Source organism: Leptinotarsa decemlineata, unplaced genomic scaffold (genome assembly GCF_025532065.1).
Source record: "Leptinotarsa decemlineata unplaced genomic scaffold, Ldec_3_MD MMD2_tig00026330_RagTag_RagTag, whole genome shotgun sequence".
Lineage (NCBI taxonomy): Eukaryota > Metazoa > Arthropoda > Insecta > Coleoptera > Chrysomelidae > Leptinotarsa > Leptinotarsa decemlineata.
In genome coordinates, this window is record NW_027412690.1 from 3760760 (window position 1) to 3985302 (window position 224543).

At 33.7% G+C, this 224543-nt stretch overlaps 17 protein-coding genes across 33 annotated transcripts; 6 read left to right on the plus strand and 11 right to left on the minus strand.

The window, feature by feature from the left end:
* Nucleotides 1-7319: 7319 nt before the first annotated feature.
* LOC111513350 (uncharacterized) lies at nucleotides 7320-30642 on the minus strand. The gene is made up of 3 exons (XM_074183063.1): nucleotides 30301-30642; nucleotides 25669-25935; nucleotides 7320-7452 (listed from the first exon to the last, which is right to left on the minus strand). Exons 2-3 carry the CDS (start codon nucleotides 25932-25934, stop codon nucleotides 7419-7421), a joined length of 300 nt encoding a protein of 99 aa, XP_074039164.1. The 5' UTR covers nucleotide 25935; nucleotides 30301-30642; the 3' UTR covers nucleotides 7320-7418.
* A 3052-nt stretch (nucleotides 30643-33694) lies between these two features.
* PpV (Protein phosphatase V) lies at nucleotides 33695-39204 on the minus strand. The gene is made up of 5 exons (XM_023169549.2): nucleotides 38929-39204; nucleotides 38587-38874; nucleotides 36927-37081; nucleotides 36763-36875; nucleotides 33695-35584 (listed from the first exon to the last, which is right to left on the minus strand). The coding sequence occupies exons 1-5, from the start codon at nucleotides 39091-39093 to the stop codon at nucleotides 35394-35396; spliced, it is 912 nt and encodes a 303-aa protein (XP_023025317.1). The 5' UTR covers nucleotides 39094-39204; the 3' UTR covers nucleotides 33695-35393.
* Nucleotides 39205-43374: 4170 nt separating this feature from the next.
* LOC111513349 (protein ILRUN) lies at nucleotides 43375-46332 on the plus strand. 3 transcript variants are annotated; one of them, XM_074182990.1, is made up of 6 exons: nucleotides 43375-43519; nucleotides 43664-43876; nucleotides 44028-44147; nucleotides 44214-44440; nucleotides 44712-44863; nucleotides 46009-46332. In XM_074182990.1, the coding sequence occupies exons 2-6, from the start codon at nucleotides 43683-43685 to the stop codon at nucleotides 46048-46050; spliced, it is 735 nt and encodes a 244-aa protein (XP_074039091.1). In that variant the 5' UTR covers nucleotides 43375-43519; nucleotides 43664-43682; the 3' UTR covers nucleotides 46051-46332. The 3 variants fall into 3 exon arrangements, with proteins under 3 accessions (XP_074039091.1, XP_074039090.1, XP_074039092.1); XM_074182989.1 differs by having other exon boundaries at nucleotides 43453-43601; XM_074182991.1 differs by having other exon boundaries at nucleotides 43481-43503.
* Nucleotides 46333-50253: 3921 nt separating this feature from the next.
* LOC141479891 (zinc finger RNA-binding protein-like) lies at nucleotides 50254-68743 on the minus strand. Of its 4 annotated transcripts, none has more exons than XM_074182985.1 (16): nucleotides 68598-68743; nucleotides 68058-68251; nucleotides 64700-64824; nucleotides 63420-63546; nucleotides 60998-61184; nucleotides 59907-60061; nucleotides 59562-59845; nucleotides 59322-59504; nucleotides 59121-59261; nucleotides 58033-58304; nucleotides 57466-57773; nucleotides 55465-55556; nucleotides 52361-52456; nucleotides 52050-52304; nucleotides 51901-51994; nucleotides 50254-50571 (listed from the first exon to the last, which is right to left on the minus strand). In XM_074182985.1, the coding sequence occupies exons 1-16, from the start codon at nucleotides 68645-68647 to the stop codon at nucleotides 50507-50509; spliced, it is 2628 nt and encodes an 875-aa protein (XP_074039086.1). In that variant the 5' UTR covers nucleotides 68648-68743; the 3' UTR covers nucleotides 50254-50506. The 4 variants fall into 4 exon arrangements, with proteins under 4 accessions (XP_074039086.1, XP_074039087.1, XP_074039089.1 ...); XM_074182986.1 differs by having other exon boundaries at nucleotides 60998-61157; nucleotides 68598-68742; XM_074182988.1 differs by lacking the exons at nucleotides 63420-63546; nucleotides 64700-64824 and having other exon boundaries at nucleotides 60998-61157; nucleotides 68598-68742.
* Nucleotides 68744-72735: 3992 nt separating this feature from the next.
* On the minus strand, nucleotides 72736-90308 carry LOC111505241 (zinc finger RNA-binding protein). 2 transcript variants are annotated; one of them, XM_074183096.1, is made up of 16 exons: nucleotides 90148-90308; nucleotides 88335-88516; nucleotides 87386-87513; nucleotides 86587-86719; nucleotides 86177-86351; nucleotides 85424-85578; nucleotides 84213-84505; nucleotides 83975-84157; nucleotides 83177-83347; nucleotides 82856-83121; nucleotides 79467-79780; nucleotides 77593-77684; nucleotides 75162-75257; nucleotides 73970-74224; nucleotides 73396-73498; nucleotides 72736-73022 (listed from the first exon to the last, which is right to left on the minus strand). In XM_074183096.1, exons 1-16 carry the CDS (start codon nucleotides 90195-90197, stop codon nucleotides 72973-72975), a joined length of 2646 nt encoding a protein of 881 aa, XP_074039197.1. In that variant the 5' UTR covers nucleotides 90198-90308; the 3' UTR covers nucleotides 72736-72972. The 2 variants fall into 2 exon arrangements, with proteins under 2 accessions (XP_074039197.1, XP_074039196.1); XM_074183095.1 differs by having other exon boundaries at nucleotides 86177-86378.
* Nucleotides 90309-93903: 3595 nt separating this feature from the next.
* ALiX (programmed cell death 6-interacting protein-like protein AliX) lies at nucleotides 93904-117870 on the plus strand. Its single transcript, XM_074182844.1, has 14 exons — nucleotides 93904-94293; nucleotides 94359-94477; nucleotides 96554-96681; nucleotides 96953-97106; nucleotides 98793-98917; nucleotides 99014-99115; nucleotides 99237-99456; nucleotides 99510-99814; nucleotides 104476-104787; nucleotides 106277-106492; nucleotides 106562-106711; nucleotides 106790-106931; nucleotides 115142-115336; nucleotides 116143-117870. Exons 1-14 carry the CDS (start codon nucleotides 94088-94090, stop codon nucleotides 116346-116348), a joined length of 2580 nt encoding a protein of 859 aa, XP_074038945.1. The 5' UTR covers nucleotides 93904-94087; the 3' UTR covers nucleotides 116349-117870.
* LOC141485672 (uncharacterized) lies at nucleotides 100547-102069 on the minus strand. Of its 2 annotated transcripts, XM_074182847.1 has the most exons (3): nucleotides 101549-102069; nucleotides 101270-101491; nucleotides 100547-101212 (listed from the first exon to the last, which is right to left on the minus strand). In XM_074182847.1, exons 1-3 carry the CDS (start codon nucleotides 101717-101719, stop codon nucleotides 100565-100567), a joined length of 1041 nt encoding a protein of 346 aa, XP_074038948.1. In that variant the 5' UTR covers nucleotides 101720-102069; the 3' UTR covers nucleotides 100547-100564. The 2 variants fall into 2 exon arrangements, with proteins under 2 accessions (XP_074038948.1, XP_074038947.1); XM_074182846.1 differs by having other exon boundaries at nucleotides 101270-102069.
* BckdhA (Branched chain keto acid dehydrogenase E1 subunit alpha) lies at nucleotides 116484-126374 on the minus strand. Its single transcript, XM_074182845.1, has 6 exons — nucleotides 126213-126374; nucleotides 123865-124108; nucleotides 121248-121519; nucleotides 120029-120369; nucleotides 119592-119858; nucleotides 116484-118036 (listed from the first exon to the last, which is right to left on the minus strand). Exons 1-6 carry the CDS (start codon nucleotides 126273-126275, stop codon nucleotides 117958-117960), a joined length of 1266 nt encoding a protein of 421 aa, XP_074038946.1. The 5' UTR covers nucleotides 126276-126374; the 3' UTR covers nucleotides 116484-117957.
* Nucleotides 126375-129639: 3265 nt separating this feature from the next.
* Ir93a (Ionotropic receptor 93a) lies at nucleotides 129640-166665 on the plus strand. Of its 7 annotated transcripts, XM_074182848.1 has the most exons (17): nucleotides 129653-129894; nucleotides 129950-130183; nucleotides 130492-130607; nucleotides 134732-134884; nucleotides 140000-140095; nucleotides 148338-148487; nucleotides 151615-151770; nucleotides 152231-152445; nucleotides 157948-158115; nucleotides 158925-159149; nucleotides 159606-160004; nucleotides 163883-164045; nucleotides 164099-164319; nucleotides 164380-164563; nucleotides 165559-165637; nucleotides 166118-166275; nucleotides 166378-166665. In XM_074182848.1, exons 3-17 carry the CDS (start codon nucleotides 130511-130513, stop codon nucleotides 166473-166475), a joined length of 2562 nt encoding a protein of 853 aa, XP_074038949.1. In that variant the 5' UTR covers nucleotides 129653-129894; nucleotides 129950-130183; nucleotides 130492-130510; the 3' UTR covers nucleotides 166476-166665. The 7 variants fall into 7 exon arrangements, 6 of the variants coding, with proteins under 6 accessions (XP_074038953.1, XP_074038952.1, XP_074038951.1 ...); XR_012467338.1 differs by lacking the exon at nucleotides 165559-165637 and having other exon boundaries at nucleotides 129640-129894; XM_074182850.1 differs by lacking the exon at nucleotides 151615-151770 and having other exon boundaries at nucleotides 129652-129894.
* A 119-nt stretch (nucleotides 166666-166784) lies between these two features.
* On the minus strand, nucleotides 166785-175460 carry LOC111505247 (uncharacterized). 2 transcript variants are annotated; one of them, XM_023160025.2, is made up of 3 exons: nucleotides 175302-175460; nucleotides 170602-170797; nucleotides 166785-166998 (listed from the first exon to the last, which is right to left on the minus strand). In XM_023160025.2, exons 1-2 carry the CDS (start codon nucleotides 175352-175354, stop codon nucleotides 170698-170700), a joined length of 153 nt encoding a protein of 50 aa, XP_023015793.1. In that variant the 5' UTR covers nucleotides 175355-175460; the 3' UTR covers nucleotides 166785-166998; nucleotides 170602-170697. The 2 variants fall into 2 exon arrangements, with proteins under 2 accessions (XP_023015793.1, XP_074038955.1); XM_074182854.1 differs by lacking the exon at nucleotides 175302-175460 and having other exon boundaries at nucleotides 170602-170691.
* Nucleotides 175461-181503: 6043 nt separating this feature from the next.
* LOC141485668 (uncharacterized) lies at nucleotides 181504-182172 on the plus strand. Its single transcript, XM_074182833.1, has one exon. It carries the CDS (start codon nucleotides 181504-181506, stop codon nucleotides 182170-182172), a length of 669 nt encoding a protein of 222 aa, XP_074038934.1.
* Nucleotides 182173-182827: 655 nt separating this feature from the next.
* LOC111512021 (uncharacterized) lies at nucleotides 182828-191869 on the minus strand. Of its 2 annotated transcripts, none has more exons than XM_074182855.1 (3): nucleotides 191288-191869; nucleotides 188011-189331; nucleotides 182828-183167 (listed from the first exon to the last, which is right to left on the minus strand). In XM_074182855.1, the coding sequence occupies exons 1-3, from the start codon at nucleotides 191447-191449 to the stop codon at nucleotides 182899-182901; spliced, it is 1752 nt and encodes a 583-aa protein (XP_074038956.1). In that variant the 5' UTR covers nucleotides 191450-191869; the 3' UTR covers nucleotides 182828-182898. The 2 variants fall into 2 exon arrangements, with proteins under 2 accessions (XP_074038956.1, XP_074038957.1); XM_074182856.1 differs by having other exon boundaries at nucleotides 182828-183155; nucleotides 191288-191864.
* A 2290-nt stretch (nucleotides 191870-194159) lies between these two features.
* Nucleotides 194160-195288, plus strand: LOC111512022 (leukocyte receptor cluster member 1 homolog). Its single transcript, XM_023168109.2, has one exon. It carries the CDS (start codon nucleotides 194343-194345, stop codon nucleotides 195183-195185), a length of 843 nt encoding a protein of 280 aa, XP_023023877.2. The 5' UTR covers nucleotides 194160-194342; the 3' UTR covers nucleotides 195186-195288.
* A 3121-nt stretch (nucleotides 195289-198409) lies between these two features.
* On the minus strand, nucleotides 198410-202188 carry atms (RNA polymerase II-associated factor 1-like protein antimeros). Its single transcript, XM_023168107.2, has 5 exons — nucleotides 201975-202188; nucleotides 201828-201920; nucleotides 200760-201332; nucleotides 199315-199691; nucleotides 198410-199225 (listed from the first exon to the last, which is right to left on the minus strand). The coding sequence occupies exons 1-5, from the start codon at nucleotides 202052-202054 to the stop codon at nucleotides 198699-198701; spliced, it is 1650 nt and encodes a 549-aa protein (XP_023023875.1). The 5' UTR covers nucleotides 202055-202188; the 3' UTR covers nucleotides 198410-198698.
* Nucleotides 202189-203673: 1485 nt separating this feature from the next.
* On the plus strand, nucleotides 203674-209995 carry LOC111512018 (nicotinate phosphoribosyltransferase). Of its 2 annotated transcripts, XM_023168104.2 has the most exons (2): nucleotides 203674-205571; nucleotides 206692-209995. In XM_023168104.2, exons 1-2 carry the CDS (start codon nucleotides 203982-203984, stop codon nucleotides 206746-206748), a joined length of 1647 nt encoding a protein of 548 aa, XP_023023872.2. In that variant the 5' UTR covers nucleotides 203674-203981; the 3' UTR covers nucleotides 206749-209995. The 2 variants fall into 2 exon arrangements, with proteins under 2 accessions (XP_023023872.2, XP_074039082.1); XM_074182981.1 differs by having other exon boundaries at nucleotides 203674-209995.
* A 2900-nt stretch (nucleotides 209996-212895) lies between these two features.
* twr (signal peptidase complex catalytic subunit SEC11 homolog C twr) lies at nucleotides 212896-215280 on the minus strand. Its single transcript, XM_023168106.2, has 4 exons — nucleotides 215121-215280; nucleotides 214803-215062; nucleotides 213457-213634; nucleotides 212896-213027 (listed from the first exon to the last, which is right to left on the minus strand). Exons 1-4 carry the CDS (start codon nucleotides 215169-215171, stop codon nucleotides 212977-212979), a joined length of 540 nt encoding a protein of 179 aa, XP_023023874.1. The 5' UTR covers nucleotides 215172-215280; the 3' UTR covers nucleotides 212896-212976.
* A 1262-nt stretch (nucleotides 215281-216542) lies between these two features.
* RpL24 (Ribosomal protein L24) lies at nucleotides 216543-219051 on the minus strand. The gene is made up of 4 exons (XM_023168110.2): nucleotides 218901-219051; nucleotides 218711-218786; nucleotides 218295-218542; nucleotides 216543-216720 (listed from the first exon to the last, which is right to left on the minus strand). The coding sequence occupies exons 1-4, from the start codon at nucleotides 218903-218905 to the stop codon at nucleotides 216582-216584; spliced, it is 468 nt and encodes a 155-aa protein (XP_023023878.1). The 5' UTR covers nucleotides 218906-219051; the 3' UTR covers nucleotides 216543-216581.
* Between the last annotated feature and the right edge of the window lie 5492 nt (nucleotides 219052-224543).

Here is a 224543-nt window from a genome sequence, read left to right on the forward strand (position 1 = left end):
AACATGGGATTACTTTCCAGTGAATTCCATAAATGAAATAAATTTTTCACTGAAAGGTTCGGTTGTTCTTTGTCTCCGATATATTCAACCAGATAACCTCTTCTTTTCCCATTTTGAACGTTTCTGTTTCGGAACATGGACAAACCTTTTTGTCCAAAGGATTGTCAAATGATCCACAACAGCTTGTTTTCCTATCCAAATCATTATAGGTGTCATACCTTCTGTTAATATAGGACCAGTTTTGTTCAAAACGTACGCAACAGTGTTTATAGCTTCCACTCAAAAGTATTCAGGAAAATTTTTTGCATGTTCGGTTTGTTCGTTCTGCAGCCACTTATGTTCAGGCGTGTAGGACATAATATAAATCATACTTCATAGGTATCGTCTCTATGTCCTTCTTATTGAATTCTTCACCACCATCATCACCTTCCTGTATTGAATGTTAAGTTATTTTAGCTGTTGACAGAAATGCTTCCAGTTTTTCATTCATCTCAGACTCCTTTTGGAGGAATTGTTTCCTGCGACGAAAAATCTTGCACTAACATTTACATTTCCTTTTTTACCAGCTATAACTGGCTGAAACTAACTGAAAGTGTAAAACCAATTTTGGTGCATGGATGAATGACACCTAAATCTGCAATCCAATTATAGTTTGGATATAGATCCAACTGAAAAGAATATAATGCTGAATGCTGAACCTTCTACTGAAGTAACATTTGATACATTTTTTTTAAATGTCTCCTATGACCATATTGATAAAATTTCGAGGTAAGCCTTTTTTGCGTTATCTTTCTTGTGTAGGGTTCATGTTTTTGCTGTGGGTCGATCTCGAACACTGAAATTATCGTTAGTTTCTTCAACAGTCTATAATCTTTCATGAAGTAACTGAAAATTCGTTACTCCTTAGGGACAGACTCCCATGCAATTAGGAAGTTCTATCCAAAAATGTTCAAGTTTTGCCATGTGTTCAGCTATGTTTTCTAGGAAATCAGTTTCTCTGATTCGAAGAATTTAGTAAATAGTCTGTTGTCGTTCAAAGTCACTTGAAAGCTCATTCCTCATCTTCTTGGAACTGTTACACATGTTTACCAACTGCTTAACTTGTGGACTCAGACTTGATATAATGATAATCTAGGCAGTGTATTCTATTCTGTTTGCAGACTGCATCAAACAATTGGATGTGTTTTTCACTTCCTCATCTCCTGTCTCTGCTGGTTTGACTATGGACCCACTGGGTCCATGTCATGTTGTAGATCAAGCTTGAAACTGTGGATCGTAGTGAAAGAGCAAAGTTGAAGTAGAACTTCAATGAATTCGAGAACATAGATTTAAACGTGACAATTAAACTGAATAATTGATCGACTACTTAACAATTTAAAAACAACATAGATCAACAGGCGACCTTCTATCGTATTTCACCCATATTCGGAATAACGCAATCGAGAAACATGGAGAATCAAGAGATGTTGCGCTTGATATTTCTAAGGCCTTTGACCGTGTGAGGCATGAGGGTTTGCTGGCCAAACTTCAATGCTATAGCTTGTCTAATCATTTTTATGTATGGCTCTTCAGCTTCCTGTGTGAAAAATCACACAAAGATGAAGCAAGATATGAAGAAACATGAGAAGGTCAGTACTGAAAGTCACTAACGAAAAAAAAGTTCGAATTCACGAAGGGAGTAAAAGCATCCTTCGGCCAGTACTTTCTTTAATTTGCGTTTGAAGATATATGGGCTTCTGCTCTCTCTCTCAATTCGAAGGGCAGAAGGTTGAATAGACAAATTCCAGTAGTCACTGGAGCTTTTTTTTGCATGGAGTGACAAATTTTCTTCGGTAGGATACTTCTTTTGTTTCTGGTGTCATACATGTCGTGAATATCGCAATGCCTTCTAAAGCTGCTTAGGTTCTTGAAAATGTGAGTCAAAAGTTTTAATAAATAAATACAGGGCACCGTGAGAATTTTATTACTTTCGAAGGTGTCTCTGCATGATGTTCTATAAGATAAGCAGAAAATACGTCCAATAATACGTTTCTGCAACACAAACACTCTTTGTAGTTCGGACGCTTGACCCCAGACAACGATACTATATGAAATAGCGGAGTATCCCAGAGCATAGTAAACTTCAAGCAGACAATCTCGTTCCGGCATGTTTTGGAGTGTGGTGACCACATAAAAACATTTGTTCAGCTTGCCACAAACTACATCGACATGCGAGTTTCATGATAGGTTGCAGGCGAATTGTGTTCCTAAGAACTTCGCCATTATAAATGGCTCAATTGACACTCCTTCAAATGAGAGCGGTAAATGCAGAGGTGTTCTATGTTCGCTACAAAATTCTATATATTCTGTCTTATTATTATTAATCATAAGTTTATTTTTAAATCACCGGTCCTTGAACTCTTTTAGGATTGTGTTGACCCTCTCAGATAGTCTTACAGATGAAGTATCTAACACAGTAATGTAAGTATCATCTGCATACATAAGCACCCTTCCTTGAGATATGTGAATGGGAAGGTCGTTAATGAAAATAAGGAAAATTAAAAGACCGAGTACGCTTCCCTGGGGTGTACCAATATCTGTTTCAAATTCCTCCGAGATGACGTCATCCATCTTAACAATGAACTTTCTTCGTTCGAGGAAGGACACGATCCACTCATTGATTGGGCCGCGGACACCATGGTTATTCAATTTATCAGATATGAAAGAAATATCGACCGAGTCGAAAGCTTTAGTAAGATCAAAGGAAATTGAGATCACAAATTCGCCAGAGTTCATTTTGTTGTTTGTTTTGTTGTTGAACAAATTCAATCGTGCTTATTTCAGTTGATAAACCACTACGGAATCTATGCTGGTTGTCACATACTACCTGATATGTGTTGAGAAAATGTGATTCTATTGGCCATTACTTTCTGTATCAGTTTAGAAAAAATTCTTAGTAAAGCGATTGGTCTATAATTCTCAATATTACTTGGATCGCCTGATAAAAATAAGAATTATAGAGGCTAATTTGAGGCTAGAGGAAAATTTGCCTTGCAATACGGACAGATTGATAATATGCTCGAAAACTGGTGCAATTATATCACTGGTGTCTTTAATTACTGAAATCGGAATTTCGTCCGGACCTGTGGATTTTTTATTCGGTAATGAGTTTATGACCTCAAGTATTTCGTCCTTTGTGACGGATTCAAAGAACATTGATACAGGATTGAATTCACCTGTGGTACATTGTGTGGAAAACTGTTGACCAAAATGTTCATTCAATTTATCAGTTATCACTGTTGATAAATATCGTCCAAACACAGGAGCCATGTTTTCTGGTTCGGTTAGGACCTCGTTATTAAAATTAATTTCAGATATTTTATTAGATTTATGTTTTCCTTTAACTTTGTTTACAATGTGCCAAAGTGTTTTCGTTTTGGTTTCTGATTCACTAATGATTGCTTTATAATGCGATTTTTTTTCGAGAGAAATTTTCTTATCAATATTACTCTTTAGTAATTTATACTTTTCTTTTACCGTTATATCATCTGTCCTCTTACGTAACCAATCCAAATCCTTTAACCTTTCTCTCATTTGATTTAGTTCATGTGAAAATTTGATTTTTTCACTTTTCATAAAAAAATTTTTTTGTAGTTTTCTTAGGAAACAAGCAACTGAAACACCAAAGAAAATCATTCATGTAGTTGTCAAATATGATATCAACATCGTAGACGTGACTGGTATCGAAATTAATGTTAGCAATTAAATATCTGAACTCGTTTCTGCAGTTCTGATCAATTTTTCAGTAAGAATATTTTTCTACATTCGTTACTGAATTGAGAACCGAGGACAAGCGACAGGTAGCGATTTGTCCGTGATGATTAGAGAGACCCTGGTCAAGATTGGTGGTTTCAATTAATTCAGGTGTATTCGACATAACATAATCAATAGCAGAGGAACTCATGTAATTCACTGTTAAAAATTTTCTGGTATTTTCATTCATCAGAGACGTCATCTTATAAGAACTGAAGAGATCCATTTGGATTCCAAGACATCGGCTACGGAGGCACATCTTCACCGGCAGGAGGCTGCATATCTGAATAATGATATAGAAGTTATTTCGAATTGGGGTGAAAGGAACCAGGTTCAATTCAATGCCACAAAAAACCAGGCATTGATTTTCTCCAAGAAGATAAATGTCTACGAACCGGAAATAATAATGTCAAATCAGACAATTTGGCTTTCTGCTTCGATAAGTTTGTTGAGGCACAATCATGTTTCTGCAATTGCAAAGGCTGCTTCTCAAAAACTTGGAACGCTATTCCGAACCAGAAAACTGTACACACCTCTGCAACTTCTGATGCTTTATAAAGCTCAGATCAGACCATCTAGGAAATATCCATCCGCCTGATTGGAGATGCGAACATCACGTACAACCTTGATAGCCTGGAACATCGAAGGAGGGTTGGAGATTTGTCTCTCTTCTATAGATAAGAGCAGTACATATCAGGAATACGCGACGGACTGTGGCTGCTCATCTGGAGTACTGCGTTTATGTGGAATAAACTTCCTGAGAACGTTTTTCCAAATGGATTTAATTTTCAGCGATTCAAATCCAATGTGAATCGCTACTTTCGCACAGGCACCGCTCTGAGAACACCTTAAGGATTTTCCTGTGGTGCTTGTGTTTTGTAAATAAAAAACTACTTTATCGTGGAGTGATTTTATTCAGCGTTGATATTTCTAAGATCTTCGAGCTATAACAATGTCAATCTTTCATTTCCTAAAATGAATTTTACCTTGGGAAAAAACATATGCTCACCTCAATATTTCGATCATTGCGTAACAAAGAAATGGTGTCAGCAGTGTGCATAACCCTCCGACCCATTTTGTTTTTATTGAACCGTTCCTGTACTTCGTCTTCTGGAATGGTAGAAGTAATAAAATTGCTTGGGGCATCCTTTTCAGAAAGTTTCATATCCTGCTCGTCGTTGTACCTACAGAAACAGTTTGATAATGAAAAGTTGCCAATTGTTATTTATACTTTAAATAATCTGTGTGTTTTAGCAATGATTCCATTTATTGTCAAGTTCACCCAAAACTATTTATCGAAACAAAATTCCATGTAACCATTTGTTTTCGAAAAACATTCGTTTTTGAAAAGGCTTGTTCGTTTTTGTAAAATGTTGGGAAAGCAGGAAAACAACACGTATATTCATCTTTTGATTATCTATATTCTGGCGTTGTTATCTAATTCGTACAAAAAAATATAGGTTAGATTATCCAACTGGGACAGTTATGTTTATATAAACTCACGATATTTACTAATTGCGTATAATTATACAACTGCTTTGTGTCAGATCGCTTGTTTTTTTTAATATAGATATTAGGTTGTTTTAAAAGTATTTGTAGCTCCATATCTCAATAAACATTTATTCTACTGTGTCATGGTATATACTGATCCATATATTAGAGAGATTTATATATCATTATCAGATTTGTGCATGACAAAATATCTCTCAGATTATATTGTAGTAGATCATACCCGAAAGAAAATAACGCCGGCCGCCACTGGTAGCCATAAATCAAAGGTGACGTAGTTAAGAGCGCGCGAATGTACGATGATTCCCCGCCACTCTAGAAGCAGCGAGAATAATGCTACCGATTTCGACGGAACTTCGGCGAAATTTCTACGGCATTCGATTACGATATAAAAACGCTAACCACGAGCGTATCGACACAGTCAAGTGGACGTTACAGTGCGGTACGCGAAGTGATCTAGTAAGGCAATAGACATTCATATAATAGTTATCATTGAAGTGAAATAAAGTTGAGTTTGATTACTCAGTGTAGTCAATTATTGGTCAACCCACGGGGAAAAACGTAACAATATACAGTACGGACGTAAATAATCCCCTCCTTCTCATATCAAATTCAACTCAAAAAGCCAATTATGTGACATCACTTGCCGCCGAGAAGACGTTATGATTTTTTTTTCAAGTGAAAAGGGGTCTTGTGACATTTCGTATGGAAGTTATTTTAATTTTCTTCTTTCTTTCTGGTAAATGCCTACCGCAAAATAACTACTTCCTTGGCTAACACCACGCTGAATATAGAATTATATACAACAGACATTTATGCAAGAGTTAGTCACAGAAATTAGTCTTACAAAGGTTAATCTCGCAGATATTTCTCTGAAGGTAGAAGGTTTTGCAACATTTTGTAAATATAAATATGAATGTAAATGTTATATTTAATAATAATAATAATAATAATTTCTTCAAAAAATTTTTCTGTATATAAGTGAAACGGTTATTCATTGATAGATACTTGTCCAACATGAATCCTAGATATTTGAATTCAGTGATGAGCTCCATTTTGTCATTTTCTATTCTATGTTGACATTTAGCTTCAATTTTTCAGTTTTTAAATATGTAGCAATATTATTCAATGCTTCATTCATTTTTTGGATAGATTTATCTATATCTTCATCACTAACCGATACTTGGACATCATCAGCAAAATAATGTTTATAATCACATACATTACATTTGCTAATATCATTAATGTAAATTAAGAATAGCAATGGCCCTAAAATACTTCCCTGCAGAACCCCGTGATCTACGCTTATTGTTGTTGAGACAAACTCATTAATTGTGGTTACCTGCTTCCTTCCTGTAAGACAATCACTGATCCAAACAAGTACTTTTCCTTTAATGCCACATTTTTTAATTATTATATTACGATTAACCGTTTCAAACCCACGTTTAAGATCTAAAAACACTGCTACAATGTACATGTCTTTACTCATTTTATCTTTCCATTCAGTAAGTGTAAGCTGAAGTGCGGATTTGCATGAATGTCTGGATCTAAAACCAGATTGGTTTGTGAATAGTATGTTTTTTTTACTGAAATATATACTATATTATATATATAATATATTGTTGACATACTATTGATTCAAACAGTACCCATGTACCAGTACTCTAACAGAGAAACCGTGTGTGAAGACAACAAATCTGTAATGCAAGTAGACTGCGGAATATTGCGATTCAATCCACAGCAGATGAAGAAGATATCGCAAGAGTGGAGCGTGTTTAGAGTTAATAGGTCTAATGTTTTGAAGTAGATCTCTTGTTTTGGTTCTAGAGGTACTGTTCTACTATTTCTTGATACAACATTTATTAATTTCTAGGCGGTACAAAATTCAAACCAATTTCGAAATAGGCCCTGAAGTGCGAATACAAAATTAATTCAAAACAACAATAAATCAAACGAGGGGAATGTGGTAAAAAAACAACAAGGGTGCTTCCATATCTTCCCCGTACGCTCACACTAACCTTAATTTCCTCTTGAAAAGATCATCGCTCCTGGACCGCCGGTGACGTCGCACTTGTGACTTTTTGGCGCTTTCGGGAAAACTTCTCAAAGGGATCCTTTCAGCCGCGTTGCTTTCTAATGACGCCGAATTGCCTGAAATGAAGACACCCGGTGATTAATTATGAACATCAAGGAAGTTTAGCACTGGTGTCAGGACAAAAGGGGTGGCGGAAAGATGCCAAAAATATTTCGTTAACTTGTTCACATTTCATAAAATAGAAATTACCCTCGCCTGTCCGTGAAAAGCTAAATGCAAAATATTATAAGTTTTCTCCTTATCGAGGTAAAGCACGCTTTGAGATTGGAAAGAAAGTTAAGGGGAACAAAAACGCACTTTGTGATTTATTAAATGTAAGTTTGGCTGGCATTCATTTTGTTTTCAAAGGAAAGTATATTTTTATATTGGATATAGATACGAAAGGTCCAATGGAAAAACTATGCGGTTCTATTTCCTACAGGTTATGAGGAAAATTGAAACAACCGAATTTGTGTTGTCGAAGGTGAATGGATAACTTATTGAATGAAGGAAATTGCTTTTATTTTTCATCAATACATTGATATGAGAAACGTATATTATAGTTTATAATAAAAAAATGGAAATTGACAACAATAATTCACATAGAAATTATTGCTCTATAAATTAGTTTAAGTATTCTTTCGATAATCTTCCATAAACATCTTCCATAAACAGTTTATGCTTGAGGAAGCTATTGTATAGCGAAATACATGTCGCGGTTTTTGCAAAACCCTTTTATAGTGAAAATCATACAATAAACTGTATTGATTAGTTTTTTAATATGGATTGTCATGAAGTATCGGCCAGTTCTATTCAATTACTTTCTGATTCTATTTAAAACAGATACCTTATGAAAAAATTAGAATATTTCAAGTCAAATAAACCTTTTTATTAAAAATTAAACTCAGTTCAATTCAATGATTACCTTTTTATCATAAACAATATGTAACGTTCGTTATTACTCAAGACAATACTCATGAATATAAAATTATAATATGCATATAATTGGAAAATAATTCCATGAAAATCAAAAATAAATAGATAAGTATTTTTCTGATCATTTCCATATTGATTTCAATTTAAAAGCCACCGGTAAACAGCTGTTTCAGCCTATTGGGCTTTGTCAGTACCTGGCAGGCGGTCCTCGATTGAAGACAAAATGTGACGTAATCCATCTTGATTTCATGCAGGTTGAAGCCTGGCCCCCTTCCCCTTTCAACTGGTGTTTGTCAGAAAGACAAACGGGTCGTGGCTGGTGTTTGTTGGTGGCATGAAAGTCATGAGACATCCATACCGCCCTCCGCTGTATACCCCTACCTGGCTGGGGTGAGATGGATGAAGATATTATTCATCCGTTAACGGAGGACATAGGGGCCTTATTCGACAGAGTGTTGGGGCCTTCTATATCGGGAGGGGTCGTCTACAGCGTAATCTATAGCTTCCCTGACTAAAGGATTTTCATGAGCTTCAGCATAATCTAAAACTCGCCGATTCCTCGACTGAATGGACTGCTGAATGGAAGGCAGCTTCAAATCTCTGCGGATGGCTTCATTCCGCACGAACCACGGAGCATTCACAATCATCCGTAGAATTTTATTTTGTAGAGTCTCCAAGATGGAGATGTTAGTCGGAGCCGCTTATCCCCAAACGCCTGAAGCATACATGATGACAGACTTGAACATCATGTTATAGATCGTAATTTTATTCTTTAAGCTTAACTTGGAATTTCTATTTATCGAAGGGTACAGGCTTGCCACCCGACCCTGGATCTTTGCCTTCACGCTTAACAGATGCGGGTACCAGGTGAGCCTACGATCTATAAGAAGACCTAGGTACTTGACCCGCGCTTGCCAATCAATCTCCCTTCCAGAGATTCTCACTTTCATGGCCGGAGAAGCTATCGTTCTTCCCATGGTTATTGCCTGAGTTTTTTCCGGATTCACTCGGATCTTCCACTCGAGGTACCAGCGCTCGAGGTCGCCCAATGCACGTTGCATATAGACGATCCCGAGCTCCCGACCCATGGAAGATGAGAGGAGAGCCGTGTCATCGGCGTAGAGAGATACCTTCACACAAAATGTGAATAACCAAGAAAAGTACTTAATAAAAATAACTGCTCACTCGCAAGCGAGACGTAAGTGGAACCACCTATTGGTGTGACACCCAAGTCAACACCCAAGTTTTTATGTCAGTGTTGTCGGTTGATTGGTCAAACCGCCTGGTCCATCAAGGACAGCGAAGCGAAGGAGGTTGCGCTAAATTTCTGAATAAATGCATCACATGTGGATTAGGCCTACAGCGGAAACAACGATAAAAAACGCACCGCTTACTCTACCTCCAGGTGGTGTGGAAATGAGTTTTTTTTCTCAAAACGTCTATTGAAATGTACTTTGCGGCGCTCGTATGCCAAAAACTATTGATTTTATAAAAAAATATATATAAATACATAAATTGTCGAAAATTTTTTCTAGTTCAATTTTGTACAAAAATGTTTTTCTCATGAAATGCGTCGGAAAGAAGATATTGTAAAAAAACTGTTATTAGGCGCCATTTTTCCAATATGGCGGCGAGAGCGGCGGAGATACGAGGTGGCAAAGTTGAAATTCGTAAAGAGCATATAAAAATCCATAAATTAACCAATTTTCAAAACTCCCGGAAAACTTTCCAGGTAAAACTAGCAAATGAGAGGACTACATCTCTTACCCTCATTTTTTGATATTAATAAAAAATACAACACATTGTGCAACTGGAATTATTTTTGAGGCTTCTCTGATGATGTATAACTCTCATATCAGACTAGGACAAAATCTGATTACAAAATTGAATAACCAGGAAAAAATTCTCTAACTTTTTCCAGAGCCTCTCTTCCTATAAAATGCATCCCTTAAACGTTATTTCGCTGTTTCTTAACATTTGAAACACCCGGTGTGTCAGTATAATTAGTATATTGAGCAAATACTCCTGGAACACTAGGTATAAAACTCGTTTCCGGGTTCCAAACACCAATTTTCCAATGGTAATGTTTTACTCTGACGCAATATTAATCAAAACCACCAACTGCATACCTACCGTTCTGAATTATACTGAAAACTATTATTAACCGAACATTAATGGCTGCACCCGAATGTGAATTCGATGATTGAATGCTTCTGCGGCAGTCGACAGAAGTTTGGAACGTAACTTTGTTCTAAAGGCGTATTTCCATTAAACGGACAAAACCACAATAAAACAGCAACTATTTTGATTTGTACAAAACAAAAACTTGAGTTGTCAAAATGAGAAACATTTTGAAAACTATGTGTCGCGGGCGACTGTTGCTTGTAGTTGGTTTTATGGCCAACTACAAGCAACTATTCAGTGCACCATTCAACTATTCAGTTTGTTTTAATGTGTGACTTCATAGGTATACATTTCGAGCCCAGTTCTTCATTAATTCATCAAACCTGCTATAATGTTATCTGTTTTATAATCTTCTCCTCTTCCTGACAATGGTCTCACATTTCATTCTGGTTTAGATATGTGGATGATATCCTCGTGGGTTTCGACGGCTCGAAGGGAGAGATGAATCAGTTCTTGAATTTCTTCAATACTCCCCACGATAAGATAATTTTATTGACGTTTTTTTCCTACTTTTCAATACGTAAACTTCGAAATTCAAGCGACCAGTAACGAAGATATGTAAATTAGAGCTAACGGAATACTCTAGCGGAGGGAAGGAGAATCTGGATATTTACTCATTATTTATCATTCTTTGTGTTTATTTTGTGATCATTTGTTTAACAGGTGATGATGAAACAATTTACAACCGTTCCTGCCGCAAGATTTTCTCATTCTGCATTTGAACTTTTGATGATTTTTCTTTTCTTTTCTTTCTGGTGACAATTACACATCTCTTTTCAAAACCATCCAATTGCATTTGAGGTCCGGTACCTTCGTGGTGCTGGGACTGATCACAGTAATTGCATATTTAGGATTTTACTTCGGTCGTGTTGAAAATCCTTTCATTTTTCTTAGAATTAGTGAATTTCGATTAATGAAATTCAGTATTCAAACGAGGGGTACTAACAAAAAATGCAGAGCTGGCCTGCTGGACTGTTTCTTCCCATGAAAGCTTCATCATTTTTTGAATTTTTTCAAGTAACTCTCTTATCAGTTGAGGATTTTCTAGGTGACGTTTATTGTCCAAACTTTTCATTATAGACACCATATTGTTGACTTGAGATGAAAAGTGAATCAATTTCTCCAAACAGCCGTCTTTGATGAAGGGAATTTTTCGTATTCAATAAATTACTATGTCAATTGTATATTCAGGTCGGCCAAATCGGTTTTCCAAGATAGAAATGACATTGTTCACGTTTTCAGCCGTTAACAACATTCCAGGAACTGCGAATTTAGCCTCTCCTTTGAGACATCTTAGCAAGTTCAACATAATTTCTTCATTGCTATAATCACAGAGTTTACGAAGATTTTTGAACGACTTATAAACAAGGGCCAATGTTGAGATGTTGAGGATTTCCATCAAAATGCGGGAAATCTTTCTCCATTCTGCATTTAGAATTTATAGGGTTATCTGGCAAATTGTGCATTCGAGGATTGATTCGAAACAACTGGAACTGGTATCGAAACTGATTTGAGAAAATTTGTAATTGTTTCACAAAGCATTTTAATCTCATTGCTACATGTATTTTTGTCGTCACTTTTTCCTACTCTCTCTATCATTTCAGGTGTTTGCTGTCAGTCAATACATATATTTTTAACTCATTGGGCTACAGCACCTCTGTGTTCTTGTTCATTAACCGACTCTTCTCTCGAAGCCAAACTAAATGTTTCAGACTGAAGATGAACGATATCACAAGTACTGCCATTTTCTATTGCTTCTAGCTCAGCTTTATGTAACTCTTCCTCCATCTGAAGCAAATGTAAACTATTTTCTATTTCTTTCTTTTTCAATTCCAGATTTTTTCGTTGTTTTTCTATCTCTATAGCTTTTCTCTTCATTTCCAAATCTATAGAACTTCTACGGGAACATTCAGTCTTTCTAGAAATTTTTGAGCATACTTCCGATTTTTGGTCATGTCTCAAGGAAGTTGACTCTTTCAGGACTATTTTCTCGAACTGGCCATTTGAAGTTTCTGGAATTTGGAAACGACTTGCCTTGCCAAATTGGTCGGGCCAAACATAATCTATCGATAGCTTCGATTGAAACCGGCACCAAGCCTTTGGGATTTACGCTGCTCCATATCGTGATCGCGTCGGGGTCGCCAATGTTATTCTTTCAGAAAAATTCATCAACTCAAGCCAATTTTAGTCAAGAAGGAACTTTATTGACAGTTTTTACTATTTTTCAATCTCCAACTGACTGTTTAGAATTCCAACTGTTTAGAAAACAAATGAAACAAAATAAACACACAGAATGATAAACAATGAGTAAATATCTACAAAGGGAGATGGAATTGCTGGAAGCATTAAAAATAAATACATTGCATAAAAACCCGAATTTCAAAAATGTCAACGATCAATTGGAACTATGCAGTTCTCCACTTTTGAATTTTTGAATTTTGACAACTAGTGTAGGATCCATTGGTAGCTGGAAAAAGCCACAAGCAGGTTCTTGGGCAACAGTTGGACATTTGGTAATCTTGCTATATTAGAGAAGATAAATAGTTATTGGTATTGATAATTCATTTGTCATTCCAGGTACCTAGTACAGGTACCTGACTCTATCATTACATAGACAAAATTTTATTTTTTATATACTATCTCATCGTCTATCTTTTTTTTTCGCTTTTGCCTCTTTTGCTTAAAAGATTTGATTATAAAAAAACCGCAGGCCATTATAAAAACATCGTCTAAAGAAGGTATGCTGAAAATTGTTCGTGTAGCGGAAACGAAAAAAAACATTTCACAACAAAACACGCGACTCTGATTAGTTTTTGTTTGTTTGGCGGAATTAGAGTTTGTTTTCTAAACTAAAATTTGTTTTTTGTATTGTTTCTGAGAACGAAACTAGTCGCAAGCGTGTCCGTTCAGTGGAAATCCGCCTTTAAACATGCTTTTCATTTGTTGCAATGCGTTAACCACCAATCATTTTTGTACGTGCCGTATGTCACTGGACGAATCCTATATGTAACGAACTTGCAATGCTGAAACCCAACTCTCGAACGTTTTCATGTAAGGGTCGAGAGTAATAAATGAATATTATACTTATATACCACAAAAAGTAGACAAAAACTTCAAAGCAAATCAAACCCATCTTTATATTGATATCAAAACTTATCGGGAGATTCACCTATTTAATGAAAGAAGTTTTTTCCTAGAAAAACCTACTCATGTCAAGTTCAAGTTACAAATTATATAGTAAAGTAAACAATATTGTGCACACTTGAAGTTGGCGGCACTCTCAAAGGCCAAAAAGCCAATACATTGAAATGAAACGGCTGCGAACTAGTCCACGTGGACTGTAAAATTGGCGGTTCGTATCGGATAATTTTTACTAATCAAGTTTTATGATTGGCTGAAGTCATAAAATTGAATTTGAAGTCATGTTATGGTGACGAATAGAAATCGAGAATGGGCAGATGGTTATCGCCGCCGTGTCATCAATGCTGGAACTGATCGCGATTTGAGTGTTGAAATTCGATATTGGTGCAGTTATAGTTACTTAAAATTTTTCCAGTGTAGTGATTCCAATAGCGATGATGAACAATGCGAAAAAGAGATACCAGTGAATAAAATTCGGATGCATTTGAATATTGAAACACAGAGATGATGTTTCAATGTATATAAGAATCTACATCTCAAGTTTGGTTTCGAGGGAAACGAACTATTACAAGCAACATCAGTCTTGACCGAAATTCCTTTCTCAACTGAACGTAAAATAGTCAAAAACAAACCTTATGAACGTGAGACGCGATGTGATACAGGATTATCAAAACCTTTCGAAAAAAATAAGCAAACGTCAAGCAGTTATGGAAAGCAGAAAAATAGTGGAATTGCGTAACAAATACTTAGAACAAATAACTAAACATAGACAGGAACAACGACAAATTTTCTATTTGAACAAATCTTGGTATAACACTCACGACACAGTTACGAAAGGGTGGACTGATGGTTTGAGAATATGTACGCCTAACATGCCTGCAAACAAAGGATCGCGACTAATAATTGTGCATCGCGGAGGAAGTAAAGGATGGGTTCAGAATTCTTTGAAATTATGTGGAAAAAAACTTGAGGACTGCAATGTTGACTAAACATGAAAGCTGATATTTTCGAGGAATTGTATGAAAACTCATTGATCCCAAGTTTGTATGCGAATAGTGTAATAGTTCTTGACAACGCTTCCTATCATTCGCGACAGCTCATCAAAGTACCGAATAAAAATTCGAGGAAAGATGAAATACAAAGTTTTTTAATGGATAACAATTTGTACAACCATTTGTGTTTTGAAAATTACATACCAAAACCAACCACTTGAAGTTGAACAATATTATTAAAGGGGAGCTGTTGAAAGGTAGGTTGCCTCGTTAATAATGTATGTATACACATAATATTCGCTTTCATATCATACAAATTGTGAAAAATTATAAATTGATAGGTTTAATTCATTTGAAAGATTATTTTCTTTTTTTAGAACATGTTATTCATGCGTCATTGTTGTTAAGTTGATCCCTATATCGTTTGCTCGAGAACTACCAACCTTTGCCGAGTTACAATTGCTATGGTGGCCATCTTGATTCCTGCAATTTCAGAGTTCAATGTTCATCACTGAATCAGGTTTCAGGTTTCATTTCGGGTCATTACAATAATTTCAAATCGTCGTTGAGAATTATCCATCTAGCAATTGTCAGCGTAATTATTCATGACGAAAAAACATTTTTTTATAAATTTTAATACAGTATTACAGTTTTTTTGCTACCAGTTTTTGTTAGTTAGCTCAGCTCTCAGTTGTACTTCGTTCTTTTCTCCAATGATAACTTCCGCGACACACTTCTTCCTAATTATGTAGGTTAGGTCAAAAGTAAGTGGGTCTATTCGACCCTCCACCGCAACCCGCAAGGGTTTATTGTGACTCACACCTATTCAAACTCGACCAAATAAACCCAGCTTCTCAACGAAGTCGATTAGTTTATATGGTGAATGATCTTTCAGGTCAGATGGTAATTGTGCGGCTCTGCCAAACTCTGAAAACCTGATATTGATATTATGTTGATGAGTCCAAACATGCTCTGCTATTCCGGATTTGCTGGTTTCTCCTTGCTGTGTGTGTTTCTTGTGCTCAGCAATGGCCTCTTAGTATCACCGATGTATGATTCTCCGCACTCGCAGGATATCCGGTAAATGCAATTATTGGAATCGCAGTCCGCGATTGGTGGCCTGGTTTTCGTGAGGCTGCTACGGATAGTGTTACCAGATCTGAAACAGGTCCTGATGTTATACTTGGACCCAATCCTCCGTATCCTTTCCGATAATCCTCTGATGTAGGGAAGTACAAGTACTGGTTGTGGAGGCTTCTCTTCCTTGTGGAGCTCTTGCTGTCTTCTAGCTAAAGCCTGTTCTACCATCACTCTGGAGTAACCATTCCGTTGAAGGTCGTTTTTGATGATGCCTAGTTCCCTATCGAGACCTTTCTTTGTATTGCAGAGCACGAAGGTACGGTCTAGTAGAATCTTTATGATTCCTGTCTTAGTCGATTGATATTTTTCAGGAATTTCAAATCATTTTATATTATGTTAGACAATGGAAGTCCGAAATGATGAAACAAACCACGAAACATTGTCAACCACCTTCAAACAAACTCACTTTCCAATTCAGATTATCAGTTAAAATAAAAATTGGGAGAAGCTGAATGCTGAGTTGAAAATTTTGATCTGTATCATTTTTTCATCGGAAACGAGTGGAAGTGGAAGGGGAAAGAAAGCCTTACTACCCAAGTACTGAAGCGGGAACACTTACACTCGACGGGAGCCAATCGCGAACAGTTCGACAACCTAGTAACCTAGCCACATACGAAAGCATAAACACTCATTGTCCACCACTGTCTTTCGACAGTCCGAGTATATAAGCATATGTTGATTCAGAAGACAGTGACCTATGAGAAGGCCTGTTAGACATCGTAGTTCATCCCAACTGTAGCCCAACAACTGTCTGGTTTCAAGCTTCGAAGGATAAATAAACGACTTGGAGTGAGCCAATCCTGTAAAATTCTGACAGAAATATTGCCATCCAGGTATTCAATGTTCGTTTGGCAATACCAAAAGCAATGCCAATGACAGTTTCCGGTCCGATGAAGCTGCTTGCAGCACCTTCCTTTGCAAGGGAGTCAGCAGCCTCATTGCCTTCCAGGCCGGTATGGCCAGGAATCCAGACCAGAAACAATTTGTTAAGTCTTCCTATTGAGGAGAGAAAATAATTTAAGTGATATTTTTGTTTTAATTATTTTTTCATGAACCAGTTAGTCCGAAAGTGTTTTAGAGATGAGCATTTTATTTTGAAATATAATAATCTCTTGTTTCTATTTGACACCTATTTTGCACTAGCACTTTGTTTTATGTTCCACTTAGTTTCACCAATTAAAATTCATTTGACCTATTTCATTACCCAACATCAAGGTAAAGTTATAACACAATATAAAACATAAGTAATCCTCTTGCTGTCAAGCTTAATACTACATTTTGGTTTTATTATGGTTTTCAATCTGACTGTAAGGGGGTTTTCCTCAAAAACACCCTGCTGAGTCACCAGAAGTTATGAAAATGTATGTATATCATAGGAATACATGGAAACGACTTGTCCGTTATCTTGGACGATCCGATGAAATTGATTAATTGTTGAGCAAAACTTTTGCAATTTTCTGGAATCATTTCCAAATTCAAGAGGTGATAAACTTCATAAATAATTAATTGAATAGAGCTATATACGCCTGATTTAACAGTTTTGACAATTCAGAAACTCATTCAGTCAACGCCTTTTTATTATTCATGTCATCGATTATTTTCTCATTTCTTGTGTTGTGATGAGTTTTAAAAAAATCAAACTGAGAATCATGAATTTTCTGGGACATTTATGCTGCTTTAGTGTCTAGAACAGTGTTTTCCAACCTTTTTTCCTGGCGTACCACTTTACAAGGCAAAATTATTTTGCGTACTACTTAGTCTCGTAGAGGTAATTATAGATGGAATATGTACATTATTTATTATTTTGCTAACCTAACTAACCTATTTTCCAACGATGAGTATGAAAAATAAAATTCTGTGTAGTGTTATAATACTTTATTAATTGTACTATCTGAAAACTGGTTTGAAATATCATACTTCACGGAATAAGGCACAGCTACCTACTCATTATTGCGAAACTCGCCAGAAAAATCAACATATAGTACCTCACATGGCTAAATCGTTTGGTCAAAGGTCATACAGGTACATTGCGCCTAAGTATTCTATTCCCAAATTAATAACCGACATCAAAAACATTTTTACTTTCAAGAAAGAATTTAAAAAATACATTCTGAAAATGCCTAGAATAGTAGTCACTGAAATAATCGAAGGAAAATGAAAATTGAAAACCTTTTAAATACCGATGTATCACTTTTAGCAAACACGTATATAAATTATTGATATATTGTATTGAACTGAACTGTTAAAACGTTTGATATCCGCTTAGTTGAAAATTGTGTTACTGTATTATACTATTTGTTTTCTTATTTTTATTTTAAGAAAAATTGAACATCATTTTGAATACCTATGTCTCACTCTTATCAAGCATTATCAATATATTATATTAAACAGAACTGGTTGAAAGCTAAATAATCTTGGACTGTGTCTTTGTATTGTATTATAGTGTTTGTTTTTTCATTTTATTTTACTTCAAGTATAATATCAAACTATAATAGCTGTGCATTTTCAATTACATTTACGATTGAATATGCTCGTAGTCGAATACCTTTATATGTTATTCATTCAGTGTTTTTGTTTAACTACTTCAATGTATGTATGTATATACCCATTCACACCAAATTTGTATCTCGAAACAAGTATTCACTTACTTATCGAGCATCTCGTTATTTATTTGAACATTCAATTTGTACTTCTCATTTGTATTTGTATTTGGATCTTAAATAAATAACATTATATTATTATTATAATTATTATTATATGAACAAGGAATTCATAGATATAAAACACATTATACTGTAAAAGAAAAACAACAAAAATATAATGCAATACTTCAATGAGAAGGCTGAGCTTGATGATTAGAAGCCAACTTGGCAATGTTTAACTTAATATTGCTCAATGTTAAACGGAGATCATTTTCCACACTAATAAGTATATTTTGATACTTGTTTTTCAGGTACACAAGTGAAGAGAATGGTGTCTCGCACAAGTAGGAAGTTGTGAATGGAATTAAAAACTTTACTGTTTTGTCAGCTATTTGTGCGTAGTCCGCACGAGCAACATTTTTTTAAACTTTTGCTGTAGTTCTGAGTCACAATTCAGTTCATACAACCATTCATAATAGCAGTAAAGTTTTCTTGCGCTATTTCTATATCAGCAAACGGGTTTTGGATCCAGGAATATTTACTGAAGTCTTCAGGAAAATATATGTTGTAGCTTTGAATCAAACCAAGAGTGTGCTTTGATGTCCGTCAGAAGTGCAGGACTCAGTTTGAGGTCATTTTCTTCGACGAAATTCTCGAGCGTTGGAAACAACGACACCTTCTTCAGTTCTGCTTGTTTTGCTGCTTGATTCAGTTTCTTTTTCATAGCACTTACTTTATCATTAACCCGAAAAGGAGTGTTATGGTTTCCTTGCAGGGTTTGGTTGACCTCATTAAGTTTTGAAAATATCTCTGCCAACGAGCATAGTCTCAGTTCATCTGCAAAGCAGTTTTTTAATTCAAAGTTTTTGTCAGACAAAAACACGAAAACTTCATGGCTCATCTCAAACAAACGTGTCAATACTTTCCCTCTTGACAACCATCTGACCTCTGTGTGCAGCAACAGCTGTCTGTGCAAACCACCTATATCATCACATAATATCGCAAACAAACGGGATTGTAAAGCACGTGCCTTGATAAAATTTACTGTTTTTACAGCTAGGCTCAAAACCTCCTTCAAGCTGTCAGGGCCATTTTTGCTTACCAAAGCTTCTCGATGCAAACAACAGTGCGTGAATGTTGCTTGGGCAGCCACTTGTTTTACTCTAGCTACAACTCCAGCGTGACGCTCGACCATCGCAGCGGCTCCATCGTCGTTCCAATTCAGATCATGCTCATTCATAAAAGCATTTAACTTCACGAAAATATCTTCGCTAGTTGTATGTGTCGGTAATACCTCACAAAATAGCATATTTTCATTTACTCCATTACCGTCTTCATACTTAACGTAACACAGCAAATTTGGCATATAGGTTATATCTGTTGTCTCATCAATTTGCAGTGCAAAATATGGACTGTCTTTGATTTTAGTAGGTAACTAACATGCATTTTACATCTAGTGCCATGTCTTTCACTCTCCGTGTTACAGTGTTTTTAGATACAGACACAACATCAAGCAGCTTTGCTCCTTTATCTCATGAAATAAAAGAAACTTTATCTTTGGCAGCCGGTAATATAAAAGATTCGCCAATGGGGAATGTTAATCCTGCCGAAAATCAAGAAGTTTTCATAAAAGAGCTCTAAAACAACGCATTTTAAACTTATCATTTCAAACTTTTTCTTTAAAAAATTAATTAAATACTTAAAAAAGAGGAATAAAATAATGCATTCAACATTTAAAGGGATTCCTTTCTATTTCACCATTTGGCAACATCGGTTATAGCTAATAAAGGACAATGAATCTCTTACCTGTATGAGACAAACAAAGATGACATATTTCAGAGGCGTGCTGTTCTGTTTACTTATGTTCCGAGTTCCGAGACATTCTGTGACATATGACATTTTATACACCTAACCTATATTCCTCTATATAAATAAATAACAAAACAACTGTTGTTTATGTAGCTTGTGGAGGTGGTATTGAACTATAATTTATATTTTGCCTTAATTTGACACTATTGACATGATTCTTCTTCTTCTAGCTTACTAGTAACCTGAACACCGATCTAGCATTCTAGGCGCTGTTGCCAATATGTGAATTAGAAACAAATCCCTTTAAAAATTGAAACCCAACATTTGAAATATCAATTTGAATACTTTTCGAAGTGAATTTGAAAAACTCATGAATTGAACTCAACTTTATTTTGTTCAAACTTGCCTTTGCTGTAATAACCCAAATTGAGGAACATTCCCCATTGTAAGTGGCTTAGCTTCTTGAGCGATTCTTAAACTAACTTTATACGAGGCTTCAACTGCCCCGGCGTTCAAAAATAAAAATGAGCTCATTGTAGTTTTGCTCCCTTTGAGCTCATTTTCTTTTTCTTTAAAATAAGCCACAGGTTTTCCTTTCAAATTAGTGTGTTTTGCATTAAAATGCTTCATGAGGAGTGAAGGTTTCATACTATGTTTGGATAGTGTTTCCATACAAACAACCCACTGTGGAATGGGCTCATTCATATCCCCAGTATAAGTAAACCCAAAAACTAAATAATTAGAATCATATTTTCGATTGACTTGTACTAGAAGTAATTCTGGTTGGTTGAATGCTAGTTGTGGCTGCATTTGATTCAGTTGGCGTTCCGGTATCCTCAGTAACACTGTCAACAGTTTTCACATCACTTCTACTACTTTTAAAAAGTTTAGGTTTAGAACCAGGTTGGCAAAGATTTGAAAACTTATCCAAATCAACTGTGTCAAAGCAAAGAGCGAGACAACACTAAACTCAACCAGACAAAATATTTAGCATTGCTACGCGTGGCGACTACAACTGTACTGTTACTGTAACAGGGTCCTACAGTTGAACAAACTGAAATTATAAATGATCATATTGGAATGTATAACGGCACAGCAAATGACACAAAATGATTTTCTAAATGGACCATATTTTCCAAATCGAATTTCATACAAAAATATGTAACCAAAATAACAACTATGATATAAAAATAGAATAATGACATATGTTTCCAAATTTATTCTTGCCAACCCACATTTCCAGTTGCGATATTCATATACCAAAAAAGATCTACTAGATATGCTTCGAGAAACCCGAAAATTTCATCATTACCCTTTCTCTAAAGCAACTCTAAGGCATCAATCAGAATTAAAATGGTCATTAGAAAAATATTTTCAAAAAATATCACCTACCTCCTAAACCATAAATATCGCTTTGACACTTAGACAGTCGATTAGAACCTCGTCCATTATCTTTCCTGTGATTTTCCGCGATTCCATTTCTATCTGGAAAACCGGGCGCAGCCTTTCCTCCGACTTCGAAAGTTTTTCTTTTCGGGTCTTCGAAACTTTCGTCGGAAATTTTAACGAAATTATTTTGTTGTCTCTTCCTGTCTCGACGATTCACCGAATTGAAACTCGAAGAATTATTTTTGTTGAAGTTGTCCGACGTGTCGCTCCTGATGGCAAAACAGAAACAATTCTTTAAAAATGATACAAAATGTTTCACCGCGAGCTCGATTGCTGTATGGAATGAAAAGCTGCAGTGAACTTTCAAAGGATATCGAGTTTCAGAGAAATGAAATGAGAGACGTAGGAAACTTTTCGAATGGAAGTTTTCAAGTGTATCTACAATATTAATATTGTAAATGATAGCGACTTCAGGTTGTACATGCGGAAAAAAATAGGCGTATTTTTACAGTAAATCATATGCACACCTTAATATTCAATATTGTAAATTATAAGTTAACGTAGTTGAGTATGTATTTCATTCAGACATTTTAAATTGTCGATAATTGAATGTGAACTAGTTCACATGATGCATCAAGGTTCAATTATAAATTTACATGATTAGCAGTGAAAATAAACCACACAACATATTATCTTAGGATGCACATGTTCTGTAACTAACCTCCATAAAGTTAGCAAGGCAACTCGCAGTAAAATTATTGAAATATACTTTTTCAATTGTCGAATAATTGTCGAGAATTTGTCGTGAAAGAAAAATAATTGTCGCGCATCCCTTTTTTTTTATAAGGGGTAGCTCTGCTAACTTGATATAAAGTTAGCACAGCACCCGCAGTAAGATTTTTAATATAACTAAATTATTAAAACTTTCATTACTAGTATTTGTCGAATAATTGTCGTAACCCAATCCATATCAAGAAATTTCCTGAAACGTATTTTTTTGGAAAATATTGCATTTTTCGTGTCATACCTTGTACTATATGGATATTTTGAACCATATGGCAACACCGCAACAGATGTATTTGATTTCTTCATATATTTTTTAAAAGGATCAACAGTGAAAAGTGCTGAAATAAATTTGTAATGTATCTACGTGAAAATTATCGATACATTTTTTTGTTTCATCAATTTTTGTAATCCTATAATCATGTCGATTATTTTTTGCAATTAGCAACCTATTGACCAATTGTATCTCATTCGACAATCGTTTATAAATAATTAATTATTTTTTTTTACAAAAGACAACTCATTGATCAATTGTCATATCTCTTTCGACAATTGTTTATGAATGAAAAACAATTGTCGTTCTTCAAATTTTTTTTTAAATAGGTGGCTCTGTCAACTTGACATAAAGTTAGCACGACCATCCCAGTACAGGTCTGAATAATTCTCAAATGTCGAAATTATTGTTGTTAATATTTGTCGAGTAATTGTCGTATCTCTTTCGACAATTGTTTATGAAGGACAAACAATTGTCGCTCTTCATCTTTTTTTTAAATAGGTGGGGCTCTGCTAACTTGATATAAAGTTAGAAGGGTCATCCCTGTACAGGTCTCAATAATACTCAAATATCGAAATTTATGCTATTAATATTTGTCGAGTAATTGTCGTAACGCTCTTCATGTGAGAAAACGATAAAAAATGTATTTTTCTTTACGTTATATTTTAAGTATAGTTTGCGCTAGATGGCAACGCCGCAATAAAAACATCTTATTCGTTCATTAGTCTTTTCTAGAGATATTCAAAGCGTAAAGTATTGATGAATTGTCGAAATATCAGAATTGATATGTCGATTATATTAAAGAGGAATTATGAATTTCTCCCAGCGGGCAACGTGATCTTGTTTTTCTGTTAATTATTTTTTTTTACAAAAGATACCTTATTGATGGATTGTCGTATCTCTTTCGACAATTGTTTATGAAGGAAAAACAATTGTCGCTCTTCAACTTTTTTTAAATAGGTGGCTCTGCTAACTTGATATGTAGTTACCACATCCTCCCCAGTAGAAATCCCTAAAAGTCTAATCTATAGTGCATTACGACAATTACTCGAAATTGTCGTAACGCGTAATGTTAATTACATAATTTTTAAAATATTTGTTCATATTCAGAATCATTTTATTTCTTTATTATAATAAAATGCAGTACTCTTCTCGTCGCGTGTTCTTGTCTTTAGGAGATAGAGAAAACTTATGCAGATGAAGAAAACTTCAAGAAAAGAGAAGCTTCGAAAAGAGTATTGCATTTTTGCAATACCGAACTCTAAAAACCTGATTCGGTCCCCAGCGGGGCAGGCACAAAGTATATACTCTGCTGTTTCATCATTTTCCAAATAGAGGCGACACACACTGTCTTTCGGCAGTCCGAGTTTCTGCATATGATGATTCAAATGACAGTGACCTGTAAGAAGGCCTGTTAGACATCGTAGTTCATCCCTACTGTAGTCCAACAACTGTTTGGTATCAAGCTGCGAAGGGTGAATAAACGCCTTGGAGTGAGCCAATCTTGGAAGATTCTGCCAGAAGTCCATGAATCTTTTTGCCATCCAGGTGTTCAATGTTTGTTTGGCAAAGCCTAAAGCGATGCCAATGACAGGTTCTGGTCCAATGAAGCCACTTGCAGCACCCTCCTTTGCAAGGGAGTCAGCAGCCTCGTTTCCTTCCAGGCCAGTGTGGCCAGGAATCCAGACCAGAGACAATCTGTTAAGTCTTTCTATCGAGGAGAGTCGTTTTTGGCAATTTGCTACCAATTTAGACGTTGCTCGGTAGGAGTCAAGGGCTTCCACTTGTGTATGAGGTTGGATTCTTCCAATCTCTCTGCACACAATTCAATAGCGAAAATTTCCGTTTGAAATACAGTCGCATAGCTTCCTAGGCAGGTAGATAACTCTGTCCTGGGTCTGCGACTAAAAACACCTGCACCAGAACCGTAAGATGTTTTTCATTCATCTGTGAACCAACAACTATCTGCTCTTAATATTTCCTTCTCCCGGAGGATCCAGTCCTCTCTACTCGGGAACAGTACTTCATAAGGCAATTCGTAGTTTACAGTTCGAGGCATAAAGTCAGAGGTCATTTCCAGAATACTGTGACTTCCAGAGTCAACCAATAGTCTGTTACACTCTGCATTAAATTGATTTGTGCAATTGGCAATGTGCACAAGTCAGTATGCAGTCCATCTAGCCTCTCCAGACGAATGTGGAGAGGAGGTAGATCTAGAAGGATCTACATGCCCGCTGACGATGTGGTACTGATGGCACCACTGATAGCCAGACAATCCTGTCTCTGTAAGCCAGAGAGCTTCGCCTGGGCCTTTTTCTGTGAAGCCTTATTCGGCCACCAGGCAATTGCATACTAGTACACTATAAAAAATATGCAAATCCAATATAATCTATATAGAAATCTTTGTCAACTCAGAATCGGGATACAAGCATGGATCTGGCTAAAAATGATACGTCGTTAGAGATGCACCACACAAGTTAAGGTAAAAGGTTCAAACGTGTCGAGAACTGTGTGGCATTATGGTAGATAAAAATTAGAAAGTAGAAACTTGAAAACAAAATAAGTAAAAAAAATATGTTAAACGTACCGCGTATATTGCTGAGGAGAGTGATACGATGACTGCTACCTAGGACCTTCCGAATTATTTTTTAGTTGACATAATTTTTTTTTACTTATTTTATTCAATCCTTCGACCCATTTCTGGTATTTTGGAAAACGATTGGGATTAAGAAACATAAGAGAGGGTCGAAAATAGTTCACATATAATCTACAATATTGTATGGAAGTTTTAGCCAACTTTTATTATACTTCACTTCATTGAACAGGTAAGTCAGCAATACGATCTTTAATTTCGCCATCCCCTCAAACTCCAAGGAGATTGACAGTGAAGAAGTGTATTAGGCATTTCCGAGCCAAATTAGAGAAAACCAACAAATTTTTGATACTTTTTCGTTACCAATATTATTTCGAGTTTTCGTTACACCACCCTGTATACGTACTAACCTAGACCTGGTCAGGTGGCTTGACTTTTCATCAGAAGTCCGTCTTCTAGCCGCCTCGTTACTCCGGCAAATTGTCCTCGAAGTATCTTCATTATCCGCGGTTTCCACCAACAATTGGCCCTTGTAATCATATAGTTGGATAACCGGAAGAATAATGTGCGGTGAAGACTTCGAAGTAGATAATTCCCAGTGCCAACTTTTCGGCTTCCTCAGCTGAAGTCTAATGATTTCCGGAATGGTAGTGCCGGAAGAAGGCATCTTTTCCATTCTGAAAACAAACGTTCCTGCTAAAAAAACTGTGCCTTTGATACTCGTAATTTTGTTTCATTTAAAAGTATTGAAATATGTAGGTATTAGCCGTGAAACCTCATATAGTTTGTATGTCAAAATGATTGATTACGTAGAATCATAAAATCATCCGAAGATTTGAGAAGTGAAATTTGAATGTCATAAAAGATCATATTCAGTTGAGATACCATGGATATCGCATTTTTCGAATTTTCCACTAATGGAAAATCAGAGCCCAAACACAACGCATTTATGATTCAACACGAGACAGCGCTGTTGTGACCCCCCAAAGGCCTCAGCAGTTGTGCTAGGCTGAACCACAAATGCATTGCTGGACTCAACTGTCCTTAAAGGATAAGCCTGTTTGAGTAAGGGCGTTAACTTCTCCCAAATTGCGGGATCGATAGAGAACTCAATCCTCGAACATCAAAGATAAACGGGGCTCCTCAAGGCGGTCAGTTGTAAAACCAAACCCTGCACCTTGTGTCAGTAACCTCTATACTCATTATGCAACTGCGCAAAATTATGGTGTTATAGACACCATCCTGGCAGGCCCCAATGAACCCCTCAGTTCCCGACTTCAGCCCACTCGACCTGAGAAAAGCGAAGGTCAGGTGCTTTGATAAGCCGAAGTCTTAAATGTTGTCAAAGAAGACCCCATTCATTAGCTTATTCTTGTGTTGTCGCAGAAGTGAAGTGATCCCTGCGGCTTTTATATTGGCTAAACGGGTTCCAATTAGGAGACAGAGTTGTGATCAGAGTCTGAAACTAAACCTAATTCACCATCCGTCAGTTAGCTGCCCTAAAGAGAGGCTGCCCTAAAGAGAGAGAAAGAGAAGGGGGTCCAAACTCCTAATGACTTCACAGGATCCTTCCTGTACGATTTTGTCAAACTGCATTCTTGTTGTCGGGGTATGTAGAACCGTGGGACGGACGATTTGGGATGCAAACTTCTATGAAGATGCATGATTTTTTGGGTTTTTACGTCGAGTTGATACAGCTCCTCTAGAGTCTTGTCTACTACTCCAAACGAGTAGAGTAAGATTGGAATGGCAAGCATATACGTTGCAGCAACTTTGTTCTCCCACGACAGTTCCGATGACTAAATCTGTCGGAGTTTGTACTGATTCTTGCCGCGGATGATGAACCGTTGCAAATTTATGGCGAACCGCCAGAGTGGTATTAGTTGTTTAAAGCATCTCACTATTTTGGCGGTAACTGCAAGGCATCTGAACAAATGTGAGATGAGCTCATGCAATATGTACCAACTGCTTTGCGGTAATCGATCCAGTCCATAGAGAGGTTACGCTTGTACTGTATCAAGTCCTGCGTAGGTTCTCTTTACATCCTCTTTACTCCTCTCTGCGACTCTCTGTACTCACATATCCGTTCAGATAATTGATCAATTGCGGTGAGTATTCCTTTTGTATACGATGCTCGTAAACAACTCACACCACGAATTTAAGCATGTTATCGTTCTGTAGTTCTTAGGAATCGACAAATCTCCGCTTTTAGGGATGAGAACGGTCCGCCCCTCGACAAACCACTCGGGGATCGGCTGATCTCCGTCCAGTCATAAGTTAAAAACTCTGGCCAGATGTCCAGAGAAGATGGAAGCTCAGCCCATATCGGCCTGGAGCAGCAAAGTTCTTGGAACCAAGGGCTCTCCGAACGTCATCCGGGTTATTGGGTTGTGCAGTTCATTGAGCTCAGGCTGTAGAAGCTATCTGCTGAAAGCTTCGAACCGCACTAGGGCTGGAGTGTCTAAGTTGAGTAGCTGCGTGTGTTCATAAATGCCCTTCCAGAAGGGATCCTCTTGTTCAACGGTCAGCGGATTATCAACAACACGTTGATGGTGTTGGAATAAGCGGGAAGATCTCTCGCGGAACTTGAAGTTTTCCGCGATGTATCTTGCTCGCCTCACTGGTGACTTTTTAACGGCCACTAGAATTCGTATCCTATCAAGACAGTGCTGTTTGGTGGTCAACAGCACGCCTTGACTCAAAGTGTGATGGATACCTACATCGTAAACACACATTGCATACGAGATGTTTTGTCTCGCCAACTTGATCTTAGCCATCTTGTGTACCCCCCGTTCAATTTACCGAGCCGCCAGGCCGGAATTCCGTCCCTCAGATTAGGAAAGCGATTATAAGTTCTTGTAGCTTATCATAATTTTTTTTCGTCATCCTAAGGGTGCGCTGGTCGAGCCATATCCCCCTGAAGCCCCGATACATTCAGGAGGCTGCGGCAGCATTATCAACCAAGTCATAGTTTATAAAGTTATTCAGTGATCATTTCATTTTGAATGTATATGATAATATTGTATTGATACTTAACTGACCCCCCAACCAGCTCACTTTTTGTGAACGTCCACGACACTTTAGCGACCTTTTTAATTGTTCCCAACAATGTGTTTCGACTGAACTATGAACTAGTACAGAATCATATATACTTTTTTTATATGATAGATTTGCTTGTGAAGATAACTTTGTTTTCCCAGTCATTATTTCACAAAACAGTATGAAACTTTTAAATTGCCACTCTTTCAACATGACGACGCGCTTGTCACGTGATGAAAAGGCCTATTTGTCAGACCACAGCCTACTGTTGGTTTTATTCGTACTCCAGTAATTCAATCTGTCGGTTGCATAAAATAGAATATCTAGCAAAAAAAATATATAAATATATAAATAAACACAATCCACTACATCTAGAAAAATAAGTAGGTAGGATTTCAATAGCTGTCTTAACAATTTTTATGATTTTACGCATTGCGTATTTATGTATTTAATTTACGTTATATTCGTGAATATTTTTGTAGAGTTCGTGATTGAAACATTCCGCAGTATATTCCGAATTTTCTCAAGTAGTACTGTATCTCGAGAAAACCAAGTTTAGTGATGTTCAACACGGATTCACTCACTGTTGCTTCGTCAAATAATTTGATTGCCGTTTTGGTTGACTTGACTTGATAAGAACCTATTCATACATCTTAGTCCTTGTCTCTGTCTTAATGTTAGTCTCAATGAAAAAGTTCAAAGTTTAGGTAGTTACTTAAGTTTCCATAAAATCATTCATACAACGTTTTTTGACCTTGTCTTAGTCTTTGTCCATAAATTGTGACCTCCAAAGTTACAATTACAAATACCGATTGATGGGCAAATTGAATTCAGTTGATTGTTGATCGAGTTATAGTGATTGGAAAACAATTTAATTTTTATGGTTTATTATTGTACAAAATGAGTCTATAAAAGGAACTTTCGTTCAAATTGTTGGCAAATCGCACAATCACGTTCAAATTGATAATACATAGGTACTATAACTATGGCCACATGACATTTATGTATATTAATAGTCCCAATTCTTAGGATTGAAATTATGCTGAATAAATTGATCAGTCTTAAAAGTTAACACTGTACCTATGGCCACATGACATTTATGTATATTAATAGTCCCAATTCTTAGGATTGAAATTATGCTGAATAAATTGATCAGTCTTAAAAGTTAACACTGTACCTATGGCCACATGACATTTATCAATATTCCAAATTTTTAGGATTGAAATTATGATGAATAAATTGGTCAGTCTTAAAAGTTGTTGAGACAACGACAAAGTCTAAAAAGGCGTTTGGGTATGATATCTGCTTTTCTCCATACATTAGTTGGTATTCTCTAAACTTTTCTGGAATGATAACTTGCATTATCCATCATAATCACAGAGTTAGGTGGAATGAGGTTTATCATTAGTTTGCTAGGCCGCTTCAATTTATTTTGCCGCCTTATATTTTTATTTTGCAAAAACTCTCAAGATAGTATTTCAAAATGAATACCAAGAGTGTAAAGGGCAATCTCATAATGTTCGTGAAACGCTTAAAGTAACTATCATATTCAATTTGATAAGGGTATTTCATAGAACAAGTAATTTATACAAAGCATTAATGAATTATTCACAAACCTTTCTCTTCAATTACTTCGACACGTCCAGACATACGCGACGGAAGGACGTTTGTTTTATAAGGTACCTAGTCATTATACAAAAAAGCATTAGCTTAATACATTTTGAAAACCATGATCGGTTGAAATTATTTCCAGAAAAGGAATATGATAATATAACCTCAAAATCCCAATTTTAGAATTAGTGTAAAATAGCTCGAAATTATTAACTTCCGAAAATTAGAATTACCTGTCAAAAATGTTGATTGATTTCTAATTTTAATCGGTAAAACAGGTCTAGCACATTTAATCGCTGTAAAACAAAACTTTGAAAACTACACAGCCTTCAACTTCTTCATTGCTTTCATTCATTGCGGAAAATAATTCTGAAGAAAATCCGAGCACTTACCTATGAAAAAGCTTATATTTAATTGATATCCTATGTCATTGATATACAGACGAGATTACACAACTTTCACACTAGAATCTCTGTTTAAAAACTTCCCGCACAACCACATAAATAAACTTATTTAATGTTTTTTCACAACTGTCACACTCAAACAATTATCAAACACAGACTTTTTTTGCTTCGCGTTACTTGGCACGCTCACTACCACCTGGTCAATGTTAGGATTTTCGAATTTTCGTCCATCTTACGTTTTATTTTTATCTTGTTTTCGACGTTGGCGCTGCCCGTGTTGAAAACTGACTGAGGAGGCGTTGGAATTCTGGCTGACCGATCTTTTATAACTATTTTTAAGTCAACATTCGATTTCGTTTTTAATGTAAGATCAGTGAATACATGTAGGTGAAGATTCGAAATTATTCTGCACAGGGTGTTCCAATAATGTTTCCATTGACAAACTGAAATATAACGATGTGTTAATGTTATATGCTTACGGTAGGTACCCTAACAACGCTTCGAAAATCCCGGAAAAAATAATCGAAAGCCGGGTTACAAATTATCTCAATTAGGAAATGCTGCTGTCCCAAAAACAAGCCGGTTTCAGACCGATGCACAGGCGTGAGACAGCACTTGCAAATATTAGGTAACAATTAGGTAGGACTTACGATTCTAACGAAATCACTCTCTTGGATTACTCTACGGCGTTCGATACTCTCAAACATGACATGCTTACAGTTCATCTGCTGAGTGAAACCACTGTAGATCAAGCATTGATTATATTTGTAGTAATTTATATAATTTAAATGTTTCATGCACAGTTATTCCATCTGGATTATCTAATCATGAAGCAGCAAAGTGTTCAGTTCTTCTACAATTTCCAAAAAACACACCATAAGTAAGCATGGTAGATTGTTCAGTCGCTCAAACTGCGATAGGTTCATCCAGATTTGTCTCTGGATTGACTAGGAGAGCACATTATCCGAATGTGATCAATTTTTGTCATATCACAATGACTTTCGCGCCCTGCATTTAGTGTCCAACCGAAACTGGTTTTTACGACCGAAACTGAAAACGAATTTCGGCAACGGTCTCAGTTTCGGCCGAAACCGATTATGTTTTGAGGGAAAAATAAAGAAAAGGTTATTTTAATCAGTTAGTCTTTATTTTTTTATCTTTAAATCACAAGGTTATGCACTCTTCGACATTTTTACTTATTGATAATCAACATAAAAAACCCTTATATTAATGGCACCTTAAAAATACTTAAAATAGGTGAAGTGTTTATTTGATTCTTTTGAATATCATTGATGGGTTTTCAAAAATATTAAACATAAAATTACTTATTTGAGTTGTTACCTAATATCACTTGTAAGAAATTTAACGAGCCGAACATGACCGATCACAGCGCGGGAACTCCCGCATGCAGTTTCGGTTTCGGTAGTAGTTTCGGCAGGTTTGCCGCCGAAACCGAAACTAAACCGAAACCCGTTTTTTTGCCGAAACTCGACCGAAACCGAACTTTCGATCGGACACTACCTGCATTATATAAATACCGAAAGATATACTAATCAACTATCAAGCTAGCAAGGAATATATGTAACAGTTCAAATAATGAAATCAAAGGGACCTGGTCAATGATATAAGAGATCAATTTAAAAAAAACGTTCAATTTCCTTTTAATTCTGACACAATTGATGGGTTCTATTGCTCAAAAGATAAGCAGTACGATCCATGTCCCTTATGATCCATTGATCTGCTTGAACGATATAAAAGTTCATGATAAACTATGTGATATTGATATACATGAACTGGTTAAAACTTTACATCGCATTAAAAACAAAAATGCAGCAGGTAATCTACTTACTACTCAACGCCCCAGAACCATTGGTTACCCTCATTAACACGCCTAAACACGCATAAACGCCTTCGAAAATAGACACCAGGTGGATTCTATTTACACAGATTTTTCAAAGGCATTTGACCGAGTAAACCACAATTTGTTGTTGCATAAACTAAACACTTTGGGTATTCAAGAAAACATTCTGAAATGGATTGAAAATTATCTAGCCTGCAGAGAATAATTTGTAAAATATGGTAACTCAGTATCTTCCTCAATCACAGTTTCATCGGATGTACCACAGGGTCCTCATTTAGGGCCATTGCTTTTCAACTTATTTGTCAATGACTTGAAAGATGTTATTCTTTATAGTAAATTTCTTTTGTTTGCTGATGACCTGAAGATGTTTAAAGTTATTCATGACTCAACTGATACAAAATTATTACAGTACGATTTATCTAACTTTGTTCGCTGACATACAATTTACTATATTTTCACCATAAAGGGTTTACAAAAAACGCGTCACGTGTTTCGCTAAACAAAAGCTTCCTCAAGCCAGGATATTAATTTAAATTTACAATCATTTTATGTTGTGTTGTGTTCTCGAAATCAAGATATCTGAATTCATGAAGTGAGTAGCATATATTCCAAACTGGACTGTTTCTGCGTTCCTTTAATGCGTGTTTTGAATGATCTTTCAGTTTTACCTATGTAAAACGTCGGACATGATCCACATGACAATCTATGAACTCCTGATCTATTTGACACCAAAATATTGTCTTCATTTTTATTATGCATGCTCAAGTTATTGGTTTCACAAGTCGTGTTTGCGCACCATCATTTTGTGGGAAATCTTTATGCTACGTTGACCGGAATAAGTTGAGCTCAACTTATGTAGTGGTAGTTTTTGAAATGCCTAATTCGAAACTATTCCTATAATCATTCCAATGAGGAATAAATATGGAGATATGATTAGAACACAGGTAAATGTTGTTTCATGAAAGCTATTCTGAATTGCCTCCTACTTTACAAGGAATGGTTAACAAAATCTAAAAACAATTTTGTGAGAACGGTCATGTAGTTAGTGTTTGAGAAGAGGGTGTTCTTGCGGATGAAAAACCTTTTCTCACAAGAACTATGAAGCACCATCAATGCACATTCCGCTCACCAAACTAGCATCAAAATGACTGAAACTAGACCTTGCAACTTAGTCAGAGAGTCTTTTATATACATATTGGATGAAATATTAGCTTTTCTCATATTTATACCAAAGATTAAGACATGATAATGTAGGAGTATATGCATAGAGTACTTATAGATTCATTTTGAGGATAGTAATTATAAGTGACAGTTTTATATTCAAGACAAACATGATTTACCACAGACTTACTAACGAAAGGTCGGTCTCAGGGAGTCCTCAACAAGGACTCTACTTTTTATGTGGATAAAATTTGAACTCAAATCAGGGAACTATTATCAACACTCATTTCAACAAATACTCTTGCTTTTTTTTAATTTTGTACGAGTCTATGGAAATAGGCTATATTGAAAACAGCAAAAAAATGTGAAAAATATATATTTGAAGAACTTCTATCATTGGTATTATCACAATCAAGTGTAAAAATTAATACAGCAATAAAAAAAGGTGTGGCAACTTCAGAACTATCCAGTTACACAAAATTTTCCAGGCGACGATGTACATACAGTTAGTGGAAATCTAATTTCATATCTTCACAAGAATTTGAATCTCTAAAATTAAATCAGGCTGAAAATTTTGTTTACATAGTGGGATTTTCTTGTGTTCCTGCCAAATTTCTCAATTATCAGCGTAGATGTTAAAAATTAGCAGCAATAAAATATTGCTTTTTTATGACGGTTCCTTAAAACTACACATGATGGTTGGTATGAGTGTTTTTCTAATTTCGATCTTCAAAAAATACAGTGTCTCGAATCAAAACTTTTGCCCAAGCTTAAATAAATACTTAAATATTTGACAGACATATAGTGACTGAAAAAAAGGAAAACTATAAACAATAAAAAACTGGCAACATACTAACAAGATTTCTGAGTTGAATCAAATATTTCCGATATAACTAGTGAATTATCATTCTTAGGAATTCACAAATGAAACATTTACTTATATTTTACAGGCGATAAAGCAACCACCAGAACGGTCTACTAATAAAAATATCATACTATGTTTAAAGGGTGGATTATGATGATGACATTTTTTGAGCCCATATTTTTTTACAGAAATTCAATTTTTTTCTACTGAGAAATCATTTTCATTCTGAATCGTGAGTATACACTGGCCTAAAAATATTAACCTGGGTGTGCCGCAAGGCTCCATACTAGGACCCTTACTGTTTTTACAGTACGTCAATGGGAATTATATGACCTGACTCTGATAGTGTTTTTCCCATGAGAAATTACGAAAAAAGCATTTATTGTGACACTTGGCTGAATTGATTGCGATACTGACGTCTAAACTGAATATTAGTATTGAAAAAAATTAGATGGAATCCAATGAACGAAATGTCACATTGAAAGATCTTAACAAACCTAAAACAGCCATTGAATCACACTCTTAAAAATATTCTTATTGTCCCTCAAATTGGAAACTTTTGTCTAATTTAACCACCCTTTTCAGTTTTACCATTTCCAAGCTAGCAATGATGGAATCCGGTTAAATATAGTATGTATAGGAAATTTTAAACACAACTGTAAGGAAGAATATTTGTAATAAAATATGATTACTAATAGTATTTATTTTTTCAACTAATCATGAAGATGATTACTCAACCATTGTATCTACAGTGTTCATCATGTTTTAAAAATCATATTCCATCTGGGAAGGAAATCACATCAATTTTTAAATTTTGGGTGAAAAAAATTATTTTTTTTTTAATAAAAAACAACATGCTATACTTGCGATTTTAAATCAAAATGATTTATTCTCAATTAACAAAAATACAACGGTTTCTACAAAAAAAATGGTGCCCAATAATTTTTTATTCAACACCGCCATTTGAACACCATCAGCAATAATCATCACAGATCATAGAAGTCCTGACTACTGTTGTCACTCTTATCATCTAGGTTTGTGGTGCAAAATGAACTGAAAAATAACCATCATAGATAAATGTATTCCTACAAAACTTGGACCGTGTAGTCGGACTTAATTTTACTTACGAACACCTCAAATGAATAAAACAAATTTTTAAAAAACTTTTAAAATATATTGGAGATCAGTTCAAGTTCAAAGAAAATATGGTGAGGCCATTTTCAAAGGGATAACCCTTTCTGAATCTGCCACAGCCTGGAACAATTTGGGTTCGACTTTGTCTATAGCGTTAAATTCTAAAATACTGGCAATGTTTCCACATCTGTAACAATAGTTTGGAGCAGACCATACAGTGACGAGTTTATTGTCAAACATATATTTATAACCTGAAAATAGAAATAATTAGTATTTATTAAAAATTTGCTTAGTCACTTTATTATCAGAACATAGAAAATTATATAGAATATTATATCATGGCTTGGAACAAGAACAACCAATGTCAATTTTTTTTTACAATTATATGATTTTTTTCTCCACCCCCCTCAGACGGTATGGAAAACTCGGAGGTACAATTCGTATTGCTCTATTGTCCATCAGGAATAACGTATCTCAATCTTGTACATGTCAAAGTGAATTTTTTAACATACGAATTTTCAAAATATTTCCCCTATTTTCACCCCTTCAGAAGATATGGAATACCATAGCTTCTGCCCCAAGCAATTTTGTTATTTGTGCAGACATGAATATATCACCAAATCACCATTTGTTCTTGAAATTTTCAATGTAAGACGATTGAAGACACATTATTTTTTGAGATATGCAATATCAACTCTGATGTTATTTTCTAACGTGTGAACATTTTTTCCTTCCATGATATGGTTGTATTATCAATAAATACCGAAATAGGAATCCCAATATACAAACTCACTTGAAAATAATTTAAGCATAAATAGAATACATAATATACATATAGTACAATTTTTGAAAAAAGACAATATACATTACTGACATTTACAAAGTAATTAAAAGTGAGTATATTCACAGATACATGAATCGAATAGTAATTTGGTAAGTTAAAATTGAAAATAATTGCATCAAATATGTTCACCTATATATCTTTATCTTCACATATATATCTTTACAACTAAGAGCAGTTTCCCGATGAACGACATAACAATAAAAATTCACTGATTAGCTATGAAACACTTGAGATTTTTTTGAAGCTATAAAGGGAAAAACTATTTTTCACAGAAGTAGGCGAATGGTTAAATTAATGGAATCATTTGAAAAACATAAATTTCATTGCGCTTTTACGATTTGTTCTAGGGATTTATAAATTATCTCGGTTTCTGGTGTGTCATTGAATAGCAAAAAAATTAAATCATAAAAGTGACCACTTTCAAACTAATCAAGTTCAAGATATATTGGTACAACTAAGATTTACGAATACATTCTAAACTGTGGAAATTATTTGGAGTGAACGTAAATAAACTGCCATAAACAATGAACGCCGACAGGGAACAAACAGACACTTTTCAATTGGACACGAAACAAATATACTAACCTTCTTGCACTAGTTGATGGGCCCTACATATTAAAGATAATGCATTTATTTCCATGAACTCGTGAGTAACCTTTGGTCCGAATAAATAGCCAGCACCTCTAGGACTATTCGCCCTAAAACCCTGCCTCAGTGAATTGTTTATCAAAAATACTATATGATCTTACCAAGATTCTACGTCCTCAGGATCTGACCATACCATATCACAAAATGCACCTTTATGTGGTATTTCTTGGTGTCTTTCGATTGTCCTTATTTGATCTAGGGTTTTTATTTCGGGGCTGAGTCCTCCATGTACACATAAAATTTTCTCATCAATCAGCTTGAAAAAACAACATGTTTACTTTCTCTAAATATTGAGGTGCTGTCTGAAAAACTGGTGGCTATGTTCACAAATAAATGTTGCTTTAATCATCAAGTTATTATATAAATGCTAAAAATTGACTTACGTATTTGGACTTGGGTATAAGAAATATAAATATATGGAAATTGTACTTTTCACAAAATTGAGACACCAGAACTTCAATACTCTTCTAGACACACGTTTCACCAACCAAGTTGGCGTCTTCAGAAGATGTGGTAAACTTTATCGTGGAAGTTCCAGCACATTTCAACAAAAGCAATACAGATTATTGATTGTAGGTATAAATTTACATTAAAAAGTCGGGCACATATGAAATAAGCTGCGACGACTGTGACAGAAAAAATATTGGTCAGACTAAGCTAGCCATCAAAATTAGTTTCAAAGAACACCGGCACATATCTGACTTCGGAAATCAAAAAAATCTAGTGTAGATCAACACGTTGAGATCAGTACATCTCACTAGATTTTTGGATGCTTTCGAAAGTCTGGAAATAGAACAGTGTGGCATTATTACTATGAACAAAGACAAAGGTTCCATCCCAAAGAGCCCATTATTCACCATCTTTTCATCTCCTGAAGACGCCAACTTGGTTAGTGAAACGCTTGTCGAGAAGAGTATTGCAAATCTAGTGTTTCCTTGCAAAAAGTGCTCGTTTTGGATTTATTGCCAGAGGTTCCACTTTTCACTTTCAGTTGCTTGCTACTTCTCCCATCGTTTTGATTGATAGAAGCTTTGAATTTTTTGCCGATGTTTTCTAAACTTTTTATAAATAAACAAAGACCAACGGAAAAATCTATGCAAGTATACTAAAAGTTAAACCAAAAAAATTTTTTTAAGAAGAACAAGATACATTTTGTCATCCTAATGAACAAAGAAAAATATCCATTTGCAGATTATACATTCCACAATAATAAAAATAATTTAACAATGTTTCGTAATCACTATCTTATGTATAGCTATTCAATTTGATAGTATACACAATCAGTTTAGCTTAAACTCATAAAACACTTCCTACTTATTAACAGTGATTCAATTGATTTGAAAGTTAAAGCAATGTATAGATAATCAGTTCCTGCCTTTCTGCATATATTCACCAAGTTATCTTTTAAATACTGAAAGTGATTTGGATGTTTTAATGTTGGTAGGTAGTCCCCACAACTCCTGTAGAAAAATGACGTCATTGAACTTGTGAGATTTTATTTGAGTAAATAGAAACTCTTGCCTTTGTCATTTCCAATATCATGATCAATTCTTCGAGATATACATAAAGGAATTCATTCAATATTTTGAAAATAAAAATCATAGTTATTTCATATCTACGTCTGAGTCAGTCAGCAACAATCAATCATTGGTGTGTGTGTGTGCAACATCAGAGATATTTTTGTGAACCTTTTTTACTTCAGAATGATTCGCAACTCCTGTCATTTGCTAACCACGTGTGGTTAAATCTACCTTTACTTACAGCTGCTACTGTTAACAAGTCGAAAACATTACAACAATATTTCCAAGCATTTGCATTTCCGTACTTGTTCAAGCACTCATCATAAAAACCATAGACCTGGGTGATTTGCCGGCTCTCGTGGTTACCTCGCAGTAGAGTTATCTTATGAGGGTATTTGGCTTTAAGGGTGAGCAACCTAGTAAAAGTCTCCAAGCTGAAGTATCCCCTGTCTACAAAATCTCCCAGAAAAATATAGTTTGTATCAGGCACTTCTCCGCCCCTTCGAAATAATTCTTCCAAGTCGTAAAACTGTAATGATATAGTATGTCAAATGAAAATTTTTCAAATATGTTGGTGTTTCACCTGTCCATGAATATCGCCACAAACTGTTACTGGGGTAGACACAGGTTGGACATTTGATTCTTCAACCAAAATACTGCAAACAATATCACATAATTGCTTCAATTCAGTTTCTGATAAGTATTTACACTGTCGAACACTTTCTATCCAACTGTCTAGATCAGACATTTTTATTTAATATAATGAATTACGAATATTTTTCAATTAACAACCTGAATTAAAGGTAAAGTCAACAATAAACGCCAAAATCGAACCACAGAATATTGCTTAGAATCTCAGAGTAACAAAAAACAATAGAGAGGCCTTTTCCATCCTTACATTGAAGGCAGCATAACTTTGTTTGTTTACGGGAACTAAGTTGGACCATAAAACAGTGGCAGGTTAGTTTAGTTGATAATCGGAGGGATAGTATATATTTACAAAATAAATCATTTCAAGTGAAAATGTATTCTGTTCAAATAGTTCCTACACAAAATCTGATATTAATGATTATGAAAATGAGGCCAGTTTTTCTACCACCTACTAGATTTTTATTTATGTATAGCTTTATAATAAACCGCGTGATTACTGAGTTAAAATTAAATTATTTCATATGAACTTATCCATAACAATGATAAATGTTAATTTCAAAAGTAATGAACTTTGCTTCATATAATCAGATGAAGAAATTTGTGATTTATTCTCAGATTTTATTAACAAGCGGTACGGTTTGTGAGATCCCATATGAAGAATTTAAGAATTTTCGATTGGAAATCATGATTTCATTCAAAATTGCTGAAAAAAAACATAATGTCGGTCCACAAAGACTCCTAGATACCAATTTTGAATGAAATCACATAATAATATCAAACCCTAATCGTAATTATAAATATTCATGATTTCTAATCAAAAAATCTTTATATTGGACCTCACAAACCGTACTGCTTGTTCATCAAATCTGAGAATAAATCACAAATTTCTTCATCTGATTATATGAAGCAAAGTTCATTACTTTTGAAATTAACATTTATCATTGTAATGAATTAGTTCATTTAAATTAATTTAATTTTAACCCAGTAAACCACGCGCTTTATTATGAAGCCATACATGTATAAAAATCTAGTAGGTGGTAGAAAAACTGGCCTCATTTCCAGAATCATTAATAAAAATCAGATTTCCTGTAGAAACTATTTAAACAAAATACATCTTCACCTGAAATGATTCATTTTACAAATATATAATATCCCTCCAATTATCAACTAAACCAACCGTCACTGTTTTATGGTCCAACTTACTTCAAATGTAAACAAACTCTCCATAACCGTTCATTACCCGCCACCCCCTCTTGCCGATAAATTGTACAGAAAAGGATAGTACGATACCCGCTTCAAAATACATGTATTGTATTGGTATAGACATGGCAACTCTATGTCTTATTATAACTCTGAGCTTAGAATAGTGGTCTAACCACAGAATAGTCTGTGGTCTAACGTCTAATCTACCTTATAGACGTTAGAGCAGTGTTTCTCAAAGTGTGGGCCGCGACGCCCTGGTGCGCCGTGGAACCTTAACTGGGGCGCCGTGTTCAACGGGTGAGTCTCAATGTACAACGTTTTACAACATAGATAACTGGGAGTAAAGGTAATACGTCGGTACCCATTAATAAAAATCCTCTGATAATATATCGGTAATTGCAAAATGCAATCCGTTCAAAGAGCCACCTACCTGTTTAAAAAAAATCTATTTATAATCTGTTTTCCCGTTAATCAACTGTCGTCCCCATACGAACGACAACTCTCAGAAGTTGAGAAACTTGTACGAGCTAAGGTCTAACGAGGTCTTACCTTTTAACGTGTGATTCCTAACACTGTTGCAAAATCATCCCAGCTTCAACCAGATAAATTCTCTCGAGAAAAATATCTGGTCGAGGCAGGAATCGAACCCACGGTCTTCCGATCGTGAGTCGGGCGCACTACCACCGTGGCCAATTCCACAACCTACTTTTATGAATTAAATATCTAGTGTAGTCTTTACGTTCGGGGCGTCGCGATAACCTTCAAAAAACATATGGGAGCCGTGAAAAGTTTGAGAAACAGTGCGTTAAAGTTATATTGGACGAGACCACGGAATAATAAGCAATTCTATGAACTCATAAATGATAAAATGCTTCACATATTTTGTTAAAATATTTTTCTCAATAAAAGGGGCCTTATTTCCAAAGCAGATAAACTCTCACATCAAAAGATACACTTTCTTCCTCTCTTTATTTTAGAGAGAGAGGCTTCCGAGTTCATTGTTTTCATCGCCTAAATGAGACAATAGTTGATGATCAGAACTGATTAGTGTTGAAAAGTATCAGTCATTAAAATTTTTAAATTATTTTTCAAAAAATGTAAATGATGATTGTACTCATTTGATTATATGAAATAAAACTTATTTGTTTTTTTTTTTTTTTTCTCTAGTTACAAGAATTATTTGGTTCTAAAAGTTTTTTTGGTGTTTCAATAATCTTAAAGTGATCAAGCTACCTTTCGACAATCACTCGTTCGAATGTTTCAAATTAAAACCCGTTATCAGCCAATTCTGTCTCTGCAGGCGTAGCGATCATAGATATATACCTTATATCATTATAATTTCTATGGTAGCGATACGTTCCGATCACAGAACTATAGTTCTGTGGTTCCGATGTAAATTACGCCCCCTAGTGGGATGTGGTCGCTACGGTTAGGTGATGAAGGTCGGCGTTTGGGATAGTACGGAATTTCTTTGTTGAGCTTTTATCGAATATGAGTTTTTGTGTGTTCAGGTGCATTTTATATTCCTTTAATTTGTTGTGATGTAACTTATAATAATTTCTTATTGAATAAAATTGACGTCAGAAAAAAAATTCAATCATTGCTTTTAGTATTTTGTCGTTTGGTTCATCAGTTTTCGGGAAACCGTCTTTCATATTTAACCAGTTTTTCAGTAGTACCACAGTAATATTGATTTTAGAAGCACCGAATCACATTTCTGCTTACTTTTGTTTATTAGGATATGTTCCATAAGTAACTAATTCCTAACCTCCACTAACCAAAATTTTTTACAGCAGTTACCTGAAAAATATATTGTCAGTTGCTTCTGAAACACAACGGTTGTCAATTATTTTCGAAGGCAATCTGGAAACCATACATTATGACCGTACATTTACCAATTAAATTAATCTTGTGATATTCAAACTGAATATAGGAAGTTGGCCATTCCTTTTCAAGAATTGCTTTCGTAGGAGAAAGTTAAAAATTACAGAGTCTTATCATCTCCACTGAATAAAAAATAAATGATGGGTGATTTAAGAAAGGCATGATGACCCGAGTTGTATATCATAGTTTTAATAAAGTATAATATTTTTTTCTTAAGTTTCGTGTACCTACGTCAATAACTAACTCTGATGTACAATTTTAACAAGAGTTGTACAAATTGAAATTCCATCGGAGTAACACTGAATCACAGATACACTGAACATGTATGAAAAGATCACAACAACCACAGAACAACTATTGTTGTTGTGGTCCGTGTCTGTGTGTTTATGACGATCAGTGTAACCATTCACACTGTTTTGACAGTGGATCAGCTAATTTCACTTTGATGTCCCTGTTTTCTGTTTCATTCCTAATGTTTACTGTTTTTCAATTAGCTTTCAGCGCCACCTATTACACTATGCAAAAAATTTATGAAAACCAATATTATTATTATTAGTATATGTAATAAAACACTAGATGGCAGCATCTAATCGTGTCGAGATTCGAGGAGGGAATTCTCCGATCACAGTCTATGTGATTGACAGTCATACTTTTATGCACGGAAAAATCCCAGTGTAATAATGACAGCTACAGGCAGAAGTCCTATTGTATAGCGCATTGTGTTGTGGTTACAGCTTTCAACCTTTAAATCAGTGAAATATAAGTAGGCCCGCCGTTTATATTAATTAACAATATTTACGACTTCTTTTAAAAAATGATAAAAGTCCTAAAAATAATATATGAATCAGCGCCACCGTGAAAAGATTATTTCTTGCTATAAATATTATGAAAAGTAAATTTCGCAACAGAATATCGAGTGCGAAGATGCATCACACACTAAATCCGAAATAACCGATTGCTACTCATTTGAAGCCACAGAAAAGCACATAAATTCAACAAAACTAGGTATGATTTTAAAAAGAAAATGAGTCTGAGAAAACTGAAAATGAGGCAATTGAAAATGAAAGTGGAAAATAAATTTCACTTTGATTTTTGTTTTTCATTATGTTGTGATAGACATTATAATATAATAATGTATGTAAGTCCTGGTAACTAACAAAAGTAGGTGATTGTTTGAGTTACATGAAAACAGTATGAATTCTGGCTTTTTTACTTTGCCTAATGTTTTCTCCTGTTTTTCATTGTTGAGATCATCGACATATTATGTCGGTGGCTGAGATGTTGTTTTTTTAGTTTCTTGATGTTGGCAACACTGGCGACGATTGACTCTTGGATTGACGTGACCTGTGAACCATTGTTTTTCTTAGGTGAATTCAGTTGGCAAAAAGAATTTTGTGTATTGTGGCATGCTCTTTATATGGTAAATAATTCTTTGTGTAAGTAGAAGTGTCATTTTATTTTCAATATTTCTCAGATGAATCGACAAAAATTTTCGTAAACATACCTAAGATTTTGAAGGTGAAAGAAGTCGACGTTGTCTATTTCCTAAAGAGGATCGTTGCTGATTTTTATTGTTGTAGAATTCAAATACTTCCAAAAATGGATATTGATAATGCTGGTTCTGAAGAGACTGTAAGTGGAAATGGAGGAGTAGACATAGAACAATCCTTCCTTCAACAATTTAGTTGTATGGGTACTACAGACAAAGATGAACTAGTTCAACAACTACAAAAGCTTCTTGGAAGTCACTTGAATTATGCCACTGCTACTTTCTTTTTGGATATGAACAACTGGTATGCTCATTTACAAAATATTTGATAATAATTTACCCATATTTTGAATTAAATGGTGTATCAAGTTCACTATTATTTTGTGCTATCGAAAGTTTTGAGAATGTAATCGTGGATAAGATAAATAATGGGACTAATGTTGGTGTTGTTTTAGGAATCTTCAAGCTGCGATCTGCTCATATTTAGATATAGAGACACCCACTCAATTGCCGTCCATGGCTTTAGTTTCTGACCCTATTGCTAATGAAACAGAGAGCATAGAACCAAATGTAAGGTATGTGTAATAACCATGATTAGGATGATATGGAAATCAACAGGTCTTATGCTTTGATTTCTTTAGTTTTCAGAAAACCTGGCATATCTGCAATAATGGAAATGAAAAATGGCCTCCCCACTGTTATGCTCAATGTTCTGATGGTGATAATTTAGGCGGAGATAGAGTTTCAGTACCATGCTTGAATCCGGGGGAAGGAATGCATTTGAGTGTTTTTATGACTGGACCTTCTGTACCTGGTATATATCAAAGTAAATGGAGGATGTGTACTCCCAAAGGTGCTTATTTCGGAGGTAAGTTAAGAGTAAAAGTAAACCATTTGATAAAAAGAATTTTATGTACTTTTGCTGATTTTCTTCAAGAATGATGCAATGGTAACTATTTGTTTTAACGATGTCAACTTGGAGGTACGGAGCACCATGTTTTGATTTCAGATTACTGGTCATGAAACAAAAATAGTAAGTAAAATGAACAATTTTTCGAAAAACCAATGCAAGTTGTTGAACCAAATAGTTATCAGTTTATGCGATATTCAAATTCTGATTATATTATATATTGTTCTAGATCCTATGTGGGCAATAGTTACAGTTGTAGAAGAAGGTACTATCGCCCTGACAAATCAACTATCACATTTTAAGGAATTGGGAGCAATACCTCCATCAGTGAATTCGCACAACCCTTTTGTCCCCCAAAGATTACACCTAGGAAACAATCAAGTAGGTCATTTTCTTATATATATATATATATATATATATATATATATATATATATATATATATATATATATATATATATATATTTCAAATCAATATTTCAGAAAACACATGTATCAATAATCCACTTCTGGGTAGTGAGTAGAAAAAATATTGAAATATTTTTATTGTTCACTTCCTTATGTTTGGTGGGCCTAGTGACCTTTCTGTCAACTTTAAACTACATATTTCCCTGATACAACCATATCACCCCTCTTTAAATGATATTGATACGGTTTATGTGAATTCCAGGGCAATTAGCAAAAGTCAGTCAATGATTTATTACAAATAACATCAAAGTTTTTGTTACACACATTGACCCTTACATTGAAAATCCAGTACCAAAAACATTAAAAACACCTACCTTTGAGGAATTTGTAAATCAGAGTCCAAGCCTGTATTGAAAATAGTGTTTAATGGAATCATACAGTAATAAAAATTTTATTTAATACATGTATGTTTCTAAACTATTATGCTCCAAAAATGTACAACTAATGGTGAATTTATGCACACTCAATTAGCAAGTAATGATTAGGAAGTGACGTTTATCAATTATTAGTTGGACTCTCTCCACTTTCCAATGGACATGTATATGCAGAAAAATTAAGACGTATCGAATAACAAGTGACGAGTAGAAGTGGGCCAACTTTCTTACTTCAGTTGTACGAAATTTCATACTAGTATGCATCTAGTGCGCAAAAGAACACTTATTTCAGAACATAGAACAATATAAATAGCCTTATAATTTTCAAATTTTTGAAACAGGCTGTGTTCTGTTATCATTCTTTTAATATTCTACAGACTAACTCTTCACTGACGACTTATGTGGTAAATGAGAGAGTGTCGAATCTCCATTAGCAAATTTGTATATTTTAACGTGTTGATATTTTACTATAAATTCTATTATATTTTAATATTATGACAAGATTACCTATATGTAGTATGTGTGTATGTTTGTATATATGTGTACATATAACTATGTATTTATATATGATACATATGAGGAATGAACCGTTTCAGTTTATTAGAGTTCAGTTGCCCTGAATACGGATCAAATTTTCCAAAAACACCACTCATATTAGCATCAAATAATACCATTTACTTTTCAGGATACCCCCCCTCCAGATGGAAGTGGTTCGTCAATGTGCTAGTACCTACTCTCAGCCACTTAATAGTGCCACATCGGAACCACTTTTAGTGATTTTGAGACTGGATGAAATGATATGAAGCATGTGAAAGAGTGATTTCTGTATGTAAAATTAGGGATAGATTAATAATTTTATATATTATTCGACGTTATAAATAATATCAATGTATTTGATATTTGTGTTAGTCACATACTACAGTGATCTCTGAAATGCAGCCACCTCCCAAGGTTTGTAAAGTTGAACAAGATGCCTGCAAATCTGAAAATATATTTATTTTCCATGTTACTAGCAATTTTTTTTAAATTTAATATAATTCAAAAACTTGTGCGAATTTTTTATATTTTTCGAATTTGCAAAACTCATAAGAATAATACATTGCTTGAAGGTCCTGAGTTGTCTGTTGCTTAAACAAGTAATAATCACTCAAGCTGATTTTATGTTTATTTAAAAATAGTAATTGTCATTTTTTGCACAAGTACCTTTTTGAGGTTTTCATTAGTTTTTGCACAGCATTAATGTTTTTTGACACAACTGGACTTGGATGACCTCGATTACTTACATAATGGTATAGGGCTTCATTATCAAAAGTTGAAGTAATACATCTGCCACGGTAATCCACCTCAGATGTCAGTAAATCATTGAAAACCTCAAATGGCTAAATAACAAGAATTTTATCGTCAAAAATATCAGGCTATAATTCAAAATGGCAACACCCTGTATTTCCAAGAAACAAAAAAGCCAAAATATCCCTTGTATTTTGAATATTTAAAAATGTGTGCATTTTTCCAAGTCATTATATTTTTTATGTAGGAAATTCTGTGAATTCTAAGAGAGGCCATTAATTAACTTTCTACTTCTCCATCTCTATAGAAAAAATAATCTCTCCTAAAAATATACCCTTTTCAATCTAGGCCGTTAACTGTATTGACTGAACTAGTAATCATCTAAAGAATTCAGAGTCCAAAGTTCAATAATTTGACTTCAATGTGAAGTGAAATCTCAATACCGTAAAACGGGGCTACTTGATACCGTTTTTCAGATTTTACGTTCTACCTTGTTCAAACAAAGCTACGTTCATCAAAACAAAAATTATTTCAGATTACTTTGGGGTAATGGTTATCAGGTGTAACACTAAAAAAATGTAGCCCTCGCCACACTGGAGAAAAAAAATTTTGAAACACACTTTTTCAAGTAGCCCCTTTGTGGGGTTACTTGATATTTGTTTGAAAATCGCATCTAAAATATAAGTATACTCACAATTGAGGCTACTTGAAACGCAAATTGTTTTAACAAAACCCGCGGGTAGCAACTTAATGAAAAAATATGGGATTTGTGGCAAAAATAGTTGTTCTATTTACGTTGTTAAAAAATACATAGTGTATAAACAACAAATTATTGAAAAATCAAATCACTTTTAACAAACTAAGTGAAAACTATAAGGTAAAGTAAAGAAAAACAACTAAGTACAACGATTCTAAATTAAGTCTGTAAATTTTATTGGTCCTCTTCTCAGAACTTCGTATTCTAGGAGCAGTTTCTTTATTTCGTTTTTTTCAACTATGCCAATATCTTTAACCCTTGGAAAAATATAAGCACCTTTAATCTTGTCGCTCATTCTTAAGAAACTATACATGTAAGTGTCGTTTTCTTCGCAGTTTATAATTTTGGCAGCATATTGTTTATTTGTTCCGGTTTGAGTTTTCATTTCGACATAAATGTAATCACCTGGATTAAAACCTCTCATTTCGGTAGAACTGTCTGCAATAATCGTAGAGTTTTCTATTTCTTCTACGTCAGAAAATGTATCAGGGTCTAAATCCATATCACTGTCAACTGTAATTTTTTCTTCACTGATGTCGCTTTCAGAAGACGATGATGGTAAATAAGTTGCCTTTCTATTTTGCTTCTTTTTGGTCCCTGGCTCGGACGGTATCGGGACAGCGAGGTCTTCTTTCGTAATACTTTTACCAGCTTCAACCAATAACTTTTTTTCTGCCAACAGAAATTGCGGTTTTAAACCTAGATTTTTCAAACACTGTTTTTAGTGAATCAACAATTTCTGTGGCTTGCTGCAAATTCTGTTGGTCTGTTTTAGGCAACCTATTTAGGATTTTGTACCTATCTACTGGCCATATACCAGTCGCTTCAAATCCTGACTTGATATTTTGTTCATTAGTGGTTGAAACTTTGGTGCTTGCTTTAAAAGGCGGGGAGAAACTTCTTTTTCTGATGGTTCCCTTGTTATATTTTTTCCACTCTTGTAGAATCTTCCTCCACGCTGCCTTTATTGGTCGAAAAACACTGACATCCAGTGGCTGTGTGAGTTGACTACTATTAGGCGGCAGAAGAATAAAGCGAATGTTATTTTTCCCACATTGTAATAACAGCAGACGACAGGTGGCTAGCCAGGTTATTGCCAATAAAAACTTTTGGGCCTTGTGGTAGAGTTTTGAAATGTGGAAATATTATTTTGTTGAATCAGTCTTCGAAAATATTGGCATCGAACCATCCAGATCGCGAACGATTATATCTGGCATTAGCAGGTCCGTTTTCCGTCCAAGTATTCCATAGGTGATCAGCTTTGTATACAATGTAGACAGGAAGCATAAACCCTGAAGCTGAACATGCACACATCACTGAAGTTACTGCCTTTGATGTGTCCATATCCTTCTCAGCTCTTTGAGAACTCCTGCGAACAACTACTTTTACACAGGCAGGGTCACAGGGAAATTGGTCACATCGTAGTTGACGATTGCATCAAGCAGAACATCCTTCAAGCTCTCTGTTAAATAGTCAAAATATTTATTAATTACTTCCGGAGAAACTGCGGCCCTACTGTCTTTAATGGATTGTGACAGCCTTTTCGAGAGTTGATTTTTGTAGCCAGGTTTCGCCTGGTCGGTTGTCCCGGAATTGTTGCACTTGTTTTCCCATTCGGTCAAGATATGTTTTTACGGTTTCCTTAATGTCATCTGAATCGCACGGAAAACCCCACTCTGCGGCAATACTTATCACATTAGCAAGATGATTTTCTTCAACTGATAAGGCCGGTTGGGCTCCAACTGATTTTGTGTGCCAGCCCTTAACTTTTCGATATAAAGTTATGTAGGGAATATTGAATTGTTCACTTAAATCTTTCAAGTTGCAACCTTGCCTATATAATTGTATAATGCACGCTGGAGTGATTCTTCATCGTAATCTCGATATTTTCGACTTCCTGGCTTTCTTTTGTAAACTCGCACCATTTTCAAGTAGCCCCTGAAATGACATTGAAAAATAAAATGCTACACCACTGGCTAGTAAAACCCAAAATATGTTTTGAGGTTAGGGTGTCCAAGGAAATACTAGTCTCTTTTGAAAAAAAAAAAGTGGCTGGGTTATATTACTCACACGGGTCTTTGTGTAATAGGAAGTATACAAAAAATATATAAAACTTACTTTAATTTTAACGTTACACAATCAATGGTAACCAGCACTACAAATTTCCCGCGTATCATCAAATGAACCAACTAACATGTGTTGACACTCACCTTATATACGCACTTTATATTCCAGTATTCCTGCCGATAGCACGAGATTTCAACAGTGGCGGCTGAAATTATCAAGTTACCTCGCCGTTTTCAAGTAGCCCCGTTTTACGGTACTTAGTTTTTCTTGCTTAAAATTTTGACAACTGTCATACTATACTATGGCCACTTCCAAGACAAGATCCATCAAAACATAAACATAGATTGGCGAGGGTTGCAATGTCATAGATTAGACACGCCTGATTATAAACCAATGCCAAAATGCAAATTCGAATGACGAATCAACATTATCTCCTTGTCATATGTATAGCTGTGTTTACTTTGAACGCATGTTGGAAATAATTATAAAATAGTTGAAACTAAAGTTTCATCAATAGTTGAAACCTTTCTAGACAGTTGAATTTTCATTTTTTTTGGAACATTTCAGATTTGAAAGGCATCTAGTTATAGTTTTATTTTGGAAGGTGAGCCCTGAACCCTTTGCAATTTCAAAGAAACTGGATATAAAAGTAGTACTTGAATATTTTTGAGTGGGAAAAGTAAATTTATTTGAAACTGTTAAATTGGCGTTATTTGATTTCACCCCTTTCCTCACTCCCGTATCCAAAATGTCAATAAAAAGAAGTATTGAAAAATTATCTAGTGGAAATGTATATAAAAAACGAATGAAACGAATCAGTAGTATTAACCAAGTTTAATTACACAAAAGTCACTCAATATTTGAATGAGAGTAGAGCAGTTGTTATCAACATTGCCATCAGAAAACAAAAATTATTTTGCAATAGATAAGTTTTTGTCACACATCAAAAATTCATGAATCACCACAGGATGATGAAGAATAGTTCTTAATCGTAACACAACTCTATACATTAAATACTCGCAGTATACTTGAAGTAAATAATATAATATTGTCCTCTTTTTCATTTGTTTCTTCATTTTGCTGGGGCAGTAGCAGCATTTTCTGCACCATCTGTCTTGACCATTTTGCCAGAATCACCTAAAAAATGTTTCCAATATGATCACTAGTTGCTAAAGAAGTTTTGCGCTAAAAACTAATAACAAAATTTGGGCACTTTTCGAAATTAGTATCAAGATTCAAATCTGAATGAGGTTCCACCATGGTTATGATGAACTCTTTACAGAATAATATCAACAAAAACATCTATTGCATATAATGGCACACTATTATTGGGTATACCTAACAAAGAATACTGCTAAAAGTTCAATAGTTGATCATAAAACGAGATAGGCATGATGCTCTTCAAATGGCTCAGGGAGTTATTAACAAACTATCCCAAATATAATGTCCATGACCATGAGCAGATGCCGCTGACACCAAGGAGAAAACAAAATGTCATTTTAACATAAAATTTGTATTGACATTTAGGAAAATTCCATGCCATTTGCCTGGGTCCTATCTGAATATACTATTGTTGACCGTCTTATTGATTACATGCAGAATACACAGAACTAAAACTTTGGGTTGAAAATTAGATGACTCATTCACTTTATTGTGAGATTTTTCACTAAACATTTTACAAAAAGGCATTGCTAGCAAGTACTCGCTAACAACACCAAATCTTTTCTATTTGCATTCGATTTGAAGCTTTTGGCAAATAAGATCATCAGGTTATCAAATCATCTAAAAGAACAATTCGTTCAGGCCAGTCTCAACTCCCTACACGGTAGGTTAATGGACTGACACCTATCAGAAAACAACTACTTCCCAGGTTAATACCATAAAGGGCGTTGGATTATATCCGACAGGCGTCAGTGCAGGATTCCTCAATGAAGTTATTCCTGCATATGCTGTTGGCGATACACTTGCTGTGAAAAGTTATCAGGTTATATTAAATTCATTCAACAAGATCTGATTGGTCTTCTGATTGATTGGTGATGATTGGTCAGAGCCCTTGAACAAAGCATGGGATTTGCCATGTATGATGAGATAAATTTAGTTGCAAAATTGTTGTTCTTTATGAATTTGGGCAGACTAAAATAACTTGTTATTCCATGAAAGAATAATGAATTTTTACCAACTTTACTTTTTATTTTAAGTGTGCTTATAAAATGACTATTTGATTTGAGAATCATAATTATTATTATTACATGACACAAACTGTAGCAAAATTTTGCCTATTCATTCCACACTGAACATTATCAAAACAAATAAGGCTTTGAACTGTTTGTTATATAATTGATTAATGTTTTTTATTCTACTCATCTAGGCTCTGCGCTTATGCATAAACAACAGAAGGATTCTAAGTGGCTGCTATGTTCATGGAATGCTTCAAAAAGCAATTTAAAAAATTGACAAAAAACTTACTTTCCGTGCCTTCTTGTTCTTCTCCAGAGCGACGGCGTTTACGTCCAAATCTATCGTCCCTAACCTTACGAGGCAAAGGATCCATTCCTAAAACCTACAAAACCACAGAAATTAAAAAAAAAACAACATTGAAATCAACAGGATCATACCTTGTGTATCTGCCTATAAGCTATTAATCTGAGCCCGTGTTGAGCAGAGCATGTGAGATCTTCACGTTGTTGAGCAGACAACGCTGCACAGGCATCCGGATTGTCTTTCTCGCAGGGGTCTGCTAAACCTGGCCCTCCAGGTAACAACAAACCGCTTGCTACAGCTTCCATCACACGCCTGAGAGCTTCTCCAGGTGAAAGCTGCGCCCCACCCGGTACTGAAGATATAACCTTTTCGGTGAGTAATTCCAAAGCCTTGAAGCGAAAAAAAACAATAAAACCTAAATCGGGCAACTTTACCAGAGACTTACCCATGAAGTGAACGGTGTCCAAGTAGGTACACGCTCACACAGATCCCTCAAGATACGAATTATGACAACGCAGGAGTGTAAACCTGTAGCTCTAGCCTGAAAGCACGTATTGGATAAAATTTTGGTCACTATCACAGATTCTAAGGGTTCTATCGTGTAATTCCACTTGGATTGAACAATAGCATAGAAGGAAATAAACTTTCAATTGGGTTGTTCACTAAAGAGGGAAATGATTCCTACACAAGTTGACTTGATCCAAGATATTTTGGTAAGGGAACGTAAGCAATATTGAATGCAACAAATTAGGAAATTGAGTAGACAAATGAAACGAAATAATTATGGAACTGATATGAATTTTTTTTTGTTTCTGAAATCAGACGAACACATTCTGGCCTCATAATTAGATTTGAGGCTCTTTTACACAATTAGGTTATCTTCAGAAAAGGAATTCAACGCTACAAAATCATTTGTCTTGATAAGTCTCAAGTATTTTGAGAATTACAAAAATAAGTTTTCACTGATTTTCGTCAAGTAGCGGCCAATTCCATCACATATGATTAATACTCATTCTCATTTAAACATCTAAAGATTAGAGAGAATAATCCAAAACTATCTTAAGAATGTAAATTAAAGCCAACTGGTGTAGGTTTGAAACATATAAATATACGACTTTTTCATCAAATCGATCATCAATAGAAATAAGCTTCAAATTTGAATCAATTTTTTGACACTGTCATCTATCATGACAAAAAATACAAACTAATTTGTGTTGCTCAAGTATTTTTTGAAATCTGATTGGATGAAAAAAAATTAGCAAATAAATAATGACGTCATATATGGGAGATTTGACAACATCAACTTTTAATTACATGAAGATGGTTCATTACAATGTGTCAGTCTGTTAGGTATGTATTAAATCCCATTAAAAAAAACGGTGTTCCCCATTTACACGAATAAAATAATATATTTGAGTTTCACGAGATCTTTCAAAATTTTTCAATCATACAGTGCACTCCAAGTGGATCTAGATAAATGACGTAAACAGTTTACACTAACTTTTCTAATTTGTTAGCAGAATCTTCATTTCTTGAATTGTAAAACATTCCAAGAATATTCAAAGTCACCAATGAACCATCTTCATAGTTGAAGCACTGATAATGTATTGGAATCTTACTTTTTTCAAGTGCCAAATTATGAATGAAGTTCTAGACCTCCATACTGTGAATCTATTTACTTGGGTAGTCAAACACTTTTCAAAAATTATTCAATTATTATATATATGTGGCAAAAAAAAACAGAAATGATGATTAATGAAAGATGCTTCTAGCATCTTTCGGATTCCTTAGATTATAATATGAGAATTAACTATCAATCGATCAAACATATTGAAAGTGATTTGTTTATTCAAGAAATAGAATTCAGTTAGAAAAAAATTCAAATTAATAGTGAATTGATGAATGTTTGACCACACAATTTCTTGAATCTATTAGTCATCGAAATTTGAAGAATAGTCAAGTTTACAATGTTAAAAAGAAATAAGTATACATAAAAATCTCAAGTTCTGAAGATCTTATTTTGAGACAAAACAAAAATTCCATAATCTTTCCACTAGTTTTACTTGATTTTTCATTTGAGAATGTTACTGAAAAGTTTCTAAGCATCACGAAAACTTCTCTCTTCAAATGGTTTTTCAAATAAAAACTTTGCTAAATCAACATGAATAATAATTTTCAACCAACTTGAGATTTTTTGTATTTTTTTTTTTGGAAATGGACATGTTTTGGAAGAAGTTGTGATACTCTATTCAGAACAGAATACCTGTACCTTGGATGTTGATGGGCCAATTCCTGTTTTGTTAAGTTGAATTTGGTTTTAAAAACAATGAACTAAGAGTTTTGTTATAGAAGTACCTGTTGATGTTCTTGTATAACGAACAGAATAAAGTAAGCTTGAAGTATATACCTTGTGCTGTGCAAGATTAGCTGAGCTTTTTCTACGAAATATATAACATTCCATTTAGCACAAATCTATTTCAGATGACGAATTGGGAAGATTGGCCCTTTTACCATTCATACAATTGATAGGGTTTAGATGAATAGTGGGTAGACCTAGTAAAAGCAAAGAACATAGGACCCTGTCACATCCAAAGAACAGAGATATTATGTCAGCAAGTGAAAAATATTCAAGGTTTCAGATTGCGTAGAGTTTCAGTTTTTTATAAATATATATTCAAGATACTCGAAAGTATACTCTCTTCTATTTAGTGTTTAAATGACATTTTAAAATTCTTTTGGGTTTCACATCTGTAGACACTTTATATAACAGGATTTCAAACCTCAAATTTTGTCATATTTAAATAAGATCCTCGTGGTAATTTGTCCATTTCCATTAATGGAGAATACAAATTCAGTCACGGTATCAACAATCACTACTTCAATAAATTACCTGCCTAATGAAATATAAATAATTCTTATATTCCAGAATGGTTTTTTTCACAGCTTTTGATTACTAAAAATAAACTTTGACTATTTTAAAAAATTATTAAATGAAGATTTAAACCAAGACAGAGGGTAAAAACTTCAATTCTGATTTGAACTTCTTTTATCAATACTCTCTCCAGTGAAAAATTCCGTTTCTAATAAATCGTTTTACATATGATTATTTGTCCAACATGAGACGTCATTTTTTGGTCAGACACATTTTCAATGAATTCAATTTATATGTCACAACCCAATTTCATGATACTCATGATTAAAACATCTTTGAACTGAAGTTAAAACGTAGAACCCTCACAAAATTCAAATAACGAAAGATTTGCCGCATGAGATGTGAATTTTAAAATTAACCTAAACTCTCAAAATTGAATTTTGGCTAAAAAAGGGAATAGAAGTAAACTTAAACCCCGTACTTATGAATTTTAGAAAACTGCCAATTAGAATTGTAAATAAAAACTCCGATTCCCTCGATGTTACTACCATTGAAAAAACACATCATCTCAAACATAACCTTTCTGTGTACGTATATAAACAATACTCATTTCTTAGCATCAGTTGGCAACAATTACAATTCGGTAAGTAAAACAAGGTGTGAGAGAGGAAACAAACCTGGAACCATTTGGTATGTCTGAGGGCTGCCAGCGCCTGGAGACACTTGCCGCGTGAGAGAACATCCCGGTCGAACCCGCCGCTCGCAGCTTCTAGACATCAAAGAAAGGGTGTTTGACCATCGCACGTTCACCACCGCCACGATGGCGCCCCGTTTCAGGAACGAGGGCAGTGGCAGCGATGAGCCGGTTGATCAAAAATCCTTAGTCCCACACCACCTAAAATCAGCTCGAAAGCAGACACACACCCCGCAGTGTTGATCACAACTATTGGACGTCAAGGTTTATTTATTGTGTGCTTTCATTTATCTATCAAGGAATGGGTGGAAAATCTGGCTCGAAGGACTAATATAAATATCATTACTACTTCTATGATAACAAATGACAAGAAAATAATTAAAGGCCACATGTTATTTTTAATGAGAAATGAATTGATTCTACAAATTAATACAACATTGTCATAAAGTTAGGTTCAAAAGAAATAAAACTGATGTGATAATGAAAATTTTGTTGATGTATATATGTCTAATGGTGTTAATTTGATTGTTTTCAATATTCATTATAAATCTCCAGATTACATTAATACATTGTGTTTCATATAATACACAGGAGTTTTTATTTAAAGAACATTTTTCAATATCACAGGAAGTCTTTTTGAAAATTAAAATAGTTACTTGTGTTTAGGTACTTCTTAAGTAGTCTATTTTTTGTACTGCATAAATTTAGCCCACATCCCTAAAGATACCTGGCTGAATAAAGGTCAATTAATTTCAGAATAGAAGGTGTGATTGATGAAAGTCTGAGAATGAAAATTGACACATCATCCTGTATAGCATTATAATTGAAAAGAATGAGTGAAAGTTTATTGAACACAACCTATAGTTGACTAATAGGACCTATAGGAAGGGTTTTTTATGTTTTTCTGTTAACCAGCCCCCTATGAATGACAACCCTAAAAGTTGAAACTTGTGCGAGCTAAGGATTCACAAAGTCTTACCTCAATAATGAACGTTAATTATGAAATGAAGACTTTTTGACGCATACAGATGAAATTGAAATCATTTTTGTGACTGATTCACTGCAAACTGGAATTTGGTCCAATAATTATGATTCAACAGAAGGTTCAAGCTGTGGTACAGAATAGGCAATTAAAAACAAATGCTTTGAATAAATAAACGATCTTGGATGTGCATAAAAACATTCAACATTGATTTTTTCAGTTTTTGTTTGTGTGAAGAAACATTGTAACAGCCTTGATTTTTCAGTTTCTGAGAATTTCAAGTTTTTTTCATTGTTGCAACATCTGTTTAAAAAACAAACATTATTATTCATGAATTTTGTAAACCGCAATGATAATTTGTCACAAACGTGAAATCTTCTCAAATATTTTTCCAGTTGTTCTAGAAACAACAAACTTGAGAAATTTGAATGTTTCAATTGTCAGTAATATAAAGGCTTGTTTTCAAAAGTTATACTGAAATAATCTTCCAGTGGTGGCAACCTATAAAAATTGAAAAAGAAACAGAATGCCAGTGTCTCTCAAAAAAAAGTATAGTTCAGTGTTACTACTGAACTAATGAGAATTTTCAATTTAGTTGTGAACATTTATATCCCAAAAATAAATCAATATTTGCACTTATGATTTTAAGAATACTAATTTTCGAAAATTCCATTTTTAAGTTTCATTTTCAACTCATTTTATATGTACACCTTGCTGGTTTGTCTTTATACATTCCATAAATTGTATTACTCATAAATATTTCAAATATTTACTGCATACTTCTGTATTTTTCAGTGTTTTCAGTCAGGCACAAGCAATCACTTGTTTCTGTGACTCATCAATGTCACACTCCCAGCATTGTGGTGTCTGTGAATGGTCAGCTTTATTTAAGTAAGCATGTAGCGAATTCAGAATAATATTGTACAAATTTTCTAACAGCTTGAACCTTGTTCGTTTTCTCACACAACTCTCTTCTGTTCAATCAGCATTCACTCTCGTTACCTGTCTGCTCCCTGATCACCGGGCTGGTGAATTGAACTAGCACATTACGATCCTTCCCCATCACGTTGAGACCAGCTTCGGGTGCATTGATCGTCACCCTGTAGGTCTCCTCTGGAGCGATTTTCTTCAAAGCTGGAGGCAGCAGTTCTATCACCTTTTTCAAAAGAGTGAGCGTCGGTTTGTCTGCGCAGAGTACAACCAATTCGACACGTGTTTCGCCCCTCAATACCAGCCCTTTAGCGAGGTGTCCTACACGCATTACACCCTTTAGAATTCTGTTTGCGTCACGGTCCTGTTGGAATGAGAATCTGAAAACAAAACAATGCAGATGGCTGGAAAACAGATTCAATATAATTTTTTCAACAAATCAAACCATTAAAACAATAATCAATGTGACAGAAAAAACTCTAATGAAGTGCAAAGAATTTCTAATCTGATCAGAATTTTTTTTGCATGTCATATTCACACTGAGAAATTCTATCATATCTATACATGTATGGCATCAATGCTAGAAAATATTAATTTTGAAATGTTTTGCCAAACTTTTGAACGATGAAAAATACTCACAACTGATTATCACGACCGTCTTCCTTCTGTTGTTCAGATTTGTCACTGGGAATCTTTGCAGCTCCACTAGCTTCTCCAGCCTTATTGGCAGCTGCTGCATCTTTTGGTTTAGCTTCAGCCATCTGATCTGAAACCATTTTCAAGGCGCGTTCCGTGTGGGACACAATAGTTTGGATGGCCTGCAGTTCCTCTTCTTTAGGATATATTTCAGCATGTCGAGCCATTACATGTCTATCGTCGCTGGACTCCCATCTGCGGGCACCTTGGAAGAACTGAAACAAAAAAAAATTATAATAATATAGTTCATCTCATCTCACTTTCTATATTGATCCGTGTATTATATCAAATAAATTTCCTGTCAAGAATCTCGTTGAAACGTTTTATTGATCTCCCTTGATTAGCACTCCCATTTTCATAAGTCTGGGTACCTACATCTGTTTTTATTCTTTTTGACATCTGCAGTTTTTTGCTTTCTTTGAACATTCCCATCTCATCTTCATTTACAGTGAATAATTCCATCTGGCTTCCATCTTTCAACAATCATAGATATATCTACATCTTTTCTCGCCTTGTTCATATACCTTGATACCACGACTTTTCATTTATTTGTAAACATTAATCTTACACCACAGACTAACAATACCTTTTCATAACTTCATTTCAACTTAATGTTGTGATAAAAACTTCTTGTCTTCATACCTCAATCACATCAAAACAGCTATAGGTTATCTTCATATATCTTACTACATATCTTTTATATCCTCCATTTTAACATAGTTTGTACCCATGCACCATTTTTATTTTTATTTCAGTTGGTATGTATTGAATTTTTTCAAGTATTTACAACCCAAGTCTATAAGATTATATCTTATGATAATAAAGCATATTATTATTATTATATTATTAAGATGTATGCATTTTGTTTTTCATTTCTTTTAACAATAGGTTACAATTATTTTATTACTACTATCTCGTCTTCACCTCTCTTTGTCAACTCCATCACTTTTGACAGATTCTTGTTATTTCCCAATATTTATATCTCCAAATCCTAACAAAAAGTAACAAAACACTCCATTATAATTACTTACTGGAGGAGGTCCTACGGGATATGGTCTTCTGGAGAAGGGACCCATACCCATATATTCATCATAACGTCTGTGGTCTTCCCAATATAGACCTTCGTCTGTTTCTGGATAATGACGCCGAGCCCAAAACTCTTCCCTCATAGCCTATAGAAAAATATTGTGAATCAGTTTCTGAAAACCACAAAAACTCTTTGAAACACTTACGGCTCTTCTCAATTTCTCTTCTTGAATCTTCCTTTGCCTCAATGACGGTTTGACGTCAACAACAAGATTGGGATCAACCTTCTTTTTATACTGCAAGCGATGCCTTCTGCCTTTCATGTGCATGTCTTTAGCATTCGGGTCATTGAAATGACATTCACAGAGTTTGCAGTTGAAACTGATGACCTACAAAAAGAAATAATTCATTCATACAGAACTTATATGGAAATCAATATATCCCACTTTGCCGTCATCACTCTTGATTTCTTCAACATAATCCTGACCAACGGGTTGTACATCAGGTTCGGGAGTGTCATCATCTTCCTCTTTCAATTCTCCATTGTCAGAAGCAACTCCTAGTCCCCCAGACTGTATGAAATTGATTTTTGGTCCAGAAGTTGAAGACTTTTTAGATCCTCCAATAACTTCTGGTTCTTGAGGAGGAATTGGTTTTCCCAATTTGGTATGAAGCAGGACCACTTTCTGATGTTTTGCTCCTCGAATGTGGGCAGCATAAGCATCATTACCTGAATTTGAATCATTCATCCAGAAAAACATTTTCAATTATACATGGAGATATTAATTTACCTGTACAAGTTACATCACATAACTGACATCTGAGGGAATTTCCAGAACGGTTTTGATTTGTTACCGCTACAGATGCAGCCATTTTTGTGGCTGCTTCACGTTTCTTATGCTTCTGTCCTTCTAAATGTTCCTTATATGTTTGAGGACCAGCACAACTGAAATTGTATAATATAAAGAATACTCATCGCTAAGATTTCAAAAAAAAAATATCAACTCAATAAAATGCCATTTAATGAACATTTCTTCAATATTACCAAAAAAAATCTCCAAAATACTTCCATTTTTTCCTAAAATTCATTCATACCTATTAATATAATTTGAAATAAATGTATTTACTATTGACTATTACGACATCTTGCTTGAGTCGTTTGATTTGACCAAAGTATTACAGAAATTTCAAAATCATGGTATGAAAATATCATGTTATTTATTGATCAACCAGTATATTGAAAATACTGGATACTTTACAATGGACATCAGTGAAGATTAGATTTTCTAAATTAACAATGATTTTCATTCAACACAAGCACTTTTCCCAATCACCAGAAATGAAATACTCTTCTCGACACGCTTCGAAAAGAGCATTGCATTTCTGGTTGTTGGGAAAAGTGCTTGTTTTGGATTTATTCTACTTCAGAGGTTAATAATTAGCAAACACAACACACAAAGTCATTTACATTTTTTTCCTTATATTCACACCATGATAAATCAACGTGTAAATCTTTGATAACCTGACATCTGATGAATATTTGATGTTTTTATTATGAAAGTTGAAAGTTTTTTGTGATTAATATGAATGATGATATTTCTAATTCACTGATATTTTGTGGTGTACTAGCCATTAAAAGATTTCATAAAAGTCATAGAGCACATCATTTTTATTTATTGATTATTTGTTCTGAATGAACTATTTTATGCCCCAGAAAATTAATATTTTTTCGTACGAGATTTAAATGTTATTCAATTTTCATACCAGTACCAGTCCAAAACTACATCCTTGTGGATGCCTTTCCTGGTCGACTAATTTCTCCCATTTATACAAATTGCTGTCTACTATACAAATAAAGCTAGAGTAAAGAAATTATAATTACCTGATCTTACAGACATCACAGTAATGCAACTGTTGAGGCTTGGGAGGGATCCGGTTCTTTATGTGCTTAGGAACGATGCCCCCTTTGTAATGCCAAATTGGCTTCCCTGGTGGTTGATGTGCCAACATCTGAGCAGCCGTATAGAGTGCTGCGTCGTAATCTGAATATGTGGTTGTCGAATTAGCCTCTAATGGGCAAATTGCGCATATAAGAAATAGTTGAGGAAAGGATTTGAGGTTAATGAAGTTCCACCAGTTTTATCAAAAATGTTATAGCGTTGAGTACATAAGCAGAATGGATATAACATGTTCCAACATTAAATAAACAAACTAAAACGTGGCATAAATATCAAATATTCATTCCGTTTACTCAGAAGTAAAACTGTGATCAGTTGTTATTTTCAGTGTATGGTAAATTCAACAAACTGTTGACAAACCTGCTTAACAAAGTGAATCTAAATCAATGAAACGGTTATTACATGCCGACTGGAAAATATTTTTAGAATGTTTTCCTTTGCCCCCTTGCAAGTTTGCAAACTTCACAAAATATTTGCAATTTTTTCAATCTTGAAATATTAAAGAAACAGTAAGATACATGTGGTCTACAATATTTCCAAATTAACACCAATGTAAAATAAATGATCTCTCAAGTAATTAGTGAATACAGTGTGTATCAGTAAAAAATTAATCATAAAATAAATTCCAGTAAGACATTATGGTTAGATTTTCACTAAACTTTTCACAAAACCACGAAACAATTAGGACTTCAAAATTAGACGCTAGCGTTATAGTGGGGAAAGTGGAAAACACAGATGTCTACATTGGATCTAGGTTATACATTCAATTATATCTGCAAAATCAGTGTTTTGACCCTATGTTTTGAAATATATTTTTTTGTGTGAATATTTTAGGATTTTGGAGAAGTTATTAGTGTTTATGTAGTTCATGCAAATACTTTTCGGTATATTGTTTACCAATATATCCATCTTAGTGTTGAGTGAATAGTATTCTCAGTTATGCGAATTTTCAAAGGCACTTTTATTTTTTTTTTTCAGGAATGATACTCTCCCGACATTTTGACTTGGTTTGAACTTTCGAAAATTGATTTTCAATGTTTAACGTACATTTGTATTTTGATATTTTTTTACTTGCTATGATTTCTGATTTTGAACCGATTATACCAAAATTACTTGTTTCGTTGGCAATTATTTGATTAAGTTCATTAAAGGTTTTTCAATTATATAAATTGACTGAAACGATAGGAAAATTTTTCCAAATTTTCACCATATTTATTTAGGACTTTCTTATATCTACATACTCTTTCAATCCTAAACTTGTTTACACAACTTGTTGACCATTTCACAGAAAATTGGAAAATGGATGTCACAGCATCGATATTTTTTTTTCACACTAGTCACATTGTAGGTCGTAGTGTTTATAGTTTCAACTTGACTGAATCACTCATAAATGAATCGGGAAAAAATGATAACCGACAAAATCTTCACTAAAGCACTAGAAGAATCAATATAACAACGACAAAAATGAACACTCATTAATGACTAGCAAGATAAACAATGTATTTTTCTCTAGTTCACGACATCAGCACAAAAAGGAGGTTTTGTCAACTTTTTGGTCCCCAAAAAAAAGCATTAGTTGAATGTCACATATTTATAAAATACATAGTGATCTATGTTTTCAAAATAATTAAAGAGTTGCTTCCAAAGCCTCTGAGTGAATATATCCTCAAATATAAGATTTCCCAGAGATGGGAAACGATTTGTTTTCCCTATAAACTCAAATGTCATATGTAATAGAATCTCCATTTAACACATTACAATTTATATGAAACAGTTCCATACTATGTACCATACTATATACCAATAAACCACATATACTATATTGGGTAGCAATCCTATAAATGTTATTTGATTCAATTCAATAACCAATCTTTGGAGTACAAACGGAATATGAAAAAGTGTTTTTTATGTATAAGTTAATATGCATTTATGAGTAGTTGTTTCCGGAGGGCTTTTTCTTCCAGTTTCTTTACAAAAAATCAATCTCTCCTAAAAATATACCCCTTTCAATTTAAACACGATTCCTACGGCTGAGATTAAATAAAATAAACGAATGAATGACATTACGTACTGTCATCGATGACATGAGTAGATTCAACTAATTCCTGACAAAAAGTCGTAATTTTAATAACAAATTGAGTGCTTCAGTTCGTAACGTTATCCAGATCGGTGCTGTATTGGTATAGTATCTTATTTCATATATAGGTTTATTTATTAACGTAAAATGGAATCATATATTTATAAACAAAACGTAATACAAAAATGTCAGTGCCTAACTGGTGGGAACCCCAATAAATGATAAGTAAAGAGTGGAAAAGTTAACACGAATGAACTTGTGGATCTTACGCTTAGATGGCACGCCAGGCACGTTGGCCATAGTGGTTTGAGCTGCTGGTTGAGCGTAAGCTGTTTGATACGCGGTGGCGTTTGCTTGATAAGTTCCTGTATACTGGGCAGGTTTTGCTGCCGTAGTCTGAAAAAAATTCCGAGCCATGATGCTTTGACTTAAACTTGGCTGTATTCAAGACAGATAAAATACCACTTCTTTCAAATGTTAAATTATTTAAATTATGGTAGCTAACTATTATAATATGCATTATATTTCATATATAAGGAGTGTACAGTACATTCCAGAACAAAACTATCAACCTGATTAAAACATTAATAATCCAAAAATAAATATTTTCAGCAGTCTGAGAGGTGTATTCACCTTCATTACAAACCTTGCTTTAAATATACGTCACAAAGACAGATACAAAAGCAGGAAGGTACAGTCATGAAAATAAAATCTACAATTCTAATTTTTAAAAGAGGCTACATTTTTTCAAATCCAACTTTTACTACACCAACATTACATTTATCAAGTTAGCGAGACAATATTCGAAAAATTTATAATTATGATTGCAATTTATTGCAAATCTAATGCTAATTAGTCGAAGAAAAAAATCAAGATGTTTTGCTAACTTGACGTCAAGTCATCAATCATTTTTGTGATCAAGATTTATAGAACTTTTAATAGACCATTAATCTGCTCAAAGCATTCGCTATATAGTTACTTCAAGTTAAAAAAAAAGTAAAATATTCTCCTTCGTAACCAATTAAACAACAATGAGAGCAAACTAACGGTCTAGTCAAAGTTCTGGAAAACTCAATAATAAAATACTTTTGTTGACAACCAATTTTCCTAACCGCTGAATTCATAAAACTTAGAATGATCCTATCGCAATCATTGGTTACTGTCAGATCTCAAAAATTATGCTTTTCTTATAAAATATTGTTGAAAGTTTAATCAACATTTTGAACGTTCATTGATATTGATATTTATTGAATATTGTTATTATTTTTCAAATGCAGGACAACAATTAGAAGAACTCCCTCCATCTTGGTATATTCTATAAGCATATATCTATTCTTAGGGTTTTCTAATAAAACATTTATTCAGCAATATAACAATTTGATTTTATCTCTTTCTACACTCAAAAAAATCTGAAAACATGTTTGGCTAACAGTTTTGGACAAATATTTTTCGACAGACTTTGAATTTTGATTCTTGAATGTACAGCACTTCAAATAATTTACTTGCAGAGAGCCAATCAATGAAGAAATTAAAAACTCTATGTACTTACAGCTACTTGCGCCTGTTGCTGATTCGGCCTTGGAGTATAAGTAGTTGCGTATGAAACAGGTTTCGCTGCTGTAGCTACCGCTGCCGATTGATCGTACCCACCAGCGTATTGTGCCGCTGGTTGCCCTATTTAAATTTATTTTTGAGAATGAATTGTTTCGGCACACTGATGCATCTACTGAGAAATAATCATCTTGACCATCACCCTAAGTTCAAATCACTGACAAACTGATATTATTATTGCCCCAAGTGAGCATGTACGGTCCTGTCCTATTCATCAAGTAGAGATGATGTGAGGGTTCATAAGGCCTTACGGCCTAATTATAAAGGCTGTCGATTAGTTTGAAGCAATGGTCACCAACCTTTTCGATGCTGAACTACTCTAATAATTTTTTAATTAGGGGCAATTAAAAGATGCGTGATTTCTAAGCCTGTAGCAGTCTTTCAATTGTATCTTTATAACCAACCCCTAGTTGAAAAAATTAGGTTCTCTTCAGCACAAAAAGTATTTGATTATACTGTCACTAATGGCATGGCAACTCAAAAGCATAATACTCAAGAAAATTTACTTGTAGATCCACATTTGAGAAGAAATGTCAAGTTTACTTCATATACAGAGCGGCTTCAATATTATGAAGTCCATTTTTAGGAAAAACTCCCAGAACTCATGTTTTACTGCCTGAGATTAATGTTTTATTTACAGAGCTTGGTCACAATAAAGGCATTAAACAATAGTACAAAAAATAACCATAGCTACTTAGTCAAATAATCACTCGGGGCATATTAAAAAAAAAAACAATTTAATACTTTAAAAGATAGGCACTGATAATTTGTAGTGTACAATCACAAGAACATATGTCTGAGGTTTTAACTTTTGAACTATAGGGTATAAATTTACATAAAAAAATGTTTTGTATTGTTGATATGATTGTACAGATTGTTGTGAAACATTTTATTTATTTTTTTTTTCATTTTTTAAATCACTCAAAGTACATTTTTTTAAATCAGTCAAAGTACATTTTTTCAAATCCCCATTTGCTTCAGAGCAAATTTGGTATTTTATTTTATTTCAGTCATTGAGACTTTACCTATTTGTTGTAACTTTTACTTCAGTTATACGATCACTGACCTCTTCCTTGTTATTGCATATTACTTCCAAATAATTTTACACTCTTCAACAAAAAAAATAATCAAATAATATATAGTACAGCAGAAAATAACCCTTTTGATGCAGAGAAGATATGTACTACGATTCACAAAAATATTTAGGGTCATAAAAGTTATCATAAAAAAAAATGTTTCTTCACAACAGCACCATGCATTTCAAAAGTTTAGATCTAAATTACATATGTTCAATATTCATATCAATTTTTTTCTCAAAACGGACTGAAAAATCTCAAAAAATAATATTAATAAACACCCCTATATGGTACATACCCCTAATGTACAGACATTACTCAACAAGAGACTTGACATACCTTGAAAATAAGCAAGTAGTGGATTTAATCAAAGTTTTTCAAGTATTGAAAAATTGAGTAACCTTAATTTTTAAATTCATATCAGTTTGTTTTGTTGACACTGGGTAAGTTCATACATTTTTTTCAATTACCTGCAAGTGCACATTGTTTTTTCACCAACAACAAATATCAATGTAGGTATATGATATACATTACATATACATACAATATGCATTACATTTCCTGAAATTGGGAGCTGATGAATATTCTGACAAACATTTCTCAGTAGATGCATGATTGGCCAATTTGGAATAAGACATTCCGATTTCTGACCATTGTACCAAATTTTTATCAATATAACTGTCATTAAAGGACGGCGACCTTAACAACAAAATGTTACCTAATCAATTCAAAGGATTTTTTTTAACTTTTCAAGGTTAAATAAAAAAATACCACGCCAAGATATTCATGATTTGATGAATAAGTAGTTTTCATTCAACAATCCCACTCTTTACCATCATTATTATTATATAAATAGGGAAAGAAGTCAAACAATAATTACAGATCAATGGGACAAATGATTTTGGCTTCCTTCATATACTGTCGTATTTTATAATAGAGAAAATACTATTCTCCAATATATTTTCGTTTACTTGTTACAAATTTTTATTCAAAATATATTGAAATTCATCTACACAGATGACCAGAATAACAAAATGAAATAGATTTTTATATGAAATTATTTTTGATGAAACCGTATTGATAAGGTTAGATCGAATAGTCTAAGGATTCAAATTCAGATATTTTCAACAATGAATCCTTATGGAAGTTTAACCCTGAAGTTATTCCATGAAGTCGTAGAAGAGAGCTACAAGATTGAATGATTCCCACATTCAGCAAATCCTTATAATAATCATGTCCTAAAAAATGTAGTGGAATATTCTATAAATGTAAACAAAATCAAATTAAAAGTACTTGGAAATTTCATCAAATGATGTAGAATATCGTTTCTACACATCTATTATTAGGTCCACCTGTGATATTTTATATTTCTCACTCATGAAATGATGTGGCCTATGGATAACATCCTTAAATAATGTCAAAGATATTTGTAATATTTATTGTTACATATACAGATTTCACTTTAGAAGACTTTGTCAATAAGATGTTAATTTCTTTGAGTAATAAAGCATATTTGAAAACTTGTGATTTACGAAACCACCTTAATGAACCTAACCAGACTACTAATGGGTATTTTGATCAGCAATGTTTGCATTTGTTTTTCATTCAACACAATATAACTTAAAAAACTAACTTATTGATAATGAGAATTGGATTTGTTTATGTACATAGATTAGTTGAGGTTAAAAACACTAAATTTCCATTCTGTTTCAAATACTCAACAGAATTCAACATTTTCCACTGTTCAACACCCAATATCAAAGTTACCTAATTCAGATATGATTATAGGGATTTTTTTTACTGGTCCTTAGTCTAAACAGCCTACTGACTGGTTGCAAAACTTGATTATTGACAATAGTCTTCTTATACTTTTCGTGAACAGCAATGTACTACAATTTCCAAATCACTGAAAATTCCTCTCAGCCATTCAACTCAATTACTGAACACCAAAATCAAATAATTCCTGTTATCACCTTGTTTTAGACAGGAGGTATACTTGAGCCAACTGCTGGAAATGTGAAAGATTATTTTAGTTCTATCTGGTTCCCATACCAGCGGGCGCATTTGGAGTTCAATGAATTTTCCAGTATCTGTCGATAAATATCAGCTTCGCGAATATTAACGGCAACTGTCGGAAATCGCCGAAAATGTAAGACCTCATTTTTTTCGAAAATTACAAGAAAACATGCAAAAATATGAGAACAGACAATGAAATCGTACCGTATCCGTACTCGTAGGTCGGTGTAGCTCCGGTGGCGTAGGTTCCTTGAGAAGCGGCCGCAGCGGCTTGGTAAGCTGCGGTGTCGTACGTGGCCCTCTGGGTGCCGTAAGTGGCTGCCGCAGCTGCAGTGGCCGGACTCGCTACTGCATACCCCGCCTGCCCTGTTTGGTAAGCCGCGCCAGTGGCCGCTGCACTGAAAAACACGAAAATTTTGCCTTCTCCTTACTTCTCCCGATCGTATACTAGTATGCTACGTGAATGCGCGACGTTAACTTGCTGAAACTGATTAAATGCTCGAAGAACTCATCGGATTACTACCAGAATATCGCAACTTCCGCGAAACCAAAATGCCGCCTAATGGACGATCGTGCGGTTATTGATCGTGCAAAATGCCGAAGCCAAGTCAAGGACGCCGGTAATCAAGCCAACGGTCAGAAGCGGAAATTATGCTCGCAACGTAGTCGGAAAGAACTCGAAAATCGGTTAGATAAATCTAATTTTGCATTTTATGCGAGATATCAGCAAAAATTTTTACTTACGTATATTGAGCTCCGCCGTGAGTAAAACCAAAATAATTATTTGTAGCCATTTTCCCAAGCACGTTGACGTTGACACTTCTTATTCAGAAATGTCATCACTCTGTGCTATTTATGTTCGCAGTCAATTGGGGGGGCGTGTTCTAGGAATATTCTGAAGAACCATTTCTGCAAGGTGGCGCTAGAGTAACTGAAAAACTTAGGTAAATCAATTCAAGGAGTTGGATATTTGCTAAAACCTCTTTTTCAAATTCAGCAAAAGATTTCCGGTGTATTGAACAAACCGATTTATGAATCCATCGGAACAATCGGTGATCCCATCATTCTCATCGGTGAATTTAACATTCGGAAGTGATCGATCATCACAAAGAAAACATTGACTGTTCCTATAAGGACACGTAGTCACAAACATTCAAATATTATTTGCTACTCCTATCTTCTGCATTATTCTTCCACAGAAGAGTGAAAAAAAACTCTTCATTATGATTAGTACACAAAGTATTATTTTGTGAGTCGACGTGATAATTATAATGCATCAGAAAATGTGTCCTTGCACTGGTTTTCTCAGGATTGAGGCATTTGAAAGTAATACTTCAATTAATCAACCATCTATTAGGTTTTATAAAGCCAAAAGGCAAATAACCGTTACGGAAGGATTTAAGAAGGTATCTTGGATACTTTAAAATTGTCAGTCTGCAATATAGTAGTTTCGAACAAAAGATAATCTAAAATATTTAATTGTTTGTTTGCCGGGTGGTAACGACTGGGTTATTGCCTCGTATCTATATAGTTGCATAGAATAATCCTTGTGTTAATCACTTGGATCCCTTCCTCAGGTGAAATATTTCGTCAAAAACTCATGACATACTTTTTTACAGTTACAGTTTTTCAACATGTTCATTGGATTTCAAGCTATTATCAATATGAAAACCCAAGAATTTTGTTCGGGGAGACTTGTTAATATTGGTTGAATCAAGCATCCGAAAGTTAACAAATCAGTTTTGTGGATATAGATTATTGTCACACCAAATTCTTTTTTTTTTAAATCATGTTGTATGTCATTGCAAAAAGAAGCTTCATCAATATTGTGGCAAATAATACGAACTTCGCAGATATATTCAAAAGTGAAATATCATCGAAAAACAGATTTTAAAACAGACAGACATATAGAACAGAAATAAAGTAGAGCTCAATACTGAACCCTGGGGCACACCGCATCTAGGAGTTTCAATCCGCGAATAGTGGTCAGTTTTTACCAACTGGTAGCAATTCTCCGGTAAGACCTAAGCCACCGCAACCTAATTCCTCTAAAACCGTATTGTCCAGCAGAATTCGGTAACATACCCAAACATAATGAATTCATAAATCAACAGAAGACAGCGATGTTTCTATCCGCCATAGGTGTCACCAGTGGCACAGATTATGTGCTAGGGGTGCTGTCTGAACCACAAATGGATGGGATCGATTTCATGCATTATTTGTGGTTCAGTCTTCGGTGGTAATGCGTCTTCGTAAAAGGAAATGTCATCTCCCTTACTTGGTATTGTACTTTAAAAGGGTAGTTGAATCAAGCAATGCATTTGTGGTTCTAGTCTCTAGTTTACAACTAGTTGCCTCGCAATGAAAGACAAAAGACGAATCTCTTCGGCAGTCGGTGTCGAAGCTTGGCTTCGCAACTGACTGCCTTGAGGATTCTCGTTTATCTTTGATATTAGAGTTCTTCGTCGATCCCGTATATGGCGTCATCGTATGGGGAAATGTCATTGCCATCGCTCGGAATTTTGACTTATCTCGAAACTTCGGCTTTACACCCGATATTTCGACTTTAATTTTGAGATTTAAATCGAAATTTGAAGATTAAAATCGGAATTTTCGAGAAACGAATATGTTGCTTTTCTGCAATTCCCAAATGAAAATTGAAGTACCAATTCAACATTGTCGAGCAGTGTTTCTTTGTAGGCACGTGTGGCAGATACCTGGCTCTGTCTGCAGATGGCGCAGTGGACATCCCACTGAATCAACTGCAAAGAGATTTCATGACTAGCTGGAATTGTAGCTAAAAGGATAAGTGATCAGTTCAAAGGGTAAGGGAGCCAGGCTCCAACCTGACTAAATTCAAGATGACTTCCACCTAAAAGGATAAGGGAGCTGGGCTCCATCCTGATCGAAATGAAGACGCTTGGTCGTGTTTGATCACCGTGTAGAAGTAATCTATACGGTGGTTTGGTCGTGATACTCAGACCACAGTATACTTATATACAGTAGTCCCACTTAGCGTCGGCCCCTTTGATGTTGGTGTCCAGGAGTTTCAGTTTTTACAATGCTGACGTTTTTGACACTGATGACATTTCTCCCTACTACAATCTCAACCAAAGCGTCTAATCACTGCTCAACATAACTATTCATATAAGCTGCTCAAAAAAATACAGTCGATGAAAACCATGTTCGGTACCTGAGAAAATTGTACAAATGATAATTTTGCATTTGTGTAATATTCAAGTAACCCAGATCATTTGGACAATGATGAATTATGTTTCAGTAGATTTTAAAAATTCATGGGATCGGCAGATGTTCATATTAGGATGTGACAAAATATATTTTCATTTCACGGTAGGTTGGGTGAAACCCATTAAATTCGACAACTATGGAAGGGTTGCGTGCCTGTTTTGAACTCGTCGTTTGCGCAGACCTGAGACTGCAACTCCTGGGTCTGCCTATAGAAAATTCAAACAAAAAATCACCCGAAGTGGGATTACTGTATTAGTATACTGTGCTCAGACGGTACACACCGTTCCGAAGAAACCATGTCCGGTACTGATGATGGGACAAACACCCCGAAACCGGTCTATCGGATCGACCAAACGAAATTAATTTCTGCTTTTCATAGTGGGAAATAACTTGCGACGAATCTTTCAAGTTGAAGACGTTACACAGGTGCCTGACGGTTTTACTTCAACTCTGCGTGGCATTAGCTGGGTTAGTTAATTGTGGCAGATACCATGGTCGTACTGTCATCTTCTAGGCACTCCTCAAACTCAAGTTTGAGTAGTGCCTACAAAATGATGACAGTACGACCATCTGTCGAAAGCGCTCGCAGATAATTAATAGAAGATTTTATATCTTCTATTTATTTATTTATATATATATATATATATATATATATATATATATAAATATATATATATATATATAAATATATATATATATATTGATATATAAATATATAAATATATATTGATATATAAATATATATTGATATTCCGGAGAGGTGCATTATGACATGCTCAAGGTTGTTCCTTTCCTCTCATGCAGACCTACGACTTTGTAGGTACGTGTGGCAGATACACAACAAAACAACTAAGCTAGCTAATGCCGCGCAGAGAGTTGAAGTAAAACCATCAGACCCCTGTGCAAAGTCTTCGACTTGGAAGATTCGTCGCAAGTTATTTCGCACTATGAAAAGCAGAAATTAATTTAGTTTGGTCGATTCGACCAAACTGCAGTCTGAGTAGAGCCTTGATGATGATAGCACGACCACCAGTCGAAAGCGCTCGCATATAATAAATAGGAGTTATAAAGCCTCAAATCCTTTTTGTAACCAGTGATATTTCGGCAAACTTCAGGGTTGTAGGGTATTGGTACAGGATACTATGAACATTTTTTAACGCACGGATCACCCGCATTATATAAGAATGCCGTCACCTATACACAGATAATTTCAGATGACCATCTTGAAATTCATTGTCTTCAGTCTTCCTCAGAGCAAGACTTAAGTATAATTACACTTGAAATGTTGACAGTGGCATACGGTGATTGTACTTTGAGACAAAAACATTTTTACAAGTGGTACAAGCTCTTCTCACAAGGTCGAGAAGATCCGACATTTGCTGAAACTGATTTTCATTAAATGATCTGGTTTTTTCTACAGAGCAAAAAGACTTGCAGTTCTGGTGTTCAAATGGCTGGTGAGCGCTGTGATAGATTACTACTTTCTTTTGTTTTGCTTTCAAATTGTTTTCAATAGTGTATCTTAAGACATTGTATAACCTTTCTACTATATAAAAATGAAAGATTTTCATCTGTATTATCGATACGGGGACAAGGTAAGTAAATTTAGATACTCGTTCAAAGCCTGTCGGAATACTTTTCAAGCAACTGTTTTATTAATTTATTTGAAATCACATTTCAAAATAACAAAATACCTCGTCAGCTTCTCAAAACATACACAAAATAACATATGTTCTCTTTATTTGTCTAGGAGTTTCCTTCTCTTCCTATTGATATAGACGGAGTTGAGGTTGAAAATTACCAATAAATTATATTTCCTATACATTTAAAAATACTTGCAATGTAAAAAAAACTATGGAAAGTTTGTCATCTACTTAACGATTGCTGTACCGTCTGTTTTGATGACTTTTCCTGAATCACCTGGAAAATAAGAGATATCAAATTAATAAAAATTCATAAAAGAGAAAATTATATATCAAATCCGAGTTTATTAATTCCATAAATCCCACATAACAGACTTACACAAACAACAAATTTACTAGTTAAAAATACAGGAAGCATGACGTGGAACACAACTGCAAACTCTTCATTTTGTCAATTAAGTTTAGCGTCACACAACTTAGTTCATCTAATCATTCCATGTTAGAGGCTTCAGTGCTCTCAGCATAGGATAACCAATTTTTGAATCCTAATAATGAAATCAATAAAACCCGAAACATTGCCAAGAGAATAGTAGCTTTTTTTACAATTAAATTTATCTGTATCCCAATCAATCAAGAAGTGATGAACTTACTTTCTGAGCCTTCTTGTTCTCCTCCAGAACGACGACGTTTACGAGCTATTCTATCTCGCCTGAATCCTTTTTGTGGAGAAGGTAAGGGGTCCATCCCTAATACCTTGAATAAAAACATAAATAAATACTTTCATTCGTTTGAAGAAAATTTCCAACAGAGTTTTCTGATATTTGAAAAAATCCACAATAGACTAATGCTAGATACACAATTGACAACAGTTCAAACTGTCGATTATAATATTTCTTTAAACTGCGTTTGTATTAACTATTTATTTGAAATTTTAATTAATACTGACTTTTGTTTATTTACTGCATTGCCTATTTTTTACAAAATACTTAATAAATTCAAACATATGTACTGTAGCATTTCTAAATTTATATAAATGAGTTTGCAAGTCTCAAAATTCTACCAATAGGCTCATTCTGACCAGTTGGTATGATAAAAGATTACTTTGATGATTTCTTTATTTCCTGTCGTCTTTCGATTCACATTTAAAGTTATAGGTTCAATTATAATTATTATTTGATTATTATTTTGTAAATTAGTCTCAGTCTTTCTATTCTCGTGCCTTACCTTGTAAATCTGCCTGTAAGCAATTAACCTAAGAGCGTATTGAGCCGAACACGTAAGATCTTCGCGTTGTTGGGCGTTCAACCCAGCCGTAGCATCAGGATTGTCCTTTTCGCAGGGATCAGCCAATCCAGGTCCTCCCGGCAAGAGTAAACCGCTGGCGACAGCCTCCATAACCCTTCGAAGAGCGTCTCCAGGCGAAAGTTGCGCTGACGCAGGCACCGAGGATATAACTTTCTCGGCTAGCAGCTCCATAGCCTACAGAAATGTTAGAATTATTGAATACTAGTAAAAGTATAAAAGCGAAGTGAAAGTAGCTGAGGTAAATCATCTGATGGCAATCAAAATTTATCCAAAACAATCGACAGTGTCAAAATTGTAATTATATGTCAAATTTGAGTAAATTTAATTTATTTTCTTTATTCAATACAAAAACTTTCAAATAGAACATATGCTGGTATAAAGAAGTTAACAAAAATGTTTGAGAAAAAATTAATATCTTGTGTCTGTCATTTATAACACTGTAGGTTTTGGTAGAATATTTTATAGTTTTGGTCTATTTCTTCCAACATTCATTCTAGTAGATTTTGAATGAAAGGCTTTTCAAATCCTTCAGTTCTTTGTCAAAAGGATTTTGGTAACGCACAATTTTGTGTAAATTCATTAATTAATTTACAAATGCTTACTTTCTGCTAACAAATATGATACCAGATATAGAACTCTTATAGGGCCTTTATTTTGCTTATCCAAGAATATCAAATATTTCATATTTTTGTCTATTATTACTTTCGGATCTCAAAAGAGTAGAACTAAAACTTATTGAATTTTGCAAATGGGTGGAAAGTTTTCCGAAAAAAAAAAAAAAAAGGAAAAAAAAAAAAAAAAAAAAAATTGTTCATAAGAGAAGAGTTTTTATATGTATTTAATGGAACATGACCCAATAACAGTAACGAGTCTTAAGAAGTCTTTTAGTAATCTTACATATGTTGATTTATAAGTTATGCTTACCAGCCTTTGACATCTCTATATGATGAAACAAAAATATTTCGTCTCATTCAGATCATTTGTTTTATATAAATATTTTTTTTATTTCAGTATTCAATACAAAAAATTTATTTCTGCAGATATAGAAACTTTTTTGACTGGTATAAATTTTGATTCTTCACATAAGAGAATAAACTCTACTTCGACTTACCCATGAACTGAGTGGTGACCACGTAGGAACTCTTTGACACAAATCCCTCAAAATTCGGATAATAAGTACACAGGAATGTAGACCCAATACTCTAGCCTGAAATCGACATTCAATGAAATAATGGGCGCTAGTTAGTTCTCTTGAGGGTTCTACTATGTTCATTATATACTAATACACCGATTCCAAGATCCATTTTTTTGGAGGTTATAATCAAACTAACAAACAAAAATTACTAAATCACAGAGTTGATACTAATCTCAAAATACAAAACTGAAAGTTGAAATATAAATTTTAGTTTTGAATGAATGTCGTAAACTGTTCCAAGCCAGATTTTTTTTTTTTTTGAAAGAGTAGAACCCCTTCCAAGGACTTAAAACCATCAAGTTTATTTTTGCATGAGATGTGACGTTTTCAATTATGTTTAATACTCAAAAAACAGTGAATTGATGCAGTTAAAAAAACTAATTATTCGAAACAAAAAAGGGAATAGAAGTAAGAAAGTCGAGGATCAGCGAAAAATAAAATTATGAACAAACAAATGCTAGAAATGATAAACTCCGATTCCCTACATGAAACTACGGCTTATAAAAACTCACATCTTCATATAAATTAAAACTACTCTAAAACTAGTCGGTTTCCGTTTCGTGTCATTTTTTTAGTTTCCGCGAAATTCATGATATAAACGACGGACAGAATGAAATGGAAAAAATCCAGAAAGCTGACTTTTGGCAGAGAATATAGAAAGCTGTTCACCATTTTCACTACCTTCTGTTCATAGAACATGTAGATACATTACAGTAGAATCTCACTAATCTGACACTATTAAAAACCAGAGGGTGCCGGATTAATGGAATGTTCGGGTTACTGAATTATAGAGAAAAAACATATTAGATCTTGTGCTTTGGTTTATTTGACATTTTCAACTAGAACTTATTTTCACTTCAAAACAACCTGTAAAGACGTACGCACGTGAACGTGATAAGTTTGAGGTTAGACTGCTAGACGCCACGTGGCGACGGAGCGCCTAGGCGTAGAAGAGTGAGGAAGGGGTTGTTTGACGGTGACGGATTATTGGACGTATCGGTCTTTTGAAGTGCCGGATTAGTGAGATTCTACTGTATAATGAAAACAATGAAAAACACTATTGAAATAAGGACCCTAAACATAAGATCAGACAGAATCAAGTGTGGTTAAAATTAGTAGAATTTAAAATACAGGAATGAAAAAAAATATAGTGGTATTATTCAACAGACAAAAATGAATACTAAAAAAAAACTATATTTAATATGCATACATTGTGTCCAAGTAAATAAGTTTTCTTAGTTACCTATTTCTCACCTTGCATTTTGAAATGTTTTTACCTTCATATACGTTCATTTATAATTTTGGAGGCACACAGAAAGTTTGTCCTAGGTCTAAGCAATAAACAGTACTAGATACTACTAGAATTACACACCCTTTGCTGTCGGTCATGAAATCTTCATTGTATAATGAATAAGAATACAGAAAGTTTCAAATATTTTCATAAATAACTAAAAAAGTTGAAAATTTCTATCTCAGTGTTACTGGTCTAAAGAAACATGATCGTTAACTATGACCAACAGGCATAAATATAATTTATATATATTTGATTGTAGATAATTGAAAACAAAAAAAAATTTTCTCTTTTGTGTGTGTAAATGCATATATATGAACTTGACGTTCGAAGCCACAATAGATCTTGTTTTATATATTATCAATGGTAACGCCACCAAATAAAAAAAGGCTTTGAATGGTTCAGGACATTCCACGTCATTTGGCAGAGTTCTGGACATTTTCTGAATGCTCCAAACTATCACTGAACATACCACAATATTCTAGAATGTTCTGGTATGCTCTCGAATTTCTAGAGGGTACGTCCTTGAGGTAGAAACGGAAAATTTCTTCATAGACGGGGATAGAGGGCTACCACATCATATCACTAGTCATACCTCTTTAACTCGTCATAAATGTGTATTGTATGCCTGATATGATTAAATAATGTCTGTCTGTCTATTTATAATTCTCTGACCTGATTATGAGTCAAATTTTATAATATATATTGATTATTATTTTTATCGTCAGTTGTTAATCACAACAAATGAAGTTTGCTTTGTGTTATAATAGAAACCAGAATAAGTGCTACGATTATCTATTATTTTTTACATGAATTTATTTGAACGCCCAATAGTGATATGAAGAACAAAACTTGTTGAAGAATGTAAGAGTCCTTGATTGCAAAAAGAGATTTCGCATACTTAAGCTAGCGATCGCCAAACCTATCAGTAAACTTTCTTCCAACAACCTTTTATATATCTCTCTGCCAAAGGAAAAACTTTCTTTGGATTCATTTCCACCATTCGTCATAAAACCGAACTTTGTGCTTATACGCATTGTGATAAGAGACACAAACCTGGAACCATTTGGTATGTCTGAGGGCTGCCAGCGCCTGGAGACACTTGCCGCGTGAGAGAACATCCCGGTCGAACCCGCCGCTCGCAGCTTCTAGACATCAAAGAAAGGGTGTTTGACCATCAGTAGCTCACCACCGCCACGCTACCGACATCCCTCGTGTGTCACTCACGGGGAGGAAGGGGTGGCAGCAATGAGCAGGTTAGTTGGTCAAAAATCCTTAGTCCCACACCACCTAAAATCAACCTCTAAAACAGCCATATGGCACAGTACATTTTTTATAAGTATTGGACTGGAATAGACGATTTTGTCCATCCAATTTCATTTCGCAAACATGTCACATTACAGATTAGATGGAAACCAAATGTGGTGTTCCTCGAAGTGGCACATCGGACCCACTGCCATAGACTGTATTGAAATAATCTTCTCGAGTCGTTAGAAATATTGAAAAAATCTGGAAAATTAACGGTAATTGGATGAACATATCAACCACAAACCAAACAATAAATATTGCATTTTATTGTCTGTCAGTGCTGTCCCTGAGAGTCTTCTTATCTTGTAAGTATCAGTCGCCCACGTCTGATAAACTCCATGTTTACAGCGACTGATACACACTGTAGATAAAACTGTAAAAAAGTCCAATATTTATTAGCGAACATCAAGGTTTAAGCTGTATGAAACGAGACATTTAACATTTTATATACAAATACTCAATTGATTGTTGTTTCTCTAAAGTTATATGCGACAAAAAACACTTACGTAGGAAAAAAGAGACATTGGAGCACCTACCAGCTGTCCAAATCTTAAGTATGTTTCAAAAGTTAACTTCTGCCATTTGATTATTTTATATAAAACAGATATTCTAATACTATACAACTAATAAGACATAAAAAACTGATAAGGAATAACCGATAATAGTCAACTCCTAAAAATTTTCAATCTAAAGAGAATTTTTCTTTTCTAAAAAACATTTCTGTTCTTAATCAATTTCAAAGTATCAAATGATCCCATTACTGCTTTAAGATTTCAAGCTGGCTTGTGGAGGTGGTATTGAACTATAATTTATATTTTGCCTTAATTGTTGATTTATAAAGAAAATTTTCCTTTTTTAAAGTAGAATATCTAGGTACATATAAATTATTTCAACTTGATATAGGCGCTGTTGCCAATTGAATTAGAAACAAATCCCTTTAAAAAATCAAAACCCAACATTTGAAACATCAATTTGAACACTTTTCGAAGTGAATTTGAAAAACTCGTGAATTAAACTCAACTTTATTTTGTTCAAACTTGCATTTGCTGTAATAACCCAAATTGAGGAACATTCCCCTTTCTGATAGCTGATTTTTTTTGTTATATTGTCTTGATCTATAATCATGCCATTCAACTTTCAAACATTTATAGTGTAAAATTAAAATTTTTCCAACAAAATCATCAAACCAAATTGTTACTTTCAAAACACAATTTTAGATGCTTTTTAAAAAAAAAATATAAGAACTATCTGCATTTCATTTTGAAATCCCAAAGTAATAATTGGATCACTCTATATCTTCAAAATATCAGAAGGAACAAAAAGTGGGGGTCGCCCCAAAGTTATCTCTCATTTACTAATATAACAAAGTGGGGAGTGGTTAAAGTGACGTGTCACCTACTTTCGTAGACAAAAGCAATATTTGGCCTTTATTTAAAAGAAAAATTCCGAACAAATATACTCATAAAACCAGATTACATTACCAGGCTTTATCCAAATTAATAGTTGCTTTCGGTGATTCAGCCGAAAGAGACCATAAAGACCCGTCATTGAAGAAAACCAGCTTAAACCCTGCACAGTACTGTACACGCACATTCACGCACTTCTCCTCTCAATTAGGTTACCTTGTTGTTCTCTAATGACTGGACTCGTAAACTGCACAAGGACAGTTAGGTTGTCGTCTCCTCCGCCGATGACGAGACCCGCTTCACCAGCGTTAATGGTAACACTGTAGGGACGATCTGGGGCGACCGTTTTTAAAGCGGGTGGCAGCAGCTCGACGACCTTCTTCAGGAGGGTGAGAGTCGGCTTGTCGGCGCACAACACCACCAGTTCTACGTTCGAGTCACCTTGTAGAATAAGACCCTTGGCAAGGTGGCCCACTCTCATAACGCCTTTCAGGATTCTGTTTGTGTCGCGATCTTGTTGGAAAGAAAACCTAGAAAAGACAAGTTTGAATTTGAAATAGCTATTTATACCAGTGAGAGTGGTTTCTAATGAGTTAAGTTTTTGATACCGCAAAAACGGTCTATCATATGCTAATTGAATCTCAGATGTGATATAGAATACCTTTTTGGGGAGCAGTTAATCCAATCCTCTCTTCTGCATTGATATTACAGAAAAGAGGTGTAAGGTATCTGTATAAAGTGAAGCCTGGAGAGTCTTGCACAAAATGTTTTCACTACTGTAAAATCTTAATAGCCATTACCCTGTTTATTTAGCCTTCAGATGGTTTGGCTTGTATAGAAACATAAATTAAAGTTCAACTTTTTTTCTACTGCCTATACTACTCGCATTTCAGTACTAAGAAAATAAAACTGAAGAAAATACTCATCATGCAAAAACGAGGAAAACTATAAAAGAAGAATCCCAATTTGTGAATTTTGAAAATTTGAAAATGTTCATGCTAATTACATAACAAAAATCTCAAAAACACTGCTGATGTAATAGATTTATTTCTCATTAAAGCTTTATACAAAGGTAATACAAAACTTGGACTAAAGTGGAAAAATATATTATTAAAAAATAAAAATGTACATGACATAAAACAGAGAAACTGATTTGCAATCTCAAATGATCATCAGGTATATACACATGATATGAAATTTGAAAAAATATTTACTTTCAAAATTGGTATTTTTTTAGGAATTCTCTTACAGCATGAAAAGCATTTGCGATTAGGTAGTCATTCATTTATTCAATTATATCTAATAAGGGATGTCACTTTTAACGAAAGAATTATTGATAGAAGCTCATCTAGTTCTAAAATTGTATTAAATATGCTAAAATAAACAATACTTAGTTTATCGTTAAACAAATATAATTCCTTATCCTGAAAGTTCAGGAAAGAATATTTTAATTTGGAGTCAGTAAGCTATCATGAATGTTTGAAAAGCGGTAAAATTGTGGTTATTGTTAAAGTTACGTGTGGTAATAAGTCAATTCTAACAATTTTTTATCCGAAAGCGCGTGAATTATTTTTTTACTGAATTTCACTAGTTCGGACTTCCATTGTCTACTATATAAAATGATTTGAAATCCCTGAAACTACTAAAAAAGAAAAATTGAAAATGAATAGCTGAAAATAACAATTATATTAACCAAAATAAACCTGAAATGAAATAATAGTGAAATAAAATACAAGTAAAAATAGAACAAATGAATAAATATAAATGAAGAAATGAAAAAAGAAAATAAAAATAAAAAAATAAAAAGTGGAGAGATTCTAATTGTTCTATTTTTACTTGTATTTTATTTCACTATTATTTCATTTCAGGTTTATTTTGGTTAATATAATTGTTATTTTCAGCTACTCATTTTCAATTCTTCTTTTTTAGTTGTTTCAGGGATTTCAAATCATTTTATATAGTAGACAATGGAAGCCCGAACTAGTGAAATTCACCATGAAACATTGTCAATCACCTTCGAACAAATTTTTTTACTGCTTCACGACACGAACCAATTAATCCAAAACAAGCACTGCTAACATATTCACTGTAATATGTAGCATTCCTATGAATGATGGCTGATTCAATTTCATAACCTAAAAACCAATCTCTCCTGAAAAATATACCCTTCTTCAGTGCTATATCTTGCGGGATCTTTAAAAATTCTCCTGAATAATTCTAAATTAAAAATAAACTGATGGATGTAGCCGTTACTACGTAGTAGGAGATCATCATAAAAAATGAGAAATATTAGTTTACCAATAAAAGTGGTAAAAACATAGAAAGTTTTATTTCTCATTTGAAATTATTTATTCATTTACGGACTTGCCATTATACAATGAACATATAGTGTGATTGAAAAAATAAACAATTGAATAATAATATAGAATACCATAAAAGAAAAAAAAATCAATTAATTATTAATAATAATAATCAGCAGTTTCTTCATAGTAGGTCAATATGTTTAACCTGATTTTTAAAAGAGTACAAGGATGAGTCAAACATTCATTTAGGCCATAGCTAGTAGAATGGTGAGAAACTTTCAACAACTCCGACACTCTGGTTCTTCTTGAATTTACATTAAAGTTAATCCCTTTGTGTTAGAAATGGACAGTTCATATCACCATTTATAACTTTATGAAGAAGTCTTAGATCAATTTCAGCTCGGAGGTGCTCCAAAGTAGATAAATTCAAAAGCAGAATGTCCGAGTACTCATAGTCGGACCTCAGATAACCCAGCTTAAATGCACATGATCTCAGAAATTAGTTTTGTACTTTCTCAATCATACATATATCTGTCTGATATAGAGGACTCCATATCACGCAATTATTTTCCAAGACCGAGTGTACCAAGGAACAGTACAATATTTTAAAGGTATTTATAGAAAATTTATCTGTAGATCGTTGAACAAATCCCAATAATTTGAGTGATTTAGATGTAATGGGATCAATATGACCTTTAAAGGTTACTTTGTTATCAAACAACACTCCCAAGTCCCGAACGCTGTTAGTCGATGTTAGATTAATGTTTTTGATTTTATATGGATATACATATATACAATATGTTTCACAGCTCCCTAATTGGCAACGACAGGTGGTTATACACTTTTAGCCTATTATAATATTTCAATAATACCGTTAGTAAGTAATGGCAGTTTCAAATATTATATTTTATTTTCGATTCTTATAAACATATGAGGTATTCTTAAATCTTTCTTGATTGCTATAACCAACCTGGCAGTCTTCAAGACCAAAAGGGATCAAACCGCCAATATTCTATTGCTTGTAAATATTTGTCAGTGAGCTCTAACAGCTCCTTTTTGTTTAACTAAAACAACTTTTGCTTAAGTTGCTTAGACCATACTTCCCAAAATTCAATTCCATATCATAAATGAAATTCTACGAGTACATAATAAATTTAGCAGTCTTGTATCCCACTTCCTTGGCAATCTTTTTCAAAACAGCATAGGGAAAATAGTTGTTGCATAGTTGTTCTATATATCAATGTTCGAGCATTAAGTTTGTACTTGTAAAAAGTACAATTGTATAATAGAACTAATACTCACAGTTGGTTGTCCCGTCCATCTTCTTTATTAACTTCCGGTTTATCTTCGGCTTTAGTACCAGCATCTGGCTTAACTCCAGCTTTGGCATCTTTCGGTTTACCATCGGCCATCTGGTCGGATACAATTTTGAGCGCCCGTTCTGTGTGAGAAACTATACGTTGTATAGCCTGTAACTCTTCCTCTTTCGGGTAAATCTCCGAATGACGTGCCATAACGTGTTTGTCATCATTGGATTCCTGTCTGCGGGGCATGCCCCCTTCAAAGAACTGAAATTCAAAACAAATGAAAGAATAACTCAAGGCGGGGATTCACTCAACATACCGGTGGCGGCGGTGGGGCTCCAGGAAAAGGTCGACCTCTCGGGTAAGGTCCCATGTTACCATGTGAAACCATTGCCATATACTCTTCTTCGTATCGTCGACGCTCATCCCAATACATATTTTCTGCATTCTCTGCATAATGTCGTCTCGCCCAAAATTCTTCTCTCATTGCCTAAAAAATATCAAGTTTATTGCCTAAGAGTAACTGAAGAGAAGTAACGAAAAAGATAATTGCAAAGACAACTAATTATTCAAAAAAAATTACAAAAGACCCTAAGAGAAAAGTAAAATTATATGAATAAAAAAGGGGGACAATAAGAAAATATCTCAAAGTACTTGAAAAGAATAAAACAAATTGTTGGAAGTAAGTGCTCTTCACAAAACAGTGGACACGTTTGTGGAAAGGTTTTAAAAGTAACGTGAAAAAGGCTGCCAATGAGAGATCAATAAGCCTTCTTAATAAAAATGCAGCCAGTTCTCAAATAGTAGTAGAAAGTCATTACAGGACCAAAAATGCAAAACTGAATAAAGTAACACACATCATAGTGAACGGTAAGAGATAAGCTTGTTAGAGGAAAGAAAATACAAAAAATGCATACAAATAAAAAAAGTATCAACAAAATGTGTACTGTTCGAAATCGCAAAACCAAAATTCATTTCATCTTCAATAAACCTTGGGTGAAGTGTTTCATGGTTCTCTACGACGAGTCTAAAACATCATTGAACATTTAAATGGTTCAACAAAAGGAACAACCGTCGATGTCAGCCAAGATGAGAAAGCAAAACGAGCGCAACTTACGGCTCTACGCATTTTTTCTTCTTGAATCTTCCTCTGCCTAAGGGAAGGTTTGACATCCACCACAAGATCTGGATTTACTTTCTTCTTATACTGCAATCTGTGGCGCCTTCCTTTCATATGCATTTCTTTTGCATTGGGATCATTGAATCTGCATTCACACAACTTACAGTTGAAACTAATAACCTAAAATATATAGAAATTAGCCAATTGTCAAAAACACTGACCGACGATAACTCACAAACTTGCCATCGTCACTCTTGATCTCTTCAATGTAGTCCTGACCAACTGGCTGAATGTCTAGTTCAGGGACGTCATCATCTTCCTCTTTCAGCAAAGAATCACCATTGCCAGAATTGACGCCCAATCCACCAGACTGAATGAAATTTATTTTCGAAGTTGAGGATACAGACTTTTTGGAGCCTCCCACCACCTCGGGCTCTTGAGTCGGAATAGGTTTGCCCAATTTGGTGTGAAGCAGAACTACTTTCTGATGTTTTGCTCCTCGAATGTGGGCAGCATATGCATCGTTACCTGGAACGATTCATTTGTGTGGTTACTGGTTTCACGAGTTTTCACATGTCAAAAAATAAACACCTAGACTTGAGGTAACGATTCATTACATATGCTTCATCAATATCTGATGTGATGAAATACATACTTTTATATACCGTCAGTTAATGTTAACGCTCAGTGAGAGCTTTTGTTTTGATGATACCTTGCACTCAGTACAGAGATATACTAACATTGCAGTCCAAATTCGGTATTTGAGGACGTACCTCTTTTGTTTGACAATTCAATGCAGTTCATCATTCTAAAAATTCACAGATTAGATCTCTACACAAATAGTTGTTTTCAAAACTGATGAACTGGGGCCATTTTACATTTCATATCAAGTAAATTTAAAATAGTCCTGTCTAATGTTAGGCATACTGCAATATTTAAATTGCTGGATACCGGAGTTAGAATATGGAATGTATAATGCAACGTATTTATAATAATTGAAGAGTACTAGCAAATTCCATAAAATTGACTCAAAATCAAAACATGTGTTTATCTTTTACCTTATTTCATAAAAGCCTTTATTCATTGAAAGGTTATGTTGAAGTAGCCACGTCATTTCACTACTTGGTCAATTTATTTCAAATGCAGAAATTGATAACGCATATGCAAAGATCTACTGAACATACTATAGGTAATTTTCAATTTGGAAACTTAATAAAAAGGAAAAAATGTTTTCACTATATCCTCTACTTTCGGCACAGACAAAACTATCAAGAAAATTTTGGCAGCTTCCTAGCGGGAAATTTAATCTACCCCATCTAATTGATCTGGCACTCTACATGGAAATAAAAATCTAGAAGAGTATGGCGTTAGGGATTTTTTTTTCAAATATATGTTGTTCTTAAAATTGAATAATTCAACTGATAAATTTTATTGCAGATATTTTACCTGTACATGTGACATCACACAACTGACATCTGAGAGAATTTCCTGCACGATTTTGACTAGTAACAGCTACAGAGGCGGCCATTTTGGTTGCAGCCTCGCGTTTTTTATGTTTTTGTCCTTCTAAATGTTCTCGGTACGTTTGAGGACCAGCACAACTGAAATTTTGAATAACAAATGAATTAAATATAATTCTTTCCACTAACTAAATAAATCAATAGTAAGGCTCAACTCTTTCGGGTTTTAAAGAGCATTTTGAATAATTATCTAGAAAACTTACAATAATACCATTACCAACTTTTGTAATTTCGTTTTACAACATTTTCTCAGGTGCATACAAAAAAATCAAGTTCCCCGACCAGGCAGATGAACATACATGGTTATATTACTGAAGAGTAAGATCAGAAATTGTAACTAAACTGCTACAAGCAACTATGATTCAATCCAGTAGAATAAAATTTATTTTACTCATTTGTAAATGAAAATAATCAATGATATCCAATTTATTCATTGGTTTTACAGATTACAGTGAAAGTAATATAAAACACGTCACAAATTACATATAGGTTGACATTTCACATTTGAAACTGACAATTTCAAAAATAGAGTAAGTAAATTAAAATATATATAATTGAATGAAAGTATCCAATTAGCTGGAATAGAATTCCTCAATATTATAAAAAAATTTCGACAACAGAAAAGTTTTTAGATGCTTTCTGAATTTGAAGTCAATAGTTTCCTTTTAATCGATATTACCTTATCTTGCAAACATCACAATAGTGCAACTGCTGAGGTTTCGGAGGGGCCTTTGTCCTCATATTCTTGACTGCGAGCGCCCCCTTTTTGTAACCCTGCCACCCGGCTTTCTGTTGTACTCCAGTCTGTTGAGCGACATACATCGTGGCAGCAGAATATAACGCGGCGTCATATCCTGCATACGTCGGTGCAGAATTAATTTCTAGAGAAAGGTAAACTGTACAGATGAAAAACATAAATGTTTGTTGGATATCCACCAAAAAATTTCATTACACTTTTTCTACATTAGTATAAAATGTATCTCTTTATTAGATGAATGGTGGACATCCTATCAGATGCAATTTGCTAATGACCTTAGCAGTGGATTACATTACATGAAAAATTAATGAATAATCGAGAAAAAATCTTACGCTTTGCTTGTGTTGTAGGTTGAGCAGCAATTGTTGTCTGAACGGCAGGCTGGGCATATGTTGTTGGATAGCCTGTAGGATTCGCTTGGTATGTTGCTGTATATTGTGCTGGTTTTGCAGCTGATACAGCAGTCTAAAACAATCATCAACTGTTTAATAAGAGAATGGAGTATTTCGTTGGATTGTTAGTTTTTCAGTTCTCTATGATGAAGATATAACTTTTATTAAGAGTAATGACACATTAACTTAGAAGCCAAAATGATCAAAACAATTTCTGATGCAAAAGAATGGTTTACAGCTGTGATATCATTCAGTAACATTTTCGGAACACTTTTAGCCCACCCGAAAACACTAATTCTTTTGATAATATACACATAATAATTAATACAATGAATTTTTTGTACAATCAACACTTCCAAAAATCAATTTATCTGAAAACTGTAGTTTGAAAATACAAATTGATGGAATATTTGCCCCCATGTGTTACTGTTTATATCATTTACATAATACAGTTGAGAAGTCTGTTCTACCCATCTATTATCATACCCAAATACAGTCCGTTTTTTCAAATGGTATACTAGCCAGAGGCTGCTCACATGAGTGTTAGGCCTCTTTTATGTACGTGCAGTACTGAATAAATGGGAATCGAGGCGCCCCTAGTAGATTTTTCAATTGTTGATGTATTTCAATGAGTTTTTGACATTTTCATTCAATTTTACTTAATTTTTTATAATTAATCAATGAAAAAAATTTGCAGGTAGTGTAAAACTTTAAAAAACTTGGTTATTCAAATACTTACCGCTACCTGTGCCTGAGGTTGTGTCACTCTTTGAGGGTAAGTGGTTGCATATGTAGCAGGTTTGGCAACAGCGGCAGCAGCTGCTGCTGCAGCCTGATCGTATCCAGTGGTATAACCAGTAGCTTGTCCTGTTGGAATAAAAGATCGTATTACTTTGGTAATTTCTGCATGTACAAACATTTACAAAATTTCGTTTTGTTTTTACATATTTTTGACTGCTTCTCGTGGGGAAAATTACTATTTTTCATAGACAAAATGAAACGACAATAATGAAAAATAATGTTTTTCTTTTAAATGTGATCAATGTTTTTTATAGACTGTAGGAGGATCTTTTTTCATTGTCTTGCTCCAAGCACTATTATATTCAAAATAAATTGAACGACATCTTGAAACTGTCCCAACATTAAGGCCATTATTATTGCTAATCTTTATAGGATAAAAATTTTCAAAAAAGTTTGACAGTACAGCTCTTCAAATAATTTACATCTAGAACAAGTTAACTAAAAAGAATAGTTAGGATTGTTATTTCCTTTCATTGAATATTTACTTCTTGGGAAAGATCTCGTGAAAAAAAAAACAACTAAATTCTTAGGTGTTAATATAAAATGTAAAATGTATCCAGCATTAATTTTTCTTTGATTTGTTATTTCCATGGCAATTTGCCTGCGTGATATATTTTAAATATTTCAAATACTTTCTGATAAGTTTCTGTACATGCCCAATCAATTTCAATGAAATCACCAAGTAGTAATATTTCTTTAATTTTTATTGAAGAATTTTCAACTCTGAAGTATAAGGAACAGAATACAATATGTAGATGAAACATACAACTTTCACTTTATTTTTGTGATGAGCAGACAAAAATACTTCAGAGTACATGAAAAAACTTTTTGCAAATAGTGAGGTATCATTGAAATTAAATATAATTTTGAGAATTTTTTTTAATTACCGTATCCATAATCATATGCGGGTGCAGCAGTTGCGTAAGTTCCTTGAGATGCAGCTGCAGCAGCCTGATAGGCTGCGGTATCATATGTGGCCCTTTGGGTACCGTAAGTAGCAGCAGCTGATGCTGGAGTTGCTACCGCATATCCCGCTTGTCCGGTTTGGTAAGCACCAGTAGCAGCCGCACTGAAAATCAATATAAATGTTTCAAAGACACATTCAAAATTCAATTTCAACTTCATTTCGATATTTCAAACATACTCTGTCAAGATAGACAATATTCAACAAATATCGATCAATCACTGTATCGTATGGTTTGAGGAATGTATCTTATTGATAAAGCCTAGGTGTCCAATACTATTACACAAAACAAAATCGATACATATTTTAAAGGTGTAACTGATCGCTTTCTATACTTGAAAGATATTCGAAAGAAACTATTATTGAAAGTCTTAATGGAACTAATAGAACCCAAAACAATGTTTTATCTCAAGGGGGAGATTATTGTAGTCCAATAGTCCTTTATGGACTAAGGAGTTCATGGATCGTATATAGTTCAAACGTGGTACATATAAATTAGTATTCCTCCTAGTGGGGTAATTATGAATTTGGTGACGGAAAATAATAAATTGGTCAAAGTATGAGGGTTCATTACCGGACAGTATTTTGAAGATGAATACCATAGTAGGATAGAACAGACAGTCTTTCACAGAAAGCCAATCCAGAACTTCCAACATTGCTGTAGTTGGCGTATATCTATTAAATTTGAAAATTAGACGCAAGCCTCTATTCTGTAATTTTTGCAATGCAGACAAACAATTTGCATCAAGTTTTGATAGTAAAATAGCACAGTAATCGAAATGGGGTTTAATGATTGATTTGAAAACTGTAATAGAAGTCTGAAACGATAAGCAACTGTTTACATAGCCAAAGAAAAATCATTTTTTAGCAATTGCGAATATAATTGTAATGTTTTTTCATATTCAGTGCTTTTTTGTTGAACAAATACTGACTGTAGTAATTGCTTGGTGATAAATTTTCAGAGCGCAATACCACATCTTGGGTAAGATTCAATTAATGAAAAATCGCAGTTTTTGACAGCCAGTCACTCAGTTATGAAAAAAACAAAACTGTGAAGTATGAAAACAAGACTGTGAAGTAGAAAATAAAACTGCGAAACGTAAAGCGGCTTTAGTGATGAGGATAACAAAGTTATCAATCCATATTTCCAAGAACTCTTCAGATGGGATCACAGTTGATTTCTGGAAAATTTTATTGTTGAAACCTGCAGATCACTTGATAAACTGTTAAGGATTATTCAGTATGTGCAAGTGAATAATCATTTGAAGGATTACCTATTGTACCAGAGTATTTCATTTTATCATATGGGTAACGAGATTTATGCCGTTGAATCAATCGAGAATATTGCAAAAAAATTATACTTTACTATCCTTAGCAATACTTTTTTGTACATTAGTGGAAAAAGAAATAAAAAAATAAAGTTGACATTTTTTTGAGACACCTACAACATATAATGAGCGCCAAATTTCAGCTAGACAGTTACAAAGACTAGGACCTAGAAGAATCGTACTTTTACAGTGAATTCGTTGAATTCAAACGTTTCTAATGAAATCGTGAGTTGAATACACCCTACCTATACTAATCCTGGATACATTATTGATCTCGCAAAATGCCCGGAGTCGTCAAGGACAGCATTAAACATTTAGTTTTTGCCATTCCTTGGCAATTAGCAAAAAAGTATATATTTGAAGTATTGACACGTGTATTGCAAATAATTTCAAATATTCTTTCCTCACCTATATTGTGTTCCCCCGTGAGTAAAGCCAAAATAATTATTCGTAGCCATTATCACATCTACACCAAATAATTGCGCAAACCACTAGAGACATCAGTACATGCGACAATTTCACTAACTAAGATAGGAAACGGAAATAGTTTGGATTCAGATGTTTACCACAGAACACAGAATTCTATGTCTACCATTTAGCAGGGATGTAACATATGAGATGTCAAATATCTAGGACAAGTAGACCGAGTTGGGTTGTGGAAGACGTTTCCCATTTCTTCTAGATCAAATATGATATTAACAACAAAAACCAAATCTAACTTTACATCAAGAACTATTCATGGAGAGAGCCAATTTGATGACGAAATTGTTTCAGTGACGCTAACTTTGTCATCAAATTGGATATACCTTCAAAAAGGTTAAATAACAACATATTTATGATGCACTGTTTGAAAACTTTGGTGTATTAATGAATATTACTGGAGTTTTTTCTCAACACCAAATCGTTATTTTCAACATCTCGACACGTGTTTCGATCACTGTAGTCAAATTATGTTTTGTAGGTACCTATATATATTCAGGATCGCAAATTTTATATTAGTAGTAGTAGTAGTAGTATCTTTATTAATCATTAAAGCAATCTACAGATCTTTGCAGTTGAACACATAAAATGCTTATCGGACTAGTCAAATATGGATTTACATACTAGTTTGAAATCTTAATATTAAAGTAATTATATAATAAAACAAAGATTAAAAAGAATTTATTCATTAAATGTATAAGATTCACATTAATATTATCATATTGAAAAATATTCTTCCAGGGAATAAAATGCCTGATCAACAAGAAATTCATATAGTTCACTTTTAAATTTATTCAAGTTATTTTGGCCAGAACATGATTCCAAATATTTATTATAACATTTTATTTGTTGATATCTATGTGATTTTTGTCCAAGAGTCATCCTTGAGAATGCTTGATATATTTTGTTCTTATTTCTTGTTTCATGGTGGTGATTATTTGTATTCTTAGGGATATTTTGTTGTTTAAAATCTATGATAAGTTTGAATATGGAGACAAGGCAGGGTTAAGATTCCAGACCTTTTAAACAATTCTTCACATGATGTCAGAGGCGACACTCCCATCATACTTCTTAGTATTTTTTTTTGTATAATGAATGCATCATTTGCATACCTTGATGATCCCCAAAAGATAAGACCGTATGATAAAGCACTCTGTACATGGGCGAAATATACCATTTTTAAAATATCGTAGCTAACTGTATTTCTTAACTGCTTTAATAAGAAACAACAGAGCTCAATTTAGCTACCAGTTTATTAATGTGTCCTTCCCAAGTTAATTTATGGTCTATTGTGACTCCTAAAAATTGTATTGATTGAATTTGTTGAATTGTTTGTCGATTCATTTTTATAGTTAAATTAGGATCGTAACTAAGATTTTTGGGTAAAAATGTCATAAAAAATGTTATAACTTGTTATCAACTTGTTCAATGCTGTAATGGACATTCCGTAAATGAATAAATAATAAACTAAAATTCCATGTTTGAAGGTGATTGACAATGTTTCATGATGATTTTCACTAGTTCGGACTTCCATTGTCTACTATATAGAATGATTTGAAATCCCTGAAACAACTAAAAAAGAAGAATTAAAAATGAGATAGCTGAAAATAATAATTATATGAACCAAAATAAACCTGAAATGAAATAATAGTGAAATAAAATACAAGTAAAAATAGAACAATTGAATAAATAAAAATAAAGAAATGAAAAAAGAAAGAAAATAAAAATAAAAAGTGAAGAGATTCCAAGTCACGTTAGTTCACGACGTTTCGATTGTTAGTATCTATTTTTATTTATTCAATTGTTCTATTTTTAATTCTTCTTTTTTAGTTGTTTCAGGGATTTCAAATCATTTTATATAGTAGACAATGGAAGTCCGAACTAGTGAAATTCACCTAAAATTCCATAATAATAGGCACTAAGTTCTCAGAAATATTATTGCATTGAAACTATAACATTGTTGTCAGGTTGTGATTCTACATATTTTATCATCTTCTATTCAGATCACACACACGCAGCTAAATGGTCATAGAATAACGGACAACGTGTTTTACTCATTGAAGAAATTTCCTGTTAATGTATTCAAATGTATTCAACGGCATCAATGTTTATTGAATATATATTGAAAGTTTGAATTATATTCTGCGACTAAAATATGTAAATGGCAACGTTGTGTACACAGAGATGTTTGTGGGGCGAAAAAAAAAAAAAAACAGCAGTTTGAATTTGTCGTGAGACAGAGAGATATCTAAATACATATTGGCACAAAAGCTGAGCGCGGTATGGGCAATATTCATGAGCGTAACATTCGTTGAATAATACGTAGAGTAAATATTTTTTTTCTTTGAGCTGTTATTATAATTCAGTCTTGAAGATTTAGGTCTGTTTCAATACTGATGATAGTTTTGGAATTTATGAAAACAGCGCAAACAAATGTTGCCCATCCTTGCACTTGACTGCACCACGCTTACGAGGACAATAGCCAAAAAACGCGTGTCCGCGATTTTGCCCCATTTTCAAGTGTTATGTCCGCTAATTCACCTCTTTTTGATTTATAGCAGATACATTCATTAACATTTTTCTGTGTATTTATACTATTTATCCATAGTCAACGGCCGAATCAATTAGAAAATTCATAATATTTATATTTCGGACCCAAATGTCACGCAGGTAGCTATAGTTGCCTACGTGATCGGGTTAGTTGTTGTCCATACGTGATAGGTTTCCTTACCAGAATCATAGTAAAGAGATAATTATACTATGCCAGAATCACAAATGTGCGGTTGGCGCAAATGTGTAGTTTTTCGGCAAACAAGTATTGCCCAATAGCAAGAAACAAATTCTGGTGAATATACCAAATCCTTGCCTCTCATGTGAACCTACAATTTTGTAGGAACGTGTTGCAGATACCCGATGAAAAAACAATAACTAACCTAACTAATGCCGCGCAGAGAGGTGAAGTAAAACCATCAGATACCTGTGCAACGTCTTCCATTTCGAAGATGAGTCGCAAATAACTTCCTATATATGGAAAGCTGAAACTGATTTCATTTGGATAGGATGACCACCGACAGATCAGTTTTGAACTACTAGCTGCTCGTCAGTGCCGGGTGATTCAGAAGAATGTACCATTGCGCCATCTGCAGATAAAGTCCGGAAGAAACTTCACAAACAAATACTCCGGGGTGGAAGTGAGAACTGAGAATAATTACCGTATAGAAGTAAACTTCTATACGGTGGAATAATAAACACTTTGTATAAAACATATTTCGAGGAAGTACACATATGCCCAAGTTCTAGTGAATATATGAAACCCTTGTCTCTCATGTGAGACCTACGATTGTGTAGGTACGTCTAATACATACCTAATGAAAAAAGCGGTGACTTTTCAGAATTCGGCTTACTTTGTACACAACTCCATGAATATTAAGAAAAATAGCTTTTAGGTGATCAGTCTAGTTAACGGGCGGTTTGTGATGTGAGGTATTGGTTTGCTGAAGTTGGATCAATATTCAAGAAGATGCTTAGAGAAGTTTCTATTATTTTTTGTTATTTCCGAGGATCACCTCAATTATTTGAAATAATGAAAAATACAGCATGTTCCCTATTGGTTTCCTAAGATCAGAGGCGCCGCCCCTGAGTTTTTCTGCTAATTAATTACTCTTCTGTGGTCGTGTGTCATATTTGACATTGCTGTGTCAAAATTTATTCTCAGGTCATTCTCATTCATGAATTCATATCATTCCAATCTTGGGAAGTCGGTTTTGTTTTATTTTTCAAGTTCTATATTTCTGTAGTCTGGTTTATTTTCGTTTCCCGAAATAATCGCTATAAGACTTGATCGTTTGCATCGTGAAAGATAAGTAATATGGCTGAGCTGTTGTCAGTGCCCCTCAAAAAACCGAGTGATGTGGACATCATAAGTCCTTTAAAAAACTTGATTCAGTCAAGGTACAGCACAGCAGATAAACCTGAAGACTGTTCAGAAGCGATCAATGAGTTTTCCAAACTCAGGAGTAATGCCATTTGGAAGGCCTTTGAAAAATATGAGAGTTCACTGGACATTATTTATGGGTATGATTCATCCTTTTATTAACGGTTTTTTCGCCTTGAGTAACAATACAATGATATAATTACAGATACTACGATCAAATAGTTGCTCTAGAAAGTAAAATACCCCCTCAGGAGTTGCAGGTTCCCTTCAAATGGAAAGATGCTTTTGACAAAGGAAATATTTTTGGAACCAGGATGAGCCTAAGTATGTAAATTAATGTGTTAATCTAGTTGGTAGTGGGTTTTTACTGACATGATTCAATATAAATTGAATCATATGTCCAGGTTTGTGTTACTGGAATTTTATTAATTGTGGTGAAGGCACATCAACAATAAATACCCACATTCAAATTTAATTTTAATATGTATAATCATGGTTTGTCTTTTGAAAAAATTCATTGAAAATCAATCTGTATAGCATACTTCTTAGCAAAGAAAACATCTTCTAAAAATATACCGTTTCCAATTTAAGATAAGGCAATACTTCCCCAAATACTCTTTCTATTTTTTTGAAGAATTTCAACATGCGAGTTTGAAAAAATTATCCTCCTATCAATGCATGTACTGGATGTTCAGAATATTAACTAATTAGACCAGTCTCTGCTAAAAAATATCCCCCTTTCAATTACCAACTCTGTAACATGATTTGTTCTTTGAGTATTATCTTCATATTTGTATTATTTCCATTTCATCCATCTCTTTTGTATGCCTACTTGATTTCATTTCTTCACTGTGCTTTGTGTGTGTGCTCTTATTATTTGTATATTTCCATAGGATGCGTTTATTCTATCATTTTATTAATTTGTTATAAATATTATGTTACTTTTTGAGCTTCAGATGTCATTCTAATGGTAGTTGAGAAAGGATTCAGCATCAAACAGGTTTTTCTGTTTCTTTGAAATGCAGCTTCCATAAAATGTTCAGATATTTTTAACTATTTGGCAAATTATCTCCCTGAAAATGTTTATTGATTCAGAGATTACATGTTTAAAAAAAATCTATTTAAAATCTGTTTTTCCGTTAACCATCTGTCGCACCCCCTAGAAGTCGAAACTTGTGTGAGTTAAGAACTAACAAGGTCTGACCTTTTAACGTGTGATTCCTAACATGTAAAATATACAAATATATAATGAATATTTAGTAGTTACAGGGTAGTGAAATTAAATACTTGTAATTAGTAATGATTTTTTTATTTGACAAAATATTCTACATTATGAAGATAACCTTGGAAATTATTTATTTCAGTCATCATTTATTGATAGCAAAACATTACAATAACATGTGTACAGTCAATTAACAACAAATATATCGATACATAATCGGTAAATGAATAAATTACACTATTTTTGCTGGTAATGATTTCTGGAAAAAAATTGCAAAATTACTCAGACTTTCATAAGTTTTATTAGTAAATTATCAATTTGATGATAACCTTTTTGTAATTTTATTCTCATTTATCAAATTTCAAATTATTTCTCATAGCACTATTTCAAAACTGAAGATAGGTGACAGGCCCTTTGACCCGTAATTCACTATTGTAGCTCTGTAACTTTTAGTCTTCAAATATATTTTTGGTATCTCAAATTTGATGGGTGCAGGATGAGGAATGAACACACTTTTATTCACAAGCAAGGAATTGAAATATGGTGAAATTTGGCTTTTTTTTTTAACTAATAAAATTATCTCTTCGAAGAAGGAAGACAGTGAAATCAATGTGACATGAAAGACCTTTAAAAACATTTTCTCTATGAATGAGAATTCACTGATCTATTTGAATCTATTTTGGCTACATATTTTTGAATACTCATATTGACTTGTTTCATTCCTTATGGGGTATTTGAAATCAATGAAGTGTATTATTATTAAAAAACAAATAAAAATGAAATATACAATTCACCGTCAAATATTGAACGAGAAGAAACTTACAATTTTTGTTTTGCAAAGCATTTAATTTATAATTATGGAATGAACTCTTTTATGCCCTGGAGGAATTTATGTTATAATAGACTCTATATTGTCCTGTACTTTTTGTAATTTTATATTTATTTGTGTGTATTTGTGTTTTTATATGAGTGCTGCCAAATTCATATTTTTACTTCAATTTTGACTTGTTTTACACTTTATAGGATTTTTCAAATCAATGAAATTTATTTTCATCATTATTCTAATTAGAAACTACTTTTTGGCAAACACTGAAAATTCAGATGTAGCTTGTATGACAGAAATAAATTAGTTTTGATATTATCGTTCCTACTTACTATCTTGGAGATATTACTTTTAGCCATTCCTTCACTGAGCTATGAGAAAGTTTGTATACTCTACAACATTGCTGCTCTGCAGAGCGGAGTGGCTGCTATTCAAAGTGTTGAAAATGATGATGGATTAAAACTAGCTGCCAAGCTGCTGCAGGTAAATACAAAATTGCAGTTAGAACATATTTGTATATGATATATTTAGATAACACTTCATTGTGAAATTTTCACTAGACAGTTTACAAAACCACAATAATTGCAACATCTGTTTCATTTTCAGAGTATGAAAACAAGAAAGCTATTGTATAGCGAAACATGAAACAGTGTAGCAATCATTTGTGTTTTCGTGAACGGTTACATACATAATATTTGTTTCATATTATTTCATATTATTTCATTGGTGATCGATTGATGAATTTTTGTTGTAGCAATCTTCTGGAATATTCAATTACCTGAAATCTACAATAATGATTGCTATACAACAAGATCCCACTCCGGATTTGAACCCTGATACATTGGGAGCTTTGTCACAGTTAATGTTGGCACAAGCTCAAGAAGTATTTGTCCACAAAGCCATCCACGGTGAGTCGGATTATTTTTAAATGAAAAATATTATAGTGCAACTTTACTGTTATTAAATTTCAGGCAGTTAGTTTATACTTGTAGAATACCAGCAAATTGATTTGATACATATTTAACTTAAGTAAATTATATAATTTTCGAAGCTAATTATAATGACAAGTTTTCTTATCATAATTCATCTAACGAAATACTTATTTATACCTTTCGTTGTATCTCTAGTACAGGGGTTCCCAACCTTTTTGCACCTACAATACCACTTGATTTTTTGAGAAATATTGGCGTACCACCAGGCCTAAATATTTCAATAAACGTATAATATTTACTCTTCCAAAGTGTTCAAAGGCTTTTTTAAATAAATTCCTGAGAAAACTTCATATTTAATGGTTAGATATTTGTTTATTTATAACATGCTTATAATAAATGAGGAATAAAAAGATTAAAATGGTATTAATTTACAATTTTATTTATTACCCATAGGTCTAAAAACATACAAATAAAAATTATTTCAAAAAGTCAGAAAAAAATTAATCATCATACAAAATATACTTTTATAGTCTTTAGTGCGAAACTTGTTGTTGTTTGCCTGTGATTAAAATATCAACATTAGGAGTAATGAAACTTATCTCTTAAGTTCTCTTCAACGTTCATTCTGCTTCTATATTTATTTTTTATGTAGAAGAGTTCAGAAAATCCACTCTCACACAAGTAACTCGTAACAAATGGCCAGTGGTCAGTAGATAACTATGAATATTTCTTAGATGTTTAATATCTGTTTTTAATACATACTAACTGAAGGTTTTTGTTAATATGTACTATTTAAAAAAAATTCAAACATTTTTTCTGAATATAAAATAAAATTCAATTGTCTGCTCTGTTTAAAAATGATGTGTTAGTGAAAAGGAATTATTGAATCTCAAATCACTTTTTTAGATCATACTATTGGATATTACTTGTATTCTCAAATTTTCAGTGACTTTGATATTTTTTCTTCAAATTTTCATACTTTTCTTTATGAAAAACTTTGGTGGTTATGTTGGAGTCTATATCTTTCATATATGTGAAATTAATGAAAAAGAAGGGTTTTGACTTTCTACATTTCCATCTTTATATATAGAATCTTCCAAAGAATAGACAGATGAAAGATCCTATTATGGCAAAGTTAGCATCCACATGTGAAGATTTATATGCATTGTATAAAGATGGAAGATTAGAAAGCTAAAACTTTTCTTTCCCAAAACTTAATCTCTCTTAAAAATATCCCCCTTCCAATTTTAAGAAATATAATTGTTACTTTCACATACCTGATTACTAGTAATACTTTGTTGCAGTATTTTGATTTTAATTTTTTTTAAATACTTGTGAAAGCTACCAATTCAAATATTCATGTTTTCTGTTTTCTTTATCCCAGTATTCATTTGTTCATTTACCTTCACTTTTTAAGTTAAAGTTTGTTGATTTCTCTCCTGTATCATATTTTGGGAAATAAATCAGTCAATCAAACCTTTCAAACAAAAGAATACAAATTCTACCATTGTATAGTTTTACTACAAGTTACACACAAAGTAAAGGGTAAATAATTCATGCATCCATATAAAAATCTTGAAAATTTTCAACTAAAAATGATTGAGTTTTGACTATCAAAAGACTACAATTGATATAAAATACAGTAAATAAAATTGTTTACAGATAACATGAAAGATGCCATTGTGGCAAAGTTAGCATCCACTTGTGAAGATTTGTATGCAGAATGTCTGAAAACTTTTCAAAGGGAAAACTTGAAACACATTTGGGACAAGGACTGGATACCTATGGTAAAGGATATTGAAGATTGTTTAAGTAGTAATTTTTTTATTGAAAATTTTAGGCTCAAGTTTGTGATACCATTTACTCAATTTTAAATTTTCCAGATTGCTGGCAAACAAGCCGCTTTAGGGGCTGTTGCAGAATTGTACCAAAGCCTCGTGTGCAAAGCAAATAAAAGTGTTGGAGAGGAAATAGCCCGGTTACAGGTAAAATTCAAAATAAAAATCATCCAACAATTAGTGATAAACATAAATATTGATTTGTTGTGTTCTTTACTTTGATCCACAATGAAGTGTATTTTTATATCAAATGGAAATTATGCTGTAGCGATCCAGTGAAATGTTTAAAGCCTCCCAGTCTCGATGTGGAAAGACTCTATTTGGAGATCTTGTGACTAAAGTTGAAAGGAATTTGGCAGAAGCAAAAAAAGATAACGATTTCATTTATCACGAAAGGATACCTGATATCAAGGCGGTAGCACCCATTGGAAAAGCTCAACCTGCAAAAGTGTTACAAGTTGCTCATCCTATGAGCCAAAATTTCAAGGGTAAGAACATGTAACTATAAATGAATAAAACAAAAATTAATTAAAACTTACAGACCTATTCAGCGAATTGGTTCCTGTTGCTGTCCACCAAGCATTGGCTTCGTATGATGTGAGGAAAACCGAAATTGTAAATACTGAAATAACTAAGCTGAGAGAATCTACTCAGTTGTTGAACGGTTTACTGGCCAGCTTAAACCTTCCGGCAGCCATTGAAATAACGGGAGGTGGGAATGAAGTACCGCCTTCTATTCTGGAGAAATCAAATACTGTAATTTCGTTGGGAGGTATATCTGAGTTGGAAAGAATGATTAATGAGTTACCCGATTTGCTGAAGAGGAATCGGGATATATTGGATGAGGTGAGAATTTATGGTTCATATCACTTGTTTCAAATGATTTTATTTGTCTTGGTCTTCATTGTAAACTTTCCTATTCTTGAGACTATTTTTTTTGAATTCTTCCTAACTCACGGAGATACAACATCTACGCCCATTTAGGTTCCATCAGGGGTACCACAGGGATCCCATGTGGGCCCACTGCGGTTCAATTTGTTTGTATCGGACATAGACTTTGTTTTCAAATATTCAGAATTTCTTATGTTTGCGGATGATCTCAAACTTTATCTAGCAATTACTTGCCGAGAAGATGCTGAATTAGTTCAAAAAGATCTCGAAGCTTTTTCCATGTGGTGTAGAAATAATTAGTTAGATATAAACATTGATAATTGTCAAATCATTATGTTCGCTAAAATTAGAAGTCCAATATTCTTTGAATATACATTGAATAATATAGCTAAAAGAGAAATATTCATTCGTGATCTGGAAGTTAAATTTGATAGCCAAATTAATTTTAAACTTCAAGTATCAGAAATTGTGCCAAAAAATCTCAAAATGCTAGGTTTTGTGTTGGGAATTTCTACTGATTCTTCAATTAAAACAAAAAAAAAAAACAAAAAAGATTTTATTTCTGACCGGGATATTATAAGCTTATATCGTCATAGTTACGCTATCAATAAAGAGGGTCATAACTCCCTTGGGACATTATAGATTTTATAATTCCCTCTACCTTTCACAAGTAAAAATAAATAGAAATGAAAACTGAACCATATTTTATTTATTCACGTCATTACAAATAATAAATGTACAATTTTGAAATGTTCTCTGAAAATTACTTCCGCCACTGGAAACAATTTCTTCTTTTGTATGGCTGGAGCTTCTGTTCACTACAGTCGAGGTACCTGCCTCTTCTGATGACAAAGTAGACAACATACGCGCCGTTTTATTTCTCAATTCGATGCTATCCTCCAAATACCCCTCCGCCACCGTGGAACTTTTCCAACCTCCGTGTCTTTTTAAGTTAGTCATAGTTGCTCCTGCATTGGCTAGAGCAGTAGCAGAAGTGCGACGAAGGCAATGTCCCGTATAGGAAGATGAGTTTGGCAATCCTAAATACATTGCGATTTTGCTGGGGATTTTCCCAAACATGTTTTTTCCAATTGGCTGAGATGTACATTTATTTTGTCGGAAGCTCAAAAAAAATCGTTCAATACCTTTAGGACGCAAAGACATATAAAGTCTTAATAAGGGCAAAGCGGAGAACTCTTTTTCATCCACAACTGTAAATTTCTTCGATACACCAGTTTTACTTTCCGGTACGTTCACTACCATAACGGAATCCCGGTCCTCTATATCCGATATCTTCATATTCAAAAGTTCCTGACTTCTGCATCCTCCAAAATAACCCATAATCAAAACAACCTATAACAAAAAAAAGGAAATAAATACACACAAAAAGGAAAATAAGAAAAAAATTACCTTATGCAATAAATGAATATCATTAGGAGCGTTCTTTAGGAATCTGATAACATCTTTAGGAGATAAAACAGCAGACTTTTTCGGCTTATAACTCTTACTCTTCCGTTTCAAAAAAGCCTGTAGTTCATTGAACTTGGTGATATCTCGTTTCTCATGTATAGTCACCATCGATTTTAGCATTGACCATTTAGTCCATAAAGAATTCGGACTATACGTTTCTGACTGAAACGAATAAACACAATTACTACCAAATCTACCGAAAAACAGAAAATTCCTTACCAGTTCTTGAAAATATACCAGAAATACAGTTTCAGTGACATCTTTTGGCATAACATTTTTCCGTGTCAGCCAGTCCAGATATATCTTGTATTCTTTTTGGTATACGGCTTCACTTTTCGATGGAATTAATGATTCTCTTGCTTGTTCAGCTTTTTCCAAAATATCCTCCATTATATTTGGGGTAGAAAACACGTTTTCACCGCAAACACAGCTTGATAACAAAGTTCTGTTTATAAACAAGTAACATAGCAACAACCTAGCAACAAGAAAACTCTACTATAATCAACGGTACCTGATTCAAATATACCGGGAAGGTAATGAATTGGTACATTTTTCCGTTTCAAAAATGAACAAAATTTTATTGAAATCGGTCAGAAATAAAATTATCTATGTACCACGGGAATTAATGAGCCTTAATAACCTCAGGCAATTGCTGTCCCTCGGGCCAGAGGCCCTCGGGACGCAAACTTTGCCATCGGTAATTAAGGCCCTCCTAATTCCCTTGATACATAAATAACTATTATATTGTGCTTTTATAAGATCCATTTTTGAATATTGTTCATTTATATGGGACCCATACTATAATGTAAATATTGATTTGATTGATTATGCTCATTGATTTGATTGAAAAAAAATTCTTAAGGAATTGTGCTTTTCACTTTGGTATTCAACAAAATGAATATGAGTTCAGTCAACTCTTAACCAAGTTAAATATAAAATCATTAGAAGATAGCAGAATTTCTATGAACTTGAGTTTCCTCATTTTTCATATACATTTTTTCCATACCAATTATGCTTTGAACAGTCCGATTCCTCGTATTTTGAAGCTGGGAAATCAATATCATAATAACTTAGATCTGTCTAATGTATCACTTCAGGTCTTTAAAAATCAATTGAAAAGGCTATAGCGTTTTCGAAGCTTTTCTTTACCTTACCATTTACTTTGTAAGTACCAGATTTGTTGATTCTTTTTCCTTGTAAGTACCAGAACTGTTTCATCTTTTAGTAATGTAGTCACTATACATAACAATTTATTAATATTTTGTATTTCACACTTCGCTAAAAGTTTTGTAAAATTGTAAATTGTAATGCAGACATCAGACATGAGCATTCAAAAATACTTTGTAGTTCTTCACACTTTATTAAATATGTTTTTGTAAATAGGCTTTGCCGTTGAATAAATAAATAAATATACAATGTGGCTACCAGAAATTCTGTACTTGATTGGTTCCAAAATGATTTTTGCATAAGAGAGAGATAAAAGCAATTTCTTCATGTGGAGGAAATTAGTAGGTAAAAATGTTTACGTTGACCAGTAATTTTCTTTTTATATTCAAAAAACTCATCATTTTTGTTGATGATGCATCCTTGATTCAGAAAATAATTTGGAAGAAATGAAATTTAATATGCTCTAAGATATTGACTAAATATTATGTAGTATAACATATTACAAATTATTTTGGGCTCTGCATTGATGAAAATTCATCATGAGGGAGAACCCTGAGGTACCCTCAGGTACCCTCAGAGGTACCTCAGGGTTCTCACAGCGCTCCTATGTTATTCAATATCTTTATTAACGACATTGTTGAATGTTTCCATCATACTGATTTTTTGATGTTCGCAGATGATCTCAAAGTTTTCATGCCAATAAGATCACTATATGATTCAACACTAATGCAAGATGACCTAGATAGATTGGTTACATGGTGCTCCGAGAATAATTTACAGTTGAATATCGCAAAATGCTGTTTCATAAGTTTTTACAAAAGAAATGAAAAATTTGATACTTCTTATGTAATTAATGGTCATGGATTATCTTATGTTTCGTCTGTGAAGGACCTGGGTGTTTTTTTTGATGAACAACTTCAATTTTTAGACCACTTGAACTATATTGTGGTAAAGGCGGCAAAATGTCTTGGATTTATTCTACGACATGGTGAACATCTGTCCCTTCAAGTCTTAAGGATAGTTTACTTGTCTCTGGTAGTATCAATATTAGATTATGGCTCAATGATACGGTCTCCATTTTATGACAATCACAATCTTACTCTTGAAAGAGTTCAAAACAAATTCCTAAGATTTTGTGCTCATAGAATGAGTATACCTGTTATTGACCATGATTATAGCAACATTTTAGAAATCCTTAATCTCAATCTGTTGAGAAAAAGGAGGGAAAACTTTGATCTAATTTTCATATACAAGTTATTGAATGGCTTAATTGTTGCTCCTGAAATTCTAGAAAATATTAATTTCAATGTCCCAAACAGAATTCTAAGGTACAGCGATTTGTTTCACTTACGGTTTCATTCTACAAATTACGGCTTACATAACCCTGTTGATCGTACACTTCGACTTATTAATGAAAGAAAATTGGAAGTAACTGGTATATCTCTCAGCAAATTCAAAAACAATCTCTTAACTGCATGGTAGTATTATGATATATATTTTATAATAACTTAAGTTAATGTAATGTAGTATATTACTTTATTATATAATTGTTAATTTTATTCTCAAATGGGGGTGATCCCGTAAAATAAATAAATAAATATAAAAAGTATATGCGAAAGAATAAGACATTTAAAAGGTTTTTGTTTTTCATTGGTTCATTTAAAACTGCCATATTTGCAGCATCAAATGTTCTTAAATCACTGAAAATACTGCAGTATAAAGTTATAAAATGTATTTGCGAAATAAATTATAAGAAACCAACCATTAATTTATATAAACCGATAAATGCATTAGACATATCAATGTTGTTAAAACTCAAACTTTGCCAAAATCTAAAAAATGTATATTCTGTTAAGAACTTCTATATTCCATACATATATTGTTTAAATATTTTTTGTTAACATTCTACTGTTCTTTTTCATGTTGATAATTTTACCCCTTCTCTCTTCCCAATTTTCAAAATCTTTCTTTCATTTTAGACTGATAGGATGCTGTCTGAAGAAAAATCATCTGACGATACACTGAGACAGCAATTCAAAGAAAAATGGACCAGAACTCCTTCTGAAAAACTGACAGAAGTATTCAGATCTAATTCGGCCAAGTACAGGCAGATCATTAACAATGCCGTTCAGGCAGACAAAGTGGTACGTGACAAGTTCGATTCTCACAAACGTGGTATGGAATTGCTTAGCAACGGACCAGGAGCTATTGAAAGTGCACTGCCCAGTGGTAATTCTGGAAGTGTAGGAAATTCTTCGGCCGTACAGACTCTGAGGCAATTGATGGAGGAGGTGAGTTGGTTCATACTAAGCCTAGTATATTTACCTGTAAGATCCCATGAATTCACTGACTAGAAGTAAAAATAAACAAATCATACTGTTTTTAGGAATAGCAAAAGTATTTGCTACCTGTTTCAATCAGCTGCGACAATGTAACATTCTAGGAATTGGTACTGATGAAAGTATTATCAATATATAAATAGTATACACATATTAACCTCTAAAATTGAACTTTTGGAACTAATAGTATATTTTCTAATAGTTATGTTAATATTGTAAAGGGCATTTAGTTTCTTTCTAAAAATGGAAAAGAGAATTCAGTGGAAAGAAGGTTAAAAATCATGCTTTAGGCATTATTATTCTTGTTGATGTTAAGGACTTATACTTCTGATATTGAATTGATGGATGTAGCCGTTACTACGTGGTAGGAAATCATATTGAAGAAAAGAGAAAAGAAACTTTCTATGTTTTTCACCACTTTTATTTGTAACTAACGTTACTGCAGTTTCGTTCTATACGGACATTTTCAGACTTATACAATAAAAGTTTATACAATAAAAGTTTGAAAATGTATAGGACAAAACTGCAGTAACGTTAGTTACAAATTAAAGTGGTAAAAAACATAGAAAGTTTCTTTTCTCTTTTCTTCACTTCTGATATTGTTTTTGGTAATGCTGCGTTTATTTGTTTTCGTCTGTGTTCATTTTCATACAAATTGAAAATTATTTAGTCAGTATAAAAACCAATATTTCAAATACATTTCGATATTATCTTTTGGTACAAGTAATACTGAATATTGATGATTATTATTTATTTCATAATATTTCAATTTTCAGTGAAAATGTAATACTTTATTATCATTGTGAAGCACACCGAAGATTTTTAATTTTTGGACAGAGTTTAAAATGCTATAAATTGAAATAGGTAATATAATATAAAGATTTTTGCACTTAGTAACTCAACCCTCTTGATAAAAAACTGAATTATCATCTACTTCAGATGTTATGCAGATTTTCACAAAAACCAAATATATTTTTATGTAAGTAAAATTTTTATATAAAAATGTAGTTTCATGGGTATGTAGCAGAATAAACATAACATAATTTTGTTTATATATACATGGATTTTAAAACTAGTTATCAACATCAATACTAACTTGAAAGTAAATATTTAATAAATGTGACCAACTTAAAAAATAAGGAGTAAAGGTGAAAAATTTGACACTATTCAATGGAGACTTCAACTAGTTTGTTTAAATAACTGTATTTTTCAACATAATACATTGAATTGGAATTTTATTTCTTTTTAAAAAAATAGTTATTACACTCTTTGATTCAATATGCTGTTTCCTTATCAAACCATAGTCTTGACCTCTTGCATTTAGTAAAATGTAAAAATTATTGGTTTTGTGAAAAATAAACCTCAAAAATGAATAAGTCACCGGACAGAATGGCAAATATAAAATGAAACTAAATATCCCTCTTTATGTTGATTTTATCAGGTTGAAACAATCAAAGCCGAAAGAGAAACCATCGAGTCAGAGCTGAAAAGTGCTACAACTGACATGAAGGACACTTTCCTTAATGCTCTAGCTAAAGATGGTGCTATTAACGAGCCCGCAATTTCATTTGAAAATCTGGGAAAGTCGTATGGCGATCTTCAAAGACAAGTGACAGAGAGCATCCAGAAGCAAGCTCCGTTGATTGAGAAAATCCAAGTAAGGGATCAACTTTGTAATATTGCTTTTTAAAATTAATTATTGATATAACTGTGATTTGTTTTACAGTCAGCTAATGCTCAGTTCATCTCTGAAAGGGGATCTTCTGCAGATGGAAGAGATACCATGATGTGTTCTCTCGCGTCAGCTCATGACGCATTCAGGGATTTGCAGAATAACTTGAAGGAAGGAACTAAGTTCTACAACGATTTGACGCAGGTATATTATTATTCATAAATTTTTCGAATCTCCAAATTGAATTTATTGTATTTATTCTAATATTCGTTGTGGTTGCAGATGTTGGTGACGTTCCAGAATAAAGTGACAGATTTCTGTTTTGCAAGAAAAACTGAAAAAGAGGAATTACTCAAGGATCTTACTCAAGAATCTAGTAGGCAAGCTCTGCCTTCTACACCTTCCACCCCAAGTTACCATTCAGGTATAATAATTTTTTATTCATCATGGTTGTTGAACTGTTGTTTGAGTCGATTTAGACATTATCGTCCTTGTCTCTGTTTTGGTTTTAGTATCTAGAAATTAAATGTGTGTGTGTATTTTTCACATACACAAATGAATAGAAGTTTCCCAAATTTTTTTATATAAATATGGAGAAGTAGAAAGCAAAAAAACTTTTTTCCCAAAAACTAATCTCTCCCAAATAAGATTTCTCCTTTTTATTTAAACGGAAGTTCCTATGGCTGGGAATAAAACCAAATAACTGTATGGTCGGTCGGTCGGTCGGTAGCCGGGCAGTTTGATGTGGGTGTTTTGTTCACTCAGTCAATCGGCCGATGTGTGAGTTGATGGTTCAAGCCCCAGACTGAACGCTCGATTTTCACTTGCTATCGTACAACCCGTGTTAGGAATCACACGTTAAAAGGTAAGACCTCGTTAGTCCTTAGCTAGCACAAGTTTCGACTTCTGAGGGTTGTCGTTCATAGGTGTGCGATAGCTAGTTAACGGAAAAAACATATTTTCTTTTTAAACATATTACTGAAGTTTTATCCCAACATCAAACCGTTATTTTAACACCTCGACACGTATTTCGATCACCAAGTGATCATCTTCAGGAGGAAGATTAATCTTCCAGATTAAACTCCAGTGGAAGGAAGCAGTATATTGATTGACCATATAGTTACCAATTCTTCAAGGTCATCTGAATTGTCAATAATCAACTATGTTTTGAGTGATCATAAAATGCAAATATTGGAAATTGAAGTGAGAGTAAATAGAAAAAAAAGAGTATATTTCAAAAATTTTGGTTGAATTCAACGAAAACAATATCGAAAAAAACCTTGTGAATCTCTATGAAGAATTTTCAAAATCAAATATGTTAGATGTTGATAGCATTTACGATAAAAATGAAGAAGTTTTTCAAAGGAATAGGTCTGAAAAATAAATCATATCGGAAATGAACAAGTAAATATGAATTAATGGTAATATTAAAAAATTTATGAAAATCAAGAGACAACTATGTTGCCTAGTAAAAGAAAACTCCGTCTTGGGAGAATATTTATCATTACAACTTTTTATGATGCACTGTTTGGATCCTTTGGTGTAGTATGAATATTACTGGAGTTTTTTCCCAACACCAAATCGTTATTTTTAACACCTCGACACGTGTTTCGATCACCAAGTGATCGTCTTCAAAGAGGAAGATTTAATCTTGACTTGGTGATCGAAACACCTGTCGAGGTGTTAAAAATAACGATTTGGTGTTGGGAAAAAACTCCAGTAATATTCATTACAAGTTTTATAATAAACTGTTAAGGAAACAGTTAAACATGTGAAAAAACAGTTATTGAAAGCTTTTATTTAACTTGACTTGTATGTATTTTAACAAATCTTGCAAGTTTAATTTGACCCACTTCCCGGTATACGATTGACCTGAAATTTTGCATGCTGGTCCAGAACCGATGACAATGCATGTTAATCATAAACGTGACCTGATGCTGCTGCCAGGATCGGCTCCGTAAGAGAGATCTCCTCAGCGGTAAATAGCAGGGACACGAAATTTTGTATACGCATTCGTTTATGATAGGCAGTTGGTAGACACACCATGAAATAGATGCCACATCCAGGGTTGGCTTCAATAAAAAAAATATATTTCTAGAAAAAAATTAAATCAAGCTCTTACCTCTAAATACCTACTTCCCGACTCTACAAAGAAGACAATAAATGGTGTAGTAAGTAGGTTGTAAGAACCCATATTTATTTGCATTGTAAAAAAATATTATCTACCACCCTCTAAGTTCCCAGAGTAAGAGGGTCCATCACGCAATGTGAGCAACAGGCACAAGAGGCATACCATGACTTGTGTAATTTGGTGAGATGGGCATCATTAGCATTGGTCTGCAGTCTAGGAGAAGGAAATTTCCAAAATCAAACCCGGAACGGTGTTTCGTCAGGCAAGAGTAAGCTCTAATCTGAAAAAAGTGGCGCATCTTTCACCAAATTACCACTTAAGTTAAGGTGAGACCGTGCCGAGGACCAAGTGGCATCAGGGTGTAAAATGATGTCGTGAACGTACCACCTCAGGGCACCGGAGCGCACCCTGTTGTATATTAGCTCTTACCCTGCTAAACAAGCTCTGGGAGGAGGACGAGGTATCTACCTACTTCTATAGAATATATTTTATCGTAATAATAGTTTCCCCCGTTCCTTAAGTTTTTCTGTTGAAGGACTCTCCGTTTTTATAGATGGACTTTCGTATTGATCGATAGCTATCGATTGAAACTAAAAAATATAAAATAAAATAATGATAACAAAACTTTTTAAACAGGCTTTTATTCAAATGCCCTCAAAAGATCAAAATAAAATTTTAAATCACATTAACCACATTCATTTATGACTTTACAGAATTGAAATTATAATAAAAGCTTGTCGCGATAATTTCAATTTGTAATTGAAATTTTGTAACTAGGTAGGCACCTACTGTACTTGTAAGCAATTCATAATGTTTGTAATTAAATAAAAGTGCCGTGAATGCTTAAAATGTGGAACTTTAACCTTGAATAACTTTTTTGCACACATAGGATTTATTGGGTTTGAAATTTATTGCAGTGCCTAGTTGATCTGTCAGAATATTTCTTGATTTAAATTTCATCTGACTTAATATGTAGAGATTTCATCTGACTTAATACGTAGAGATTTCATCTAGGCATCGCGACAAGTTTTTATTATAATTTCAATTCTGTAAAGTCATAAATGAATGGGGTTAATGTGATTTAAAATTTTATTTTGATCTTTTTAGGGCACTTAAATGAAAGCTTATTTTAAAAGATTTTTTTATCATCATTTTATTTGAAAAGGAGTTTGCAGAGTTAACACCAAAGTCAACATGGAGGACCATCAACTCAATTATAAATAAAAGTAAAGAGAAGAAGACACTACTGAAATTTGTGAGAGTTTCAATGATCATTTCGTCAAAATTGGTTCAAAACTATCACCCACCATTGTGACTATTGAGAAAATGAAAAGAATGAGTTATCCAAAATCAATTTATTTGAAGCTAGTAATGTGTGGTGAGATAGAAAATATGATGAGTTGAGTACAAAAAAGCCACTGGATTTGATACTATTACAACCAAAATTATAGAGACAGTTGAATCAGAATTCAATCAATCACTGTACTTTATTGTCTAAGAAAAAAATCTTATTGACAAAGCATATGAAAACAATACTATTACACAAAATAACATACACACATATATATATATATATATATATATATATATATATATATACATATACATATATAACACATATATGCACATATATACACACACATACATATATGAAATACAAGTTATCAAGTAATTATAAAGAAAAATAAAAATAACAGGTGCAGACAAAATAAAAATATAATAAAATATAATAGTCGAAGTTATGTAAAATTTCCAGAACTGTAAAAAGTTCAAAAAATAAAACCTATATCAAAAGCTGGTCTCAAAGCCTGTCTTCAAAATATTTGACCAAGCTGTAATACGCTTTTAAGAGCAAAAGTTCTTTTACACAGTTATGGAATACGGAATTGTGGTAAAATTCCTCAAAAATTGAAAATTGCCAAGGTTTTGCCAATTAAAAAAAAAGATTATAGACTTATTTCTGTTTTACCTTGAGAGATAAATGTATACAGATTATTGAAATACTTGGAATTCATTTATTTCTCGTGTCCAAATCGATATGGCTTTCGAAGGTCTAGTAATACAGAATGTGCTGCTCTGGTTATGATCTCTAATATTCAGTCAGAATTAGATGTGCTTAAAAAATATGAACTTTTGTCATTAGACTTCTGTAAAGCTTTTCATACTGACAATCATGAAATTTTGTTTAACAAATTATTTGTTAGTGGTATTACAGTCAATGCATTTTTATGGTTTCAATATTATTCAAATGATAGTAAGAATTGTGTTTCTTTGGAAAATAATAATATTTCATTAAAGACAATATTTGTGGAGTACCCCATCTTTCTGGAAAATAAATCGTCAAAATGGCCGCCTATGACAGTTTGGGTGAAGATATCTCTTACAAAACTTTCAATTGTTGCATAAAAACAAAAGTGAAAGTGGTGGTATGTGTTTCCTGTGGAAAAGTCTTCCATAGGAGTTGTCTGGAACGTGTTAAAAATTGCAAAGTTGTAGATAAAACACGCGTTATTTGCTGCCAAGATCTTGAAGATTCGTTCAAAAGTAAGTCTTTGGATCTGACAAATGAAATTATTACCGATGAAATCATGAAATATTTGAAAAATGAAATAGTTCTCCTAAAATCAATCATAAAAGAGAAGGATGAAAAATATGCAGATGTGTTGTGTTGACAAATGTCTCTTGAGCGAAAAAAATAGTATAAAACCCATCTTTACAAAACACCACAAGGAATGTTCTCAAAAACAAAGAGATACATCTACAAAAAATGTTAATGAGGATAAAAACATTCGAGTTGAAAAACCCCAAATTGGTATCAGCAGCGAGAATAAAAAGGATATTATTTGGAGCCCAGCAACTTATCACTTAACTGGAAAGCCCACTGTCGACAATTGATTTTCTGATTGATTCGACCGTTACTTGATCCATAGTAATTTGTGGATAACAAATCGAGAGGTGTAGTTTATGAAAAGTTGACAATTGATTTTAACATAACTTATTGAAGTTTCTCTTCGTCAATTCACTAACAGTTTTAAGAAAGAGTCAGTTGCTCAATATACAGGGTGTTTCATCTCAGACGAGCCACCCCGTAAAATTTCCCGAAACACGTCGAATGATTTTGTTTGGAGGACATCTTTTGACGTATATTTTAGGCTTGAACGAGCAACCCCTAATAGGGTTCTCTTCAACCCCTCAAACTTGAATAGGGGAGAGGGGTTGAGTGATACTTTATCTGATAGGTCTTGGAAGCCTCTTCACAACGGTGTATGAAAAACGTAAATTTGATGAACCGTTTTTCCCAAAAATCAATTTTGCAGCTCGAATGAGCCACCTTGAATAATTTGGTTATTTTTACATGTACAAGCCCATTTTTATTAAGCCCTTTTTACAAACTCAAACAATCTTAAAAAATCAAATTGTCCTCCATTGACTTCCATACAATAATACAATCTTGAATGAAAACCGTCTCTGACATGGTTCAGCATAATTGGAGTTATTTGATGACACTCATTCACAATTCTGTGGCGTAGTTCGTCCAAATTTTCAGGGTGAGTCACAAAAATTTTGGACTTGATGTCCCCACAAGAAGTCCAGAGGGTTCAGGTCAGGAGATCGGGCAGGCCACTCCACAGGACCTCTTCTTCCAATCCAACGACCGGGGTATTGCAAATTGAGGTATCGGCGAACTGGTGCAGCGTAGTGCGGAGGAGCTCCGTCTTATTGTCAATGCAATTGTTGTTCAATTGGTAGAGGATCGTTTTCTAATTGTTCAGCATTTCAAAATAACGTTCGCCAGTTAAATTATCAGAAATAAACAGAGGTCCAATTAGGTGGTCTCCCAAAATTCCTACCGAAACGTTTAGCTTTTCTGGATATTGAGTGTGAGCTTCTCGAAATACATGAGGATTTGTATCGCTCCAAGTTCTACAGTTATGCCGGTTAACCTCTCCATTAAGTAAAAAAGTGCATTCGTCAGAAAAGCAAACGTTGTACAAGAAATTTTGGTTATTGTTGATACTCTCGGCCATAATTTCGCAAAACTCTTGCCTTCGATCCCAATCATCATCATTTAATTCATGAATTAATTTAATTTTGTACGGATGGAACTTTTATCTATGTAAAATTCTGAAAACGTTAGATTGACTAATACTGGAAACTGCAGAAAGTTGTCGTACAGATTGCGTGTTTGGAATAAGATGGACATGTCCCAATACCTCCATGCTCCTTCATCATTCATAATCCCAATGGATGCATTTTTTTAATCCATTACTGAACCCGTCTCCACAAATTTTGAAATCAATTCCAGTACGTACCTATGGCGAACGCTACGTTCAGGATGGTTTTGGTTAAATATCCTTGCAGCCGCTCGGGCACAATTGAAGAGCCCCCTATTAGGGGGTTGCTCGTTCAAGCCTAAAATATACGTCAAAAGATGTCCCCTAAACAAAATCATTCGACGTGTTTTGGGAAATTTTTCTAATAACTATGGAATAAGAAATATACGGGGTGGCTCGTCTGAGATGGAACACCCTGTATATTATGCTCAGGTAGAATCAAGACTTAGGTATGGTATCTGTTTCTGGGGTGGATCTTTCTCAGTCGAAAATGTTTTTATAATGCAAATGTGTATTTTGAGGTGCCTAGAGAATGGTTCAAACATAGAATCATGTAAGGTCTTAACCCTAACATTTGTTTATATTTTTGAACTGTAATTATGTGTATTGGATGGTTTGCGGGTTTTGCTTTGGTCTTGTTTTGTTATAATCTCCAATCGTTTCGACTGCAACTGTGGCAGTAATCTTCAGTGAAGTACTCTTTTTGACATGTCAACTGAAACTGAAGCTCCCATTTCTGCTCTGTCATTTATAGTGCTGATTTTTCACACACTTTCTGTAATGGCGTGTTCACGAGTACTTCCCACGTGATTTGGTTGACTTGGCTTCGCTTTAGCGCTTTTCAAGGCTGTGTGCCAGATCTTTTGTAGATATGTTCTTTCTTTCTTTCTGTTGAAGTTCTCTTGTTGTTTGTGTATTTCTATTGCTTCTAAATACATTGCTGTTGAATAATGATTTGGCGTTGCTAGACTATCGGTATTTTCAAATAGAATCTTGTGTTCCCCATCAGAGATTGTATTTGCTGATACAACCTTGGTCTATTTCAATGAAGATTAACAATTAATACACCAACAAATGGAAGTTGATTTAAATTTAAAAGATATTTGGCTCAATAGACACAAATTTACTTCGAATTTTAAAAAAATGGTAATTTATGTTTATTGATGTAAAGCACTGTAAGACAAAAACTTCTAAATTAGTGTTAGGACACAATAAAATAGAAAGGTGCACTAGTGTTCAGTTTTTAGATTCACATACACGTTAAACATGACGTTAAACAATTTATCAACACAGACACATTTAAAATACCTTTAACTATCTGTTTTATTAATTTACATTATCATATTCGTTATTTTTTGTTATTAATTAGATCGATTCTGAAATAGCTCCCTTTGAAATTATATATTTATATATGAATATTTCTTTTATAAATAAACCATTGTAGTTTCTTGGTAATTATTTAAAGTTTATTATTGTTATTATCTCTTGAGTGTTTACAGGTTCAGCAGATTATAAATATCATGTTTGCAACTGAAATTATTTCATTGATGTCAGAAACAAAAAATAATTTTTATTCTAATTAAATTCCTAAGTTTCTTGTTTGTGTAGAGTTTTCAAGTTTGAAAAAGCGAAGCTGATGGAATTTTAAAATGAACACCGTTAATAAATTTTTTCCATGACTCATTAAAGCTGTTTGCAATCTTCTACATCAAGGACCTGCAGATTATGTTCACTCCTATTTCCTTGATGAATAATGAAAATAAGAGTGGTGCTGGGTTGCTTTTCTGAGGTTATCTGCTTGAGGTCATAAAAGCCTTTGATATAAATGGGGTACCGGTTAATCGAACTTGATGATATCTAATTTATACAGAAAAAAAAATCTGTTTAAAATATGTTTTTCCGTTAACCAGAAGAACAGAATGATCCAATCTGTTGAAGGCGTTTGAAAAATCTGGGTACATTGTATCAACTTTTATTTTATTTCTCACTGCCTCACTCACGAAGAACACTGCTAGATTTAATATAGTGGAGCATTTGTTTATGAAGCCGTGTTGGTTTTCATTTATAATATTCCTCTTAGAAAATAATCTGTTAGACACACATATCATAGGCATTTGCACAGATAAAAGAGAGAGTTATTGGTTTGTAGTTTGCCAAGTTGTTTGTTGCACCTCATTTGAGTATAAGAAATACAAGAGAGATTTTCCAGAGATTTGAAAGTTTCCACTGTTTAATGACAAAGTGATTCCCCCGACAATTAAACTACATTGAAACACTACAATATGTGCAGGGGAGAATTTGAAACATAATTTATAATAGTACCAAAATGGATAATATATTATCATGATAGGGTACATATGTTCTTGATTTTATTAATTTATTCAACAGATAAACCATCACCCTCTAGTGCTCCTGCCGCTTCTCCTGCTGCTCCAACAAGCGTTCCTTCAAATCTGCCTTACCCTGTTTACACTCAGGGAATGCCAGTACCCTATGGAGCTTCTGCCAATACTCCGTATCCAACATACGTACCACCTCCGATGCCACAGGGATACAATCCGTATGGTACTATTCCTTATCCTTGTAAGTTATTTGTATAAAATTTTTATATTCTGCTAGAAGTAAACGTTTTTCAATCTAATTGATAAGTGTGTGTTTCAAAATGTGTTCAAGTATGAGTTTTGTTCAGAATAATGGTTGGTGTTTGTGGAATATAAATCTCAAGACAATGAAATTTACATTATTAGGGTTGACTTTTTAGTTCAAACCAGTTCTTGAACATATGGTGTCAGGTATGGGATGTTTTTGACATGGTGTCATCTAAGACTGCAATTATTACTTTTTTTAAAGTTATTTCTACAGGATCCTTTACCAAATATGTAATGAGATGTTTGAGATGAGAAATTATTATATGTAGGAGCAATTCTTTTGACAGAGAATTGAAGAGAGTTTATCTTTTCCCTTATTTGTTAAAAAATTTGATATTCTCAATTGTTTTTCTGCTAGTCTATATTGAACCTTGACGTGGTCAAATCTATTTTTTTTTTCAATATTAAATGTGATGGTTTGACCCAAAATTTGGATTAGATTGTACTTCAAACCATTTATTTTTAAAGTGGTAATTGTCCTATTTCACTCATTAATATCGTGTCATCTGAAAAAGTCGAGGCTAAAATAGAAGTTGTGATAGCAAGTTTCTTGGATTTCTAATAGTTGAATTGTTGAATTCTTCTAAAAAGTCATATATATGTTTAGTCATATATATATATATATATATATATATATATATGTATATATATATATGACTAAACATTTTCATTTGTTGTAATACAATAAACAAATGGTTATAATTGTAAGTATATAATTTTATCCTATTCAATCAATTTCAGCTTCATACCAATTCCCACAAGGACCCCAAGGAACTTTCCAGGGTCAACAGCAAGCTATCCAAACACCCTTTCCGCAGCAGCCTGGATATGGGCAACAACCTGGGTATGGCCAACAGCCAGGATACGGCCAACAACCTGGAGGATATCCAAACTGTCCAACGGGAGCTTACCCACCTGGTACTTACCCGTCCAATACTTGGCGCTAAGTATCTGATTATTACCATAAGCAAAAATATGATATCCTCCTCATTTTGGTGACTATATAGTGGCTTCAGCTTATAGGGTGTCTCTGGTTTGATTTGGTTCTGTTTGAAAAAGCTTTGTTTTTTTCAATTTCAAGTAGTCTGGATCACAACTGAAGAGTTTTTCGATTTTGCGAAGGTTAATTTTTTATTGTTTGGAGATTAAGTAATCGAGTAATTTACACAGACAAGCAAATAAGAGTATATATAGGTTGTGTTTTAAACTGGTTTAAACTGGTTACAGATCTTATGTATAGAGTTGAATGTATCCTTTGGATCATTTTGTTGTGGTTTACAATTTGATGAATGACAGTGTTTTTAAAAGTTCCTCATCTGATCAAGAAAAAACCTTTTTTCACTTCATCAACTTATTTACCATTAAGACTGATGTACTTTTTATAACATTGCTTTGATGCAGCAAAAAAGTCATTGAAAGAATCAATGACTTTTTTGCTCACAATTCTTCTACTCCCGAGAAATTTGCTAAGGTTAGGTTAGATGATTCTTGCTGGGGGCTAAATCTGGTTAATATGGTGTACGGGGAAATAGTAAGAACTGAATTTAATTGATTTCACCTATACCAAATCTTTTTTTCTTAGCATATGAGGTTGTTTTTTTTTTAGGTCATTCTGACATAGGCATCTTGGAATGTGTGATCAATCGACAAAATCAAAGTTGAACCATACTCTTCACATTTCGAGTTGCGTGATACTATTTAACATGAGGAATGCGTTATTGCACTCCCTAGATAACACCTGTGGATATCCAATTAATGGCCAAGTCAGGTCGAAATATCCTTAGCCATGAAAAGGATGTCCATGAGATATCCCACAGTGGACTTGCAATGGATATCCTTCAGAAGATGTCCTAGGGACATCCAGAAACTGGGAGTCCAGGTTACCAACCTGATTGGACAACTACAGGATATCCTTTGGACTTTTGTTGGCTAGCAATCAGATGTCTGTGTATTATCTGGATCTGTAGTTTCTATTTTCAAGTAGTTGATTTCTGTTGAAATTTCAGAATGCTCACTGCTGCTAATTATTATAAATATCCCTCTGCAAAGTTTACATTTTTCATGAAAAGTTTTTCCAAACTGGTACATCTAAGGCAGATGTGAATGTTGAGAGATGAAACATTGGTTTGAAGTGTCAAAATCGACCAGCAGATGAATTTTCAAAAGTATTCTTAATATGATGCAGGTCGAATCTAAAAATGTTTTATTTGTTTTAAGATAGACTTGAGTTACGACTTGAAGAAAGGAGTTGAGCCAATAATCATATTTATCCTGATTTAATATCATATTATGAATAATAACTGTTATAGCCATTTTAAATATTTTTGTATTGTCTGTTTTGAGTGCTATATTTAGTGCCTGTTATTAAGCATATTAATTGAAAACATATAATTATTACAATTAGATTATTTAATACATGATCATTATCAATTCAAAGAAAGATATGTAGAATAAAACAATTGAAATATTTTCACAATTTTTTTTTTATTTCCCTGGAAGATTTCGCCACAGTGTCAAATTTCCACGAAGATTATTTTTTGTGAATCTTTCTCATTCTTATTTTCCATCAAATTTGTCCAATGGGTAATGCTGCTTATGAGTGTTGATGTGTTGGGTCAGTTCTGATTTTTGTTTCCTTCAACAGAGACGAAATTGGTGTTAGAAAAATGAATTCAAAAAGATAAGAAACACAAATGTTTATAACGATTATTTATTTGTGCAAAAATAGGTTGTGACACCTTGCGGAGAGAACCAATAAGGCCAGAACTTGATAATGTTATTTTGATCCGAGATACTTCAACTTTTCTATAAAAAACCTATATGTATAGGTATGTAATTATGTTTATTATGAAAAATGTGAGCTGATGTACAAAACTATGGGTGTTTTTCATACAAGATGATGCAAAAATTAGGTCCTTAGTTTTTCCAAAATATTACAACCTCCATAATAAACCATAAGTATTTGTTTGTACATAAATTGAATATACATGTATGTATCTGTTTGGAAAATTATGTAACAGCACAGCACATACTTTGTCAAGCATACATTCTTGGTCAAGCCACATTTCAAGTTTGAAAAGTAAGCTATATAGTGTCTCATTTTTACTTAGACAGCTGAAACCAATAACAAATTTCACTACGTTGAAAATAGTATTTTGCTCGCTCATACAGTGTCACATTTCTTACGGTATTCTACTTTGGGGAAATTCTAGTGATGCCCAATGCATTTTTATATTACAGAAAAAAGCTCTGAGAATTCTTGCTGGAATCGGTTTTAGGGATTCTTGCCGTGAATCATTCATCACTCATGAAATTATGTCGGTGCCATCTTTGTATGTTTACTAAAGCCTATTAGATATTCAAAAAAGGGCCCCCTTGTTTCCCAAGCAATCCAGTTTACACAATTATGATACACGTAACAGCAATTTTATTAGTTATAAAAAAATATTTAAAAAAAAACTGTTTTTATTTCACTTCAGAATATTTAGAACATGTGAAGGAAGATGCTCGCTGAACCTCCACACTTAATTTGTTAATATATTATAATGTAAACTTGTTACAAATTTTTACTTTTCATTTTATTTTATAGAAAACTTTGTACCTTGCGTCTATTTGTTTTTCTGATTTGTCATAAATGTATTTTATGTATATGTTTAAAAAATATGTTTAAAATATGTTTTTCCGTTAATCAGCTGTCGCACCCCTACGAACGACAACCCTCAGAAGTCGAAACTTGTGCGAGCTAAGGATTAACGAGGTCTTACCTTTTAACGTGTGATTCCTAACACGGGTTGGACGGTAGCAAGTGAAGATCGATCGTTCAGACTAGGGCTTGAACCACCGACCAACACGGCAGTAAATTCGAGTGAGTGAACAAAGCACCCACGCCGAACCGCTTGGCTACCGACTGACCATATTTATTTGATCATGTTATGTTATACATAACATGATCAAATAAATATATCTATCTTAACAGGAGGAAAACTGTTTTCAGTAGATTCATTTCACGCCAGAGGTCCCAAATTCCACTTATCAATTGAAATGCTTCATTGGATATCTACCTCATGCAATTATATTACCACTGATTATTGTTTAGACAAGAGTGTAATACTTGTCATTCAAATGACTTAAGTATCGGCGGCTAATTCCGTAATATTTTTTGATCATATATAATTCTAAAGAATACTTACATTAGATGTTGTGGAATAAATTTGTATACTTCGTCAAACATTATTGACCAGTGTGGTTTATGCTTCTCTTCACCAGCTTTGAATGCCTTCATCACATCCTTTCTTGCCTTTTCCAGCCATTCTTTTTCTTTTTCTTCACTCCATATTCCTTTACTTTCCATGTAATACCTCAGTTTGTATGTTGGATAATCATTTTCACTCCATTGTTTGACTTCGTCTGGGGATCTGTAAGCTGAGCTGTCGTCGGAGGTAGAATGGTCGCTTACTCTGAAAAAATTTTAAACCATTTTTAATCCAGTTGGCAAAGTAAATATTTTGATAACATTAAGGTATGAAATATGCATTTTTTTTTTCAGTTTATAAAGGGCCCTATTGAAGGAAAAAAGAAATTGGTCCTTCGAGCCGGATAAAACTCAAAAATCACCTGTGTATATTACCTGTAAGTCATTGCTTCTATGAGAACCGGCTTGCTTTCCTTCAACGCGTACTCCTTGGCCAACTTGGTGGCGTTATAAACGGCAAAGACATCATTTCCGTCTACCCGAAGTGTATGTATACCGTAACCAGGTCCTCTGGCTGCGATACCATCACCGCGGTACTGCTCCTGGACGGGTGTCGAGATGGCGTATCCGTTATTCCTACAGAAAAATAAAACGGGGCACTCCAGCGTGGCGGCGAAATTGAAGGCGGCATGTGCGTCTCCTTCTGAGGCGGCCCCGTCTCCGAAGTAGCAGATCACCACACGGTTCTTGCCTTTTAGTGCGAAAGCCGAGCCCACCTGAATTCAACAAAATGGGATGTGGTATAGGGTCTTTCATTAAGTGGTTCTTATCTTCACATTTAAATAAAACAAAGTGTGTATGAGCTATCATGGAACGTTTGTATTCGTTTGAAAGATCTATTGATGCCATTATGTGTGTAATATAATATCGTTCAAATGTCCGCCACGGCTTCTCTATACCATACCGAAGGCAACTAATGAACATATCAATCAAATAATCTATTGGAATATTCAACGAAATGAAATCTAACCTGAAACTTAACCGACAACGGATGTAATATCTGGTCATATGTTGAAGCGGGTTTATGCACCACTCTTCCTAAGACTAAGAACCAAGTGCTCGAACATAAAAAATGAACTAGAGCGATTATGGAAACTTGACTGAGACTAAGTAAGAACTCTGCCGAGAAAGTTGGCCAACGTTTAGCCAATAACTAAAAGCTTAGGTTAAAACGAAAATGAGCATGCGCAAAATTTAAATATTTACAGCTTTCATATGGAATTATTTTCAGAAGTGTGGTGAAATATCAAATGAACTATAATTGTGGTTAATCATGTTAACATGTGCATATACAGAATACGTTATTAGGTTTAGTTCTTGGGTAATGTATTTGCCCTGAAATGAATCTAACATGAAAACACATCTTCCAAACAACTAGTGCCCTCTGGTGTGTAGAAAACGTGTTATTGTTTTAACTACTGGGTTGTGAATTGCGGACTGAATTAAAGAAGCTATTCAATGGTAGTGGTTTTAGCAGGAAGGCGCGCTCTAATCTCGATCAGATTAAAGAATAACTTTGATTCAATGGAGTCGATTTCACAACCCAGTAGTTTACAACACTCAGTAGATAGAAGCATCTGTAATTTTCTCTTACCGCTTGCGGCATCTGCGTACTCAATGGACTGGATATCGTAACAAAATTTAGTTCTCTACTTCCGTAATGTATCGGCATTTGTTTCCCGTGACCGGGATCATCTTTGTTGCCATAGCACTGGTCCACGAACTGCTGAAGAGAGTACCCTCGCCACATTAGGACTCCTGCTTCTCGATATTGGCCGTACACCAAGTCATTCATTGACAAGGCTGCAGCGCTGCCTATGTGGGTAGCTTCTTCTCCATAGTTAGTCATGTAAAAAGAGATTCTACCTGTGAAAGGTTACAGAACTGGTGAGATTTTGGTGGAATAAATTGTTGATGAATTGAAGAAAATGAGATCCGGGCTTGTAGGACGTGCTCGAATGGAACCTGAGGTGCAAAACGTTTCGTCTACTACTGCGGCAGACATCATCTGTCCATTAACTGCGAGGACGAAAGACATATCTCGAAGTATCACCAACGACTAACTGACGAGCTACATGTTCATTCGTATTTATGGTTTCAGAAAGTGGTGGGGCAAGTGCAAATAATTGGCGAGATGGTAGTAAATCCTGAACAGTCTACTTATTCTGTCGCGAATGTTTGTGAAGTGTATCCTTCTACTGTGTGGAGACTTTTGATTGGTACACCAATTAACTGAAGATGACCCTAATCTAAGAATGTAATTCTGCGAAATCATGACGGAAACCATTGCAAGGCATCCTACCTATCTCCAAATAATTGTTTTAGTGACGAATGTACTTTTTTTTGAACGGCAATGTTCACAGACAAAATTGCCGTTATTGGAGTGACACCAACCCTCACGTTTTCCGGGAAACTCATACCCAATATCAAGAAAAAATTAACGCTTGGGCAGGAATATTGGGAAACTATATTGTAGGATCTCTATTTATTGATCAAAATTTAACAGGGGAACTGTATTTGAATATGCTGGAAACTACTCTTGACGCTATCATCACTAAAACCGTTGAAGCGAATCCTAATGATTCGATATGGATATTGTATTCCAACAAGATGGAGCACCACCACATCACTCCAGAAAAGTAAGAAACTGTTTGGATACTACTTTTCCCGGTCGTTGGATTGGCCGTCGAGGTCCTACAGAATGGCCAGCCCGTTCGCCAGATTTGATACCTTTGGACTTTTTTTATGGGGTTATTTGAAGCAAAAGGTGTACGAAACTAAACCTGCTTCACTATTGGATATACGGCAGATAATAATAAATATTTGTAGAGATATTGACGTTACTGTGTTCGGAACTGGACACTGGACGCTGAACAATCAGATTCAACTGCAATCGGCTAATGGAATTCGTTCAGGTATCCCTACAGGGTCGAAGTGGTGAGTTACGTTTTAACGACTGTCGTGGGTTTATATACGGTATTGAGGGAAACGACAAAATAAGTTGCAGATATACCTGTTTATGTTAAACTGTTTTGAATTTCTTCTGTTTCATTGGTAAAACTTTTGTGATTTTTTAAAACTGAATAGGAGACGAAACTTGAAAAAACGATGTTGCAATTTTCAATGCAAAAATATAATAAATAATATTCGTTCATTCTACACTTCTGTCGAATCTTATACTTTTATTTTTCGTTCATACATAAACATTTGATCAGAGTTCCAAAACTTTTGGAGTTGATGCAAAAGGAGAGGTCCTTTCGACTGGCCGAATGTTACAGATTAAAATTTGTTGAAAGTTTTGAAATCTATGAAAAGAAATAATAAAATATCGAAAATATCAGAACATTCGGATAAGATTCACAAAAAAGTTTTTAATAATGAGAAGAACAACAATGGGTATGAAGTTTGAAATTATGAGAACGATATAAAAACAAATTTTCGTTACTTGAAATGAAAATGAATTATTGAATGGATAAACAGTTAGCGAAATGTCGATAATATATTAACAACAGAAATATAAACTGTAAAAAAATGATGACGAAGGATAGAGAATAAAAAAGAAACAGAGAAAATTTCAGACCATGATTCTGGTGACGACTAATAAAATTATCACTTTCGAAATCTATAGTCATTGTTCAATTTTCCCCATTTTTCATATTTTCCCTTTCGTTGAACAACTCTTCCGTAGTTCAAGAAGTTCAAGGCAAACATTTCGAGCATCTTCTGAAGTGACCTCAAGTTTATTACCTCATATTATGTAGTTAAATGTCAATGTATTCAGGCAATTATTAAAAGTTCCGCCATTTTGTAGTAGTTGAAGATATTGACATTATATTTTAGGGTTGTGAAGCATTTGTCAGGAGCTTCAAAAAGATGTGTCAGAAGACCCCCCTTTGACCCGTTGAAAAAATTAAAGGGGGGGGGGGGGAGATTCAAGAAAAGCAGTGTATACTCTTTACTTTTAGTATTTTGTAGTGGATTATTGTTTTTTTGTAACTCCGAATAAAAATGTTTATATTCGTGACTTGCTATAAGTGTACTAAAGTATCTAAGTTGGATAAATAAAATACTCTTCTATATAAATCATGCCATAAGTAATGAAAAAACATCCGACCATTCTATTATTAAAAAAAAAAATACAAAGTAGAATTTTATCGGAATATTTCTCACGATATTTCCTCCATAAAATAAATTACTTTTCTGTTACTTACCCTGACGTTGTGATTCATATAATATTTTGTCCATAACATTGAGCAGTGTCATATCCTTATACATTTTCACTAAAGTTTCATCCGGGAGTTTTGGATTTTCATTTTCATTGAGCACTTTTCCCTGCCGATCCATTACCCTGTACACTGGTATGGGTTTGTAGGATTGTTTTTCTGTGAATTCCAATTTTTCCGTCCATGTGGTTTTTGCGCCCGGAAACAATGGAGCATCGGAGGCGAATAGGCGCTGAAGATGATATTCATGGTCTGAATTATTATAATACAATCAATAGCAAGTATGATTTTGTCCATGTACACATGTTTACATTTGGGACAACAAATCTTTACACAGATAAAATGAAAGAGAAAACAATTTCTGAAATGAAGAAAGAAGTAAACAGTCAAAAGAGATATAAATACTAATGGAAATTGTAATGAACAAAACGAATCTGGTACTGTGGATGTCATTACAAAAACACTTTAATCATTGAGTCTCATCAACAGATGTATATTCATTATAATGTAGGAATGAGTGGACTGCAATACTGACTGTCATAAGAACATGGAAGCTAATTTGTAATAGTTCTTGACAACGACGCTTCCTATCATTCGCGACACCTCATCAAAGTACCGAATAAAATTTGAGGAAAGATGAAATACAAAATTTGTTAATGGATAACAATTTGTATTTTGAAGATAACTATACCAAAAACCAACTACTTGAGGTTTAACAGACAAAAACATTTGAAAAAGTGTATGCTCTTGAGAATATTGCTGAAAAGTATGGACACACCATACTGAGACTTCCCTCCTAGTTTTGTGTTTTCAATCCTATCGAGTTGATTTGGGGAAAATTGAAACAAAGCATCAGGCGTGAAAATAATTTTCTAAAATTTGATAAGAAGGTAATAGAGCTAATTAAAGAAGAAGTTTGAAAAAAATCTGTTTAAAATCTCTTTTTTCGTTAATCAGCTGTGGCCCCCGTATGAACGACAACTCTCAGAAGTTGAGAAACTTGTGCGAGCTAAGAACTAACGAGGTCTTACCTTTTAACGTGTGATTCCTAACACGGTTGCAGAATCATTCCAGCTTCAACCAGATACATTCTCTCGAGAAAAATATCTAGTCGAGGCGGGAATCGAATCCACGGTCTTCCGATCGTGAGTCGGGCGCACTACCACCGCGGCCAATTCCACAAGTATCTAATATTACCGAAGAAGACTGGAGGAAAAGAATTAAAAAAGTAATTTTATTTGAAAAACACTATATATGGAGATTGGACACTTCTATATTAATGGTGGAAATGAATTCATTATTAATTTAAATGACGACAGTGATAGTGAAACAGAGAATATGGAAGATAAATAATCAGAAGCCTTCGAAGAAAGTTAGTGAAGTATCTTTGAAGCGATCGATTGTATACAGTGCCTTCATTTCAAAACTTCCCACCCCTAGTACTTCGTTTAGTAGGGAGAATTTGCCGTAGGCAAAAAACACGTCAATTTAGATATCGAGGGAGAAGTTAAAAACCAGCGCCAGTGGCATTTTAGGTTTAACAACCGCCTTACCCCTAGCTACCCCCACTTAGTAATTTTGAATGGCACCCCCTATCTTGTAACACATCATTTTAAAGATCTTAAAAATCCTCACTCAACCCCGTTTAGAAAACTGAAATTGGTTGATCCGTTCTCGTAAAATAGGGCAAAAAGAAAATGAATTATAACAAAATGCAAAAATTTATGGAATCGCTACCACTGACCCAATAACGGTATGTTTATGTCTCTTTTTTACACAAAGTTTTTTGCTTTAGCTGAAAGTGAGATAAGGGCACACAGTTGCTTCTTGGCGTCAGTTACAATTAAATGGTGAAAACATTTATCAGAATTAGTTATTCCTGATTTTAAACTGTTTGTCAAGTGGCACCTGGCGCTGGCGCTTGTTTTAAACTTCCCCCTCGATATCTAAATTGACGTGTTTTTTGCCTACGGCAAATTCTCCCTGCTAAACGAAGTACGAAGTATGTATATATATATATATATATATATTATATATATATATATATATATATATATATATATATATATATATATATATATATATATATACATTATGAGTTCTCATCCAACACCCCATATCGTACACAGGTAGTGTAATTTGTTAAATCCTATCAATTGATTGTAAAGCACGTATGTATGAATTCAAATGTTCCCGCCAAATTTCGAATGAATGTTGTCTGTTTCTCTGATTTCAATCCCATGTTCACTACATTTGTTGTGCAAGAGTCACCGGAATTAAAAAAAAAATCGTAGGAGATATCAAAGTAACATCAAATAAAAATAAATAATACTCACTTTAATTAGCTCCGACTGTTTCAAGACATTTTTATATAAAACGTTGACACTTTTTTTAAACATTTTAGGAAATAACGTCCCTACTTATAACTATGGAGTTCGAAACAATGTGAATAGTGATAAGGTTTATTTTTATGGCCTTGACCCACGCTTCGTTAATTTTGATTACGAGATTAGTATTACAAAATGGATTTAAAAGTTGTTATGAATGATTTGATGTTATATCGGTTATACCTACTGACAATGAGGTTCTATTGCAGTAGAGTCGATATAGGTAACTTAATGGCAATATTTCCATTTGGTGGAATTTATTTTAATGGTGAAATTGTGTTTATTTTAAAAATGCACAATTATTTCGAAAATTATTTGTTCAACTAATGAGGTACAGTCTAGGTACGACAAAAATATGACAAACCTACCAAATGAAAATATGAAAATTACTAGTTCTTCAAAATAATGATGATGATAAAAATACTTCAATTTTAAATTATTTACGGGGAGAATAGGTTAATCAAGAAGAAGAAGAACTCAGGTAAAAATCAACAACAACGTTTAAATAGTAGGCAATAGAGCGTTTAAAGACATTCTACTGCCGAACACGTACAAACATCATTTTTACCATTATAGTAGAAAGCGAGTCGATTAGGGTCGACCGACCCTTGAGCACTTAACAGCTATATCCAGATGATGACAAATGAGACTTTGTCGAAACGTCGAGATTGAAGATAATATCACATACACGGATCAAATACCCGGAAACCAGTTCAGCAAATTTATATATATATATATATATATATATATATATATATATATATATATATATATATATATATATATATATATATAAAAAATAAATAGATAAGTACTCTTTGATCATTCCCATATTGATTTCAATTTAAGAGCCACCGGTATACAGCTGTTTCAGCCTATTGGGCATCGTCAGTACCGGGCAGGCGGTCCTCGATTGAAGACAAAATGAGAAAAAACCAAGAAAGTACTTGATAAAAATAGCTGCGTAAACGCAAGCGAAACATAAGTGGAACCACCTATATATATATATAATATAATCTAGAAAGGTTAATGCAGTCAAGCTGCTGGAAAATAATTCCATATCATTTCTAGAAACATGTAGATTCGTTTTCCGATGGCATTTCAGGTTAGCTTCCCAAATTTCTGCTACCGCAGTTGTCGGTTGATTGGTCAAACCACCAACACTGACATAAAAACTTGGCAAGTTGGCTTGGGTGTCACACCAATAGGTGGTTCCACTTATGTTTCACTTGCGTTCACGCAGCTATTTTTATCAAGTACTTTCTTGGTTTTTTTATTTTGTCCTTCAGGCGATAACCATGGGAAGATTACTATCTTCTCTGGCCAGAAAAGTGAGAATCTCTGGAAGGGAGATTGAAAGGCAAGCGCGGGTAAAGTACCTCGGCCTTCTAATAGACCGTAGGCTCACTTGGAACCCGCACATCATGTGCGTTAAGTCAAAGATCGAGGGTCGGATAGCTAGTCTGTACCCTCTGATCAATAGGAAAACTAAAATGAGCACGAAGAATAAAATCACCATCTATAACACGATGTTCAAGCCTATCATCATGTATGCTTCAGGCGTCTGGGGACAAGCGGTTCCGTCCAACATTTCCATTTTGGAAAGGTTAATTAGGATGATTGTGAATGCTCCTTGGTTCGTGCGGAATGAAGCCATCCGCAGAGATTTGCAGCTGCCTTCCATTCGGCAGTCCATCCAGTCGAGGAATCAGAGATTTTTTGAAAGTACGGAAACTCATGAAAACCCGTTAGTTAGGGAAGCCACAGATTATGCTGCAGACGACCCCCCCGATATAGAAGGCCCGACACTCTGTCGAATGAGGCCCTCATTACCCCCGTTAACGGATGAACAACTTTCCCATCCATCCCACCCCAGCCAGGTAGGGATATCCCGTGAAGGGCGGCACTGATGTCTAAGGACTTCATGCCGTCATACCATCAGTCATGAACCCATTGGTCCTTCTTGAGACCAATAATCAGCCGAAAGGGTAGGGGAGCTGGACTCCAAACCTGAACGAAACGAGGATGACCTTCTGACCTCATTTTGTCTTCAATCAAGGACCGCCTGCCCGGTACTGACGATGCCCAATAGGCTGAAACAGCTGTCTACCGGTGGCTCTTAAATTGAAATCAATCCTATATGATCAAAGAGTACTTATCTATATATATATATATATATATATATATATATATATATATATATATATATATATATATATATATGATGAGCTGTTTTCTCGGGTTTCGCTCCGTGTTCTGTGTATTTTCTCCCCATAAGGATTATTTTCATAACGTTTCGGCAAAGTCTCATTTGCCATCTTCTGGTGATGTCTGGTTTTTTCAACTAGACTGATTAATTCGAACTCTGTGTCTCAATTTATAGGGATGGATGTTTCCCTTTACCTGCGTTGCTGCCACTACCTGTGTTTGCTCGACTACCTGTTTTGGTCTTATTACCTGAGCTGCCTCTCCTGTCTCTGTTTTTGTACCTGTATTGTCATGTACCGAGTTTTGCCTCTGAAGTTGAGCAGTCTGATTGCTTGTGCGAAGTGATAAAACGGATCTCCATGTTGATGGTAATCTTTGCGCATCATCCCTCTTGTTCATATTATTAGGTCGTTTTTCAATTTCGATTGCCTCTCTGATTGTTCGTGAGTAAAAGTTTTCGTTGCTTGCTAGCATTTTTGTGTTGTCGAAATTGATGTTATGTCCTGTTTGAAGTACGTGTTGGAAGAGAGAAGACGTGGTGACTTTTCCCTTCACTGCTAGTTTGTGTTCATTTTTGCGAATGTTGATTCGTCTGTTGGTCTGGCCGATGTAATGTTGGTAGGTAATGAAAACTAACTTATGTGAATTTCTGGAACTTCATCTAGTGTTACCTAATATGCATAATAAGCAGTCCGTGCAAAGTTTATAGTTAAGTCATCTGAAAATGGAATTTTTAACAGGTGATGATCGACTGTATTGCCAAACATGCGTCAAACTAACTGACTGTTATAAGGAAATAAGTATAGCTGAGGCACCAGCCAATCTAAGAAACTGTTTCGAAAGTTCGAAATAGATTAACATTTCAGTCTAGTAGACCACTATTATAATATTCATGCAGTCATTGTTCACTGTGGATCTGGCGTTGAATTTGGTCATTATTACGCCTTGGTCAAATACAAAACGGATTGGTTTAAGTTTGACGATAGTCGTGTCACGAAGTGTTCTGGCGATGTATTGACTCTTTTGGAGCTTCTGGAGACACCCTACATTTTATTTTATGAGAGAGAGGATATTGGCAGATGGCGGGTTTTCCTGTAGCTGAAACAGCAAATGCGCCACTGGAATCAATGAAGTCGCCCTGGAGCGCCAATAAATTTTTATTGTTGTTTTTATTTTTATCGTTGTTTTATGATTTAATTGCATATGATTTTTACAATAATCTTATTTTTCGCAAATATGACAAAAATAGCGTTTACAGTTTGTACATTTTATGTAGATGTTGGTGAAATTTCTGATTATCATTTTTGAGTGAGACCTGTTCAAAATTCGAACAAAAACGTCATTGCTTTCAATAACAAAAAGTGTTGCTAGGCAACACACAGGTAGCGTAATGTCCGATTTACCGGCCCAAAATGTGAAAAGGGTAAGTTGATTTACTGGACTAAATAAATTAAATTAAATTTTCACTTCTTCATCAGAGGAGGGATCTTGCAACAACCTAAATTATCCCAATTCCTGGGAACTTTTGGTCATAGAAGGGAGTGGTTTATCACACCGTTGTAATTTTCTTCGTTTGAAGCGTGGTAGAATTTGGATGCTGTTACTTTTTTGTGCCTTTTTGATTGAACGAACTGAATGAATTGATCATCCACCTGCACGTCGTCTTGATTTCAAACAGGTTGGAGCCTGGCTCCCTTACCCTTTGGACTGATGTAAGTTGATCATAATTATTTGAAGCAATTAATATTTCATCTCTATCATTCTGAAGAGATTTGTCGACTACCCTGACGAATCAGACACTTGTTGGTAATATCGTGTGAGCTAGTTTTCTTCATTAAACTTTGATTAGTGACCTCGCCCCCAATAAATCGAAATTGGTTCGTTCATGACTCGTTCTGTTCAACCCCATATCGTCTAAACACCTGCACATATTTTGTAACTAGCTCTCAATATTAATAGTTCGTTAGGATTGATTCATGACGGTCAATAACTTTGAGTACAAGGTATTTTTTCATTACAGTGACTATGTATTGGGTGAGATGTTGACCAAAATGGTATTGTGGATTGTGTTCTCACAGTGTTATCCGACGGAGAGTGAGATATTTCCTTCTCTGCTTACTGCCAATGCATCTTTGGGTTTGTATAATTATTATTAATTCACGTTTGTAGTTGTGGTTGAACCGGAATTATATTCAATTCATATTCTTCAATGAGTTTCTGGTCTGTTCTTTGATTTCCCTATCAAATAAAAATAGCATTATTCTGCAGTCTCAAGTTTATATGCGTTCATAAAGGCATCTTGAATTGTGTGTCCTTTCAGTGCTGGAAAAAGTTTTTATTTATTATTTGAGTAGGTAGTTGGGAGAGAAATATTTCGAGATTTCATTTCCAAATATTAATTTTCTTATATGTTAGTATCTCTCCTCAATACAGTATTCAAACTTATTTAGGTATCATTATAGTTGGTTGCTAACTTGATTAGGAAAACACGCGTCGAGAAACAGTATTTTTGGGAAAGATAGGTTTTTGCCCAAAGTGTGAAAAGCTCATATTAAAGTGTTTCTTGAATAAGAGAATATGGTTGTTTTCCAGCAGGCATTCACCAGATCCTACTTGAAAAGTGCGCAAATGAACTCGCACCAGTATTTTGCAGACTTTTCAACCTGTCTTACAAGAAAGGGGTTTTTCCTTCTTGTTGGAAAATTGCTAGTGTTCAGTCTTCCCCTAAAAAGGGCAAGAAAACTCTTCCAAATAACTACAGACCAATCGCTTTGCTATCAGTGATATCAAAAATCATTGAGAAAGCCGTAAACCACGATATCCTCAAATATTTGGAAGGCTTCAACATCTTGAGCGATCATCAATATGGCTTTCGGAAACAATGATCAACAGGTGATCTTCTATCGTATGTCACCCATATTTGGAATAACGCAATCGAGAAACATGGAGAATCAAGAGCTGTTGCGCTTGATATTTCTAAGGCCTTTGACCGTGTGTGGCATGAGGGTTTGCTGGCCAAACTTCAATGCTATGGCTTGCTGGATCATTTTTGTGTATGGTTCTTCAGCTTCCTGAAAAAACGTTCCCTGCAAGTGGCCGTCGATGGATATCTCTCGAATAATTTCATAATCAACGCTGGTGTTCCCCAGGGATCCATATTATCTCCAACAAGCCAAGAATCTAATATATTGCTTTGCTGACGACACTTTTGTCTCGTCATTCTATTTGGATTCCAGAACTTCGGTGATGGAGGCACATCTTCACTGGCCGCAGGAGGTTGCATATCTTAATGAGGATCTAGAAGTGATTTTGAGTTGGGGTGAAAGTAATCAGGTTGTTCAATTCAATGTCACAAAAACCCAAGCATCGATTTTCTGCAAAAAAGATTAATGTCTCCGAACCGTATACACGGACAGACAATTCCGTTTTCTGCTTCTATAAATTTGTTGTGGGTTGAAATAGACACCAATATGTCTTGGCACAATCGCTGGATTTGCAAAAGCTTGGAACACTGTTCCGAACCAGAAAACTGTACACATTTCAGTAACTTTTGATGCTTTATAAAGCTCAGATCAGACCTTCTGTGGAGTATTGTTCTCATGTATGGAGCTCTGCTCCCAAACATACCCTGAAGTTGCTGGACTCCATCCAGAAAAGAGCCAATCGCCTGACTGGAGACGCGAACATCACGTGAAACCTTGATAGTCTGGAACATCGAAGAAAGGTTGGAGATTTGTGAAATATGTAAAGAGTACTGTAGTGATCACTCAAATTTCTATTAGATGTATTTGTTCTGTCAGAAAGAGAACGAGGAAAGTACAACCGGTCCATTCTGAAAGCCATTCAGACACCCAAAATTTTCGCCTGTTTGTCTCACAAACAACTCTACTGATATGGGTGGAGTTTTCATTAATATATTGTGGTAAGGTTCACTTTACATTTGGTGCTTGAATTATTCATAAATAAGGAAGTTTATATATATATATATATATATATATATATATATATATATATATATATATATATACCGGGTGTCCCACATTTTATGTGACAGGCAATATCTGGTTTGTTGAAGGAGATACACAAAAATGTTTCATACAAAAGTTTTAGGAGTTCATGAGAGCTATATTTTGATATAATTTTTGAATATACAGGGTGTTTGGTGTAGGTGCTACAGACCAAAATTCCATTTTTTAAAATAGAACGCCCTGTATATCATTACATATTCAGATGCTACGTTAAATTCTGATATTATTTCATGTTTGGTTTTTGAAATTCGGTTACGGCGTTGTTGAGTTATTGCACTTTTCCTTAAATATAAAGTTTCAAAAAAACTTATTTACTCGTACACGAATCCAGTCTATATCTTTTATTAAATTGAACTAGACTACTACTGAATACAAAACATTATTCTCACCTCTACGATACGATATCGATATCAGTTGAATATAATATTAAAATTCTTGAGAATGTGACTAACTTGAGGGTGAATTGCTTTATATTGCACAATTTCATCAAGTAGCTTATGCTTGTTGATGCCATAGTAACAAATGTTGTTGAATTGTATCTACTTGTCAGTTCGATTCAGTGATTCTTTGCAAAACAGTAACTGTGTTCTTTGTGCGAAAACTCCAGTATGCCTTTCGCGTTTAGTCCAAGTGATTGCATTGATATGTTATTAATTTTTGGGGAATGCCAGAAAAACTGCCGTCAAGCACAACGTCTATACCAAGAACGTTTTCCAGACAGACCCATTCCGTCACGAATAACTTTTTCGAGAGTTGTAGAAAAATTGCGAACTGGGTCATTTCCTTCTACTATAAAGCATCGTCATCATACGAGATCTGTTAGAACTGAAGATTTAGAGATCAATGTGTTGGCTTATATTATTATTCATCCACATGTTTCTATCCGTACTCTTGCAGAAGAAGTCGGTGTGAGTAAATATAATGTACAGAGAATTCTGAAAGAAAATAAATACCACCCATTCAAAATTCAGTTGGTACAAGGTTTGAAACCCACGGACTTTGAACGACGACTTGAATTCATTGCTTGTATTCAGGTAATATTACATGAAAGTCCTAACATATTCAGTCAAATTTTGTGGAGCGATGAATCGCGATTCCACAATAATGGAGTTGTGAATCGACATAATAGTCACTATTGGTCTCAAGAAAATCCCCACTGGGTCCGCGAAAGTAATTTTCAAACTACTTGGGCTATTAATGTATGGTGTGGATTGTTCAATGGCCGCATTATAGGACCTTACTTTTTCAATGAAAATCTCAATGGATTGCGATATTTACATTTTCTAGAAAATGATTTCATCCAGTTGATGGAAGATATTCCCATAACAGAACGACAAGGAATTTGGTGGCAACAAGATGGTGCTCCTCCTCACAATTCACAGGTTGTTACTGAATATCTGGATAGAACGTACCCAAATAGATGGATTGGTAATAAGGGTCCAATTCGGTGGCCGGCTCGTTCCCCAGATTTATCACCGCTTGATTTTTTCCTATGGGGTTATTTAAAAGATATTGTTTTCACTACTCCCCCTTTGAATGTGGATGATCTGAAAATGAAAATTCGACTAGCGTGCAGTGATATTACGCCTGATATTATAAGAGCGACTTGTACGAGAGAAGTGATTCGACGTTTCAAAGCCTGTATAATATCTAATTGGCATCACTTTGAACAATTTTTATGACTTATTTCTAGGTACCTACCATTCTTATGAAATGATTTATCAAGTTATATTATTTACATTGTTATTAATTAAAAATTTGTTTTCGAATACACCTCTTTCAATTTCGCAATTGTTTCATATTCAAAATGATTCCTGACTGAATTCCACAACTCAAAATTGAAACCATTACTTTGAACACCCAAAATTTTGACTAATTTTCATGTGATCTGATGCAGAGAGAATAATTGTATGAGATATTTAAAAAAATAATAGTCGTACTCAAGACTTTATATTTTAAGCAATAACTCAACAACGCCGTAACCGAATTTCAAAAACCAAACATGAAATGAAATGATATCAGAATTTAACGTAGCATCTGAATATGTAATGATATTCAGGGCGTTCTATTTTAAAAAATGGAATTTTGGTTTATATATATTTTGGTATATATATATATATATATATATATATATATATATATATATATATATATATATATATATAATCTTCGAAAGCAAAATCGTTTCTGACATCAAAAAAAAATAATAATAGCTGGTGATATTGTTTACAGCTATTGTCATTGATCGTGGATATCTTGAAGATGAGTACGATTCAGTCAAGGCAGATATAGAGGAGTATCTTCTTTATGCCAAAAGCGAAATATTGAAACATGGTGGAATTAATATCCATTTTTATTCCTGGTCAGCAATCAACGTTAGGAAAGGTGAGTTTTCTATTAACTGATTGATTGCACTATACAGTATAATGCAAATATTAGCTGGGCTGAAAAATTCGTAGTCTAGCAGACAAATGGCGCTATTAGTATGGAATCCATATGATTTTTAGTTAACCCTAACCTTCAAATGACACTTGTACAAATTTCACAGTTATCTGACTATTAGTTTGATAGAACATTTTGAGTGAAGCAACTTTTGTTAGTTTGAAGAAAATGGATAAAAAGGAATTTCGTGTGTTAATGAACTATTGTTTTTGGCGAAAAAAATTGAAGTCAATGATTGGCTTGATGAACATTATTAGGACTTTGCACCAGGAAAATCTACCGTTGAGAAGTGGTTTGCGGAGTTCAAACGAGGTGAAATGAGAACCGAGGACGATGCATGCAGTTGATACCCAAAAAAGGCTCTTACAGACAAAAACATAAAAAAACACCAAAAAATTATTATTAAATGACCGCAAAATGATGTTGACCGAGATAGCTGAGGCTCTAAATATATTAAAGGAACGTGTTGGATATATCGTGCATGAATTTTTGGGGTATGAGAAAGCTCTGTTCAAAGTGGGTGCCGCGCGACCTCTCAATTGACCAAAAACAATAACGGATTGATGATTATGAGTAGTGTTTGAAGCTCTTCCACCATGAAAAACCCGAATTTATGCGTCAATATGCAACAACGAATGAAACATGGCCCGATAATTTTACTCCAGAATCAAAACGATCGTCATCTGAGTACAACGATTATGGACATACAGGATTGCTTACTTCTGCGATTTTTTTAGACACGTCATGTAATCTCGTGACGTAATAGTGGTGACTCTGGATTAATTCGGTACTGCACTTTTAAGTTAAAATAAACAAATTTCATGTAAATCCCTTTTAAAATATTATTTTTATATAGGATTAAATACTTAATATAAATGGATTAATACTAAGTAAAAATGTTTCTTTTGTGGATGATAGGGCGAGCTATTTTGCCCTTTTTAAAAGTAAGAGGTTTCATCAGTTTTTTTTATTATTTTCGTGAAAACTGTAACTCCCACAAAAATTTTGTAATGAACTTTGTTTTAGATAATAGTATTATCTAAAAAAATTTATACTAACTTTTTGTTCAATCTTTTAAGATAAACGCTTAATAATCGAAAAAATAGATAAGTAATAAACAGTTTATAGGTGTAACAACCTTTTCATTTATCTAACAGAAAATATATAATACGGTTTTTATTTTCCATTAAGAAAATGAGAAATTTAGATAGAGTAATTTAACTTAAACTTTGTTCCATAAAAGATGAAATTCATAAATCTACAATTTAATATGTGGATGGCTTAAAATTATCCAAATTTGATTCGAGTAACATTTCTGTAAGGCTCTAATATTGCGACTTGTATTCTGTAAAACTTCCCTCTCTTTATCAATTGTTGGATAATTTAGGTTAACACTAGGTACTGCAGTTTTTTTTAATTCACGACGCAAAGGCAAGTCTATTAAAAAAACATATATATTCTAAGTATTAAATTGATAGAATCAGTTTTCACCTAACAATTCATTTTCAACGACTCGTTCATAGTCATTTTCTGTAAAATATTTGGAACAAACAAATCCATTTTTGAGAGTGAATTTATCCCCTCTTTTGCATTCTTTTTGCAAAGTTGGGAAACCATATCCCCAGCAATAGGAAAAGAGAATTATACATCAGTAACACCACTTTTCTTTAAAGTCAACGACCAGGCATTTCTACTAAAAATTACAAGGTTATTTAATGGTTAGACAATTATTGCTATTACTTACAAAAATGTGAATATTTCCAATTTTTACCTTAATTCAATTTAAAAATGTTCAAAAAACAAAAAAAGGTCCACAATGGCAAAAAACAAACCTCAAAACGGAAGAAAATAACATAAGAAATATGGCGTCTACTCGTTACACCAGTTCAAAAAATGTCCAAAAGCACAAAAAAATACGACTTTCACAATAACAAATTCAATGTTTCAGAAAACTAATTGGTATAGTTAAATAAAAATTTAATCAAAATAAACAATAACAATGTAATACTGTCCGAAAATAATCCTCAAAAAATGTTAAAATAACACACAGTCTTATGGCAGCTACTGAAAGTGTCACCTGTGTTACGTCACATCTGCTCGGCGCTTGTTTATCGTGGCGATATATGTAAGTAAGCACATAATATAACTTCCTTATAATAAGAATATGAAGGTAAGTTAATCCATCAACTTGTTAACTGTTAAATGTTATAGCAACTTTGAATATTTAATTAGACTTTTCATTTACTAAAAAATTGTTGGGTATCTTGGTTTGAATTTAGGGGTTTTAAAATAGGATTAGGGGAAAAGATTTTGAGCAGTTGGCATCACTGAGTGACAGGTGCCAGACTTTCTCACTCTGCTTTCAGCTTTGGTCTTGTTAGGACGTATATGCTACCTGTGTTCTATGCGTATCGTTTGTGTGAGCTATTCTAAAACAAATTGTGAATTAGATAATGAATTTCTGTACTGTTATTTCAGAGCATTTCGTAATGGAACTCTTGACACGTTCGGTAACTTAAGGATGCCCAAAAATTAATTTGTTTATTTTATTTCCTCCTTGGAAGTAAAAAACTTCCAAAGCAATTTTGAGAATCTTATTGTAGCAACAAATGTAATTGCAGGATTTGCATCATTGTTTGAACAATTTATTTATAACCATCCATGTGAAAATTTCCCAATATCTCACCTTTTAAAGTTATATGGTAGAGTAAGATTATTTTATACATTAAAATATATAAATAGGAATTTCAAATCTCAAAAAAATATTGCCAAAAGAAGATGGAAGAATAAAATAATAATTTGGAGATACGAATAAATATTTTGAAATGAACAATTTGTATTTCTAGCATTTTCCTTATATATAATAATCACCAGCTACCCTGGAAACCTAGAAGGATCCTAAGTGGGTCAACTACATGATATTGACAATATTTCAGGAGGGTAAAAAACGTTGTGTGAACCTTTTACTAAAAAAGAATGAAAAGATTGGAGTAACAAAAGTAAGTTGATGTTTGGATAGAACTTACGTATGTATATAAAAAAATACATTTACGTTGAAAAAGAGTTCATTCTAAAATGCAAGGAGAACTTCAATTCTTATAATAAAGAACAAGCAATTCAACTGAAAGGTTAATTCCGTATAGTAATATACAAAATTACATTTATTTTAAGAGATGGTAGATCATAAAGTTTATACCAAAAAGTTGATTGCTGGACAATTTCTCCTTCATACCCCAGTTGATTGAACAATTGTATTCCTAGTGGTGATTTTAGAAATATAATTCGGCTGTTTTGTCATTTTTTTATGAAATCATGTACCCAGATAGAATGTCTGCACAATAATTATTATATCAATTGAATTTGGGTCCATTCCGTAAGGTATATCAAAATTATATGAGTATTTTGGATATAAAAAAGTTTGAGTGCGAACCTGCCCAAATCCATTTCGTGAGTCCTGTCCTCTTATCGGCAATTCCCAAAATGGCGTCTAGATACTTTTCCACATCAAAGGCGGCATGGCCAAGTGACCATCCTATGCTATGACGTGGTGAACCGACTGCAAAGACGCAACAATGGGGAATGTTCCTCAATTTGGGTTATTACAGCAAATGCAAGTTTGAACAAAATAAAAGTTGAGTTTAATTCATGAGTTTCTCAAATTCACTTCGAAAAGTATTCAAATTAATGTTTCAAATGTTGGGTTTCAATTTTTAAAGGGATTTGTTTCTAATTCAGATATTGGCAACAGCGCCTATATCAAGTTGAAATAATGTATTAAGGCAAAATATAAATTATAGTTCAATACCACCTCCACAAGCCACATAAACAACAGTTGTTTTGTTATTTATTTATATAGAGGAAGATAGGTTATTTGCACAAAATGTCATATGTGACAGAATGTCTCGGAACTCGGAACATAAGTAAACAGAACAGCGCACCTCTGAAATATGTCATCTTTGTTTGTCTCATACAGGTAACAGATTCTTTGTCCTTTATTAGCTATAACCGATGTTGCCAAATGGTGAAATAGAAACGAATCCCTTTAAATGTTGAATGCATTATTTCATTCCTCTTTTTTAAGTATTTAAATATTTTTTTAAAGAAAAAAGTTGAAATGATAAGTTTAAAATGCGTTGTTTTAGAGGTCATTTATGAAAACTACTTGATTTTCGTCAGGAGGAATATTCCCCATTGGCTAACAAAGTTATGGTATTAGTATTTTGGGTTGCGCATGGTATTGTATTCATTGACTATCTTGAAGGGGAAAAAACCATCATCAGCGACTATTACATAGCGTTATTGGAGCTTTGACAGGACGGGATTGCGGAAAAACGGCAAAATTTGACTAAAAAAGGGTCTGTTTTATCAATACAATGCACCATGCCACAAACCAATGAAAACGATGGCAAAATTGTATGAATTGGGCTTCGAATTTCTTCCGCATCCACCGTATTCTCCAGATCTGGCCCTCAGTGACTTTTTTCTCAGACCTCAAGAGAATGCGCGCTGGGAAGAAATTTAGCGCCGATGGAACTGAGGCCTATTTTGAGGTTAAAGACAAATCGTAATATAAAAATGGTATCGAAATTTTATCCTATTTTTTTTTCTATGTTAGCCTACGAACTTTTCAACCCAACCGTTATATGAAAATTTTTATTTTATGAATAACCATCATATTCCTTGTTCATTGCGATTTGGAAAAATAGCTATTCATACATAACTAAAAAGACAATTAGTTATCATCTTCCTCATCAAATTATTCTGTTCTTAGTGATATCTTGAAAAGAAATTATTACATGTTTGGCTTTCTTTATATTTCATGAAATTTTATTTGGATCGTGAAAGCTATTTTGTTATGACGATGAGTAATGATAACTAGTACTGTTATTAAATACATGAATAATTACAATATATTCAGATAATTGGTTCTTCTCTGCCAATATTTCCTCGAAACCAATACATAGACTTCAGGTACTCGTATCTTATTGAAACGATTCTTATTATCCAACTTCACAACGGTTCACTATCTTCACTATCGTTATTTTTCATTTGTTACAGACTTAACAGCAATTTTGAGCATTGCCCCATGTTCAGATACTTGGAGGCTCTTCCATTCAACTGAAGGTGAAGATTTGGTCCATATGGCAATCACAGGTGAGAAGTTATGAAATTAAACTTTTTCACGCGCGCTTGACTTGGGGAGTAAGCTGGTGACGAGAGCGTTGCGGAAAGTGTGATAGGGCGAGGCGAACGAAAACTGAGAGGGAGGTATAAGTTAGTGAAAATTGAAAGAGGGAGAGAGAGTTACGTTTCGCATATTACTGTAGGGGCAAGAGAGAGATGTGCGAGCATTTATTTACGTTCGAGTAGGCTCTGAATAATTATGGATGTTAACAAAGTAGGTGTTCAAAATGTTCACCGCGAACGTCTTGGCAACATCTTAATCTTAAATAAAACTGTCTTCTAAGATTATTTAACATATCAGACGTGACCGACCTGATCGCAAGCGTTATTCGTTCTTTTGAGTCATTCAAATCTGAAGGTTAAGTTTTGTACACATTGCTCTTTACATATCCCCATGAAAAGATATCTCATCAGATCAGGTGATCGCGGTGGCCATTTAATCCATCCTCGCATCCCTCTCCACCGATTGGGAAATGTTATATCGAGGTATTGCTGGACATTAACTTGTAATAGGGGAACCCAAGCGGGGATTTCGGGATTCACTAAAGCGCGGCAGATTAATATACAGGGGGATACCTTGTACCCGGTTAAGTACCTCCACCAAATATGAGCTCCATATATAAGGCCGCCTGTGAGGGATAAAGGATCAGATTAGTAAAAAAAATTGATCATTAGAAATTCTCGAGCGCGTCAGATTAAGGTGGGGTGAGTTAATTACCTGCTAAAAATTGTATATTCCAGTAATCTGTCAATTTGAGAGTGACGTAAAGAAAGGGGAGGGCAGCAAAGTTGTAAAGAAATAACGTCAATTCGACATTCTCGAGCGTAGCTGATTTTTTTTTATTTTGAAGGAAATAATTCAAGGATAATGAAAAATATATAATCTGACGATTTCCGCAAGCCGAAATAACAAAAATTCGTCGATAAAGTTTAATGCGTGCAGCTATGTGATACCTATATTTCCCTCTCCGAGTTTCTATTCCTCTAATCTCTATTCAGTTTTTCTCTATCTACACACATCGGAAAAGTCTAGGGATATTTTTAAAAATGGCAAGAATTTTTTTTTAGATCGCTTTAGGGAAAAAAAGTTGACGGGTGATTATTAAACGAATGTAACTTACAACAAAATTTATTAAATGGTCAAAAATACTGAGTGCGCATATAAGCAAAACTAAAAAAAAATATGGCTCTTCTTTGGCACCCCGAAAAAAAATCATAATACAAAAAAAATTGGAATCAGTACAAAGTATGGCCTCCACGCTGGTTTATTACGGCCCTACATTTATCGTGCATCGACAAAATGAGATTGTCAATGTCTTGTTGAGGTACATTTGCGATTAAAAGCTCTCTCTCTCAATTGAAACGTTGTGTGAATTTTCCCCATATGCGAAGTCAAATTAAACGGAAAGAATGGATAACTAATGGTCTAATAAATTCTATAAATACAAAAAACAAGTTATATGAACAATTGCGCATTGACCCATACAACGGCGGTTTGAGAAATCAATATAAACGATACCGCAATAAACTCAATAAGGTGATAAGAAAAACCAAAGAAAAATTTTACATAAATAAAATCAACAAACTAAAGAATAACTCAAACAAAATTTGGCAAGCTGTAAAAATGATAGATAAACCAACAAACCTAAATAAAATAAAAAATATCAAAACTAATGATGGAATACATCTAACCAATGATAAGGAAATTGCTGAATATTTTTTATCACACTACTCAAGCATTGGAGGAAAGTTGGCCGGATCCATCAGTCAGCAAGAAACCAAAATTGTAGAGAAAACAATATCCAACTCATTCTTCTTAGAAGACACCAATGAACATGAAGTTAAAAATGTAATTAATAATCTGTCTTGATAACATCAGGTCTGAAACTCTTATAGAATTCGTCGATTACCTAGCTAAACCAATTACCCATATTATAAATAGATCCATGAATACCGGTAGTTTTCCAGAAGCCTTTAAAACTTCGATAATCAAACCAATATTTAAATCCGGAAATAAAAATGAGATAATTAATTTTCGTCCCATATCATTAATCAGTCATATAGCTAAAATATTTGAGAAAATATTGAAAGTAAGAATAGATAAATATTTGAAAAAATATAAAATACTCTCTGACAATCAATACGGATTCCGAGAGGCCAGTTCAACACAAGATGCAATGATTCACCTAATGAGAGAAATTTACGAGTCGATGGATAATGGTAAACCATGTCTTTGTGTTTTTGTCGATCTGGCCAAAGCTTTTGATACGGTTTCACATAAGAAATTAATAAAGGTAATGGAAAACATCGGTTTCAGAGGGACATCGCTGAAATTATTTGAAAGCTATCTCTCTGATAGGAAACAGTGCGTTAAAATAAATGAAACACTTAGTTCTTACCGTACCATAGAATATGGAGTCCCCCAAGGAACGGTATTGGGGCCTCTCCTATTTAATATCTACTTGAATGATTTGTTTAGGGTCAATTCAGAAGGTACCATTATTAATTTCGCTGATGACACAGCCGTACTATATCGCGCTGAAACTTGGAATGAATTGAAGGACAAGGTTGAGGGAGATTTTATAAAAATTGTCAGTTGGTTTAAGAGCAGGTTGCTGACAATTAACACAAAAAAACTCACTTTGTACCTTTCTCTTATTTCAACAACAAATTGCCAAATTATACCTCGTTGGAAATCGATAATGACAATGACACAATGACTATAAATATGAAAGAACATATAAAATATCTTGGCATAATAATAGATAAAAATGTAAGATGGAGTAAGCACGCAGAATATGTTGCGAATAAAATAAGGTTTCTACTGAACAAATTTAAGTTTTTCAAAAAGATCTTTGACATAGCACAGCTACGAACATTATATTTCAGTCTAGTACAGTCCCATATCAACTATGGAATAATTGTGTGGGGAGGTATTACTGATAATCATCTCAGGGTTATAAATGTCACTCAAAAATTTCTCATTAAAATTATTTTCAATAGAGATTATACCTATCCGTCTGAAATACTTTTCGCAGAATCTAAATTTTTTACATGTAGACATCTATATTTTCAAAGTCTCGCTATGTATCATAGGAAATATGAAACAAAATTATTGTCTGTGGATCACTTGCACGATACCAGATTCAAGCACAAAACCTCAAGAATTCCTAAAGTAAGTACATCTCGAAGTCAAAGATTTCTCACATACTTGTGCCCTATTGCCTATGCAGAAGTTCCATTCGAAATTAAGTCTATTACAAGTGATAACAGATTTAAAAAAGAACTGAAATTATGGCTAACGAATATAACAATAGGTAAGATAAATGAAATATTGGAACGAAAAAAAATGAAGTAGTGATACAGAAAGAAAAATCACATGTTCTCACAAAAAATAATGTAAATATTTAAAGTATAAATGGAAATAATTTCACAATTCATGATATACACCAGCTTCATACTTATATTTGAACTTTTATTCATATGTTCTAATCCACATCTGTCATTATTGTTCACCATATTCTGTACTGTCGCAATCTTTCTGAACAAGGACTTACCTTATAGAATAGACAGCGACTCTACAGAAGTGCAGTGAACAAGGACCATATTAAGAACAGAACAGTAAATGAAATATAAGATATATGACTTTCATTTGCTATACGTATATGGTGTATGAATGATGAATGTTATGATTGACAGTTTAGTTTGTAATGTTTGTTCACTGATTCATGTTCATGATATCTTTATTTATTTTTCCCTTTCAATTGACATCACACACAAAACGTGTCAACTTGATTTATTGTTTCATTTTAATTTCTTCATTTTTTTTGTCATACACAAGCTCTATGAGCTTCAGTGGCTTGCCATGTTTATTTCTGCATTTTTTTTTTGTTTATATGTAAATGTATTCAATCTTATGAAATAAACATTATTATTATTATTATTATTATTATTATTATTATTATTATTCGTTGAAGCATTTCCCACACATGCTCGATGGGATTCAGGTCCGGTGATTGTGCTGGCCATGGCAATACATCAACTCCTTCATTGGTGAGCCAGTCAGTCACTAGACGCGCGACATGTGGACGAGCATTATCATGCATTAGGTGGAAGTTTTCACCAACAGCACCAGCAAACGGACGGACGATAGGTAGAAGAATGATGTCGAGGTACTGTCGAGCTGTGAGGGAGCGATTTGGAAAAACGAGTTCGGTTCTGCCGCCGATCATGATTCCACCCCATAGCATTACTGTACCACCTCTGTATGTGTGGACTTCCTGGACGTGTCTCAAACGTTCATTATTTCTAGGTCGTCTCCACAGTCTTACTCGACGAGAATCTGGATGAAATCCAAATCTGGATTCGTCTGTAAACAAAACTGTGGCCCAATCATTTGCATCCCAGTTTTGATGTTCTTGACACCACTCTAATCTTCTACCGCGATTGCCTCTCGACAAAGGTGGACATCTAAGTGGCCTTCTGTTTTGGAGATCTGCTTCATGCAGTCGATTTCTGACAGTATCACGACCAATGGTTACCTGGTGCGTCTGCTGCAACACGTTAACCAACTCAGGTGCTGTGATTGTCGGTTGTCTTCTTGCGGTTAACACCAAAAATCGGTCTTGAACTGCAGTTGTAGCGCGGCCTCGCCCTGGATGTTGTTCGGCTGGACTGCCAGTTTCACGGAAACGCCGCCACAATAGACTGATAACACTTTGGGAGACCCCCAAACGAAGAGCTACATCATTTTGTCGCATGCCACCTTGAAGAAGCCCTACAGCTCTATTCATCTCAGCCAATAGTAAGTGATGGCGTTCCATGTTAAAGCATAATATTTCCAGTTTAATTGCTGAGCAAGAACTGCATAGAATGTACAAACTCGACACTTTCAGATTTTTCATTTTAGCCGAAAACCTACAGTTTGTAAAAAACTTGATAAAAGATTAGTTACCGTTTTTGCAGGCTTTGTTCAACCCATATAACTCTACAGGGTAGTCGAGTGTACTAATTTAATCGAAATTAAACAACCTCATGCATTTATTTTTATGATATTTAGTATGTTATAAAAATATCCCTAGACTTTTCCGATGTGTGTATTTCTCTCTCACTCCGTCCCCACTCTGAATTCTGTTGCCATGACGCCATCACAGCTGATAACAGAGACTCGTTCGTGATAAAGATGATGATTAATTAATCAAATAATTGATGGATGTAGCCATTACTACGTGGTAGGAAATCATAATGAAGAAAAGATAAATTAAACTTTCTATGTTTTTACCACTTTTATTTGTAACTATCGTTACTGCAGTTTTGTCCTATAAGGACATTCTCAAACTTATATATTGTATAAGTTTGAAAATGTCCCTATAGGACGAACTTCATTAATTAATCAATTGAATGTGAAAAATTAAATTTTTTTGAGCATTTAAAAAAAAATATTTTCTTATAAATACAAGTATCCTACTTAAAAAACATACACTTATTTATATGCATGCTATTCCCTGAGCTTTTCAATTAATTAAGTTCAATGAATTGAAAAAAATTGAAAAAAAATATTGTTTTTGTCAGGTTAAGCGAATCCCTCTATAGTCTATATAATCATCAGATTATGAGCCAGCACGTCTAAAACATATATATATATATATATATATAAACATATAAACCATATATATCTTGATCTGACGCACTTGAGTATTTCAAAATGGCGAATTTTTTTTGCACATTATAATAATGGCCGCGAGTTTGCGTCAGATCGAAATCGTCAGATTATTGAATGAGAGCTTTTTTTTGTTGCACTTAACACCCCCATAGAAAATCTGACGCGCTTGATTAATTTTTTTTTCTTTTCACTTTTAACCCTTACGTATAACCACCCACATTATGCAAACGATCAGATTAACATACCAACATTATTAAAAATACGTAGGACATTTATGCTATCAATATCTGACGCGCTCGAGTATGTCCATGCAACAGTGTTTTTTACATATTTAAAAATCTATAACCACTTCCCCCACCGATGAAAAGGTATATATTATATAACATTTATTTCTTCTTATCATTTAAGCTTTGCAACCTAATATGTCTCAATGACGCTCGAGTAAATCCCAATTTTGCATCTTGGCTCCCTTGCTATTGGTAATGTGGTGGTGCTCCATCCTGCTGAAACCATATCGTTTTCACTGGAACTTTAGGGTTTCCTGGATCAGGATATAAATGTGGTAAAGTTGGAATGACATCATTTTGAAGTAGTGCCAAATAATTATCGCCATTCAAATTGCCCTTAATGGAAAAGGGACCAATGATATGGTTTCCTACAATCCCTGCCCAAACATTAACCTTTTGAGGGTATTGCGTGTGTTCTTCCGTTGACCAGTAGCGGTAATTTTGCCGATTTGCATGACTGTTAAGAGACAAAGTACACTCATCAGAAAACATAAGGTCTTCTAATTGGATGATATTGTTATCCAACATGTCTATCATTTGCCCACAAAAATAAGTTCTTCTATCAGAATCTTCTTCCATGAGCTCTTTTAATATGTTTACCCCGATGTATGGCTAACATTGAATGTAGTGGATGCCTGTCTACTCGATGTATGTGGGTTTTTCTCAAACTCAAGCATCAAGCATCACATCTAATATGAGTTCATCACTCATTGCATTGGCAGCTGCTTTTTTTATCTGTGAGCTACTTCCTGTTGTGTTCGGGTTTTATCTGCGTAACCAATCAATTGTAAAACTGTTATTTTATACATTTCCGTTAATCTAACCACTTATCAAACTTGAAGTTAACGATTTTTACACTTGAATAATTAAAATACTGGCAACTAATGTTGTAACATACAGAACAAGTTGACAAGGCGTTCTAAACTAACGTTGCCACGGAAATTATTTACAGTTTTTTAAAGGATACCGTTTAAAAAAACATTGCTATGGTTTTTGAAATGAGTTTTTGAGTATGTTGCAATAAATTTTGAGTGTTTGTTTGAAGGTGGTTGACAGTTATCACCCGAAGACTATTGTGGATACTAACAATCGAAACGTCGTGACGTAACTTGGTTTGGAATCTTTTAATTTTTCATTTTTTGTTAATAATATCTTGCAATTTTTAATTTTCAGTTTGTATTAATATTTCAATTTTTTTATTTTTTTGGTTGTTGCTTGTATGTTATTTCTTTGTAATTTCAGTTTTTTGTTCAATAACATTATTTTTCGGTTAATCTCTTTATTTTTTTTTACAGATTCTTTCAGGAATTCCAAATCAATTTATATTCTGTGTTAAAAATCTGTTTTGAAATCTGTTTTTCCGTTAATCAGCTGTCGCTCCCATAAGAACGACAACTCTCAGGAGTTGAGAAACTTGTGCGAGCTAAAAACTAACGAGGTCTTACCTTTTAACGTGTGATTCCTAACATGGTATATATTATATCAGACAATGGAAATCCGAACTGATGAAGTAAGTTTTGAGTGTATTTTATCGAATTTCGGTAACCACGTGATTTTAATTTATTTTATTTTAATTGTTGCAATAAACTTGGGAGCGGTAACATTTTTGAATAGAGGATGAAGAGACCTTTCAAACGATATATCACAAGCATATACTTCCCATTTAAAAAATTGGGGGTTGTATCTGTCATTCGACGGAAATTGAAGGTAGCATTTTTCCGTACCTACGTCAAATTATAATTTAAATTTGACGTGTTTCGGGATTTAGTTAAAATATGTACCGTAACCAAAATAACCAATTTATTCCATTTGGCCTTTACACACTGTAATAACAGTCAGTCGTGTGGTCTAAAGAAAGCACACTCGCTTTTTTATTCTAATGTATAATATTTTCAGATATTCCCTTGTAATATTAATAACTTTCTAATAGTTTATTCGAAACTAATTTTATTATTGTGAACTACAGTCGTACAAAACAATTCTTCCAACATTACACTGCCATAATATTTGCATTCTATCACACTTGTCATTTGTCATAATTCCCTAGCACAAGTACAGTGTGTTCGAATATAAACTTTCCATCAAATATATCAAATAATTCAATCTTCAGTAAAAATGAGTTGTTTTGATATAGGTACAAAAATATTAAAATTGTAGGAAACAATTTCAAAGATTGCTTGGGGAGAATGTGTTTGCTCCTCTATTTCGAAACTATCGTTCAACTATTTTATTGACTATTTAATAGCGAAACTATTTTTTCCAGAGTCGGATTGTCCCAGACTACCAACCGATACTTCTCTTACAGTTCCATTGATAGGTCGTGGTCAGGAATTACCACAGCTATTATTGGATCTTCGAATTGCAGGGGTATTTGAGTGGAAATCTGTAGTAATAATATACGATACAACCTTAAGTAAGTAGGTCTCATAGTTTTATAATAACGAAGATAACATACCTTCGTCGATGCTCCTTCTATGATGCCGTTGTTTATTTACTGAATTTTTATATTTGAGAAGCATATTTCCTTTTCATCTACAGTGTGGTCCACTAAGTCTGCAACAAATGGGAAACTTTTTTATTATCGATTTCTCAGAAAATTTTATTATTGACAAAAGTTGGTACATGTTCCAAAACTATACCAAGTGTACCTGAAATGGCTTTATGACAAACACCATACAGGATAGGCCAAAAAATATAAAGTTTGTTCAAGAGTAAAGTACCCTCATTTCAAAAAATATAGAAATGTTGGAGAAAAAAGTTGCTCAGAATTAAAAGTTATGTTCAGATACGAAGTCATGGCCTGCTATTCGAATTTTTTTCTTTTGGAAAATTTTGAATTACCCCCGTATGATACATATTTTTACTATTTTGATTCAATATGTATTTGAAGTAGCCACAATCAAATCAGTTTGGAGTATTTTTTATCAATTTAAAGTGTATTTGTAAAATTTACTTAGATTTGTATTTTTTTAGGTGACCGTCAACTTCATGTTTGTTGCAACGATTTTTAACAGAACTCTAGAAAAAAACAAATACTCTTTTTAACTAAGCAAATACTTTACTAACTAAATGTTCATATGAATAAACTGTCAATAAAAGTATAACATTTCTTTGATTCTGACAACAATGCCTCAACTAGAACATATATTGAAAAACAATCCAAAATCTATCGCGGATAGCCATGAACAAAAAACATATACGCCCTAAAACAATACTGTAGTTTGATAGTGTGGCTTCTTAAAACTTGCCTGTAAAACGTTTTCATATTTGTCCTTAATCAAAAATGCCTCGCCCAGTATTATTAACGTTAACTGAAAAGGCAGAATTAGTTTTAATCTGTGGTGATGGTTATAAAACAAAGCGCGAAGGTGCAAATATTTTCAACGAGCGGCATCCAGGCAAACAAATTTGCTAATCAAGTGTAAGTAGAATGTTTAAGAATTTCAAACAGACCAGCTCACTAGAATATAAACATAATACGGAGCGTACGAAACCTGTATGCACAGAAGAAAACCAGCTTGACGTACTTCAAGCAGTAGTAGAAAATCCTAGAAGGTCTAGCCAAGAAATTAGTGATTATACCGGCATAAAAAAAACCTCTGTGAAGCGTATACATAGAAACATAAGTAACATGCTTACAAACCTACATTCATTTGTACATTTCAAGAAAGGGACTATGATTTGAGATATGATTTTTCCATGTGGATTCAGAGTGAAATAGAAGAACAACGAGATTTTCATCGATGTATTCTGTTTGGAGATGAATCTACTTTTACAACAAATGGGGTTCTATCATCACAAAATTGCAGATGGTGGTCAGATGTCAACCCAAATTTTATTATTGACAACAAAAATCAATACTATCAGAAAACAAACGTTCGGTGTGGTATATTAAATGATAAATTACTAAAATGGGGATACTTAAAACAAAAAGTCTACAGAGATTGCCCCTTCAATAATGTTGATGAGCTTGAAACTTCAATACGAGTTCATTGCAGAAATATTCCCGCTAATGTGTTGCGATCTACATTAAACGAATTTTATGAACGAACAATTAAATGCATCGAAAGAGAAGGTGGACATACAGAGACGCTTCGATAATTTTTATTGTAAGCACCTGTTGAGTTGTTAAGTTAGGTACCTACTGTATTTTTCTGTACTATCGCTTATTGGTTCTTTTTTGTTCATGGCTATCCGCGATAGATTTTGACAGTTTATTCATGTGAACATTGTACTTAGTAAAGTATTTGCCTCGTTAAAAAGAGTATTTGTTTTATTCTAGAGTTCTGTTTAATATCGTTGCAACAAACATGAAGTTGACGGTTAACTCAAAAAATACAAATCCAAGTAAATTTTACAAAAACACTTTGATTTGATAAAAAATACTCCTAACTGATTTGATTATGACTACTTCAAATACATATTAAATCAGAATAGTAAAAATATGTATCATACGGGGGTAATTCAACATTTTCCGAAAGAAAAAAAAATTCGAATAGCAGGCCATGACTTTTCGTATCTGAACATAACTTTTAATTGCAAGCAAGTTTTCTTTTCAACATATTTCTATATTTTTTGAAATAAGGGTACTTTACTCTTGAACGAACTTTATATTTTTTGGCCTATCCTGTATGGTGTTTGTCATAAAGTCATTTCAGGTACACTTGGTATAGTTTTGGAACATGCACCAACTTTTGTCAAGAATAAAATTTTCTGAGAAATCGATAATAAAAAAGTTTCCCATTTGTTGCACACTTAGTGGACCACACTGTATATTTGGTAAATGAACATTATTTTTTCAACCGTAGTTTGCGCTGATCAGGCCCTATCCCCCGAAGTCCCGATACATTCGGGAAGGCACGCCAGCATCATCAACGAACACTCCCCACACCGTGGGGAGTGTTCGTTGATGATGCTGATGATGCTCCCCACACCGTGGGGAGTCTTCGTTGATGATGCTGAGAATCAAGTGCCCTGAGCAAGCGCAATGCGCCAAGAATGACAGCCTTCTGCATCTGTCCTTCTAAGATTTCTGCCTTAGTGCGGCAAGCCGGTGTGATTTTTAGATTCGAGAGTAGAAAGGGCATCATTCCACCAAGAACTCCAACTCCAATCAGATCTTGACAGAGTGGTCTGGATAGAATCTGCGGAGTACGAAAAGAAAATCTTGATATTTTATCCGCCGCTTTCCTCCTCTTTTTGGACGATATTCGTCTCGTCAGGAGGTGAAAACTCCACGACAAATATCGTCTTGTACTGGTGGTCGAGAAGGAATACATCAAGCTTATTAGCTTGTATGAGCTTGAGGGTAGGGAACGAATAGTTCCAATAAATTCGGCACTTCTCGTGCCTCACAACGGATTCAATATCCCCCGGAGCGTAGGGCAACACCGGTGTCTTGTCAATACCGTAAGAGTGCCGTATATGGTGATATAACACTCTTAGGTCTTCGTTATGTCGATGGATATAGGCCGAGGCCCCATATGCTGGATATGCTGATAGCAAGTATTTCATGATTGGATGAAAACATTTTTTTTCAGATACAGACATGACGACGCGAATTATAAAGTCACTGACTCAACCATCAAATTATGCCGCCAAAGCAACAAGTATCTCTCTGATAAAACTGAAGCGGAACATTTCCAAAACTAATCTCAAATCAATTCTATCCATGATTGATCCTAAAACTGTCGGAGGTAACTATATTATGATGTTTATTTTATCACACTTATTCAGTTTATTTCATGAATATAATGTTACGTTTTTCCCCGTGGGTTGACCAATAATTGACTACACTGAATAATCAAACTTAACTTTATTTCTCTTTAAATACAACAAACACTATTATTTGAATGTCTATCGACTCTTTGAACGCTTCGCGTAGCGCACTGTAGCTTCCACTTGACTATGTCGATATCCTCGTGGCTAGACTTTAAATATCGTAATCGAATGCCGTAGAAATTTCGCCGAAGTTCCGTCGAAATCGGTAGCATTATTCTCGCTGATTCTAGAGCGGCAGGGAACACTGTGCATTCCCGCGCTCTTAGCTACGTCACGTTTGGTTTACGGTTACCAGTGGCGGCCGGTGTTATTTTCTTTCGGGCATGATTTACAACAAAAATTATTTCACTTCTAGTTATCATTTTTTTTCTTCAGGTAACTTTCTGGTACTAGCCAGTTACTATTTGGTTGGAACCATTATGGACTATTCAAAGTCTCTAAACCTTGTTGATATCAGGAAACAGTGGTTGTATGTTATTTCTGATACTGATCGAAAATACCACGACATGCACGTGTTCCGGAATATGTTGAAAGAAGGTGACAATGTTGCTTTTATCTATAATACAACTGTGTTATCCAGCAATTGTGTGGTGAGTATGTCATGCTATGATTTACATGAAGTAGGCTACTTTCATTTTCCTCAGCTCTCAGCGGTTCAGCGCTTCAATCTTGGGAACATGAAAAAGTCGCATGGGGGTCAAATGTGGGGAATAAGGTGGCTTAGGCATGATTACGGTGTTGTTTTTGGCAAGATAATAATAATAATAATAATAATAATAAATATACTGTATTGTCTGATGATACAATAATCTTATCGACAAAGTGTAGACATTCATAAAACTTGATATATCATGGTTCACATGATATTGTCAATAAAATGTAGGACTATCAATTAATTTAATTTTCAATTGGTTATAACTAAGTATTAAAATCAATAAATTAAATAACACATATAACATATAACATACTGAGCTGATGTTAGACGTCAGTGAACACTGTCTCAAAAAATTCCGTAATACTATAATAAAGCCAGATCCAGAAGAGAAGTTTTCAATTTTTTTCTGAACACAGCATATGTTTCAGAATGTTTTATTTCTGTTGGCAGATGATTGAATATTTTGGCAGCGTTATATATGCATGATTTTTTTATTAAATTTGTTTTTGGGATTGGAAGTTTTATGCCATTTCTCTGGCGGGTGATTCCATCAGCGAACTTGTAAAGTGTTTTGTTTTTATATACTAGACAGGCAGTTTCGAGAATGAACAATGAGGGCAGAGTTAACAACTTACGAGTTTTGCATAGTTCTTTACAAGATACCCTGGGAGCCGCCTTACAAAGATAGCGAATTGCACGTTTTTGAAGAACAAAGATTGAGTTAAAATGTAATTGATAAGGATAATACTCCTTATTGATCATTCGACCATGTGGCAAAAACTCTTGATGCACCACGCCATGAAGCATTCTAGAACAACATTCTGGAACACACCCGAACATTGGAGTGATCAACTATAGTATGCAACGATTGAGAACATTCCAAAACAACTCAGGTCATTGTGAAACTATTCAGAACAGATTCGAATGCTATGGAAAGTTCTGGAACATTATGAACTATTCGAACTATTTTATGAGAGGGACTAGCGATAGTGGTATATAATAGAATATAATTTTTTTCACTAAAACATACTAACGAACATATGGATTCGTATCGAACTAACAGCGTTAAAACTGAAATACAAAAAATACAGTGTAGTATCACACATTGATGAAAAAATACTTAAAAACAGTAAAGTTGGACACTCACTGTTCATATTAGATTTATACAGGATGAAATGAACGCTTGCCATTGGGGTGTGATTATGCTCGAAGATACTTCCTCATAGAATGAAATGCTCTTTGTTTCAAAAAGACATACACTCCGTTTTTCAGTTTTTGTATATTTTCTGAATCTTAACATACTCTCAGATATTTATTGTAGCATTTAATCTGCATGAATTCGTGTGCTTTCTGTCCTAAAGCCAATCTTGAAAATGGTTGATATACCATATCCTTATTTCTATTTATTATAGTTATGAATATCCTCATTTTTGATAATATTTTCTTTTTTCTTCTCAAATCTAAGATGAGATTGTATACAGGGTATTTCAAATTCGATCCTTTCCATTGGGATCTCGCATTTACCTGACTAATAATATACCGTTGAGAAAGTTCTGAAATTCCCAGTATATCCGGAGATATCTGGAAAAAACAGAAATTTAGGAAAATGGTTCTTATTTTTTTCTGGCTTTATTTTTCGAAGGATTCGAAAATAAATTGCACTTCCACATTGCCACTTTTTCCCTGCAACACATACAAATTTTGAGAACCTTCAACACAGCATTGTTAGAGAGTTCGGAAGATTGAGGAGGAGGGAAATTAATCGTGCAGAGAATAATATTTGAAGAAGGGCACAGTTGTGTTATCATGAACAAGGCCAGTATTTAGAGCATTTGCTGTGATTTACTTTTGTCTTTACATTTCAGTTAATAATTGTTATTTGTTCAAAGTTCTATTTTAATTGAAAAGGACAAAATGTCTCATTTACCTCATACATACCTCATTTATCGAATTTTGATTGTTGATTCTGTCTCCGTATTTTTTCATTGGCTTTTCAAACGAACCAAACTCGGTGAAATTTTGATCCAATAACTTGAACATAGTTCGAAGTGTTTGTCGTCTTTCGGGATACAAGTTTAAATACATTTCCGATGTCCTAACACTGTTTCTATCGTATTTGTAATAAATTTGTATAATAATAATAATAATAATACTTTATTATTTACCAAAAATTAACAACCAATATTAAATTTCAATAAAAAAAAACTAGGTAAATAAAAGGTGAGAGTTCAGTTTTCTTTCAACACTAGGAAGAGAGAAACTGGTCTTCCACTCAGACCCTTACTACAAACTAAACTTAAAACTAAGATATACCTACTGACTAGTACCAGTAAACAAGGAGAAGAAGAAGAAGAAGACTAGAGAAAAGCAAGAGAAAAAAAAGGTAAAAGAGAGATAGAAAAGATAGGAAAGATAGGAACCCTTTTTATAATTTATTTTCACTTGTGAGCGCAGTGCTACTTTTAGGTCATGAAACCGCCAGGTTGCATGACGACGCTGTGAGAATTTTAGTTTTTTTGCTCTGAGTTAGGAGACATTTTCAATTATATTTCATTTTTGTAGTTCACGCTAACATACAGTCATGGCTTTTTTCAAAGAGAAACACGATCTACTGTAGTCTGTTATCTTATACGTATTTATGTAACTAGCAATATTATATGAAAAACTACGTTTGAAAATTTCCTTTCTATGTCGAGGAATGGTAAAAAAAGTTTGTCGAGTATTTCTATCATGTATGTCTTTTCTATATATGACTTTATCATGGAGATAGTTGGGTTGTTTGTATTTCAAAAGTTTGTAGAAGTAGCAAAGAATATGTAATTTACGCCTGTTGGACATATTGAGCCATTCAATTTCTTCAATTTTATGGGAAATCCTCTGCCTGCTTTTTATGCCAAAAATAAGTCTCAAACAGCAGTTCTGGATTTTCTGGATACGCTGACTATCCATGCCATCTAAACATGGTCCATATACAATATCACAATAGTTGAATTGGGAAAGCACTAATGAATCACACAGCATTTTTTTTACATCTTGGCTTAAATAGTGTTTATGTAGGTAAATCATCTTCAAGTTAGTGTAACTTCTTTTCAACATAATATTAACCTGTTCTTTGAATCTCAATTTTTGATCTAGTATCAAACCCAAGTTCTTTGCACTCTCACTAAAAGGTATTGTGTCATTTCCCATCCCATGACTTTTGAGGATTTATTTTGAGTAGATGTTTATCACATATGTCTTTTAAAGATTGTAAGTCAATATTTATTTCTCTGTTAGTTTGCATGACATTATCTGGTTCAAAGCGTACATGTGTTAGTTACAGTGCTGCAAAGCCTCATGAAATGTTGCAGTAAATAAGGTGAACAGAAGTGGACCCAAAATACTACCCTGAGGAACACCGCATGATACATGAGCAAAATTAGAAGTTTTCTCATTCAGAGTAACACGTTGAAGTCTATTTGATAAATATGAAGTAATAAGTTTGCACACATTTTGGCCAAACTTTAAGTAGTGAAGTTTAGATAGGAGAATTCTGTAGTTTATCAAATCAAATGCTTTCGAAAAGTCAAGTAGGATGAGTACAGTTGCTTTATTTTCATCAATACCTTTGATAATGTCATCCGTTATATTTGCAAGTGAACTCACACAACTGTAACCAGGTCTGAACCCCGATTGCTTTTGAGGTAGAATTTTAGACTGTTCAACAAAGATTCGTATTTGTATTTCCATAACTTTTTCTAGAACTTTGGACAGAGTAGGAAGAATACTGATTGATCTGAGGTGATTGAAGTCTTTTGGTTGGTATCATATCTCTTTTTTCTTCATTCGTGAAAGCCATTTTTCGCCAAAAATTCAATGACTTGTACAATAACAAAATGTCATTGAGTGTAACAAATTGGAAGACAAAAAACATCAAAGTCAAAGCCTATTATGATAAGAATGAATTTTTTTCAATATCCCCAATTTTTTGAAAATGAATGATAACTTACAATACATCATTGAAAAGGTGAAATCTGGTTCTATTCAAAACAGAAAGAATCCAATGTAGCGGCCATAAGAAAAAATGAAGTTGATGATGGTGGCCAGAAGACGAAACGTCGGATAGCAAATCTGAAAACACCACTATGCAACAGGGAAAAAGTGGCAATATGGTAGTGCAATTTATTTTTGAATTCTTCGAAAAATAAAGCCAGAAAACAATAAAAACCATTTTCTGAATTTTTTGTTTTTTCCGGATATCTCTGGATATACTAGGAATTTCAGAACTTTCTCAATGGCATATTATTAGTCAGGTAAATGCACAACTTTGCCCCAATTTAACCATCTTCGTATATCTCATAGTTTCCGAGATCCCAATGGTGAGGATCGAATTTGAAACACCCTGTATGTATAAGCATGGTAAAGTTAGGATGCCTGCATGAATAATTTTCTACATAATGCAGAAAAATGCATTCCCATCATACATCTCAGAATTTTTTTCTGTGCGACAAATGCATCATTGGCGTGAACTGAGGATCCCGTAAAATTGAGGCCATATGAGAGTACAAATTGAACAAGGTTGAAGTATTACATTTTGAAGATCTTAGAACTGACTGAGTTCTGCCGTAGTTGCCTTATTGAAGAGCACACAGAGCTCGGTTTACCAACCACATTTTGGATATGTTTTTCCCACACTATTTTATGATCAACTGTTACCCCCCACAAATTTAATTGGAGTCATTTGTTGAATTGATGATTTATTTGAATGGGTAGACTGGAGTTTATGGTGACGTTTTTAGGCAAAAATGTCATGAAATCGTTTTTTTTCTGAATATTGAGCGATAAACCACGATTTGAAAAGTAATCATAAAGTAGTTGGGCCTTATCGTTAGCACACACTATAGATTTCTGCCATGTTGCGTTTTTTATACAGATGGTAGTATCATCTAAATAAAATATTCAAAGATCAGAATTTGTTTTTGTGCAAGTGGGATCGTTTAGAATTACTATAAATAAAAGTGGATCAAGAACTGAACTCTGCGGCACTCCCTGAGATACGATCTGAATATCAGAACTGTTATTGCTGAGAACTACATAATGTCTTTCTCCTTCAAGATATGAAATTAGCCAATTTTTAGCTATTCCTCTTACTTACTCATACGTATATCAAATAATTTTATATGATCAATGGTATCGAAACTTTGGTCTGCCGGAAATAAGTCGCCTTCTGGTAAAGGAAGGAAACAGAGTATAGAAAGCGTTTTCCATGAAAACTCGTAGGAGTAAAATGACCGCTCCGACTTTTCCCGAATGACGTCACATTTCAACAAATTCACTTGAAACATTAATAATATATGTACTTAAACCTTCCTTTCGAATCACTCCCATTCATTGATAAAAATCATACGACGGTATCGTCACTCAGTCTATACTTAAAAAAACCTTCTTATTTGTTCAGGGAGGAAGAAAGTGCCAAATAGAAGAAATTATTGAAGCGTTCACGAGGGCCTTAGACGAGGCGGTGCAAGAAGAATCTGATACCGCGAGCCAAATTGCAGAAGAAGAATGGGAAGCTATCAGACCAACAAAAGTGGAGAGAAAGGAGTTCTTGTTGGGCAAAATCAAAGTAGGAAAGTTTGCTTTAAATTCCAGCATTGTTATTTGTGAAATGTATCTTCCACACTACCCCTTTGGGGTTCTGTTCGGAATTTTCTATTTATGTATGAATGACTAAAACCTGACTAGATATGTACCACAAATACAAAAGAACCCTGACAATGTCTATTTACTAGTATTGAACAATGACCAAATACTAGAAAGCATTAGTTAGAAGTGAACTAGAACATTTACGATAATAACCCCAGATTTTTATTATCAATAGTTAGTTTAATTGGTTCAGCTAAAAATACATTTATCGTTAATAAATTCTGTATTTTTCCTAATTAAATAACATACTGACATCAGCTAGTCCTTTTGCTTGTAGAAAATTCTAACATACGTATCCTGTGATAGTTCAGTCCTCAATTTCGAAGTTAAAAATAAGTTTTATATACGCAATATAAAAAATATTGAGTACTGTAATACAAATATTTTCATATAACAACCAACACATAACACAACCAACACAAATATTACTGATTGTCACAAATTCACATCCATCTAGTAGTTGAGAAACAAAAATTGTCTCGATTTCCGTTAATTTGTAGTTAGTAAACTATTTCTTGGCAGTAGTATTCACATTTATTGTGGAATGTAATGTGATATAATGTACCTTTAAATTGAAAAAAGTACATTAGAGAAACTAATCATACGAAGTCTTATCAAATTATACAGAACCTCATTTAATTTGTCGAAAAGATCATCCCTTACTTCAGTAAAGAATTCACAAGTATTATTGAAATAAACAAACAAACAAACAAATTTCCTTCTTTTCAGAAATATATTTCAAAAAATGGGATATGTGATAATTGCACCTTCTGGGAGATGAAGACTGGAGAAACTTGGGGACAGGAATACCAAAATCTTGGTAGGAATATTACGTCACAACTGATTCCCGTAGGAACATGGAGACCTAGTGATGGGGCTACGATGTTTGACGAATTATTTTTACACATCGCCCACGGTTTCAGAAAGAAAATTTTGCCTATGGTGACCTTTCATGTAAGTTAACGAATTTTTGAATCAACATTTTCCACTTAATTCCTGGATTATCAACCATTCGTTTTCGAAATTGTTGTTACTGGTCAACCATGAATCTAAAGATTTTCCACTTAAACCTTATCTCGAATACTAAGAACTGAGGAATTGAATACCAGGACTGGAGTTCGTAACAATTGTATACCTAACCTATAAATATTTCGTGTAGTAATCAAAATGTTCTTACATTAGGTGACATGCAACAGTATAATACTAATAAAGAATAAAGATCGGCAAATGAGATTAGAGTTGCTCGTAAATGCTAGAGAAATTTTTTCTAGCGATGCTTGCTTTTCTATATAAGGCCGATGACATACTTAGCGATTTCCGAGCGGTTTTTTCAAGCGCGGTTTCCGATTTGATATTTGTGATGAGTTTTATTGATGTTTTAATAACTTCATGGTAATTCTATTATTTCAGAATCCCCCATGGCAAATTCTGAGTTTGAACGAATCAGGAGGCGTTACAGAATACAAAGGATTGGTCTTTGACATAATCAGAGAGTTGGCAAAAAATCTCAACTTCACTTTCAAACTCGAAGTAGTAAATAAATCAGTTTTTTTGGAAAACACGACCATCAAAAGCTCTTCACATAATATCATCGGCAATTCTCTGACAAACCGCATACCCGTATATATCCTTAACATGACGAAAAACAAAGTCGTCTTCTTGGGAGCTTGTGCTGTTACAATTACTGAGGATTTGAAATACGTTATCAATTTTACCAGACCCATCAGCACACAAACCCACACGTTTCTTGTCGCCAGACCACGAGAGTTGAGCAGGGCGTTGCTTTTCATTTCTCCTTTTACAGGAGATGTAAGTATTTACACTATTTACTATGCAAGGTATATTATATTATTCTGCGACTCAATATATCTACACTGCTACACTAAATATAATAATATACAGTGCTTTAATGTCCCCCCTTTTATTTTTTGAACGGGTCAACTCAAAAAATTGAAATTTGGGATAATGAAATTAATGCATGAATACTTTATTTTGAAGTGAAATTGACAGATAAAACTTTCAAGATGGCGACTGGGAGTCATCTGGGAAAAAAATTAAATAGAAAGGGTGGTCTTGTGACACATCTTTTTGAAGCTCCTGACAAATGCTTCACAACCCTAGAATATAATGTCAATAACTTCAACTACTACAAAATGGCGAAACTTTTAATAATTGCTTGAATACATTGACATTTAACTACATAATATGAGGTAATAAGCTTGAGGTCAGTTCAGAAGATGCTCGAAATGGATGCCTTGAACTTCTTGACATATGAACAGCCTATCCAATAATTCACACGGAACATTTTCGAACACAGTAACGTCAACATCTCTACAAATATTTATTATTCTCTGACGTATATCCAATATTGAAGCAGGTTCAGTATCGTACACCTTTCGCTTCAAATAGCCCCATAAAAAAGTCCAAACGTGTCAAATCTGGCGAGCGGGCTGGTCATTCTGTAGGACTTTGACGGCCAATCCAACGACCGGAAAAAGTAGTATCCAAATAGTTTCTTACTTGTCTGGAGTAATGTGGTGGTGCTTCATCTTGTTGCAATACAATATCCATACCAAATTCATTAGGATTCGCTTCGACGATTTCAGTGATGGGAGGGTCAACAGTAGTTTCCAGCATATTCAAATACAGTTCCCCCGTTGAATTTTGATCAATAAATAGAGGTCCTACAATATGGTTTCTCTCGTGAAAATATCTATAAAAGAGAGACAAATCTCCAACCTTTCTTTGATGTTCCAGGCTATCAAGGTTGCGCGTGACATTGTAATAAGTTGGATATATTATTTTTCGTTGAATTTTAGATACCAAAACACATGTGTTTTCGTATAAAAAGGGACCCTTTATTAGCTTTCAGAAATAACCTTGAGGTCAACAGAGCCAAGTCATTTGAAGGGAAAGTCGTTAAAATTAACTGCTTGATGCTAAGAAATTCAATATTTTGAAACATTCAACCACATCATTCATTTCATTATCATGACGTTAAGGGTCGAAAATATATTATTCAGTCCGTGTACCCCATTTAGAATAACAGTCAAAAAGTACTTGAACGTATAATAAATATCTAAATTTATGTTATGAGTTTAAAGGTTGGACATGATAAAATTGAAGTATCCGAGATAGTCTACATACCTCTTATTCAAGACAGCGAAAATATCAAAATAACCCTTGCAGTAGCAGGCTCACGACATTAGAAATGCCGGGAAACATTCAGTAATTCTTGCGGACTTATTCGCTGGACATGTAGAAGACGTCAAGAGTACCAGCCTTAGAACAATTGCAGACTTTCTGATTGGTGGGAATTTTTACGAGATTATTTGAATTACATCCCCTAACAGAGCTAAGTTTGGAAATTTTTGAGAAAGAATTGAGGCAGTCGTGCGCAGACCCGCGAGGAGTTCGCGGTCTTTTGACCGGGTCGCTTCGACCTCCGGACATGGTTCCGGAGACCCGGTGTCGCGAAGGGTTTCAGATTTGTTAATTATTCGCAGTTTAATTTAATTGAGGTGAAAAGGGATAATAGCGAACGAAGTCAGTCGCGCGCGGACCTCAGGGTCGTTTGGTGGCTTTTGCCCGGGCAGTTGGCCCCTTTGGGGAGGTTGCTGAGAAAGCTATTTGAAGGAACTGAGGTGTTGCGTGTTTTAAGACACAAAAGAAATATTCGCGGTTATTTTGTCTAGCTGACTTGAGGTAAAAAGTCGGGAGCGTATGAACTCAGAAGTAGTCGTGCGCGAAGATATGTCTAGTTCAGTTGAATTTCCTACAAAATTTGGAAATTCTTGAGGAAGCTTTGAGTGAGTTGAAATATTGAGATATTTCAAGTCATCGTTTCGAGAAGTGATATTGGTATTTGGGAGTTCGTCGCGTTTTATTTGGCTAGGTGACTTGAGGTAAAAGTCAGGAGTGTACGAACTCAGAAGTAGGTCGGTTGGACTTCCTACAGAGTTGTGAAATTATTGAGAGAATTCGCGAAGTGATTGGGTTTTGATTATTATTCGCGGTCTGATTCAGTTTAGCTGATTTAGAGAACATTTTCGAGTTCCTGGTAAGAGTTTGGGGCAGTTTTTGGGGAAGAGTGGCTTTTGTTGAAGACTTCAGGAGAGTCCATCTACGTTAATTTGGTGAGCGTATTTAAAAACAATTTTGATATATATTGTATATGTTATTGCATGCGTATGTGTTTTATATTTTCGAATTGGCACCTAGAGTATTGATGAAAATCTACCATATAGCTACGAATCGGGTTCCCTTTTTCATTTTATTAGGTTATTATAGATTATAGCATTTTCCTATGGTATACAGGGAGAAGCGATTAAGTGGGTATCTTAATAGTTTCTCAGAGTTGTATCTCATTTGGTTTTCATAACAGATCTAGTAGAATTGAGGCAAGGCATACCTATGTCCTGAGTGAAGTTATTTCAATTATCAGAGGAATAATCCTGTCATTTTGTTTTAGTGGTTTATTCGTAGTTTTCACACGGTTATAATTATATATTTCTTTTTTTTCATATAGTTTAAATAACGTTCAGTAAAACATATATATATAAAAGAATAGTTCCAATATTATTTTGTGTAGGTTAAACTTCAGTATTAATTTTTGTTCATTTTATTTTATCAATTGTTAATCCGATTATTCCCCCGACTTTATTCATCAATAAAGTTGGTTTGTGAAAACACTGCTAATATTATTTCATTCCCTCAAACCCCTAAAAGACCATGCATTTAAGCCGTGGCGGAATCCAGTCTCTGAGATATAATTGGTGGCATAACCAAACCATTGTTCTACGAAGATAGAAAGGTAAAAAATTCAACTGTTGACCAAGTAATCAGGACGGATTTCAAACTTTTTCTGATCTGGTGGCAGCAACTCTCGCGCTACCAAACTAAATTAAAAAATACATACCTTCGGCTGAACGACCCTATATACAGGGGAGGTGTATTTTTCTGGTGCGAGTATAGCTGAGATAATTATTATATATCTTTAGTAGTATATAGGGATCGCCAATTCAGACCCGACGGTCATTTATTACAACGTTCGCGTTTCCAATCAGGCATATGGCTTTTTTCTGGATGGAATCCAGCAACTTCGGGGTATGTTTGAGGGCAGAGCTCCATACATGAGAACAATACTCCAAAGAAGGTCTGATCTGAGCATTATAAAGCATCAAAAGTTGCTGAGGTGTGTACAATTTTCTGGTTCGGAACAGTGTTCCAAACTTTTGAATAGCAGCCTTTGCAATTCCAACGCCATGATTGTGCCAAGACATAGTGCTATCCATTTCAACTCCCAACAAACTTATCGAAGCAGAAAGCGGAATTGTCTGACCTGACATTATTATATCCGGTTCGGAGACATTTATCTTGGAGAAAACCGATGCCTGGGTTTTTGTGGCATTGAATTGAACCTGGTAACTTTTACCCTAATTCGAAATCACTTCTAGATCCTCATTAAGATATGCAGAATGAAAACAGTTTTGAAGATTTCTCACTATACAGACAAGAAAGGAGTTGCAATTCTAGTTTTTGGAAGCCGTTCTTGTTTTGGAATTATTTCAAGCAATTCGTGAAATATTGTTTAGTTAGGAAGGTGGAATAACATTACTTTTAATTTATTATAACTGTACACATTTACGAAATCACGAAACACATAACAGTATTTTGTCTCACTCTAGACCTGGTTATGTTTGGCAGCATCCATAGTTTGTATGGGTCCCATTTTGTATTACATACACCGATTCAGTCCAGTTTACGAATACAAAGGAATTCCAATGAAGGGAGGATTATCTTCGATTCAAAACTGCATTTGGTATATGTACGGTGCTTTACTTCAACAAGGTAGGTGAACAAATGATTGGGAACAAATACAAAATTATTTCATTCTTTCGCAGGTGGAATGCACCTCCCTTGTGCGGATAGTGCGAGACTCTTGATTGGTTCTTGGTGGCTTGTAGTTTTGGTGATAGCCACAACTTATTGTGGAAATCTTGTCGCTTTTCTGACGTTTCCTAAAATAGATATTCCCATCACCACACTGGAAGAAATGATTTCTCATAAAGATACCGTTACCTGGAGCTTTAGAGAAGGAAGTTACTTGGAAAACGAGTTGAAGGTGAAATAAACAATCACAGTGCCGATGATCATACTTTCAAAAATGTTTCTCTACTTCCAGATTGCCGATGAACCTAGATTCAGAAGTGTTTATGAAGGGAGGTCTAGACAGTCCAACTCTGATATTAGTAATTTAGTAAACAGCATACAAGAAGGAAAGCATGTTTTCATCGATTGGAAAATAAAACTACAGTTCATCATGAAAGAAAGGTTTCTGGAAACTGGTCAATGCGATTTCACACTAGGTAGGAATTTTTCTTTTCTATCAAGACATTCGTTACAGAATAGAAATTGGCAAATGACTGTGAGGAAACAACTTCTCCTGTATGTTTGCATGTCTGTATAGGTACAAGTATCACTGAATATCGTGTCAGTGAAAAAAGAAACGTAACATTCAGTGTGTCTTAAGGAGCGGTACCAGGGCCTCTTCTATTTAGTGTTATAAGAAACGCAACATTCGGTGTGGCTCAAAGAACGGTGCTTATTGCCTCTTCTATAAAGTGTTTATCTCAACGGCTTGTTTGATCTTGAATCGAGGGGTCTACATCACCTCAGTTTCGCTGAGGACACTGCTATATTTCACGAATCAAAAAACTGGCTACAATTAAAGGCTGAAGCTAAAAATGATTTTCAAGTAGTTCGAAATGGTTTCAGTTGAACAAATTATACTTAATATTGACAAAACACAATATATGTCTATTGCTCTCTATACAAACCATTTACCAAAACTTGAACGCTTTACTGTTGATCCAAATACTCATATCCCAGAAGTAACATCTGTTAGAATAATAAGGATACTGTATATCCACTGGAACATTCTTACTAAACAATAAATAAGTTTCTAAGCGTAATAAGATACTTGGACAACATAGCTTGGGCCCTAAATTATTTAATGGCAACATATTAAGTTCATACTCAAATAACGAAACTGTTGAATACAAAATAAAAATGTTGATACCAATCTAATATCATAGAAAAATTTAATCTCACATACAATATACTCTTATCTTAAATAGAGGAAAGGAATTTTAGATAAGGATAATACAAGGAGTATATAATGTGAATAAAATCTTTACCCCTCTTTCACAAAATTACAGAAAGTGTTTCCAGTTTCCGAGTACTTTTAGCAACTCCCACTTTCATTGGACTTTCCATCATTCAGCCATTTTTGTATTAGTTTATAAACTGTTATTACTGATGGTTTATTTCTCAATCATCCCTTTGAATTGTTCATTTTTAGGTTTGGAGGAATTTTTTGAGGAGCGGCTAGCTTTAATTCTTCCTCAAGATTCTCCTTATCTTCCAAAAATCAATGAAGAGTAAGTTACTAGGTTCTTTTTATTCAATTCGGGAACGCAACAGTACAAAAATAGGATTGAATATAGATTATTTTGATTTTTTTCAGATAGGTGTTATTAGTTCAAGTCATCATAATGATGATATTCGAAAGTAAATCGCTAGATGAAATTCACAGTTTATTTTGAACATGGTTTCTATTTTTTCCGATTTGTTCTACAATTCTGGAAAAGCAGTTCAGATTTTTATTTTTGAATTTCTACACTAAAAAAATTTGAAAACAAGTCTCAAAATAAACCAAGTCCAACATCGAAATTCCTCATTATAATTTACTGTGTTTCGGAAAAGATTCCGATTTATTAAAACTATGACTTTATTTTATGTGTTCCTCAATTTAGAAAAGTTGCAAATATTTTATGTATTCAATAGCATTAAACGAAGCATTTCAAAACATATTTACTATACTGTATTTTATATAAATCATCAAATATTTCATTTTATAGAATCAAAAAACTCCACCAAGTCGGCCTCATTCAAAAGTGGCTACAAGATTATCTACCAAAAAAGGACCGCTGTTGGAAAAACCGTCACCTTGTAGAAGTCAACAATCATACGGTCAATCTAGATGACATGCAAGGAATCTTTTTTGTCTTGTTTCTAGGTAAAATATATTTATCTTCATTCAAATTAGGGAATCGTAGTTTTTTCATTCAAACCGGTGTCTAGATATATTGATTGAAAAACAAAAAATAATACTTTTCAGGTTTTCTACTGTCTCTGTTTCTGCTGATTTTTGAAAAGGTTTGGTTCGGAAAGTTTAACAAACAGCAACAGAAAACCATACAGCCGTTCATGACATAGAGAATCAGGTTTGGAAAGTTATACAAGCTACTTATATCTTCGAAGAAACTTTCAGTTTTGAGGAATGGGAATCAACCAGAACACATCAATAGAAAGATCGTTCTTCATTTTATGTTGAATAATGAATTATTTATAAAAAAAAATTGGCGTTCCTTTGAAATTCAAAAATACATTGTGTTGAATCTAAGAAGTGTTATGATTATTTTCCCAAAAAGTCTCAGAAAACTTTTTCTTACCGGTTATCCAAAAAGCACTTTATTCATAAAATTGTGTCGATTTTTATCCCGCACAAAAATTTTCATTAGAAAAGATTTTAATAAGGTGCCTTTATATTACTAACTAAAAGAGAATCATACATATGATATTGAGAGTATAATATAACTAAAAATGATGTAAACTCGCAAAATGTTCTTTGTTTTTGAATGTTGATCCCCAGGCGGAATTTTCTTTCTTCGATCCAGGATTTGCCCCCTTGTTTTCTTTGACATATGACGTTTTTTTGTCAGCGTCCAAACCAAATTTTCTGAAAAAAATACTCATTGACTTTCTTATGTATCGAGTAAAATTATGAAATAGTAGAAAATTCAATAGTTCGTTACAAATATTAAAATTTTTACTTCACATCAATGTGGAGAGATTATTATTAAAAAATTACCTTTTTTTCTTCTAAATTATATCGAAAATATAAAACAAAATAAAATGAAAAAACAAATAAATCCTTCAGAAAACTGTAGAGATTATTCACATTGTAAATAGATTTATTCTGATTTCAGACTTATTGAAAGTAATTAGTTACATCAAGCTAAAGTCTTTATTATCGATGTTGGACACAATCTTAAATTAGTTTCGAATAATTTTTCAGTTTGTATTGCTATTGAAGCGTGTTTCTAATACTTTTTTAAACTATTATTCATTCTTAGTTTCTTTCAATGAGGTGAGCAATGAAAAAAACTAGGATCCAGAATTGAACTCTTGGTTCATTTACTTCATTCTTCATTAAAGACCTCGCTTGCAGGATTATGCATACTTTTTATATAAGATCCGGAAAATTATCATGCACTGAAATCTTCACGCTTTAAAATTGCTGTCAACCCACTCTCTCATTTCTAAAAAAGTAACTCTTTGGTTTTTCAATCATCTTCATATGGGACCCTTATAGCCCATAAAATAATTCATTTTGATTTTTCTCCACAGAAAGAAAATGAAGAGAGTGTGGAAATAATCATTACTTACTATTTACTGAAAAGAAATTTATGAATATTTCTTTAATATACAGTGTCATCCCCAAAATATGCACCAAATGAGAAACTTATTTATTGAGGGTTTTTCGACAAAATGTTATTCTTAATAAAAGTTTATGCATCCCCTAAAACTGAACATGCACCAACAAAATACAGTAAAACACACGTAATATACGAGGAGCCCTCAAATATTTATTTTGAGTCAAGAGTAAAGTACTCTCATTTTGAAAAATCTTGGGAAATGTTATTTAAAAAAGTTGTTCAGCATTAAAAAATACATTTAAGTGAAGTTTTATTTTCTTACCCATTTTTTTATGGGCACTATGAAAAAAAAATTGCTAAAACGATAAATAAACAGCATCCTGTATAAGACGGTTTATTTTAAAAGCCTGTAATATTACGAATTACATAACTGTTGTGTTAGCCACGTTCAATTTTTTTGAAGAGTAAAATAATTTTCAAATTTTTTGGTGCAAAGTTTTTTTTTTGTTAACACTGAAAATTATTCAAAATTACACAGTACTGTAACAAGAACTTGATATTCGATAATATCAAATCGCAAAACATCAAAATAAAATAGGTATTTCGAAACAAACTCGTTGATTTTCTTGTCCAAAATAATTCTCCAAATTAATCTCTAGAAAATCAATGAGTTTGTAACAAAATACCTATTTAATTTTGATATTTTGTGATTTGATGTTATTGAATATTAGGTTCTTGTTACAATACTGTATAATTTTGAGTAATTTTCGGTGTTAACAAAAAATGTTAACAAAACAATGATATTAAAGTGATTACTACACTTTATAATAGTTTGGTCAGACCTAAACTTGAATATGGGGCTGTAGTATGGCATACTTTCTATATTGTTCATAAAAATAGATTAGAGAAAATTCAAAACAGATTTCTGAGATTTTTATATTACAAGAAATATAAAGTATACCCGGATTATAATACAATTAAAACAGTAGCATTACGAAATGAATTTAAAATATCCAGTCTAGAAAATAGAAGACAGGCAAGTATAGTGTTAATGTGTTATAAAATATATAAAAAAAATTATAACTGTCCCAATCTCAAATATTTACTAAAAGAGAGAATTCCCAAAAGAACAACACGACTCATTCAATTCTTTGATGTACCATGTATCAACAAATAACTGTTCACCTATCATTACAATGATCAAAATAACAAACAACTTCCTGTTAATGTCATATCTCAACTTTGTCCTCCCTCCCAAACAAGTTAATAGTGGTGTAAAAAAACACTTTTCAAGTTTAGAATAACTATGTTTTTTCCTTCCATTCGGCTTTATGTCGTAGATACAATGTAACTGTATTCACGTATACATATTAGAATTCTATTGAACTATGATTTGAACTGTATTGAAATTTTCATAAGAATGATTATTTTCATGTAATGAGGATTTTACCTGTTTGAAAATAAATAAAATAAATAAATAAAAATAACTTTGCATCAAAAACTTTGAAAATTATTTTACTCTTCAAAAAAATTGACCTTGGTTAACACCATAGTAGTGTAATTTGTAATATTGCAGGCTTTTAAAATAAAACGTCGTATACAGGATGCTGTCTATTTATCGTTATAGCAAATTTTTTTTTCGTAGCCCCATTTTAAAAAAATGGGTAAAAAAACTTCACTTAGATGGCTATGACTCCAAATCTAGATGTGCCTTCGTTGGAATGATCATATTGACTATACGGTAAAAAGATTACGTAAGCTCACTTACAAATTTTATCAACTCAGAAATATAGTCAGTAGAAAAATGTTGCTTACTGTATATGATGTCCTGGCCGAGTCCATTTTACGGTATTGTCTAATAATATGGGGCGGAATATTCAAATTTTCCTTACGTAATTTAGAAATGATCCCAAACTCACTCATAAAAATTATGTTCAAAAAGAATAAATTCTATAATACTCAAGCATTAAATGAAGAGAGTGGAATATATAGTGTAAGAAAACTGTATACTTTCCGTTGTATATTATGGACAGCCAATGTTACGAGTTCATTTGTTCAGAATATATATAATACTCGTTTACACACTTTTCAGATTGCAAAGGTTCCACGATGCCGACTTACTCACAATCAAAAATTTATCACATACATTGGACCAAAACTCTACAATTCTTTACCACCGTCACTAAAATGTATCAGAAGTTATACTAAATTGAAAATAGAATTGAAAACATTTATCAATCACAACTACCACAGATTGGAAACAATACTGGATAGTTGACTAATTCACCATACTGCAATCACTCAAAATAATGTTACAAGCTGTTGTTTCTGTTTCTTCTTTCGTATTTGATGCTCTAGTTATGCTAAAGACTGCTCATCATTTTGGTCGTCCTTCTAGGACTTTCCAGAACTATTTAGTAGGTTCATCTTAGTTTGTAAATGTATTGTTTGTATTGGATTCGTGGCTGTAACACAAGCTTGGCTTAGATAGCAACGATCCTTCATAGATGTAATTTGTAACGGTTTATATTTTATATTAATCTGAATTGAATAAACTTATAAACTTATTTTTCAATACTGAACAACTTTTCCGAATAACATTTCCTGAGATTTTCCAAAATAAGGGTACTTTACTCTTGTCTCAAAATCAAATGTTTGAAGGTTCCCCGTATGTTACGTGTGTTTTACTGTATTTTGTTGGTGCATGTTTAGTTTCAGAAGATGCATACACTTTTATCAGGAATAACTTTTTGTCGAAAAACCCTTAATAAAGAAGTTTCCCATATGGTACATACTTTGGAAATAACACTGTATAATTTATTTTCAAAATCACAGCTGCCTTGGAAACCATTATTTTGGACTTTAAATTTCTTAAATAATCATTTGAATACCATAGTACTCACTTGTTAGGTATTATACTCCTGTTATCATAAGGTTTTTTGTGCGCAGTTGAGAATAATTCGCTCTGTACCATCTTGATCAGTTGAATGACGAATAATCTAAGGTACGTGGTGTATTCTGGTGAGTACTTGAAGTTCCTTGTAGTTACCGGAGTTTCCTGTTCTGCTTCCTTTTTTTGTTCGGAGATTTTTCTCCAAACTGAAACCAAATTATACCATTATGTCAAGGTCGGATCAATGGGGGTATTTACCTCCTCGAAATCAACATTCAATACATTCATTTCGACTGAGTTTTGTAATATATACACGCACATACTGACCCCCCCCCTCCAAAACTCAAATACACTTCAATTCGTGATTTGTTCTTGAAAATTTTGATGTCAAGGTGAAAATTTGTTTCCTTATAACAATGATATTGAAAAAGTCTTCATTAATGCAAATCTACGCTTCAATCTGATAAACAAAAATTTGTCAACCAGTTTTCTATACTGAATTGGATTATTTCTTTGGCTTTGTTAAGGCAACATCCTGTAGATGGTAAAGTTGTAGTGTTTTTCTGAAGAAAATATGCTGCTGATTGAAAATTATTCTGATGCAACAGACGAAGAGATTACATCAGAAATTATAATATTATTTCCATGAGTGTTTCATAGAACTGGTTTTGAGTCTATTTCCGAATAAAGATATTCAAAGGATGTAACGGAATTTTTTCTCAGTATTTTGCCAACACGAACATTGCACTACTACGGAAATGCTGATATAAGCTAATGTGGAATATCGATCAAATATTGGTCGAGTTGACTGAAGTCAGAAACCAATGATGGATTCTTATTATTATCCCATGGCCTGTCAGTTCCGTCTTACAGTAGGTACAAAGTATCACCTTTTATCCCTTTATACAAAAAGATAATTCAGTTCAATTATATGTGCTAACAAATTGTTGGTGTGAATACTAAATCTATATTTAAGGCACCCCACAGGGGTCTATGTTTGACCCAACATTCTGCAACATCGTTAATACTAAAACTAGATCTGAACGAATGCATAATGGCGGTAGCCTTAGCTATACACGATTGGCTCCTGAAAAATGAAGGCAGTACTGCTGAAATATATACTTTTGCTCAGGCTTTGAGTACAAAGCACTGACTTTCCTTTCTACTCCTCTCTAGCCGCCTTTGTCTAGTACCTATTTTCTTTCTCTAATTCTGAGTGATTGGAAACTGAAGTTCTATCAGCCTCCTAATTATTTATCATTATTATGACATTCATGCTATCAGTTTCTCATCTGAAAACTTGTACTATCCGTCTCATTCTTTTGGCTTTTACGACTGCTGACTTTATTCTTATTATATATGAGTGTTTCCGTTTCTTTTCAATTATTCTTCTTTAATCTTTTTCTGTATTTATTCCTCATTGTAGCTCGTTGTATCATCCTCCTATATCTACATCAACCACGTCCCACATGCCCAGTTAAAATCGACATTTTTTGAACAACATTCACGTCAGAGAGGCCCAAACAAATCTATTGGATTCAAATCCAGGTGATCATGTGGTATTCTTAAAACGTCATGTCCACTGTTACTGAGTATATTATCAAATTCGTATATTCTGAATTTTGTTTTATTCGGTCTAATGAGACTATATGAGTCCACTTCTAACATTGCAACGGCTAAAGGAATATTGGTTAACTAAGTCATTCTTTCATTATTTCTTTTCTATTACCGAAGATGGGTCACTTTTCGCTTTTTATATTATGGTAGAGTGCATTCTCTAATATGGGAACACTTTTCCACGAAATGAGCTTTTTCTGACGCCATTTTTTATAATTACAAAAATTCATCCCACTAAGATAAACCACCAGTTTTTAAGCTTTCAACAATAGACAGGCGTTTGGAACAGAACCGAGAGGGTACTTGTGTTAACTTGTTCGATAGGTATTTCAATTCTCTATCCCACACTTTCTCATTTTTGGAAATCGGATAAGCCGTTTCTGAGGGATTAGCAGTTTTATATTCGTTTGAAGTATCTGCAAACAAACGATAAATATCAGAATTTTAAGAAAAAATGTTTTCAAAACTCACTCAGTTCATTCCAATAAGTGTTCAAAATGTTCAACTATCACTCCCTGACTATAATGAAGCCTGTTTACAAATTTTATTCCCCATTCATGAAATGTTTCTGGGGTAATTTTGTTGCTAGAACCTCTTTTCCTGGCCACAAGTTCGGAAAAGAACTACGGTTGTGTATCGTACACAGCAGATGTCACGTATATGCACTCAAAAACATCTAGAGGCATCATATCAGATGATCTAGTGAGCTCTTCCAAGGAACTATGTCTGCCTGTCAACTGATTTGTATAATTGACAAACTCAAATAAGTTTTCTACTGACGTAACGTATCAGACAGATAATATACCTTAGATCCCTTAGAATGACCCGCTACATTAACTGAAATGACACACATAGACTTTATTGTAGGGATTCGTTAAATCTAAAGTATACTTTACACAAACTCAGTATCAGTATCATGTTTAGAATAAGAGGAGCTCCCAATGAAATAATAATAATAATAATAATCGTCTTTATTATTTTCAAAAAATATGTAAAAAAACAAGATTGAGGAAATACACCAACAGAAAATTTTTGAAAATAAAGGGCGAAGTTCAGTTCAGTTCCTGAATAAATTCAACAACTGACCTGTTCTTCCATTTAACCCTAAAAAATACCTCTCTAATGAATTTTCTTTAAATAATACAAAAACAAAGGAAAAATATACAAATTTGTCCGCACTACGGCAAGTAAGTTTACAGAAGTAGGAGCAAAACGATGTGAAGTTTTGAAATCATATCACTGACGTGTATTGAATAAATGGCTATATAGATTATAATTGGCATAATTGATAACTGAAACACCTGCGGAAAAATTCAGTTTTAAAAGAAGGTGGACTATGTGTTCCCCTGAACCTGATATTGACGTTATGAACATCCGTTCGAAAAGAAATGTCTCTATGAAGATAAGCATGCTTTCTGGTAAGAATAATTTTATGGAATAGGTTGGCGGCACGCAAGATTCTTCTGTTATTCATATTTAACCAATAGGCATCTTTGAGCTTATGAGAAATTCTCTGAGAACGTCTTATTCCTTAAATAAGTCTCAAGCACGAGTTTTGTACTTTTTGAATTTTAAGTTTATACTACTCACTCAAATGTGGTCTATAGACAGTATTAGCATAGTTTAAATGTATTAGTTTAAATGTGATAAAACTAGTGTTTCACATAATACTAATTTCAATTTTAGTGGAAGATACTGCCTAACTGCATATATCAATTTTAAAGAAGAATTTGCACGTTGTATTAAGTTACTCAAGTTCTTTTCGAATCTGACATTGTGGTCAAGGATGACTCCAATATTTTTCGCTTCTTCCACCAACTCGATATTCACGCCATTGATTGATATGTTTAGGTACTCTAAAATATCAGATCGTTTGGACTTTGGTCCAAATAATAGAACATTTGATTTTTGAGAGTTTAGGAGTAAACAATGTTCTGTTGCAGCCCTATAAAAATCATCCAAGTCTTTATTAAGTATCATGCAAGAATCATTTACATCTAGAGGGGGGTCATCCGCATAAAAGTGCACCTTGCAGTGATTCAAATTTTTGATAAGATTGCAGGAGTAAAGAGCAAACAGGATCGGCCCAAGTATAGAGCCTTGTGGCACTCCGCGTTGAAGAGATAGGGGAGATGAAAAAGTTTCATCAAACGTAACTCTTTGACTTCTTCCATTAAGATAATTGGCAAGCAAGGTGATAGCTGAAGGTGACAGACCAACGTAATGTAAAATTGATATCAATAAATCGTGGTTTATAGTGTCAAAGACTCTGCTGAAGTCTACAATATGCAGCAATGCTGTAGTGAAACTGAATCCCTTCCTAAACCCAGACTGAACCGATGGTAAAATGTTGAGTTCTGAAATGTGCTCCAGGAGTTGTAATTCTATGGCTTTCTCTAGTCGCAGTGGGTCGCAGTTGGCCGCATCATTTTAAGTTAAATTTAAAGCACAAACAAGTGCCGAAGTTAAACTTCATTGAAACTTTTCGAAAAAAAAAGTTTCTCATATGGTGACACTGTATAATGTCAGAAAATAATTTGTGAACAAACTTCATTATTGTCTGGAAGTGAATTTATTGGAATGAACTAAAGTGAGTTTTGAATGCATTTTTCTTGAAATCATGATATTTATAGTTTGTTTGTAGATCCTTCAAGCGAATAGAAAACTGTTAATTATTCAGGAAGAGCTGATCTGATTTCCAAAAATAAAAAAGTGTTAGGTAGAGAATTAAAAAACTTATCAAACGAGGTACCACAAGACCCTTCTTTCCATTTGAAAAAACAAATTTTAACGCATCTCAGCGAAGAGTAATGCAACATTTTTGTCTCTCTTACCAACAAGTACTGAAATTGATACTTTTCACGTAAACTTTGTCCAATTTGATATCATGTCCCGTTTAAATGTAAAGAGGCGGGTTACTATTCACGTCCACACTGTATATAGTTTTCAAGAAAGTATTGATTACTACTGAAATATATATTGAATGTTTTGGATAATGGAAGTCCTATAACGTTTCTAACATTCAGGATCAAAAATGGTGAAAAATGTTGCAGAAAACTGATACATTCAATACAGTATTTGAATGAAACTTACCCAAGAATGTTTTGTTGGTTTCTGGAGTTCAAAAGAAAATCTATAATTCTCATTGACACATAGATGAATGTAAAATAATAAAAAAAATTAAAGGCTTCGATGCACACAGATCTCTCTTCAGCTAGCAAGGCAAACTGGATCTCGACATCACGTACGCTCTTTTATTAAGAAACCTCTCATGACGTTGTTTAGAGATCGGAAAGTGTACCTCATTTCAATAATATTTTATTCATTTGTTGTTAATTTGCGACTGGTTTATACCGAAATAGTACAGTAAATTTAGGTTGGAAATTGGCGAATGGAGGAAGTTGTTGAACTGTTTTGACACGTCAACAACCTTTCTAACACGTTTTTGGGGATTCCTCCGAGAAAAAAAGTCATATTATGCTCGAACATTTCAAAACTTTCATACATAATATGAAACATCACAATTATAAAGCATAGGCGAACGACCCTGTATAGATTGCATCAACTCATTACACACATATTTTCTATATTTCACTATGAAAAACATGATTTTGATCACGACTTCCATGTGTGCTCAAAGAATAAATTATCGCCTGGCATTTGAAGGCTGAAAAGAAGTTAATATTGGAATATTTTAATCTTTTCTAGCAACTGATTCTGAAACGTTGGCACATATGATTTCTCTAAGCGCGTGTTTTTCCAATAACACATACTATTGGGGAAGTTAAGTTAAATCATTTCCTCAAGTACAGAAGCGGATGTATATTAATTATTATGGCCATTATTCGTAAGAATTAAGTTTTCGAGCCATTACCCACTCATTCGAGTTGAGTATTGGCCGTTTCTCGCGAGTAGAATACAATAGGGGAAGGTAGGGTAAAGTAGCCACCCTAAGCTTTGAGCCCACGTCAACCATATAAATGTTAACCTTTTTACAGGTTGTTTGTACATTATTATGCATGTACTTATTAAATTTCAATATAATATTGTTTACAGACCAATATTCTGATAATTTTTAGATAATTTTAGATTGAAGTCGAAATGGGAAATTGACCACTTTACCTATCCTGGGCGAGAAAAATGGCATATACAAATTTATAAACGGGTAAAGTGGCCTACTTCAAATAAAACATCGAAATTATGTTATTTTAACAAAGGTTTATTAAAATTTTGCATGGAAAAAAAATTCAACTCAAACAACAGTTTCATAACAGTTTTTAACTCAAAAAATTGTAATTCTACCTACATATTAATTCACAACAACAGTCTTTTATTTTTCTTAAACTAATGATACTTACGATTACTTATCATAAACAGTCTTCATTTACTTATTAACAGCCTTTTATATTAATTGCAAAAATCAAGTCTTAACTTGTTAGCTTCTTCTCAATTATTCATTAATAACAAATTAAATCAACTTTCAGTTACTAATCTATGAAATATAAGTAACAACCTCTTCATTTGTATTTGTTCATTCATAATCGTAATAGAAAATATTCTTAGGAACAAAATTCGCAATGAAAGTTATCATCGTTGTCATCACAACCCGAGCACGCTTCATGGGACCATCGCTTACAACTAGAACACTGTATCCAACCATCTTCATGTTTTGATTTAGACCAAATTTCGCCACAGTAAAAGCATCTGTGTCATCATCGTCTTCAGTATATTTGTTACTTAGTTTCAGTTGGGGATGGTTCAATAGTAGCTTTTATCACTCTCTTTGTAGCTTTCTTTTGTAGTAGTTTTTCTTCTTGCAACTCATTTTTATATTGGCTTTCACATGTTTAGTCTTAGGCAATGCTTTGGGAATCGGAAATAAGTTGCAAGGCGATATTGCGATATTGTTAGGAATCACACGGTAAAAGGTAAGACCTCGTTAGTCCTTAGCTCGCACAAGTTTATCAACTTATGAGCGTTGTCGTTCGTATGGGGGCGACAGCTCATTAACGGAAAAAGAGATTTTTTTTAACAGATGTGCTGGGTTGTGGGTACAAGTAAGGATCACATATTGATGGAGTAACTGCAGCTGGTGTTATCTGGGTACTTATATTAACATCTCGATTCAATGTTAACCGGTTAATTGATGTTACACTTTCTAAACTTTTTGTTCGCGGTTCTGAGATTGGCGGAGGATCTGCTGGCACTTCCTCTGCTTGTGAATCTACTAAGATAGGTGGTGGAATCCCAGGCATATTGTAATAGAGATGCAGATTTTGCTAAATCAAGTGTCGCATTGTCACGATCAGTCAAAATTTGTTGTGGTAACGTTCTGGTAACGTTCTGCTCAGCAAGAACGTTACTAGTGTTGTTTTCTGGCGGGTCAATAAGAACGTTATCTGTGGGATCTGCTGGCGGCTCAATAAGAACGTTATCTGTTGAATCTGCTGGCAAGAAATCATGATTCATGAAGACGCGGTGATCCATTGGCTTTATCCCACATTTACGGAAACCATTGATTGCAATGAATTGTTGTGTTGCCTCGCTGTAGGCATCTCCAAAGAGTTTGCTGAATTGGAATACAGTCAATGCTCTTCCTGGGTTATTGCGAAGATATTTCTCAACTACGCGGATGTAATATTTATTCACAGGACCCATAAAAGACCCGTCTAATGGTTGTAACCTATGACTACAGTGTGGAAACAGACACAGGACAGTTGTGTGGTTTATTCGTGCCATTTCAATGAAATCTAAATTTTTGGTATGAGAATTATGTCCATCCAAAATTAGCAGTGCTGGATCCTCCCCCGTGGGCTTGGCAAATTTAAGGAAATGTTCAAACCATACTGTAGAAATTTCCAACTGCATCCACCCCGAAGAATGACATGCAAAACCAGTCCCTGGCGGTGCTCCATCCTGAAATTCAACTCTCATTCTCTTTTCTCTCAACCAATGAATTATTTCTATATGTCGTTGACAAATAGCTCTTATTGGTTCGTCCGGAAACAGAAGGTGGCCACTTTACCTGCCTGGGCCACTTTATCCATCCTTCCCCTACTACGAGTACGTGATTGTTCAAAAAATAAGGTGAATATTCAAATTTCGCGGGTTACGTAAATTCGATTAGCGTTTTTTATGTTTTTATACTCGTCTTGCACATATGTTTACAGTTTCCTTCACATTCTCAACATTTTCATCGGTTGTCGATGTGCTGGAGGCAGCAAGAGTCGTGAAGTAACAATGTTCGCTCTTTTTGATGAAGGTTCTACGTGTACGATGATTAAATATGAGCTAGCTTAACAACTTAAGCTACCAGGCCCGGTAGTTTCACTTTGTTTTCAATGGACTAATAATATAAGCCATTATGAAGATGACTCTAGGTTGGTCTCAGCTGAAATATCAGGAGCTAACGAAAATTCAGGTTTTTACAAAATAAATAATAATAATAAACCAATAAACCTACATTATTGATTGGTCAAGATAATTGTGGTCTCATCGTTCCTCGAAAGGTCATTCAGCCAAAATTGAATGGGCCCATCATGTCAAAGTAGAAACTTGGCCGGACAATTAATGGCATCATAACCAATAACGCATCAGACAAAATATCTCGTGCAAGTCTTTGCTGTCGTTTAATCAGTGATAAAGAACTCCATTTGTTAGTAAAAGATATTTTTCGACTGGATTCATTTGGAGTTCAGCCATCAGATCTCATCATTAAATCAGCAGAGGACAAAGAAGCCATTGAAATCATGGAAAAAACCACTGAAAAGAACCGGACAAAAATACGAAACAGGACATCTCTGGAAAAATTAAGACATCACTTTCGGATAGCCGTCCCAATGCAATAAAACGTTTGTTGTGCATGGAACGAAAGATGGATAAAGATGAAAATAGAAGAATATCTAACAAAGGGATATGCTAGAAAACTAACTCCTGAACAAGTTGAATCATCTAAACTTTGATATCTTTCTCATTTTGCAGTATTGAATGTGAATAAACCAGGAAAACTAAGGCTTGTTTTTGATGCGTCTGCAAAATCTAAGGGGTCTTGCCTAAACGACTTTTTGCTTCAAGGTCCGGACTTTGTTCCTTCATTAATCTCTGTATTGTGGCGCTTCAGGCAAGGTAAAATAGCTTTTAGCGGAGATATTTCTGAAATGTTCCATCAGGTATTAATTAGACAGGAAGATCAATGTGCACAACGTTTCTTGTGGCGTGGAAAGGGCAGGAATCAAGATCCTGATATATTCCAAATGAACGTGATGATTTTTGGAACTGCTTCATCCCATTCTGTGGCAAAGTTTGTGAAAAATAGAAATGCTACTGAATTTGAGCAGCAGTTTCCAGGTATAATGACGAGATGTATGGAGAAACAACATTATGATTACCTAGATTCCTGTTGTACCGAAAAAGAAGCCATCAAGCGAATTGCAGATGCGATTCATGTTCATAAGCAAGGGGGTTTTGATATGACAAAATTGATCAGTAACTAACTCCAAAGATGTGATGAAAAGCATTCCTGAAAGAATACGTTCTTCTACAGCTCATGGATTGAAAATAGATTCAGACAATATAGAAAGGGTACTCGGACTTTCTCTGAACCCGAAGAAAATACCACCTGAAATCATTTGTGGTGAAAAAATTACAACAAAGAGAGAGGTTCTTCGACTGTTAATGTCCATTTTTGATCCTCTTGGCTTCCTCGCTCTGCTTATAATAAAAGGAAGAATTGTAATGCAAGAAATATGGAGAATTGGCATTGACTGGGACAGTAAAGTATCTGACACTCTATTTTTGGCGTGGAAATTCTGACGGCTGACGGAAATTCATAAGTTTTATCGCCCATTATTCTACCAAGACACTATTTTCCGAATTCAAGTTGTATAAAAAAAGTTGATCTGCATATTTTCTGCGATGCTAGCGATAAAGCTTATGCCTCAGTAGCTTATATTTGAGATATGAAGAAGGAGAAATCATATCACATCATTTGTCTCTGCAAAATTCAAAGTAGCCCCATTAAATCAGCAAACCGTTCCCAAGTTAGAATTACAAGGGGCAGTTTTGGGCTGTTAGCTAGGTAAAACGATTCGTAATGAGCTTGAGTACAAAATAAGAAACGTTCATTACTGGACAGATTCTACAGTTGTCTTGAAACAAATAAGATCAGAGTCTAGGCGATTTCCAATTTTTGTGACTTGCAGAGTAGGAGAGATACGAGAAGAAACTGATATTTGACAATGACACTGAGTTCCATCCGATTTGAATGTTGCATATCAAGCCACAAAAGAACTGGCCAACATTGACTTCAGAATAGAGAGTACATGGTTGAATGGTCCAGTTTTTTAAAATTTCCTGAGAAATCCTGGCCAAAAGAAAGAGAAGACATATTAAGTGAAGAACGTGAAAGTATACTTGCAATTTTCGATCAAAAAAGTTTTGAGTTAACCGATATAAACAGGTTTTCAAAATGGATCCGACTTATCAGATCTACTGCTTGGGTGCTTCTTTTCAAGAAATTTTCTAGAATTCTCAAATGTTAGAGGCCAAACGAAGTAAAACTGGATGTTGACGTGATTGAAGAAGCTTCTCTCAAATGTGGTTACAAAAGATCCAGTATGAATCTTTCGAAGAAGTAGGTCTGTTGAAGCAAAATGTGTTACTTCCGAAATCCAGCAGCAGACTTTACAAATTGTCAGCATTTCTTGATGAAAATGGTATAATCCGGTTGGGAGGAAGACTTCCTGAAAATAGTTCATTAGATCTTGGATATGATGTTCGATATCTAATAATACTCGATCCCAAAACAAATATATACAATTGTTAATTGAACATTATGACCAGCAAAGTACATACTGGCATAGAAACGGTAATAAATAATCTGAGGCTAAAATATTGGATCATCCATATGCGACAGTCAGTTAAAAAATGTTTCAATACTTGTCTCACTTGCAAAATTAGAAAATGTTAAGCCATCTGCTCCAGAAATGGGACTTTCACCATCAGAACGACTAGAATGTAATGTATTTCCATTTACTTACGTTCGGATTGACTTTTTTGGACAAATGTCTGTTTCTATTGGAAGGAGAAGAGAAACGATACGGAGTCTTTTTCACGTGCCTTACTATATCAGAGCAGTGCACATTGAGTTGGCAGCTTCTCTAGATACCAGTTCTGCTATCCTTGCTATAAGGCGTTTCATATGTCGCCGGGATAGCCAAAAGAAATTCGATCGGACAATGGAACTAATTTCGTCGGAGCTGAACGGGAGTTACGAGAATCTATCAATTCCTTGAATATGGTTAACATATCAGACGAACTTTCTACAAAAGGTATAAAATGGAAGTTCAATTGCCCAGCTGCTCCCAGTATGGGGGGAATATGGGTGCGCATAGTGCGTTCAATAAAAACAGCCCTGAAGGTATCACTCAAAGAAGTCAACCCTAAGGAAGAAGTTCTACTTACCCTTCCGTACAAAGCACGATACATGGTGAACTCTAGGCCTCTAGCTCATATATCAGTTGATCCCAGTGATCCAGAGGCAATTACACCTAATCAATTCTGGCTTCTTCGACCTGGAGGTGTGCAGTCTTATGAAGGTTGCCCAATAAAAAGCAGAAAACAATGGAGATTTTCACAAGCCTTAGCTGATATATATTGGAAACGATGGGTGAAAGAATATCGACCTACACTCATTCAACGACAGAAATGGCATAGAAAAACTGCTCCGATCAAAGTTGGCGATATTGCAATAACAGTCGATGACAAGGCACCCCGAAATAATTGGTTAATGGGACGCGTGGAAGAAACATTTTCCGGAAAAGATGGAACAATAGGTATAGCCAGAGTGAAAACCAAAAATGGATTGTACATCAGACCTGTATCAAAGCTGTGTGAAGAGTACAGAGCTTCACAGGGTGGAGAATGTAGAATATATTTCTTTGTTAATTGTATTTATTTGTTTTAATACTTGTTAATACCCTGTATCATGGATACGATTGATAGTTGAAAACATGTTATGTAAATAAAAACAGTTGTTATTCGGAAATAAATTTGTCAAAAGGAAAGTCTGTCAGTTCTAATATAAAAAAGCATTTTCTGCAAAAGTTTGAGCCGTTCGGTATAAAATTTTACAGAAGCCAAAAGTTCAATAGTCTTAATAGAAGAACCAAGACCAAAAAAAATCACGCCCAGTTCGATCAAGTGTCAAGGTGTTGCTCATTGTTTTCCTCGATTACCGTGGCGGGAGCTCTTGCCACTTGGTCGCACTGTCAATAAGAAGTATTATCTTGAAGTTGTGCACCCTAAAATTTTCATTACTTACGCTAACCACCAGAGGGCGATGTCAATATTTGATGTGAGCCATACCATGATGTGACTACCTATATATAACTTTTATATATATGTAGAGGAAATTAGTAGAGGAATAGGAGTTTTTAACGACCTTTATTATCCTCTTTCACAATCTATCGTTTCAGAGTCGAAACTTGCTTGTTTTCAGAATAAAAAAACCAGCTACATTTCTCTCTTCAAAAGTTGTATTATTTTTAAATTACTTAGACAGTTGTCAAATATTATATGAAACATATTTCCAATCAGCATTTAGTAATAATAATAACAACTATCAAATAAATTTATATTTTTAGTTACTTTCATAAGATTCTCATATAAAATTGAACACATACATATATTTTCACATTTCATAAAACTCTAGTTTAGATGCCATTTCATCTTTGATACCCATCTTCATGAGTAAATCTATCGGATCTGGTTTACTTTTCTTTTTCTTATCAAGATCTGCATGCACCAACATATGTTTCTTCAAGTAAGATTTCTCCAAGAAGCCTTTGTTACAAACAGTGCAAACATGACACTTATTTCCCTCGTGGATTCTCTCATGAACTTGTAGGTTGTAACTGTTATTGAAAGACTTTCCGCATACGCTGCACACTGAAAAACACACTGTGTCAATTTAAACTGAAGATAAAATGAATTTCTAAATTACGGGGCAATACTTCTATTGATCAATCTGTTTATTATCATCCTTATAATGGATTTAATAATAATAAATTATCTTCTTTATTAATCATCTATAGCAAGGATATAATTAATATAATAAGTAATTGATAAAATATACTGATATAAAGAGAACAGAATCTGGGATGGATGTTATTATTATCTGCATATAATTGGCATCTCATTTATTGTTTAACCCATTAAATCTTTTTCATTTCATGTCACAGTAATTTTGCTTTATGAATTATTGTTCCTATAACTTTGAATTTCATATTAATTGCTCTTTTTTTTTCTTAATTATTTTCTCATTTTTGATATTGTTATTTTTATTATATATCATTCATTTTTTATCCATTACCTTCATTATTTATTTCTAGTTTCATTTATTTTTATTACTTGCATATTATTAATATTTCATTTTGAAAAGAGAAATGAAAATTTCTGTTTTTTAGCACTTTTATTTGTAACTAACGTTACTGCAGTTTCGTCCTATACGGACATTTTCAAACTTATACAATAAACTAACAATGATTCATTACATTCGCCATTATATACCAACCACCCCTGTAGGTACTAATAGAAATAGAGGTACTTGACTTAATTGAGTACCTGAATTTACAGTTTACAATGCGGATGTGCAAATTCAAAAACTGGAGAGTAAATTTAATTGTTTTGATCATTTAACAGGTTGCACCCTGTTAATAATAATTAACAATAATTTTTCTTTACAAATTAGTGTTCTTATAATTTTGAATTTTATAGTCATTATTAATTTATTCAAAAAACTCATTTCAATTTTTCCTAATGTTTTTTTATGTTAATTTGCTTCTCAACTAACTATTCCAAATATTTCGGTATGGTTAGTTTTAGTATTTACAAAATTCAACTGTTTTGTCTACCGAATCCTTCTCTTTGATAGGAATCGAATTTTTATTGTTTCATTTATTATTATTAACTCATTTATCATCTTATTTTTATTCCACAGATTTTAAATCTGTCGACACCTTTTTAGGCAATAAAAACTGTAACAATCTCTTTCATTTACGACGTCTGATAATACACTTGTGCCGGCGTATTTTCCAATCCTCGAAGCTGTTCTTTTTGGTATGTCCTTGAGCTCTCTCAGCAATTTAGTATCTATCTCAATTGTCGCTACACGCCGTCCATTCATGGGTCTCTTCAATCTTGGGAACAGGAAAAATTCGCGAGGGGTCAAATCTGGTCAATACAGTGGCTGAGACATGATTTCGGTGTTGTTTCAGGCCAAAAAATTATGAACAAGCAAGGATGAGTGAGCAGGTGCATTATCGTGATGCAAAAGCTATGAATTGTTGTTCTACAATATCAAACATTTTCTTCGTATTGTGTCTTACAAGCGGCGCATAGCTTCAAAATAATACTCCGTATTGATGGCACGATGATGTGAAAATAATTTCTGATGCACTATGCCACAATAATAGAAGGAAACAGTGAGCAAAACCTTAAAATTTGATCTAGCTTTGCATGCTTTTATTGGTCTTGGCACTCCTGTGCTTTTCCATTGGAACGATTGGACTTTGGTGTCAATGTCATAACCATATCAATCCATATTCGTTAAATCTTATCACAACTACAAAATATCTCGCAAGTCCAAGATATCTTCGAATATGTTGCTACTGAAATAACTGCTTACAATTCTAAATTTCTTATCAGCTGTCATTATAGACCTCCGTCTACTGACAATACAATGTTCCTACCAAAAATGGATGAATTTTCAGATTTATTACTTGGAAACAAATATCAATCAATGGCATTTATTTGTGGTGACTTCAATTTCAACTTTCATCTAAATTCCAATGACAGAAACGCAAAGTACCTTCGCAATCGTCTCGTTTCATATGGATTAAATCAATGTATTTTTGACTACACGAGAATACAGGGAAGCAGTATGTCAACAGTCGATAATATTTTCTCGACCACCACTTGCCAAATTCCCCCTATTGTCATTCATCCTGATTTTTCTGACCATGCACTCCAAATTATCAAACCTTCAATTGAATCTTGCTCTATTGATGAGCCCTATTACACTCTCAAACGAGCGTTCAATGACCAAAATATTTATTATTTCAAAACATTACTGTCATGTGAATCTTGGAACTTCGTATATCTTAACATCATTGTGTTTGACACAAAATTTTCCAAATTCTACCCTTATTCCTCAATCTATTTGACAAAGCATTCCCACCTTCCTAAAGGCAAACCCTGGATCACCAAGGAAATCATCAATGAAGGTATACTTCTTCGTGATGTTTTCAATCTGAACAGAAATCAATGTGATGAAATCGTTAATGAGCAATACAAAATTATGTTGAAGAATCATAGAAAAAAAATTGACCATTCAAAAAAAAGAGTATTTCAGTAACAAATTTCTTGTAGCTGATAACAAATTTAAAGTTACCCGGAGTATAATTAAACAGAATACAACATCCAATAATATGAGAAATTGTTTTCCGAATTATTTTGAAACTGATGATGGAACTCGGGTTCATGGTGTTACTGTTGTTCCTCAAGTCTTCAATGATTATTTCATTGACTCTGTAAATTCTCTAATCAATGATTCTAAGCCTGCTGGTGAACATCATCACGATATAAAAACAGACTCTTTTTTTCTTCATCCTTTAGACGAAACTGAACTTCTTGATATCATCAAGTCCATATCGTCTAAGAACTCTAGTGGCATTGATGAATTACCAGGCAGAGTATTGTTGAATGTTGCTGAACTAATCATTGAACTACTTACGTACCTACTTAATCTCTCTTTCATTGAGGGTTCATTTCCCTCATGTCTTGAACATGCTATTGTAATTCCTGTTCACAAGAAAATTGATAAGCACTTAATCTCCAACTATAGAGGCATTGCATTGCTATCTTCATTTTCAAAAATTTTCGAAAAATCCTATCTCAACAGACTCATATCCTTCTGTAAAAAGTATAACCTACTCGCAAAGAGCCAATATGGATTCCAATCTGGTTTATCCACCCAAGATGCTACTCTTTCTTTGGTCAATCATGTTTTATCCAAATTTGAAAATGGCGAAAAATCGATCAGTATTCTATTTAATTTGTCATGTGCATTTGATACCATCAACCATCAACTTCTCCTCGATAAACTTTATGATACTGGAGTTCGCGGCCAAAAACTAAAATGGATCAAGACTTATCTGACTGGCAGATCACAATCTGTTAAGGTTAGGCTCAAATCTGGAATATATCATTCTGAAAAACGTAACATCTCAACAGGTGTTCTCTTATTCGTCAAAGACATCTCTAATATTAATCAACAACATTGTACTGTACAGTTTGCAGATGACACGTCTTTCTTATTGAGTTCTTCTTCTTGTGAAGGGTTATCTGACCTCGTACTAAATAGCAATAAATCAAATACCATTGTTTTCTCGCTTAGAGAAATGGATTGCAGTATATTGGTAAGAGCTAATACTAAATCTATTGTGCAGAAAAAATCAGTCAAATTCTTAGGGTTGAACATTGATTCCCAATTATCCCGGAATGATCATATTGACTCTATTTCTATTAAATTATCCAAGCATTGTTTTGTTATTTGGAATCTGAAATTCTGTCCCCATTAATATTTTATTAAGCTACTACTATGCCTATGTTCACTCAAGTTTAAATTATTGCTTAGTCTGCTACGGTAACTGCAGCAAATTGAATGATATGTTGATTACTCAAAAAAAGATACTAAGAACCATGTGTTTTAAAAAATATGGTGATTCTTGTAAGCAGTTATTTACCGAGTTACGAATTTTAACTGTGATATCCATGTATATTTTAAATTGTCACTTACATTAAGAATCATTACCATGAGTTTCAGAATAAAGATACTATCCGCATAGCTGCTGGTTATAGTCTCAGACAAAATTATAATCTGATAGTTCCTATACACAAATTAACATCTGTATCAAATGGACAACATTCACTAAAAAAATTTCAAATCCCATATATTTCAAAAATAGCGTTAAAAATATTCTCTACAAAAATGCCTTTTATTCACTTGATGAATATTTTCATACTGATCTGACTGCTTGACATTATGATTGTTTGCTTGTTTACTATTCTACTGTTTATATTATGCTTTTTTTTAATTGTTTTATATAATTATCTCCTACATCTGCTATTGATTCAAGTTTTTTTATGTATATTCCATATTTCATCACTTGATATTTTTCAACTCCAATCTTTACTGTGTATGTGACGATTTCCATGCTTCAAAAAAAGTCTCAGGAAAATTAAAGTATTGTATATACCGATGAATCATAACTAGGATGCCTTCAGGCGTCCAAGACGAGCATTATCATTCACATCTTCCCAACCTTATGTGAAGAGTTTGTTACCTGCTGTTAACATTTTTCTGACTCAGAGTACAATCACCGTATGCCACTGTCAACATTTCAATTGTTTTTAAGTACTAAATTCAATTTTTTACACAAAATTTGACGCAAATTATTTGATCCATTTTTTTTTCGATTGCAGAAAATTGCCAAACACGTAAAACAGTTCTAACTTTTATGCCTCTCACGATCAAACTAAAAATGATAAACATATGTTTGAGACGAGTGAACTACTATAAAAAAATCGCAAATCAAACGTACATAGCCCGCAAAATTTGAACATTACCTTATTTTTTCAAGAGACCTATTATATTGATATTTATTTAAACAATTTGGCACGTTCTGTACCCTATGAGGGTATTGTATTTTTGTACAAATGAAACCAATACTTTTCAACTTACTATAAGGCTTTGCCCCCGTATGAGTCTTCTGATGCTTGATAAGACCCTGTCGAGTACAAAAAGCTCTGGAACACTGAGTACATTTATGAATCCTGGAGTTGTTGTGCCTTGCCATGTGATTGTAAATATTGGCAACATAAATTCCGCAAATAGAGCATAGCCCTCTCATATACTGCGATTTCTGTTTTTGGCTTTTTGTATGGAGACGCATATGAATAGCAATGTTTTTGGACTTGACACCGCAAATCGAACACAGACCCTTCTTTTTTCTGTGCACAGCTTGGAGATGACTGTACATCGAGCTGATATTCTTGAAAACTTTACTGCAGAACCTGCAGGTGACCATATTAGCATTGCAGTCGTGATTACCACGAACATTATCTTTATCGAAAACGAGCAAACATTTTCGACATCGCTTACTTTTGTATTTATTCCCGTAAGTCATATTTTCCGTATGTACAGTTCGATGGCGATGTAAATGTTCAGGATTTGAAAACCTTTTAGAGCAAAATTCACAAGAGTGGAGTAAAATGTCTCTGTGCTTCAGCAGATGGCACTCGTAATTTTTTTTCACAACGAAACCTCTGTTGCACTCTTTACATTGGAACGGATATTCTTTCATGTGTGTGAGTCGGTGGATATTCAAATAGTTGACTCTGTCAAAGGTTCGGTCACACTTGTCGCAGGAAAACTTATTTTCGAAACGATGCCGACTTTGTATATGCTGCTGAAATTCTGACGCTGATATATTTTCGTCACACTTTGGGCAAGTGTGCAACCTGTTTTTCTGTTGGACAAACCTACTCGACTTAGGATTAGTAAAAAATCTTGCATTCGGGGAGACTTTTGGCACGCTTAAATAGCTTTTGAGCGATCGATGACTGTGAATATGCTCTCGAAGTTCTAATGCCGGTAATTCTACTACGCATATTGGACATGGATGTAGCTTAGGTTTCTCTTCAATCGTATCGTTGCATTCAGTTTTCAACGATTCATTTTGTTCTTGCTCATATTCTTCATTCGATTCGTTAGCTGGTTCACAAGATGGTGACAATAAATTTTCGCCATTCTGTTCACTAGCTTGTTGTTGTAAAATTTCTTGAAGGACCTGATTTTTTTGTTGTACAGAAGAGGACTTCTGAATATTGCAAACTTTCTGCTGGTAGTCAGAGGCAACCTTATTGATTTTAAATACATTTGAAGTGACAATTTTCAGAATGGATACTGACTTTTCATATTTGGACTTGAACAGGAATGCAGATTTCGTCAATTCTAGACACTTCCAACATATATTTGATGGAAGATTTGGCCCAACTTCAACCTGAAATTACATCAATTTCAATAATATTTTGATAGGTACATTTTTTACGAGGGAGCGACCTCCATTCATTGGTAGTAAAGGAATGATTGAAAATAAAACGATATCAAAAACAGCAAAAAACTCAATGGCATAGGATAGGAAATCAGAAAATATGCAAACCGAAGACACGTGTTTCTGCCAGATAGATTTGATATGATCAAATTCACTCGCTAAATTATCCTATATATATATATATATATATATATATATATATATATATATATATATATATATATATATATATATATATATATAATATATATATATATATATATATATATATATATATATATAAAATAATATATATATATATATATATATATATATATATCATATACTGGACCTGAATGTCATGCAGGTGGCTAAAGCTGCCTCATGATCACTTTAGTGATATCTCTAACTTGTGACCTGAATGGAACCACAAAATACGGCTGGCTTCTGTTGATGACTTCTTGCATTTGTGATGTTTCTGTACCAAGTGTTGCTTAACCTTGTAGTTGGCTAAACAGTAGTGATGACAACTAATCAGCCAGAAATACTTGTCAATGCTTGTCTGCAATTTGCATATTTTCTAAATTCTTTGTACATAAATTTTTCCTGATATACCTCTTTGAATAAAGATAGTCAGTAAACTAATTACTGCCAAAAAGCAAAATAAATGAACTGAATTTTGAGATAAGATGAATTAACATGAGCATAAAAATCGAAAATGATTCTATGAAGTTTGTTAATAGCCAAAGAAAAAAAAACATCTAACGCCAAACACATTACAAATAAAATTTCAGAAATTGAACTAATGAAACAATGATAATAGGTTAATGGAATATTTCGAAAAAATTTTTAGTGGCTATACCAATGCACTGAATTATGTTATGTTCATACATAATTTCTAGCAAATGATGAAAATACACATAAGGAACAAAATTTGCAAAGAGGAACAGAGAACTACTATAAGAAATAGTACGAAATCCCCAGTGAGAAGCAGAAAATAAAATGATTATATCTTTTGTAGACGTAGAAAAACCCATTTGATAGGGTATCTAACTGGACAGTCATCATGAATATATATTAGGGAATATAGGAAAAGATTATGAAAAAAATAAAATCATTTATGTTAACCCAATAACAGAAAACCCAGAAGTTTTTCAACCAAATCAAAAATTGAGGCAAAGTAAAAGTATAAACTACTTTTACACAAAACAGAATTTCAACAAAAACTAAAAGTAGCAATTACAAAACTAGATAGAAAAGATAGTGGAGCGGATTTGACACAGAATGAAAAGAACCTACTTAAAAATAGAGTTGCAGAAGAGGTGATCAAATAACTATTCATATAAGTACCAAGAATTGAGTCAAGGTCTATTCAAGTCAATTCAATTTGTTTATTTTTTCGGTGCACATGTGAATTTTTACTAATAATAAATGAAATGAATAAAGCTGGAGTTATAGAATAAGTTGCACAATGGACATACAGTAACGCAAGCATCACAATGGACATTATGTTAATGCAAGCATTGACACATATTAACATATGATCATTTCATAAATCACACACAATAAAGATTGCAAGCTTGCATTCTGCATGCACAAAACTAGAAAACTTCTGTGATTTTTTTTATTTTATCCATCTTTTGAGTTGAAGATTCGTTGTTGGGTTTACGATGTGACATTTATGAAAAAAAATGCACATTAAACTGGCACTTTATGTTTTTAAGGAATGGCTTACAATTTCATTATCCAGCTTAAGTATGTTTGAGATAATATCTATTCTTCCTCATGAATGTCGCTACTGAAAATTAATGATTGAATGCTTAAACTTTCTCAGTTGTGACATACTACCCAAGATTGATGCATGAATCTACACCAACTCAACACCAAAACCTATTAACAAGAACTTTACTTGAATATTTTACTTACTGGAATAGATGTTAACGATACCAGTGCCTGCAGTACGTTAATTGATGGGTACCCTTTTTCCTCAAACTTCATTACAGTATCCAAGGGTGAAAGATCATCTTTCTGTTTTAAACAGATTCTACAAATTTGAGTTACATCTGTGAGATCTATTATTTCATCCATTTCTACCTTCCTCGATTTGAAATAAATTGTTTTCCATCAGTTCCTTGCTAAGGAATGTCTCACTGAAGTTAAATAGTGATATTGAATTGGAAACCTTTTCTCATAAAGTAGGTATAATAGAGCATCTCAGCTGTTGAAAATTATTTCTGATTTTCAATTGGACTCCAAGTTACTGAAGAATTGAGTCAAAGATCATAAGAGTTTTAAATAGGTTTATAATTTGAAACTTCATGTCCAACATTCGCAAAACACAAATAATTTACTTTGGTTATGGAATTCAAGCCGCTTTCAAACAAATCACTGATTACTGGTAAATGGTAAACGGTAAATACGGTGATCTGTGATACCAAAAAATATTCTGTGGTAATTATAATTATAATTCATGAAATTTTGACTACAGAATTTCAACCGTATTCGGTTGTCAATAGGTGTGTTTTGTTCACACTAATTTAATTCTCTCTATAACAATTTATGGATGCAGTCGTTAGTTACTATGTGGTAGATCATCATGAAAAATGAGAAATTTTGTATTTGTAACTAACGTTACTGCAGTTTCGTCCTATTAGGACATCTTCAAACGAATAGAATAAACTTACAAAACACAACGTAAGTTATAAATAATATAAGTGGTGAAAAACATAGAGAGTTTTGATTGAAAGGGTATATTTTAAGAGATTAATTATTGGGAAAGAAAGTTTTTGGCTTTCTACTTCTCCATCTTGATAGAAAAAAAGTGGAAATCTTCCAAAGAAAGCAAGGAAGTAATCAATTTCAAAACCTAACTCTATACAAAGATATGTAAATCATGCAGAGAAGTAACTTTCAGCCACATACTGGAAGAGAAAGCCCTCCCGAAACAGTTATTTTCATATAAACATTGAATTACATGAAAGAAAATTCTTCAGAAACGAATACTTTTATATGAAGACTGAATTATACGAAAAACAATTTTCTCTATTCCGTTTGTATTCCAAACGTTGGTATGGAATCCAATCAGATATTATTAACAGAATTCCCACACAATATAATTAATGAAAGAAGTAAAATTTCACCTACATGGAATACTGTCATCCTCCACGCCAGACAGTCGATGTTTCGCCGTAAGACACTTGCCTTATCGGCTCTTTAGTAGCAAATACGGATTTAATCCATTCCGTGACAAAAAGTCATAGTTATAAACGAATTTATTGTTTGTCTTGTGTTATCCGTATTTGCTACTGAATAGCCGATAAAGCAAGTGGCTTACGCCAATAAAATGTTAATAATTTTTTTAGAAAGTGGTAATGTTGAAATGCTATAAACATCAACTCATATAGATATGTAAAAATATGATATGATTTTTCACTCTCTAAATGCAAAAATATTTGGTTCGAAAAATATTTGTTTTTCCCAAAACAACATAAAAATGGTCGAGGGTACCTTTTGACAATTGTCAATCTCAACTTTTCACCAGTTTCAGGAAACCGTGTTATATCTCACCGGTTTGTCAATAGAAACACAATAACAGTGATTTTAAAAATACCAAACCACATTTCTAACTACTATTGAAACATTCAGATCTATAAGATCTGAGTTTAATTCTTCAATTAAAACAAAACAGTTGTTTTTTTTCAAAACAACATAAAAGTAACCGTTCCGTATAACAATTACCCGTTCAAATATTAATAATATAATCCCATAGATAATGGGATTACAAAATTACAAAAATTACAAAATTATTGGTTAGTATTTTGATGTTTGGTTTACCAGTTTTCAGGAAACCGTATTTCACATTTAACCGGTTTCTCAGTAATACCACAATGGTGGTCAATATAGAACCAACAAACTACATTTCTAGTTACTTTTAGAACACATGCATGACGTCGCGTCTGTCAGTTACTGAATAATTTTAAAACCATGTAGCTCTTTTTGAGGTGAAATTGTTTCAATTAGTTGAAAGCATTCAATTTCCTCGTAGTGAAATTTCGTCAATAACGTCACATATGTCAAATATTGGAATACTTCAAAACCAGGGTTCAAAATGCGAAACTTGGAATTGAACTCACTGGTTATTGGAGAAAAAACCTAACTTTTGCTTTCTATAATTTATTCTGAAAATTCCGACTTAAATTTCAGACTTCAAACGTTGACTTGATGAATGTAACCGTTACTACGTGGTAGGAGATCATCATGAAAAAATAATCAATTGATGTAATGTTCTTATACCACTTGTATTTGTAACAAACGTTACTGCAGTTGGGTTCTACAAGGACATTTTCATTCGTTTGAAAATCTCATCATAGTATAAAACTACAGTAACGTTAAAAAGTTTCAATTTTCATGACTTTAAACATTTTCTTTTATACTACAACCTAACTTTATTTGACTTCACGACCGCCCTCAAATATGCCACGTGGATGTCGTGAAGTCCAAAAGGTGTAATATAAAATAAAGTTATGTTTGAATAAATATTGAAGTGAAAGATGGCCCCCTACGCCAGTAACCAGGATGAATATCGTCGAGATCGTCAGTTCCATAAAATATATGAACATGTATATTTGTGTTATTTTTATCCAAAGGCCTCCCGGAAAGGAGGCAACCAGTAAAAAATAAAGTGTTTTTCTTGAAAAAAGAAGGGAATGAAAAAGCTTAAGGTGGCAGCATTGCCTTGCCTTTAGCAAGATCAGCGATCATCGTCATCGATACGCCTTTGTACCCTGTACCTATGCTGTGCGACTGTACAAAGCTCCTGTTTACTATCTATGAACAGGAGAGCTTGGCCAAATGCACCCAAATGAGAAGCAAGGAATGTATACATGAGAAATATTGTTTTGTCAAATTAGGCAAATGTCAAGTGAATCGCAAATGAGTTGAATATTTTTATTTACATTTCTATTTTGTTCATATATGCGCTATGAATATTTTACCAAAGAAACGATGGCACGTCCGTACCCGAGAAAATATTGCCCGAGTTCGAAGAGACGAAGCTGCTGCTGCTGAACAGGAGAAAATAAGACAAGATAGAATAAAACTTGCTGAAAAAGAGGCAAGGAGAGCATTACTTCTAGAGAGAAGCCGTAAATTCTCCCAAATTGATACAAATGAACCAGAAAAAGAACAGGAATCTGTTGTGAATCAACATGTTAACCTCTTCGAGGACTTACAGAGAGGTACAGAAGAAACAAAACAAACGAATACTGAACATGATAAAGAAAAGAAAGAGGAACGAGAGAAGTACGAGAAGCAAATTGGTTACTTGACCTACTTGGGACAGGACACAAATGAAGCATTGGGTAAAAAAAGTTGGTACGATGTGGCACCAGATAGGTCAGATGTGAAAGGCGAGACCAATTTGAAGAGTAAAATCAGAGAAGATCCGTTACAAGTCATGCATAGATGTACTGCTCTTGGGAAGAATTCTAAATCAAATTCAGATAGTGACTTGCAGCAGTCTAGACTCCTCTGTGAAAGCTCCACTAGGATAAAGGAACAGGTGCGTAAAGGAATCAAAAGAAAACACCAAAGTGAAAGCATGGAAAGCCATACAAGTGATGAAAAAATGAAGACTTTAGAGTTATTAAGAGCGAAACGGTTAAAACGGGAAGCTGAAGAGAAGATTAAAACCGAAATGCTCTTGTTGAAACTTAAAGGGGGTGGTAAGACAAAGGAACAAGATAGAAGTAGCGAAATTCATTCTCATAAGTCACGATATAACTCTCAGTTCAATCCTGAATTGGCCAGGCAAAATTACAAATGAACTATTCTGGATCAAGATATCTAGACTACTAGAATTTGTATATGTTGCATTAATCTGAAAATATAAATTACAATAAACTAGAAATGTATATATTGTAATGTTATATTATTTTGTTTACTTATATCTATTTACTTTTGACATTTAATTTCTAGGGTGATATTGAAATTATTCATATCATGCTTTACACATAAAATGACAAAAATGTTTCATTTTGAAAGTATATTGGCATCTCTATCAAATTAATGAATGAGCAAGGATCTATTTATGAGTATTTATTATTGTCATCATTGCAAAATTTACTGCTTGTCATAAACCACCATCAAATTGGTTTTTTATTCATATAATTTGATATAATTAATGGGGAAAAATGAAATGTATTTATTTGGCCTTCATTATATGGTTTGCATTCTCAAGTTCCAACATTTCTGATGCAGTTCATTCATGATTTCCTGTCCCTGGTGTCCAAATTTTGTGATAGATTCCTACTAGAAGAATCATGAACGATGTATTGGATGAAAAATCGTTGGATATTTTTTACAATAGTTCAAACTTTTAGCATTAGTAAAATACCTTTTTTGTATTTCTTTGAAAGCCAAAGCCAAACTAATTGCTCACAGAGATGGTGCTTTTAAAAAAATTACGCTTCTCTGATTTTCAATAATTTTTATATTTTAGCTTGTGTATGTAATGAGAGCAATTAGTCTATAATTGGCTGGGTCATCCCGAGTGCCTTTTTCATGAGGTGGAATTTAGACTGATTTTTTTAGAAAATTGGAGAACAGGCCTTTGTCGAAGTATATGTTAATTACAGTTGCCACTGAAAGTTTAAATTTTGTTCACCATACTAACAATAACAAGAGGTGAATGAATGTCATTACGATGTCATCAATGACATAAGATATTTATTGACCTTTAAAAATTACAAAAATGTTTATGTGATAAATTCACAACATAATTGTGTAGGTACGTCAAGACTGAGGTGTAGATATAAAAATTTATATAAAATTTGCAAAGCTATGTAAATAAAATTTGTAAAGCTGTAAAAATGAGATAATCCTTGAAACTAAGTCCATATATGGGAAAAACATCTTCAATATTATAAAGTTGATTTACAAGAAGTGATTGTTTTAAGTAGTGTTTCAATTTTTTGTAGTGAATGTCTTCCAATCCAGCAGTATAAGGTTATATAGTTTAATGAAGTAGATAGTCAGTTTGTTTCATTATTTTAGTGTAGTTCACTAGTCTATACAATTCTGTACTTATGAATTTCACTCCCCTTAGTGTTCGCATTTTTGTTTTGGTGTATCCACAAGATGGCTTCTGTAATATATATACATGGAAGTGTTAAAATTTGCATTTTGATGAACAATGGTTTGGCATTTTGCCTTGGTCCAGCCTTAGCCATAGTTCTAACAATTTTTTTTTATTTATTAGTAACTGGTGGCACGCTGAGCTTGTGCCCCATAATAAAATCCCATACATTAAGTGGCAGTGAACCATACCATAATATACTGTTTTCAGCACTTCAATCGATACTATTTCTCTGAGATTTCCAAATAAAAATTGATTTCTGGACAGTTTTTTTGCAATTCCTGAATGTGTTCTTTCCAGTTCAGGTAGGAATATATGTGAAATCCTAGTATTTTGACTGATGAATAATTTGCTGTATTTTTTGAGAAAGTTATTTCTTTAGTTTTGTTTTTATTCAAATATAAAATATTTGCGTTGAAGTAAGCTTCACCTCCTGACAGTGTCTCACTTGACATTCTATCGATCTCTTCTAAATTCCTGCTTCTGATTGAAAAAGTTGAGTCATCTGCTTACATAAATACATCTGCGATGTCTAAGAAGGTTGGCAGATCATTCATATAGATTATAAACAATAGTGGCCCCAGGACTGAACCCAGAGGTACACCATGTTTGATTTGTATGGTCCTGGAGGTCACATTATTAGGTAGGATATGTATTGTTGTCTGTCCGTAATGAATGTTTCAATGAGTTGAAGAGCTGGTCCACGTATCCCGTATTTATGGAGCTTTTCTAATAGGATGCCATGTGAGACACTGTCGAAGGCTTTCGACAAGTCGCATAGGATTGTACATGTATGTACTCCTACGTCTAGATTTTTTGCTATCGAGTGAACTATCTCAGTAACAGCTTGTGAAGTTGATCTCAGCGATCGAAATCCATATTGGTGGTCATCGAGATGTTTTCCATTTTCCAAAAAGCTCGTTATTCTGTCTTTGATAATTACTTCAATTATTTTTGATATTATTGAAGCAATTGTTATATATCTATAATTATCACAGTTATTTATATCACCTTTTTTCATAATTGGGGTTGCTCTACACAGTTTCAGATGTGATGGAAATTCTCCCTTCTCCATGCATGTATTAACTAGGTGTGCGAGTGGTGTGCTTAGGATTTCCGGTATGAGTTTGATTATTTTGGAGCTTATGTTATATGCATCCGTAGTTGAACTATTTTTGAGTGTTTTTATCACACTTGTTATTTCTTTTGAATTTGTGGGACTCAAGAATACTGAATCTTTCACAGTTATTTTAACGAGATCATCCCCAGATTCATCCGTGAGAGGTATTTGTTTAATAATGTTATCGATTATTGTGGAGCTGAATTCACATAAGTAGATCAAACTTTCACGAGATAAAAAATCGTAATTTATGAATGAAATGTGTGTTTTTTATTATAATGTTATCCAGATTGATACTGAAGAGCCCTAAGGCAAGTGTCTTACGGAGAAACATCGATGTCTACCAGTGAGCATGACAGTGTTCCATGAAAGTGAAATTTTTATCTTCATTTAGTATATAGTGTAGAAACCCTGTGAATGATATCTGATTTAATTTCATAACGAAGTTTGGAATACAAACTGAGAAGAAAATATTGTTTTCTGTATAATTCAGTGTTCATATAAAAGTATTTGTTTTGAAATTATTTTTCTTTCATGTAATTCAATGTTTATATGAAAGTAGCTGTTTCAGGAAGGCTTTTTTTCCAGATTTGTGTCTGAACTTTGCATGATCTACACTTCTATGTATACAGTTACTTCTTTTAAAATTGAATACTTCCTTTCTTTGGAAGATTCCCACATTTTTCTGTATTAAGATGGAGTAGTAGAAAGCCAAAAACTTTCCCAAAAGTTTAGAAGACTTATTATTAAAAAATTATATTGTTATCTATATAATGAAATGAAACTTTTCACAATTTGAATACAAATCTAATGTCAAAAACACTCATAATTTTAAAAATAAAGTGAAACTAAGGCTCAATAAACCGAATGCTTTGCATAATAATAATAATAATAATATTTATTAACATCATCAAATCTAAAAATAATAACCGAGTTTAATTTTATAATAAAATACTCAATAATTACTCAGATCCTTCAATTTGATATTGACTATCATCAAATTGTGACCGCATTTCACAGGGAGCCTCAAAAGTAATCCAAATTTCATCATACACCTGTAACAGCTCTTGATATTTTCAACTTCACTCACTGTCAGATCCAGATCTAGAACCCGATCTAGATCTTGAAGGAGATTTGGAATTAGATCTCGAACGAGAACCAGATCTACTCCTAGACTTTGATCTAGATCTTGACGATGCTTTAGATGAAGATCTAGATCTAGAAGGAGATTTTGAGCCAGATCTGGATCTAGACCTCGACGGAGATTTTGAGCCAGACTTTGATCTTGATCGAGACCTAGATACAGAACGTGACCTTGACTTAGATTTTGACCTGGACCTTGATCTAGATTGGGACCTCGATTTGGAAGCTGATTTCGATCTAGATCTTGAACGTGACTTTGCTGATGAATTGGATCGGGATCTTGAACGGGATTTTGATTTCCTGGAAGATCTCGAAGAGGCTCGTGAACCTTCTTCCTTTCCGCTTCCTGCTTTTTCTCGGTTTTCCTGATCAGATTCTGCTTGACTGTCATTGCCTTGCCCTTCCTGAGTCTCTTCCTGAGTCTCCTCCTGGGTTTCCTCTACCTCCATTTCTTCGTCTTCTTCACCTGATGAGAGATTTCAATTGATTATAGGAATGATCGAAATTTGAAAAATATGTAAGGTTAACACCAAAAATTATCTTGTTAAGTCTTACCCGGAGGTTCAAGTTGTTTTTCTCTGTAGCGTTGCATCCTAAACTCATTGGCATCCATTGGTCTGTGCTTAACAATGAGCCTCGTATTGCTGGGTGCCTGGCCAATCTTCTGTCTCCTCTTACTCAGTCTTACCCTAGTTTCCAATTCGTTATAATAAATACCGTCTTGTCTAACAACAAAGAAGTAATTCTCTTCGTATCCTTTGCTTGCTTTACTCTTGACATTCCAATTGTATTCTCTAGCCATTTTATATTCATACTCCTCATCATCTTGATAGGGTATTTCATTTGCAAAATCTTCCCTTCGTTTCTGCAAGGTTTCCTCCGTAGGAAGAAAGTAGGCAACAAACTGTTCACCACTCTCATCCATGACACCCCTAAAAAACAAAAAAAACAACTCTGATTATTTATAGGTCTCTCATAAAAATGTGTCATGTGATTTTTTTTACACTTCATTTCCACACCAGAAGATTGTTTATACATTCTGTGCAGTTAAATTAATTATTATAATAATATAAAGTAGATAAAATATATGGAATACATTTTCTTGATAGCTGATCACAGAATCAATTGGCAGTTGTATTCTATGAACTTTTTGAGTTCATATTTGATTGTAGAAGAGATTAATTGTAATGATGCTCCCCATTGTTTAGACTAACGTGAACAGTTGTATGAAAAGTAACAATCGTTCTTTCAATAGATCTATTGAGATGATATCTCATTTCATCATAGCTTGCCTAGTTTAGGAGATATTACAATGTTATATATCTAAATTATGAACTACATGCTGAATAAAAAAAAGGTGAAATCTATGAAGAAAAATATTTGATATTCAATAGTAATTATGTCAAAAAACAATAAAGATAACAGCTCATTCATGGTGAATTTATTAGCTTGGGGGATATTTTCATTTACATACATTACAATCTGAATTTCGAATGTTTTACAAATGGAGACTTCTGCAGAAAAAGCAAATGATCTCTTTGCAGACAATTTTTTTATAAACATAATAGAGATAAACTCTTCTAGCAAAGAATTCAGGGGGCCTTTTCAAAGGGTTCAAAATCATTTTCAAACTGAATCAGAGATGATCCTACAGATTTGGGAAGTGCATTGTCAAATGCTCCTTCAATATCGAGAAATACAGGAACCACCATCTCATTGTTGTCAAGGGATTGGGAAATTTTCTCTACAAGGGTGTTCAATGCTAATATGTCGATTTGCCGGTTTGATAAGCATACTGGTGGTTATTCAGGGGGGATGCATATAATGTTCGTAACACATTATAAAGACTGTAGTCCAAAGAATTCTTCTGAGAAACAGAAAGCCGGTGTATATATATATATATATATATATATATATATATATATATATATATATATATATATACATATATTAGACTGAAATTTGTTTTTTAAAGCCATATAGCTATCTAAATTTCTTACCGAATCATAGCCTGTGACATTTCTTCAATTTGGGCAGGCACCTGCTTTCCCACTGGAGCTGGATCTGAATCAAAGATGACTTGAGCACAAGGATACTTCCACAGATTGAAGTCAGGATACACGGGAAGAATATCAACAGGTACCACATTCGGCTTACTATAATGTTTCTCGATAGGTATTTTAGAATCTTCAAACGTCTTCTCAATGGCTTTGATTTGTGAATCACGATCCATATACAATGTCTCATTGTTAAGAGACTTCTTGATGCTGTAACCAACTTTGGCTTCAACCTTGTCCATGGTCTGGGGCTGAAAGCGGGTTTGTTCTGTTGAAATATATTCTGTACGGCGGAGCCATGATACTGATTTAGCATGGTGTCGAGATCTTTTAGAGTCCTGAGGCGTCAAAATGTCTTCTTCTAACAGCTTCTCATCGGCTGGATCTAAATATGCACCTGGCTCAATTGCATATATATCTTTATTGATTAGATCGATGCTTACTCCTAAATCATGTTCCGTTAGCACTTCATACCGATAATTGCGTTCTAAAGAAGTGGGATTGTACTGTATGAATCTGAAAAATTTTCTCTTTACAATTCTTCACTTCAGATAAATACATGTATATCAAGTGATGAGGCTAATTAAAATTTTTGAATATGTAGCAGAATTTTGAAAAACAAATCAATTAATGAATCAGTTCAAACCCGCAAACAACGGAACACACTTATTTTCTTTCAAAGATGATTTGTAATTGATTAGTGGGAGTCTACAGTCTCTTCAGAGTTTCCAACAGATGATATAATTTGCTAATTTGAAGTCAAGTTAGCTTTTTAAATGAAATATTTATATCTGCAACTAATTAAAGCGAATTAATGGATTAAAGTACTGAAAAACTCAGAAAAAAAAGTTGTATTCCTAACTTTGCGCCAAGTTACCGAAATTTCCTTATTGAAAAATGAGCAAAGAAATATTTTCTTTTTCGAAACATTAGCACAATACTATCATTAGTTTTTCACATTTCAAAAAGTATATCACAAACTCCATACACATGATATACAATGCCACTTACCTTATCGATTCAAAAGGGTAGGATATGAACTTCAAATCGAACGGAATATCTGGTAACGTATTACAATATTTAACTTTACATATTAAATCTGACCTGAAAACAATATTGAGTTGGAATAGACATATTGAAATGAAACCCCTTACTTACCTTTTTTCCACGGGTTTTACAGGTCTTTTCTCTACACCATTGGCAGTACTTTGACCACTTTGCTGGATCGTTGGAGGCATTTTAATTCTAATATTTTTCCTTCAAACTTTCTGGAAGTAGAATATTACTACATTCTACTCAAAACAAATAGACTTATCAGTATTCTGTGCTTATTAATCTAACCATACATATACATATTTACTATTACGTCAATGAAACTGACAATTGACAAATTCCTATAGCATGGAACACTAACCAAAAAAGGGTCATACTGCTAGTGGCACCACAAGTATAATGCTAAAAGGTATTCTATACCCATACCCTATCTGTGCCCTAACTTCAAACTTTCTTTATGAGATGCCATTAACCTCTTACTATTGAACTTGTTCGATTGATGACCGTTCTCACGATAACTTATACATTTTGACAAACAAATCCTCAAATATACTAGGTACCTAAGAAACCAATAATTATTCAACTCCTATAACATATCAATATTACCGACTATTTGTCCAAAAACACTACTTGTGGATTTCTCCACTTGAGCCAAGCTTTCTAAAGCCCAAAATACATGTGGCAACGCTTAAAAGTTGCTGAAATTCTTGAAATAAATCATGCTGATCAAGAGATACGGAAGATAACTGGTCAAAATTGTACAATTCAAGTAAAAAAATATGGATTATTGAGTTAACGTAAACAGGATCTCAGGTACAGACAAGGAATTCCATATTTTGCATACTCAATTTTGGCACATGAAAATATCCTCGTCATGAGAAAACACAAAATAGAAATAAAAATTATCAAAAATTGAATAAGGTTATGGGAAAAAGTAAGCTTATAGATATACTGACGTTCAGTGAAACCAATATACAAGATGAAGAATAAAACTGTAATCTCTGACGTAGAATTATTCCAAAACAATCATTTTTTCCAATAACCAGAATTTCAATATTCTTCTCAACGCGCGTTTCGGTGTCTTCAAGAGATAAACGAAACAGTTTTCTGGTTGGTTGGTGAAACACGCGTCGAGAAGAGTATTGCATTTCCGGTGATTGAGAAAAGTGTGTGTTTTTCAATACACATTATTTATATACATTCTCTATATGAATTGATATTTATAATGACAACATAAAGAGTACTCATAAATCAGAAAATAGTAAAATCTTCTGTATCCTTGTGTTCCGTGAGTATATTCATTGGATGAAAAATATATTTTAATTTTTTCCGTAATCGAAAAACATGTCAACAATTCAATCAGTTGGTTCCTGCCAATAATAATTTCGTAATCCACTAATTAGAAAACTGTGAACCTTGGGCGCAAAATTTTGTCATTGTCTATTTTCATTTTTGTCTTCCACCCATAACGTTTCCGCTGAATGTTGCAGACGCTATTTTCTGAATGAAATTGAAGCGTTTTTCCTCCACCAATCAACTCATATATAATCTGACAGATCTGATTTTGTCCACATTAATGCCTTAGCAATTTGAAAGTTGGCATATTGTTAGGAACTAATATAATGAAATCTTAATCAATAGGGACTATTTTGCTATTTGAAATCTGTTGAATATATATCTACGTAATATATATTTCAAAATTTGACATTACATCTGATATAATTATAATAATATACTGTTAGTTTAGTTGATTCAGGGCAGCGCTTTCCGTTTTTCATCCTAGACGCAGCCAATGACAAATGACTCACTCGTTTGTAAGTGGTAAACGAAAATGATTTTTAAATTTTTCGCTTTCAATACCAGTACTAGTTCGAGGATCGTAACTCTTTCTACAGACGAACGAACCTCGTGGTATCTGCTTATGGGAAATACAGCATTCACGGAAATTGTTTCTGTACGTTACCGCTGTCAGATTTCAAAATGTAAACAAATAAGGTTGAGTGAAGGTCGATGTGCCAAAGGTGAAGAAAGTGGATTAATCCATTAATTTAACAACTACGAGCGCTAAGCGCATTCATTTTATATATCGCCACACGGTGAACGTCAAAAATTATGGATTCCATAGCGAATAATGGCGCAATCCAAGAGAACAACTGTGGTGCAAAACTTGGTCAAAACAGTATTATCCAACCACTGTTAACGGATTTATATCAAATAACAATGGCTTATGCCTACTGGAAAACGGGAAAAACCGAAGGTAATGCAGTGTTCGATTTGTATTTTCGAAAAAATCCATTCAGTGGCGAATTCACTATTTTTGGTGGTTTGGAGGAATGTTTGAAGTTCCTTGAAAAGTTTCGATATTCAGACAGCGATATACATTATCTCAGGCAAATATTACCAGCCTCAGTTGAAGAAAGTTTCTACGAATACCTCAAAACACTTTCGGCTGAGAAAATCAAATTATATGCTGTGAAGGAAGGGACTGTTGTGTTTCCTCGTGTCCCACTGATTAGGGTAGAGGGACCCTTGATAGTTGCTCAACTGCTCGAAACCACACTGTTGAATCTTGTAAACTATGCTAGTCTTATGGCTACAAACTCTGCAAGATATCGCCTAGCAGCGGGAAAATTGAAACTTTACGAATTTGGCTTGAGGAGAGCGCAAGGACCAGATGGAGGCCTTTCAGCTTCTAAATATTCATATATTGGAGGTTTTGATGGAACAAGTAATGTATTAGCGGGAAAACTGTTCAACATTCCTGTGAAAGGTACTCATGCTCATTCATATATCACATCATTCAGTAGTCTCGAGGAACTTAATACTAGGCTGCTGACCCCTAGTCAAGGCGGAGGTCCTAAGGATTTTGTAGAGAGTGCACTGAAGTGGAGAGAAATCATTGCTTCTCTGTTCAATATTGTTTTATCCGAAGTAAGCGATGGAGAGTTTGCTGCTTTTATATCCTTCGCAACAGCTTTTCCCAATGGCTTCATGGCACTTGTTGATACTTACGACGTTAAACGCAGTGGACTTCTGAACTTCTGTGCTGTTGCACTTGCTTTGAATGATCTTGGCTACAAAGCTTTGGGTATCAGGCTGGATAGTGGGGATCTAGCTTACTTATCCAGAGTAGCGAGAGATTACTTTCAGAGAATCAGTTGTGAATTCAAGATACCTTACTTCAAAGATTTGGCAATAATGGCTTCTAATGACATCAATGAAGAGACTATTCTGAGTTTGAATGAACAGGGGCATTGTATTGACTCCTTTGGTATTGGAACCCATCTAGTTACCTGTCAAAAGCAACCTGCCCTTGGTTGTGTGTACAAGTTGGTGGAATTGAATGAAGAACCTCGCATAAAACTGAGTCATGATATGGCCAAAGTCACTATTCCAGGTAAAAAGAATGTTTTCAGATTGTACGGTAACACTTTTTCCTTGATAGATTTACTGCAAAGATCAGATGAAGATCCACCGATAGTTCAGCAGAAAGTGCTCTGCAGGCATCCTTTTGAAGAATCTAAAAGAGCTTATGTAATACCATCGAAGGTGGAGAACTTATTGGTCTTGTTCTGGAACGATGGTAAAATCTGCCAGCCCTTGCCGAATCTTCAAGAGATTAAGGAAAATGTCAACAACTCCCTGAAGATTTTGAGGCCTGATATCAAAAGAAGCTTGAATCCAACTCCCTATAAAGTTTCAGTGAGTGATAACTTATATCATTTTTTACACAAGTTGTGGCTAGACAGTGCTCCCATAGGAGAGCTATCTTGATATGCCTAATATTTAACATTTAATTTTTTAAATTCCTTCTGGTAAATGTGGTACAAAGTTTATTCAAGCAAAAATACGAATAAGTATGAGCCATGAAAAATCTTCTGATCTACTCTTTTGGATTGAATTTTCAGTATTGTTTTTTATTTCTTTCAAATCTTCTACATTTATTCAAAGTCTTGTGGATTTTTAGGACAACATTCCTTTATACTTCTGTAGTCGATACATCTTTTTATATCTATTTTGTATTTATATTTACAATAGCATTTTGAATGGTTTTTGGAACAATCAGTATCAGTAGTATACTGTCAATCAGTTATTTTTTTTATAAACCACATTTTGACAAAATACCTATGTGATTTAAACAATTGGTACAACTCAATAATAATAAAAAAAACAATAACAATTTCTTTAATTATTTTTCAAAAATTTCTAGCTATATTTTTTTTCAAAATTCCTGGTGAAATGAATCTGTGAAGGGAAATCCCATCTTTGTTTCTGTAGGGAAATCCCATCTTGGTTTCTGTAGGTAGGGGAATCCCATCTATGTGTAGAGGCATCTCATCTTTGTCTGTGCTGGGAATCCCTTGCTATCAAAGTGGATTTCATGAAAATAGGCAGGGGATTCACAGAGATTTTATGTTTTCAACAATTAATCTGGGGAATTACCTAATGAAAATATTGAACTATTTAAGGTATAAACATTGCATAATTACTGATTTGAAACTAATAATACCTTAACTTTTGAATTTACTCCGTATTCAATCCAAATTTGTAGCAAAATTCAACAATAAACTAATTTTTATTCTATTTGTATTATGATTAATCAAAAACATTAAGTATCTTTCATTCATATGCTTTGAGATTTCCCATAAGAAAACTATAATATACATTTTTGATCATCGAAAAAAAACCTTGATTTGAACAATTACAGCGTATAGGAAGCTACAAAAATGAAGAAGTGAAGAGTCGATAACTTGAAATCAATTCAAAATTCGACAGTTTGCTTTTGGGACATCTACAAACGTCTTTTGTTATCTCCTTTCAGATCACTGAAAGTGCTTTGTTCCAATCCAAAGCTAGTTATATTAAAACTATTAGGTAAGTTATTGTATTTTAAGTTAAGAAGGGGTATACTTAAATAGGTTACTTTTGTTACAAGTGACAGGCTCTTTCATTTGAAAAACCGAAAACAGGGTAAATATGCAAGAGCGGCAGTTTTTTCTGAAATACCACGGCAACATATCACTATTTGTATTGAATGATCACAGGGAATTTGAATAACTGAAAACAATTGGAAGAATTTGTATGCCTCTATTAATCATATTTTGGTATTCTATAGATATAAACTGGTCTCTTTTATCTACCTGGTAAATGAATTATTATGATTAACACTGGAAACTGCTTTTTCCATTTGCATTTTGAGGCTACAAATATTCTAATTTTTCATGAATTGCTTACTTTTACAGCGGCATGTCTCTAAATTATGTATTTCAAATATCTCCTCAAACACAAACTTATCTGATAAAAATACCTTCCAACAATATATTTCTGTTCAATATTTATAATTTCAAATAATGAATATAGGGGTTCTTTCCATTATTACAAAATTCCACCATTCAATTCTGTTTTTGAGGAAGATAAATAGGGTTGATTTTATTGAGGATATTTGAAATAGACAAAAATAATTCAATTGTTCAATTATTCCTGGGTAAACTCATATAGGTAGATGAATGCTTACTTTAACAAATAATTTTTGGTGGCGCCACTGACTTGCATGAGAAACCCATATCAATTGGGAATTAAGAGGAATATAAAACAACAAAAAATGGTAAACCTATCGAAAAACAATTACAATTTGTTTTTTGATATTGTTTTTGATTCCTCTAGGACATTGTCCTGGACTCGAAACGATATGATAAAATGCTTTCAGTTTTCCAAACTTGAAGCTTGGGATGAATCTTGTAAAGATTTTAGAGTAAGCAATAATGAGCAATGGAAATATTCTTTCTTTTCCTGGACAGTGAATATATTTTATAAGATAACCTGCTTGTTTCTGCCATGGTCACAAACTTGTAAGTGCCTCATTCACGCAAAAATTTTGAAATAAGCTTAAGAAAGCTAATTTTGAGATATTCACAATAAAATTTCTACCAATTTGAGTAGCACATTGAAATATTTGCACAATATAAAAAACGTTATTTTGGACTAAACGGATATATTAATGAAGTAGCAGCAATTTTTGTAAACACTTTCTAGACATTTTTCAGATATTGTTAGAGAAATTATGTACTTCTAGTTTAATTTGTGAGAGTAGATTTATATAATATACGCTTTAATAAATTTTAGGAAATTAGAGTTCAAAAAACTCTTTTCCCAACATATGTTTTATGAGATCTTATACATAAAAATAGTCTTTTCTTAAGTTACAAGAAACATGCAAATGTAGAGACATTGACGCATCCGTCCAAGAAATAAATAAATATAAACAAGTAACTTTTTCCAAGATAAGATGGCATTTATTAGAATAGTGATGAAGAAATGGTTTGGGTATATTTGATTTGTTGTTAGGGAAGAAGATATGAAAAAATGAGCAACATTTTCTGAAATTTCAATCTCTGATCCAATATTCTTTGTTTCTTAGTTTTTCAATTGCCTGATTTGCTAATGTTACAAGCGATCTGTTGACTCAAAAACACGAATAAAAATTATTGTTGCACGAGACGTTCATCTTGTGATACTAGGAGAGATATAAAATTTTCAACTACTATGAAATCTTGAATATATGTTTGCTTATCTAGCAAAAAATCTATTGGTGAAAATTTGAAATGTAGTATGAGCTGTTCCTAATTACTGTCATTTTTAAACGTTTATTTTTATACATTTCCAATAATTTTAAAGTGACGTAAACTAGTTTTTTTACTGTGGTTCTTGGTTAACCTATTCTCGTTATTCATAAAACATAATAAATATAGAGGACACTTTCAATTTGTTACCTTATTGATGTAATAGATGACATCGAATTAAACTGTTTGACTTTTGAGAAACCATGAAAAAAAAACTATGAAATTTTCGAGGTGATTATTATTGAATAATTAGACGAAAATACACTTTAGAAACATGCAAATAGAGTAATGACCTCATACAGTTGGCTCCCAACAGTTGTAATAGAATTTCTTGTGTAATATTGTACAGAGCTATTTTCAATTTGAAACTGAAATTACTCCTCACTTCGAGAAATTTCCTAAAAAAATAGATTACTTTGAAACTAAAATAATTTCACCTTCATGAGACGTAAAATTGTAGAATAACTTTTTTTTTTCTTTTAATGGTCATCTTTCATTTTGGAAAAATAACAAGAAAAAAAAGGATGAAAAATGTGTAGTTGAACATGAAACCCATAGACAAAAATATGTAGGTCAAGATCAAATGTTGAAAAAATATGTAGATCAAGATCAAATGTTAAGCTAAATTGTGGTAATTATTTTTAAATTCTACTAGATGAAGCAATACGAAATATGAATATTAATAAAAAAAAGTTGCTTTGAACTATTTTGTTATAAATATGATGAACGCCACAATTTTTGTGTTCTCATTTCTGTTTATTTGTATCTTGAAGCGAAATAAAAAAAGATTTCATGTGATATTTTTCAACAAAAGTTTGTATTACCCAAAATTATTGGTATTTTATGAATATATTGGAAAAACTGTGGTTTTGAGAAAATGAAAGAATAAGATCTTATGTCAACTTTGAAACTGCTTAAAAAATAGTTATAAGAGGAGGAAAGAATTGAGAACCTCTCTAAATATGAATTTGTATCAGAAATTCTGACACACTTGTTGCTCATTTTTTTCTATGGACGTCTGTTTTTACAAAACATTGATTATTTAATGTTACCCTATTTTTTTATTCTTTGCTCATCGGTTTTAGAAATTTTATTTGTAAAATTACGTCCTGAACAGGCAACTGAATAAGTATGACCTATATTTGATATAGAAATATTTATTATTGTTATTTGACCTTGGTTTAAATTGTCTTGCCTCCAATGTTTAGTTTAAGTACATAACTGAATGATTCACTTTTCATGAAGCGAATCGATGTGTTTCATTTACTCTAAAAATGATTATTAATTCCATAAATTTGTATAATTTTTATTTGAAATATACCAAAAATTTGCTTGTTAATTTTGTTTTATATTTAGCTTTGTTGAATTTATATTACTGTTACTTAGGTTTAAGTTTTGAAAAAATTCTTACTTTTGTATTGGTGTATTCTTACATTCCTCACCCAATGTATTGATTGTAATGAGGAAAATATTGAAATAAAGGAATGGTTTATTTCACAGAAACAATTATTTCTTTGAATCTTACCATTAGATGACCTCAATTAGATCACTTACATATGACAACCCTCAGAAGTTGGGATTTGTGTGACCTAAGGATTATCAAGGTCTTCCCATTTAACATTCAATTCCAAGAAAATTATCACCATTATTAAAAAAAAATATTATTTAGTAGAATAAAGATGGGGATGTGTAGTCACACACTGTAGGCCATTATATACAGAAGGAACAATTGCTGTGGAAAGTAACTCAAATTTTGATTGATGTTTATGTACCAAGCATACATTTTGTAGCACCAACAATGCAATGCTTACCAGAAATGATGTTCATAGGCGATTGAAGTTTAGTGATGAAATGAGCCTCTAGAACAATAAAGAAGTACCCTGCAATTTCTGTAAACTGTTTTTAACTTTCATTTTGTAGAAAGTCTAGAAGAGTCTACTGGATTGAAATATTCCACTAATTATTGAATTGTAGCAAGAATTCTCCCCGATTCTTTCAGTAAATAGTTTTAATTTAAAAATGAACTATATTATAATACTTAATTCATTATCGAAAATGTAAATCATCAATTTATCACAAACGAGGGAAAAATAAGGCCAACATTTTTTCATTTGAGAAGAGTTAAACTATTTTCAGTAGTCAATAATGCATTCTATTTCACATCCGCAGAATAAAAAAAAACTTTACACCAAATATGCGTCACTTTTAGGCATATACTGGGTCATGCCATTCAGGCACACACATACATTTTTCGTAAGTTTACCAATGTCGCATCAAAAATAATAGAATATGGTGTATCACAGGGAACTGTATTAGGTCCCACACTGATTATCTGTTTCATCAGAAAATATCTGATGAAATCACAAGTTTCATTGACGACACAGCTGTGTTAAATTCAAGTAACTCGTAGGAGGTGTTCAAGAGCATTATACAGAAAGATTTTTGAAATATATGTGAACTTGTTGGGAAGTAATTATTTACAAGCAATTTAAAAAAAACACACATTTTCTTCTATTTATTTACTACAGCTCTCATTTACCCGTTAAAATTATTATAGCGACAGTGGGACAAAATGTCAATAAACTCGACAAATATCCTTTCGGTATATTATCTCAGAACTTTGTATTTTTCTCAAGTCTAAAGTTACGGCTTAATTGTTTGGACATGTACATCTTGGCAGCAATAAAAAAAATAGAAAATTATATCATCAATTTTCACATAAATAAGAATTAATCCATATCACACAAGACCCCAAAAGTTATATTGTAAAGACTCTCAACTTACCTAGGTTCAAAATTATATAATGCCTTACTGCCATCCTCAATCACCACATATATATAGCGTTTTCAAACATAATATTTCCTAGTGAATACGTAGTATTGAAAAAATCAATATGCATAATTTCACAAATACTAGAGAACAGATCGAATAATAAATATATTTTTATTAGTTTTTATTTTTGTAACTCAACTATTCAGTTATAAGTTATAGTACTTCAGTGTTCGAGTAATAACATTAAAATTTGAAACTAAATTGGCCAACTCACAAAAAAGTTTACTTTTGTTTGAGATGCCAATGAATCAAATTATTACTTGTAATTTATTATACTTGATGAATATTATTATTATTACCATTAACAATTGCTCAATTTGCTTTTGATTTACTATTTGGTGCACATACTTTTTTATAAATTTAAGCAAAGTAATGGCTTTCCTGTTCTGACCCAAAAGTCTGCAATTTAATGGGGAATGATACTTTACACTAGTTCAAAATCTTCTGATTGGTTCAATATGTTCAAGAGACAAGAAATAGGGAAAAAGTAACTCAGAATATGTTTGTTTGAAGGTGATTGACAATGTTTCGTGATGAATTTCACTAGTTCGGACTTCCATTGTCTATTATATAAAATGATTTGACTGGTGATGACTGTGATGACTGTCAGTCATCACCAGAAGACGATTGTAGATACCAACAATCGAAACGTCGTGAACTAACGTGACTTGGAATCTCTACATTTTTTTTATTTTTTATTATTTTCTTTTTGCATTCCTTTAATTTTTATTTATTCAATTATTATATTTTTTTACTTGTAGGTTATTTCACTATCATTTCATTTCAGGTTTATTGTTGCTTAATATAATTGTTATTTTCAACTATTCTTTTTAATTATTCTTTTTTACTTGTTTCAGGGATTTCAAATCATTTTATATAATAGACAATGGAAGTCCGAACTAGTGAAATTAACTCAGAATATGTTTTACATAATTTCTCTAAGTTGATGGCAGGAATTTAACGAATTATTATTAGAAAATTTCCTCTTTTATCTCGGAATATTGTTAAATTTCGACATTGACTCTGGCTTCAAACCTGAAATTTTATTAGATTCCGACTTTTGAGGTCAGAAATTTCTTGAATTTTGACAATGAAATCGAAATTTAGTGAAATTTATATAAAAAAAATTGTGACTCTTCTACACCTTCAGAGATTTGACAGAAATAGAATTATTTTATGAGTGAACTTTCATAGCAATATCCTCAGCAACGTCAGGAATCGCATATCAGTCCTCAACAATGCTGACATTTTAGGTTTTCCATTCTTCTGCTCGAAGAAAAACTATTGATTTGTATCCTTGCCAGACTTTGAATATCTTACAACTTCTAAGGATATATTATGTGTGATTGATGACTTGCGTACTTTATGGTAATTCATGATCACTTGAATGAAATGAATAAAAAACACTTGTCTAAATACCACTTTATACTTGATAGTGGGGTCAAACCTGAAACCGGTCGTATAAATAAAATCTACCATTGGTATTTAGACAAAAGTATTTTTTATTCATTTCATTCAAGTACTAAGGATATATACCGATGTTTTCTAAGAGTTTCTGAAATAATATATCTCCATTTATATTACCAGTGAAGTTTATTTTAAATAAGTAACAAAAAATAGAAAAGGTCATGTAATTGAAGAATCTTATTTGAATCTCATTCCCTATGGACCAACACGTAGAAACCGAGACCAGCTAAAACTGCATACTGAAAAAAAATTGTCATCATCATTTGGTAACAAATTTACTAATTCATTAACAAGATTGAATATGGCTTATATGTACATGTGTAAAAGCATTAAAGACACGTTTAATGCCTTAGGTTAATGAGTATATGAGGAATTATATTGGCAACATTGATTAAGGAAAGAGTTCCCCCAATTTTTAGTATCCTTCACTTCACACATCAATAGTTGATGTTTTCAATTCAATTTCAATGTTTTGGTAAATGATCAATATGGCAACATCGATGCGTTTTCCTTGTACACAAGAAGAAATTTGCTACAATATCTACGTAATATTCTCTGATCATTACCACAAACTTAGTTTCTTCGTTTTGAAACAAAATTTGTATACATAAAACAAATGCCTAATAATTATGATGAGTAGTGACTTTTTTTGTAATGTAATGAGTTACCTTAAATTTGGGATATTCATTCATCAAAATGGTAACCATCCCTACATAAGGAAGAAATCCCCTCGCCCTTCCTACAACGTCTTGTTTTGTTAGCCATAACTGGCCTGGTGCATATAATCCTCTATCATCTACACTGTTATTGTCACCTTTCGTTAGGAATTTAACAGTACCATTCTTCCTAAAAATTATTTCAATGGGAATTAGTGCAGTGAAATATCTGCATTATACATAAGAAAACATATTTTTGGAAAAACCCTTATTGTTTTTCTGCTTCTTCAATATACAGGGAATAAAAAAGTTACAAAGAAAAAACAAATTCAAGAAAAAACCAATTTGTATCAACTACTTCCACTCAAGATATTAAATAAGGTATATGAAAGTCAGTTTTTTTTATTTCAACACCAACAATTTATATTAGATATCTACTACTGAAATCACAGAAAAACTATATTTCAAATGATATCTTCAATCCCCTAGAGTTTCTGTTAACCTTTTTTTCCACAACATCATGAAAGTATAAGTAGAAATGAAAATAATGTTGCAAAATTTCATAAATTTTTCTTAGATTTGCCTTAGAAAACAAGCATCATTTTTTGAAAGCTTCCTTTCTTATTGAATAATGTATTTTTCTTGTCAATAGGATTTTTCACAACAAATACTGCTTCCATACACTAGAAATGTACCACCTTTCTTCAACCAAATTGGCGTCATCAGAAATTGATCTATAATAATAGTGCTGAATACAAAAAGTAAAAGTTGCCCTAGTTAGATATGAGAAGGCGAAGTTACAGTTAGAAGTTGGTATAATTCATCTTCTGGTGAAATGTGTGTTGGAAATAAATGTGGGAAGCAAATTCCAAATTATAAAAAAAGTTGGATTTCTCATCTATTCCATAGCCATATAAATTGACATAACTTTCATTTCTACATGTAAGACTGTCATCAGAACAAACACAAAAGTCTCTCATATTACTCAGTTTCATCAATAAGTGAAATGTAGTTTGCTAGAAAACATATAATTTTAGGGAAATTAAACGTTTTGAAGAAAAAGTTAAAGGAACATGTGAAGAAAGGTCCTTAGTATGTGATTGTAAACAAGTGGTCATTATACATGTTCCTCAAATAGTTGACTTTTTAACTTTTGAGTGTCCACACATTCTAAAGTAAACTGAAGCACCTTTTTGATTATTTATGATCAGCAGAAAAAATATGCAATACTGATGAAGAATTTTTACAGATATTCCTTTGATTTTTTCTTTTAACAAATAATATAATATGAGTAAAATCAATAGATGTTTCAAAATAGTATGAAGTGATTCATCTAATTTTTTATTGTTACTACATACTTTTCATGGAGTTTAAGTACCCGATGTACTATGGGAATGTCTCTTCCTTCTACTTTGAACACAACTATTTCTCCAACTCTGACTGGTTCTTCAGGATAGTTAGTTAGAAAAAGTAAGTCCCCTCTGTGAAATGCAGGTTCCATACTACCAGACAAAACTACAACTATTGGACTCTCGCTACCAGTGACAACCATTAACCCTTTCCATATCATCAGAGCTGAGGAAACTATCATTCCAAAACTGAGTACTTGGTATATGAACTGAAAATGTTAACATATTGAATAATGGAAACAAAAACAGTTGAAAAGTGTAACTTACTTGTCTCTTATTCATTCGTTTAACATCGTCAAACATAGTAGCTAGGTCCATTTTGGCTTTTTGTGGTTCTTATGGAAGAAAATTAAGTAAAGTCCACGTCAAGTGAATATATTTATCACAGAAACGCCACTTCACAAAATTATAGGTTAGTTTAGTTTAAACTGTCACACTCTTCTTCTCTTTCAAGTATCTTAATTTTTTCGCATTAGATAGAATTAAATTGCGATTTGAATTCTAATGATATTTTAATTATAAAAGAACATGTTTTACTAATTGATTTTGTAAAATTATTGAATGGAAACTGATTTCAAGAATCAGCACTAGTGAGTAGGCGGCATCTAGGTTTGGTAATTCGAAAGTCAAACTAAAGGAATAAAATTGCCACAAGGAGGCGTAGTAAAAAATTATAAAATGTTCGTTATCTATTATAACATTCTTTTACTGGAATGTACACATGCCTAGTAAATTCAAAACTCATTGTTCATCGGACCGAAGTTTTTCTTAAAATTTCAGTTAGCGAAGAATTGTGGAATATTGTAACTACATTTGGGAGATTAATCAGGAAATATTTGAAATGACCACCCCTAAAACAACGATTTTACTTCAATTACAAAAAATACTGTGTCATCAACTAACTTTATAATTATTGCATTTATTCCGCCAACAGTACCTTTTGAAATTTTGTTACAGGTGAAAAATCACTTGGTACTCTGTAATTGTTCTTGAAATAGTTTTCTTCCATTTGAAGCCTCCAAAATATTTCAAAATTCTTTGAGATATTTTTTGTGAAGGACTCAATACTTTTTACTGTTTAGCCATATACATTTGACATCACATTCATTTCTACATGTAACACTTGTCATCAGAACAAACAAAAAAGTCCTTCGATGATGTATGTGAAAAGAATCGAAGATATTCATAATTCGAGGCGAAAGTTTTAAAAGTGCATGTCAGGTTTTGAAAACAGAAAAGATAGTTTTTCATAACGTAGACCACTAAAAAAAGTTAAGTGTGAATATTTAATTTTCTCGATTTGCAGGTAAACATTATGACTACAAATTACTCACTAATTGGACTCCTGGTTTAAATTATTCAGTAACTTTTCAGTTTCACCTTCACTATACGTCAGCAGAGTCTTTATTGATTCAGCTATTTTTTCAGATTGTGGAGGATATATACCCAAAAAAGAGTAAGAAATATAGTTATGATGACCTGCTAAAAAAATCCTGATCAGTTATTTGATGATGTTGAATAGAAACAATGCATGTTATAGGATCTTTCTATACCACAATTCATTTTTAAATATTCATGAGGGATGTTGCAGCCTTGGGAAATTTCAACCATTTTCATTGGTCCTTCAAAAAACAAATAATTCAAAATTCATCTATGAGAAAATTGTGATATTTCAGAAAAAAAAATAAGCTTTTTAAACTTTTTATTTTCACAAGTTCAAAAAACAATTTAACGTTTTCCTCCTACTCTAGGTGCAGCTTTCATTACATTCTTGTTGGCTTTCTGTTTAGGTGCTGCCTTAGTTTTTGCTGGGGCTGCTGGTTTTTTGGTGGTTGGTTTAGTGCCTTTCTTCTGTTCCTTTGCAGCACTGAAAATAAAGAAAAGTGAACTAATGACTTTCATTTATATGATTTGAAATATATTATCCAAAAAGGGAGGGTATAACATTCTGTAAAAAAGTGCTGTCCAAATTTGAATTAAATAATTGAACACTCAATGGAAATAGCAACAATGTTCATATTGTTTGGATATTGCCAGGTAGTAATAAAGAATTTGCTAATAGAACAGTTCAACAGAAATATTAATTGTGGACAAAACATTTCTATTCTCCAGCATCATAAAGAAAATGGGAAACTTCTGAAAAAAAAAATAGATAACTTCATGGAAGTCAACTTTTTCATTCAATTTGCATTCCAAATATCATAATGGAATCGAAACAAATATCATTTACAAATATGCTACACACTAGTGAATTTAGAATGAGAAACAATAATTTCTTCTGTTTCATTAGATAAATAGGGATGGATTTATGCACAAGTCTCAAGTTGCTAAGACATATTCAAGAGCATTGTGATTTCTGATTTCTGTCGGCACGTTATGTCTCAAAAAAAAATTATTTTCAATTTAACAACAATATTTATTCCTCTTTGAAAGGTTTAATTATGGGAAATCCGTTAAGCCCCTTACTTGCGGGAATTTTCATGGACTCAAACTCAATCAATTTCTTGGACTTAACAATTAGTAGAATGAACAACAAACATGATTTTTCAATTCAACACAAACCGTCATACTGATATTACTATACATTACGATTCTACCCATCCATATCAACACAAAGTAGCAGCTTATAATAGCATGATTCACAGATTAGTCAATGTTTCCCTTTCACTAGATAATTTCACTAAAGAACTCAATATCATCAAGCTAATTGCAGTAAACAATAGGTTTATAGCTCAACTAACAAACAAAATACTTTCCAAGAAAGTCTACGCAAAAGCGATTCGGTAAGTTTTTCCTATTGATGAGTTAGATAATCAATATTATAGAACTTTAACATATTTTGGACAAACAACAGAAAACATGGCATATTTTTGAGGAAACAAGATATTAAAATTACATAAATTTGAATAGATCACCATTATTGAACTTGTTTTCTTAAAAAAAACATGGAAGTATTATTATTGATGTAAAAGTGAGGTAATATGCTTCAGGTAATCATAATTGAAGAGCTACCTCAGGTATATGAAAATTGTAGAGGTTTAGGTAATTTGATGGATGTAGTTTCAAGTGTAGTTACCTGTGGTATATAAAAATTTGGCTTAAGAAGCAACTTGTAGTATTCAAATCACTGTTGAAGAAGCTACTGTGCTACTGCAAAACATGTCATGATATATTTATCAAATAAAGTTTGTGGAGATTAAATCGTAAGGTGTGTTTATGAAATTAAAATAATGCTGTAATCTTCGGCAAATTTTGCATAGAAATTATGACTTCTCTCTTGCAAAATTATGCTCATGCACTCAACAGAGTATTGAAAACAGCAGCCCGATAAATTGTTGTGGTTTTAGCAATTTGGTTCACTTTCATCCAATTACATTTAAGCAGGATAGGACTTTGATAGGATTCATGCAAGTGCATAATATTATTAATTTCGCAACTTACCGGATAGCTTGTTCCCTTTGTGCTTTCCTCACTTCGGGCCTCTGATTCCTCTTGGCCATGATGTCATTCAAAGATGCTCCTACAATAGCTCGCTGGAATTTTTGAGTTCTCCTAGTTCGCTTTTTTGTGGCCTCTTCTTCCTGGCCCTTCCTGTGCTTACGTCTGTACAAGACAGTCCAAGTTACTTTACGAGGATTCCTCTTAAGAAGGTGAGCCCGTTCACATTTTGAGTTGAGGAAGGTGAATGTCTGAAAATGTAAAAGGCATTACCAATTGATACAGCATTAATAAAATATACATTTGATGTGCCCAAAGGTAGGAAAGAACTCTCAATACTGTTTATATTATTGTTTGTAAATATGCATGTGCTGTATTGAATATCGAGTGATATTGAAAAATAAAAAGCATAAGGTTACCTTTCCATCAACTTTAACCATAGTTTTTCCATGGCCTGGGTAAATTTTATACCCACTGTAGGCGCAGAGTCCGATCCTAAAAATTAAGAAAATATTAATACAAATATATAATCTAGTCTATGGTGTTCATATTCAACATTGAAAATGTAGAAAATTATTCATGATTAATAAAATATATTTGAGAACTCACTTCATTTTTACAAAGAATTATTCCTCCTTACACGAAACTCAAACTAAAAAGAAAACAGAAAACTGATGGCAACGACAATTGACACAGGACAATTGATGTTATTTTGGCCTGTTCCGTAATCAAGATTGTTAACCACTCAGAGTAACAATTACTCTGAGTGGTTAACAATTACATGACTCTTTCAAAATGGAAGTTTGGAGTGTATAGAGTGTATCAATAGTTTGTAATGTTTCAATGATGTCAGGACTTGAGTGCTCTATGAATTGAATGTTTGAACAATTGTCAAACATTGTTGAGCCTCCCTTTCAGTTTTCACAGATTTTTATGCAATAATATTTTGAGGGAGCAGTGGATAAGTTTCCACCACAATTCCGATAATTGGGTACCCCTTAAGTTATCCACTCTAAAATAAACTCTTCGCAAAGATGTATAGATATTGCACAAAAAATACTTTCGACTACTTCCAAAACCTATCGAATACTGAAATTACAAGAATATCGCTTTTTCCTGGCCAATTTGTACTGAAATAGATATTTTTCACGGGACCGCTAAGCAACGTAATATATGAATCAGTATCAATATAAAATTTTCCTTTCAATGATACTTGGTGAGATTTCTAGCGATAAAAGAAGTTTGATATTGCCTTTTTGATATTGCTGTGGCGGCAGTGTTAGTGGACGGACGTGCCTATAATGATCGCCATGCCAATAACGATGCCATGTGCAATTGCGGGGCTCCTTTTTCTGAAGTGAATGCCAAACAATAAAGTAGACTATTTGTATAAAGGAAGCGTATCAATTGGGAAATAAGGGTCCTCGTTATTCCCGCCGGTATCCAGGCCGAAGTGGTTCGGATAACCACGTATGCTGCGCCCCCACACAAAAACTCCTGTCAACAGTGTTGACAGGAGTTGTTGACAGGAGTTCCTGTCAACAGTGTTGACAGGAATTGGTCAAATGCACCGGAGTGGGAAGCCGGCCATCCAAAGGGGGAGAGAGATAACATAATGTAAAAAGTATCTTTTTCAATCACAATTTTTTCCCGTATTTAAAAAAAAACAAAAATGAAAATTATTTTTCCATAACAATTGTTAGTTTCCGTTGTCAGAGAAGTGTTTAATATAATTTTGGTATATATAAATATGAATTTTCATGAGATATATACGATTGGTACTATTGTGGAATAATCTAATATGTGCTAGGACGGAAAGTTTTGAAAAATTTCAACAAACTATAGATATTGAAATAGGTATATATTATTTTTTGAAAATCTGAGCTTTTAAAAAAATAAATTTAGAAGGTAGTAGTAGAATAAGAAATGGTACGATTACCTCTCTCGCCGCTATCTCTTCATCAGCGGAATATTTCTTGTGAGATTGTTGAAATGGCCATTTTCAATACGTGAGCAAACTTGTGGAACAAACTTGCTTTGAGGATTATACACATTTTTTTAAGTAGGTATTACTGGGTAAATGCCATCCGGTCCTGGCAACTTACATGTTTGGATTGAGTTTATGGTCCATTCACTGTTTTTCAAATCTGCTGTGTAATTTTAGCAATATATTCGACTGTCCAACTACCTTATAAAATAAATGAATATGGGGTTAGAGGTGTAGCTTTCTCATTTCTCATATTATATTTACATAGCCGAAAGCAATATGTCGATTAGACAACATAACGTCTTTGTGATGCACTATTCAAATATCTATTTCTATTGGGAAAATTAAAAAAAAATATTTCTCATGACACTCTCATCATAACCTACCACCCATTTTTCTATTTTCATGTTACCTACGGGATATGTGTTTGTAAACACACAAGAAAACTGAAACAATGGCTAATCAACAAGTTCAAAAACATGAAAAATGGAGATGAAGGTCCTAAAAATATGAGCGATAGCTCATTCGATTCGGAATCCCCTCTAGAAAAATGTTTTTGAAGGATTTTAGTGCAGGTAAAAAATTGCAATTGTTATTAACAAAATAAGATAAAAAACAAATGGTATTTAGTTTTTCGTTAATAACTCAAAAAATATTAATATTTAAACAATTTTGAAAAAGGTCGTTAAGGAGGAGGAAATTTCCAATAAAAAAGTCCCGACTCCCGAAACTATATTTCCATTATTTATAATTTTAATTTGACGTTGAAAATAGGGTTCCGCGTGGCTGTTACGGCATGCACGCGCTGCCGCTAAAGAGAGTTTATCAAAAGAAATAATTTTTATATAACATAAATCGTCATTTTAAAAATTTGAAAAAAATCTAGTATCTTTTTAACACTTGAATGAATCGAGTCCCGTAGAAAAAAAAGTATTATCACCATTTTTCAAGAAGTTATTCAATTGTTAACTAACAAATTTTTCCCAATCTCCGTTGGCATAAATCTAGGAATAAAAGATATCAATAATTGGCATATAAATTTTGAACTCCGTGGAGCCCTTTTGATATATATACTTCATACGATCCTGCGATAAAAGTTCATAAACATTTATTAAATTGTTAATTATGATTTTTATAACTATTACAAAATGAAATATCTAAAAATTGTTGATAAACATTTTTTTTCAATTGATATTTAGCTATGTCTGTTTTCACAATAAACAGTTACTTACATAGATTATGAATTTTTTACGTGGTTTGTTTATTTAATTGTTTTAAAGAAATAGAGAAATTCAATATGTTTGAAAAATTTGTTTTGCTTGTTTCAAAAGGTTTGTTCGTTTGTATCAATGCACTTTTACCAACCTAACACAAGTCGATTAATTTCGTCAGCGTAAAAATTGCGTACTCGGGATTCGGTGAAGTCGACGAAGGCATTTTGCTTGGTCCTGATTGGAGAAGGTTTTACCGATGAGAAAGTTATCGAACTGTTTGAAAATATGGTAGTCGATTAGTGAGAGGTCTGGGAAGTATGGTGGGTGTGATAGAACTTCGACGCTCAATTTCTGTCGATCGTTCAAATCGCGGGGCAGCCACTTTTCGAGCTTGTTTACCTTTCCAATACGTTTCAAACCATCAAAAACCTATAGGAGCTGACGCCCAGTTCTTCCGCCATCCCATACACCGTTTGTGATGGGTCAGTCTCCAGTAGGGTCTTCAAATCCTCGCCCTGGATTACTGTAAGTCGACCTACCACTTTGGGGCTCATCTTCGAAGCTAAAATCTCCGGAACTGAAATTCATTAATACTATCATTGCCAAATACCTGCTGAAAATAATCAAAACTAAAACTTGAAAAAAAAAGGAAAGGCATCAATGTATATCGAGTAAAAAATTCTCTATCGATGAGCATACTCCACATAGTAGAACAAATATCTATCTATGGAGATATAGAGTTACAAAATACATGATAGTGAAACGGACAAAACTTTTAAAACAACCTGAAAGCATTCATCTAGCCCTAGTAGGGTAGGAATGATTTTATTGTTCGAGAAAGAATTTACTCATATTTTCACATAACTCATATATCATATTAGTTCAGTTCTTCGAAAGAATTTCTACACGATTCCTTCTTGGTTAATTATTCTTATAGCAGTATAAAATCCCTCTCTGTAGCGGAACTCATACCCAGTTCAAATATCCATATCGAAATTGACAACCGATAGTTGCATGATACAGAGTTAAAAATACTCTCTTATCATAATGATGATAAGAGAGTTTTTTTAACGAAAAACCAAACTACTGAAAAATGAATATAATTGAAGAAAATTCAAACACGTGGTGCTAACAAATCAAGGATTGCGAAGATGACCGCAACACGAACAGGAAATGAGAATACTTGTCACCTTTTGTGAAAAACAAACTGGGCATTATGACTCTTATATTAATTTCAATTTTTCACTCATTGCAGAAGAACAAATTGAGTACTAATTTTCACTGGTCATCTGATAATCGATTAAGATTTATAGATAAATTTCTCATTGGTTTCACCGGACATATGAATATAGGTGTACGCCTTCTTCCATGGTATGAAGGTATGGAATATTATAATGAAACCAATTTAGACCCTTAAGTTGTTAAACTCGAATCAAATAAAGGAAAGAGAATCACAATATCACACTACACTACACAACGGGATTAAAAAAGGTAGTTCATTGCAGTTGTGAGCCAATACGTTTTAGAGCAGGGGTCAGCGAGTAGTTTTAGGTGGGGTCCGTTTACTGTGAGAAAATTTTAACGAGATCCAGAAAAAAAAAACAATTATTAATAATAAAGTGCTACATATTATTTGTTTCAAATTACATACTGAATTATGAAAGAAATACAAGACCTCTCATTATTGAGAGAAACTACACCGACGGTCTTGAGCCAGTTTTTTATAGTTTGGTTTTCGAGAGGAACACCATACCTATTCGAAGTGTGTCTTTTAGGTGAGCGTCTGTTGATCTCGAACGATATTTGTTTTTCAAAAAATTCATCTTTGAGAAATATGTTTAACATATGTATGTTGAGCCAAACATAGTGGCCAAATTGATAGCTAGTCTTTTACAATTTTCATATTTTTCTTGGACATGTTTGGCCCGAAATCCTTCAGTGGATATCGTTCTATACATTTGCGAAGGCACATCTTCTTGCAAATCGATTATCTCCATTTGAAGTGATGGCTTTGACAGATTAACCAATTTGGCAACCACATCTGTCGATTTTGCCGCTGCATCAATTTCAAATGGAAATTTAAGAAACGAACATAGCTTGCCTACCTCTGCAAAGTTTTGGAATCTTGTAGCAAATTCGTTCTTAAGATCGGCCAGAAATTTTATAAACTCTGCAATGTCTCCTTCAAGAATTGTCGGAAAATGAATAAATTCTTGTTTAACGATATCTTTTTCAAAGATATCCAGCTCACGATGAAAAGCAGACACGCTTTGTATCGCATCACATATTAATTTTCCATTTTCTTGTAACTCTGTATTGAGCGTATTCAAATATTTTGAAATATCTTTCACAAAAGCCACAACCAGCATATTGTGCTCGTTTTTTATGAACTCAAAGTGCTTTTTGGCTCCCTGCGTATCCAAGTTTTGCAAGAAAAATCTGTTTAAAATCTGTTTTTCCGTTAACCAGCTGTCGCACCCCTACGAACGACAACCCTCAGAAGTCGAAACTTGTGCGAGCTAAGGATTAACGAGGTCTTACCTTTTAACGTGTGATTCCTAACACTGTTGGACGATAGCAAGTGAAGATCGATCGTTCAGACTAGGGCTTGAACCACCGACTAACACGGCAGTCAATTCGAGTGAGTGAACAAAGCACCCATGCCGAACCGCTTGGCTATCGACCGACCGACCGAAGGGAGGATACTTGTTCTTTTATTAGCCAGAAACGTTCAATAACTTGACCTTTACTTAGCCAACGAAGTCAGAAAACGCAGAATCACATTTAAAAAAGAACTCTTTGAAATGTCGGTGCTGAAATGCAGAATGGGATCTCATACAAATAATCAACTTGACCAAATTGTCCATCCCTTCTTTGAGTGTAGTACTTAGTTTTCCACAAAGGGCTGCCTGGTGAATTATGCACTGATACGACATTAGATCTGAATTTTTATCTCTGATTCTCTTTACTACACCGTTTTATTTGCTGATCATTGCTGGGGCCCCGTCAGTTGAAAGCGAAACCATTTTATCATAACTGATGTTATATTTC

What these genes read in the sequence shown, in the direction of transcription:
- LOC111513350 (XM_074183063.1), bottom strand. Translation starts at nt 25,934, where the DNA reads ATGGAAAAGATGCCTTCTTCCGGCACTACCATTCCGGAAATCATTAGA. An exon ending in AGCCACCTGACCAGGTCTAG is followed by an intron (nt 7,453 to 25,668) that starts GTTAGTACGTAT and finishes TCTTCATTTCAG; the next exon opens with GCAATTCGGCGTCATTAGAA.
- PpV (XM_023169549.2), bottom strand. Translation starts at nt 39,093, where the DNA reads ATGTCTGATCTAGACAGTTGGATAGAAAGTGTTCGACAGTGTAAATAC. An exon ending in GTGGCGATATTCATGGACAG is followed by an intron (nt 38,875 to 38,928) that starts GTGAAACACCAA and finishes ATATCATTACAG; the next exon opens with TTTTACGACTTGGAAGAATT. An exon ending in ACTTGTTAACAGTAGCAGCT is followed by an intron (nt 37,082 to 38,586) that starts GTAAGTAAAGGT and finishes TGTTTTTTCAAG; the next exon opens with CTGATTGATGAGAAAATTTT.
- LOC111513349 (XM_074182990.1), top strand. Translation starts at nt 43,683, where the DNA reads ATGGATATTGATAATGCTGGTTCTGAAGAGACTGTAAGTGGAAATGGA. An exon ending in CAAAGGTGCTTATTTCGGAG is followed by an intron (nt 44,441 to 44,711) that starts GTAAGTTAAGAG and finishes ATATTGTTCTAG; the next exon opens with ATCCTATGTGGGCAATAGTT. An exon ending in TACACCTAGGAAACAATCAA is followed by an intron (nt 44,864 to 46,008) that starts GTAGGTCATTTT and finishes TTTACTTTTCAG; the next exon opens with GATACCCCCCCTCCAGATGG.
- LOC141479891 (XM_074182985.1), bottom strand. Translation starts at nt 68,647, where the DNA reads ATGGCTACAAATAATTATTTTGGTTTTACTCACGGCGGAGCTCAATAT. An exon ending in TGTGATGTCTGTAAGATCAG is followed by an intron (nt 60,062 to 60,997) that starts GTAATTATAATT and finishes ATACAATTTCAG; the next exon opens with TTGTGCTGGTCCTCAAACAT. An exon ending in ATGTGATGTAACTTGTACAG is followed by an intron (nt 59,846 to 59,906) that starts GTAAATTAATAT and finishes ATTCAAATTCAG; the next exon opens with GTAATGATGCTTATGCTGCC.
- LOC111505241 (XM_074183095.1), bottom strand. Translation starts at nt 90,197, where the DNA reads ATGGCTACGAATAATTATTTTGGCTTTACTCACGGGGGAACACAATAT. An exon ending in CACGGGGGAACACAATATAG is followed by an intron (nt 88,517 to 90,147) that starts GTGAGGAAAGAA and finishes ATTGATTTTCAG; the next exon opens with TGCGGCTGCTACTGGTGCTT. An exon ending in AGTCATTAGAGAACAACAAG is followed by an intron (nt 77,685 to 79,466) that starts GTAACCTAATTG and finishes TTTGATGTCTAG; the next exon opens with AAGCTGCGAGCGGCGGGTTC.
- ALiX (XM_074182844.1), top strand. Translation starts at nt 94,088, where the DNA reads ATGGCTGAGCTGTTGTCAGTGCCCCTCAAAAAACCGAGTGATGTGGAC. An exon ending in TATGAGCCAAAATTTCAAGG is followed by an intron (nt 99,457 to 99,509) that starts GTAAGAACATGT and finishes TAAAACTTACAG; the next exon opens with ACCTATTCAGCGAATTGGTT. An exon ending in TGGTACTATTCCTTATCCTT is followed by an intron (nt 115,337 to 116,142) that starts GTAAGTTATTTG and finishes AATCAATTTCAG; the next exon opens with CTTCATACCAATTCCCACAA.
- LOC141485672 (XM_074182846.1), bottom strand. Translation starts at nt 101,719, where the DNA reads ATGGAGGATATTTTGGAAAAAGCTGAACAAGCAAGAGAATCATTAATT. An exon ending in ATATTCATTTATTGCATAAG is followed by an intron (nt 101,213 to 101,269) that starts GTAATTTTTTTC and finishes TTTTTGTTATAG; the next exon opens with GTTGTTTTGATTATGGGTTA.
- BckdhA (XM_074182845.1), bottom strand. Translation starts at nt 126,275, where the DNA reads ATGTTTAAAAAAAGTGTCAACGTTTTATATAAAAATGTCTTGAAACAG. An exon ending in AACAGTCGGAGCTAATTAAA is followed by an intron (nt 124,109 to 126,212) that starts GTGAGTATTATT and finishes TATCATCTTCAG; the next exon opens with CGCCTATTCGCCTCCGATGC. An exon ending in ATAGAAGCAATGACTTACAG is followed by an intron (nt 119,859 to 120,028) that starts GTAATATACACA and finishes AAATTTTTTCAG; the next exon opens with AGTAAGCGACCATTCTACCT.
- Ir93a (XM_074182848.1), top strand. Translation starts at nt 130,511, where the DNA reads ATGTTGACCAAAATGGTATTGTGGATTGTGTTCTCACAGTGTTATCCG. An exon ending in GGTCCATATGGCAATCACAG is followed by an intron (nt 140,096 to 148,337) that starts GTGAGAAGTTAT and finishes TATTTTTTCCAG; the next exon opens with AGTCGGATTGTCCCAGACTA. An exon ending in TCAATGCGATTTCACACTAG is followed by an intron (nt 164,564 to 165,558) that starts GTAGGAATTTTT and finishes GTTCATTTTTAG; the next exon opens with GTTTGGAGGAATTTTTTGAG.
- LOC111505247 (XM_074182854.1), bottom strand. Translation starts at nt 170,672, where the DNA reads ATGGTACAGAGCGAATTATTCTCAACTGCGCACAAAAAACCTTATGAT. An exon ending in AGGAGTATAATACCTAACAA is followed by an intron (nt 166,999 to 170,601) that starts GTGAGTACTATG and finishes TATTTTTTTCAG; the next exon opens with AAAATTTGGTTTGGACGCTG.
- LOC141485668 (XM_074182833.1), top strand. Translation starts at nt 181,504, where the DNA reads ATGGTTAACATATCAGACGAACTTTCTACAAAAGGTATAAAATGGAAG.
- LOC111512021 (XM_074182855.1), bottom strand. Translation starts at nt 191,449, where the DNA reads ATGGATGAAATAATAGATCTCACAGATGTAACTCAAATTTGTAGAATC. An exon ending in TATCGTTAACATCTATTCCA is followed by an intron (nt 189,332 to 191,287) that starts GTAAGTAAAATA and finishes ATGTAATTTCAG; the next exon opens with GTTGAAGTTGGGCCAAATCT. An exon ending in TACGGGGGCAAAGCCTTATA is followed by an intron (nt 183,168 to 188,010) that starts GTAAGTTGAAAA and finishes AAATTGACACAG; the next exon opens with TGTGTTTTTCAGTGTGCAGC.
- LOC111512022 (XM_023168109.2), top strand. Translation starts at nt 194,343, where the DNA reads ATGAATATTTTACCAAAGAAACGATGGCACGTCCGTACCCGAGAAAAT.
- atms (XM_023168107.2), bottom strand. Translation starts at nt 202,054, where the DNA reads ATGCCTCCAACGATCCAGCAAAGTGGTCAAAGTACTGCCAATGGTGTA. An exon ending in TACCCTTTTGAATCGATAAG is followed by an intron (nt 201,333 to 201,827) that starts GTAAGTGGCATT and finishes AAAATTTTTCAG; the next exon opens with ATTCATACAGTACAATCCCA. An exon ending in AAAACAACTTGAACCTCCGG is followed by an intron (nt 199,226 to 199,314) that starts GTAAGACTTAAC and finishes ATCTCTCATCAG; the next exon opens with GTGAAGAAGACGAAGAAATG.
- LOC111512018 (XM_074182981.1), top strand. Translation starts at nt 203,982, where the DNA reads ATGGATTCCATAGCGAATAATGGCGCAATCCAAGAGAACAACTGTGGT.
- twr (XM_023168106.2), bottom strand. Translation starts at nt 215,171, where the DNA reads ATGGACCTAGCTACTATGTTTGACGATGTTAAACGAATGAATAAGAGA. An exon ending in GTACTTAAACTCCATGAAAA is followed by an intron (nt 213,635 to 214,802) that starts GTATGTAGTAAC and finishes AATAATTTTTAG; the next exon opens with GAAGAATGGTACTGTTAAAT. An exon ending in ATGAATATCCCAAATTTAAG is followed by an intron (nt 213,028 to 213,456) that starts GTAACTCATTAC and finishes ATTTTTTTTCAG; the next exon opens with TATGCAGTTTTAGCTGGTCT.
- RpL24 (XM_023168110.2), bottom strand. An exon ending in TGGTTAAAGTTGATGGAAAG is followed by an intron (nt 218,543 to 218,710) that starts GTAACCTTATGC and finishes TTACATTTTCAG; the next exon opens with ACATTCACCTTCCTCAACTC. An exon ending in CAAAGGGAACAAGCTATCCG is followed by an intron (nt 216,721 to 218,294) that starts GTAAGTTGCGAA and finishes CTTTATTTTCAG; the next exon opens with TGCTGCAAAGGAACAGAAGA.